This window comes from Amborella trichopoda, chromosome 1 (genome assembly GCF_054954075.1).
Source record: "Amborella trichopoda isolate Santa Cruz 75 chromosome 1, AtrichopodaSantaCruz75HAP2 v2.0, whole genome shotgun sequence".
Taxonomy (NCBI): domain Eukaryota; kingdom Viridiplantae; phylum Streptophyta; class Magnoliopsida; order Amborellales; family Amborellaceae; genus Amborella; species Amborella trichopoda.
The window spans coordinates 24,764,234-24,991,272 of record NC_142336.1 but is presented as its reverse complement, the minus strand read 5'-3'; the positions used below and the strand labels follow the sequence as shown (position 1 = coordinate 24,991,272).

At 42.2% G+C, this 227,039-nt stretch overlaps 2 protein-coding genes and 1 long non-coding RNA gene across 28 annotated transcripts; 1 reads left to right on the top strand and 2 right to left on the bottom strand.

The window, feature by feature from the left end:
• Positions 1-20,609: 20,609 nt before the first annotated feature.
• On the bottom strand, positions 20,610-109,856 carry LOC110007130 (uncharacterized). Of its 8 annotated transcripts, none has more exons than XR_016046006.1 (5): positions 105,755-109,856; positions 105,463-105,582; positions 94,382-94,499; positions 79,452-80,696; positions 20,610-20,828 (listed from the first exon to the last, which is right to left on the bottom strand). It is a non-coding gene; the product is annotated as an uncharacterized LOC110007130 (long non-coding RNA). The 8 variants fall into 8 exon arrangements; XR_016046000.1 differs by lacking the exons at positions 20,610-20,828; positions 79,452-80,696 and adding exons at positions 77,012-77,236; positions 93,494-93,901; XR_016046005.1 differs by lacking the exon at positions 20,610-20,828 and adding an exon at positions 77,012-77,236.
• Positions 109,857-111,339: 1,483 nt separating this feature from the next.
• Positions 111,340-113,542, top strand: LOC18432765 (ABC transporter G family member 4). The gene has a single exon (XM_006842865.4). It carries the CDS (start codon positions 111,399-111,401, stop codon positions 113,244-113,246), a length of 1,848 nt encoding a protein of 615 aa, XP_006842928.2. The 5' UTR covers positions 111,340-111,398; the 3' UTR covers positions 113,247-113,542.
• A 7,378-nt stretch (positions 113,543-120,920) lies between these two features.
• Positions 120,921-180,590, bottom strand: LOC18432763 (uncharacterized). 19 transcript variants are annotated; one of them, XM_088853906.1, is made up of 5 exons: positions 180,484-180,572; positions 180,085-180,388; positions 179,792-179,917; positions 152,854-152,982; positions 131,145-131,369 (listed from the first exon to the last, which is right to left on the bottom strand). In XM_088853906.1, exons 2-5 carry the CDS (start codon positions 180,198-180,200, stop codon positions 131,351-131,353), a joined length of 390 nt encoding a protein of 129 aa, XP_088710032.1. In that variant the 5' UTR covers positions 180,201-180,388; positions 180,484-180,572; the 3' UTR covers positions 131,145-131,350. The 19 variants fall into 19 exon arrangements, 11 of the variants coding, with proteins under 11 accessions (XP_020521991.1, XP_088710032.1, XP_020521996.1 ...); XM_088853913.1 differs by lacking the exons at positions 131,145-131,369; positions 180,484-180,572 and adding exons at positions 150,923-151,287; positions 172,866-172,945 and having other exon boundaries at positions 180,085-180,405; XM_088853890.1 differs by lacking the exons at positions 131,145-131,369; positions 180,484-180,572 and adding exons at positions 151,363-151,680; positions 172,866-172,945 and having other exon boundaries at positions 180,085-180,405.
• Positions 180,591-227,039: the final 46,449 nt, after the last annotated feature.

Sequence of the window (227,039 nt, the reverse complement as noted above, 5' to 3'; positions counted from 1 at the left end):
CTTTTGAGAATGTCTTTCAATTGGTATCAGAGCCATGTTAAGATTCAATTCTCTATCTTGTTATGTTAACTGGTTAATCTGTAAGAAATATTCAGATTAGTATGCTCTACGTCTACGTAGCTGGTCTACGATCTCTCGTATCAGAACACAGAATATAACTTAAAGGTTAATTTCAGTGGCTTTATTCCACTGCTAAAAACTTTCTTGAGTTACATGTTAATAACAGGAACTCTGAGAGGCTGAGGAATGGCCTAAAAGCGGAGATCATACCTTTAACATGCGGTAAAAGAAAGTTGGCCTTTCAAACCAAAACCAAAATCACAGTTAACAAGCAAGATATTTTCGAACTCATGGCAGGAGATATTTCTTCAGAAGTAAGTCTAGATACTCCTCGTTCATCCACCTCTGAACCTATGTTTTCAAAACAAGAACATCTTTTTGAAATTACCTATACTCCTGAGAAATTTTCTAAAACTCAATCTCAGTTGATCAATCCTTATCATGTTTATGATAAATCAAGCTTAAACTGGACTAAAAGGATTAAAAAACTTTGTGGAAGAAAAACCCTGAGTCCATAAAATAATATGTCCAAGCCTCTTCTTTTGATCAACATCATATCCCAGCAACCCAGTCTGAACAATATGTTACAATAAACCTACCAAAACATCTTTTCCCTTTATGGTTAAAAGAAGGATATACCCATATCCATTTGGGAGCAATAAAATTGGCTTTAACCTTTCCTGGCAGAAAAGGGATGGAAGCAGTAACAAGAATTGCTTTGTTAGCTACAAGATTTCTTGAATACCAACATGCTTGTATAGGCACCATTCAAACAACCTTAAATGCAAACACCATCTTTGTTACCTTCTTCCCAAATTTCAATATCCTTATATAAGACCCCAATCTGAGTTCAACATTCAAAGTCCAGTTACAAATAACTGGAACTAAACAAATTGAGACCTCTTCTGTAGCCACTCTCCACTACCAAATGGTCTATCGTCTACAAAACCATGCATTCGATATTGTTACACCTTTGACCCCTGAAACAGAAAACACTGCTTTGTTCATTAAAGTTGATAACAATTCTCAGCCAGTTTGCCATTATGTCCCCAGACAAATATCCAGGGAAAGACTGATTGAATTAATACCCTCCACTTGGGTTACAAACTATGAGAATTTACAAGCTCAAAGCTAACCAGTGTTACAAACTGAGTCCAGAATGACTAGATTGACAGATGGTCAGGTCCAAGTTGATTTCCTACCCTTCAGTCAGGAAAATCAGACCAGAGATATGTTTCCAACTCATTTCCAATGAATGCTCGAAAAGGTTCCAATTCTTGCCTTTAACAAACTGGGCCAACCCGTTTATGAACAGAAAACCATAGATGGCCATAATTGGTTTGACTGCTGCAACTGTGATTCTTGCCTTCAAACTGATGATGAAATGGAGATAAAAAAGAAGAAAAAAGCACCAAAGAAAAAATCTTCTTCACAATCCTTGCACCAGAGATACCAGGATGGAGATCCTACAGTTGATCTCTTAAGAGAAAGTTCAGGTAAGTGGGATTATTATGTGACTTATGGTACTTCTCTCAAATTAGTCCCAAAATCTTCTCCTATTCTCAGAAGACAGATAAGACAGATACAGAAATGACATTAAAGCCACATACATACATAGAGTAGAACAAGACACAATGAAACAAGATATTAAAAGACATAAGATAGATATAAACATCAAACGGAAGATATGCTGAAAGCAAGAACATATGAAGAAAGCAAGCAAGAAAGCAAGCACACAAGAACTACAAGGCTGAGAGACTCTAGATGCACTCTGCCTTTTACAAGGCCATATGAGGCTATTTATAGACTCCGGACGTGAAAGCTGGATTTCAAACAAAATTAAAAGCAAACAACTTGGCCAGGACAGCTGGCATCTGGAAACAGTAAAAGATGAACAGTAAAAAGTAAAAGTCTTTCTGCAGTAACAGACTGGTAGGTCTGACAGAATAGTACTCCACAGTGTCTGTCGACAAAATAGTGTTCCACAGTGTCTGCCGACAAAATAGTGTTCTGCCGACAAAATAGTGTTCCACAGTGTCTCAGTCTGTATCTGGATACATGTCGTATAGATAACCGTCTGAGTCGTAGCTTCCTGCAGATGGGCTAGGAGAAGGTCCACTGTATGAATCATCACTTGAGCTATCTGTTGGTGCATCTTCTGGGGGTGGATGGTCAGCAAGCCAATGGTAAAGTTGGTGAAGTAAAGCTGCACCTCGAGGAGTTGTGTCATTCCATACTTCTTGTCCTGTATAAACATTCAAGGAAATAATGTCTGAAGAGACTCTGTTAATGTAACACATTGTAGCTTTGAGCTCGGACCAAATTTCTGCATTATTAGGCCAGAAATTAAGGAGATCAGAATCATACCATCTAATGGTTTCTATAATGGGATGTTGGGTGATATAGGTATAATCTGGATAAAGAAGCGGTTTGAGAGTTTGGTGGAAACTGATAATAACATAAGGTTTCAGAAAGGGTCTGAAAGAATCCATCCAGTGAGTGTAATGGTAATGTTTTAAGAGGAATCTATAAAAATTCAGGGCTCTAGGATTATGGTACATATAATTATTCCATTGAAGAAAATGGCAGTGTCTTAGGTAGGAAATGAGTTTTCTTACATGGAATATAAAACAAATATGGTGGTTTTGGGTTAAACACCATAAGAGGCAGATTACTTCTTTAGGCATGTTATAATAATGCCTGGTTTCAAAAAGGCTAAGATAAGGGTAAGATGGATGGCATCGAATTCCATGTATACAATCTCCATGATTTCTTAAGACTACTTCATGCATTTTCTGTTGCATATGGTCACTTCTAGAGGCTAGAGTTTTATCCAGAATCACTTCATATATTTCATCGAGGAGGTCATGATCTGTGTCATCTATTCTGATAATGGCTCCTATGAAAGGAATGACTTGGAAATTTAATTTTTCTGAAAATTGATGTCTCGAAAACATATCTGCTAACACATTGTTTTTCCCTGAAATGTGTTTATATTCAAAATCCCATTGAGAGAACCAATTCGACCAACGTAGAAGTTGGGGATTTGGTAATATTTTATTTTTAAACTTCAGCATATGTGGAAAGCAGATAAGTCCATTTCAACCAGAAAACTGTAACCAATAAGGTGGAATTGGAACTTTTCTATTCCATGTTTTACAACAAGAATTTCTTTAAAAGTGGAATGGTAGTGTAATTCAGACTGTTTGAATTTTCCACTTTTATAACCACAAATTCTCCTTGTTTTGTCAATTTCTTCAAGAAGAATGCAAGCCCAAAATTCATCCGAGGTGTCTGTTTGCAAAATCTGTTTTCCAGAAGAGGGTATTTTTAATGAAGGCAGATTTTTGGAAAGAGATTTTAGTGCGCAAACACTCTCAGTTTGCTTGTAAGTCCATGGTGGCGCTTTCTTTTTTAACAGCAAATAAAGAGGGCTGGTATGGAGAGATAATCTTGGAATAAAGGGTAACATATAGTTGACAATACCAAGAAATTGCTGTATTTGTTTAACAGAGGATAAGGTATCAGGAAATTCTGACAAGTGATTGGCAACATGAGGTTGAAGTTTGTACATCCCATTATGAAAATGCATTCCAAGGAAATCAATTTCAGTAGTAGCAAAGACACATTTTTTCTCAAAAAGCATAATGCCAAATTGACAACAGAGAGAGTGGAATTTGTTCAACAAATTGATATGGCTTTGTAAGTTTGGAGAGAATAAGAGAATGTCATCAACATATATCAGAGTTTGTGTTGAGATGGGTTCGAAAATGGTAGTTAAAACCTTTTGAAAATATGTTGGTGCATTTTTCAAACCAAAAGGCATGACAATCCACTGAAAATGGTAATTTGGTAAACAAAAAGCTGTTTTGTGTCTGTCATCTGGACGTATCCCTATTTGCCAAAATCCAGATTTTAAATCAAACTTTGAAAATATATGTGCATGAGAAATTTGAGAAAATAATGCAGTTTGGTTGGGAAAAGGGAATTTATCATTAGCAAGAAAAGAGTTTAAGGGTTGGTAGTTGATTACCAATCTAAGTTTCCCTCTAACTTGTTCTACTCTTTTATTGACATAAAAAGCTTCACAAGCCCATGGGGAGGTAGTTGGTTCAATTAATCCTTCCTTAACCAAGTCATGTATTTCTTGCTTTGCCTGTTCTAACATTGCAGGATTAAGTCCTCTGTGAGAGGCTTTTGTGGGGTTTATGTCTTCATTCCTTTTGAATGGAAGTTTGACATAGAAGTTTTGGTTTCTCCACAAAGGATTTGTGCATTTTTTCAAGAATTCTAAATGAGAGGTAGCACAACATTCAGAAATAATTTTGTCTTTGACCTGTCCTAAGGTTAAAGGTTGATCTAGACTAGCTATCCATGAGAGTGTGAGGTTTCTATAGTGCAGTCCTTTGGAAGTCCAGTGCAATTTGACCTGGTGTAGTACATCAAATCCTATCAGGAGGTCTTTGTTGGGTAAAAATGATCCTAAGAGTCTATGTTGGATGACAACTTTTGGGAAAAGTTTTATGAGAAGAGGTTTGCTAATCTGGGTGATGGTAAACTTTTCTCCATTGGCAGCTCTGAAGGACTGGGTGCAGTTTTCCCAGAATTGTTTAGGTAGCAGATCCGGTTTTAATATGCTTGCAGATGCGCCAGTGTCAAAAAAGGCAGGGATGGTAAGTGGTTTGGAATAGTGTTCATGCAAGAGTTGAACCATGGCTATTGGGGTTGGCTGAGAGAGTGGATAGGAGTCAGCAGATATTTGGTCAAGAGGTTCAGGGGAATATTCATGGGGACAAAATACCTCAGGTATGATTAAATTTGAGTTTTCATTAAGCTCAGAGTCCACTGTATAGGAGATTGAGATCAAAGTCTCATCATTGTGTTCATCATCCAGCGAAAATACCGATTCCAAATCATCATTAACAGATTCGTCAAGTACCTGTGAAAGAAGATGGATGAGCTTCTTCTTTTTCTGTTGGTTGGGACAATCCTTTGCAAAATGTCCTTTTTGACCGCAAACATAACATCGGTCTCCTTTGGTTCGATGCTTTCGGAATTTGGATCGTCGAAGAAATTTATAAGTTTTGAATTTTTTCTTCTTTTTCTTGTGTTCCATGGTATGGCCATATCTCTGTTTTGCTTTTCTTCTAAGAGAAGGACATGTACAATGCTTCTCAGTGTCACATTTAATCTTTAAATACTGCTTGTCACATGATTTGCCAAGAAGATACTTGTTTTTCTCCATTTACTTGACAAATTCTACTTGGTTACATAACCGTTCTAAAGCATGTAAAACAAACTGATAAATTTCTCCAAAACTAACAGTTTGAATTGTGAGTCCTTGGTTTTCCATTGTCTTGGTGGCTTCTTTGCCCAAAGTAGGAGGGATAGATTCTAAATAATATTGCTTGAGATTAACATCATCGATTCCTCCAATCTTATTGTATCTTTTGTTCATTTCCATAAAATGTTTTTCCAGATCATGCCGTTTGAAAGAACAACATTTAAGTTTGAAAAATTCTTCTCTTGCAGTAATTTGTTCATGTCTGACTGTTCTTGTGAATTCAGCAACGAGATAGCTGAAAAATTCAATGATGGATTGACTATTTCTTAATTGAGTTTGCCTGTATTCTCCAAGGCTGACATACCAGTCAAATAGTCTTCCACGAAAACGAACAATGACTTTCGCAATTGTGTTGGTCAAAGTATTTGCAGGATTTAACATTTCAGCATGCATCCATCCTTGGATCTCTTTGAATCTGTCTATCCATTTCGAAGGAGGGATGTCATCTATAGTAAAGCCTTTTGAGGAATCTCCATAGGTTGGGAGTGGAATATTGGGAAGTCTAAATTCTTCTGTAGGTATGGGATCTGGGTCTGGTTCTATAGGTTCTTCTGGAGGGTCAGCTTCTGGTTGGTTCATCATGTACAGAGGATCAGAAGTATCAGAAGTTTCGGACAATGTTGTAGGTGTAGAAGTTTCTAAAACATGCTTTTCATTTTCTTGTATTTTTTCGAAATCACGTAGTGGAGGAAAACTATCTGCATAATTTGAACTGGAAGGGTCAAACATTAAACAGTTGTTTTGTACCTTGGAATTGGAATCATCATCTTTATCATCTCATCCAGTGGGAATGATAGGAGAAGATTTTGGGACTAATTTGTGAGAAGTACCATAAGTCACATAATAATCCCACTTACCTGAACTTTCTCTTAAGAGATCAACTGTAGGATCTCCATCCTGGTATTTCTGGTGCAAGGATTGTGAAGAAGATTTTTTCTTTGGTGCTTTTTTCTTCTTTTTTATCTCCATTTCATAATCAGTTTGAAGGCAAGAATCACAGTTGCAGCAGTCAAACCAATTATGGCCATCTATGGTTTTCTGTTCATAAACGGGTTGGCCCAGTTTGTTAAAGGCAAGAATTGGAGCCTTTTCGGGCATTCCTTGGAAATGAGTTGGAAAAATATCTCTGGTCTGATTTTCCTGACTGGAGGGTAGGAAATCAACTTGGACCTGACCATTTGTCAATCTGGTCATTCTAGACTAAGTTTGTAACACTGGTTGGCTTTGAGCTTGTAAATTCTCATAGTTTGTAACCCAAGTGAAGGGTATTAATTCAACCAGTCTTTCCTTGGATATTTGTTTGGGGACATAATGGCAAACTTGCTGAGAATTGTTATCAACTTTAATGAACAAAGCAGTGTTTTCTGTTTCAGAGGTCAAAGGTGTAACAATATCGAATGCATGGTTTTGTAAACGATAGACCATTTGGTAGTGGAGAGTGGCTACAGAAGAGGTCTCATTTGTTTAGTTCCAGTTATTTGTAACCGGACTTTGAATGCTGAACTCAGATTGGGGTCTTTTATAGGGATATTGAAATTTAGGAAGAAGGTAACAAAGATGGTGCCTGCATTTAAGGTTGTTTGAATGGTGCCTATACAAGCATGTTGGTATTCAAGAAATCTTGTATCTAACAAAGTAATTCTTATTACTGCTTCCATCCTTTTTCTGCCATGAAAGGTTAAAGCCAATTTTATGGCTCCAAAATGGATATGGGTATATCCTTCTTTTAACCATAAAGGGAAAAGATGTTTTGGTAGGTTTATTGTAACATATTGTTCAGACTGCGTGGCTGGGATATGATGTTGATTAAAAGAAGAGGCTTGGACATATTCTTTTATGAACTCAGGGTTTATCTTTCCACAAAGTTTCTTAATCCTTTTAGTCCAGTTTAAGCTTGATTTATCATAAACATGATAAGGATTGATCAATTGAGATTGGTATCAGAGCCATGTTAAAATTCAATTCTCTATCTTGTTATGTTAACTGGTTAATCTGCAAGAAATATTCAGATTAGTATGCTCTACGTCTGCATAGCTGGTCTACGATCTCTCGTATCAGAACACAGAATATAACTTAAAGGTTAATTTCAGTGATATTATTCCACTGCTAAAACTTTCTTGAGTTACATGCTAATAACAGGAACTCTGAGAGGCTGAGGAATGGCCTAAAAGCGGAGATCATACCTTTAACATGGGGTAAAAGAAAGTTGGATTTCAATTGGTATCAGAGCCATGTTAAGATTCAATTCTCTATCTTGTTATGTTAACTGGTTAATCTGTAAGAAATATTCAGATTAGTATGCTCTACGTCTGCGTAGCTGGTCTACGATCTCTCGTATCAGAACACAGAATATAACTTAAAGGTTAATTTCAATGGCTTTAATCCACTGCTAAAAACTTTCTTGAGTTACATGTTAATAACAGGAACTCTGAGAGGCTGAGGAATGGCCTAAAAGCGGAGATCATACCTTTAACATGCGGTAAAAGAAAGTTGGCCTTTCAAACCAAAACCAAAATCACAGTTAACAAGCAAGATATTTTCGAACTCATGGCAGGAGATATTTCTTCAGAAGTAAGTCTAGATACTCCTCGTTCATCCACCTCTGAACCTATGTTTTCAAAACAAGAACATCTTTTTGAAATTACCTATACTCCTGAGAAATTTTCTAAAACTCAATCTCAGTTGATCAATCCTTATCATGTTTATGATAAATCAAGCTTAAACTGGACTAAAAGGATTAAAAAACTTTGTGGAAGAAAAACCCTGAGTCCATAAAATAATATGTCCAAGCCTCTTCTTTTGATCAACATCATATCCCAGCCACCCAGTGTGAACAATATGTTACAATAAACCTACCAAAACATCTTTTCCCTTTATGGTTAAAAGAAGGATATACCCATATCCATTTGGGAGCAATAAAATTGGCTTTAACCTTTCCTGGCAGAAAAGGGATGGAAGCAGTAATAAGAATTGCTTTGTTAGATACAAGATTTCTTGAATACCAACATGCTTGTATATGCACCATTCAAACAACCTTAAATGCAGGCACCATCTTTGTTACCTTCTTCCCAAATTTCAATATCCTTATAAAAGACCCAATCTGAGTTCAACATTCAAAGTCTAGTTACAGATAACTGAAACTAAACAAATTGAGACCTCTTCTGTAGCCACTCTCCACTACCAAATGGTCTATTGTTTACAACACCATGCATTCGATATTGTTACACCTTTGACCTCTGAAAAAGAAAACACTGCTTTGTTCATTAAAGTTGATAACAATTCTCAGCCAGTTTGCCATTATGTCCCCATACAAATATCCAGGGAAAGACTGATTGAATTAATACCCTCCACTTGGGTTACAAACTATGAGAATTTACAAGCTCAAAGCCAACCTGTGTTACAAACTAAGTCTAGCATAACTAGATTGACAGATGGTCAGGTCCAAGTTGATTTCCTACCTTCCAGTCAGAAAAATCAGACCAGAGATATTTTTCCAACTCATTTCCAAGGAATGCTCGAAAAGGTTCCAATTCTTGCCTTTAACAAACTGGGCCAACCCATTTATGAACAGAAAACCATAGATGGCCATAATTGGTTTGACTGCTGCAACTGTGATTCTTGCCTTCAAACTGATGATGAAATGGAGATAAAAAAGAAGAAAAAAGCCCCAAAGAAAAAATCTTCTTCACAATCCTTGCGCCATAGATACCAGGATGGAGATCCTACAGTTGATCTCTTAGGAGAAGGTTCAGGTAAGTGAGATTATTATGTGACTTATGGTACGTCTCCCAAATTAGTCCCAAAATCTTTCCTATCATTCCCACTGGATGGGATGATAAAGATGATGATTCCAATTCCAAGGTACAAAACAGCTGTTTAATGTTTGACCCTTCCAGTTCAAATTATGCAGATAGTTTTCCTCCTCTACGTGATTTCGAAAAAATACAAGAAAAGGAAAAGCATGTTTGGAAAATAAAAACCCCTTCGGCAAGAGACTCTTCTGATACTTCTAAACAGATTTCATCTGCTGAAGCAAGACTAAACTGGCAAGCTGAGAATTCTAAGTTTCAAAATTTGGCATTACTGCGACTAGAAACTGCCCAAAATTCTATGAAAGCTCAGTTGGAAACTACCCAGAACACTTTTACGTCTCACACCCAAGGGTTGACACGCATAATTATCGATTTGAAAGAAAAAATTCAGCTGTTACATGAAAAACTTTTGCAATTATTGTATTGTGTGAAAGACATGCACGAACAATCTTATTTGTTGTCCGTCAAAGGGAAAGAAAAGCATTTTTGGAGAAACAATTGCAAAGCCTTGAAAAGGACTATTGGATGAAATCCCAATATCAATCTCCATACAAAACCCCATATCAACCTTTCCCAACCTTTTCTCCTCAACCAAGTTATCCAACCTTGATAAACCCAGATCCTTTTCCACCAACAAGAACTTTGTATCCCCCTACTAGAATTATTCACCCTAGACCTTTTGGACTAAGATCCTATAATCCTTATGAAGATGAAAGAAGATTTTCAGAAGAAATGTTCTTTCCCCAATTAAGAAAACCACAACCTAGATTAGAACCTAGTCCTTCCCAAACCAAAAAACCAAACCAGACATCTCCTACAGATAAGCCTCCCAAAAAAGAAACCCAGATGTTCCAACCCTCAGAAATTGATTCTGATATAGTTGCTTCATCCACTTCTCGTTCCATACAGCTACAGGAACCCGAACCTCTTGGTGATATGAGCACCTTCTTAAAGAATCTTACCAAACCCTCTGAGATAAACCTTCATTCTGAAACCCAGTCTTCCTCTGACTCATTATCAGAAACTTCTACACCTACAACTTTGTCTGAAACTTCTGATACCTCTGATCCTCTGTACATGATGAACCAATCAGAAGCTGACCCTCTAGAAGAACCTATGGAACCAGACCCAGATCCCATACCTACAAAAGAATTTAGACTTCCCATTATTCCACTCCCAACCTATGGAGATTCCTCAAAAGGCTTTTTTATAGATGACATCCCTCTTTCGAAATGGATAGACAGATTCAATGAGATCCAAGGATGGATGCATGCTGAAATGTTAAATCCTGCAAATACTTTGACCAACACAATTGCGAAAGTCATTGTTCATTTTCGTGGAAGACTATTTGACTGGTATGTCAGCCTTGGAGAATACAGACAAACTCAATTAAGAAATAGTCAATCCATCATTGATTTTTTCAGCTATCTCATTGCTGAATTCACAGGAACAGTCAGACATGAACAAATTATTGCAAGAGAAGAATTTTTCCAACTTAAATGCTGTTCTTTCAAACGGCATGATCTGGAAAAACATTTTTTGGAAAGGAACAAAAGATACCATAAGATTGGAGGAATCGATGATGTTAATCTCAAGCAATATTATTTAGAATCTATTCCTCCTACTTTGGGCAAAGAAGCCACCAAGATAATGGAAAACCAAGGACGCACAATTCAAACAGTTAGTTTTGGAGAAATTTATCAGTTTGTTTTACATGCTTTAGAACGGTTATGTAACCAAGTAGAATTTGTCAAGCAAATGGAGAAAAACAAGTATCTTCTTGGCAAATCCTGTGACAAGCCGTATTTAAAGATTAAATGTGATACTGAGAAGCATTGTACATGTCCTTCTCTTGGAAGAAAAGCAAAACAGAGATGTGGCTATACCATGGACCACAAGAAGAAGAAGAAAAAATTCAAAACTTATAAATTTCTTCGACGATCCAAATTTCGAAAGCATCGAACCAAAGGAGACCGATGTTATGTTTGTGGTCAAAAAGGACATTTTGAAAGAATTGTCCCAACCAATAGAAAAAGAAGAAGCTCATCCATGACGAATCTGTTAATGATGATTTGGAATCGGTATTTTCGCTGGATGATGAACACAATGATGGGACTTTGATCTCAATCTCTTATACAGTGGACTCGAGCTTAATTAAATCTCAAATTCAGTCATACCTGAGGTATTTTGTCCCCTTGAATATTCCCCTGAACCTCTTGACCAAATACCTGCTGACTCCTATCCACTCTCTCAGCCAACCCTAATAGCCATGGTTCAACTCTTGCATGAACACTATTCCAAACCACTTACCCTCCCTGCCTTTTTTGGCACTGGCGCATCTGCAAGCATATTAAAACCGGATCTGCTACCTAAACAATTTTGGGAAAACTGCACCCAGTCCTTCAGAGCTGCCAATGGAGAAACGTTTACCATCACCCAGATCAGCAAACCTCTTCTCATAAAACTTTTCCCAAAAGTTTTCATCCAACTTAAACTCTTAGGATCATTTTTACCCAACAAAGACCTCCTGATAGGATTTGATGTACAACACCAGGTCAAATTGCACTGGACTTCCAAAGGGCTGCACTATAAATACCTCACACTCCCATGGATAGCTAGTCTAGATCAACCTTTAACCTTAGGACAGGTCAAAGACAAAATTATTTCTGAATGTTGTGCTACCTCTCATTCAGAATTCTTGAAAAAATGCAGAAATCCTTTGTGGAGAAACCAAAACTTCTATGTCAAACTTCCATTCAAAAGGAATGAAGACATAAACCCCACAAAAGCCTCTCACAGAGGACTTATTCCTGCAATGTTAGAACAGGCAAAGCAAGAAATACATGACTTGGTTAAGGAAGGATTAATTGAACCAACTAGCTCCCCATGGGCTTGTGAAGCTTTTTATGTTAATAAAAGAGCAGAACAAGTTAGAGGGAAACTTAGATTGGTAATCAACTACCAACCCTTAAACTCTTTTCTTGCTAATGATAAATTCCCTTTTCCCAACCAAACTGCATTATTTTCTCAAATTTCTCATGCACATATATTTTCAAAGTTTGATTTAAAATCTGGAATTTGGCAAATAGAGATACATCCAGATGATAGACACAAAACAGCTTTTTGTTTACCAAATTACCATTTTCAGTGGACTGTCATGCCTTTTGGTTTGAAAAATGCACCAACATATTTTCGAAAGGTTTTAACTACCATTTTCGAACCCATTTCAACAAAAACTCTGATATGTGTTGATGACATTCTCTTATTCTCACCAAACTTGCAAAGCCATATCAATTTGTTGAACAAATTCCACTCTCTCTGTTGTCAATTTGGCATTATGCTTTCTGAGAAAAAATGTGTCTTTGCTACTACTGAAATTGATTTCCTTGGAATGCATTTTCATAATGGGATGTACAAACTTCAACCTCATGTTGCCAATCACTTGTCAGAATTTCCTGATACCTTATCCTCTGTTACACAAATACAACAATTTCTTGGTATTGTCAACTATATGTCACCCTTTATTCCAAGATTATCTCTCCATACCAGCCCTCTTTATTTGCTGAAAAAAACGAAAGCGCCACCATGGACTTACAAGCAAACTGAGAGTGTTCGCGCACTAAAATCCCTTTCCAAAAATCTGCCTTCATTAAAAATACCCTCTTCTGGAAAACAGATTTTGCAAACAGACGCCTCGGATGAATTTTGGGCTTGCATTCTTCTTGAAGAAATTGACAAAACAAGGAGAATTTGTGGTTATAAAAGTGGAAAATTCAAACAGTCTGAATTGAACTACCATTCCACTTTTTAAGAAATTCTTACTGTAAAACGTGGAATAGAAAAGTTCCAATTCCACCTTATTGGTTACAGTTTTCTGGTTGAAATGGACTTATCTGCTTTCCCACATATGCTGAAGTTTAAAAATAAAATATTACCAAATCCCCAACTTTTACGTTGGTCGAATTGGTTCTCTCAATGGGATTTTGAATATAAACACATTTTAGGGAAAGACAATGTGTTAGCAGATATGTTTTCGAGACATCAATTTTCAGAAAAATTAAATTTCCAAGTCATTCCTTTCACAGGAGCCATTATCAGAATTGATGACACAGATCATGACCTCCCCGATGAAATATTTGAAGTGATTCTGGATAAAACTCTAGCCTCTAGAAGTGACCATATGCAACAGAAAATGCATGAAATAGTCTTAAGAAATCATGGAGATTGTATGCATGGAATTCGATGCCATCCATCTTACCCTTATCTTAGCCTTTTTGAAACCAGGCATTATTATAACATGCCTAAAGAAGTAATCTGCCTTTTATGGTACTTAACCCAAAACCACCATATTTGTTTTATATTCCATGTAAGAAAACTCATTTCCTACCTAAGACACTGCCATTTGCTTCAATGGAATAATTATATGCACCATAATCCCAGAGCCCTGAATTTTTATAGATTCCTCTTAAAACATTACCATTACACTCACTGGATGGATTCTTTCAGACCCTTTCTGAAACCTTATGTTATTATCAGTTTCCACCAAACTCTCAAATCGCTTTTTTATCCAGATTATTCCTATATCACCCAACATCCCAATATAGAAAGCATTAGATGGTATGATTCTGATCTCCTTAATTTCTGGCCTAATAATGCAAAAATTTGGTCCGAGCTCAAAGCTACAATGTGTTACATTAATAGAGTCTCTCCAGACATTATTCCTCTGAATGTTTATACAGGACAAGAAGTATGGAATGACACAACTCCTCGAGGAGAAGCTTTACTTCACCAACTTTACCATTGGCTTGCTGACCATCCACCCCCAGAAGATGCACCAACAGATAGCTCAAGTGATGATTCATACAGTGGACCTTCTCATAGCCCATCTGCAGGAAGCTACGACTCTGACGGTTATCCATATGACATGTACCCAGATACAGACTGAGACACTGTGGAACACTATTTTGTCGGCAGAACACTATTTTGTCGGCATACACTGTGGAACACTATTTTGTCAGCAGACACTGTAGTGTACTATTCTGTCAGACCCACATGTCTGTTACTGTAGAAAAACTTTTACTTTTTACTATTCATCTTTTACTGTTTCCAGATGCCAGCTGTCCTGGCCAAGTTGTTTGCTTTTAATTTTGTTTGAAATCTGGCTTTCACGTCCGGAGTTTATAAATAGCCTCATATGGCCTTGTAAAAGGCAGAGTGCTTCTAGAGCCTCTCAGCCTTGTAGTTCTTGTGTGCTTGCTTTCTTGCTTGCTTTCTTCATATGTTCTTGCTTTCAGCATATCTTTTGTTTGATGTTTATATCTATCTTATGTCTTTCAATATCTTGTTTCATTGTGTATTGTTCTACTTTATGTGTGTATGGGTCTTTAATGTCGTTTCTGTATCTGTCTTATCTGTCATCTGAGAATGTCTTTCAATTGGTATCCGAGCCAAGTTAAGATTCAATTCTCTATCTTGTTATGTTAACTGGTTAATCTGTAAGAAATATTCAGATTAGTATGCTCTATGTCTGCGTAGCTTGTCTACGATCTCTCGTATCAGAACACAGAATATAACTTAAAGGTTAATTTCAGTTACTTTATTCCACTGCTAAAAACTTTCTTGAGTTACATGTTAATAACAGGAACTTTGAGAGGCTGAGGAATGGCCTAAAAGCGGTGATCATACCTTTAACATGGGGTAAAAGAAAGTTGGCCTTTCAAACCAAAACCAAAATTACAGTTAACAAGCAAGATATTTTCGAACTCATGGCAGGAGATATTTTTTCAGAAGTAAGTCTAGATACTCCTCATTCATCCACCTCTGAACCTATGTTTTCAAAACAAGAACATCTTTTTGAAATTATCTATAGTCCTGAGAAATTTTCTGAAACTCAATCTCAGTTGATCAATCCTTATCATGTTTATGATAAATCAAGCTTAAACTGGACTAAAAGGATTAAGAAACTTTGTGGAAAGAAAAACCCTGAGTCCACAAAAGAATATGTTCAAGCCTCTTCTTTTGATCAACATCATATCCCAGCCACCCAGTCTGAACAATATGTTACAATAAACCTACCAAAACATCTTTTCCCTTTATGGTTAAAAGAAGGATATACCCATATCCATTTTGGAGCCATAAAATTGGCTTTAACCTTTCATGGCAGAAAAGGGATGGAAGCAGTAACAAGAATTGGTTTGTTAGATACAAGATTTCTTGAATACCAACATGCTTGTATAGGCACCATTCAAACAACCTTAAATGCAGGCACCATCTTTGTTACCTTCTTCCCAAATTTCAATATCCCTATAAAAGACCTCAATCTGAGTTCAACAATCAAAGTCCACTTACAAATAACTGGAACTAAGCAAATGAGACCTCTTCAGTAGCCACTCTCCACTACCAAATGGTCTATCTCTTTACAAAACCATGCATTCGATATTGTTATACCTTTGACCCCTGAAACAGAAAACACTGCTTTGTTCATTAAAGTTGATAACAATTCTCAGCCAGTTTGCCATTATGTCCCCAGACAAATATCCAGGGAAAAACTGATTGAATTAATACCCTTCACTTGGGTTACAAACTATGAGAATTTACAAGCTCAAAATCAACCAGTGTTACAAACTGAGTCTAGAATGACTAGATTGACAGATGGTCAGGTCCAAGTTGATTTCGTACCCTCCAGTCAAGAAAATCAGACCAGCGATATTTTTCCAACTCATTTCCAAGGAATGCTCGAAAAGGTTCCAATTCTTGCCTTTAACAAACTGGGCCAACCCGTTTATGAACAGAAAACCATAGATGGCCATAATTGGTTTGACTGCTGCAACTGTGATTCTTGCCTTCAAACTGATGATGAAATGGAGATAAAAAAGAAGAAAAAAGCTCCAAAGAAAAAATCTTCTTCACAATCCTTGCGCCAGAGATACCAGGATGGAGATCCTACAGTTGATCTCTTAGGAGAAAGTTCAGGTAAGTGAGATTATTATGTGACTTATGGTACGTCTCCCAAATTAGTCCCAAAATCTTTTCCTATCATTCCCACTGGATGGGATGATAAAGATGATGATTCCAATTCCAAGGTACAAAACAGCTGTTTAATGTTTGACCCTTCCAGTTCAAATTATGCAGATAGTTTTCCTCCTCTACGTGATTTCGAAAAAATACAAGAAAATGAAAAGCATGTTTGGAAAATAAAAACCCCTCCGGCAAGAGACTCTTCTGGTACTTCTAAACAGATTTCATCTGCTGAAGCATGCCTAAACTGGCAAGCTGAGAATTCCAAGTTTCAAAATTTGCCATTACTGCGACTAGAAACTACCCAAAATTCTATGAAAGCCCAGTTGGAAACTACCCAGAACACTTTTTCGTCTGACACCCAAGGGTTGACACGCATAATTATCGATTTGAAAGAAAAAATTCAGCTGTTACATGAAGAACTTTTGCAAATATTGTATTGTGTAAAAGACATGCATGAACAATCTTATTTGTAGTCCGTCAAAGGGAAAGAAAAAGCATTTTTGGAGAAACGATTGCAAAGCCTTGAAAAGGACTATTGGATGAAATCCCAATATCAATCTCCATACCAAACCCCATATCAACCTTTCCCAACCTTTTCTCCTCAACCAAGTTATCCAACCTTGAGAAACCCAGATCCTTTTCCACCAACAAGAACTTTGTATCCCCCTACTAGAATTATTCACCCTAGACCTTTTGGACTAAGATCCTATAATCCTTATGAAGATGAAAGAAGATTTCCAGAAGAAATGTTCTTTCCCCAATTAAGAAAACCACAACCTAGACCAGAACCTAGTCCTTCCCAAACCAAAAAACCAAACCAGACATCTCCTATAGATAAGCCTCCCAAAAAAGAAACCCAGATGTTCCAACCCTCAGAAATTGATTCTGATATAGTTGCCTCATCCACTTCTCGTTCCATACAGCTACCGGAACCCGAACCTCTTGGTGATATGAGCACCTTCTTAAAGAATCTTACCAAACCCTCTGAGATAAACCTTCATTCTGAAACCCGGTCTTCCTCTGACTCATTATCAGAAACTTCTACACCTACAACATTGTCTGAAACTTTTGATCCTCTGTACATGATGAACCAACCAGAAGCTGACCCTCCAGAAGAACCTATGGAACCAGACTCAGATCCCATACCTACAAAAGAATTTAGACTTCCCAATATTCCACTCCCAACCTATGGAGATTCCTTAAAAGGCTTTACTATAGATGACATCCCTCCTTCGAAATGGATAGACAGATTCAAAGAGATCCAAGGAGTTCAATATTTTTTCACCTTTTTGCCCACCCCTCCCTGTTTCCACCAAAAAATTGTCTTACTCATCAATGGTAAGTCCATGACTCTCTCTCTCCTGCAACAACCATGGGCTATCAGATTATCATCACTCATGGCATGCAATTCCGTTGAAAGTTACAACCAAGCTTTAATGGTTTTATTATGAAGAAAATATGACATTGAAGGCTTTCGGAGCTTACGAGGACCAATGTAAAATGAGTTTTGGGGGAGTTTTGTCCAATTGCATAAGACATTGAAGAATTTGGGAGCTCATGTGGATCAATATACGATGAATTTTCGCAATTTTTGTTTGCCATTTGAGAGAAAATTTAATTGTGGATCTGGTGAATTAAGAGGAGAGAGGGAGGCGAAATCAAAGAAGCCCTACATGAGAAAACTATCCTCTACATACAAGATCTGTTATATTTAGAGAGAAATTGAGAGAAAATATCAAAGGATGAATAGTTAAAAGAAAAGAAAGAACCCAAATCAATAAGTTACACATAACTATCGTATTGTGGTTCTTGAGAATGCTACGAAAAATGACCAACTGCTTTGTGGGCTTCGCAATTGTTCCTCCCCACAAAATCAGCCAGTTTAAGTGAGAATAATGTTATAGACATCAATCTGGTGACTAACACTTGCAAAACCACATGGTTTGCTCCAATAATGGAAAAAAAGAGAGAGTAAAGGTCAATGACAGCCCAAGGTTTATTTAATGGACAAAAAGGGTTTAATGGATTTACGCACTTGTTTCTCTATCATGTGATTCTCTCACTTCCCATGCTTATTAATTTTTGATTCGTTTCTCTCTAGTATTATTCTCTCTCTAAAAAACTGAGTATGGTGTGAGGAGATAACTAAGAACCAGTCTTAGGCCATTGATCCTAGTTGAATTATCAATTTTAGACTTGCAAATTCTTAAAGGAAAAAACTTGTCAAACACATGAGACGGGCTAAGAAGATTGATAAAATTGGTGTTGATTGGGCCCCACCAAAACTACAAAAAATTGTATGCTTTTGAGAATAAAGAACCATGGTTTTGATATCGACAGAAAAGAAAAGAAAAAACAAAAGTACTTGTATCCTTGCTGTTGGGGGGAGGAAGGGATCGTTTAGGGTCTGTTTGTACCCAGATTAGCATATTTAATAGAAAGTTATCACGGTATGAGGATCTTATCTCTCGTTTGGGCAGCACAATAGCTTATGGACAGTGTAAGCCCGCAGAAAAGCCAATTCACATTTTTCTTTAAAAAATATGGATAACAATATTCCACCCAAAGTGGTGGAATAAGCCAATCCAAGGTTATTTGAAGAACACTATCCCTGTCACGAAGCCGATATTTTGCATTGGGAAAATATCTCTATACCCCCTATTTTTAGCTTTCATCTCACAATAGACCCAAGGTTTTAAAAGATATATTGGGGTATAAAACTTGTAGATTTTATTTCTTATAACCCCTAAGCTAATTTAAACTTGATTTTTTTTAGGTCAAACAAATCTAAAAAGACATGTCTTTTTTAAAAATCATCCTCTTAAACTTTTAGAGAGAAGGGTTTCATGGAGGTGAGAAATTATCAGGAGGAGAGAGAGGTATTTGGAGAAACACGAGAGGAGAGAGAGTGAAAGAGAATCAGGAAGACAGAGAAAGAGATAAATTTAGGGTATATAAGTGAAGAGAGAGAAAAGATTGGGTTTAAAAATAACATGTCTTTCTTACATTTTTTTAGGTTAAAAAATAGGTTTAAAGTGGCAAGGGGGTTAGAATATATCTTTTGAAACTGAGTTTATCAAGAAATAAAACTTAAAAATAGGGGATATGGAGAAATATTTTCCCTTTTACATTTATTTTAATTTATCGAGATATTTCATGTCCATCGTAAAATGGAACGCGACCCTGAGTTGAGAAACCCTAACCATGTGTTCTCTTCTCACGTAGCTAAGAAACCCTACCACGATGAAACTAATTGAGAAACCCTAACCCTGTGACTCTTTCTTTTCCTCGCGTAGTTGAGAAACCCTACCTTGAGATGAAGAAACCCTAACCCTGTGTCGCTTTCTCTTCCTCGCATGTCTGAGAAAACCTAGCCTACTGTTTTTTCATTGAGATACCCTATCCTATTATTGCTCTCTCATTGTGAATAAATTGTTGCTTCTCTCTCCCTCACTGCACTGATAGTGCTGAGAAACCATAGGGCCATGTTGTTGCTCTCCCTCCAAACTGAAAAAAGATGTGTGGCTCTCTCTCCCTCACTACTGTTGTAAAATCGGGAAAACCCAAATCCCCCTTTTGAGCAAATCGAGATATCTCAATTCCCACTCAACATTCAAATAGCATGCCCAAGATGCAATAACAAGTGCAATATAATTGGGAAAAATATAAAAGCAATAAAACAAGCAATATGGGAAATCATCAAAGCACAATATAAATGAAAGTAGAGAGGGACACACACATATATGTGGTTTACCCAAGATGGGCTATGTCCATGAGTAATACGGCAAAGATGTATTCACTATCAAGAGGAAAATTTACAAGATTGGGGTTATGTAGAGTTACCTTATATAATCTCAAGGAAAACTCAAACAAAAGAACTTCCTACAACAAAACCACCTACAAGGGCCTCCTTTTTTTGACTCACTGATGCCGCAAAGAAATGCCAAAAAACGGCCCAAGATGAGCCCCAAATGGTGGTGATAGGTTTTTGTTGCAAAAACCCCCAATTTTCAGCCCCAAGCTTTTCTCTCTACAAGTTCCCTTTTCTCTACAAAAGAATTCACCCACTTTTTTTCTCTACGTTTCTCTCTCCAAAATTTTTTTTTACGAGCCTCCACTAAAAAGGCTTCCTTTTAGTGACAAAAATACCCCTCACCATAATGAGAAATACCTCATGGGATGGTGATTTGGCATATCACAACCCCACCCCCTGACCCCTACTGTATAAGCAGGGGGACAACAGAGTGCGAGACCGCAACCAAAGGTGACGAACGTCACTCAGATGAGAGTGGCTCAACGCGTTTAGAAATGCGAAATCAAAGCAAACCACGAAAGAAAATAAAACTCATTCACTAAACTCCAAAAACTACACAGAGTAAAATCATATTATACATAAGCATTCCAATAAATTCTTTTACAATTATGGTCAAGGCACTACAAGCCTGACAACAAAATTACAACACTTCATCAAAACAACTCTGTGGCACTGCCACCAAACACCTACTATAAATAAGCTCATTTGCCAAGCATCGAGCTTCAGTCGCCTACCACAGATGTTCAGCTGTCGCTCTCAAGAGTCGGAAGTTATCACTCTACACATATGAAAATAAAAGGGATGAGCTAAAGGCCCAGTAAGTAGATCAGCACTATTGCATTTCGGCCTATAAATAATGATAATTATATATAGTGACCACAATTCATACAGGGGTCACAAAGTGGAGTCATGTTACAATTCTTTAGCAGTGTAAGAAGGAGTAGAATTCAGATATCAGAACATACACATTGCATGAGCTACAACTGCTTCATCTCTTATCATAGTAATGGGTCAAAGACTCAGACATGAAACATAGTACACCCAATTAGAAGCTAGAATTGCTTACTTCGAAAGTAGATGTCCCATCGATCAGACCATGCTAATCGTGTAACTTGGGACTTCTACCTTCATTCAGGAGGGAAGACAATGACAAATGGGTGTCTTAGTTCGTAATGTCCTCACTCATGCCCACAAGGAGGAGCCCACAACAATGAGAACGCACGCGGCAGTGAGAGGACGCGGTAGTGAGAGCGTGCGACAGTAAGAGCACACGGCAGTGAGAGGAGCGTGCGACAGCGAGAGCTGTTAGCTATGTGGCATTTCTAGGCCCTCAAGCCAATAGTCTTACACTCAGTGGGAGTTAGAGAGAGACTGAATCTGGGTGCTTGGCACATTAGGGCTCAGATTCATATACCCCGAGTATTTGAGGCATTGAGGGTATACGTTTTGAGAGTGTAAACTCTCGAGGAGGTGTGAGGGTCACTTCCCAATCATGACTATATTGATTAGAATGCCTCATAGTTGATGTGATAAGTCATGGCTTGGAGAATCCAATCGAGAATCATAAAACTCGAGTATTTAAAAGAGTATTCGCCTTGTATGGAATGGTCGGCTGATGGGACATGAGCTCGTATCTTGACACGAGACCGTTCCATGGCATGTGCACCCACAGCTGTATGGGAAATTCACTCTTCTATAATATTATCTGACTTAGAAGAGCTAGTGCGCATGTCCTTTGAGAGGACCATGTATTTTAGTAGGAACATGTCCTGCAGGGGTGCACTAATAATCCATTGAACCCCCGATGACGGAAAACTCTGCTTCTGTGATTTTGATGTGACCATTTATGTATCTCTGCCATAGACTATAGATCATAGGTCCATTGGATCAGCTTGAGATACTAGTGGAACGTCATTCGGGTTAGCCCAATGAAGGACTCCGACTAGTGTTATCAGTCTAAAGATCTCATTTACCTTTGGCCCAAATGAGAAAATATTTTATATTGATGAGTGATTATTTAATAATGTTTAGAAATCATTTAGAGAATTTTTTGGATTTTTGAAAGATTTTTCAAATTTTTTTAAAAATAAAAATATGATTTTCAAATTTGTTTTACATAAATATCAAACAAGGACATTCTATGGGATGCCATCCCAAGTGGCCATAGGGATGCCACATGGCACCCCCACCTCCCCACTCGTGGATGACATCATGTTGATTCACATCCATGTGGGGACCTATTTACCATTAATTCTTTTGTTGGTATCATGTTATAACATGTTATCTTGTTATTTAAAGTATTATATATTGTTATTACGTAAGTTTGATTTAAGTCGCATGTTTTTTTTCTCATATGTGCCATTTTTGGCATGTGTGATGTCAGGGGATTTTGAGAATTAATTTAATTCATATTATTATCCACATATGATTTTGTAGCACGTGGGTATAGCTTATGTGACACCACCTTATGGGCTTGTGACACCACCCATGTGAAACTTTATTATTATTCAAATTCTATTAGTGGTGTCATAAGATATTTTATTCATATGTGTGAATATCTCATATTACCTTTATGTCCATGTCATTGTCTTTTATTGACTCTCACAAATTATTCAAAAACCATGGGCATAAGTGTAAACATGAATTTGGACTTAATAAGAAATGAAACATGGAGCTATGTGCTTCAAGGTAAAATGATTATAAACCTGGTTTTAAGGAGTGAAAGGCGTCAAAAGCTTATCCATTGATCTTGGTGATAAGATATCGATGAGTGGGTTGAATAAAAACCTCTCATGTGTCATTGATCTAAGGCATCAAGGATGAAGGACAAATCCATGTTTATTATCTAAGTATAAAAATAACTTATGGGATTAATTATAAACCTAACATGAGTATTCACTTCAAAGAGAGAGAGAGAGAGGGAGAGCCCTTAAAAAAGATGTGGTCACTCATGAGACTATCTTCTTCATTGAGCTTTCATTTGAAACCCTTCCATGGAGTAGTCCCTCATTTATGTGATCAAGCTCATACTATAACTTCATTAAGGTATTGATTTTTCTTCTCATATTTATAATTCTTACCTCATTTCCATTATAAATCTTACTGTAATTCTTAATTTACAGTAGCTTTCTTTGTTTTTGGTCATGAAAACTTGATCATTGAAGAGTCCCAAAGTAATAGTTTAGTCTATACACATAGTATGTGTAGACTATCTTGCTTACTCCATGATCTTGAGTAGTTTTAACTTGATTTTCTTGATCTTATTTTTCTGGAATTTTTATTGAGAATATACAACTGATGAGATGTTTATTTCATCATATTTGAGCATAAGAAATAGTCCCTTGAGTTCCCTTTTTAATGTTTAAAAGTTCATGTGGTCCCTTATGGACCACATGGTGTAGTTTCACCATAACTTCCTTATTTCGTGTAATATCTCTCTCAAACTTTGAAGGGCTATTTTGATACATGTCTCTTTCATGATTTGATCCCTATTAAGTGAAATAAATGTGATCATTTACTTCCCTTTGGATTGATCTCATTGAGTTATTATTATCACCCGTGCCTTAGACAATGAGACAAAATTAAGTCCTCAAAAGGCCCTTTCGTGGTCCGGGCACAAGGGGTTCAAACTATGGCTTCCTCATATATGTTTGCATGTCAATTTTATGTATTTACAGTTATTAAATGGCTTCATGATTGGTTAAATTGAGTATGTTATATGAATATTGAGATTGTTTTTTAATTATTGAATTATTATGATCAAGTGTAAGTAAGAGAGTACCCCGAGGTATTTCCAAAAGAGTTACCGTTCCTACCTCCTATAAGGGAGATTGAACTTGAGATAGATGTAGCCCCCGACACTGTTCCCATCTTCAAAGCCCCATATAGAATGGCCTCAGCAAAATTGAAGGAGCTGAAAGAATATTTGCAAGAATTATTGGATAAGGGATTCATCTGACATAGCGTGTCACCCTAAGGTGCACCGGTCTTATTTGTGAAGAAGAAGGATGGGTCCCTAAGGCTATGTATTGACTATAAGCAGTTAAACCAAGTAACAGTGAAGAATAAGTATTCCCTGCTTAGAATTGATGATCTTTTTAAATAGCTCCAAGGGGCCCAAGTGTTTTCAAAGATTGACTTCCGATGGGGTTGTCACCAACTGTGATTCATGGAGGGAGACATCCTAAAGACCATTTTTAAAACTCGATACGGTCATTATGAGTTCTTTGTGATGCCGTTCGGGTTAACTAATGCCCCCGCTGTATTCATGGATTTGATGAATATGATATTCAGACCTTTCCTAAACAATTCTGTAGTGATATTTATTGATGATATTTTGGTATATTAGAGAAACCGGGAACTACATGAGCAACATTTGAGAACTGTCTTGCAAATTTGAAGTCAGAAAGATCGTATGCTCAATTAAGCAAGAGTGAGTTTTGGCTCCATAGTGTATCTTTCCTTGGGCACATCATTTCTAAAGATGGGATCACGGTCGACCCCTCTAAGATTTAAGCCGTACTTAAGTGGGAGAGACCGACAAATGTGACTGAAGTTCATAGCTTTTTAGAGTTAGCAGGATGCTGCAAGTGCTTTGTGGGGGATTCTCAAAGATAGCTCTCCCCCTTATGCTGCTGATCCCAGAAAAATGTGAGATTTATGCGGTCAGAGGAATGTGAGAGGAGCTTTCAGGAACTTAAGGAGAGACTAACCACAACCCCGATACTAACCTTTTTTGAAGGAAATGAGGACTTTTGTGGTTTACACCGATGCATCCCATAAAGGGCTCGTATGTGTGCTCATGCAGAGAGGTAAAGTCATTACTTATGCCTTCAGACAGTTGAAGCCGTATGAGCAAAACTATCCAACTCATGATTTGGAGCTTGCGGCCGTAGTGTTTGCATTGAAGATCTGGAGCACTACCTCTATGGGGCCTATAAGGTGTTCACAGATCACAAGAGCTTAAAGTACCTATTTTCCTAGAAGGAGTTGATTATGAGGCAAAGAAGATGGATGGATCTGTTAAAAGACTATGTCTGTACAATCGATTACCATTCAGGCAAGACTAATGTTGTAGCCGACGCTTTAAGTCGAAAAGCCGTAATATTAGTGGCACACCTTATGGTCCGAGAAATGAGATTACTAGAGGATGCAGTGGAATGACACCCAACTCTACCTCTCAATGATGGGGTCGGAATACTTTCGTGTATGAGGGTAAAGCCCCAACTCTTTCAACATATTCAAGTAGCGCAAAAAAAAGATCCTCAACTTATGAAGGACCTTGAAGAAATAAAAATGGAAGAAAAAGAGGACTTTACCATGAGTAGTGATGAGTTGTTGAGGTTTAAGGACCGAGTATGTGTTCCTAATGACAGGAGTGTAAAACCGGTTGTTCTAGAAGAAGCACACCACTCCCACTACACGGTACACCCTGGGAGCACGAAAATGTACCAGTAAGTGAAGGCGGAACATCAGAAACCCGTTGGACTGTAACAACCCTTGCCCATACCGAAGTGGAAATAAGAACACATCACTATGGGCATTGTTTTCGGATTGCCAAGGTCAAGTGCGAGACATGATAGTATTTGGGTCGTTGTGGACCGATTAACTAAAGCTGCTCATTTCTTATGGGTCTGCACAACCTATGCCTTGAATAAACTGGCCTATTTATACATCAGAGAAATTGTAAGGTTACATGGAATACTTATCAGCATGGTGTTCGATAGGGACAACAGGTTCACCTCCAAGTTTTGGACAAGTTTGCAGTCAGCCTTAGGAACCAGACTTACTTTCAGCACCGCCTTTCACCCTAGAAAGATGGGCAATCAGAGAGAACCATCCAGACTTTGAAAGACATGCTAAGGGCCTGTGTTATTGATTTTAAGGGAAGCTAGGAAGACCATTTGCCTCTAATAGAATTTTCCTATAACAACAGCTTCCAAGCCAATATGCAAATGGCGCCTTTTGAGGCCCTATATAGAAGAAAGTGTAGGTCTCCCATCTGTTGCGATGAAGTGGGCGAAAGAAAATTATTGGGGTCTGAAATTGTTCAAATAACCTTTGAGAAGATTGCCTTAATTCGAGAGCAGCGAAGGGTAGCCCAAGTAGCAGAAGGGTTACGCTGATAATCGCAGGAGAGATCTCGAGTTTGAAGTACGTGATCGAGTCTTCCTAAAGGTATTGTCGATAATTGGCATAATGAGATTTGGCAGAAAAGGAAAATTGAGCCCCCGGTTCATTGGGCCTTTTGAAATCCTGGAAAGAAATGGGAACATGGCATATAGGTTTGCCCTGCCACCTGATTTAGCCAACATTCATACTGTTTTTCATGTATTGGTGCTAAAACAATATCAGCCTGACCCGTCCCATGTCTTGAAGTAAGAACCAATCTCGATCAGGGAAGACTTGACCTATGTTGAATGAGCAATTGGGATATTAGACAGGAGAGTACAGACTTTGCATAGTAAAAAAATTCCCCTGGTCCGGGTGCAATGAAAATACCATTCAAGAGAAGAGTCAACATGGGAACATAAAGACAAGATCCGGGAGAAGTACCCCCACCTTTTTGACTGATAATGATATGATTTTGAGGACAAAATCCTTTTTAAGGGGGGGGATGATGTAGGGACCCAGGTTTTCCCAGTCTAATAGAGTGCATGACGGGATAAGGTAGAGGAGCACACGACAGTGAGAGAGCGATGTAGTGACCTGGCCCTAGGGTTGGGTTGATGGGAGTTACCTCGCGCCTCGGGCCTTGAGCCAAAGCCCATCCCTGCTCATCGTCGCTTAGCTTCCTTTGGATGTGACTGGAATTCCCAATTTGTGAGGGGTATTTGAGGGTAGCACAGGCTATATAAGGGGGATAAAATCCCATTTTTTCTCATTTTTCACTAGGGGTAAAAAAACCTTAAGCACAAGTTTTCTTTAACCATGAGAAGAGAGTGTTCAGTCGAAGTTCCGGCAAGCAGCGGGACTTCAAGAAAATTTTTGCAGGTAAGGTTCTCGGCCAACAGTGGGATTCCAGCCAATTTTGTAGGGAAGACCTTTGGCGTGCAGACTTTGCCAAGAATTCGACGAAGTTGCAAGGAAGGAGAGGGAAAGAGAGTTCTCCAGGGAGTTTTCCAGCAAATAGAAGAGGTTATGACTTTAGTCTTTTTTGGCAGAAGAGGCAGGAAGTTACCTCGTGAGCATTTTCGCATGTCTTGGGAGTTTTTCGAGGATTTTTTAGAAGTTTCCTAGGGATTGTCACCTCTTTCTGACACTATTAGTGGTGTTGCAGAGGTTTTTGGGAACTTAAAGAAGTTTGCAGAAGTTTTCGGTGAGGTACTAGTGCTGTCCAGGCAAAAAACCTAGGTAGGAAAGTTTTTCAGTGGGTTTTCAGTGGCATAGGAGAAGATCTGGCGGGAGACGAACAATGGACTGTCGTGGAAGGTGTACGATTGGTGGATGTGAACCGTCATGGAGGTGAACCATCTTAGGGGAGGCGTATGGGATGTGGTGACGATCGTCAGTTGCTCGTGTGTGAGATGGCGCCAAAGAACGTGGAGACGGTTGTCAGTCGATGCAGCTAAGTTCGAGGTGTCACGACTGAGATTCGTGGTACGTGTAAGAGATTCGATCACAGTCAGCGTTGGCCTTGGACAAGCTCAACCGGCACTGGGTATTGGCAATTTGAATCGATGCTGAGTATTGGCAATCTCAATCGGTGCTGAGTGTTGAAAAAAGCAACCGGCACTGAGTGCTAAAAGTCTCAACCGGTGCCAGTCGTCTGGCACGCAACCAGTGCTGAGTGTTGGCAATTCAACCGTTGCTGAGTGCTAAAAGACTCAACCGACGCTAGTCGTCTGGCATGCAACCGGCGGTGTTGGCAATTCAACCGGTGCTAAGTGCTAAAAGACTCAACTGGTGCTAGTTGTCTAGAACGCAACTGATGCTGGGTGTTGGCAATTCTGCTGACGCTAAGCATTTGAAAGACTCAATCGGTGCTAAGTGTTGTCAAACTCAGTGGACACTAGTCCAGTGTCTTAGCGACATTTTGGGAGTAAACCACCAAGCCCTTTATAATGGCTAGTTCTTCTTACCAAATTCCCAATGTGAAGAGTCTTCCAAGAAAGGGAGAGATCAGCATCTGTGATTTTATAGGTGAATTTTTATTAAGGGGTGAGCCCATTTGGCTAACCCAGCCAGTGTGCGAGCCAGAGTGGTCCCTTAGTGTCACTTTCATTACTAAACCTGTTTGTTTCGAAGTGCGCCAGGGTAATGATGCCATTGTCAATACTAAAGAAGGGATGATACTTCTTCATTGTATGCATTGGAACATAGCTTCCAGGGAGAATTTTCCTACCTTAGGGGAGCGAATGGTACATGCAAAGGGATTACTAAGGTGGTCAGGAAAAGGCCTCCAGATTCAAGGGGAAAATCAATACCTGAAGGGCTACACTTCCTGGACTGGCAAGGTATTGGCATCATACAAAAGTACTCTTGAACGTGCTTCGCTATTGACAGCGGTCCAGTGTTCGGGCAATTACTATGACTGTTGCTCCAATACAGTAAAGGTGTTACTGGAGACATGGAGCCATGTCAACAATACTTGGCTTGGTCATGGCGAAGCGGGGATCTCTTTGCTAGATCTTCATTTCATTGGAGGCCTCCCAATGATTGGGGCTATGTATGACGAGTTTATGCCCCCAAACTCAGTCATCTTCTATGATGTTAACTTGGGGGATGAAGAGCCACCTGCCAGCCTTCAAAAGATCTTTGAGGCCTTCTTGTTGATTGTCGGCCGATTTGACAATGGAAGGGTCACCTTTACATAATGGGTGAACTTCTTTTGTGGGGATTATCCTAAGGGCGGTCAGGATACTCCGAAGGGGAAGGGGAAGGCTGTCGCAAAGGAGACGCCTCCCTTATATCAACTTGAGATTGACGATGACTGTGTCTTCTTGGCTGCATACATGGCCTTATTCATGTACAAATTAGTGCTTCCTGGCTGGGGGACAACATTCGTCTAGGCGTACTGTATGTGGCCTGTGACATGGCCCGAGGCTGTGAGTCTGCTCTTGCTCAGTCGGTAATGTGCAACATATATCATGGCTTAGGGGCCATCTCCCGTGGAAGGCCTACAGGGCAAAAGAGGGAAGAAGTGGCATTCTTGGAGGAGAGGCTTTTCCCAGGGATTTCAAGACTCCATTCCATGTGCATTATGTGTACGGGTGGCTATTGGGAGTGGTCCCCACAATAAATTAGATGGAGGGTCTTCTCAAGGAGGTGGATCTGAAGCGACAACTCCTACTTCTGAAGGGGGAAAGAAAAGAAAGAGCTCAACTGTTGCCGATACTCATGCCCTGCCTTCAGTTAGTGAGCGTATTCAGAGGTGTAAGAGTGCCAAGCTTCCTATGGCGTCAGAATCAGAAGGTAAATCTTCCTCTTCTGATCTGTTAAGAACTACTCCGGTATCACCTTCTGCGCTCTCTGAACCACCTTCTGCTTCTCCTAAATTGTTTTCTTTTTCTTCAGAAACCGAGGTAAATGATTCTGGCCATTCTGAGCCTATTGTCATTGCTTCTGATCGGGAGATGACTCCGGATCTTGAGGAGGCACCCTTGAGTCTCGGGATAGTTTCGAAGTTAGAGACGGCTCGGATGGAGACTGCTGAGGATGAAGGCGCTATAACCAATGCTCCAGATAGGGGCTCTGATGTTGATGTGGTCTCCATGCCTCAGGAGCTTGATGCCTTGACCGAGGCAGGGGCTTTGGCTCAAGGAGAAGAGCCTAAAGTTGATGATGTGTATGAGCACCAAGAGGTTGCTGCCCCCGTGGACATAGGTCGTGAAGATGAGGGAATTGAACTCTTCATAGCCGAGGTTCTAGTTGCTGAAGGCAGAAACCAAATGGAAGAAACCGTGGCTAGAGATGAATTGGCTAGCAAAGGCCAAAGAGAAGAGGCAGTTCCTGAACCTGATAATGCTGAGACAACGGTTCAGGTGAATGAAGAAGAAGTAGAGGTCCCCATAAGAGAAGGTCAAGCCATCGAGACTGGTATTATGGCTATTATTTCAATAAGCTGGATTCTTGAGTTCGAGGTTTCTTCAGCAATTGTCATCTCAGCAGCACCATCTAAGCTTGTTTTTAGTGGTGTTTTTAGTATGATTGCAGGCATGGTTAGAGCAAGCCTTCAGGGCTTGAGGGGCCCCTTGATGAGCTGGGCGAAGCCTTGGCAAACTGAGGGAGTTCACCACGACTACTGTGGTTGGGAGTGCCCCAGAAGTTCTTTCCCATTTCAATGCAACTCTAAACGAGTTGGAGAGCTGGCGATTAGGAGCGCTCCATCATGAAGAAGAAACTGGTAGGTTAGCCTCTTTAGAAGAGTCGATCTTGCTATGTCGAGAGAAAATAGATGCCTGCATAGAGAAGAAGGCCATGATAACTGGCCGTCAGCGGGACCTCAAGAGGGAGGTGCAAGGAAGCTTCAAGATAATGATTGAAATCTGAGAGGTGATGCGAATACTGAAGCAGGAATTCAAGGGCCTCGTTTCCCATTTCAATGCAACTCTAAACGAGTTGGAGAGCCGGCGATTAGGAGCGCTTCATCATGAAGAAGAAACTGGCAGGGTAGCCTCTTTGAAAGAGTCGACCTTGCGTCATCGCGAGAAAATAGATGCCTGCATCGAGAAGAAGGCCATGATAACTGGCCGTTAGCGAGACCTTAAGAGGGAGGCGTAAGGAAGCTTCAAGATAATGATTGAAATCTGAGAGGTGATGCGAATACTGAAGCAGGAATTCAAGGGCCTCGATATAGAGATGGTTCAGAGTAAGGCCATGGAGGCCTCATTGGTCGAAGATTTGTCCAAACTCAATGGCACAATTGAGTTGGAAACTGTGGCGATGACAGAGGAGACTCAAACGGTGAGGGAATTGAAGGAGCATATCCAGGGCACCGAGACCTCTCCTGCAACGTGCAATGCAGAGATCAACAAGATGATTGATTATTTCTGAACATGTCACTTCCTCTTGCCAGTACTTTGTAAAAATGTTAACTTGATGAATAAAGTGCTTCTCTCTTTTGACTTTGCTGCACAATTTCATTCCCTTGTTACTTTTACTGCACCTCATGTGATTTCTTGTTTGAATGCCACTTTCATTGCCCCAAGAGGCTAATACCTTAGGCCTTGCCTAGCCCCATGATGGGCTGCTGTGGCTTGGATAGCTTCAAAATGGGGAGTTGTTGCTTTTTCTCCTTTTAATGTCTGATTATCCAAGGGCTCATAGTTCATTTTCCGCATGATTTGGTGAGCTTGGTCACTATAGATAGTCCAGTCAAGAGGGGCCTCGGCCTCCATTAGTGGCGTATTTACCTTAAGCTCATCATAGGTTTTAGTCTCCGACAAGAACTCTTTGAAGCGATATGCATGACCTCCAATTCACTCTGGAGACTGCGGACTTCGGTTCTTAAGTTTGCTAGGGGATCCTGTCCTTGAGGGAAAGAAAGTTTCTCTTTATTGAACTGCTCTCCTGAGTGGTCAGGGAGAAGTAACACTTTTAGCTGGTCGCCGGTCTGAGGAGTATCCTCTATACTTATAGCAACTGGATTTTAAAAAATATTTCACGGCGGTTGCCATGCTGCTTCGGCTGTCAAGAGTGCAATGTGGATGTGCAAGACTTTCTGCTGGTCTAGTGTATAGGTGACCCTTGGAGCCGGGAATTCTATCCTCATGGCTTGCTCAATCTCAAGAATGACCTCTGATTCATCTTCCTGCCAAGGTGGCTTAGAACTGGGGCAGAGGGCGAAGACTCCTTTTCGAGCGAAGAAGGAATTTCTTGAGGAATGATGGTTGGGATGTTAGAATGAAGAGTACTTCGGGGTAAAATTCTACCCTTCCTTTCTTCCTCTTTGAACATGTTCAACAGTGTCCTCCCAACATCCTCAACATCTTCATAAGACAAGGACGCAGTCTTGCTAGTAGACTTGTGACCTTCATCATTCGGCTTCTGAGGCAAGGCCAAATCTGTGCAGTAATATTTAGCATCTACATAGTGAGTTTTGACCACAGGGAACGATATGTTATCAGCATAGACCGTATGTTTTCTCCCATCTCAATTATATTTGAAGCACTGATGCAATGTTGATGGAACCACCCCCTGATCATGGAGCCACGGCCGACCGAGGAGAATATTGTAAGAAGTGTCAGTGTCGATTACTTGAAACTGGGTGTAATTGTTCAACTCATCGATCTTAAAGCAAAGGCGTACTATGCCGACTGGCTTCTCTCTTGATTGGTTGAACCCTTGAATTGTGACATGGGTCGGGGTAAGATCTTCGGATCCCAAACTTAATCGAGTAAGGATCCTCCTTAAAATAAGGTTGACCGCCGACCCTCCATCAAACATAATTCGGTTGATGGGACATGCATGTAATTTGTCAGTAATAAAGAGAGGGCGATTATGGAACTTTTCCCCTAGCTGCAGATCGTCCTCTGAAAAGGTGATTGGTATACATCCTTGTAGAATTGTTGGGTCTACCTCAATGGGTTCTACTTCAGTTTCGTACACTTCTAGGTTAGAGAGAGCGTGAACCAAAGCCATACGGTACTCCTTCAAGAGCTTGAGGGCATCGTAGACATTGAGAAGGGCTGGAAGCTTTCGTGGATGCCCTATCACATCCTGTTTCACCTTTTCTTGATCAGGGCCTTGGGCTCATGGTCCTGCCACTGATTTGGGTGCTATGCTGGGTTGAGGAGTAGGTTTGGGTAGTAAAGGTTTATTCTGGCGTGCTGGTTGACTTGGTTTGATTGATGGAAGTTTGAGGTTTTGGAAGAGACAGGGTGCATGGGATAAAAGAGGTCCCAGGAAATTGGAGAATAGGTGGGCTGCTTAAAGTGTTAGGATTAGGATGGAGCTCAGGGAGTTATAAGATAGGCAGACTAGTCTTTGGATAAGGGGGCAGTGGTGAACTGGGAAACTTCAAGGTGCCCGACTTCTGCAGTGGAGGCTGCAGCGTCTTCCCCGATCTGAGATTTATCTGCCCCGTGGTGAGTAGTGCTCCTAAAATTTGCACCATGTGGAAAGCTCCCTGAGAATAGGAGCTTTGCCCATTTGATTCTCTCAATCTCTGCTCAAAGTTTGGCTCCGACTTCTTTTGCTTCTTTGAAGAACGTGGCTCTACGTTGGCTTTAGTTGTCAGGGCATCAGCAACTGTTAGGAATTCTGTTGTTGGTGTGAGGGTCTTCCTCAATTGTTTCCATTGCGTCCTGCTTATATTGGATCCTGCGAGTTCTCGGTCTAGAGCCTTGAATTTCGGGCATTTCAAGATTGTACCTACAGGAGAGACAGAAGAGGGAAAATGAGAAGCAGGCAAAGAAAGAGGAGAAGGGTTAGAAGGTGGGGGACTTTTAAGGTCGTTTCCCTCATCAGACCGATCTGGGCAGCTTTTTACGTCATCACTAGGGTTAGATGAGTACAGGGTGTCTTTTAGGTCTTTCCCTTGCTTAGACCGTTGGGGAGTGCTTTAAGACATCCTGTCAAGAAGACATCCCTGTGGGAGATGGCACACCAGGGTTAGATGGGGAGATGGCATAGGGATGTCTTCTTGATAGGATGAAGAAGGAAGAAGGATCCTGTCAGGGATGAAATCCAGTAAAGTTGTCAATGGAGGAAGGGGCTTGAGAAATTCCTGCTGAGCTATGGGTTGAGATGTATTATTTCATCAGCAAGTAGCCCTTGGTGCCCATCTTTTTCTGGTTTTTTGAGGTGATGTTTGACTCATCTTGCTGGGCCGGTGAACAACCCTAGCTTAGCAAACTGCTTCTAGCCTTACAGACTTGAGTCTGCTTCGACCATGGTAGACTATCCATGGCTAGGGAATCGAGGGTTCTGCAGAGTCCCAGTCATTGATAGGAAGGTCTTGCTCTGTGAGACCTTCTTGCCCCGATAGGGGGGATGACTTGGGGATCACTTACAGGGAGATTGTAGAACCCCTAACACTCCGGCATTTTCTTTGCAAATATATCAAGGAAACTTGTGCATTCTGACGGGTAATGGCCTCTTATCTGATGGTAAGGGCACCAATGATCTTTTGTGCCCTTAGCAAGGCGACAAGGTTGCCTCACTTGCTTCAGTGTGATTATGCCTTCTTGAAGCATTATAATGAAGAAGGGTAAGGGATATCGGGCATTTCGTCTTCCTCTTGGATGGTTACGACATGAGAGGCCTTGGCAACCCTGAAGGCTCTCTTTAAGTCTTCAAGCTTTATCTGACCCGTCAGAATGAAGGCCTCGATAATATCCTTCAGTGTGTAGCAGTCATATGTAGGATGATTGAACCTCCGATGGTAGGCACAATAATTCGCCTGAGTGTCAAGGCCACGTTGCTCAAGGAATTTGGTTTCGGGAAGCTGGATCATATTATGTTCCAATAATAATAGGAACAGTGCAGGGACCCATTCCTTCTCGAAGGGGTAGACCTTGTTCCTGAGCGTGGTCAAATAATCACCCCGATCAAGGTTGGCTGGTGGGGTACCTGATTGTATGATTGTTGTTGCTTGCCTACCTAGGGTACTACCTTTGCTGTGCTTACCCCTTTAGAGAGGTCCAAAGTTTGGGAGGGAGCCTTCTTTGAATCAATGACCATGACGACTGCACTGATTACTCCTTTCTGTTGACTACTCCTTGTGTTATTTTGAGAGTTACCATTGCCCTGGTTGTTTGTTGAACTTGTAGATGACTGTCGTGTCGCACCATGGTGGCATGATAGACTTTCTATGCAGACTGATTTAGAGATCAACTCTGACATGGAGGTCGGATTAGAGGCCTCGACATGTAGAGCGATTTCGGGTCGCATGTTCCACACATAAGTTTGGACCGCTTCCTTCTCAAGTATAGGGTTAGGATGGTGAGAATCCAAGTTTCTCCATCTTGATATGAACTGATCCACGAGCTCATCAGGGTCTTGAGTCAGGGTCAGAAGTTTGATCGTTTGAACCAATCTCTCAACCTCATAGAAGCGTTGATAGAACATCTTCTCCATCTCCTCCCACGTATGGACTGAGTTTGCAGGGAGTCGGGAATACCATTGAAATGCTGGGCCATCGAGGGTTTCAACGAACAGTCAGAGAAGAAGTCTCCCATCAGCCGCTGTTTCTCGACATGTTGCCTGGAAGTGGGCAATATGCTGGTTCGGGGACGTGGTTCTGTTGAATAAAGGAAACTTCCCTTTCTTATAATCTGAGGGAAACAAGACGTGATCAATATATGAGGGGTACAGCCTTTGATAAGGTGTTGCACCCTGTATCCTTGAGATTTGTTTGTTCTTTAGTCTATGGATGACCATAGCGTCAATATCTGTCTGAGAGACTGGATGAGGGGCAGAATTGTCCTATGAGGTAGAAGGAGGGGACTGCCATGGAGGTACACCATCGGAGTGATGGGAATTGACCTCATGGTTAGCCGACTGGTGTGCGGCATCAATACGATCGATCTTTTCCATCATTGCATGCACCCTATCCTCAAACTTGTTCATGCGCTCTTCCTGCGTATCACCAGGCTCTCTTATGACCATTACGCTGACCGTTCCACTATGAAGGTCAACGTTTGTGGCAACAGAGGGCTTGCGAACTTGACAAGTTGTACGTGGTAGGTCAGTTAGCAGGGGTCAGCATGCCCTGATTGAACTCCACTCTTGTATGTTGATCGCGTTTGGATCGGTTCTCGACAGTCTTGGGACGGTGGCTATTGAGCGGCTGGGTCTTTTCTACAACAGCAACCACATCACAGGGCTCATGGAGCTCTTCTTCAGGCTTCATCGTTTGAAGGGGGTTGAAGGGATTCGGGCTAACAAGGTCATCAGAATTGTTTGTTTTGACTGCCTTGGTCACCTTCCTAGCAAAATTTACAGACCCGTATCCCGTTTAGTCTTGAGGTTCTGACGAACCTCATGCCAAAATTGAGATCTAGGTCACGATTGGTCAGCTCTTCTTGCACAGGAGAGAGCTATCTCCATTAGGTTCGGCAATGGATGAGGGCTAGGAACTGGAGTCATCTTGGGATGGGGAGGATGAAGGACTCGATCTATCATTAGGTCGATGCCCCGAGGTCTCTTGTGTGGTCAAGAGACAAGACCAAATTGACGGGGCTGGTTCAGGATGGTACTCTTATGGAAAACTTTCTAGTACCGAGGTTGAACGGGCTTGCTCGATGAAGAAGGAGAGGGCCAGAGTAGGGTTGACTCATGAGGAGACCTGAGTCGAGGGCGAGAGGGCGTCTGTGATGGTGACGTGTGTGCGTCGCTTGAAGAAGGGTTAAGGGAAACCTGGGGTTCAACCCGGGCTCGAGCAAGTGTTTGCAAGGGAACAGGTAAATGGCTGCTCCTTACAGGGTGTGCTTGTGTGTGCAGAGTAGGAGGACGAGAAGGTTGTCCCTTGGGTACTCAGGTTGGCGTGGCAATGGCGTTGCCCCGAGTAGTGGGATGCATATGAGTAGCGTGTGCAGATCTGACCTTAAAAGGTTTGATCTTGGACACGGTCTCAAGGTAATAGGAGGATTTCCCTAAGGTGTGGCTCGAGTGGGTAACCCACGAGCCTTGTGGTGTGTGTGAGGAGTGGAGACCGTGGGGTTTCCACATCGACGTGATGAGCCTCTAGGGATAGAGAGTAATGGTGTAGAAATGTTGGGGGTAGCTCTATGGCGACCCACGTAAGCAATGTCAGCTTTTTTCCCTTTTGCAGAAAGGAACTGAGCAGCCTTCCAACGTACCTCGGAAAGACGATCGGCAAGTGACTTGCTAGTGGCTGGGTGCATGCTGTGTGAGCAATAGAAGTGCTACCGATGCAGAGCGCCTTGGTGGAGGTTCCGCCAAAGCGAGGAGATGGGGAGTGAGGGATTTTTAGGTCCCACCTCAGGCCGGTTCAGGTTAAGACTTGGAAGCTAGACAAGGGGTCTTTGCTCAAGAGGATGGTTGAGAACAAAGTTAAAGGAACTTGTTCCCTAAGGACACTCTCAAATATGGGGATAAGAAAATCCTCGATCTTGATAAATGGGTTACAAAACCCGTAAGCCATATTAAAGTGAGTAAAGACAAAGAAGAAACTAGCCAAACAAGATCAATCCGATTATGGAGTAGTAAGTCCCCAATGGAGTCGCCAAGCTGGTTAGGTGCCTTGATCTTGCCCTTCGGATCATTTTGGGATCCGACGACACGAGTCTCGGGTTTTGAGGGAAGACCCGAGACGTTTTTGAGATCTCTCTCTCGGGAACCCCGTTCAAAGACGAGGGCAGGTGTTACTAACCGATGAGAGACGAATTTAAAGGTGGGTTCAAGACTTACTTGGGCTGACTAGCGTGGGCGCGCTCTTAGATCACGAAGAAATCCCCCGAGTAATAAAACTGGTTTGAAATCACCTCCCTTGGCTTGTATTCTTCTTGTTTTTTGTTTTTCTGCAATCACACACATATATGGTAAAGGTTATAACACAGGTGGGTCAGACCTCACCCTTTTCCTCTTTGATGAACGTACACAAGCATGTGCATTAAAAAAAAAGAAGAGAAGAAAGACGGGGGAGAGAATAATTCGACTAAATGAGAGGATCAGAGCGGTGACTAGGCTAATGGATAATTGGCCTGACGTGGTAGTCAAGCGGGCTCGATAACTAAGATCGACTCACATGATTACTACTAAATGTCGTTACCAATACCGACTAGCTAGAATAGATGGCCAGTCTGTTGTGGCAATAACGTGGGCCAAGTAACCTTGGCACAACAATATTACGTCTAGACGACCGGACTACCATGAGAGGCTAATCTCAATCCCTCTTAGTCGAACGAAAGAGTAGCAGAATTAAGGCTATGAGGAGAGAATAAGAAGGGAAAGAGGGAAAGAAAGAAGGAGGGAGAAAGAAGGAAGAGAAGAGTATGAAAGATGAGAGAATAAAGGAGAGAGAGGGAAGGAAGGCGCAGTCGGGGTTAAGCATTACCGAATGTGTTTAGAAAGAAGAGAGAGAAAACCAATCGATACTATGTTTCACCGACTGATAGAGGAAGAGAGAGAAAACCAATCAGTGCTAGGTCTCATCGACTGACAGAGGAAGAGAGAGAACCAGTTGGCACTAGGTATCACCGACTTTCAAAGGTAGAGAGAGAAAACCAATTGACGTTAGGTCTCGTTGATTGATAGAGGAAGAGAGAGAAAACCAGTCGGCGCTAGGTCTCGTCGACTGACAAGGGAAGGGGGAGAAAACCAGTCGGTGCTAGTTCTCACTAACTGACAGGGGAACGGAAAGGAAACCAGTCGGTGTTAGGTCTCGCAGATTGACAGAAGAGGAGAGAGAAGACAAGAGAGAAGACCAGCCGATGTTAGGCTTCACCAACTGACTAGAGATGAGAGAAAAGACCAGTCGACGTTAGGTTTCACTGACTGATAGAAGAGGAGAGAGAAGACCAGTCAGTGCTAGGCTTCACTGATTGATAGGAGAGGAGAGAGAAGAAGAGAGGATCAGTCGACATTAAGCTTCACTGACTGACAGACAAAAGGAGAGAGAAAATCAGTCGGTGCTAGGTTTTGCTGAGTGACAAAGGAAGGACAAAACCAACAGACACTAAGCCTCATCAATTGTGACAGAAGGAGAAAACCAACCGATGCTGGGCCTCGTCGTTTACATTAGAAGAGGATAGATGAAGATAGAGATGAGAAGAAGAGAGAGAAAGAGATAGGGATGGAAGGAGATAGAGATGAGAAGAGAGGAGAGAGAAAGAAGAGAGAGAAGGGAGGAGGGGAAAGAAAAGATAGAGATGAGAAGGAGATAAAGATGAGAAGGGAGGAGGAGAGAGAAAAAGATAGAGATGAGAAGGAGATAGAGATGAGAAGGGAGGAGAGAGAAAGAGATATTAATGAGATGAGAGGAAAGAATAAGAGAGAAAGAGGGGAGGAGAGAGAAAGAGAGGAGAAGATAAAAAGAAAAGAGGAGAGAGAAAAAGATATAGATGAGAAGGGAGGAGGAGAGAGAAAGAGATAGATATGAGAAGAGAGGAGAGAGAAAGAAGAGGGAGAAATAGGGGAGGAGCGAAAGAGAGGAGGAGAGAAAGAAGAGAGAAAGAGGGGAGGAGAGAGAAAGAGGGGATGAGAGAAAGAAGAGAGAGAGAAAGAGGGAAGGAGAGAGAAAGAGAGAGAAAGAGGGGAGGAGAGAGAAAGAGACAAGAGGAGGAGAGAGAAAGAGAGAAGGAGAGAGAAAGTTACCTGCGCAAAGGGTACCGACCCTTTTTTTTTTGTCTCCTCTCTCGCTCTCCAAGACGTACTCACAAACTCAAGAAGGAATGGAAGTTTTATTTAATCAATCCAAAAATGGACTAAAAGACTTTACAATTTAGCTTTGCATGTTTATGTAGAATTGGGCTAAACCATGAGTGCACGCCCAAAAACTAGCTAGAATTGAAGATAATTTAGGCAAGACAGAAGATGGTGGAAAAAGAGAAGGTGATAATAGAGGAGTTGCTAAAAGATCAGAGGAGGAAGAGCTACCTCCTGGTTCTGAGATCCAAGGAAGTTCGACACCCCCACGTTTCTGAGTACGCCCACTAACTGGAGAAGGCGGCGGACGAGCGTTTCCTTTTCTTTTCCCGTACCGAAGAAGGAGTGGCTGCTTCAGAATTCCCTCCCTGAGAGGGACCCTTAGGCAGTTTACTGTGGGGACTGCTCCTGATTAGTGCGTTCAAATCCTAAATGGGATGCCTCTCACAACCTAGGACCCTGCATCCCTCATCCCACTCGAAGATGGAATTAAGATTATCAAAGATGCTCTCAGTCCTCGTCTTCATCGCAAGAAAGTTTGGTGAGGCTTCATCAGCTGCTATCTCGCGTGAAACTTTATGGCTTGCCGATTAGAGGGATATTTTAAGACTAACACCGCGTAAGGAGCAAGGGTATCCACCTGTCTCCTCTGCCTGGTATCCTGGTGCTAATTACCGTTCTCCCCTTTCCAGAGGTGATTAACATTTCCATATCCTTTGCTGGTAATTCTCCACCAGTTTACATAAGTCTGCGTCATTCGGACCTTCCTACCAAAGTGAGGCAACACATACTTGTTGATTTCGGTCATTTGGAGACATGCGGACCAAGCAGTCTGTATATGTTCCGGCGACCAGCACTCGCGGAGAGTCCCAAGCTCTTCCGCTTTCCCTGTGTTCACTTTGCCCTAACACTTTTCGAAAAACACGGAGAAGGGGCAACTCTGATCAAGCCCGTGCTGATGGGCGAATCGATGAGGGAAATACCCCTCTAGTTTGACATTGTGCGGAGTCTGATAAGGTAGAACTCCTCCTTTGATGATCAGGATGAACATGAGCTACCTAATGGTTGTTGGAGCACCATCTATCTCCTTCGCCAATTCATCAATGAAAGAACGATTGGTGAAGCTTCCGACCAGGAATGGGACTTGCCGCATGTTTAACGAGTCATTCCCAAATAAACTCCAAGCTCCCCCTGGGGAATGGAAGATGGCCTTTTGGTTGGTAATCCTCATCAAGAACGACCACAGTTTACCTCTTGAGTCCTGGTGCCTGACATAGGTGTCAGGGAAATAGGCCCCTAGCCACCTGTACACATAATGGACGGGGAATGAAGTTTTAAAATCCCCAGGAAATGCCTTTCCTCCTACAATGCCATTCCCTCCATCTTTACCTTTGTAGGCCTTTCCACAGGAGATGGCCCCCAAGCCATGGCAAATATTAAAGAAAACTAGCTGAACAAGGGCATACTCATGCCCTCTTTCCATGTTGCAAGCCACATACAATATGCCTGGACGAGTGTCCTCTGCTCGTCTAGGGAGCATGAATTTGCACAAAAATAAGGTCAAATATGCAGCCAAAAAGATAATCATTTTTGGTCTTGGATTGATACACGGGAGGCGTCCCATTCGTAAATGCCTTCCCTTTCCCTTTCAGAGTACCCCGATTGCCTTCGGGATAGTCCCCACAGAAGAATTTCACCCATTCAGTGGAGGTCACCTGACCGTTGCTAGACTTGGTAGCGATCAATTGGTAAGCCTCGAAAATCTTTTGAAGACTGACCGTCGGCTCTTCATCCCCCAAGCTAGCACCACAAAAAATGATCGAGTATTGGGGCATGAACTCATCATAAATTACCCCGATTATCAGAAGGCCCCCAATAAAATAAAGATCTAACAAAGAGATTCCTACTTCCCCTTGCTCAAGAAGCCAGGTATTGCTATCCTCTAGTAATACCTTCCCTGTATTGGAGCACCGATCATAGTAGCTGCCCGAACACTGGACCGCTGCTAATAGAGAAGCACGTTCAAGAGATCTTCTGTGCAACATCAATACCTTGGCAGTCCAGGAAGAGTATCCCTTCAAGTATTGGTGCTCTCCCTAAATTCGAAGGCCTTTTGCTGACCACATTAGCAGCCCCTTTGCTTGTACCATTCGTTTCCCTAGGGTGGGCAAGTTCTCCCTAGAGGCTATGTTCCTATGCATGCAATGAAGCAGTGCTATCCCTTCTTCAATACAGACATTTCCGTCATTACCCTCGCGAACTTCAAAATGAACAGGGTCAGTAATGAAGGTGACACTGAGAGGCCACTCTAGCTTGCATACTGGCTTAGTCAGGCAAATGGGCTCGCCCCTTGATAGAGCCTCATCGGTAAAATCCTGGGTGCCGACCTCTCCCCCACTTGGAAGGCACTAGATCAGCACTGACCGAGTCTTCCAATGGCACTATGTTTTTTAATACCTAGCGTCAGCTACGTTTACCAATGCTTAGTGCCAACTGCGTCTGACAACACTTAACGTCGGTTGTGTCTGCCAATCCTTAGCGCAGGTCGAGTCTTCTAATGCCTAGCACCGGCTATGTTTTCTAATACTAAGCGCTGACCACAATTGCCAATGCCAAAAGTCGGTTGCGGATGCCAACGTCTAGCATCGGCTGTGTTCAAATCTGTCACACGTGCCACGGATTCCCTGCGGCGGTTCACTTCCTGTGACCGTTCACTTCCTGCAACCGTTCGCCTTCCCTGTGACGGTCCACCTTCAGTCACCATTCCGTTTCCCTTGACCCTTCGGTGTCTCGCCAAAACTTCTCCTACACGGTCGAAAGCTCACTGAGAGACTTTTCCTTGCATACGTCTTGGCCTGGAAGTCACCAAAACCCTATCGAAAATCCTCTGCAACTTTCTGTAAGTCACTGGGAAACCCCCTAAGGTCCCAAAAGACTTCCCAAAACTTGCATAAATGCCAACAGTTGCACTTCCCGCCTCTTCTACCCTCGAAGATCATAGCCGGAGTTCTCCTACTTCCCGGAAAGCCTCTTGTGCTAATAGTGAAACTCCTGCAACTCTTTCTTTTCCGACTATCCCTTTATACAATCTTGGCGAAACCTTCCTTGTAAGGCTTGCTGGACCACTTGATCTCTTGTTGGAATCCCTCTACCTGCTGGAGCTTTCACCCGAAAATCCTCTACTCACTGTTACATTTTTTTTAGTTTAAGTTTGTTTATCTTCGTTGAAAAGTGAAGGAAATGGGGTTTTGCCCCTTATATAGGCAACACTACCCTCAAACACCCCTCACAAACTGGGAATCCAGTCACGTCCAAGGAAAGCCAAACGACGATGAGCCGGGTCAGGCTTTGACCCGAGGCCCGAGGCAACTCTCATCATCGCCTGTAAAATCCCAACAAACTGACGGGACCGGGTCGGGTTTTGACCTGAGGCCCGGGAAAAGTTTCATTTATCGTCTCATCAAGGCCGGGTCTTACTCGGGCTATGGCCCGAGTACCAATCCATACCTAGCGGCGACTATGCGGTCAAAGTGACCTAACGGTGGCTGAGTTTCAACAGCCCTAGCACCGATCATGTGCTTGATAACCTTGCGCCGGCTGTGTTGAAATGATAGCACGGGCCACCCTCAGCACCGACTACGTTTTTAATAACCCAGCGCTAGCTATGAAGTCAAAATGACCTAACGCCGACTGTGTTTCAACAAACCTAGCACGGGTTGTGTGCTCGACAATTTAGTGACAGTGGTGGCACATGTTGTCCTCAACGCCCACTATATTTTTAACAACCTAGTGTCAGCTGAGTGGTTCGGAGGCAGTGTTGGCCGACTTCGGCATCAGGTGTGTTTTCAAAGATTTAGCGCCGGCTGAGTGCTCAACAAATAATGGTTGCTGCACCTGATGCCAATTGTATTTTAAGCAACCTAGGCCAAAGCTGTGCGAGACCTATCATCCCCAATAGAGTCAGGGGCAGGCCGCTGTCGCTCATCCCTAGTGCGAGACACACCTGTACTGCAACCCATTATCCCTAGTGGACTTAGGGTCATTCTTATCTCTTTAATCCCCAGTGGGTCTGTTTCACACCAAGTCACTACTCCTTTGCTATCTTATCCTCAGGGACTCGGCTTACCTATTCTCCATGGAGCTCATCTTTCACCCCTCGGGAGTCATACTCGCACTCTAATCCCCAGTGAAGTTTGCTTCGGTTTGCCATCCCTTGTCGGGCCACTATCTCTATCTGAACCCTCTGCTTGTGTATGGTATTAACCATTTTATCCCCAAGGAGTCAGATTGTCATCCACAGACCTATTCCCTATGGAGTCTCACCTACATGGTGACTCAAACTGTGGTCCGTGCTGCATGACCTTAAACTGCACAGCCTTCGTCTAGATGCGACCCTAAACTGCATAGTCCAAACTATATGACCTTAAACTGTAGTGGAGGTCTAATTGTATGACCTTAAACTGCATGGTCATAGTTGCATGACTCTAAACTGTATAACCATGGTCCAAACTATATGACCTTAAACTGTAGCGGAGGTCTAGTTGCATGACCTTAAACTGCACGGTCCTAGTTGCATGACTTTAAACTGCATAACCACGGTCCAAGCTATATGACCCTAAAACCATAGTACATGTCTTGATCGCATGACGATAACTTCTTTGCACAGGTCCAGGAGGCATGACCATAAACTCACCCCCACATACGCGCACCACGATTACTATCTCTCTAGTGAGTCCATTCATTTCATCATCCTACATCATTCCCCAGTGAGTCTCACCCGCACTCACAAAATGGCAAAGCATCCCATGACCTATACTCGTCATAAGCTAGTGGGTCACCACTTTCCACCTTCCTTTCATACATCATCCATCTTTCATAAGTAGCCTCGTGCCATCTCCCCAATTGTGAGCTAAACCACTACCATACTCACTTCATGGCCCCTATAGACTACTATTCATCCCCATTTTGGTCCAGCTGTATGACCTTAAACTGTAGTGCAGGTCCTGGCTGCATGACGTTACAAGGCTTCGTACAAGTCTTGAGGGCATGACCTTAAACACACCTTCACAAAAAAAATGATGAAATATCGGACATGATATATACCTTAATAAGGGACCATCATGAGTAAAAATGACGGATGGGCATGGTCACGAAACCATGAGTGAAAGAGTTATGTGGATAAAAACCGGGCACGATGAAAACCCGAAAGGGCATCTTGAGTAAAAATGGATGAAAAGGGTGGACATGGCCAAAACGTCATAGGTAAAAGAGCCCCAAATAGAAGGAAGTTGGTGAAAACCGTCTCTACGACACCGCTTCCCAAGTTCAAGTGAAAATCCTCAAAGGAAACTTGGACCAATAAACAGGTTGATGCAACACTTGACTCAACAGGCGGTTTTAGCCCTCACTCAAAAAGAAAAAATCCCTGGTGACACATACCAGGACAAAAAAATATGAGCTTCAAGGAAAAGATTCCTATAGTCTGAGTCCATTAGCCAAAAAGGACTCGAAGGACAAAGATTTACCAAGAAATCAAGACAAGTCTCATGACAAAGAGCATAATTCTCACATGGTCACCAACATATTTCTAAGTCAACCATGACTTTGGAGCGGCAATCAGATGGTTGTCATAGCTGCAAAGCAGTGGGCAGGGGTGGTTGTACTTAGAGCTGGTCACCTCGATAAACTGAGGTACGCTACTCGCCAAGGAATAACTGATCAGTCATGACTTTGGAGAGACAATCAGATGATTGTCGTAGCCGCAAAACAGTGGGTAGGGGTGGATGTACCCAGAGCTGGTCACCTCGCTAAACTGAGGTACCCTACTCGTCTAGGAATGACTGATGCACGAAGCAAACGGTGCCAATGCAAGGCCTTTCAGCATACCATTCACGTAATCCTTGAAACGTGGCTTAACACCAGAGGATATACACAAAACCAGACCAAATGGGAACAATGCCCTTCGAAATGGCACTCAATTTCCAAATAGGCCTAATTCTGACTGACAAGGTCCGTACAAAATCCTCAGCTTCAGAATCACAAAGAGTTCCCACGAGGGTGAGGACTTCAATAAGATCCCTCAAAGAGTCTCTTCTCCCCTTAAAGTCTCCACGGACGGACCTATGAACAATGCATCCCTAAGTCTAAGCATCCTAGTTGCACCATTGCGTGAATCTCCTCGGCGTTCATGTGGTCCTGTGGCTGGGAAGAAAAAAAAGAATTAGAAGCCGAAGGAAATTTTCTGAATGTTTTCCTTCTCACTTCTCTCGAAGCACAATATTCTGTGGGGCAAGCTGTTTGAATACATTTTTTAGCCCTTGGTCCCTGATGTGGAATAAAGAGGAAGCATGTTAATAAAGCCTACAAAACAGTGAAAATTTTGACAGTCTCAAAATGGCACCAGAATTGGTTAAGATATTCATCAGTACTCCAAATAGCCATTTGCCAAGTTTTGTCGCGATCAAATATGTCTAAGGCAATGAACACAAAGAAACAATTTTGAAAAATTTGGTCTCTTGCACCCTGAAATGGACCCCGTAACTAGAACTATATTTTTGTTGCATCAAATTACTATGAGACCAATGCCATTGGATCTAGAATGGTTGAAAACCCCTATGGGTCAAGTTTCATCTTAATCGGGCACTCCAAGACAAAGTTATGGGTTTTGAAAAGGGGTGGGCCGCACACTATTCCCATGTGACCACCTTACACCAAAACACCATTAAAGGTGGTTGTTTTTATAGTCATGAACACTAACTTTCAAGACCCATATATCACTCATTTGGATTCAGATCGAGGTCAAATTTTGTGGGCATGTTCGTCTCGTCAAGACGAGCGATTCGATATGTGGTACGCGTTGTGACGATGCTCGAGCAGGGAGAAAAACTAGAGGGAAGTTGCTAATCCATGAAGAAAGTTGCAGAAAATTCAGCAGCAGCGCTCTCCACTCCGGCGACCAAATCATGACGCTCGCATACCATATCGGTATGAAACCAATTGCATTATGTGCATAAGGTCAGTGACTATCTTTAGCCCGACCCCGCGTAAAATGAATGGTTGGATTGCACACACAAAGGAGTCAAAGTTGTTATAAATTCCAATTGTCAGATTTCAAGATTCCAGTAAAAAATGCAAGACGAAAAAATCTTCATCCGGACATGAAATCGAGCTGCGTTTATTACAATGTGATCGTGACGACATGCTTAGTGTGATTCAGCGAAGAAAATGAAGAAAAATATCAAGGAACGAGCACACTATCGATCCAAAGTTTTCAAGATTCATCCAAAATTTAGGTCTCATGGTCATGGCTTAACAACACGATGGCTTGAAATTAGTATCAAATTGATCGTCATGCCGAGCCCTACAAGAAAGTAATCATCTTTCGATCAAACGGGCATCAGAACAACCTCGGATCAGTCTTGGAAGATCACGCAAGTTCTCGGACAGCAGCAGGGACTATTCTAGAATTTTACACATTGTTAGCCAGAGGCAAAACAGTCCTTTTACACCCATTTTTAGAATTTCTTTTAATTCAATAAAATTGTAATTATCTTTAATTTTAGGTAGTTTTTGGGCGTCCACCCATGTTTGGGCCCAATTCTATATAAGCATGCAAAGCTAAATTGTAAAAAAACCTGGGATTCATTTCTTCTATCAATCAATAAAGACTTCATTTTTATTCTTGGAGAGAGAAGAAAAGGGTCGATACCCTTCGGTAAGGTAATTTTCTCTCTCCTCACCACTTTCTCTCTCCTCCCCTCTTTCTCTCTCCACCCCTCTTTTCTCATTTCTCTCTCTTCTTCTCATCTCCATCTCTCCCTTTCTCTCTCCTCATTCTCATCTTTATCTCTCTTTCTCTCTCTTCTTCTCATCTTTATTTTTCTTCCCTTTCTCAACTTTATCTCCCTTTCTCTCTCCTCTTTCTCATCTTTATCTTTTTCTCTCTCCTCTTTCTCATCTCTATCTCCCTTTCTCTCTCCTCTTTCTCATCTTTATCTCCCTTTCTCTCTCCTCTTTCTCATCTCTATCCTCTTTCTCTCTCTTCTTCTCATCTTTATCTCTCTCCCTGTTCTCCTTCTAAACACAGCCATCGATGCTAGCGTCGACTGTGTGTTCTTGCTTCTCTGTCTAATACGGTTGGTGAAGCTTAGCGTCGATTGCATCTTCTCTCTCTTCTCTATCTAGTACAGTTGGTGAAGCCTAACATTGACTGCATTTTCTCTCTCTTCTCAGTCTAATACAATCGGTGAAACCTAGCACTGACTGCATCTTCTCTCTGTTCTCTGATTAGCACAGCTGATGATTCCCAGTACCGACTGTATCTTCTCTCTCCTATTTTCTTAAACACAGCCGACGAAGCCTAGCGTCAACTGTCTTTTTTCTCTCTTCTCTTTCCAACCCAACCGGTGATGCCCAACGCTTACTGTGTCTTCTTCTCTCGTCACTTCTTAAACACAACCGACGAAGATTAGCACCGATTGTGTCCGTCTCGCTCTTCTCTTTTTAACCCAATTGGTGATGCCTAGCGCTGACTGTGTCTTTCCTTCGTTTCCTCTTCCAACATAGCCGGCAATGCCTAGCGCCGACTATGTCTTTCACCCTCTTTTCTCCTTCCTTCTCTCTTCTCTCACACTCTTCTCCTTCTTTCTTTCTCTTCCTCTCTTTCTTTCTTTTCTCTTTCTTATTCTCTTACTTCTTACTCTCTCTTTATGATTTTCATTCTTTCTGTTATCCTTTCGTTTGATTAAGAAGGGTTGAGATTAGCCTCTTATGTTAGTTCTGTCGTCTAGCTGTAATGTTGTTATGCCAGAATTATTGCGCCCGCTTTATCGCCACAACATACTAACCATCATGTCTAGCTAGTCAGTATGGGTATTGATGTCTAGTACTAATCCAGTTGAGCCAGTATGAGTTATCGAGCCCGTTTTACTACTACGTCAGGCCAATTACACACTAGATTAGTCACTGTGTTGATCTCTCCGCCTGGTCAATATCTTCTTTCCCCCCATATTTCTTCTCTCGCTCTTTCCTTCTTCTTTTGAATGTGCACGCCTGTGTACGTTCACCCAAAAGGCTAAGTGAGGTCCACTAACCCACCTATCTTATAACATTTGCCATATATGTGTGATTGCAGAAAACATGAGAGTACAAGCCAATAGAGGAGATTTTGAACCAGTTTTATTATTAGGGGGCTTTCTTTGTGATCTAAGAAGGCGCCCACGTGAGCCAGCCTGAGTAAGCCTCAAACCCACCTTAAATTCCTCTCTCATCGGTTGGTAATACCTGCCCTTGTTCTCGAACGAGGTTCCCGAGAGAGCGATCTCAAGAGTCCCGGGTCTCCCCTGAAACCTGAGACGCGTGTCACCTAATCATTCAGATCCGGAGGGAGAGATAGAGGCACCTAACCAATGGCCCTCACTGTGTGACCTTAAACTGCATAGCCATGGTCCGTGCTACATGACTTTAAACTGCACAGCCATGGTCTGAGCCACATGACCTCAAACTGTGCAGCCTTAGTCCAAAATATATGACCCTAAACTGTAGCAGAGGTCTAGTTGCATGACCCTAAACTGCATAGTCCTAGTTGCATGACTTTAAATTGCACAATCACGGTCAAAGCTATATGACCTTAAACCATAATGCACGTCCTGACCGCATGACGTTAAACTGCTCAGCCTAAGTCCAAACCATATGACCTTAAACTGTAAAGGAGGTTTAGTTGCACAACCTTAAACTGCATGGTCCTAGCTTTATGACTTTAAAACTGCGTAGCCATGGTCCGAGCTACAAGGTGCGACAAATAGTTCATGCGCATTTGATTAACAGCGCCAGTGGAGTTAGGTGTATGACAAGAAAAGAGGGGTCGCATCTACCCCTTTAATCCCTAGTGGGTCTGCTTCGCACCAACACCCCAGCGTGAGCCACACCCTATTGAAACTTACTAACCCCAGCGAGTTAAGGCCATGCTTATCTTTTCAACTTCCAGTAGGGTTACACCTGTGCTCCGGCATGTCATCCCCAGTTGGAATTATGTGAAGCTTCATCCTTCACCTCAGGGAGTCACACTTACCACCTTAATCCCCAGAGGAGTTTTCTTCCTCTTGCCACTCCTCGTAGGGCCACCATCTTCATATAAAAACCCCTACTTGTGTATAGCCTTAGATATTTTTATCCCTAAGGAGTCATATCACTATCCACAGACCTATCCCCCATGGAGCTTCACCTACGTGGAAACCCACACAATGGTCCATACTATATGACCTTAAAACTATAACGGAAGTCTAGTTACATGACCTTAAACTGCATGGTCCTAGTTGCATGACTTTTAACTGCATAACCATGGTCTAAACTATATGACCTTAAACTATAGTAAAGGTCTACCTACACGACCGTAAACTGCATGGTCCTAATTTCATGACTTTAAACTGCATAACCACGGTCCAAGCTATATGACCTTAAACCATAATGCACGTTCTGACCGCATGACGTTAAACTGCTTTGTATAGGTCTAGGAGGCATGACCTTAAAGACGCCCCCACATACGTGCACACCCCTTTTACGTGCATCTTCACGCACGTCGTCTCTAACCGACTCATTCGTGTGTGCACACCACCTCCATTGCCTTCCCAGTGGGTCTGCACACGTGCACATGCCCTTTACGTGCATCTCCACGTACGCCTTCCCTAATTGACCGGTTCGTGTGCGCGTACCATCTTCATTATCATTATTTATCAATCCTCAGTGAATTCATTCACCATTCCCCAATGAGTCTTACCCATGCTCACAAAACGGAGAATCATTCCACCTCCATACTCGTCGTTAGCTAGTGGGTCACCATCGTTCACCCACCATTCATACATCATCCTTCCTTCATAGGTAGCCTCCTGCCATCTCCCCAAAGTGGGTCAAAACCATCATCGTACTCACTCCATGGACTCGGTAGACCACCATTCATCACCAGTACGGTCCAGCTGTATGACCCTAAACTATAGTGCATGTCTTGGCTGCATGATGTTAAAGGGCTTCGCACAGGTCCGGAAGGCGTGACCCTAAACATCCCTTCACAAAAAAATGGGCATGGTGTACACCTGGACAAGGGAACGCCATGAGTAAAAATGATGGATGGGCATGGTCACAAAACCATGAGTAAAAGAGTTCCATAAAAACAAAAAACCAGGCACGATGAAAACCCCAAAAGGGCACTGTGATAAAAAATGAATGAAAAGGGTGGACATGGCCACCAGGTCATGGGTAAAAGAGCCCGAAAACAAAAGAAGTCAGTGAAAATCATCTTTATGACGTCACTTCTCTTGTTCAAGTGAAAACTCGCAAAAGGGAGCTTGAACGATAAAACAAGTTGACGCACTGCCACTGCCACAACCTCAGCCGAAACTCAATTTCCAAATAGTCATAATCTTGGCTAATGAGGTCTACCTAAAATCCTCAAATGCCAGCATCCAATCATAACACCAAATGGCTCGTCAGCGAGTGAGAGCTGCAGAAGATCTCCCACACATCAACAGCACAAAATGGCTCATCCAAGAGTGAGAGCCACATAAGATCTCCCGCACTTCAAATCCAAAATGCTAAGATCCCCACTAAGGCAAGGAACTAACGATGCCAGGGCCTAACCTGCCAAAGATTTTAGGGTAGTGTCTCGCCATGAGACCGCCTCGTCAAAATTCCCTTTAGCTGACCGACCCAGACTTTCGGGCAGGTCAGAAGCCCTCGACTAGACCATGCTAGACAGGACCTATAGAGATACCCTGATAATCAAAAGCAAACCTGATGTAGCAGTGAACAATGCCAACCAAAGGTTCATAGCATTTGGCCTCCCCATAGACCTGATTCTGGCCAATGAAGTCCCTACAAAATCCTCAAAGCGGCAGGAATCGTGAATAGTCCCTAGAGGGTCAGGACTTCGACAAGATCCCTCAAATTTCTTAAATGATTGGCACTTCTCGATTCTCTTGTAGTATAACATTCGGCAGGGCATGTTGTTGGAAGATATTTTTCATCATCAAGGGGCCCCTACTCAATAAAAGTCTAGCAAATAGTGGAAATCCCAATAGTCTCATAATAGCCCCAAAACTAGTCAAGATCTTCATGAGGACTCTCAAAAGTCACCTGCCAAGTTCCATCTCAATCTGATATGTCTAAGGCAGTGCAAACTGAGAAACAGTTTCGACAGAATCAACCTCTAGCACCCTAAAACGGACCCTGTAACTAGAGCTACATTTTCAGTATCTCAATTTGTTGTGGGACCACCTCCATTGGATCGAAGACAGTTGAAAACCCCCAAGGCTCAAATTTCATCTTGAACGAACATCCCAGGAAAACGTTATAGGCGAAAGAGCGAAACAAGAGCAGCCACACGCTATTCTCGTGCGGCCACCCGGCAACTCAACACCATTAAAGGGACAGTCACGATTAGTGACTTTCGATGCTTATTTCTCACTCGTCCGAGGTTGCATCAAGCCCAAATTTTGTGAGCGTATTCGTCTCATCAAGACGAGTGTTTCGATATATGACACGCACCGTGAAAAAAGTGCAGGAAAATCAACAGCATTGTGCCTCGCTCAAGTGGCCAAATCACACCCCTCGCATGTTCGATCGATGTGAGACTAGTTCCATTGCGTGCATAAGGTCAGTGGCCATCACTGGTCCAAACCTCGCATATGATGAACGGACGGATTTCGCACATGAGGACGACGAAATGACTATAAATTCTGTCGCAGGAATTCCAGATTTCGACCAAAACTTCAAACTTTGCAAAACCTTCGTCCGGACACGAAATTGATCTATGTTTGTTGCCCCACGATCATGATGGCGTGCTCAGTGTGATTCAATAAAAAAATCATAGAAAAACATCAAAGAATGAGCACACAATCGATTTAAAGTTTCAATATTCATTCAAATTTCAAGTTACATGATCGTGCCTTAAAAACACGATCCATGGTTCAAAGTTGGTATCAAATCGATTGTCATGTCGAGCCCTATAAGAAAATAATCACCTCTTGATCAATCGGGCATCGGAACGACCTCAGATCATCCACAAAAAGTCATGCGCATTCTAGGGTAACACTGGGACTATTCTGAAATTCTACAAGTTGTTAGGAAGGGGCAAATCTTTCATTTTACACCCTATTTTCTTACTTCTGTTAATTCATTTTAATCCTAATTTCTAGTAATTAGGGTTACTTTTGATTATCCACCTTTGTTTGGGGCACAATTCTATATATACCGTACCATCATTGTAAGCAAAAAGGCTGGAACTCTTCACAAAAGAGAGAGGTTTTACTTAAGAGAGTTTCTATTTCTTCTCATTGTTGGGTCACGTTGGGAGAGAGAAACTATTGGATCGATACCCCTAAGCACAAGGTAAATCTTCTCTCTCCTATTTTTCTTTTCTTCTTCTCTCTCTTCCTCTCCTTCTTCCTCTTCTCCGTCTGAGCTGCCCTCAGAGGCCATGCACGATAGTGGCAGTGTTGTGCGTGCCTCTCCTGTGGCCTCACAGGTTGCACATGGTCATAATAGCGCCATGCACGAGCCTCCCTCTCCTTCTGTTCGTTCGTCCATCTCTGTCCCCTAGCGAGGTTTGCAGACAGCGCTGCTCATCGCCATCAGCAGACGTATCCTTGAGGCCTCAATGAAGAGCGCAGACAACAAAACTCACTGCTGCTCGTTGGGGTCTCCCCTTGTTGTGCGCTTATCGCAGACGGCGATGCGTATCGCCGCTCGCGAGAGGTGTCGACAATACCTATCGCTGTCCGCGAGCTTCCTTTGCCCGCGTGGTGCCTATCGCTGTCTGCTAGCCTCCTTCGCGTGCTTAGTGCCTATCGTCATCCGCAAGCCTCCTTTGTGCATTTGGTGCTCATCGCCGTTCCTCCCTCGTCCCACGCCTATCACCATGCGCCTCACAAGAATTATCGCCGTGCACTTCGTAAATGGCTATCATCACGAGTTTAATAAGAGGCCATCACCACCCGCGCAGGGGTGCGCTGCCCGATCTCTCCGTCGTCTCATGCCTTCTCTTCATTCTTTCCTCTTCTCACTCGATTGTGGGTTGGCCAAGCCTAACACCGTCATATCGGCCTCAGTTTTGAGTAGTATTGCTGTCATGCTGGTTCTGAGTACTATGCCCATCTTACTATCACTCCGAGTCGGTCACTATCCGGTTATCACGCTAGTCTCATCCCTTTGTCAAGTTTTCTTCTTTCTTCAACCTATGTTCGAACCTTCTAGTTCATCACTCTAATCCCTCACATTCCTAGCCACATGAATGTGCATTGTCCTAAGACAAGGGTGGGCCCTTCGACTCACTTGTCTTGCAAATTAACTGTAGTAGTGTTGTGCAGATAAACAAGGAGATTACAGGTTAAGGGAGGCTATTCCAAAACAGCTACAGTAGATGGGGGGACTTTCCGTCGTGATTTAAGAGGGTGCCTATGCGAGTCAGCCTGAGTAAGTCACGGACCCAGGTGAGGTTGGTCTCCACCACATATCCAAAATTCCTATCGCACTAGTTGAATTCCTGTCCTTGTTCTTAAACAAGGTTCTCGAGAGAGCGATCTCAAATCCCAGTTTTTCCGAATCGAAGACATTGTCACCCGATTACTTAGATTGAGGGAGGCGAGATTGAGGCACCTAACCAATGACATGTTCCAAAAACTATTTCATAGTTTCAAATCCATCCAAGATAGCAACATGAAACCAAATCTAGCTTAAACTAAACTCACAAGAGCATCAACCCACAAATTTTCAGGCTCAATAGAAATGATAACAGTGCCTAACAATTCATACACAGAAGGCCAAATTTCTGGAAAAACAGAGCACATATACATTCATGCTATCTTATTCTTTACCCAATTTCTATAAAGCCTCATGTCTCATCTCGTGCTTAAACTCAAGCTTCACTCATGGCTAGATCATGCTTCATACATGCTTCATGCTTCATTCAACTTGAGGCAAGGCGTAGAAATCCACTTACAAAACAACAATGGTGCCCTCCTATCCTTTTCCCACACTCCTTTAACTTCAACAATGGCTGCTCCAAGGTGAGGGTGAGAGCTTCCCTAAAGCTTGTCTTAGAGAGAGAGATGTGGAGGAGTGAAGAGTGAGGGACGAGAGGGAGAGGAGAGGGCTTAAGTACCCCCCCTCAAGGCAAGTGGCAACCCAAACTGATGGGTGGTAACCCAACTCTCATGCAGTTTGACAAGTGGCAAACACCACCCATGCACGTCAGTGCTACACATGGCGTTACGCATACGGTGCCCCCCGTTCACTCGCGGCATTACGTCCTTGCTGCCGGGTGTACATTGCCGCGCTCTCTTCTGTTGTTGTGCGCTTCTTCTTCCTATGGCCACGCGCTTCTCCTTCTTATCGCGGCATTTCTCCTTCCATTCGCTGCGTGCTTCTCCTTGTTATCGCCATGTGCTTCTCCTTCCTATCGCCGTGTGCTTGTCCTTCCTATCGTCGTGTGCTTCTCCTTCCTATCACCACCGCTTCTCTTTCTTATCGTCGCATGCTTCTCCTTCCTATTGCCACACGCATCTCCTTTCCTACCCTCCTTTTCTCATCGTGTAAATTTTTCGGTCGGGAAAATCTAGGTCGTTACACCATCCCCCCCTTAAAAAGGATTTTATCCTCAAAATCGTCAATTGAATAAATGGGGGTACTTAGCTTGGATTTCATCTTATCGCTCCCATGTCAATTCTTCCCTCAAATCATACTGCCATAAAACATGGATCAGAGGAATTTCTTTGTTGCGCAAAACTTGAACCCTTATATCCAGAATCTCAATTGGCTGCTCAACATAAGTTAAGTCTTCCCTGATTGGCATCGGCTCATACTTCAAGGCGTGGGACGGATCAGGCTGATACTTTCTTAATAACGAAACATGGAAAACATCATGAATATTGGCTAACTCAGGCGGTAAGGCCAGTCGATATGCCGTGACTTCGGTTTTCTCTAATATTTCGAAGGGTCCAATGAATCGCAGACTTAACTTCCCTTTCTTACAAAACCTCATAATTCCCTTTATTAGTGACACTCTCACAAAGACCCAATCACCCACATCAAATTCAAGGTCCCTTCGATGATTATCGGCATAACTCTTTGGCCAGATGCCTCGATCTCGCCTTACGGATCTGGATGATCGGGCGGCATGTATCTCGAGTTTCAGGGGAGACCTGAGACTTTTGAGATCGCTCTCTCGAGAACCTCATTCAAGAACAAGGGCATGTACTACCAATTGATGAGAGAGGAATTTAAGGTGTGTTCGGGACTTACTTGGGCTGGCTCGTGTGGGCGCCCTATTAGATCATGAAGAAAGCACCACAGTAATAAAACTAGTTCGAAATCGCCTCCCTTGGCTTGTAATCTCCTGTATTCTACAATCACACATATGGCAAAGGTTATAAGACAGGTGGGTCAGTCGACCTCACCTGGCCTTTTGGGTGATGGTACACAGGCATGAACATTCAAAAGAAGAAGGAAAGAACGAGAGAAGAAAGATGGGGGGAGAGAAGAATTTGACCAGGCGAGGAGATCAACACAGTGACTTGGATGGTGAGTAATTGGCCTGACGTGGTAGTAAAATGGGCTCGATAACTCAAATCGACTCAACAAGATTACTACTAGACGACAATATCGATACTGACTAGCTGGACACAATGGTAACTCTGTCATGGCGATAAAGCGAGTGCAGTAATTTTGGCACAACAACATTATGGCTAGACGATAGGACTGCCATAAGGGGCTAATCTCAACCCTTCTTAATCAAACGAAAGGATAACAGAAAGAATGAAAATAATAAAGAGAGAGTAAGAAGTAAGAGAACAAGAAAGAGAAGAGAAAGAAAGAGATGAAGTGAAAGAAAGAAGGAGAAGAGTGTGAGAGAAGAGAGAAGGAAGGAGAAAAGAGGGTGAAAGACACAGTTGACGCTAGGCATCACCGGCTGTGTTGGAAGAGGAAGAGAAGGAAAGACACAGTTGATGCTAGGCATTGCTAGCTGGGTTGGAAAGACAAGAGAGAGAAGATGCAGTCAACGCTAGGCTTCATCGGTTGTGTTTAATAAGTGACGAGAGAGAATACACAATCGACGTTGGGCTTCATCGGCTGGGTTGGAAAGAGAAGAGAGAAAAAGGACATAGTCGGCGTTAGCGATCGTCGACTGTAGTTAAGAAAAGAGGGGAGAGAAGATACAGTCGACGCTGGGCATCACCGGCAGTGCTAGTCAAAGAAGTGAGAGAAGATGCAGGTGGCGCTAAGCTTCATCGACCATATTAGAGAGAAGAGAGAGAAGATGCAGTCAGTGCTAGGCTTCATTGATTGTATTAGACATAGAAGAGAGAGAAGATGTAGTAGGCAACAGGCTTTATCAACTGTGTCAGAGAAGAGAGAGAAGATGCAATCGACATTAAGCTTCACTTACTGTATTAGACAGAGAAGAGAGAGTGGATGCAGTCGGTGCTAGGCTTCACCAACTGTGTTAGACAAGAAGAGAGAGAAGATACAAGCAACACTAGACTTCACCGACTATGTTAGATGAAGAGCAGAAAGAGAGATAGAGATGAGAAGAAGAGAGAGAGAGATAAAGATGAGAAGAAGGGAGAGAAGGAGTGATAGAGATGAGAAGAAGAGAGAGAAAGAGAGATAGGGATGAGAAGAAGAGAGAAAGAGAGATAAAGATGAGGAGAGAAAAAGAGAGGAGGAGAGATAGAGATGAGGAGAGAGAGATAGAAGGAGAGATAGAGATAAGAGAGAGAAAGAAAGGAGGAGAGAGAAAGAGGGGAGAAGAGAGAGCAGAGGAGAGAGAAAGAGAGGATGAGAGAGAGCGAAGGAGAGATAAAATTACCTTACTGAAGGGTACATGCCCTTTCTTCTCTCTACTCTCTCTCTCTCCAATATGCACCCACGAGTTCAAGAGGAAATTGAAATTTTATTGATCGTTGTGTGAAATGAACCCCAGGTCCTTTACAATTGGCTTTGCATTCTTATATAGAATTGGGCTAAAACATGGGTGTACGCCCAAAGACTACCTAGAAATGAATATAATTACAATTTAATTGAAATAAAGAAATTCTAAAAATGGGTGCAAAAAGATTATTTTGTCCCTGCCTAACAATGTGTGGAATTTCAGAACAGTCCGTGCTACTACCCGAGAACTTGCGTGATCCTCCGTGACTGATCCGAGGTTGTTCTGATGCCTGTATGATCAAAAGATGATTGTTTCCTTGTGAGGCTCAGCATGATAATTGATTTGATACCAATTTCGAGCCATGAATCATGTTTTTAAGCCATGATCGTGAAACTTGAAATTTGCTTGAATCTTGAAAATTTCGGATCAATTTTGTGCTCGTTCCTTGATGTTTCTTCGTGATTTCTACACTGAATCACATTGAGCATGCCATCACGATCACGTTGCAACAAATGCAGCTCGATTTCCTGTCCGGACGAAGATTTGGTCGTCTTGAATTTTTGATCGGAATCTTAAAATCTGACGGTCAGAATTTACTGCAGCTTTGACATCTCTGTGTGTGAAATCCAACCATTCATCATACGTGAGGTTTGGACCAGAGATAGCCATTGAGCTCACGCACATAATGCAATTGGTTTCGTGTTGATCGGGTATGCGAGCGTTGTGATTTGGTCATGGAGTGGGGCGTCTTCACTTTAGTTTTTCTCCTTGTTCCAGCATCGACTCAGAGCATACCACATATTGAATCACTCGTTTAGATGAGACAAACACGCTCGCCAAATTTCAGCGCAATCTGACTCGAATCAAGTGACATATATGCCTCAGAAAGTGACTTCCCATGACTATAAAAACAACCACTTTTAATGGTGTTTTGGTGCAAGGTGGCCACATCGGAATAGTATGCAGCCTACCCCTTTTTGATATTTTACCTATAACTTTGTCCTGAAGTGCTTGATTATGCTGAAACTTGACCAATAGGGGTTTTTGACCGTGTCGGATCCAATGGCAGTGGTCCCATAGCTGTTTAAAGCACAAACAAGATAGTTCTTGTTACGGGGTCTATTTCAGGGTTCTAAAGGCCGATTTGGTTGAAATTATTTATTTGTGTTCACTGCCTTATATATGTCTGATCACGATGAAACTTTGTAAGTGGCCTTTTGTAGTACTTATGAAGATCTTAACCAATTTTTGGGAAATTCTAAGATTGTCAAAGTTTTCACTTATTTTGTAGGCTTGATTGACCTGCTTCCTCTTTATTTCGCATCAGGGACCAAGGTGATGAAAAATGCATTCAAACAGCTTGCCCTACCGAATTTTGTGCTTTGAGAGAAGTGAGAAGGACTACATTTGGAAAATTTCCTTCAGCTTTTACTTTTTTTCTTCCTAGCCACAGGACCATGTGAACGCCGAGGAGATTCACGCATTGGTGAAACTAGGATGCTCAGACGTAGGGATGCATTTTTTGGAGGTCCGTCTGTGGAGACTTTAGGGAGATAAGAGACTCTTTGAAGGACCTTATCAAAGTCCTCACCCTCATGTGAACTATTTGTGATTCTGAAGCTGAGGATTTTGTACAAACCTCGTCAGTCAGAATCAGGCCCGTCTGGCAATTGAGTGCCATGTTGAAGGGCATTGTTCCCATTTGGTCTGGGTTTGTGTATATCCTCTGGTGTTGAGCCACGTTTCGAGGATTACGTGAATGGTATGCTAATAGGCCTTGCATCGGCGCCATCTGCTTCATGCATTAGTCATTCCTTGTCGAGTAAGGTACCTCAGTTTATCGAGGTGACAAGTTCTGGGTACAACCACCCCTACCCACTACTATGCAGCTACGACAACCATCTGATTGCTACTCCAAAGTCATGACTGACTAGTTATTCCTTGGAGAGTATGGTACCTCAGTTTATCGAGGTGACTAGCTTTGGGTACAACCACCCTTACCACTGCTTTGAAGTGACGACAATCATCTGATTGCCACTCCAAAGTCTTGGTTGACTTAGCTTCCTTGGGGCATCTTCAACATCTTGGAAGTATGTTGGCAACCTTGCGAGAATGATGTTATTTTACATGAGACTTTTGTTGCTGTCTTGGCGAGTATACTGTCTTTCGAGTCCTTTTTGCAGCTGGACTCAGGCTGTCAGAATCTTTCCCTTAGAGCTCGTGTTTTGGATCTTGGTATTGTAACACCAGGGATTTTTGTTTTTGAGTGAGGGTTGAAGCCGCCTGTCGAGGCGAACGCTACATCAACCTGTTTATTGGTCCAAGTGTCCTTTGTGGATTTTCACTTGAACTTGGGAAGCGACACTATTGAGATGGTTTTCACCAATATTTTTTTAGTTGGGGCTCTTTTACCCATGACCTCTCGGCCATGTCCATCCTTATTCTTCCATTTTTACTTATGATGCCCTTTCAGGTTTTCACTGTGCCCGGGTTTTTATTCACGAAACTCTTTTACTCATGGTTTAGTGACCATGCCCGTCCATCATTTTTACTCATAGCGTTCCCTTGTTAAGGTATACACTGTGCCCATTATTATTATTTTTTTTTGTGAAGGCATGTTTAAGGTCATGCCTTCGCGACCTGTGCAAAGCATTTTTTCGTCTTGTGGGGAAGATGTGCACTATGGTTTAAGGTCGTACAGGTGGACCATAATGAAGATGGACAGTAGTCTGTAGAGGACATGGAGTGAGCGTGGTAGTGGTTTTAGCTCACTTTTGGGGAGATGGCACGAGGCAACCTATGAAAGATGGATGATGTATGGATGGAATGTGGAAAGTGGTGAACTAAAGCTTACGACCAGTATAAGTGGCGGGATGGTTCGTCGTTTTGTGTGCACGGGTGAGACTCACTGGGGACTGATGTAGGATGATGAAAGGACTAAACTCACAGGGGAGGGTAGTGAAGGTGGTGGACGAGTCGGTTAGAGAAAACGTGCTTGAAGATGCACGTAAAAGGTGTGTGCAAGTATGTGGGGGCGAGTTTTATGGTCGTGCCTCCAGGACCTATGCAGAATAGTTTAGTGTCATGCGGTCAGAATGTGTATTATGGTTTAAGGTCATACAGCTAGACTGTGGTTATGTAGTTTAGAGTCATTTAACTAGGACCATGCAGTTTAAAGTCGTGCAACTAGACCTCCACTACAGTATAAGGTCATATAGTTTGGACCATGGTTATGCAGTTTAGAGTCATGCAACAAGGACCTGCCGTTTAAGGATGTGCAACTAGACTTCTGCTACAGTTTAAGGTCATATAGTTAGGACTGTGGTTATGCAGTTTAGAGTCATGCAACTAGAATCATGCAATTTAAGGTCGTGCAACTAGACCTCTGCTACAGTTTAAGGTCATATAGTTTGGATCGTGGTTATGCAGTTTAGAGTCATGCAACTAGGATCAAGCAGTTTAAGGTCGTGCAACTAGACCTCTACTATAGTTTAAGGTCATATAGCTTGGACCATGGTTATGCATTTTATAATCATGCAACTAGGACCGTGCAATTTAAGGTCATGCAACTAGATCGCCACTACAGTTTAAGGTCATATAATTTGGACCATGCAGTTTAGGGTCGTGCATCTATACCATTGCTACAGTTTAAGGTCATATAGTTTGGACTGTGGTTATGCAGTTTAGAGTCATGCAACTAGGACTGTGTAGTTTAAGGTCGTGCAGCTAGACCTCTGCTACAGTCTAAGGTCATATAGTTTGGACCATGCAGTTTAGGGACGTGCATCTAGACCATTGCTACAGTTTATCGTCGTATAGTTTGGACCATGGTTATGCAGTTTAGAGTCATACAACTAGGACCGTGAAGTTTAAGGTCATGCAACTAGACCTCCGTTATAGTTTAAGGTCATATAGTTTGGACCATGGTTATGCAGTTTAAAGTCATGCAATTAGGACCGCGCAGTTTAAGGTCGTTCAGCTAGACCTCCGCTACAGTTTAAGGTCATATGGTTTGGATCATGATTATGCAGTTTAGAGTCATGAAACTAAGACCGTGTAGTTTAAGGACGTGCAACTAGACCTCCGCTATAGTTTAAGGTCATATAGTTTAGACTATGCAGTTTAGGTTCGTGCATCTAGACCATTGTGTGGGTCGCCATGTTGGTGAAGCTCCACGGGAATTAGGTCTGTGGGTAGCAGTCTGATTCCTGAGGATAAGATAGGTAGGATCGATGAGGGATCCAGATAAGAAAGCTAACCTTATTGGGGAAGAGGGGAAAATGTAGGTCTTTTATAAGCATGAGGAAGATCACTGGGGATTGCAGCAGTAAAAAGGGCCCTACCTCCACTGGGGATAATAGTGTGTGTATGGCTCTCTTATTGGGAATGAGAAGTCATGACATGAGTTTGGTCGACCTGGGTACCACTTTGCAGGAGATAATAGGTCAGAGTCAAGTTGCAACTTCACTAGGAATAATAATAATTGGATGCTCATGGCTTTGGCCTGGAGTAGGTGACAATAGGCTGTTTAAAATACAGTTGCCGTCAGGTGCAACAACCATTATTTTGTGAACACTCAGCCGATGTTAAGTCTTCGAAAATGCAACTGGCATTGAAGATGGACAATATTACTTCTTAACCAGTCAGCCGGTGTTGGAAGGTTAAAACTACGACCAGCACTAGATTGTTAAAAACACAAACGACGTTGAGAGCATCACGTTCTTGAACACAGTTGGCAATGAGTTACCGCCGGCACTGTGGTTGTTGAAACACAGCCACCGCTAGTACGTTCAACCGCATAGCCGGCGCTGGGTATGGATTAATATTTGAGCCATTACCCAAGCCCAACCCAGTCCAGCCCTTTTGTTGGAATTTTTGAGGAGGCAGTGAGAGTTTCCTCAGGGCCTCGGGTCAAAGCCCGACCCGGTCCAGCCTATTTGTTGGAACTTTTGAGGTGGCAGTGAGAGTTGCATCGGGCCTCAAGTCAAAGCCTGGCCTTGCTCATCGTCATTTGGCTTTCCTTGGACGCGACTAGGATTCTCAATTTGTGAGGGGTGTTTGAGGGTAGTGTTGGCTATATAAGGGGGTAAAACCTCATTTTCCTTCACTTTTTCACCTAAGGTAAAAAAACTTAAAAGATTTTAATGGTGAGTAGAGGGTGCCCGGTACAAGCTCCAGCAAGCAGTGGGATTTCAGCAAGGGTTCAAGTTTCTAACAGGAGATCAAGTGTTCCTGCAAGCCAAGGAGAAGTTTTTGCCGGAGATTGGTGGAGTTGCAACAATGGGCATTTTTCCATGTTCTGGGAAGTTTTTCGGTGGTTTTAAGTGATTGTTACCGACGATTTGGTAGCATTGCATGAATATTCATGCATGGCTCTGTCATGGGTCAGCAAAGGGTGGTTAATGATGGTAAGGCATGACTTGTAATACTTGTTGGAAGCCAAGTCCTCCAGCACAACAGTGAAGTCCATGTTGTTCTGTGGAAGGGCATCCACTGTGGACATGGTATGCTCTCCATCATAGGCCAGTTCCTTGCCAGAGCAGCCTGTTTTGTATGTTTGATACACACGTCGAATGAATTCTACCTTGTATGTTTGATATACATGTCAGATGAGATCTCTGGCTTGTATGTTTGATATACACATCGGATGAACTGAAGTTAACTTCTCCAAGTGGTTTCACTTTGTCTTTTGGCCTGTAACCGTTCTCTTATGGCAGAACTTGTCAGATGAATTGAAGCTCACTCTCGAAGCGGTTTTTCTTCCTCTTCATGATGAGGGTTCTTCTTTGGTGGGTTTGCTTGAGAGCAATTCTTTTGTGGGTTTGCTTCTTCTGGGAGAGAAATTCTTTTGGCCTGTAACCATCCTCTAATAATGGGCTTTTTGGCTTGTAACTTCTAACTCATTTTTTCTGCAATAAAAAGAGTTAAACTTTGTTTGGACTATCTCGCTTATTTTTGTGTTGAGTCTCTTTCCTTTGAATATGCATCACGAATAGTACATCTTTAGGTATCGCTCATTGATAGGGCCCATTGCCTCCTCTCCCTCAGAATGTGCTAGTATGTAAGATCCATTTAGTGAGACCTTTTTTACTATAAAGGAACCTTCTCAATTAGGCTCAAACTTCCCTTTACGCCGACTATGCATAACAATCGGCCTCTTGATGGCTAGAACTGGAATGCCACGAGTGAATGAGCAGACGTTGATGGACTTGTCAAAAGCCCTCTTCATTCTCCCTTGGTCGAGTTCAAGGTTCTGCTGAGCCTCTAGCCTCTTTTCATTGAGCACATCCAATTCTTGATATTGAAGCTTAACTCTCTCGTCTTCGGTTATTCCTTGGTGAATAGCGACTCACAGTGAAGGGATTTGAATTTCGAGAGGTAAAACTGCTTCACCACCATAAACCAAAGAATAAGGAGTGGAATCAGTAGCATTTCACGTAGGAGTACAATAAGCCCATAGTGCTTCAGGAAGCTTCTCATGTCAATTCTTTTTCATCTTTGACATCGATTTTTGTAAAACATTGCATAGGGTCTTATTGAAAGCCTCAGCTAACCCATTTTCCCGAGGGTGGTACATAGTCGAGAACCAAACTGATTGACCAAGCAATCAATATGGTGGCTCCAAAACTGGGGACCATTGTCATATATAATCCGGTCAGGGACCCCAAACTAGTATATAATGTGATGTCGAACGAAGTTAGCCACTAGTGTCCCAAGAACTTGCTTAAGGGGGACCGCTTCAGCCCACTTGGAGAAATAGTCTGTTGTAGCTAGAATGAAAACATGACCCATTGCCGAAGGAGGGTCAATAGGCCCTACAATGTCCATACCCCATTGTGAGAAGGGTCATGATGCCACTATAGGGTGTAAGGGCTCTGGAGGTTGGTGAACAAGGCTTGAATGTATTTAGCACAGTTGGCACCTTTTAGCATAGTTTAAGGAATCGATGATCATGAAAGGCCAATAGTATCCCAACCTGTGTATTCGTTCATAGAGCTTAGGACCGGACTGGTGTAGTCCACAAATGCTTAAGTGGACTTCTTCTAACACCTTATTTTCTTCTTGGGGGTCCACACATCTAAGTAGAATATCGTCAAACGACTTTCTGAAGAGAGCAACTCCTTCAAGGAGAGTATACTTGGTAGACATTCAACGTACACTGTTGTGCTCAACACGATCTTTCGGGAGCCTACCATGTTTTAGGAAACTAGTGATGGGATCTCTCCAATCTTCTACTTTTTCTATTTCCATGCATATTGAGTCAAAGAATTCTGGTGTTTGGTTTCGAACCTTAGCTCCTTGGCTCCGTGCCATTTCTTGTTCAGTCTTAATTACTTCCTTAGCTGATAGAAGTGCTCCAAATGGATAAGGAGGACACTCCGGGAATATATTTCTCTCGTCATCAGCATCGACCTCGGTTCTCGGTTCAATGTGTCTCCATTCTGCCACTCAAACAAGCGTGGGTCTTGATGAGGACTACTGAATTGTAGCGTCGAGTTTCGCAAGTTCATCAGCCTGCGAGTTTAGCCTCTTGGGGATGTGACTTAGGGATACGTCCTCAAACTGGGCCATATACGATTTTACAGTATCGTGATAAGGTTTGAGAGTGTCTTTTATCACATCATAGATCCCTTTGAGCTGTCGGATAACCAACTCGGAGTCACCATAGATCTTGAGTTGCTCCAAGTCGAGGTCGAAAGTTATCTCCAACTCGATTATAAGGGCCTCATATTCTGCCTCATTATGAGAAGCGGCCTGAGTGAGAGAGAAAGAAAGTAGCAATACTCCTCTCAGAGTCAGAAATACTACTTCGGTGCCTCCTTGATCTGATTGGAAGGCTCCATCAAAGTACAATTCCCACGCATGAGCAAGGTCAGCACAAAACACTTCTTCATCAGCGAGGTCACTTGATAGAGGAGATTCTACCAGTACGGGGTGTGCTGCGAGAAAGTCAGCCAGGGCCTGGCCCTTGATGACCTTCTGTGGGACATACGTGATGTCGAATTCCATTAGCAATAATGCCCACTTAGCAAGGTGTCCCGACAATCATGGGCATATCATGAGAAATTTCACAGGATCTGCTTTTGATATGAGTTTCACTTCATGACCAAGCAAGTATTGGCAGAGTTTTTGTACTGCGAAGATCAAGAGCACATCTACTCAATAGGGGGACAATTCTTCTCAGCCCCTTCCCTTGTCATTGTTTTGAGCTAACAATACCCTGAGTGACTTGTCCAGAGCAGTCACGTATAGGATAAGGGGTTTTCCCAACACAAGTGTAGAGAGCATTGGAGGGTTGAGTAAATACTGTTTGATGTCATCAACAGCTTCTTGACATGCTTCATCCCAAATGAATGGGGTATCCTTCTTTAACAGGTGTGTGAAGGGTTTACAATGACGTGAAAGATTTGAAATGAACTTACGAATGTACGCCAGCTGCCCTTGAAGGGAGCGCAGTTCTCAAAGTGTAGTTGGTGACATCATTTTTTGGATTGCTCTGATCTTGACTGGCTCAACCCCAAACCCTCGATGTCTGACAATGAATCCCAAGAACTTTTCGGAATGCACACCTAAAGCGTATTTCAGCGAGTTCATTTTAAGTTGATGAAGACGTAGTCGCTCAAATACCTTTTCAAGGCTTTCATGTGAGCATCATTCTCCTCGGACTTTACTACCAAGTCATCTGCATAACACTCTACCTCTTTATGCATCATGTCTTTGAAGATGGTAGTCATTGCTCTATGGTATGTGGCACTAGCTTTCTTTAATAAAAAAGGTATCATCATGTAACATAATACCCCTTTTGGAGTTAAAAACTCGGTGGCTTCTTCATCTTCAGACACCATTTGTATTTGGTTATACCCGGAGTACCCATCCATGAAGGAAAATATTTGACAGTGAGTCATTGAGTTGATGAGCATCTCGGTGAATGGCAACGGGAAGTCATCCTTAGGACAAGCGGTGTTGAGGTCGTGGAGGTCAATGTAGATCATAATTTGACCGTTCTTCTTCTTGACTGGAACGAAATTTTCTAGCCATTTCGGGTACTTGACTTCACAAACGAAGCCTACTTGTCTGAGTTTGGTTACCTCGGCATCTATCTGCATCTCGAGGTCAGGCCTGAACCTTCTCGATTTCTATTTGACGGGCTTGACAGCCGGATCAATGCCAAGACGGTGAACTGCGACCTGAGGGTCTAGACCAGGCATCTCATGGTACTGCCAAGCACTCGATTTGCTTGCAAGAAAGTAGTGCAATTTTCTTTCTCTTCTAGAAACATATTTGCCGAGATAAAAGTAGGCCTAGGGTCGGCCTCATCTCCTAGATTTATTTCTTCGATCTAGTCAGCGGTAGCTTGACCACCTTCTTCCCATTCTTCTAGGGCTTCTTGCAACTCTTCCTTGTTGTCTTCAAATGTCTTTTCATCAACTTCAAGTGCAGAGACCTATGATCCTGACATCTCTACTTCCAATAGAACTCCAAAGTAGGTCATGATTTATGCACCTTTATAGAATTGGGGGACGAAAAGGTCAATCTCAAACGTGGAAAGCTTATCAGGCTGCAAGAGCTTGTCTTGAAAATTACAGGGAAATTGAGGTTCCATGATGGTGGGGCAGGAAGCGTCTTCATATGAATCACACAGTATTTGTACAGGTGCCTGTAGTGTTTGCCCCGTGCTGGCTGATGCTTCATAGACTTGTACCATGTGGAAAGCTTCCCAAGAATAGAAACTTTGCCCTCTTGACTCTCTCAGTCTCTGCTCAAAGTCTGGCTTAGGGGGCCACTGGGATTTCTTTGGCTTTTACTTTTTATGCTTCTTTGAAGAAGGTGGCTCTGCCTTGACTTTAGCTCCCAAGGCATCAGCAATTGTTAGGAATCCTGCTGCCTGTGCCAGGGTCTTTCTCAATCGTTTCCATTGCGTCTTGCTTATGTTGATCCATTCGAATTATCTGGCAAGAGCCTTGAAGTTCGGACATTTCAAGGTTGTACCTACAGGAGACATAGTAGAAGAAAGGTGAGAAGCAGAAGAAGAAGGAGAAGGGTTAGAGAGTGGGGGACTTTTAAGGTCATTCCCCTCATCGGACCGATCTGGGCGGCTTTTTACGTCATCACCAGGGTCGGACATGTGCATGGCATCTTTTAGGTCTTTCCCTTCCTTAGACCATTAGAGAGTGCTTTTAACGTCGTCACCCTCATTGGACGTGCTCTGAGTTGAAGATGACTCTGAGAGGTCCTCTTGATGAGAAGGAAGGGATAAAGTCCAGTAAAGTTGACAGTGGGGGAAGAGACCTGAGAAATTCCTGCTCAACTGGCAGTTGAGCCGTCTTGTTTCTTCAAGGCACAACCCTTGATGCCTGTCTCCTTCTGGTTTTCAGAGGTGGTTCTTGTTCGTCTCACTAGGCTTGTGAACAACCCTATCATGGCAGACTGCTTCTTGTCTTAAGGACTTGAGTCTGCTTCGCCCGTGATGGACTATCCATGGATGAGAAGTTGAGGGTTCGGCAGAGTCTGAATCATTATTAGGAGAGTCTTGTGTTGGGAGGTCCTCTTCTTGCAATAATGGAGCAATGGCTTGGGGGTCACTTACTGGGATGTTGTAAAACTCTTGACATTCCCGATTTTCTTTTTGAATATATCATGGAAACTAGTGCATTCTCATAGGTAGTGACCCCTTATTTTGTGGTATGGACACCAACGGTCCTTAGTCCCCTGAGCAAGGCGTTGAAGCTGCCTTGCGGATTTCGGTGTGATTAGGCCGTCCTGAAGCATTATAACAAAGAAGGCATAAAGGATAGCAGGAGCTTTGTCTCCTTCTTGGACGGTTACTGCATGGGAGGCTTCCGCTGCCTCAAAGGCCTTCTTTAAGTCTTCAAGCTTTATTTGACCCTTCTGAATCAAGACCTTGATAATATCTTTTAGCGTGTAGCAGTCATTTGTGGGATGATTGATCCTTTTATGATAAGCGCAATAATTTGCCTGAGTGTTAAGGTCAGCTTGCTCAGAGAACTTGGCTTCTGAAAGCTAAATCATATTATGTTCTAATAATAATCGGAACAGTGCAGGGACCCATTCATTCTTGAAGGGGTAGACCTTGTTCCTATGCCTGGTGAAATAATCACCCCGATCAAGGTCGGCCGGCGGGGTTACTCGATTGTACGACTGTTGTTGCTTACCTTCCTGGGGAGCTGTCTTCGTCGTGCTCACCCCTTTAGAGAGGTCCAAAGTTTGGGAGGGAGCCTTCTTCGGATCATTAACAGTGAAAGCTACACTGATTACTCCTCTTTATTGGATGACCTGTGTGTTGTTTTGAGAGCTACCATTACCCCAGTTGTTCCCAGAGCTTGCAGGCTGTTGTTGTGACCCACTGTGGTGGTGTGATAGACTTTCTATACGGACTGATTTATAGATCAGCTCTGACATGGAAGTCGGATTAGAAGCAACGGCGTGTCGAGCAATTTTAGGTCGCATGTTTCGCACACAAGTTTGGACTGCTTTCTTCTCAAGCGTAGGATTAGGATGGCAAGCAACCAAATTTCTCCATCTTAATATGAACTGGTCCACGGGCTCATCGGGGTCTTGAGTCAGGGTGAGAAGCTCAATGGTAAGGACCTCTCTCTCAACCTCGTAGAAGCATTGATGGAACAATTTCTCTAATTCCTCCCTTGTATGTACTGAGTTTGGAGGGAGTCGAGCATACCACTGAAAAGCTGGGCCATCAAGGGTTTCAACAAATTAATGGAGAAGAAGTCTCCCGTCAACCGTTGTTTCTCAACATCCTGCCTGAAAGTGGGAAATATGCTGATTCGGGGACGTGGTCCCATTGAATAGGGGAAACTTCCATTTTTTGTAATCTGAGGGAAATGGCACCTGGTCAATATATGAAGGGTACGACCTTTGATAAGGCATTGCACCCTGTATCCCCGAAATTTGGATGTTCTTTAAGCTATGGGTCACCATAGCATCGATGTCTGCTTGTGAGATGAGGTGAGGTACAGAATTTTCCTGTGAGGCAGAGGGAGCAATGGCAAATTTCTTGCCTTCTGTAGATTGGCGACTGGGCAGCCTTCTCGCGTACCTCAACAGTACGATCGACAAGTGACTTGCCGGTGGTAGGGTGGATGTTGTGAGAGGCAACAGATGTGCTGTTGATGCCAGGCACCTTGGTGGAGGTTCCACCAGAGTGAGGAGATGGGGAGTTAGGGACTTTTAGGTCCCTCCTCACGCCAATCCAAGTTAAGACCTGGGAGATAGACTTGGGGTCTTTGCTCAAAAGAAGGGTTGGGAACGATGTTAGAGGAACTTGTTCTCAAGGGACACTCGCGAATGCGGGGATGAGAAAATCCCTGATGCCAATGAATGGGTTACTGAACCTAGCAGGCATAAGTGATGTGTGAATACAGAAAAAAAAACGGAGAAACAAGCTAAACAAGTATGATCTGACTAAGGGGTAGTAAGTCCCCAGTGGAGTCGCCAAGCTGGTCAGGTGCCTCGATCTCGCCCTTTGGATCTAGATGATCAGGCAGCACGCGTCTCGGGTTTAAGGGGAGACCCAGGACTTTTGAGATCGCTCTCTCAAGAACCTCGTTCAAGAATGAGGGCAGGTATTACCAACCGATGAGAGAGGAATTTAAGGTGGGTTCGGGATTTACTCGGGCTTGCTCGGGTGGGCGCCCTCTTAGATCACGAAGAAAGGCCCCTAGTAATAAAACAGGTTCAGAATCGTCTCCCTTATCTTATATGCTCCTGTTTTCTACAATCACACATATATTGCAAAGGTTATAAGGCAGGTGGGTCAGTAGACCTCACCTGGCCATTTCGGTGAACGTACACATCCGTGCTCATTCAAAAGAAGAAGGAAAGATCGAGAGAAGAAAGATAGGGGGAAAGAATAATTTGACCAGGAAGCGAGATCAACACAGTGACTAGGCTGGTGGGTACTTGGCCTGATGTGGTAGTAAAACAGGCTCGGTAACTCAGACCGGCTCAATAAGATTACTACTAGACGCAAACATGGATACCGACTAGCTAGACATGATGGTTAGTCTGTCGTGGCGATAAAGCGGGCGCAGTAATTTTGGCGCAACAACATTATGGCTAGACGATAGGACTACCATAAGGGGTTAATCTCAACCCTTCTTAATCAAACGAAAGGATAATAGAAAGAATGAAAATCATAAAGAGAGAGTAAGAAGCAAGAGAATAACAAAGAGAAGAGAAAGAAATAGAGGAAGAGAAAGAAAGAACGAGAAGAGTGTGAGAGAAGAGAGAAGGAAGGAGAAAAGAGGGTGAAAGACACAGTTAGCGCTAGGCATCGCCGGCTGTGTTGGAAGAGGAAGAGAAGGAAAGACACAGTCGATGCCAGACATCGCCAGCTGGGTTGAAAAGAGAAGAGAGAGAAGATGCAGTCGACGCTAGGCTTCATCAGCTATGTTTAAGATGTGAGGAGAGAGAAGACATAGTCGGCGTTAGGCTTCATCGGCTGTGTTTAAGAAAAAAGGGGAGAGAAGACACAGTCGACGCTGGGCATCGTCGGCTGTGCTAGTCAAAGAAGAGAGAGAAAATACAGTCGGAGCTAAGCTTCATCGACTGTATAGATAAAGAAGAGAGAGAAGATGCAGTCGACGCTAGGCTTTGCTAACTATATTAGACAAAAGGCAGAGAAGATGCAGTCGGTACTAGGCTTCACCGACTGTGTTAGATAGAGAAGAGAGAGAAGATATAGTCGGTGTTAGGCTTCATCAACTATATTAGATAGAGAAGAGAGAGAGAGGATGCAGTCGTCGCTAGGCTTCATCGACTGTGCTAGACGAGAAGAGAGAGAAAATGCAAACGGCGTTAAGCTTCACCGACTGTGTTAGATGAAGAGCAGAAAGAGAGCAGAAATAAAGGAGAGAAAGAGAGATAGGGATGAGAAGAAGGGAGAGAAAGAGAGATAGAGATGAGAATAAGAGAGAGAAAGAGAGATACAGATGAGGAGAGAGAAAGAGAGGAGGAGAAATAGAGACGAGGAGAGAAAGACAGGAGGAGAGATAGAGATGACGAGAGAAATAAAGGAGGAGAGAGAAGAAGAGGAGAAGAGAAAAAGGGGAGGAGAGAGAAAGTTACCTTACCAATGTGTACCAGCCCTTTTCTTCTCTCTACTCTCTCTCTCCAAGACGCACCCACGAGTTCAAGCGGAAATTGAAATTTTATGGATTGTTGTGTGAAATGAACCCTAGATCTTTAATAATTTGGCTTTGCATGCTGATATAGAATTGGGCTAAAACATGGGAGTTCATCCAAAAACTACCTAGAGTTGAAGATAATTACAATTTAATTGAATTAAAAGAAATTCTTAAAATGGGTGCAAAAAGACTATTTTACCCCTGCTTAACAATGTGTGGAATTTTAGAACAGTCACTGCTGCTGCCTAAGAACTTGCATGATCTTTCATGACTGATCTGGGATTGTTCTGATGCCCATTTGATCAAAAGATGATTGTTTTCTTGTGGGGCTCGACATGGCGATCGATTTGATACCAACTTCGAGCCATGAATCATTTTTTAAGCCATGATCAAGAAACTTGAAATTTTCTTGAATCTTGAAAGCTTTAGATTGATTGTGCACTCGTTCCTTTATTTTTATTCGTGATTTCTTCACTGAATCACACTAAGCATGTCGTCACGATCACGTTGCAACAAACTCAGCTCAATTTTGTGTCCGGACGAAGATTTGGTCGTCTTGAATTTTTAGTCAGAATCTTGAACTCCGGCAACCAGAATTTACAACAGGTTTTATGTCCCCGTGTGTGAAATCCAACTACTCTTCGTATGTGAGGTTCGGACTAGAGATAGCCACGAACCTCACGTAAGTAATGCAATTGGTTTCATGCTGATCGGGTATGCGAGCGTCGTGATTTGGTCACCATAGTGAGGCACGTTGCTGGTGAATTTTCTGCAACTTTCTTCATAGATCAGCAACTTCTCTCTAGTTTTTCTCCCTGCTCGGGCATCGTCTTGGGGCATACCACATATTGAATCGCTCCTCCTGATGAGACGAACACGCTCACCAAATTGGAGTGCGATCCGACTCAGATTGAGTGAGATATAGGCCCCAAAAGTCACTACCGTGACTATAAAAACAGCCACCTTTAATGGTGTTTTGGTGTAGGGTAGCCACACAGGAATAGTGTGCAGCTTACCATTTTCGATATTTTACCCATAACTTTGTCTTGCAGTACCCAATTAAGCCAAAACTTGACCCATTGGGGTTTTCGACCGTGTCGGATCCAATGGAAGCAGTCCCATTGCTGTTTGATGCACCAAAAAGATAGTTCTAGTTACGGGGTCCATTTCAGGGTGCGAGAGGTCGATTTTTCTAAAATTATTTCTTTGTGTTCACTGCCTTAAATATGTCTGATCAAGATGAAACTTGACAGGTGGCCTTTTGGAGATTTTATGAAGATCTTAACCAATTTTGGGGCAATTATGAGACTATCAAAATTTCCACTTATTTTGTAGGCTTTATTGACCTGCTTCCTCTTGAGTTGGCATCAGGGACCAAGGTGTTGAAAAATGGGTTCAAACACTCTTCTATCAATTCTGAGATGTTTTAAGCCTTTCTCGAATTAAGGCAATCGTTTTTGCTGTCACTTGAACAATTTCTGGCCCTAACAGTCTCCTTTCGCAAACTTCTTCCGAACACACAAGAGATTTGCATTTTCTCTCATACAGGACTTCAAAAGGTGTCATTTGATTACTGACCTGGAAACTATTGTTATATGAAAATTCTATCAGAGGTAAGTGATCATCCCAGTTTCCTTTGAAGCCTATAACACAGGTCTTCAAGATATCTTCTAAGGTTTGAATGGTCAGTACTAAAAGTGAGTCTCGTCCCCAAGGCTATTTGCAGACTATTCCAAAACCTCAAAGTAAATATAGAGTTCCTGTTGGACACAATTCTAATAGGTACTCCATGCAGCCTTACTATCTCCTTGACATACAGCCGAGCCAGTTTATCAAGGGTATAGGTAGTGCGGACCGGTAAGAAATGTTCAACCTTAGTTAATCGGTCCACAATACCCCAAACACTGTCATGCTCAGTGCCTGATCTTTGTAACCGGATACAAAATCCATCACGATATGCTCCCTCTTCCATTCCGGCATAGGCAAAGGTTGCAATAGTTCAGTAGGTCTCTGGTGCTCAGCTTTTACTTGCTGACAGGTCAGATATTTAGAAACAAATTGCTCCACCTTCCTCTTCATGTTATTCCACCATAAAGTCTTCTTTAAATCCTTATACATTTTTGTGCTTCTTGGGTGTATAGTATAACGGGGAGTGGTGTGCCTCTTATAATATGATCCTCTCAATATTCTCATCATTTGGGACACATACCCGTTCTCTAAATCTTAATAAATCATCACTGCTGACAGAAAATCATCATTTCTTTCTCGCTTTAATTCTTCTAGGATTTTCATAAGCTAGGTGTTTGTCTCTTGTACTTTCCGAATCTGTTGACAGAGCTGAGGTTCCACTCTTATACTTGCAATTATTCCGGCCCCAAAACTAAAGGGTAAAGTCGGGTGCCATTCCACTGCATCTTCTATCAGTTCTCTCGGGCCATCAGATGGGCTACTGATATCAAGGGTTTTCGGCTTAAAGCGTCGGCCACTACATTTGTCTTGCCCGATTGGTAATTGATGGTGCAGTCATAGTCATTTAGTAGGTCCATCCATTTTCTTTGTCTCATATTCAATTCCTTTGGAGAAAATAAATACTTGAGGCTCTTATGGTCTATGAATATCTTAAACTGGGCTCCATAGAGATAGTATCTCCAAACCTTTAAGGCAAAGACCATGACCGCGAGCTCTAAGTCATGAGTTGGGTAATTTTGCTCATGCGGCTTTAATTGTCTAGAGGCATAGGCTATAAGTTGCCCGTGCTGCATTAACACACACCCCAGTTCCTTATGGGAAGCATCAGTATAGACCACAAAGCCTTCGTTTCATTTGGGTAAGGTTAGTATTAGGGCCGTATGAATTTCACTTCCTTCTAGGTTAGGCGAGTAAGGGGAAATGCTATCTTAGAGAAGCCTTCTACAAAATGTCTATAGTATTCCGCCAGACCCAGAAAACTACGGACTTCTGTCACATTTGTTGGCCTTCCCCACTTAAACACGGCTTCAATCTTACAAGGGTCTACTATGACCCCATCCTTAGAAATAATGTGTCAAAGAAAGGCCATGTTTGGAAGCCAAAACTCACTTTTCCCTAACTTGGCATATAACTTTTCTCTCTTCAGAATCTGGAGAATCATCCTCAAATGTCGTTCACGCTCTTCTCGATTCCTTTAGTACACCATGATGTCATCAATAAAGACTACTACAAAGTCATTCAGGAAGGGCCTAAAAACCCTGTTCATTAGATTCATAAAAACCACCAGGGCATGCGTTACTCCAAACGACCTCACTAAAAACTTGTAATGACCATAACGAGTTCTGAATGTAGTACCCTGTTCATTAGATCCATAAAAACCACCGAGGCATTCGTTAGTCCAAACGACATCATTAAAAACTTGTAATGACCATAGCGAGTTCTAAATGCAGTATTAGGGACATCTTCTTCCTTGACTCGTATCTGATGATAACTTGATCAAAGGTCAACTTTGGAAAATACCTAGGCCCCTTTGAGTTGATAAAAAAGTCCATCAATTATAGGTAAAGGATATTTATTCTTCATAGTGACCTGGTTCAGCTGCCGATAGTCTATACATAACCTTGAAGACCCATCTTTATTTTTAACAAATAGTATAGGTGTACCCCAAGGTGACACACTAGGTCGAATGAAACCCTTCTCCAGTAACTCTTGTAATTGTTCTTACAAATTCTTCAGTTCAGCTGGGGCCATCCTATAAGAGGATCTAGAGATGGGGGCAGTGTCAGGGATCACATCTATCTCAAATTCTATTTCTCTGATAGGGGGCAAAGAGGTTAACTCTTTAGAAAAAACCTCTGGATATTTTCTCACTACTGGTATTTCATCTAACTTAGACCGGTCGTCCCGATTTTCCACTACGTAAGCTAGATACCCAACACATATTTTAGCCAGTAATCGGGAAACTCGAATAGTCGAAATAAAATGTAGAGAGGAAACATCCTTGACACCAATAAATTTTTACTCAAGCTACTTTGGGTGTCTAAGGGTTACAGTCTTTCACGACAATCCACGGTAGCATGGTGTGTGGATAGCCAATCCATGCCCAAAATAACATCAAAGTCTTGGATATCTAACCATATCAAATCTATAGGTAGTACACATCCTTCAAGCAAAACCCCACAATGTTTATAAGCAGTATCAGTTTCTATATATTCCCCCATAGGTGTGCACACTACTAATGTCCAGTCAAGCAAGGAAGGTCTAACATATGTGGCATGCAAAGTGTGGTGCAATAAAAGAGTGTGTAGATCCAGGATCAACCAGAATTTTAGCTTCAATGCCACAAACAGAGAGTGTACCTTTGATAACTGAAGTTTATGCCTTATCTTCCTGATTAGTGAGAGCAAACACCCAAACTTGAGTCTTGGGTCGGTTCTCAGGTCCCCTTACTGGGTAATCTCTAATTTGGTGGCCCGGCTTGCCACATCAAAAGCATGCCCCAGTCTTCCTTCGGCAATTAGCCGCCGAGTGATTATCTTTCCCACAGTGTAGGCATGTCGGGTGCCGACTCTCTATTACATCACTCGACAATGTTCTCTGAATCTTCTTGCCTCTCTAATTTTCTCCTCCCCTAAAGTTCCTCTTTGGTGGTGGTCGAGCTTTTCTCCCCAAGTTTCCAAACTGGATTGGTCTAATCTTCCAGTTTCCCCCAACCCAGGACTCTTCGCAGTCCCTATCGATTTTCATGGCTAAGTCCCCCAAAGGGGAGAAAACATTTGGATTCGCTGATATCACCTTTCCCCTTATTTTTGACCTAAGGCCTCACTCAAACTTATTTGCCTTCCACTCCTTAGTATTGATGATGTGTGACGCACCTTGACAACTCAGCAAACTTGGATGCATACTGTTCTACAGTTAAATTTCCCTGTTGCAGCTCGTTAAACTCCACTCCTTTTCTTTCCTATATTGAATTAGGAAAGTACTTTTCATTGAAGGCTTCTAGAAAATTTTCTTAGCTCACTTCTTTCCTGGACTCTTCCCAAGACTGTTTCACTCAGCCCCACCAGTGTTCAGCGTCTCATTAATGCAGTTTAAAACTCTGAATATCTTCTTCACCTATCTTCTCCATCTCTCAGCCTTTTTTACTCCCCCAAGCCCTAAGAAGGTTAGAGGAGCCTACCTCCTAAACTTCTCTATCAAGCTACTATCATTCGAGTCAGGGGAAAGGGCAGATGGGGCTGGCATAGCTTCTTTCATCATTTGTGTCATGGCCCCTAAAGTCCTGACAAACTCGCTGAGGGCATCAGTGCTTTTGTTATTAGAGCTGGCATTGTTGACCCTCGTCTTCGGCATCTTCAATATACGACACAAACATTCAGTTACTAATCTACCCAAAACTACTCTGAAGACACTTCTAAACTCCTTAGGCTAAGAACCCAAACCTGGCTGCTCTGATACCACAATTGTCACGACCCCGCCCCCTAACCCCCACCGGAGGCCGACAAAGTGCGAGATCGCCACCGAAGGTCGCGTACGTCACTCAGATGGGAGTGGCATCAACACATATTAAAAGTGCGGAATCAAAGCAAATCACAATAAGAAGATAAAACTCATTCATCAAGCGATAGAAAACTAAATAAATTAAAACCATTAAATTCATTCATCTCTAAAAGTCTTTACAATAAGGTTTGAGGCTCACAAGCTTAACATTCATCTTAAAAATATTACATAAAAAATAATAACACGTGGCAACACCACCATACACCTAGAAAGTCAAGAAAAAATCCTGAACTAGTTTGAACTCCGAACACCTGCTATCATCGGTACGCTGCCCGCCACTCGCGATTAGGCTCTAACTCTCTACACAGATGAAATAAGTAGAGTGAGCAATAAGTTCAATAAGTAGATCACTACCCTTACATTCCTGACTATTAGTGAATACATAATAATATGCTCATGGTTTGTCAGAAATCACATTTCTCTCACTGAGTATGGTCACACATCAGAGTATACGTGAATCTTGTATAAAGATGGTAATATTCAATTAACAAAGAATTTCTTGTTCTCAAGAGGCCATCAACCTTTGTAAATAGCACAAATAACGTCAGATGTTCATACAGAATACCGAATTCAAATGAGCAGAACAGACGAATTCAGATAAGCATAACATAACAAGTTACTCTAAAAGTAGAAGTCACGTCGATCAGATCAAGCTAACCCTGAAACTTGGGACTTCTACCGTCATTCAGGAGGGAGGATAATGACAAGTGGAGGTTTCACTTTGTAGCATCCCACTCACACATACATCCCCAGTGCACTTTGGGGTTTTCGATAGGCTAAGGCCTTGCAAGACACGACCCTCTCTTGTGCCCTCAAGCGAGAGGGCATTACACTACCATTGGAGGACCCAATGCGTAGTGCCCATGACAATTTGGGAGGGGCGACCCTCCCAGTTAATTACAGTTACATCTCAACCCCACTCCTATCATAAGAGTCCAAGTATAGTATATTCCACTACCAATGGAGGACCCCTTGCGTAGCAGTCAGATATCAGTATTCATATAACAGAAACATAAGGTCTACTACCAATGGAGGACCCATTGCGTAGCAGTCGGATATCAGTGTTCATATAATAGAAACAGAAGGTCTACTACCAATGGAGGACCCATTCGTAGCAGTCATATATCAATATTCATATGACAGAAACAGAAGGTCTACTACCAATGGAGGACCCATTGCATAGCAACTAGATATCAGTGTTCATATAACAGAAACAGAAGGTCTACTACCAATGGAGGACCAATTACGTAGCAGTCAGATATTAGTGTTCATATAACATTTTACAGTATTCATTATTCATACAACAAAAACCCAACATAACAAACACAGGGTGGCAATATTGGTATTGCATGATAACATTATCAGAGTCACGGAACCTCGATGTCGGTGTCACATAATAACAATGTTACAGCTGCAATTTCAATCCGTGACACCTAGTTATAAATAGGGTCATAACTTTCAATTCACTCGGAATTTAAAGATAGTTCCAAATCAACTTTTGTGCTAGACACAGTCCTCATTCAAATAGGGGTAGTTTGAAAGCAATTGAACCTTTTTTGGCCCCTCAAAATTATAAACTAATAGAGACATTAAATCTGAAATCTGCTTGATAGTGAAGGTAGTAACATGTCTTTAAAAATTAATCCATAACTCGAAATCAAGAGGAGATTTCAAAAAGTGCTAAACATGTGAATTGCATCTTACTTATGTACCGTTCAAATGGCAGTGGTTTGGAAGAAATGGACACATTTTGGTTAGTAAAATTCTGTGACCTCAGAGACATCGATTTTGTGTTTTACTAAAATTGTCCACAATGACCTACTGGCATACATGAAGAATCAAAACAAGATGAAAACATGAACATTGAAACAAACTCAGAAATATTTCTAATGGTTGTGTTTTGACATCGTTTGGACTTCAATTTTTTAGTTAAATTATTAGTTCAACAGAAGTAATATTCTTAGAAATTACCACAGTCTGCTAACAATGATATATATGAATAAAACAAAGTATATCTTTCAAACTATCAAGAATCTCAATTAGTCATAAACACCAAACTCAAAATAGACTCGTAGAAATTTCTAATGGTGGTAATTTGAGGTCAATCGAATATCATTTGCTTAGTCAAAATCTCACCACAACAGTAAGTAAATTCCATAGAAAATCACAGTGCAAGCATGACATGTTCAAAAAACTATTCCATAGCTTCAAATTCATCCAAGATAACAGCATGATACCAAATCTAGCTTAAACTAGACTCTCAAGAGCATCCAAAAAATTTTAGGCTCAATAAAAATGATAACAATGCCTAACAATTCATACAAAGAAGGCCAAATTTCTGGAAAAACAGAGCAAAAATACATTCATGCTATCTTATTCTTTTACCCAATTTCTAAAAAGCCTCATGTCTCATCTTGTGCTTAAACTCAAGCTTCATTCATGGATAGATCATGCTTCATACATGCTTAAATTCATGCTTCATACAACTTGATGCAAGGGGTAGAAATCCACTTACAAAACAACTATGGTGTCCTCCTATCCTTTTCCCATAGTCCTTCAACTTCAACAATGGCTGCTCCAAGGTGAGGGTGAGAGCTTCCCCAAAGCTTGACAAGTGGAGAACACCACCCATGCACGTCAGTGCTGCACACGGCGTTACGCACACGGTGATGCCCCCCATTCACTCGTGGCGTTACGTCCTCACTGCCATGTGTACACCACCGCACTCTCTTCTATCATCGTACGCTCTCCCTATCGCCGCCCGTTCTTCACCATCGCCGTGCGCTTCTCCTTCCTATCGCAGTGTACTTCTCCTTCCCTTCGTCGCACGCTTCTCCTTCCTATCGTCGCGTGCTTCTCCTTCCTACCGCCGCGCTCTTCTCCTTCCTAACGTCACACACTTCTCCTTCCTATCGCCAAGCGCTTCTCCTTCCTATCGCTGTGCACTTCTCCTTTCCTTCCCTCCTTTTCCAGCCATGCAAACTATTCGGCCGAGAAAATCTAGGTTGTTACACAGACCGCTATGGCAAGGCTAGACCGAGTCTACCCTCAGTCAAGTAAGAAGGGAAGAGAATGAAGAGAAGGCTCGAGATGGCGAGGGAAGGAGGTTCAGACAGCGCTAAGCATCACCACCCACAATCATGGAGTAGCAGTGTCACGGTCCGTGGACGACGCAGTACACTACTGCTCACGTGTAGAGGGTGAACAATGAATTATAGGTGGTGTTACGCGTCATCGTTGGCGACACAAGAAGGCAACACACCTCTGCGTGGGTGGCGATAATCTCTTACGAAGCCCACGACGATATCCATTTGTGAAGTGTGTGGCGATAGTTCTTTCTGAGGCACACTGTGATAGGCATGGGACATAAGAGGAACCTACAAATGTCGATGAGTACCGAGTGCACGAAAGAGGCTTGCAGACGACGATAGGCACTGAGTGCGCGAAGGAAGCTCGTGGGCAGAGTTAGGCACCGAGCACATGACGGAAGCTCGCGGACTGGGGTACGGACCGAGTGCGTGAAGGAAGCTCGCGGGCGGCTATTGGTGTTGTCGTGACCCCTCGCAGGCAACGATAGGTGTTGCGTGACCCCTCGCAGGCGGCGTTTGGCTTCGTCGTCTGTGATTGGCATCGTCGTCTGCGATCGGCGTGCAACAGGGGGAGATCCCTGAGGGACGACAATAAGTTTCTCTATCTATGCTCTTCACTGAGACGTCGAGGATACCTTTGCGTATGGCGATGAGTAGCGCCGTCTGCGAGCCTTGTTAAGAGATAAAGATGAACGAACAGAAGGGGCAAGCAGTTTGCACATGGTGATGCCATCGCCATGTGTTTTCTTTGAAACCACGGGAGGGAGAAAAGAGAAGAAAGAGGCATGCATGGCATTGCCACGACTGTGCATGGCCTCTGAGAGGAGTTCAGATGATGAAGAAGAAGAAGCAGAAGAAGAAGAAGAAGAAGAAGAAGAAGAAGAAGAAAAGATAGAAGAGGAAAAAGAAGAGGAGAATGAAAGAAAAGAAAAGAAGACAGAGAAAGATTTACCTTGAGCCTAGGGGTACCGATCCAAAAATTTCTCTCTCCTTTCTCTCTCTCTCCAAACGTGACCCAACAATGAGAAGAAAGAGAAATTTTACTAAGCAAAATTCTCCTTGGTGGAGGATTCAAGGGTCCTACATACAGTGGTAGTACGTGGTATATATAGAATTGTGCCGAAACATGGGTCGATTGATCAAAATGAAACCTAATTGCTGTAGAATTCCAAAATAGTCCATGTGCTGCCCTAAAACTTGCGTGATCTTTCATGGATGATATGCGGTCACTCTGATGCCCGTTTGATCGAAAGATGATTGGTTTCTTGTAGGGCTCGGCATGGTGACCGATTTGATACCAACTTCGAGCCATGGATCGTGTTTTTAGGGCACGATCATGTAACTTGAAATTTGGATTAATCTTGAAATTTCGGATCAATAATGTGCTTGTTCCTTAATGTTTTTCTATGATTTCTTTGCTGGATGACATGGGGTATGCCGTCACGATCGCATGGCAACAAACGTAGCTCGAGTCCGTGTCTGGATGAAGATTTTGCAACTTTGGAATTTTTGTCGAAATCTAAAATTCTGGTGCTAGAATTTGCAGTCACTTTATCGGCTTCATGTTCGAAATTCGACTGTTCATCATGTTTGGGGTTCAAACAAAAAATAGCCCTAGACCTTACACACGTAATGGAACTGGTTTCACGTCAACCTGGCTCGCGAGTGACGTGATTTGGCCACTCGAGCAAGGTGTGACACTGTTGATTTTCCTACAACTTTATTCACGGATCAGCAACTTTTCTTCGTGCTCAGGTGTCATCGAGGGACATGCCACATATCGAAACGCTCGTCTTGACGAGACGAGCATGCTCAAAAAATTTGAGCATGATCCGACTCGAGAAGGATGAGATATGAGCATCAAAAGTCACTGTTTGTGACTGTCCCTTCAATGGAGTTGAGTTGTATGGTGGCCACATGGGAATAGCGTGTGACTCCTCCTGTTTCTCTCTTTTGCCTATACTTCTTCTTGAAATGTCTGTTTAAGGTGAAATTTAACCTCTAAGAGTTTTCAACCGTGTTGGATCCAATGAAAATGGTCCCATAACAATTTTATGCACCGAAAATATAGTTCTAGTTATGGGATCCATTTCAAGGTGCTAAAAGTTGATTCTACCGAAATTGTTTCTCAGTATGCACTGCCTTAGACATGTCGGAATGTGACGAAACTTGGTAAGAGACTTTTAAGGGTCTTTATGAAGATCTTGACTAGTTATGGGGCCATTATGAGATTGTCATAATTTCCATTGTTTGTCTTACAAAAATTATGGAGCCATTCTCCCTTTATTCTGTATCGAGGACCCATGATGATGAAAAATGTCTTACAACAGCATGCCCCATCGAATGTTGTGCTTCAAGAGAAGCGAGGAGTATAATCATTCTGGAAATTTTCCCTTGGCTAGCCACAGGACTATGTGAACGTCGAAGAGATCCACGCAATGCTGTAATTAAGGTGCTCAAACATTTGGAAGCAATGTACAAATCCATCCATGGAGACTTTTAGGGAAAGAACAGACTTTTGAGGGATCTATCGAAGTCCTCACCCTCGAGGGACTATTTGTGATTCTGCTTCAACCTACTTTTTGTTGGTCCAAGCGCCCTTTGCGGGTTTTCACCTAGACTGGGGAAGTGGCACTCTAAATATGGTTTTCACCATCCTCGTTTATTTTCGGGCTCTTTTACTCATGACCTTGCGGACATGTCCACCCTTCTCATCTGTTTTTTCTCATAGTGCCCTTTTGAGGTTTTCATCGTGCTTAGGTTTTTGTTTTCATGGAATGCTTTTACTCATGGTTTCATGACCATGCCCGTCCGTCATTTTTACTCATGGTGTTTCCTTGTCCAGGTATACACCATGCCCGTTATTTTGTGAAAGCATGTTTAAGGTCATTCCTTCGAGATTTGTGCGAAGCCTTTTAACGTCATGCAGTTAGGACGTGCACTATAGTTTAGAGTCATACAGTTAGACCGTGGTGGTGATGAATGGCATTATGTGGAGGCCATGGAGTGAGTATGGTGGTGGTTTTGACTCACTTTGGGAATATGACACTAGGCTACCTATGAAAGATGGATGATGTATGAATGGTGGGTAAAACGTGGTGACCCATTAGCTGACGGCGAGAATGGATGGTGGAATGGTTCGCCGTTTTGTGAGCATGGGTAAAAAACTCACTGGGGAATGATGGATGGTAATAATGAAGTGAATGGACTCACTGGAGAAGCAATGAAGGTGGTGAGCGCACATGAATGGGTCGGTTAGGGAAGGCGTGCGTGAAAATGCACATACAGGGGGTGTGGGCGTATGTGGGGGCGTCCTTAAGGTCATGCCTCCCGGACCTGTGCCAAAAAGTTTAACGTCATGCGGCTAGGACATGCACTATGGTTTAAGGTCATATAGCTTGGACCATGGTTATGAAGTTTAGAGTCATGAAACTAGGACCATGGAGTTTAAGGTCATGTAACTAGACCTCCATTATACTTTAAGTTCATATAGTTTGGACCATTGTGTGGGTTTCGACGTAGGTGAAGCTCCATGGGGGATAGGTCTGTGGATAGTGGTATGACTCCCTGGGGATAAAAATATCTAAGGTTATACACAGGTAGGGGCTTTTAAATGAAGATGGTGACCCTACGCAGAGAGCAATCTGACTCCTTAGGGATGAAACAGTTAAGGCTATAAAGAGCTTTAAATGAATATGGTGGCCCTACGAGGAGTGGCAAACAAAAGTGAACTTCGCTAGGGATTAAGAGGGCAAGTGTGACTCCTCGAGGATGACGGGTAATGGTATGCGTACAACTCTGCTGAGAAGAAAGGCCAGAGCACAGACGCGACCCCACTGGGGATTAAAGGGATAAGAATGACCCTAACTCCCTAAGGATAGTGGGCCGCAATAGGATGTGACTCCTACTGGGGATATTGGTGTGAAACAGACCCTTTGGGGATTGAAGGGGTAAGTATGACCTCCTTGTTTTTCATACACGTAACTCCACTAGGATATGTTGATGAAATACACCTAGAGAGGAAGTGGTCCATTTCACGGTTAAAGTGACGCGTATGGACTATTTGTCACACCGTGCATTATAGTTTTAAGGTCTTGTAGCTCGGACCATGGCTATGCAGTTTAAAGTCATGCAGCTAGGACCATGCAGTTTAAGGTCGTGCGACTAGACCTTCGTTACAGTTTAAGGTCATGTAGTTTGGACCATGACGCTAAGCTTTTTTACGTCATACAGCCAAGACGTGCACTATGGTTTAAGGTCATACAACTGGACTTTGGTCGTGTAGTTTAGAGTCATGCAATGAGGACCATGCAGTTTAAGATCGTGCAACTAGACCTCCGCTATAGTTTAAGGTCATATAGTTTGGACCATACAGTTTAGGGTCGTGCACCTGGACCATGGCTGTGGAGTTTAAAGTCATGCATAACGGACCATGGTTGTGCGGTTTAAAGTCATGCAACATGGACCATGGTTGTGCAGTTTAAGGTCATGCAGCATGGACCATGACTGTGTAGTCTAAGGTTATGCAGCACGGACCATGGCTGTGCAGTTTAAGGTCATGCAGCATGGACCATGGCTGTGCATTTTAAGGTCATGCAGCACAGACCATGGCTGTGTAGTTTAAGGTAATGTAGCACAGACCATGGCTGTGTAGTTTAAGGTCATGCATCACGGATCATGGATGTGTAGTTTAAGGTCATGCAGCACAGACCATTGTGTGGAGACAATGTGACTCTAGAGGGAATAGAGCCATAATTGGGGACTCGACTCCCTGAGGAGTGACGCTGTGGTGCAGAGAATGAACTTACTGAGGAGGTAGGATGATGGTCCCCATGGGAGTGCTATGCCATGCGCACGGCACCAAGTCTTGGATGGCGCTTGTGGCATTAGGCCTAGATGACGTGCGCACAACGTTAGGCCCTGATGAGGTGCTCGGCGATAGCCTCTCTTGGTGACGTGCGTGCGGCATTAAGTTCTCATGGAGCGCACAACGATAGCTCCGTGACGAAGCTCACGGCAATAGGCCCTCGACGAAGTACGCGGCGATAGCCCCTTGACGAAGCACACAGTGATAGCCCCTTGATGAGGCACGCGGCGATAGCCCCTTGACCTAGCAGGCGGCGATAGCCCCTTGATGAAGCAAGCAGAAATAACCCTTGGATGAAGTGCACAACGATAACCCCTTCGGGTCTCGGGCTTGACCCACCCCGGCCTGGTCTTATTGTTGTCTGAAGATGAGGATTGAAGTGTCATTTCAAACTTATGAGGGGCAGTTTGTGGCACTGTTGAGTATAAAGGGGGAAAAACCCCATTTTACTGTTTTACAGAAAGGTAAAACAGTTGAAGAGAGTTTTTTAGAGACAGAGAGCCAGAGCTTCCATCAAGAGTTTCTCGGCTAGAGTTTCCCTACCAAAATCTGCAGTACCCAGGCCTTCAAAAGCTCTATGGCGAGCTTGAGCTGGTTGTGGGCCTTCACAACGTGCTTGCGAGTGTTTTTGGAGAGTGCTAAGGCTTTTTGAGCAACATGGGCTACTAAGAGTTTGGCCGAGACTTTTCCAGTGAAACTACGAGAGTCGCAGTGGTGTTTTGCCAGAGTTCAAGTGCTTTTTCGATAGTTCCATGGTTGCTGAAGATTGCAGAAAGGTCAAAAGGAAACACAATGGTTCTATCGAAAACTCAGCGGTTTTTTCAGCACGTAAAGGAGTGGAGAGAAGAGAACTCGCAGGGTCATAGGGAGACTTCCATGGGAATTCTGGTGGTTTTCCACCAACTCCAGTAATGAGTAGAAGGTGGGGAAGGGTTTTCTGGTGGACAGGAGGGAGTTCCCGACGTTAAGGGGAAGCGCCTATGAGAACATGAGGTGTCACAAGCCTGCAACGGTCGGGAGAAGGTGGAGTGGCACGAGATGGTGAACAGTCGCACCTCGCACGTGTGGTGTCATCTCACGTCGCTTTGACAGGCGTCGTGCCTGGATTGCAAGAGTAGTAGGGCTCACGCATGTGGCGCGTGCGAACAGCTGCAACGCAGGAGTTAGATGCATATGACGTTACCTCGCTCCTTATCCGGGTCTTCGCATGGTGCTTCTGCTTTACTTTGATAGCTCCTTAATCACGAGACGGTGATAGCCCTAACTTCTATGCACGGTGATACCCTCTCAGTGGGCAAATGATGATAGTCCTGCCCTTGGCTGCGAGACGGCAATAGCTTGCAGCGTTAAGCCTAATGTTAGTGTAAAAGAAGGAGTAGGCATCCTGAATTGCCTGCACCGAAATATAGCCTCAAATGGGGGCTTGCCGACTCTAGACAAGAGGATGGTTAAAACCCTCAACATGAAATGGTCTTCTGTTGGCCTGCGGGTGCAAGGAGAGCAAAAGTATTTAAAGTGTTTCTCCTCATGGACCATGAAAGTACATAGGCGATACATGGACATTCTGAAGTGTGCTTCCCTGATGGCCACCATTTAGTGCTCGGCATGCTAATATGACCGTTGGTCGAACACGGTCAAAGTGCTTTTCGAAACCTGTAGCCATGTTTGCAGCACATGGCTGCTCGGTTATGGGGAAGCAGGGATATCTCTGTTAGATCTGTATTTCATCGGTGGGCTACCACTAGTCAGTAGTATATATGACGAGTTCATGCCCCCGAACTCGGTCATTTTTTGAGATGAACGGGTCGAGAAGGAAGAGCCACCAGTTGGGCTTCAGGAGATGTTTGGAATTTACCTGCTGCTCTGGTCTGAGACTAAGAAGGGACACGTCTCCTTCACCAAGTGGGTGGCCTTTTTCTATGGGGACTGTAATCATGAAGCTGGTCTATCACCAAGGAAAGGGGAGAAGGAGGCCCCACCAGTTTTTGAACTGCGGAAGGAGAATGGTCATATCTTCCTGGCCACCCATCTGGTACTTTTCTTGTGCAAGTTTTCTCTCCCTGACAGAGCAGACATTATCCGTCCAGGCACTTTCTCTGTGGCATGTGACATGGCGAGGGGGAAAAAATATGCACTTGCACAACAAGTCCTTTGCAGCATCTACTACGGCTTAGGAGCCGTGTCTAGGGGAAAAGTTTATCAAGGCGATGAAGGAGGGAATGGCATAGTGGATGTCGAAGCCTTCCCAGGGGACTTCAAGACGCCTTTCCCCATCCACTATGTATATGGCTGGCTTGGGGCTTATTTCCTAGGCACCTACCTCCGAACCGGAGAATTGGAGGAAACGATGTGCCCTTTCTACTGAAGATTGCTAGGCAAAAAGCAATCTTCTATACTATCGGCCAAACGCATAGTTTGTTCTACAACGACTATCTCCACATGAGGAGGCTCTCCCGGTAGGGAATCTCACAAATCGTGCCTTTGTTGATGAGCTGGGTAAGAGCCTAGACGGTGCTCCTACAACTCATAAAGAGCTGATGTATATGTTGAGTGTTAGGGGTGGAATTCTTCCATGCCACACTGTCCATAGTGCGAAACTCCATAGGATTTCCCTCATAGATTTGCTTGCCAGCACGGGCTCGATCAAGGATGGCCATTCTCCGTATTGTTTGAGAAGCGGCATAACAAGGTAGCTCGTTGGAAGAAGGACCAGTTGGGAACCAACCGGGAGACATGGATCCCGAGGCACATGTCTAGACCGTTAGTGCCAATGGTAGTTCCCTCCTTTCCAGGGGTGATCCGCATCCCAGTAGCCTCAGTCGGTAATTCTCCACCAGCGTGCATGGGCCTCGGTCACCTGGACCCTTATGCCAAAATGGGGTAGCACATACTTGCTAACCTCCGTCATCTCTAGACATGTGGACCATGCAGCCCTTATATACACTGGCCACCATGATTCCCAAAAGGTCCCAAGCTATTCTTTCTTCTCGGTATTTACTCTATTGTGGCTCTTCTCAAAGAACACGGAGAAGGGGCAACTTTGATCCAGCCCATGCTGGCGAACAAAACGGAGGGGGAAGTACCCTTCAAGTTTGGCACTGTGAGAAGTGCGATAAGCCAAAACTCCCCCTTTAATGCCCAAGATGAACATGAGCTCCCTGATAGTCGTGGGAGCACCATCCAACTCCTTCCCCAGTTCATCGATGAAGGCATGGTCAGTAACGCTCCCAACTAGAAATGGGACCCGACGCATACTTGAGGAGTCATTCCCAAACAAGCTTCATGCTTTCCTGGGACTATGAAAAAAAGCCTTCTGCCCTGCAATTCTCATCAAGAAGGGGCACATTTTATCCCTCGTGCCCTGACTTCTAACATAGGTGGCAGGGAAAGAGGTCCCTAGCCACCCATACACATAATGGATGGGAATGGTATCTGAAAATCCCCAGGAAAGGCTTCAACCCCCACAAGGCCATTGCCCCCCTCTTTACCTTTGTAGGCCTTACCTCATGAAACGGCCCCCAATCCATGGTAAATATTGCACAAAACTGGTTGAGCAAGGCCATACTCACGCCCTCTTGCCGTGTCACAGGCCACATAGAACGTGCCTAGACGAATGTCATCTGCCCCTCCAGAGAGCACGAACTTGTATAAAAACAGGGCCAAATAGGCAGCCAAGAAGACGCAGTCGTCACTGGTCTCAGAGTGATAGATGGGAGGCGTGTCCTTACAACTGCCTTTCCCTTCCTTCTTGGAGCACCTCGACCATCCTAGGGGTAATCCTTGCAAAAGAATTTCACACATTCAGTGAAGGTTACCCGACCGGTGCTAGACTAGGAATGAAGCAACTGATAAACCTTAAAAATTTTCTGGAGACTAGTGGGTGGTTCCTCTCCCCCTAAGCGAGCACCACCAAAGATGACTGAGTTCTGGGGCATGAACTCGTCATACATTGTCTCGATCAGCGGAAGGTCACCAATAAAATAAAGATCCAATAAGGAGATTCTTGCTTCCCCATGCCCATCACTAGACCCTCACCAGTAAATTCACTGGTGCCGACCTCTTCTCCCCTTGGAAGGTTCTTTACATCAGGGATTTTGTAAGAAGACTCAGCCATTATAAAGTTCAAGGACTCACTGTCGTGTGAAAATTACAAAGGCACTGGCTTAGCACCGACTATATCTTCAAAGGCCTAGCACAGTCGTCAAAAGCTGGTGCCGACTGTGGTTGTAAAGGATAGAGCCGGCTGTGTCTACTGAGGCTTAACGCCAACTATGTTTGAAAAGACAAGCACCAACTGAGTTTGTCAATGCCCAACACCAGCCGTGTTCTTAAAAGTTAACACCGGCTGTGTTCGCCAATGCTTAGTGTCGGTTGTGCTCTCAAAGCCTAACATCGACTGTGTCTTTAAAGAACTAATGCCGACTGTGCCTTTAAGGAATTGTTGCCACCTGTGTTCAAATCTCCCGCACGTGTCATAGATTCCGCACGTGTTACCTCGAGCCCCGATGCGCCACCTGACAACTGTCGACCGTGACGTGGACAGGTGCATGTCTTCGCATGAGTGGTCTCACAGTCGTTCATGCCTCAGCAACTCTTTGTTTCTCAGTGACGGTTCACCTCCAAGTGGCTATTCGCCTCCCTACGAACTTCGGTTTCTCGTTGAGAAACCTTCTCTCTCACCGGAAACCCTCTGCTACTTATCCATCTCCTCCAAGTCACCGAAAAACCACTGGAAAACTCCAAAATCAGTGGAAGTTCACTAGCGAGTCCCTGTGGCAACTTGGATCCTTCACTCCTTCCCCGATATTCCTAAACTGGCTGCATACTTGGGTTGGTCGGCAAACCCCTACTTCCCTCGATTCCGAAAATTGTGAGCCCTCGATTCCCTACGGAACTTCCTGTGTTCCTTCTTCCCACTCCAAACCTCCTCTTACTTGCCCACCTCACCAAAGTTCCCTGTTCTGCTGGAGCTTTCATCTGAAATTTCTCTCTCTCACTGTCAAATTTTTTGCTTAAGTCTTTTTATCCTCAGTGAAACAGTGAGAATGGGGGTTTACCCCCTTATATAGGCGATGCTTCCCTCAAGTGTCCCTCACGAATGCCAGGCAGGTCCTTGAAGACCAAACGACAATGGGCTGGACCGGGTCAGGCTCTGACCCTAAACTCGAACAAGAAGTTTACCACCGCCCATGAAACCTCATGCATCGGAAACTAAGACCGGTCGAGCTCGGGCCAGAGACTGGAACACAGGTCACCGCCGGGTATGTAATCTATGCCCAGTGCCGGATGTTTTCTCAAAACAACCCAGCACTGGCTATGTTCTTGAAAGCTCAGCACCCTCTGTGCTCAACACCATCTCTGTAACTCGCGCCCAGCACCGACTGTGTTCTTGAAATCTCAGCATCGTCTGTGTTCAACGCCATCTCTGTAACGCATGCACAGCATTGGCTATGTTCTTGAAAGCTCAGTGCCGTCTGTGTTCAACACCATCTCTGTGACTGATGCCCAGTGCCAGCTGTGTTCTTGAAAGCTCAGTGCCGTCTTTATTCAACGCCATCTCTGTAACTCATGCTCGGCACCGACTGTGTTCTTGAAAGTCCAACACCGGCTGTGTTCTCAAGAGCTAGCGCCGACTATGTTCTCAAAGTTTACCGCTACGAGTGTTGCTACTGCATAAGCTAGCATTGCGTGTGTTACTGTTGCCCATGCCAGTGCTCCAGGTGTCAATGCTGTTGTCGTTCATGACCATTGTCGTACGCTCCCCGTGTTAATGCCACGCACATGTCAGTACCTGGTTTCTGCCATGCATATCCTACCACTATCCCCAGTGGAGTTGCACGCAATCCATAGCGTGTCATCCCCAATGGAGTCAGAAGCAGGTCATTGTTCCTCATCCCCAATAGAAATTACACCCATACTGCCGCCCATTATCCCCAACGGAGTTAGGATTATGCCTACCCCTTTAATCCGCAATATCTTATCCCCAAGAGTTGGGTTAACTTCCATGAGTCTATTCCCCATGGAGTCACATCTTTCATCTTAGGGAGTCACACTCATCCCGTAATTCCCATTGAAGTCTGCTTCCGTTTGCTATCCCTCGGGCCACCATCTTCATCTGAGCCCTCTACTTGTGTATAGCCTTAACCATTTTATCCCCAGGGAGTCGGATTGTCATTCACAGACCTATTCCCCATCGAGCTCCACCTATATGGCGACTCACACAAAGGTCTGTGTTGCATGACCTTAAACTGCAACAGCCTCAGTCTAGATGTACGACCCTAAACTGCATGGTCCAAACTATATGACCTTAAACTGTAGGGGAGGTCCAGTTGCACGACTTTAAAATGTTGCGCGACCCAAAAAATGCATAGCCATGGTCCAAACTATATGATCTTAAACTGTAGCGGAGGTCCAGTTGCACGACCTTAAACTGCATGGCCCTAGCTGCAGGACTCTAAACTGCATAGCCACGATCCAAACTATATGATCATAAACCATAGTGCATGTCCTAGCCGCATGACATTAAAAGGTTTCGCACCACGGTCTAAGCTATATGACCTTGAACCATAGTGTACGTCCTGACCGCATGACATTAAACTACTTTGCACAGGTCCAGGAGGCATGACCTTAAATGCACCCCCACACATGTGCAAACCCCCTTTATGTGTATATTCACGCACGCCTTCCTTAACCAACTCGTTCATGCGTGCACCACCTTCATTACCTCCTCAGTGAATCCATTCACTATATTACCCTCCATCATTCATTAGTGAGTCTTACTCATGCTCACAAAACGATGAGCCATCCATGCTTGCTGTCAGTTAGTGGGTCACCACTCATCCACCTTCTATCCATACATCATCCATCTTTCACATGTAGCCTCATGTCATCTCCCCAAGTGATCCAAACCATCACCATACTCACTCCATGGCCTCTACAGACTGTCATTCATCACCCTAAACCACAGTGCATGTCCTGGTCACATGACACTAAAAGGCTTCGCACAAGTTCTAGAGGCATGACCCTAAGCACGCCTTCACAAAAAAAAAAGGAATAACGGGCATGGTATATACTTGGACAAGGGAATGCCATGAGGAAAAATGGCGGATGGGCATTGTCACAAAACCATGAGTAAAAGAGTTCCGAAAAAAAAAACCCGGGCACGGTGAAGAAGAAAATGGTAGACATGGACAAAAGGTCATGGGTAAATGAGCCCCGAATAAAAGGAGGTTGGTGAAAACCGTCTCTACAACGCCACTTCCCAAGTTCAAGTGAAAATCCACCAAAGGACGCTTAGACCAATAAGCAAGTTGATGCAGTGTTCGCCTCAATAGGTGGCTTCGGCCCGCATGCAAAAGAAAAATCCATGGTGTCACAGTACTAGGACCCAAAAATACGAGCATTAAGTAAGATTCCGACAAACTTGAGTCCCTTTGTAAAAAGAAATCAAAGGACAGAAGACTTGTCAAGAAGGAAAGACAAGTCTCATGAAGACGAGCATCATTCCCAAAAGGTCAGTAGCGCACTTCAAGATGTTGAAGACGCCCCAAGAAAGCTAAGTCAGTCATGACTTTGGACCTGTTGTGCAGCAATTATGATTGAATCCTCAAAGGTCGTCTCGGACAAAGAAGGGAGGCATCTTGATTGTTGAAACTGCTAGATATAGGTAGGGGGTATACCAAAAGCCGGTCACCGCGGGACCCTGCCCGCCAAGGAATATCTGGTGCACAATGCAGATGGATGTCGACATAAGGCCCTTTAGCACACCATCCAGATCAAACAACAAAACAAAATCCTCGAAACATGGACCAACACCAGAAGATACAAACAAACCTAGACCAAATGGGAACAATGCCCTTTAGTATGACACTCGACTGCCAAACAGACCTGATTCTGACCAACAAGTAAGCCCTTGAGGGTGAGGACATCGACAGGATCTCTCAAAAAATCTCTTCTCCCCCTAAAGTCTCTATGGATGGACCTACACATTGCATCCAAATGTCTGAGCATCCTAGTTACAACATTGCGTGGATCTCCTCAGCATTCATGTGGTCTTGTGGCTAAGAAGAAAAAATAATAAAACCAAAGGAAATTTTCCGAATGTTGTCCTTCTCGCTTCTCTTGAAGCACAACATTCAGCGGGCAAGCTGTTTGAACACATTTTTCAGTTCCTTGGGTCCCCGATGTGGAATAAAGAGGAAGCCGGTCAATAAAGCCTAAGCATACAGTGGCATTTTTTATAGTTTCATAATTTCCCCAAAAGGGGTCAGAATCTTCCTAATGATTCCAAAAGGCTACCTGTCAAGTTTCATCGCAATCCAACATGTTTAATGCAGTGCAGACAAAGAAACAATTTCAAAAAAATTAGCCTCTAAGCACTCTGAAACAGACCCCATAACTATAACTATATTTTTTGAGGCTCATATCTCCCTCGTTACGAGTCAGGTCATGCTCAAATTTTGCGAACGTATTCGTCTCGTCAAGATGAGCATTTTGATATGAAGCACGGCATGTGGTGATACCCGAGCAGGGAGAAAAGCTAGAGAGAAGTTGGTGATTTGCGGCAAAAGTTACAGAAAATTCAACAGCACTACTACTCACTCGAGTGGCCACATCACGAAGCTTGCATATCGGATTGACGTGAGACTAGTTCCATCGCGTGCGTAAGGTTTAGGGCTATCTCTAATCCGAACCCCGCACATAATGAACGGTTGGATTTCACACATGAAGTTGATATAAATTTCGACGGCTGAAATTCAAGATCGGGCCAAAACCCAAAAGTTGCAAAATCTTCGTCCTTACACGAAATCGAGCTGCGTTTATTGCAACACAATCGTGACGGCATGCTCAGTGAGATTCAACGAAGAAATCAAAGAAAATCATCAAGAAACAAGCACACTATCGATTCAAAGTTTTTAAGATTCCTTCAAATTTTAAGTCACATGATCGTGGCTTAAAAACATGAACCGTGGCTCGAAATTGGTATTAAATCGATCGTCATGTCGTGACCTACAAAAAAATAATCATCTTTCAGTCAAACGAGCAATAAAGCAACCCCGAATCACCCATAGAAGATCACGTACGTTCTAGGGCAGCACCAGGGACTATTTTAGAATTCCATATATTGTTGGATAGCGGTAAAATAGTCATTTTTCACCTTATTTTTAGATTTTTCCTTAACTCAAACTAATTGTAATTATCATCAATTAGGCTAGGTTTTTAGCATCCACCCATGTTTGGGCCCAATTTTATAAATACATGGTAAACCTAATTGTAAAAGGAAACCCCTTTCATTCTTTATGCTCGTCAATAAAATTTGAGTTTTTACTTTGCGTTTGTGGGTGCGTATTGGAAAGAGAGAGAGATAGGAGAGATAAGAAAGGACCGGTACCATTCGGTAAGGTCATTTTCTCTCTCCTCCTCTCATCTTTATCTCTTTCTCTCTCCCAACCGGTGAGAGAGGATTTTAGGTTATGAGGCGGAACTTACCTCACGTGGATTCGTGACACGCCGGGCTAGCTCGCTCAGGTGCCCTCTTAGATCACGTTGGAATGCCTCTGGCCTATGGCCAGTTTGGAATTGCCTCCCTGAACCTATTTCTCTTTTCCTGCAAACACACACACATATTAAAAGTACAAATGAATGGGGCATAGGTCCCCACCTTGTTACTAAGTGAAGTGAAAGTGAGAGAAGAAGTTTGACCGGCCGGTTAGGCTGGCACCGTGGCTAGACTAGTGCGGGGACTGACTTGACGTTATAACAAGAAGGGCGCGGTACCTCAGACCGGCATGGTAGCAATACTACTCAACGGCAAAACCAACACCCACCAGTCTGGCACAATGGCTAGTCTGACGTAGCAACAAGACGGGCACCGTAACTCAGACCGGCACGACGACAATACTGCTTGACAACAAAACTTGCACGAGCACAAGGCTCAGCCTGCCCTCTGGTCAAACAAGCGAAAGAGAGAGAGAGGAAGTGAAGACTACCTTGATTGTCGCTAGGTCTTCCAAAAGAGACGAAAGTGAAAATAAAAATGATGGTGAAATAAGAGTAAAAGAAAATGAGATAAAATGCGAAAGATGAATTAAAAATGAAAATAAAATAGAATTAGAAAATGAAAAAGGGAGTAAACTAAAATAAAATGAAAAAAAAGCAAAATAAAGTAAATAAATTAAAATAGAGTAAAATAAAATAAAATATAAGGGATGGAAGAAAATAAAATAAGATGAGGTAATAAAATAAAATAAATGAATATAATAGAGTAAGGTAGGGTAGGATAAAATAAGTGAGGCAAAAATAAATAAAATCAAATGGTGTAAAGGGAAGTCAATTGACGTAAATGAAATAAAATGAAAGGAAGGAGTAAAATGGAATAAAGGGAAAGAGTGAGAAAGAATAACATAGGAGGGTTTAATAAAATAAAATAAAATAAAAAGATAGATTAGTTGAAAGAGAGAGAGGGATGTTGGGTTAGGGGTTGAGGGAAGTAAAGTTTTTTAAAAAAATAATAATAATAACGTGTTAGCTAAGGGGGAGAAAGGGTTGAGCATTGGGTTCTTTTATGAAAGGGTGTAACATAGTATAAGAAAAAAGGAAATAACGCTTTAATTTAAGAGAGAAAGTGAGAGTGATATATGGGAGTGGGTAGAATAAAATAGTTAAGAAAAGTACAATTTCGTGAACAGAGAATTGGGGTATTGGGTTATTAGGCTTAGAGGGAGTAAAAGAAAAAGAAAGTCACGAGGGGTTTATTGGGTCATTGGTTTTTGTAGATGGGTTTGGAGGAAGGACGAAAACAGGATGAAACGAGATGGGTGACGCGAAACGAAAAGGAGCGAAAGTAAGGAACAAAAAGGAAAAAAAACGGGTATTTCGTTGGAGGAAGAGGAATTCTAGAGAGAGAACCTGAAATTACAGAGAGGATGATCTTGGAAGGGCCGGAGGTTGCAGGCGGCAGGGAGAGGATGAAAGGAGGCCCGTGTGGTTTGCTTTTAGAGTAAGAGAGAGAGCAGAAGGTTGCAGCGTGGGTGAGAGTTGCAGAGACTTTAGAGAGAGAGAGCAGTAGGTTGCGGTGGGGTTTCTATGAGGATTGGGGATAGAGAGCGAGAGAGAGGGCAGCAGCCCAGATGGCGCGGCAAAGGCGAAAAGAAATGGTGGCGGAGGGTGGAGCAGCGATTGAAGAAAGAAGAGGGTGAGGTGGATGGTGATTAGAGAAGCAGAGCTGCGGAGATGGTTGCTGCAACTAATGGCTGCAGTTGAGAGAGAGGCAAAGGTTTGGAGATGGTGGTAGCTGGTTGGAGTGGAGGCAGCGAAGGTGAGGAGGGAGGAAGGTCGTGGCGGCAATTGATGATGGCGAAGGAAGAAAGGGCCGAGACTGAAGTTGGCTCAGCTGTGGGGGAGAAGGCTTGATGGAGGTGACTGAGCAAGAATGGGGCTGCAAAGTCGCGGCAGCAGCAAGGATGGGTTGCAGCAGAATGGGCTGCAACGAGGTGGTGAAAAGAGGCGAGAAACAGGGAGGGCAGGAAGTGACAGAGCAAGGTTGCGGGAGGCCTGTCGGGTTTTTTTCTTTTTTTTTTAGTTTTAGAGAGAGAGAGGATGGCAGGATTAGTTGCAAGTTGCGGAAGAGAAAATGGGATCGCGCAAGATAGCGGAGAGAGCAGCAGGTGGCTGAGAGGGGCAAGAAGTGGCTGAGAGGTGGAGGACAGGGGCTGAGAGAGGTGGAGGATAGGGGCTGAAAGAGGTGGAGGACAGGGGCTGAGAGAGGTGGAGGATAGGGGCTGAAAGAGGTGGAGGACAGGGGCTGAGAGAGAGGTGGAAGACAAGGGCTGTGGTCACGGGCTTGGTGGTGAAGAACGTTTGGTGGTGCATGGCAGCGGGGTATGCGTCCTGCACGGCAGTGGCAAACACGGCGTCGGGGTAGAGTTCGCGCGGCGATGGGTAGCCTTACAGACGAAGATAGGTTATGACACACGGCGATGGGTTACGATTGACGGACGCTACACGTTATGTTTCATCGGTGGTAGTATGTGGGTTGAACAGAGGGCGTTGGGTAGAAAGGTTTGGGCAATGGTGGCCTTAGGGAACTTAGATCGTGAGAGGAAAAAAAAAAGATCGCAAGGTGCACAAAGGTTTGGGCAATAGGGGCCTTACGGGACCATAGATCGTGAGAGGAAAAAAAAAGATCGCAAGGCGCACAAAAGGGAAAAGGGGGTGATGAGAAGTTGTACAAAAAAGGTGTACAAAAACAAGAAGAGAAAGGGAGGTGAGAAAGAAAGAGGTAGACCCAAAGGTGCACAGAAAACAGGTGGACTGGGATAAAATAATAATAAAAAAGAGACATTGGGGTCATAGGCTACAAGAAGGCTGAGGAAAACGTTATAAATGCGAGGGACCACAAGAAAGAGGGAAGATGAGGGTTGTGATCATACGAGATCACAAGGGAAGGGAAGAGAAAAGAAATAAGGAGTGAAACACAGATGGCGATGGGGTTATGCCGTCTGTGAAAGAGGAAAGAGAAAGAGAGAGAAAGAAGAAGAGGAGAGAAGAGAAAGAGAGAGAGAAAGAGAAGTGAGAGAAAGAAGAAGAGGAGAGAAGAGAGAAAGAGAAGAGAGAGAAAAAGAAAAGAGAAAAAAAGAGATTTACGTTAAGCCTAAGGGCACCGATCCAAAAATTTTTCTCATTCCTCTCTCTCTCAAAATATAACCCAACAATGAAGAAAGATAGAAATTTTATTAAAAGTTTATTAAACAAAATGGGTCTTTTGTACAATGATATCACGTAATATATATAGACTTTTGCCCAAATATGGGTGAATTAATCAAAATTAACTTTAATTATTGATAATTACAATTTAATTGAATTAAATAGAATTCTAAAAAAAGTTGTAAACTAACGGTTTTGCCCTTGCTCAACAATTCATGAAATTCCACTTCAGTGCCTGCTGCACCTATGGAACATGTACGATTTTCCTAGACCGATTCAGGGTGATCATTCGACCAAAAGCTGATTGTTTTCTCGTTGATCTTGGAGTGGCAATCGATTTGATACCCATTTTGAGTCACAAATCGCATTTTTAGGCCACGATCATGCCACGTGAAATTTGCACAAAACTTGCGATCTTCGGATCGAGATTGCCCTCGTTTCTTGTTGTATTTCTTCGATTTCTTTGCTGGATCACACTAAGCATGCCGTCACGATCACATTGCAGCAAACGTAGCTCGATTTTGTACCGAAAGAAGATTTTTCCATCTTGGGTTTTTGGTCGGAATTTAGAATCCGAATGGCCGAAATTTACAACAACTTTATTGACTTCGTGAGTGAAATCCGACCGTTCATCACGTGTGAGGTTAGGCCCAGTTGTAGCCTCATACCTTACGCAATGATGGAACTGGTCTTGCATCAATCCGATGCGTGAGAGCCATGATATAGCCACTTGAATGAGACTCGTCGCTGCTGAATTTCCTGCAACTTTTGCCGCGAATCGTCAACTTCTCTCTAGCTTTTCTCCCTGCTCAGATGTTGTCATGGGGCGTGCCACATCTCGTATTGACAAGACGAACACTCTCACAAATTTTGAGAGTGATCTGACTTAGAATGAATGAGATATGGGTCTCCGAAGTCACTACTCGAAACTGTGCAAACAGTCACCATTAATGGTGATTTGGTGCACGGAGAGCGCACGATAATATTATGCAGCCTACCCCTTTTCGGTCTTTTACCCATAAATTTGTCATGGAGTGCCCGATTAAGCCAAAACTTGACTCTTAGAGGTTATCGACTATGCCGGATCCAATGGCGATTGTCCCATAACTATTTGACACATCGAAAATAGAGTTCTAGTTACGGGGTCCGTTTCAAGGTGCTAGAGGTTGATTTTTTTGAAATTGTTTCTTTGTCTACACTACCTTATACATGTCGGAATGCAACGAAACTTGGCAGGGGGCTTTTTTAAGTTCTTAAGAAGATTTCCACCATTTCTGGAGTAATTCTGAAACTATAAAAAATTACACTGTAAATCAGGGCTTTATCGACCAGCTTCCTCTTTATTCTACATCGGGGACCAAATGTGCTGAAAAATGTATTCAAAAGCTTGCCCCGCCGAATGTTGTACTTCGAGAGAAGTGAGAAGGACAACATTCAGAAAATTTCCTCGACTTTATTAATTTTTTCTTCCTAGCCATAGGACCACGTGAACGCCAAGGAGATATCTACACAATGCTGTAACTAGGATGCTCAGACGTTTGGATGCAATGTGCAAATCCATTTGTGGAGACTAGGGGGAGAAGAGACTCTTGAGGGATCCTATCAAAGTCATCACCCTCGCATGCACTATTTTGGAGGGATTAGTATTTTAAATCCTCACCCTGTCAAGTGGTACCTGTCGGCCTTGTGATAATGACTGGGCTATGTTGTCATCCAACATCGAAGAATGGATGATGACTGAGCTACTTGTCACTTAGCTTTGAAGAAGGGATGATGACTGGGCTATGTTGTCACCCAGCCTTGAAGAAGGGATGATGACTGGGCTATGTTGTCACCCAGCCTTGAAGAAGGGATGATGACTGGGCTACATTGTCACCCAGCCTTGAAGAAGGGATAAAGAGACAAAGGAAAAGAAAAGAGAGAAAGAGATGAAGAGAAAAAAGGCAAGAGAGAGGGAGGGACATGTACGATGTTGTCATCGTCGCACATATCAGGAGAGAGAAGAAGAGAACGAGAAAGAGAGAGAGAGAGAAAGAGAGAAAAAGAGAAGAAGAGAGAAATAGAAGCATGCACAGTACTACCGATGGCGTGCATGTGAGAGGATGAAAGGAAAGAGAGAAAGAAGGGCATGTATGGCACTGCCACTGCCACGCACGTCAAGAAGAGAAGAGAAGAGAGGAAGAAAGATGTTAGACGTCTTGACAGCGCTGTTGGCAACCAAACCAGGTTTGTAGGGCACCTGGTATAACAGTTTCTTGCCTGTTGTGGATATTGAGGGATGATTTTAATATCTACACCCTGTTGGGCTGGCTAAATCCGCCTGCAGAAGCGGACGATGCAGTAACCTTCTTTTTTAGTCCAAGCGCCCTTTGCAGGTTTTCACTTGGACTTGGGAAGTGGTACTGTAGAGACAGTTTTCACCAACCTCCTTTTGTTCGAGGCTCTTTTACCCAAGACCTTACGGCCATGTCCACCCGTAATCTTTTGTTTTTACTCACGGTGCCCTTTTGGGTTTTTACCATGCTCAGGTTTTCATTTCACGGAACTTTCTTACTCATGGTTTTGTGACCATGCCTGTCCATCATTTTTACTCATGACGTTCCCTTGTTCAAGTATATACCATGCCCGTTATTCTTTTCTCTTTTTTGTTTTGTGAGGGCAATTTTAGAGTCATGCCTCTGGGATCTGTGCAAAGCAGTTTATCGTCATACGGCTAGGACGTATACTATAGTTTAAGGTCATATAGCTTGGACCATGTCTATGCAGTTTAAAATCATGCAGCTAAGACAATGCAGTTTAGGGTTGTGCAACTAGACCATTGTTACAGTTTAAGATCATATAGTTTGGGTGCAGTTTAAGGTCGTGCATCTAGACCATTGTGTGGGTCACCATGTAGGTGAAGCTCCATGGGGGATAGGTATGTGGATGGCAATCCAACTCCCTAGGGATAAAATGGTTAAGGCAATACACAAGCAGAGGGCTCAAATGGAGATGGTGGCCCAACGAGGGGTGGCAAATGGAAGCGGACTTCATTGGGGATTAGGGGGAAGTAGGACTTCTTAGGGATGAAAGGTAGTGTATTGCATGTAGTGACATGCATGTAGCTCCACTGGGGATAATGGTGGGACGTGCACAACAATGATGTGGTTGACAGTAGGAGAGCATGTCTTTAGAATGCGCATGACAATAGCATGCTCAATGATGAAGCACGCACGGCGATAGCATGCATGGTGATGACATGCTTGGCAGTGACATGCCCGGCAGTAGCAGGCACGGCAGTGAGGCATGCGCGACAGTGGAGTACACGTGACGGTGAAGAAGGAGCACACACGGCGATAGGGAACACACGTGGCAGTGAAGAAGGAACATGCTCGGTGGTAAGGAACACACACGGTGGTGAAGAAGGAACACGCGCGGTAATTGAGAGGATGCTCGCGCGAGAGATGCATGCGAGTGACAGCTTGCAAAGGACCTCGAGCTAGGGCTTGGGCTTAGGAGCTGCTGCCCCGATCAACCCGGCCTCATGAGGAAAGGTCTTTTAAGGTCTCGTGCCCCGAAAAAACCGCCAAGGGGTGCTTTTAAAAGTCCTCATCCTTGTTGGACGTGTTGAAGGAAAGTTTAAGGTCTTGACCCACTTTAGACTGTTGTAGAGGTAGGGGCAAGCATGACAGGGAGTGGGATCATGGGCAATTAATGTGCATGATGAATGCTTAAGGGGGCTATGAGTAGTGTGACTCAACTGGGAAAATAGTGGTCAGGAGAGTCTTGAGATGGGGGGTGGTGAAAGCGCCCTATCAGGTGTGGGGGTACACGGTGAAGATTGCGGTACGCCTCTTTGGGATATTAGCTTTGGAGAGGCGGCGCATGATTTGCATGCTTTGCTTTGAAGCCTCACAGTTGAAACTGAGGTACACCTTGATTAGGGAGGACACCTCAAAGGGGTGGTGTCCTTTTACCGAGGGCTTGTGAAGAAGGATGTAGTAGGGGATGTGCAAGAGGGTGTCATGCGGCCCCATGGAGACATGTAGGAATGAGAAGCACTTTATAGTCATGCAGATGGACTGAATGTCATGCAGCTTAATTTCTTGCTACAGGGACGTGAGACATTTTTACTCGTGTTGTCCCATAAGGTAATGTTAGCATGCCCGTCATTCGAGAGGGAGTGTCGAAGGGTTTTCACCATATCCCTTTTATTTCGACACTTTTGCCTATAGTGCCCTTGAGGGTTTTCACTATGCCCATCTTTTTCTTTTTTTTTCTTTTCTTTTTTTTTTTTTTTTTTCCTGACATATTTTACCCATGGTGGCCTTTGGGGTGCACACTGTGTCTGTCCTTATTTTTTTTTGACATTTTTACCCATGATACCCTTGCAGGTTTTCGTCATGTTTGTCTTCTTCTTCTTCTTTTTTTGCAGAAGCGTGTTTAAGGTCATGCCACCGTGACCATCAATTTGGCATATTTTAAGGTCATCTGCAGAGACCTGAGGGCATGTTTGAGGTCTTGCCTCCGAGACTGTATGTTGTGCAGTTTAACGTCATGCCACTAGGCCGTGTGCTATAGTCTAGGGTCGTATAGCTTGAAGTGTAGTGCGGCACTGGCTCTCATGTAGAATTAGACCGTTAGTTCAATTTTCCCATTGTCATGTGATTCTAGATGATGCCTCTAATGGCAATACACTCCTCAGTCTTGTGACCGAGTAACCTATGATATTGGCAATAATTGGGATCGTTATCTCTCCCAAGTTCCTTCGACCTTTTCAACACAGGTAGTTCGATGATCCCCTTTGACAAGAGAATTTCAAGAAACTTGGGGATCATGGACTTTCCAAAGGAATAACTCTTGTGTCGGCTTTTTACTGGGAAATGATTGATTTTGTTCTTGGGCACAATGAGTCTTTGATCTGCTTGTGGCAATAGTGTCTAATCAACATAAGCTGGGGGAGGTTTCTTGCAGTGATTCGGCTTTCCTGTCACTGAGGCATCGCATCTTTTTTATGCTTTGGCCACCATGCCTTTTATTAGTCCTCTGTTCCCAATCCGAAGAAAAGATGGAGAAGGGACTGGCAGGGAGGGAGGCGAGGGTGGGAGTAGTTCATCATCTAATGGCCATATTTTGATGTCTAGGAGCAGTGCTTGAGATACAGTAAATAGGGCTTGGTGCCCCGAGGGGGTACACTCATGCTTATGAGACTTCAGTACATCTTAACGCAAGGTTTCTATCATTTCATCTTTCAACCTCATCTCGCCCTGTAACTGCCTTAATGTGACCTTAAAGCTATGCAATTTCATCTTCATACGCTTCTGGTACTTCACCGATCACGACAGTTTCGATTTTAGATGTACTTGAGGGTTCCTTACAATTAAAAGAGAATATGTACTTCTCATAGGACGGCAAGCCTCCATCATCATCCTCAAGGGGGTACATGAGGCATTCATGACATGAGGAGAGCTGACAATTGGCCTTACAAGGAGTCGTGGCATTCTCAGGGCATGGAGGAGCCACTTGAATAGAGCTAGCATCAGGGGAAGCATAACTCATTTCATCTTGTACTGGGGAGTAGCTTTCCTTGGATGAGAGTGACGAGTTCTTATCAGAGGTAAGAATGTCTGGGGGGAAGCAAGCAAGGGAAGTAGCATCATTAGGACCAACAAGAGTAGATGGTTGTTCATCACATGTCCAAGATTCAATGATGAATCCCTGGAAAGATGGAAGAAAAGTGGCCAGTGACAGGGTCCTCTTCTTATTCTGAAGGTCGATCTCGACAATGGGTTTCTCAAGCCCTTGCAGCGGCTCAACAGTATCAGTTTTCTCTTCAGCTTCATCTTGGGGAGCCGGGAAGTCAAGGCAGACTTTGAGGGGACATGATGGATCATTCTCTTGCATTATGGGAAGGGAAGCTGTCTCTTCATGGATCAAACTTTCCACCACAAAGGGGTCATGGCCAGTGCCCTCGATGGGTTCAACTTCCATTTCACTTGAGGAACCGAAGCTGCTTCGGAGTGGTGCCTGCGGGCTTAACATGAGACAAGGGGAAATCGATTCGAGCCCACGAGCTGCCCTAAGCTCAGTCTGCTCGAAGAAGCCATTGCTCTCAGTACCCTAACTCAAAATTAGGGCGTCTAATCAGATGATGGTACAATTGACACAAGATTAGTGGGGCTACTAGGGTCAAACTGGCTTTTTGCCCCATTTGTAGACTCGTCTTTGCCAAGAGTGGGACTTGGATCTTCATAGATAACTAGCTTCATCATGTCCCGAGTAACCGTTTTGGTGTTCTCTTCATTCCATATTTTTCCAGCATCATCGGCATCAAGGGGAGTTAGGGGAAAGAAACGGCTCTCATCTTCGGCAGAGAAGTATTCCATGGTATCCTCTTCTTCACCCTCAAAACTAGAGGAAGTTTTGGATCTGTGCATGTGTGCACGTTGCATAGGTGTGCTTCGGGTGGGTGGGGGCATTGGCGTGTGTGCGCCCTTTACAGAAGGAGTTCGGGTGACCTGGACATCAACCTGGGCTTGAGTAACGTGTTCGGCTTTAAGAGGCTTGATGCCATGAGCATGTGTGTGTGACGGAATGACCGCGCGACCATCCCTCACAGAGTGAGTAGACATGTGCTGGGAGGGGGAACTAGGAGGTTCCCCCTCGTGTGCTCGAGCAGATGCAGTAGCAATACTGCCCTCGAGCAGTGCAGTGCATATACAAGAGGTGTGCAGGGTCGGGTACAAGAAGAGCCAAACCCTGATAGTGTTCAGAGGTAACCTGAGGGTTACCCCGAGGATGTGCATGGCCAAGTCCAAGAAGACTCGAACCTTGACAGTATCGGAAGGTAACATGAGAATTGCCCCGAGTGGTCCAGTGTTCATGCGAAGGATGTGCATGGCTAAGTCAAAGAAGACTTCAACCCTGACAGTGTTCCGAGGTAACCTGAGGGTTGCCCTAAGGATGTGCAGGGCCAAGTCCAAGAAGACCCAAACCCTGACAGTGTCCTTAGGTAACCTGAGGGTTGCCCCGAGTGGTGCAGTGTGTATGTAAAAGGGGTGCAGTGCCAAGTTCAAGAAGACCCGAACCCTGACAGTGTCCCAAGGTAACCTGAGGTGTAGCTAGAATGGATGGTCCACTAGCTTTGGTGGATGTGTGTGAGGTGGTGGCTTCAAAGCCACCTCCTCCTGGTGTCAAACATCCTATTATAGGGGCCCGCAATGATAGAGGATGAGAGGTAGCCTCGTGGTGACCCGCAGGAGCAACGACAAATGAACTGTCAGTAGCGGGAGAGGGAGGGGCAGCCTCCGAGTTGCCCCGAGCAGTGGGACCGACAAGTGAGTTGTCGGTAGTAGGGTGCGTGCTGTGTGTGGTGGCATGTGTGCCACCAATGAAGGGTGCGTTGGCAGAGGGTCCACCAATGCAAGGAGGTAGGGAGTGAGGCACTTTTTGGTCCATCCTCACCTCAATCTAGGTCAGGACCTAGGAGCGTGACACCAGGTCGATGCTTAGGAGAAATATCGGGAGCAAGGTTCACGGAACGTGTTCCTGATGAAGACTCACGAGTGCGGGGATTACGAAACCCCCAACTCAGATGTAGGGGTCAAGCAACCCCGAGGACAGGTGTGTGTGTAGTGAGCTTGAATAAAAAGAAAGGAAGGTCAAACAAGAATGATCCAACGATGGGGTAGTGTGTCCCCAGTGGAGTCGCTAAGCTGATTAGGTGCCTCGATCTCGCCCTCGGGGTCGGGTTGACTTGGTGGTGTCGTTCTGGGTTTGAGATGGACCCAGGACCTGAGATCGCTCTCTCGGGAACCACATAAAGAAGATGCGAGCAGGAGTACCAACCAGTGAGGGAGGAATTAAGGTCATGTGGCGAGACTTACCTCAAGTTGGTCTGTGACACGCTCTGGCTAGCTCGCGTTGGCGCCCACTTAGATCACGTTGGAATGCCTTCTGGCCTATGGCCGGTTTGGAATCGCCTCCCTTGACCTATTTCCCTTTTCCTGCAAACACAAATACACACATTAAAAGTACAAAGGAATGGGGCATAGGTCCACACCTTGTTACTGGGTGAAGTGAAAGTCTGAGAACAAATTTGACCAGGCGGTTAGGCTGGCACAGTGACTAGACTAGTGCAGTGACTGACTTGACGTAGTAGAAAGATGGGTACAGTACCTCAGACCAGCACAGCGACAATATTACTCGACGGTAAAACCAACATCGATCAGCCTGACACGATGGCTAGTCTGACGTGGCAGATGGGCACGGTAACTCAGACAGCCACGACGATAATACTGCTCGACGATAAAACTCGTACGAGCACAAGGCTCAACCTCCTCGCTGGTCAAACAAGCGACAGAGAGAAAGAGAGGAAGTGAAGACTAGCTTGACTCTTGCTAGGTTTTCCAAAAGAGACGAAAGTGAAAATAAAAATGATGGTGAAATAAGACTGATAGAAAATGAGATAAAATGAGAGAGAGATGAATTAAAAATGAAAATAAAATAGAATTAAAAAATGAAAAAGGGAGAAAACTAAAATAAAATGAAATAAAGTACAATAAAGTAAATAAATTAAAATAGAGTAAAGTAAAATAAAATAAAAGGGATGGAAGAAAATAAAATAAGATTAGGTAATAAAATAAAATAAATGAATAAAATAGAGTAAGGTAGGGTAGGATAAAATAAGTGAGGCAAAAATAAATAAAATGAAATGGTGTAAAGAGAAGTCAATTGCGGTAAATGAAATAAAATGAAAGGAAGGAGTATAATGGAATAAGTAAATGGAAAAGAGTGAAAGGAATAAAATAGGAGGGTTTAATAAATAAATAAATAAAAAGATGAATTACTTGAAAGAGAGAAGGATGTTGGGTAAGTGGGTTGATGGAACTAAAGTTTTAAAAAATAAAATAAAATAAAATAACGCTTTAGGTAAAGGTGAGAAAGAGTTGAGAATTGTGTTCTTTTGTGAAAGGCTGTAACATAGTATAAGAAAAAAGAAATAATGCATTAATTTAAGAGAGAGAAAGTGACAGTGATATATGGGTGAGGATAGTATAAAATAGTAAAGAAAGGTACAATTTGGTGAACAGAGAATTGGGGTATTGGGTTATTAGGCTTAGAGAGTGAAAGAAGAAGAAAGTCACGAGGGGGTTATTGGGTCATTGTTTTTGTAGATGAGTTTGGAGGAAGGACGAAAACAGGATGAAACGAGATGGGTGACGCGAAACGAAAAGGAGCGGAAGTAAGGAACAAAAAGGAAAGAAAGCCTGAAATTACAGAGAGGAAGATCTTGGAAGGGCCGGCGGTTGCAGGCGGCAGGGAGAGGATGAAAGGAGGCCCGTGTGGTTTGATTTTAGAGTAAGAGAGAGAGCAGAAGGTTGCCCTGTGGGTGAGAGTTGCAGAGACTTTAGAGAGAGAGAATAGTAGGTTACAGTGGGGTATCTGTGAGGATTGGGGATAGAGAGCGAGAGAAAGGGCAGCAGCCAAGCTGGGTCTGCAAAGGCGAAAATAAATGGTGGAGCAGCGGTTGAAGAAAGAAGAGGGTGAGGTGGATGGTGATTAGAGAAGCAGAGCTGCGGAGATGGTCGCTGCAACTAATGGCTGCATTTGAGAGAGAGGCAGAGGTGTGGAGATGGTGGTAGCTGGTTGTAGTGGAGGCAGCGAAGGTGAGGAGGAAGAAATTGATGATGGCGAAGGAAGAAAGGGCCGAGACTGAAGGTGGCTCAGCTGTGGAGGAGATAGCTTGATGGAGGTGGCCGAGCAAGGGTGGGGCTGCAAGGTGGCGGCAGCAGCAAGGATGGGTTGCAGCAGAATGGGCTGCAACGAGGTGGTGAAAAGAGGAGAGAAACAGGGAGGGCAGGAGGTCACAAAGCAAGGTTGCCGGAGGCCTGTTGGGTTTTTTCTCTTTTTCTTTAGTTTTAGAGAGAGATGACGATGGGAGGATGAGTTGCAGGTTGAGGAAGAGAAAATGGGGCCGTACGAGGTAGCGGACAGAGCAGCAGGTGGCTGAGAGGGGCAACAAGGGGCTGAGAGGTGGAGGATAGGGTCTGAGAGAGGTGGAGGACAGGGGCTGTGGTCACGGGCTTGGTGGTGAAGAAAGTTCGGTGCTGCACGGCAGCGGGGTATGGGTCGTGCACGGCTGTGGCATGGAGATGGGTTGCGGAATTCACACACGGCGTTGTGGTAGAGTTCACGCGCGGCGATGGTTTGTTTCACTGCCGGCGATAGGTTAAGTTTCACATATAGCGATAGGTTATGTTTTACATACGGTGATGGGTTATGTTTCCCCACACCGCAATAGATTATGTTTTACAAATGGCGATAGGTTATGTTTTACAAACGGCGATAGGTTATGGTAGGTGGGTTGCATAGACCGCGTTGGGTAGAAAGGTTTGGGGAACAAAGGGTAATATGTTATGTTTAACGAGCTGCAGTAAGGTGGGTTGCACAGGCCGTGTTGGGTAGAAAGGTTTGGGGAATGGTGGTCGTGCGGGATTACGGATCGTGCGAGGAAAAAAAAAAGAACACGAGGGTGCACAAAAGGGAGGAGATGGGAAGGTGGGTGCACAAAAGGGAGGTGATATAAAGGTGCACAGAACCAGGTGGTCATGAAAGACTATCGAATAAATAAGGAGGAGCTGGACCCGAGGGTATACAGGGAGCAGGTGGATCGTGCGAGGAAAAAAAAAAGAACACGAGGGTGCACAAAAGGGAGGAGATGGGAAGGTGGGTGCACAAAAGGGAGGTGATATAAAGGTGCACAGAACCAGGTGGTCATGAAAGACTATCGAATAAATAAGGAGGAGCTGGACCCGAGGGTATACAGGGAGCAAGTGGATATGCAAGGGATAAAAGGATAAGTAGAGAGACATTGTGGTCATGTTAGACCACAAAGAGAGACAGGAGAAAGTTGTGGTCGTGAGGGACTATAAGAAAGAGGGAAGAGGAGCATTGTGGTCATACGAAACCACAAGGGAAGGGAAGAGAGAAGAAGAAAAGAAGCAGTGAAATACATATAGTGATGGGTTCCGTTGTCAATAAAAGAGGAGAGAGAAAGAGAGAGGGAAGAGAAAAGAGAAGAAGAGAGAGAACGAAAGAGAAAGAGAGCAAGAGAAGAGAAAGAAAAAGAGAAAAGACTAAGAGAAAGAAAGTTGGACCACAAGAAGGGAGAGGAAAAAATTATGGTTGTGAGGGACTACAGGGAAAAGGGAAGATGAGGGTTATATGAAACAGCAAGGGAAGGGAAGTGAGAAGAAGAGAAGGAGAAACAGTGAAACATATACGGCGACGGGTTCTGCTCTTCGTGAAAGAGGAGAGAGAAAGAGAAGAAGAGAAAAAAAATAAAAAGAAAAAACAAATGAGAAAAAGAGAAAAAACAGATGGATTCGAACAACTCTTGATAGATAAAAACTGATGATTAAGATTCATGTAACTGACCCTACATCATTAAGATAAAGATAAATATTGAATTGGATCAATTTGAACAATCTTTGAAAGAGGTACTTAATTAAAATGAAACGATCCCGACATTGATTACGATCTTTTGAACTTTTTAATGTTTTTGAAAGGGATTTTGACCCACAAAATGTTATTTTCCCAAGAAAAAACATCTGGGCCAAGTTTAAGCGACAGTCTTTTTCCAAGTATACCTAATTTGCAATTCGAAATCGTTTCGGATTTTGGCCCAGCAGCAATTGCAAAGTGTGCAACAATAATGACAAGTTTGGCTGCCTATAAAAAGTGCACAAGAAACTATGTTCACATGTGAAACTATGCTCACATGTGACACCTATTCCCCGCAATCGTCATGAGGACTCCCATTCATCCTCTCCTAATCTGATTTCAGGAACAGTTTCATGCTCGCACGTGACTCCCTTCTTCTCCATGGAAAGAACCTCACGGGTTTAGAGTGGACTTATTGGATTTTTTTAAAAAAAATTTAGTTTAGTCATAGAAATCAGAAATTAAGATATGATCTTTAATAGAGTAGAATGAATATTCATGATTCATGTAGTCAATCTTAATTAATTAAAAAAAATCTAAAATGATGATGATGAGTGATAGGAATCAGACTTGAGATGTAACATTGCTTGACATCAATTGCTAACGAGGTCATTGGACTCTCCCTTTATGTAGACCATGGAGCATGATTTTATGCTTAAGTGATTTTTGCTCTTTGCTCACAAAGGATAGACTTGGTGGTTGTTTTAAGACCTAAAATTATTTTTGAATTTATTCATGTGATTCAGTGCTGAAATTAGTTCTGAACTTAAAAACTTGAAATTACTTCTCGCTCACATGCTGAATTGGCGGTGATGAATGTCTTTTTATCGGTTATGTAGTGGAATCATAATTAAATAATACAAAGAACAAGAACAAGGAGCATTGGGTGATTCTAGGCTTCTTTAATATAGGATCGCCCTCCACAAGCTCTAGTAAATTGATCCTTCGGAATTGAATCTGGATCAATGTAAGGACTCAATGGAGAATATTGAGGTTGTTAATGGCCTTGGATCGGGGGCTCTTGAGTCGGGTTTGTGCGCCATATTGGGCCCGGAACTAAGTACTATAAGCCTAGAATGTTTCATTATCAAATTTAGGCCAACACTCGCATCACATAAACTCTTTCAATAATATATATTAGATGTGATACGAATTTCATGGATCCTAATTTTATGGATCCGAATTTTATGAAATTTGAAGCGTCTACTCTTCTCATCAATATACAACAATAAAAATATTAAAATAATTATTCTTAAAAATTAAATCGATCAAAATACCCCTAAAATTTTTTAGAGATATTTTGATTATTTTAATTTTTATAAATTATTTTTTAATATTTTTATTAGATTCGTCTATTTTTTAAAAATATGTACTCAAAATTTCAAGTTATTTAGATATGTAGAAAAAATGTTAAAATTCAAACATAAAATACGTGACCACATTCGATCGGTCAAGATTCAATCTGGATAACTAGCAGGCTCACCTCATGCTCTCCCATTAGATACATGGGAAATGTTTCTATATTTCCTCTACAACATATACGATCTATGCTGCCCCTACCATCCAGCCGTCCAATTTTGATCAAGAGAGTCACTCACCGTTTGATCTTAGATCTGATGTCTCAAAGTATTTTATTTTTATTTTTTTTATACAAATTGTATGAATATGAAATTTAGTAAGTGTCATCTTCTCATTGGGATGTACCTATAAAAAATATTTTTTTAATAAAATATAATGATTAAAATACCCCTTGAGACTTTCAAAGGTATTTTGGTCATTTTATTTTATTGAAATATTTTTTTTAATATTTTTTGCTAGTGTGGGTTTAATAGAGGATTGGACGTCCAAAATTTGGTGTCAAAATAGTTTACAAAAAAAATTAAAAATAAAATAGTATACAGACATGACATTGTGATTGAAACAATCTTAGCCTTCCATTCAAAATGGAGAGTTCGAAAAAGAGAAATATATAAGTTTTATGTTTTTTCCATATTTATGGAGCGCCAGACCAGCTAGGGCTGCGACTTTTGGGCCGTGTTAATATGAATGGTAGCACAGCCTGGCCTAGGCCGCAGCCCGGCCCTACCGTTTCAGGCTCAAAACTGGGAGCATCCCTCAAATGTGCGTATAGTGTTCATAATCCCTGTGGTACTCACGTGCCCTCTGTAGTCATCTACTATTATTTTTTCTGGTCAGGATCGCAATAATTATGTTTGCTGTACATAATCCCTGTGAAGGTACTCACGTGCCCTCTGTAGTCATCTATTATTAGTTTAGTCCGGATCGCAATAATGCACTAAAAAAACGCATACATATTATGTATCGCTTAAGAAAAGCAGAGGTGATCCTCATGGCCGACGAGGCGCAGGTGATTGTGCCGCAGCGCGGATGCAACACCCGCAAGCACTGCACCTTCACCGCTGTTTCCATTTCCTACGCCAAGCCTGCCCGCTTCTGCCTCTCCCGCCTCTTTTCCTCCTCCACCACCACCATCACCACCTCCACCTCTTCATCTTACATTCTCCGAGAAATCTCTTTCACTGCAAACCCCACTGAGCTCCTTGCCATTGTAGGCCCTAGCGGAGCCGGCAAGTCCACGCTCCTCGACATCCTGGCTGCTCGCACCGCCCCCACCTCCGGCCATCTACTTCTTAACTCGGCCCCTCTCCATCCCAAAACCTTCCGGAGACTCTCCGCCCATCTACCCCAACACGACCCCTCCCTCCCTCTCCTCACTGTCCTCGAGACATTCTCCTACGTCGCTCGGCTCCTACTTCCCAATCTGCCTCCTCCTTCCCTCTCTGATTTTCTCGACTCTCTTCTCTCTGACCTCCGCCTCTCTCATGTTGCCCACTGCCGCCTCGCACACTCCCTGTCCGGTGGTGAGCGGCGTCGTGTTTCCATTGGTCTGGCGTTGCTCCATGACCCCTCCGTCCTTTTGCTTGACGAGCCAACCTCGGGCCTTGACTCAGCCTCGGCTCTCCACTTGGTGCGCACCCTCCGTGCTCTGGCCCTGGCACGTGGATGCACCGTCATCCTGTCCATCCACCAGCCCAGCTCTGCAATCCTCTCCTCATTTCACTCGCTCCTCCTCCTCTCTCGTGGCTCCCTCATCCACCACGGCCCTCTCTCTTCCTATCCATTGTTCCTGTCCTCTCAGGGCTTCCCTCTACCAGCTCAACTCAACCCCTTGGAGTACGCCATGGACGTGCTCCCAAACCTTCAACCTTCTCCGCCTCCACCTCCACCACCGCTCTCACTTCCTCAAGTGCCCCCACCTCTGCCACCAGCACTAGGCTACCCGAGCTCTAGAACCAACGAGATTTACACATTGTGTTGTAGGTCATGGAAGATCATTTACAGGACCAAGCAATTACTCCTCGCCAACACCCTCGAAGCCCTCATAGTTGGCCTCTTCCTGGGGAGCATCTACATCAATCTCGGCTTCGACAAGCAAGGAATCCAGAAGAGGTTCGGCCTCTTCGCCTTCACCCTCACCTTCTTGCTCTCCTCCACCACAGAGACCCTCCCTATATTCATCAACGAGAGGCCCGTGCTGATCAAGGAGATATCAAGCGGGGTCTACAGGGTCTCCTCTCATGTGGTCGCGGGCACCATCATCTTCATGCCCTACCTCCTTATCGTCGCCGTCATATATTCGGCGAGCGTCTACTTCTTAGTGGGACTCTGCCGCACCTGGGAGGCCTTCCTCTTCTTCGTTCTGGTGGTGTGGCTGGTGGTGCTCATGGCCAACTCTTTCGTTCTCTTCTTGAGCACTCTCGCCCCCGACTACATCGCCGGAACCTCCCTTGTGACTGTATGTCTCGGTGGTTTCTTTCTGTTTTCCGGCTACTTCATATCAAAGGAGAGCATGCCCGTGTACTGGGTGTTTATGCATTACTTATCCATCTACAAGTACGCTCTCGATGCGCTGCTAATAAACGAGTACTCGTGTTGGGTATCGCGGTGCTTCCTGTGGTTTGAGGGCGGCGGCGGCGGTGGTGAGCGGACGTGCGCTGTGAGTGGCGGAGATGTGCTGTCAAGGAGGGGCCTTCACCAAAGCCACCGGTGGTTCAACGTACACATCATGTTCGGGTTTTTTGTCCTCTTTCGCCTCCTCTGTCTCGCCGTACTGAGCAGACGGGCTTCCATTTCCAAGAAATGATTCTCAAAGTTTCCCCACCGCCAAATTTTTTTCACTTAATTGGTGGAACTTGAATCAAAATTACCCAACCCCGGCATCCATGCATCCAAAATCTCCTCCTTGCACTCGACCCGACCCGACGCGACCCATGCACATTTTAACTTTCAAGTGCAGGGTGGTGCAAAAGGGTAGGGTGGTGCAAAAGGCGAAGAGAAAGTAATAATTGGCCATGTTCCAATTTCGCGTAATTGTTGTCGAGCCTCACACGTGAGGTTTTATGTGGTTAACAACCTTGGAATAATATAAGGTTGGTCAAATATATGGGTGGACCTTAGCAGAGACGCGATATTATCAGTGAAGTTTATAGAAGGTTGAGGCTCTCAACCTTCAAATTAAGGTGCACCTCAAAAATCACTGCAGGTTGTTTCGATGTTAAAAAAGCCTCAAATTTATCATTTCGACTTTAAAAAAAGTCTCAAATTGATCATTTCAGCCTTGAGATGTATAAATATAAAAAAAATTAGATTTAAGTTTGGGGAATAGTGCATTTTTTAATGCATAACAAGACCGTTAATTATCAATATTTTTAACTGTTTATAGATCTGTTCGATTTATATATTTTTTTTAATTTTATAACTACAAAATGAAAATAAACTTTACAGTCATCTTTGCTACTAAAAAGTTATCTATCGACACAATTTAGAAAGGGATTGTATACAATGATATCGTTTACTTTTGATACAAGGTGGTTACAATTCTTTACAACCATTTGATGTGAAAGTGGATAGCTTGGATATATTACGAAGTTCAAAAAATTTTCTTTTAAAGTTTGATCTTGTCAATGGAATAATTGCAGCCACTTCATTTCGCATCCAATGGTGATGAATATTGTGACAACCTTGTATCAAAGTTAATGCTCTCATTCCCATTTAGAAATGCACCTTATTTTGATGTTTTAGGGCCTCAACATTGTACAAACCATATCAAATATCATCGAAAGATAATATTTTAGTAGAAAAAATCTTGTGATGGCAATAATTTATTTTCATTTCTAATTATAAAATTTAAAGCTTCAAAAATAGTGTAGATCGAACATATCTATAAACACTAAAAAATAATGAAAATTGACACCCTAGATGATGCATACAAGATGAACTATTTCCCATACTTGAAATTCATTTATTTTTCACGTCTATGCATCTTGAGGTTGATATGATTGGAGAGCTTTTTAATATAGAAATAAACACTTCTAATGAAGTTTTGAAGTGTGCTTTAATTTGATTCTTTCAAGCCTTAGCCTTATATAAAAATTTTCCAATATTGAGGTCTATTTTTTAGAGTTTTGCTTGCCGGTCTCATGTTACTGTTAGTTCAAAATTTTAATTTTCGAATAGCAAAAAATACAAACATATTGATGCATTTGGGTGGTTTGGGAGTCCAATTTTTTTAGCTGCTCAAAATATGTGTTTGGGAAATTTGAAGATCCAAGATCCAACTTTTAAACCGCCCAAAGCAATAAAGACTAAGTGTCTATAATATAGAAGAAAATACAACCTAAGTGTTGGGTAGTTCAATTCTTATTGGGTGTTCTACTAGAAGTTATGAAGAAGATGGGGTTTGGGGGAAAATGGAGAAATTGGATCTTTGGTTGTATTTCCTTTGCTCATTTCCTTTTTAAAGTTAGTCTCACAGGTTTCGTTAGAGTATTGAGGGGATTAAGGCAAGGCGATCCCCTACCACATTTTTTTTTTATTCTATATGCATATTGTTTTAGTCCGATGATTAATAATATAGAGAAAAGATGTTATTTCAGGGGATTTGAAGTTGGGGATGCTAGTATACAAGTATCGCATTTGCAATATGCGGATGTTACTTTGCTTTTCTGTGATGCAGATCTTATATTGGTCAACAATATAGATACTTTTTTCAATATTTGTAAGGTAATAATTGGCTTGAGAGTTAATTTTAACAAAACCTCCTTGATTGGTATAAATTGTGAGGATGGCTTGGTCCATGAATTGGCAAAGGCTTTGGGTTGTAGGGTGGATCGATTCCCAATCACTTATTTGGGGCTGCCTATTTTGGATAGAAGACTTACCATGTCTGCTTGGGATTTAGTCATCCACTGAGTCCAAACCAAGTTGAACCTATGGAAGCCTAAATACTTATCCTTAGGAGGAAGGGCTAAGTTGCTTCAATCGTGTTTGGCTAATTTGCCCATTTACTAGATGTCAATCCTTCCTATGTCAATCCTTCTTATGCTCGCAACTGTTTGTAAAAAAATAGAAAGGATGATGCGTGATTTTTGTGGGGCTCTTATGGTGATGATAGAAAATATCATCCTTTGAGATGGGATAGAGTGTGAACCCCAAAAAGTGAAGGAGGGTTGGGGATTCGAAGAATTAAATTGGTTAATGAGGTTCTCTTATGTAAATGATGTGGCGGAGTCTCCTTTTGAAAAATCAGTTGTGGTGCAAAGTTTTAGCTGTAAAATATGGGATGGATAGACATGGTATATGGTTAGGGACAGGTGGAAGAGGGGTTGGATCTTCTTTATGGAGACCTATTGTTCTATGTAAACCACCCATTGATGGAAGTATAAGATGGGTTGTTAGTGATAATTCTCACATTTTCTTTTGGCATCATAAGTGGGTTAAGGACTGCTCTTTGAAACTCTTGTTTCATGAGTTATTCAATAAGGTAACCAACCCAAATGCCAAAGTTGTTGATGTTTGTGAAGAAGTGGGTACCCAAGTATTTTGGAATGTGAACTTTTCATATAACAGATTGAATGATGAACTTATAGAGCAGTTGAGCTCTCTCTTAGACTTGCTGAAAGGGGTTACCAATTGCGCCGGAAGATGAGGTTATATGGGAAGAAGGAGTGATGGTGTGTTTTCAATCAAGTCATGGTACATATTTCTCTTTCATGACCGGTGGAGTTGGTCAATGCTACATGTGGTAAAGATCTAGAAGTGACAAATACCTCAAAAAGTTCATATTTTCATTTGGCTTGCGGCACAAGATAAGATTCTCACTGTTGATAATCTTATCAAAAGAGGTAAAATTCTTCCAAACATTTGTTTGATGTATAAGGACGATGCTGAATCTGGGGTTTACCTTTTCCTTCACTGCCAATTTGCTACTAGGATTTGGCATTGGTTTTTGGTCATGATACGTTTTAGCATGCCCATGCCCTAGGATGTGGCTGGTATTGTAACACATCTGTCTATATCCAATTTGCCAAAGGATGGAAAAGCTATTTTGATGATAGCCAGGGGTGTGATTTTGTGGGAAATCTGGTTGGAGAGAAATAGGCGTACTTTGAAGGGGATTGCCTCCCCTTTGAAAGGGTACTCCTCAAAATCAAGCATCCTTGTCGTGCTGGTTGACTGCAACAAAGAAGGTTAGGGCATATCATAAGTGGATGTTATGACTCAACTCCACAATTTCGTCTCTCTGGGCCCCGCTCGGTTTAGGCCTAAGACTATTTGGTGTCCACCTCCCCTTAATATCCTCAAGTTAAATTTTGATGGAAGCTCTCTAAGTAACCCTGGGAGAGCAGGTATTGGGGAACTGGTTCGTGATTCCAAGGGTCTGGTCCTTCTCTCATTTGCAGGTCCGATTGAAGAAGCCACTGCTAATTTTGCTGAAATGACAACTCTTCTACAAGGTCTAAAATTACTTAATTCAAATTTTGTGGGCAGACCTTGTATGATTGAGGGGGATTTGTAGAATGCTATTAAGTGGTATAAGGAAATAAGGTCTCCTAAGAACTCAAATCTCTATGGCTTCAAATTCTTGATATGGTGATTAGTGTTCCAGCTACTTTTCAGTATGTTTTCAGGGAAATTAACGGCTTAGCAGACTCCTTAGCCAAAGAGGGAGCGTCGCTACCTTCGCTTTCTATTTCTTCTTATGTAATCCTGTTTGGGTAACCTTTTTATTAATAATAATTTGTGCTCCTTGTCAAAAAAAAAAAAAAAAAAAAAAAAAAATCACAAGATCAAATATTACAAAAATAAGAAAATCAAAGTAGAAAGACACAAATAACATGAGGTGCACTATTTGTGATACAAGGAGACTTGCTCCTTGTTACTCTCCCAAATTCTTTGGTCTCTTGAAGAGGAGTTTAGATTACGACGTCAATTCAATTGAATATGCTATTAATAGTCCTTTAATCTTCTTAGGAATTCCTTAAGGGGCTGTTTGGATACTCAAAATTACACTTCCAAAATTTTTTTACGGTGGAGATGGCACATATCTAGTGTTTGGATCAAAAATTTTGACATAAATTTTTTCGGTCAATAATTTATTTTCCTCAATTCAAGCCAAAAATAAAGAAACATGTATCTTTGTTTTTACCCTCGAAAATTGATTTCCATCCAGATCACCCCGTTTCGGAGACTCTCACTTTATAAAATACAATTAATTTATCCAAAACACTACCAATAATTAAAGAGAGCAACTATCTCAAATTTTATGTTTTAGAGAGAAAGTATCTTAAAATTTTAGAGAGAGAAACTATATCTAATTTTAGAGAGATAAACTATCTAAAACTTTTTAGAGAGAAACTATCTCATAAGTTTTATATAGAGAAACTATCTCAAATTTTAAGTTTTAGAGAGAGAAAGTATCTTAAAAAATGGTAGAGAGAAACTATATCAAATTTTAGAGAAAGAGATAGAAGGTACAGTTGGGGTTCCCTCCTTAAACACGATAGCATACCTTCCCCCTCACTGAGGGGCTGAGACGGGTGCCACTCCACATCCTCTAATAGCTTCATTTCTTGAACCATCAAATGTACCATTGAAACCACAACTTTTCGATTTAGGGCATCGGCCACTACATTGGTCTTGCTTGGTTGGTAATCGATTGTACAATCATAATCATTCAATAAGTCCATCCATTTTCTTGGCCTCATGTTCAACTCTTTATGGGAAAATAGGTACTTGAGGCTCTTGTGGTCTATGAACACCTTAAAACTAGGCCCCATAAAGGTGGTTTCTCCATATTTTTAACGTGAATACTACTGCCGCGAGCTCCAAGTTGTAAGTGGGATAGTTATGCTCATACGGCTTTAGCCGTCTGGAGGCATGAGCAATAACTTTACCCCTTTACATAAGTACACACCCGAGCCTTTTATGTGATGCATCGGTATAAACCACAAAGTCTTCATTTCCTTCGGGCAAGGCTAATATCGGGGCTGTGACTAGCCTCTTCTTAAATTCCTGGAAACTCCTCTCACACTCCTCTGACCATACAAATTTTGCATTCTTCTGGGTCAGTCGAGTCAGGAGAAGTACTATCTTTGAGAATCCTTTTACAAAACGCCTATAGTACCTTGTCAGTCCTAGGAAGCTGCGAACCTCGGTCACATTTGTTGACCTTTCCCACTTAAGTACGGTTTCGATCTTAGAGGGGTCAATCGTGATCCCATCCTTAGAAATAATTTGCCCAACGAAAGCCACACTGGGGAGCCAAAACTCGCTCTTGCTGAACGTAGCATACAATCTTTCTGACTTTAAAGTTTGCAAGACCATTCTAAGACCATTCAAAACACTTGGGCCCCTTGGAGCTGGTCAAAGAGGTCGTCAATCCTTACTTATTTTTCATCGTCACTTGGTTCAACTGAAGACCCATCCTTTTTCTTCACAAACAAGACCGGTGCATCCCAGGGCGACACACTGGTGGGGATGAATCCTTTATCCAATAATTCTTGCAACTGCGCTTTTAACTCTTTCAATTCCGCTATAGCCATTCTATATAGGGCTTTAGAAATGGAAGCAGTGTCAGGTATTACTTCTATCTCAAATTCTATTTCTCTTTCTGGAGGTAAAGATGACAACTCCTCTAGAAACACCTAAGGGTATTCTTTTACTACTGGTATCCCTTCTAACTAGGTCTGAACATCCCTATTCTCCACCACATAAGTTAGGTACCCGTCACACTTTTTAGCCAGAACGCGAGAGGCCCGGAGGGCAGAAATGAGGTGTAGTGGGGAATAATCCTTAATGCCCTTGAAGTGTATATCTGCTTGATCGGGACATTTAAAGGTTACCATCTTTTCATGGCAGGTGACGGTGGCATGGTGTGTAAATAACCAATCCATGCCTAGAATCACATCAAAGTCTTGAATATCTAGGTGGATTAGATCCACAAGTAGGTCGCACCCATCAATCGTAAGCTTACACTACATATATATTCTATCACTCTCTATAGAGCCTCCCACAACTGTGCATACTACTAAAATATAATTGAGACATGCAGGTGCAACATTCATGAAATGGGTAAAATGGGGTGCAACAAATGAATGAGAGGATCCAGGGTCAATTAAGACTTTTACATTAATATCACAAATTGAGAATATACCTCTGATCACCGAGGTGGATGCCTTAGCCTCTTGTTCAGTGAGTGCGAACACTCATCCTAGGGTCTTTGGGCATTCCTCATTCTTCATCATTAGGCAGTCCTTCACCCAGTGGCCAGGCTTGCCGCATTTTAGGCATACATTCTTCTTATGGTAGCAGTCCACGGCAGTGTGGTTGGTTCTCCCACAATGAGTACAAATCGGGCGTCGGTCATTGTCCATATTGCTTGAAAAACTCTTTGGGATCCTTGGGTTAGGTGGATAGGGCCTCCCTCTGGCGTTTCTCCTCGAAAACTGCCAGGGTTTCTTCCCAAACTTTCTCGACAGCACAACTTTCCTTTTTCCTTCCTTCCTCAACATGCTATCCTCACAATCTTTTTCCATCTTCAGCGCATGGTCTACCATCGGGGTGTACGACTTTATACTGGCTGACATAACCCTACTCCTGATATCTGGTTGCAAGCTCCTTTCAAATTTAGCCGCCTTTCGTGCCTCGGTAGTTATAATGTGTGGTGCATACCTAGAGAGCTCTACAAATCGGGCGGTGCATTGTTCAATAGTCATACCCCCTTGCTGGAGTTCAATGAATTCTACTTCCTTCTTTTCCTTGACTGAATTAGGGAAATACTTTTCATCAAATGCCACCAAGAAGTTTTCCTAGGTGACCTCGGTCCCTATCTCCCTCCAAGTCTGCTTCATCGAGTCCCACCAGTATTCTGCTTCCCCTTCTAGTATAAAGTCCCCTAGTCTGACTTTTGCTCATCTGAGCAGTGTATCACCTCTAATATTTTCTTTATCTGTTTCTTCCATTTCTCAACCTCTTCCACTCCTCCATGCCCCAAAAAGGTTGGGGGTGCCATTCTCCTAAATCTCTCCATGAGGCTACTGTCATTCTGCTCGGGCATAGGGGTAAACTCTGTTGGCATCGATTCCTTCATCATTTGGATCATAGCCCCAGAGTCTTGTAAAATTCGCCGAGTGCCTCAGTAATTTCATTACTAGAACTCGCATTATGGTTACGAGCTCTCGGCTTCCTTTAATCTAGTCACAAGATTACCCAGTCACTTGCGTACCCCAAAACTAATCTAAGGACTCTCCTAAACTTTCTAGGCAAAAAATCCTCTCTTGTGGCTGCTCTGATACCATAATTGTCACGACCCTACCCCCGACTACCATACCTTACACGGCGACAAGTGATCGAGCGCAGGTTCATGATCCAATGTAACGTTTGTCACTCAGGTAGGAGTGGCCTTAACGCCTTTATATTAAGAAATCGAGCAAAGCATGGAAGAGAGCTAAAACAACAAACTTAACTAGCAGACGGGTAAGGAAAAACTCCACACACCAAAATTCATAATATAAAAATGTTCTAAAATATTACAATCAGTTCAGGGCATATAGACCAAATGTTACACATATTCACCAAGAACAAAACAAAACCAGGGCCAAACATCCCAGACATAAACAAGGTCTAAGCACCTTCTTCGAGAACACTAACTTCGTACTCCTGCCCGCAAACCACGAACTCCCAGCCCTACACCTGTCACTATCAATCTACAAGGAGAGGGCAAAATAATGGGATGAGCTATACAACCCAGTAAGCAGGTCTAGTTTTGTGCATCTATAATGATTCTATCCATGTGTAATAACAGTTCAGTTCCTCAACATAAAGAGTCATAGTTTATCATATATAAATATCAGGTCAAGACAACAAGTATAAACATTTCATTTAAACGGAAATCATCACTAAATCAATGCGATCATGAGCATTCAATTAGTGAAATCATAAATCATTCAATCATTATAATGCTAAACATTTCTTATATAGAAATTCAATATTACCCACGCATTTTCTTAAATTACGTACTCCCGCAGTAGAGGCGCTATCCATCAGGTTAAGCCAATCCCATTTCTTAAGACCTCTACCATCATACAGAAGGGAAGATAATGACAAGTGGGTTAAACCACTTCGTAATACCCTCAACACATGCACACGGTCCCCATCACGCATTGGGGGTTCGATAAGCCCTTACCTTGCAAGGCATTCATCATTTCATTTCATAAATCTAGGGTGCGACCCTCTATCCTCTCCCTTAACCCGTTCCTATCATTATGTAGGTTAGGGGATATGCCAGCATCTCTTGCCTTACTACCAATGAGTGACCCATCGCATAGCAGGCACTATTATAGTAGTAGTACACTAACGGTGAGTGTCCCACCGCGTAGTGGCCAATATCAACATAAGCATTGGTCATTAATCATAAGTATCACAACAGTATCCACTACTAGTGAGTGTCCCACCGCATAGTGGCCAATTCATCATAGTATCATAATAATATCCACCATTGGTGAGTGTCCCACCGCGTTGTGGCCAATTTAATGCCTCATAATGGATGTGTCACATTATCATAATTCAATGTCTCATGCAGATGAATCATATTTCATCATAACATCATAGCATTAATCAAAAGGCATGCATTTCATGAGCTCTCACAGGGCATTTACACATAAGCCCCCTCAGTAGCATTTGGCATTCATTATGAATTTATCGCACTCGTGGCCCTTCTTTCTCACGCAGTGCCGTTTACACGACATCATTCACATATTTTTATGGCATTCTCATGGAATTTATCATATGACATTCATATTTATCATACATCAAGATAACTTAGCGCTGCATGGTCATAAATGATGCAGTGACAAGTAACAGTGACATGCCCCTCTTGCGAGGGCGTAGCTCCCGATTTAGGGGAAGTTTCAGGATGCCTCAAACATGAAACTTTAATGCTAATACATAGACCTTTACAAAGATAGTAATATGAAAGAATTTGGAGGCCAATTGATGGGTCAATAGCTCAGTTGAAGGTGAGCATTAGTTGCTAGAAATCTTCCCTGCAACAGTGCGCAACAACATACTCGTGCATTTCGGGTCATAAGTCAAAATCAGTGGGAAATTTGAAAAACCTCAAAAAATACAACTTTGAGTACGTTCATAAACCTTTCCAATGGTGGAAGTTTAAAGGCTTTTGGACACCATTTTCTAGGTCAAAAGCATTGCTCAAGGAGGGCCAGAGCTGCTGGAATTAGCAACGACTGTGAGCAGTGTTATGCCTTGACATTTTAGGCCATATCTTTTCTTTCATGCAAAATTTCATCATGACATAAACAGTATGCTTAAAGTAGAAATACATGCCTTTCGTTCGAGACAAGTTTGGTCCCATTTGGACTCCATTTGGCCATCAAACGCGTTGATGCAAAAGCAAGCACAGTTCTGGAAATTCATATGCTCAACTTAACATGCTTTTAAAGAACACATAATATTTCCTAGTCATGCTACACTTTAGGCTGGGAACGTTGTTCAAGATAAGGGGTCTCACAATGACAAATTTGATGAGTTTCCATAAATAAAAAGATGATATATGTGGTAAAAACAGTCATGGTATTGAGAAACACAAAAACTGAAATTTCAACCTCATGTTAACCCATTCATTCTTCACATTGTCATTCTATCATCTTACCCATTCTAAATATTTGTTCTTTACATAAACTATGGATGCATATAAACTAAACCCACTTACCTTGACTTCTCACGTTATATCAAATCCTCACTCACGGGCTCCACGGGCTTTCCTTGAGCTCCACCTGTGGGTTATCTTCAAGGGGCAGCAGTGAACCCCTTAGGGGGAGAGAGAGAGAGAGTAGAATGAAGAAAACTACTTGTCAAAGGGCTTAAGTACTCATGGTTGGTGGGATTCAATATGGCTGATGCAATCACTCAATTCTCTGAGATGTACGGAGCGGTGCTGATATGTACGAAGATTGTATGTTTGACCAAGACACTCCCGACACTGCTCTGTCTTGCTCCCCCTTTTCAGTCGGTGCTGGGTCACATCTGGCGCTAGGTTTTGCAAACACAGACGGTGCTGCTTCTTTTCCTACATGGCCGGCATTGCGTTATCCTCCTACCCAGCTGGTGCTGCATTATCCTCTTACTCAATTGGTGCTACATTTTCCTTTTACTCAACCGGCGCTGTATTTTTCTCTTACTCAGTCGGCGCTGCGATATCCTCTTACTCAGCTGGCGCTGCATTTTCCTCTTACTCAGTCGGCGTTACGTTATCCTCTTACCCAGCTGGCACTGCATTTTCCTCTTACTCAGTCGGCGATGCATTTTCCTCTTACTCATCCTACGCTGCTCCAAACGGCGATGCCCAAATGGCACTAGGCCTCTTTCTTATCCCTCTAATCTCGTGCGACAATAGCTCTTCTCTCACACGACGACACTCCTTACGCCTCCTCGCTCGGCATTATCTTCTCGTGCGGCAAAGGTCTCTAAATGGCGCTAGGCCTCTGTCTCACTCTCCCCCGATGTACGCATCACTTGATTGGGAGAAAATTGTGGCCCTTACACTTTGTGGTCTATACTGACACTTTCCATAAAGGACTGAGATGTGTATTGATGTAGCGGGGAAAGGTTGTAGCCTTTGCCTCCAGACAGTTGAAGCCATGTGAGCAAAATTACCCAACCCACGACTTGGAACTTACATATCTAGTTTTTATGTTAAAGATCTAGAGACATTACTTATATGGGGCCCAGTTTAAGATATTTACAGATCATAAAAGCCTCAAGTATCTGTTCTCTCATAAAGAGTTAAATATGAGACAAAGAAGATGGATGGACTTACTGAATGACTATGATTGTACCTTCAATTATCAAACGGGCAAGACTAATGTGGGGGCCGACGCTTTAAGTCGGAAGACCTTAGCATCAGTAGCATACATGATGACTCGAGAGATGAAACTGATAGAAGTTGCAGTGGAGTGGCACCCAACTCTTCCCCTTAGTGTTGAGGAAGGAACAACTACTGGTGTGAGGGAGGAGCCCCAGCTCTTTCAATAGATTCGCAAAGCATAGAAAGAGGATCCTCAACTCATGAAGATTCTTGATGAAATAAAGCTGGGAAGAAAAGAAGATTTCTCTGTCAGAGGGGATGGTCTGTTAAGTTTTAAAGATTAGGTTTGTGTCTCAAATATTGAGGACGTGAAGCGGGTTATTTTAAAAGAAGCACACTACTCCCATTATATTGTGCACCCGGGGAGTACTAAGATGTATCAAGACTTGAAGGAAAATTTTTGGTGGAATGATATGAAAAAAGAAGTAGCACAGTTTGTTCCAAGTATCTATCGGACTGTTGCAACCCTTGCCCGTGTCAGAGTGGAAGTGGGAGTACATTACCATGGATTTTGTCCTTGGCTTACCCAGGACAAGTGCTAGATACGATAGTACTTGGGTCGTCGTAGACCGACTAACGAAAGCATCTCATTTCTTATCGGTCTGCACAACTTATATTTTGGACGCTAGACTTACTTCAAGATTTGGGGACAAGACTCACTTTTATCACTGCTTTTCACCCCCATACTGATGGGCAATCAGAAAGGACTATTCAAACTCTAGAAGACATGTTGAGAGCCTGTGTTACTGATTTTAAAGGAAGCTGGGAGGATCATTTGCCTTTGATAGAATTTGTATAATAATAGTTTCCAAGCCAGTATTCAGATGACACCTTTCGATGCCTTGCATGAAAGAAAGTGCCAATCACCTATCTGTTGGGATGAGGTCGGTGAAAGAAAGATGTTACGGCTCGAAATTTTTCAAGTAACCTCAGAAAATATTGCCTTAATTTGGGAGAGGCTTAAAACTTATCAGAGTGGGCAAAAGAGTTACGCTGACAACCGAAGAAGAAACCTTGAGTTTGAAGTAGGTGATCGGGTTTTTCTAAAAGTATCACCAACTAAGGGTATTATGAGACTAAGAAAATTGGGAAAGTTGAGCCCACATTTTATTGGACCACTTGAAATTCTGGAAAGAGTAGGGAGTATGGCTTATTGGCTTGCGGTACCGCCTGAGTTGGCAAATGTTCATGATGTGTTTCATGTGTCATTATTAAGGAAATATCAACCAGATCCATCCCATGTTTTGAAGTATGAACCATTAGCAATCAAGGAAGACCTGACTTATATTGAACAGCCGATTGAGATTCTAGACAGGAGAGTGCAAGTTTTGCACAACAAAGAAATCCCCTTGGTTCGTGTTCTATGGTAGTACCACTCAAAGGAATAATCAACATGGGAACAAGAAGATGAGATCTGGAATAAGTACCCCCAGTTGTTTAATTAATCGAGATATGATTTTGGGGACCAAAATCTTTTGAGGGGGGAATGATGTAACGACCCAAATTTCTTGAGCCTGATGAAGTCACTACCGCGCGACGATAGGAGAAGAGAGAGCGCAGCAATAGGAGGGACGGAAGCGAGAGCACCACGATGGGAGAAGAGAGAGTGTGCAGCAATAGGAGTGAAGGAAGCGAGCGCGCGACGATGGGAGAAGAGAGATCGTACGACGATAGGAGGGAAGGAAGCGAGCATGCAGTGATGGGAGAAGAGAGAACGTGTGGAGATAGGAGGGAAGGAAGCGAGCGCACGGCGATGGGAGAAGATAGAGCCCGCGATGATAAGAGGGAAGGAAGCGAGCACACGGCGATGGGAGAAAAGAGAGTGCACGATGATAAGCAGAGAAGCAAAGAGAGCGTGACGATGGGAGAAGAAGGCGCACGACAAGAAGGAAGAAGGAGCGCGACGATACAGAGAGAAGGAAGAGAGTGCGTGGCTATAGGGGAAGAAAGCGCGCAGTGAGAGGAAAGGAGTGCCGCGCAACGAGTGTGCACGGTGATGGGAGGAAAGAGAAGAGAAAGGGAAAGCGCGCACACAACGAAATAAAAGAAGAGAAGGCCGTGCATGAAGAAAACCGGCCACCTGTTGGCTGTATGCTGCCATGTGTGCCAAATGTCAACCTTCCTTCCATGCAAAGGCCACTTGGCGAGCACAGAAAGCCACCTCCCCACCTTTGGAGTACATAACCACTCTTTCTCTCTCTACACCTCACGTTTTGAAGCTCAAACTTAGCCCTTTGTGCCATTATTGGAGAGTTTGAGAAAGCTTGGTGGAGGGGGCTGTGGAAGAAGTTTGGAATCGCCATTGGGACACAAAAAGGTAAGTAGGTCATTACTTTGCAGGCTCATAGGAATTGAAGCATGAATTGAAGTATGAATGATGTATTAATTATATGGAGTATGAACCTAAGCATGTATGAAGCATGATTTAGGCATGAATGATAGCTTGATTTTAAGCATGAGATTGGGCATGAGATGGTGTAAAAATTATGTACAAAGAATATGATAGCATGAAGATCATTGTGCTCTGTTTATCTAGAAATCTAGGTTTATTTGTAAGGAATGTTAGGTACTGTTATCATTCTTGTTAAGTATAAAAATGGTTGAATTGATACTCTTGTGAGTCTAGTTTGAGCGAGAAGTAGTTTCATGTGGTTACCTTGTATAAATCGAAAATTAGGGACTGATTTTGGGAGCTGTGTCATGGCTGGACTGTAGCTTTCCAGGGAGTTTTCATATTTTGTAATGAAAATTTGACCGAGAAAATGACATCCATTTGGCCTCAAATCACCACCATTTGAAATATATTTGAGTCTACTTTTAGTTTGATGTTTATTTTCAGTTGATATTCTAGTTAATTTGAAAGATATGTTTCATTTTGTACTCATATGCCATTGTTAGCAGATTGCGATAAATTCCAAAAATATTTCTCCTGTTATATTAAGACTTTGCCTAATCTATTGAAGTCGAAATTACACAAAATTTTAACCATTTCATAGATGAATGAGCCTTAAATGATTTTCATGTTTTAACCTTGCCATATTCTGTGTAAATGAGGGCCTATGCACAAGAGTGTTCCAGTATGTCACTACTGGTAGATCGCACAGAAACTCAGAATTTGGTCTATTTTACCATGAACTTTGGCCCACCAAAGGGAGTCCATTTATTCTGAAACCACAGTCTTTTGAAAGCTTTGAAGGTCTATTAAAAGTTGCATGTTTGAATTATTTTGAAATTCCTGCTAAGTTGAAAGCTGCAACTTGAATTATGAACCTATGTCACTTTTGGAAAAATTCAGTAAGATTTCGAATGATATACTAAATCCTTAATTGATCATGAAATTTTCAATTAAAAAATTTGAAATCAAAATTTAGTTAAATTTCCCTCATAATTTGAATGCTATACCTCATTCTGTGTATGCCCATGATTGATAAGAATGTCAATGAGTTTTATGATTGTATATGAACTATGAGCATGCCTTGCATTGATGTTTTGAACATAACGTGAGCCTTTTCAAGGTGATTGAAGTTTGTGTTATAAGACACCGAAATGGCATGATTGTGATCCTACAAATGTTGAACACTCCTAACCTTCTTGAAAGTGTAAAGCATGAATGAATGAAGGTTATGCATGCTTATACACGATACATGTGATTTTTGGCAACTACACAATGGGTCCTCCATTGGTAGTGGGTATTCTGATTCTGCTATATGAACTTTGATAAATGTGAGTTCTGGCCACTACACAATGGGCCCTCCATTAGTGGTGGATATTTTGATTCAGTTATATGAATTCTGATATATGTGACTTCTGGCCACTACGTAATGGGTCCTCCATTGGTAGTGGATATTTTATTGTGTCAGCAAGTTCTGATTCTGCCCCGACTCCAATGATAGGAGTGGAGTCGGGAAATAAATGTAAATAACAAGGTGGATCGTGCCCCCAAATTGTTATGGGCACTACGCATTGGGTCCTTCAATGGTAGTGTAACGCCTTCTCTCCTAAAGGCGTAAGGAGAGGGCCGTGTCTTATAAGGCCTCAGCCTATCAAAACCCCAATGCGCATTGGGGATCGTGTGGGCGAGTGAGGATACTACAAAATGGGACCTCCATTTGTCATTGTCCTCCGTTCTGAATGAGGGTAGAAGGTCCAAGTTGCTAGATTGACTTAGCCTGATCGATGTGACTTCTACTTCAGGAGTAATTGATTCTGCTTCATATTCTATTTCTATCAGTCCGAATTAAGTATTCTATATGATCGCCTAAATTATGATTGTGATGAGCATTAATGTAATTTCCTTCTAAAGGAATGTTAGAAGCTCCGATATCTGAACAATACTCACTTTATAGTGTTAGTGTACATATTATGAGGCATGACTTTACTTACTGCTGCCAGTGTGATGTTTAATGAGTGGTAGGTCCTATCATTAATTATGAGCTTGTAGGCGACAATGTAGGGTACTGATTTACTTATTGAGCTCTAGCTCATACCCCTCTCTTTCCCTTCTTTGTAGCTCGTGGGTGGACTGCTCGACGGTGGTAGCAGACCTTTGAAGCTCAAGTCTGTCCAAGAATATTTTGATTGTACGTGTCTGGTGGTTGTGCCACAATGTATTTTGACGAATATTGCAATTTTGTTGTTGGGCCAGTAGCTCCTTGAACATTTGTAAAAGAATTTTTGAAGGTTGGATATATATAAATGGTTTCTATTTTGCTATATCTGTGGCCTTGTGTTTATGTGTTTATTTTAGTTCATGGTTTGCTTTGATTCTGCAATTATAACACGTATTGATGCCACTCCCACCTGAGTGACGTCGTTACCTCCGGTCGCTATCCCGCACTCTGTTACCCTTCGGTTGGTAATGGTAGGGGTCAGGGGACGGGGTCCTGACAGATAAATGAATCTATTTTAAAACTGGTTTCAGAATTATGATAAAATTCCTTGAAAGTTATGCCTATTTTCCTATGGGAATGTCATACTGGATTTTCTGCTACGAGGATAAGAACTTTAGTCCACAAAACAAAACTGTTTGGCAGACTTTAAAATATATTTGGGGTTACCCCCTTTACGAAAGTTGTGTTTTCATGAGCCTAAATTTTTATAAAAGTTGTCTCAGGCCCAAATGATTTATGAATCTCATGATATGCCTTTAAAGGTGGACTGTATTCACTGTGAAAAAAACCAGAAAAATAACATGATGATGTCTTTTGAGCTAATGAGCTTGATGATATGATTATATGCATAACACGCTTTGGACATGTTGATGTTTCCTGTGAACATGTTTATGTTATGATATGTGTGCATGAGATATGCTCTGTTATGATATGAATGTATGATAATGATATGTGCTCAGTTTGTTATGATATGAATGCATGATAATGAGATATGCTCAGTTGGTATGATATGAATGCATATTAATGAGATATGCTCTGTTAAGATATGAATGCATGTAATAAGACATGCTCAATTGATATGAATGCATGATAATGAGATATGCTATGTTATGATATGAATGCAAGTAATAAGACATGCTCAGTTATGATACAAATGCATGATAATGAGATATGCTTTGTTATGAATGCATGTAGTAAGACATGCTCTGTTATGATGTGATAGTTGCACATACTCTGATATGATATGAAACATGCACTGAGAAGATATGTGTGTAAGGCACTACACAACGGGCTATACCGTTGATAGTGTAATGAAATGATGTGTGTAAGGCACTACACAATCGGCTATACCGTTGGTAGTGCAATGAAATAATATGTGTATAAGGCACTACGCAACGGGCTATATCATTGGTAATGTAAGGAAATGATAAGTGTGTAAGGAACTACGCAACGGGCTACACTGTTGGTAGTGTAATGAAATGAGGTGTGTATGGTTGTAATTAGACATGCCACTGATCTTATATGACAAGAAAGTTGTGCCGAAAGTTGAGATCTTTCCCAGACTCCTAATGATATGAAGGAAGTTAGGATGTGAATATTTTGGGAGGGTCGCGCCTTAAAACATTTGTATGGGCACTATGCAATGGGCCATACCGTTGGTAGTATAATGCCCTCCAGCTGAAAGAAAGGAGAGGGTAGTGTCTTGCAAGGCCTTCACCTATCAAAAGCCCCAAAACACATTGGGGACTGTGTATGTGTGTGAGGCACTATGCAACGGGCTATACCGTTGATGGTACTCCCTCCTGAGTGATGATAGAAGTTCTAAGCAATGGCATTGTCTTAGCTTGATGGATAGTGTTTCTACTTTAGGAGTAGTGATATTAGCATTGGTTATGCTTGCTACATATGTGCCTGATAATGTTGATCTGTTATGATACTTATGCATGAATGATATGATTCTGATTAATTGGATTTGTTATTGCTTCACTATGATTATTGTTATGAGGTATTGTGCATAGGCAAGAATGCAATATACTTTGATCTACTTACTGGGCCCTACAACTCACTCTTTTAACTTTCCTCTATGTAGAGTGATAGCCTGTGGATTTTGGAAGGGTGTTCTGGTGTGTTCGCGGCTGGAGCCCCATACTCCGTTTCTATGGAACCTTCTTTTTGCTAGTATGTGTTAGATGGCAGTTTGGCCATATAGTTCACTTTGTATTGAGCTATGTATTGTTGTTGGGCCTTTGTGCCTTTGGCTCTTTTGTTGTAATGCCAAGACCCCGCCCCTTGATCCACCGAACACACCGAAGGTTAGCAGAGTGCGAACACGACTCAGGAAAGAGTAGTGCATTGCTTTGATAAAGCAGTAACTTAAGCAAACCAAGTAAGTAAGGAAACTCCAACACTAAACTGAAAAACTAGGTAAAAGGAGAATTACGAATGCCATTACATAAACATCTTAAAGTAATACATCCGTTCAAGTCACAGATGGCCCAAAATACAAAATACATATTTCCAAAAGAACACCAATTGCATGGGCCACAGTCGACAAATGCAAACAAGAAAAATGTTTTCTTCACAGGTACAAGCCTTCATCGACCAGATTGATCGCCCTTAATCGGCAGTCTATTAACCTGCAACTTCTACTCTACAGGGGTGGAAAAATGAGGAATGAGCTATAAAGCCCCGTAAGAGAATTTAGAAGTTATGTATCTATAACATATCTATTTGGCATTATAAATAATTCTTTTATCTATAAACAATCACGATGGGAAAAGCATCCTGTTAGCAATCTTATCAATACATTCATTAAATAGGGCATAATGCATATCACGATGATCATAAAAAAAATCAGTATCACTTCCAGCATTCACAGTCACAAATTCAATTATTAACAACTCACTCCTTAGATTCACCTACTCCCAAAGTAGAAGCCCTACTCATCAAGCCAAGCCAGTCCCATTATTTAGGACTTCTACCATTATTCGAGAGAGAGGGCAATGACAATGAGTGTCCCATTCAATAATGCCTTCGTACTTACACACACAGTCCCCAGCCCGCTTTGGGGCTTTTGATAGGCACTTGCCTTGCAAGGCACAATTCACTATTTTCCGTTTATAATAAACTGAATTTTGAGGGGACGCGACGTACCCATTACACTTTCTACCTAACTCTCCTCCTATCATACAGGGAGTTAGGGTACATTGCCGGTCTTACTTTCTTATCGAATCACTTTATACCACCACGGGTAACCCGTGCGAGGCCTCAATGAAACACTTCACAATCAATAATCACAATAGAGGGTTCTGCTTGAGGCATGCCATCAAGTCACTTTTCACATAGAATTCATCATTGTGGTACTTAAGGCTTCTCACATTACTAACATATAGAATCTCATCATTACTTAGCACCCATAAGAGGGCATATACATTTCACCCAAGTATATGACATGACAGTCATGGTATAGCATTCATACTTAACACATGAATAATTCATGGCACTTATTGAATAACATTCTCATCCATCACTTGTATATCACATAACGTTCAATCAATAGTATTCTCACTCATTACTTTAATATCACATTGCATTCAATAAATAGCATTCTCACTCATTACTCTAATATCACATAACATTCAATAAATAGCTTTCTCACTCATTACTTTAATATGCACAACTTCTGGAAAGTTCTACCCATAGTGATGTGTTTTCACATTTAGCCATGCAACTTTAAATTTATGAAGAATTTTAATAAGTTATCAACATGTGATTTCAAGCACCCCCACAAATATTTAAAATGACTGTGGTTTGGAAGAAAATAAGTATCATTTGGTTGTTTAAAATGCATGACCACAGAAACATTAACTCTGCAATTTATTATAGCTGTCTACAGTGACCTATCTACATAATTGATAATATAGATTCTTTTTCATGAAAACTTTGGACATGGTTTTAACATGAAAATTATAGTGGATACATACACCGTTCAAATGGAAGTGGTTTGAATGAATTTGAACACTGGTTGGTCATTCAAACGTTTGGTGCAAGGTGGATGACAGTGGCTGGAAATCTGCTGTCTGTGCAACAGTGACATATCCTTACTTTTTAAAGTATAGATCTCAACATGTGCAAAATCTCACGATTTCATAAGAAAAAAGGTTGTATTAGATACACATAGATTTTATTCAAGATAAATTTGAGTTCATTTAGACCCCGTTTGGTCACTGAACCATTTGTTACAAAAATAGCTATAGCTCTTGGAAATTTCATTTTCCCCCTTTTCTTTATTAAACTCTTCATATAGGCATAAGCACCAACCATTCACAGTCATGACTTTCAACTCACAGGTTCTAAACAATCACCATCTACTCTATTTATACTAAAATTCTTAAGAATATTTTCAAGCATCATCACTGTTCATAAAGATTACACACCCATAGTTTCTAACATACAACTTCAAGGATTCCAAATTCAATCTTACACATGCATACATCCAAACACTATGCACAAAACATTCGTGATGCACACTTCTAAATCCCCTTACCTTAGATGTACACAACCTTAAATTCCTTTTCCCACAAAATTTCTTCCACTGCCACACCCTGCTGCCACCACTTGTGAGGTAAGAGAACCTCCTCAAGCCCTTCACTTGTCTTGCCTTAGAGAGGGAGAGAGAGAGAGAGTGATGCTTTAAGGACGTAAAGGTGGGAATTATATAGAGAGAGGAGGGAATGTTAAAAACAGAGAGAGAGAGAGAGAAGAGTAGAGAGTTATACAGTGACTTCCATGTACGTAAGAGAGATAATACTTCTATGATACCTCACTAAGAGGTGTCAATAGGAAATCAAATGGAGTGTTGACCTGTCATGAGAGAGAGAGTATACCATGGGAGGGACGTTTTAAAGTATACACCTCATAAAACAAAATGTCTTCAAATAAGGTTTGCCACTTAAGGTATGCAAAATAAACTAATCCCCTCATGAAAATATTACAAGGAAAGGGTGGTGGAGCAAAACTCCATACTAACAAAATAGACCATCGCCATTTTATTATTACTATTTTATTAGTTCTAAAAATTAGGGTCGTTACATCATCCCCCCCTAAAAATGATTTTGTCCTCAAAATCCTTCCCTAAATAATTGAGGATACCTGTATTAAATTTCATCTTCTCGTTCCCAAGTGGACTCTCTTGGTGAATGATGTTGCCATAAAACATGAACTAGGGGGATTTCTTTGTTATGCAACACTTGTATCCTTCGATCCAAAATCTCTACCGGTTGTTCAATGTAAGACAAGTCTCCTTGGACCGGGATTGGCTGGTACTTTATAATATGGGACCTATCAGGCAAATATTTCCTTAATAAAGATATATTGAAAACATCATTAATGTTGGCTAGTTCAAGCGGTAGAGCAAGTCGATAGATTAAATTCCCAACTCTTTCCCGAATCTCAAAGGGCCCAATGAAATGAGGGCTCAATTTTCCTCTCTTTCCAAACCTCATAACGCCCTTCGTTGGTGACACCCTCAAGAAAACCCGGTCGCCCCACTTCAAACTTTAGGTCACTTCTTCTATTATCGACATAGCTCTTTTGCCGACTCTATGCTGTCTTGAGTCTTTCCCGAATTAAAGTAATCATTTCTGTGGTTTCTTGAAGAATCTCTGATCCCAAGAGTCTTCTATCACTGACTTCATTTCAACACATAGGGGATTTGCATTTCCTCCCATATAGGGCTTCAAAAGGCACCATTTAAATGCTGGCTTGAAAGCTGTTGTTATAAGCGAACTCTATCAGCGGTACGTTATCCCAGCTTCCTTTAAAATCGGTTACACAGGCTCACAACATATCTTCTCGAGTCTGAATGGTTCGTTCTGATTGTCCGTTAGTTTGGGGATGGAAAGTAGTAATAAAAGTAAGTCTTGTCCCCAGGGCTGTCTGTAAACTAGTCCAAAACCTTAAAGCAAACCTGGTGTCCCTATCAGATACTATACTGGCCAGTATACCGTGCAATCTGACTATTTCCTCAATGTACAATTGGGCCAGTTTATCCAAAGTGTAAGTGGTTGGTAGAAAATGTACAACCTTGGTCAATCGATCCACAATGACCCAAATGCTATCATGCCCGTTGTTCGTCTTAGGTAAGCCTGAGACAAAATCCATAGTAATATGTTCCCACTTCCATTCGGGCACAGGCAAGGGCTGTAATAACCCGGCAGGTCTCTGGTGCTCAGCTTTTACCTGTTGGCATGTCAAACACCTAGAAACAAATAGGGCCACTTCTCTCTTTATGTTGTTCCACCAGAATGTTCTTTTTAGATCTTGATACATCTTAGTGCTCTCGGGGTGAATGGAATAATGAGAGCAATGTGCTTCCTCCAAAATAGTTCTCTTTAATTCCTCGTTCATTAGAACACAGACCTGATTTTTGAATTTTAACAAACCATCACCACTCAAAAAAATCATCCTTCTTTCCTGAATCCACCTCTTCTCAAATTTTTATAAATTGGGGATCCTTTTCTTGTGCCAAGGGAATTTGTTGAAGGAGTCGGGGTTCTATTCTTAAACCAACAATCATTCTTATCTCATCACCTAAAGCTAAGGTTGGACACCAATTTACCACATCTTCTATCATCTTCATCTCTTGAACCATTAAATATTCCATCGATATTATAGGCTTCCTTCTTAGAGCATCGGCTACGACATTAGTCTTGTCCGGGTGATAATTTCGTAGTCATTTAATAGATCCATCCATCTAATTTGCCTTATATTTAATTCTTTATGAGAGAATAGATATTGAGGCTCTTGTGATCGGTAAACATCTTAAACTGGGCCCCATAAAGATAATGCCTCCAGATGTTTAGAGCAAAAACTACTGCTACAAGTTCCAAATTGTGGGTTGGATAATTTTGCTCATATGTCTTTAAATGCCTAGAGGCATAAGCAAGGACATTTCCCTTTTGCATGAGTACACCCCCGAGTCATTTGTGAGAGGTGTCAGTATAGATTACAAAGTCCTCATTCCCTTCAAGTAAAGCTAAAATCGAGGCTGTGGGCAATCTTTTCTTCAGTTCCGGAGAACTTCCCTCACAATCGGGCGACCATACGAATTTCACATTCTTTTGAGCCAGGAGAGTCAGAAGAAATGCCATCTTCGAGAATCCTCCCACAAATCGTTGGTAGTATCCTGCCAATCCTAGAAAACTTCAGATATCGGTTATGTTTATCGGTCTCTCCCATTAACCACAGCTTCAATCTTAGAAGGATTGACTGCAATTCCATTCTTAGAAATAATGTGCCATAGGAAAATGACGTTAGGAAGCCATAATTCACTCTTACTCAACTTGGCATACAACTTTTTCAACTTTAATATTCAAAGGACCATTCTCAAATGCTGTTCATGTTCTTTTGAATTCTTTGAATATACCAAAACGTCATCAATGAAGACTACAACAAAATTATCCAGAAAAGGTTGGAACACTCTATTCATTAAGTCCATGAAGGCAGCCGAGGCATTAATTAAACCAAACAACATAACTAGAAACTCATAATGGCCATACCGAGTTCTAAATGCGGTCTTGGAAACATCTTCTTCCTTGACTCGTAATTGGTGATAACCCGATCGAAGATCGATCTTTGAGAATATTCGGGGTCCTTGCAACTGGTCAAAAAGATCATCGATCTTGGGCAAGGGGTATTTATTCTTTACTGTAACCTAATTCAATTGCATGTAGTCGATACAAAGCCTCAAGAATCCATCTTTCTTTCTCACAAACAAGACTGGTGCACCCCAGGGCGACACACTTGGTCAAATGAACCCCTTATCCAAAAGTTCTTGTATTGTTCCTTCAATTCTTTCAATTCAGCTGGGGCCATCCTATAAGGTGCTTTATAGATGGGAATTGTGTTAGGGGCTATGTCTATTTCAAATTCTATCTCTCTCTTGGGAGGTAAAGAGGTCAATTCCTTAGGGAATACTTCTGGGTATTACCATACCACTGGGATGTCTTTTAACTTAGATTGGATACCTCGGTTCTCTACTACATAAGCTAAAAACCCCACACAATTTTTGGCTAGCAGACGAGAAGCCTGAAGGGCCGAAATAAGAAGTAAAAGGGAAGCATTTGGAATACCCACAAAATGCAATTCCAGTTGATTAGGACGCCTAAAGGTCACAATCTTATCATGGCAATTAAAAATAGCTCGATGGGTAGATAACCAATTCATACCCAGAATAATATCAAAATCGTGAATATTTAAGAATATTAAATTTGAAGGCAAGACACATTCCTCTACAAAAACTTCACATTGCATAAGTACCACATTAGTTTCTATAGGGTCTCCCACCGATGTATACACTATCAGAGTATAATTAAGGCTTGCATGCTTAATATTCAAATGACATGTAAAATGCGGTGCAACAAGTGAATGAGAAGAATTAGGGCCAATCAAAATCGTTGCTTCTTACCACAAACAAAAAGCGTACCTCTTATCACCGAGGTAGACTCCTTGGCTTCCTGCTCCATCAACGCAAACACTCGACCTTGAGCTTTTGGTCCGTCTTCCGGCTTCACCATGGGCAATCTCGGATCCAGTGGCCAGGCTTACCACACTTAAGGCACTTATTCAATTTCTTATAGCACTCAATCTCGTTATGATTCCCCAGTCCACAATAAGTACACACCGGGCATGGATTATTCCTTCTATTGCCTGGTAGAGTTCCCTGAGTTCTCGTGTTTCTAAGGTAGGGTCTTCCTCTAAAATTTCTCTTCACGGGTGGTCGAACCGACTTCCCAAAATTTCTTGATCGAGCCGGTCTCGTCTTTCCTTCCTTCCTTGAGCGATAATCTTCGCAATCTCTTTCAACTTTCATTGCCAAGTCTACAAGAGGGGCATACGACTTAAGATTGGCTGCCAACACTCTTCCCTTGATGTCTGGCCGAAGCCCCCTTTCAAATTTACTGGCCTTCCGCACCTCTGTATTGATAATGTAAGGTGCATAGTGAGAAAGTTCTGCAAACTTAACAGCGTACTGCTCAACTATCAGTCTCCCTTGTTGAAGCTTGATAAACTCAACTTCTTTCCTTTCCCTGATAGACCCAGTCTAACTTTCTGCTCCTCTGTACACTGTAGTACCTCAAAAATCTTTTCCATCTGCCTCTTCCATCTCTCGACTTTTTCTACACCCCCATGCCGTGAGAATGCAAGAGGCGCCAACCTCTTGAATATTTCAATCAACTTGCTATCTGCTAGGTTAGGGCCAGGGGTGGACGGGGCCGACATATTCTCTTTCATGATTTGGGTCATGGCCCCTGGTGTCCTAAAGAACTCCCCAAAGGCTTATGTGTTCTCATTGCTACAGTTGGCGTTATTAGCATGAGTTCTCGTCATCTTTTCTTCAACCTAGCACCGAAGCACTCAATTATTGATTTATCAATAAACTGCCCTAAGAGCACTTCTAAGACTCCCTAGGTCGAGAATCCTATCCTGGTTGCTTTGATACCATAACTGTCACGACCCCACCCCCTGACCCACCGAACACACTGGAGGTTAGCAAGGTGTGGGTTTGTGATCTATAGGTAACAAAGACGACTTAAGAATGAGTAGCGCATTGCATTGATAAAGCGGTAACTTAAGCAAACCAAGTAATTAAGAATGCCATTACATAAACATCTTAAAGTAATTCATCCGTTCAAGGCACAGAAGGCCCAAAATAGAAAATACATATTTCCAAAAGACCACCAAGAACATGGCCCACAGCCGACAAATACATACAAGCAAAAAGTCTTCCTCACAGGTACAAGCCTTCATCGACCAGATTGATCTCCCCCAACCGACAGTCCGCTAACCTGCAACTTCTACTCTACAGGGGATGAAAAAAGAGAAATGCGTTTTAAAGCCTAGTAAGAGAATCTAGAAGTTATGTACCTATAACATATCTATTTGGTATTATAAATAATTCTTTTATCTGTAAGCAATCACAAAAGCATCCTGTCAGTAATCATATCAATACATTCATTACATAGGGCATAGTGCATATCATCATGACCATTAAAGAAATCAGTATCACTTTCAGAATTCACAGTCACAAATTCAGTTATTAACCATTCACTCCTTAGATTCACCTACTCCTAAAGTAGATACCCTACTCATCAGGTCAAGCTAGTCCCATTGTTAAGGACTTCAACCATCATTCGAAAGAGAGAGCAATGATAATGAGTGTTCCATTCAGTAATTCCCTCCCACTCACACACGTAGTCCCCATCGTGCTTTGGGGCTTTTGATAGGCACTTGCCTTGCAAGACACGGTTCACTATTGTCTGTTTATAATATATTGAATTTCGAGGGGGCGGACCCACCCATTACACTTTCTACCTAACTCCCCTCCTATCATACATTGCCGGTCTTACTTTCTTATCGAATCACTTCATACTACCACGGGTAACCCGTGCGTGGCCTCAATGAAACACTTCACTCTCAGTAATCATAATACAGGGTCATGCTTGAGGCACGCCATCAAGTCAATTTTCACTTAGCATTCATCATTGTGGTACTTAAGGCTTCTCACATTACTAACACATAGAATCTCATCATTACTTAGCACTCATAAGAGGGCATATACATTTCGCCCAAGGTATAGCATTCATACTTAACACATGAATAATTCATGGCACTTATTGAATAACATTCTCATCCATCACTTGTATACCACATAAACATTCAATAAATAGTATTCTCACTCATTAATTTAATATCACATAGCATTCAATAAATAACATTCTCATTCATTACTCTAATATCACATAACATTCAATAAATAGCATTCTCACTCATTACTTTCATATGCACAACTTCTGGAAAGTTCTATCCATAGTGACGTGTTTTCACATTTAGCTGTGTAACTTTCAATTTAGGAAGAATTTCAATAAGTGCTCAACATGTGATTTCAAGTTTCCCCACAAATATTTAAAATGACTGTAGTTTGGAAGAAAATAAGTATCATTTGGTCATTTAAAATGCAAACATCCGCTCTGCAATTTATTATAGCTGTCCACAGTGACCTATCTACATAATTGAGAATATAACATCTTTTTCATGAAAAATTTGGACATGGTTTTAACATGAACATTATAGTGGATACATACACCATTTAAATGGCGGTGGTTTGAATGAATTTGAACATTGGTTGGTCATTCAAAAGTTTGGTGCAAGGTGGATGACAGTGGCCGGAAATTCGCTGTCTGTGAAACAGTGACATATTCTTACTTTTTAAAGTATAGATCTCAACATGTGCAAAATCTCACTATTTCATAAGAATAAAAGTTCTAATAGATACACATAGATTTCATTCAAGACTAATTTGAGTTCATTTGGACCTCGTTTGGTCACTGAACCATTTATTACAAAAACAGCTATAGCTCCTGGAAATTTCATTTTTCCCCTTTTCTTTATTAAACTCTTCATATAAGCATTAGCACAAACCATTCACAGTCATGACTTTCAATCACAGTTGCTAAAAAATCACCATCTACTCTATTTATACTAAAATTCATAAGAATATTGCCAAGTATCATCACTGTTCATAAAGATTACAAACCCATGGTTTCTAACATACAACTTCAAGGTTTACAAATTCAATCTTACACATGCATACATCCAAACACTATGCACAAAACATTCATGATGCACACTTCTAAATACCCTTACCTTAGATGCACACAACCTTAAATTCCTTTTCCCACAAAAGCACTTCCACTGCCTCACCCTGCTTCTACCACTTGTGAGGTAAGAGAACCTCCTCAAGCCCTTCACTTGTCTCGCCTTAGAGAGGGAGAGAGAGAGAGAGTGATGCTTTAAGGACGTAAAGGTGGGAATTATATAGAGAGAGGAGGGAATGTTAAAAGCAGAGCGAGAGAGAAAGGTAGAGAGTTATATGGTGACTTTCATGTACGAAAGAGAGAGAGTACTTTTTGTGACACCTCACTAAGAGATGTCAATAGAAAATCAAAAGGAGTGTTGACATGAGAGAGAGTATAGCATGGGAGAGGGGCGTTTTAAAGTGTACAGTTCATAAAAAAATTGTCTTCACATAAGTTTTGCCACCTAAGGTATGCAAAATAAACCATGAAAATATTACAAGCAAAGAGTGGAGCAAAACTCCATACTAATGAAATGGACCATCACCATTTTGTTATTACTATTTTATCAGTTCTAAAAATTTGGGTCGTTACATGTAAGGAACCCAATTTTTTGAGACTTAAGTTACTCACGACTGTAGGGAGGGGGAAGCCCACACCCGCCGCTAAGGAAGAAGGCTATCATCGTGCGCCAATGGAAGTATCATCGTGCGCGTAAGAGGCAGTGCCGCAAGTGTAGCACCGTGAGGAGCATCGCCATGTGGAGCATCGCCTTGTGGAGCCTCGCTGTGAGAAGCATCGTAGTGTGGAGCCTCGTCGTGTGGAGCATCGCCGTTTTGAGTAACGCCACCTGGGCTAATGCTGAGCGTGAAGACGAAGGAGTATCGCCACACGCACATGGGAGGATCGCCACGTGCCTAAGGGAGTATTGCCACTGGAGTAAGAGGTTATCGCTGCGCTTGTTGAGGGTGCGGGTTGAGGAGCATGTGGCCACGCGGGTGGGGTATCGTAGTCTAAGGAGTTTCTTCTCTTTCATGTGTGCCAATGGGTAAAGGCTGTCGTACCCACAATGATGCTTGTCTCCCATGCTTGCTGGGTCCATAATAATGATGTCCCCCACGCTTGCCCTTCTCTCTCTCCTCTTGCATACCACTTGTTATTTGTGTGATGCCACTTGGTTCATGCTACCACTACTTGTCCATTGCATGCTGCCACTATATGTGATTATTTATTCACCTCACCACCCATGAAATGGGGTTTTTAACTCTCTCACCCACGTTCACCTCTCCTCCCTTGGTCATTTGAGCTCTCCAAACATTGTTCCTTAAGCTTGGACATTAGCCATTAGAGCTGGGCAGTTAAGGTGAAGTTGGAGGAAGAATTTGGAGTTTCATTTGCAGTAGGTAAGTGGATCTAGCTTCCATGTTTTCTAATTTATTTTGTTGAATGCTATTTAGATCATCAAAGTGTGAAGTCCAAGCATGAATATGGATGTGATGGTAAATATGTGTGTAAATGTATGACATTGAGATCTGGTTGAAATGTGCTTTGTATTTTCCAGAACTGTGACTCTTATTTGTATGATATGTAGAGTAATGAAAATATCTATGATGGTTATGCAATTTTAAGATGGAAAATACCTTGTTTTAATATCTATTTTAGTTTGGATGTTATTAGTCATTTTCTGAAGTATGCCAAAACTGTGAAATGGAATTCCAGGGAATTTACACACTCTTGTGATGAACGTTTGACTAAGCAAATGATATCCAATTGGTCTCAAATCTCCACCATTTGAAAGGCATATGAGTCTACTTTGTGTTTGGTGTGTATGAATAACTGAAATTCTTGACAGTTTGGAAGATAGGGCTCGTTCTATGTGTGTATATCACTTTTAGCAGACTGTGGTAATTTCCAGGAATGTAACTTATGTTGTATTGAGAATTTGACTTTGAAATTGGAGTCCAAATGACACAAAATTACTGCCATTGGAAATATGCGAGTCTAGAAAAATATTTAGTTTTTCCCACTGCCGAAATTCTTTACGAAAATGAAGTTATGTTTCAAATTGAGAGGGTATATCACTGTCGAATGTTTTCCTAGATTTTTCACTAATAGTATTATGGTCACTGATTTTAATTAATCAAACAAAGTTTATTTTCGATCACACCATAGCCATTTGAAATCTCCTTGAATGGACTAAAATTTGCATTAGAAACTGTTTTGAAATTTTTCTTGGATTGAAAGTTATAGTTTGTTTTATGAAGAAATATCACTGTGGATAGATTTTATAAAAACTCAGAATTTATGCCTCTGTCACCATGGATTTTTAATGAGCAAAATGGGTCCATTTTCTTCCAAACCACTTTCATTTGAACGGGTCATGCGTAAGCTTAAATTCACATGTTGAACACTTTCTGGAATTTCATTTTGATTACGAGTTATGCAGTAAATTTTGAAGACGTGTCACTGCCTTCACTGCACAACAGATTTCAGATAAAATATATTCATTCTTTTGAACTTTTGAAGGGCTAAAACAAGGTCCAATTGTTTTAAAACTACCCCGATTTGAAAGATAGGTGTACCTAGTGTAAAATTCGTTTTGGAACCAGCATCAAATTCCTAGTGAACCAAAATTTATGACCCTATTTATGACCAGATGTCACAGCTGAACACTGTTATTCTGTGATATGAACACTATTATTCTGTGATATGGACACCGTTATTCTTTGAATCAGATGTTGTTAAAGTGTGATGTGCCACTACCAAAATGTTATATTACTGCTTGTGTGTTATGTGAATGGGTACCTACTGTGTGAATGATGGTACCGTGATGCTTCTATGTTATGTGAATGGGTACCTACTATGTGAATGATGGTATCATGTTGCTTATGTGTTTTGTGAATGGGTACCTACAATGTCAATGATGGTACCATGCTGCTTATGTGTTATGTGAATGGGGACCTACTGTGTGAATGATGGTATTATGCTGCTTATGTGTTATGTGAATGGGTACCTGCTATGTGAATGATGGTACCGAGCTGCTTATGCGTTATGTGAATGGGTACCTACTGTGTGAATGATGGTACCGTGCTGCTTATTCGTTATGTAAATGGGTACCTACTATGTGAATGATAGTATTGTGTTGCTTATGTGTTATGTGAATGGGCACCTACTACGTGAATGATGGTGTTAACAGCTATGATCTTTCATTAACTCCTCATGATAGGATGGGAGTCAAGATGTGAATGTGAATATTTGGGAGTGTTGCGCTCCCCTGATCTATATGGGTATTACGCAATGAGTCATCCTTTGGTAGTTTGATATTGCGATACTGTGACTAGTATGTGATTACTTGAGATGTGACAATGACCTGAGATATATGATTACTTGAGTTATGACTAATTTGAGATATGTTTTTGGCTTGATGAATAGGGCTAGAGAGTGGGTTGTGTCTGTTGATTTGGTTATGCTCTCTTGTTTGTATGGATCTGTTGAAATCTGATGGATTGCTTATGTATATGATATCTTACGTCTTATATTGTGCCTGCTCTACCATGAAAAGCATCATCCTATAATTGTGATGTAATTGTGAGCATGACTCCTGTTTTATGAGCATGACTTAGAACCTTGATTTGTGATGTGTGATAATATTCATATGCAGGGAAGCATGATACTGTGATCTACTTACTGGTTTTTTTAGCTCATTCCTTTGCTTTTACCCTTGTAGATTATCGACTGCAGGTCGAAGACAGACGGGCGGTGATCATGTTTGGTGGGCTGAAGGCCACACTAGACTATAATAACTCCTTGCTTTTGTAGGTGTCAGCTAACCGTAGGTTGTTTTGTGCTATTTGTGAAGATTTGGAATTTTGTTAATAGGCTTTGATGCCTTGGATGAATTGTAATATTCTGGATACGGTAGTTATGACTTTTGGAGAATTCATATGGATATGAATGGTTTTAATTTATCCAGTTTTTGTTGTTGTTTCTTGTGGGAGTTTGTGCATTTTCTCGTGGTTTGCTTTGATTCCTCATTTATAACACGTGTTGATGCCACTCTCACCTTAGTGACGATACGTGACCTTTGATCATGATCTGCACTCTATTGCCCTCAGGTTGGGTACGGTAGGGGTCAGGGTGCAGGGTCGTGACAAGTATGGTATCAGAGCAGCCAGGATAGGATTCTTGGCCGAAGGAGTTTAGAAGTATCTTTAGAATAGTTTTGGGTAGATTAATAACTAAGTGCTTGTATCTTAGGTTGAAGATGCCGAGGACACGGGCCAATAATGCAAGTTATAGTAATGAAAACACTGAGGCCCTCTGTGAGTTTGTCAGGACCTTAGGGGCCGTGATACAGATGATGAAGGAAGCATGGCCAGCCCTATCCACCCCTACCCCAGGCAGAATGATAGTAACCTGATAGAGAGGTTTAAGAGGCTGATACCTCCAACTTTCTTAGGGCAGGGAAGTGTAGAGAAAGCAGAGAGATGGCTAATGCAAGTGGAAAATATTTTTAGAGTCTTACAGTTCCCTGATGAGTAGAAGTTGAGACTAGGTGCCTTCATGTTAGAAGGGGATGCCGAACATTGGTGGTGTTCGGTTCAGCAGGCCTGGGAAGAGGATGAGATAGTACCTACTTGAGAAGGAGTTTTAGAGGCCTTCAAAGAAAAGTATTTCCTTGAATCAATAAAGGAAAGGAAGGAGGTTGAATTCATAGAACTACAGTAAGGGAATCTAACCGTTGATCAGTATGTGGCCAAATTTTTAGAGCTATCCTGATACGTGCTGCATATCATCAACACAGAGGGTAGAAAGGCAAGCAAGTTTGAGAGAGGTTTGCGGCCCGATATCAGAGGGAGAGTTTTGTCGGCCAATCTTAAGGCCTTTTCGGTATTGGTGGACTTGGCTAGGAAGGTGGGAAAGGACGTGATGAATATCGACTAAGGAAAGAGAAGCGAAGGACCGGGCCTCCGCCCTTTGGGGGTCCACGAGAAAAGGGAAGTCGGAGGAATGGCAAGACCCAAAATATCTCTCAGGGTGATGTCAAGCAGAGCCAGCTCGTTTATTGCACCTCTTGCCAAAAGCAGGGTCATGCGGCTTCTGAGTGCTGGCTGAAGACCAAGACATGTTACAACTGTGGCAAGTCGGGCCAGTTGATTAGAGACTGCCCGACATTGAAGGATGAACCCAAACCCAAGGCTCACGGTCGGGCCTTTGCACTCGTCGGGGAAGGAGTTAAAGCCTCGACTTCAGGGAACTAAGAGTGTGTTTTGAATAGAATGTAGAAACTAAAGTTTTGTTAGACCTTGTTTCCTCTCACCATTATTGTAGTACCCTATTTTGGCATATCTAATGAAATTTGGACATTTACTGCTTAATTGTTCTTAAATTGTTGCTTTTGACTTGGGGGATCCTTAGAGATCATTTTGTATGATAACTGTGTGGAACTTTGCCTAAGGGGTGCGTCCTCCCCTAGCTAGTGCGAACTAATACGTGCCATGTGATTGAAGAGATAAGTGTTCATGATGTGACCCGTGTGGTCAACCTTGCAATGAGTAAACTGTGATGTGTGAGACATGGTATGAATGCAGTTAAGTGCCTACTTTGAGCGTATTATAGGGCCTGACCTTGTGATTTGTTAGGTGCCTTCTTTGAGCGCATTGTAGGGCCTGACTTTGTGATTTTTTAAGTACCTACTTTGAGCGTATTGTAGGACCTGACCTTGTGATCGTTAGGTGCCTACTTTGAGCGTATTGTAAGGCCTAACTTGCTGATTTGTTAAGTGCATAATTTGAGTGTATTGTAGGGCCTGACCTTGTGATAGTTAGGTGCCTGCTTTGAGCATATTGCAGGGCCTGACTTTGTGATTTGTTAGGTACCTACTTTGAGCGTATTGTAGGGCATGACCTTGTGATAGCTAGGTGCGAGCTTTGAGCGTATTGTAGGGCCTGACTTTGTGATTTATTAAGTGCCTACTTTGAGCGTATTGTAGGGCCTGTCCTTGTGATAGTTAGGTGCTTGCTTTGAGCGTATTGCAAGGCTTGACATTATGATTTGTTAGGTTCCTACTTTGAGCGTATTGTAGGGCCTCACCTTGTGATAGTTAGGTGCCTACCTTGAGCGTATTGCAGGGCCTGACTTTGTGATTTGTTAGGTGCCTACTTTGAGCGTATTGAAGGGCCTAACCTTGTGATAGTTAGTTGCCTGTTTTGAGAGTATTGCAGGGCCCCTACTTCGAGCGTATTGTAGGGCCTGACCTTATGATAGTTAGGTGCCTACTTTGAGCGTATTGTAGGGTCTGATCTTGTGATATTTAGGTGTCTGCTTTGAGCATATTGTAGGGCCTGACTTTGTGATTTTTCAGGTGCCTACTTTGAGCGCATTGTAGGGCTTGACCATGTGATAGTTGGGTGCCTGCTTTGAGTGTATTGCAAGGCTTGACTTTGTGATTTGTTAGGTGCCTACTTTGAGTATATTCTAGGGCCTAACCTTGTGATTGTTAGGTGCCTACTTTGAGCGTATTGCAGGGTCTGAATTTGTAATTTGTTTGATGCCTGCTTTAAGCGTATTGCAGGACCTGATATTGTGATTGTACCGTGGTTCCTACTTTGAGCATATTGTAGGGCCCGACTTTGTGATTCTGTGATATATGCTTTGAGCATATTGCAAGACCACGACCGAGATTGTAGGGTGCCTGCTTTGAGTGTATTGCAGGACCTGATATTGTGATTGTACTGGGGTGCCTACTTTGAGCATACCGTAGGGCCTCACTTTGTGACCGATATTAATAAAAAGCCTGCTCTGAGCTTGTGGCAGGGCTTGACTTATGATGGATAGTAGTGAGGAGACTGCTTTGGGCGTATTGCAGGGCCGACTTTTGAGGCTGTGATTTTGTGATGTGTGTTTTAAGTGTATTGTATGATTGATGCTTGTAAGGTGTTGCTCTGTGAGTATTGCCGGACCTTATTTACAGATTGATACTAATCGTCAGCTGGTAGTGGCTGAATTGATTGATTTTCTTAGAGTTGAATGGCTTGACCTATGTTGGTGTGTGTGTCAACCTGTTAGCGATGGTTAAATGGATTGATGGAATGTCGAAGATGCTAAGGCAAATGAATGGTTAGTGCATCACACTGTGTTTGAAATGTGAAGTATAGATTATGTAATCCTAAGGATAAGGCAATAGACAGTTGTATGGGACGATAGTGGATGTGTGAGTGTCTTTCCCCAATTCTTTGATTTCATATGTATGATTTTGGGGACAAAATCTGTTTTAAAGGGGGGATGATGTAAGGACCCCACTTTTCCTAGATGTAAGACACTCACGGCAGGAAGGAGGAGGAAGCCCACGACCGGCGCTAAGGAAGAAGGCTATCGTTGTGCGCTAATGGAAGTATCGCCATGCGCATAAAAGGCAGTGCCTCGAGGAGCATTGCCGTGTGGAGCATCGACGTGTGGAGGCTCGCCATGTGAAGCATTGCCGTATGGAGCCTCGTCGTGTGGAGCATCGCCGTTTGGAGTAACGCTGCCTGGGCTAACGCTGAGCATGAAGACAAAGGAGTATCGCCTTGCTCGTAAGGGAGTATTGCAGCACGCATAAGAGGCTATCGTCGCGCTGGTTAAGGAGCCCTTGGAGGTGGCTTAAGCCTTTCTGAATCATGGCCATAGCGAAAACTAATGCCAGGGGCTAAATGGGGATCACTACCTATGAGGGCATTATAATCCTGAACAGGGCGCCCTTCTCGACCACAAACTTTACGACCATGTTTCCATTAAAAAATCGAGCAGAGATCATCAAAGAGATTCCTTGTCCTCTCTTTAAGTGCAAGCACAAGAGGTGACTCCTCATCCACCAACATTACTCGCGGGATCCCAAGCTACTCCCAATCTTAGGGGTACTCCAGCTCAAAGGGCTTCAAGAAGGCAGGCGGCATGAAATTCCTACCTTGCTTGGTATCATGTCACCAAGTGCTATTCTCCCCCTTCCAAGGATGATCAACTTGCCAATGCCAGCTGTTGGTAATTTTCCACCAACGCCTGCTCTATGCCTATGCAGTATACATTGCTATATATGTTCACACTCTCCCTCAAATTTGAGATGATTTGAAATGAATCATGGAGAATTTGGAAACAAATTGTGAGAATTGACGTTGAGAATGAGATTTCGTAAAAACATCCATGAGCTGAGCAGTTTAAGGCATATAGGGTACATAAATTGTATCCAACAAATATTTTTATCAAACATAGCAAGAATCAACTTCAATATGCTTAGGGTATTAATGAAACTCAGGATTTTTTGAAATACAAATAGTACTCTTTTTATCACAATGAAGTGGCATGGGAGTGGTAATAACAACACCCATGTCTATGAGCAACCAATGGAGCCAAACAATTTCAATTGTAGTTTGTACCATAGCCCTGTATTCTGCTTCAACTGTAAATTGGGCAATACTTGTTTGTTCCTTACTTTTCCAAGATAAAAAAGAATCACCTAGAAAATTACAAGACCTTGTAGTAGATTTGCGATCGCTTGGATTCTCTGTAAAATTCGAGTTTATGTATGCCTAGAGCTCAAGCGACCAAGAAGTGGAGAAGAATAAAGCCTAGTGGATTGTATCCATAATATACGAATGACACGTAAGACGACAACTAGACTAACAAAACAAGGAGCACTCAATAATTGACTCGCCACTGTATGTAATGTATGATGTTCAAGACGGTTGCATTAGTAATATTTAGGCTTGAAATTGTTAAATATATCAGTTTCCCAACCAGGTGTATGTAAAAGATTAGATAGGGAGAGGTTCACCGTATATAGCCCCAAAATCTAACATTTAGTACAATAGAGGTATCATCCTTTAGTTGAGCTTGTAGAACAATCTATGAGGCGTATTTAAATTGCAAAAGCAAATGGCTGCGAGGGGAACAAACCAATTCTAATCCAAGGAAATAGTGCAAGAACCCCAAATCTTTCATTTCAAATGCTTGATTGAGTTTCTATTTAATTTTATTAATAATGCGCATGTCACTACCGGAGATTATGACGTCATCCATATATAGTAACAAAGGACTTCACCACCCTTTAGAAGTTTCAGATGCAATTGGGTTGGATTATGATGGATCTGTCAAAATCCAGTAGAGACAACTTCACTTCGAAATTTCTCAAACCAAGCATGGGGTCCTTATTTAATTCCATATTGGGTTCATCGAAGTTTACACACTCTATTTTGATAACTGGCAACTCCAGTAGGTAACTTCACATATACTTCTTTATCAAAATCATTATAAAAAAAAAACATTTTGAACATCTAGCTAATAGAGGGGCCCTTGTTGGATGGAGGTTACTGAAATTAGTGCCTGAACAATAGTGATATGGACTACAGAAGCAAAAGTTTCTACAAAGTTGATATGTTACTAGTTGTAACCTTTTTCTAAAAGAAGAGTCTTGTATCATTCAATACTGTCATCTGCTTTTGTTTTGATTTTTTATACAACCATCGACATCCAATAGTTGTCTTTCCTTTAGGGAGAGGTACAAGATCCCAAGTATGCATGCGATCAAGAGTATTTAACTCATGCGCCTTGACCAGTTCCCACGCAGACTGACTTTCTTTCTCTGTGTAAGTCTGAGGTTCAGAATAAGAATGCATAAAAATCTGCGGTTCAGAATAAGAATGCATAGAAGCAAGAAAGGCTTGCCAAGGTAAGAAGGTTTCAAAATGAGCTAAACAACCAAGTGGGATAGAGACACAGGTTTTGTGTCTAAGAGCAGGGAGTGGCACATAGTTAATAGATGTAGGTGTTTTATCAGTATTATTAACATTAGTTGATTGAGTTTATTCTTTGTTTTCGAATTCAGATGCAAAATTGGAATCATTAGAAGAGGTTGGAATAATATCAGAAGAGGGGAACAGAAAAACAAAGGTCAAAGGAAGAACTATCATCCTTATTTTTTTGAAAAAAGAATATGCTCAGAAAACACAAAATGTTTGGATACCAAAAGTCTTGTCGTCGTAGATCGTATCCTTTTCAGTGATCATGATGCCTCTGAAACAACATTTTATAGTCATGGGAGACAACTTGTCTCTCTCAGCTGAGGATAAGACTACAAAATAACTACATCCAAACACACGTAGAAGGGAATAATGCGGTGCTCGAGTGAACAATTTTTTGAAGGGTGTTTGTCTAGATAAGATAGAGGATGACAATAATGTTGATGAGATTAATTTTTGTTCGAACAACTTCTACCCAAAAAGCTTTGGGGACTGAAGTGGACAGAAGAAGTGCTCTTCTGGTTTCTAATAAATGGCGATTTTTACACTTTGTAACACCATTTTGTTCTGGAGTGTAAGGATAGGTTTTTTGTTCTTGAATGTTTTTGTCATAGAAAATAGTTTGAAGCAGCCACTAATGTATTCACCTCCTGAATTTGAGCTTAGGGCATTAATTTTTGTGGAAAATTGGATTTCTACATATGAATAAAATTGAGTGAAAATTATATAACGTTCAGTGTGATTATTCATAAAGAAAACCCGTGTATAACGAGTGTGATCATCAATGAAGGTTACGGAATATCATGATTTTGCTTTAGATTGAATAATAGTGGATCCCCACACATCAGTATGTACAAGGTCAATATAGAGGATGAAAAAGAACTACTTTGAGAAAAGGGTAAAGCATGAGATTCTTCAAGTTTACAAGTTTCACAATGTTTGAAATCAACAAAGGTTTATTTTTTAGCAATACAAAGAACATCACAAGATGATAAAATTGTAACCGAGAAGAAAAAATGGGACCAAGGTGTTGATGCCACAAATATGTGTCATCAACGGTAGAAACAATACATTGAAGAATTTGGCGTATGAAGGTAGTCCAGCTAATATAGATTTCCAACTTTATACCCAGCCACAATCAACTTCCCTGACTATTGATCTTGTATATAGCAACCATATGGATAAAAAACATTACAATTTGATCAAGTAATCTGACTAACAAAAGGTAAATTCATGGCAACTAAGGGAGCATAATTGACATTAGAAACACTTCATTTACAGTGGCTTCATTAGCAGTATAAATACTATCAGAAAAAGAGTTACAGTTAACTAGGATGGAAACAAAGTTGTCTGAGAAGGATGTATCTATTTAGAGGTCTGGTGAGACTGCAAAAGCATATATTGCAATTGCTCTAGTGTAAGTGTCATCCTAGATGGAGCAGTACTAGTGGTGTAATGTGTACCTTGAGCTGCAGTGTAATGGTTCACTAAGTGACTTGTATCAACAATAGTAGTAAGGATTGTTTTCTTCTTCTTTGAATATGTAAACTTCCTGTGTCCAAGATCTTTACAATAATTACATCTGACAAGACGACATATTCTTTTAAGAGATATAGGAGAAATTATTTTGCTACTATTTAGTCTCATTCGGACTTTGAGGATAAGTTGTAGCAAAGATTGTTTCTCCCTTAGAAGCTGAACTAAGGGACTTAATCTTAGTTTCTTCTACAATTAACTTAGAAAGGGCTTGAGTTAGATCAAAGAGAGAACTTTTATGTAACATGGCATTTCTGACACTTTCAAATTCTGGGGGAATTGCCATTAAAAGTTCAATAATTCAAAATTAGTTTCTTGGTTTTGTAATTTCTGCTCTAGAAGCTTCTTTAATTGCAGGTTCCATGAGTGCTAGAGCATTCTAGAGCATCTTCATGGATGAATAGAAGTCCTTCATGAATTGATCTCTTTGTCTGAGTGAGGGAAGTTCTTGTACTAACTGATATTTTTTGCCTAGTTAGTCTGGTAATATATTTTCTCAAGAAAGGTCCATGCTTCTCGGTATGTTTCGAAATTGCTTAGATTGATCCCTATGTTACTTGTTGATGACCCCATGAGCCATGTTATAATTCTAACATTTCTTTATTACGAACTCTTCTATCTTTTTTGATCATCAAATTTCTTTTATGTTTCATCTATATATTCCATGGCCCTTATTCATGCTTGACATTTAACAAAAAAGATGCTTAGAAGATGTAGTTGTTCCCATTTAATTTTACAGGAACTAGCTAAAGGATTCACAATTTTCCATTTTTTTTATATCAGATAAACATAGTTTGTTACTGTTTATAAAAGTGGTCCTTTGGACACAAAAGATGCAGTGTAAAACGACCCTTAGTATTCAAAAAAATGGTCATTCACTTATTTAAAAACAAGTGATCCATCACTTCTATAAAGAGTTAATGAAAGGGGTATTTTGAAGGGTGTGGTATTGAAAACAAGGTTATCTTGAAAGGTGTGATATTCAAAGAAGGGGTAGTTTATTAAAAAAAACTGACATTCCTCTTCTTAGAGAGATAGAGAAGGCACGTGCTTCGGAGTGAAAGCAATAGATGCAGATAAAAAGAAAAGAAAAATAGGAGTGACTGTAGGCTCGGAAAGATAAAGTGCAGATAGAAACTCAAAAAGAAGACCCAAGCGAATAAGAAAGAGATAGAGAGGAAGTACAGACCGATATCTGAGAAAGTCAACGGTTGATAATGCTTCAAACCAGATGGAAGATCTCCAATTAGGCTTCAAATCTGGATGAGGGATCTTCAGCAACCCATTGGAGAAGTAACTCATAGAACCACATAGTTTCCTAGATAAGAAACACCAGATTGGTAAGAAAACATGTGTAATAATTAGATTTGTGACAGAATCTGATTTCACATAGCAAATTCAATGACTGGTTTTTTAGTGGGTGGTTTTGGGGGTGTTTCAAATAGTTTTTTTTGTAGTTTTCAAAAGAGTGATATTGCATAGTGGTTTCCCAAAGATGAGTGCTTTTTCTAATGGTTTTGTAAAGTGGTTTTAAAAGGTGGTTTCAAGGAGCCGTTTCTGTTTAGGATCAGATCTGATAAGTTAGGATCTGATGCCATGTGAGATTAACATTAATTATAGTTTTCTTAATCAATTGATATTACAATGATGAGATTTATACAAGAAGGCATGTACTTTGCAATGTACGGCTAGTAGTTGTTATTGCTGTATGATACAATTTCTATACGATTTTAGAAATGACCATATATAGCAACCATGTATTTCATGGGCACATGACAACTATATACTGAAATTGCAAAGAATTGTAACTTACATCTATAGCAACTGCTACTTGTACATTGTACGTACGTGCCTTCCATTTTGTATAAATCACACCATTGGAACATTAATTGATCAATGAAAACTACGGTCCATTTTTATCTCACATGGTATCAGAGCCTAGCCGATCAGATTTGTGAGCCTTAAGAGAAACCACTTGTTCAAACCTCCTTTTTAAAACTACTATGCAAAATTGTCTTTCAATGCAAAGCTATTGCAAAACCACTTATCTTTTGAAAACCACTCTGCAATACCACTCTTTTGAAAAACCAACAATTGAAACTGCCATTTGAAACCAGATTTCATCACAGATCTGAATATAGCACATAATTTCTTATAGATCTGGTGTTTTTTTTTTGGGTTATCTTTGTGATTCACTTCTCTGATGGGCTGTTAGAGATATCTCGTTCATATTTGAGGCCTATTTGGAGATCTCTCATCTATTTGAAGTCCTCAGAGTCGTAAACTTTCTCAAACAGATTAGTCTGTTCTTCCTCTCTCTCCTCCCCCATTTGCTTGGTTGTTCTTTTTGGTCTCTCTCTACACTTTTACTTTTTATGTTCTTACACTCTCTCCTGGTTTTCTTTTTTTCTCTCTGTGTCTGTTTCCTTCCCTCTCTCTCTATATCTATGAAGAGTGTAAGCCTTTTTCCTCAACTCTTTCTATAGTGACGGACAACCCTTTTTGGAATAGGTGAAGGACCATTTTCTTGTAAATATTGACATGTCATTTTACATCACATTTTTTTTTTGCAAACATACCACTTTTGTAAATAGTGACATACAATTTTTTTTGGATATTAAAAAGGTGGTAAAATGGAAAAATATGAATCTTTTCAGTTTGTTCTTATAAAATTAATTGTTAATAACTGCACCTTCTTGGTGTCCTTTGTGAAAAATGTCATACATGGAAAAGGGCTGTTGGATTATATAGTTTAAACTAAAAAGAAACCTGATGATAAAAAAAAAATAGAAGAGTGTAGAATAAATAATGCTTGAAATAACATGGTTGCTAGGTTCATCAGAGAGTGACATGGGGATCAATTTAAGTACCTTCAAAATTATATGAGAAGCATGAACCTTTCTTGAGGAAATTTATAATGGGGTTAACTAGCCACAAAAATATCAGTTAATACAGAAGCGTTTACTCAGACAATGAGATCAGTCCATGTAAGACTACTATTCATCAATGAAGATGCTCTAGGATGCTTTTGGCAGTCATGAAAATTGCGATTAAAAATGTTCCTATTGCAAAACTTATTGCAAAGTCATGAACTGAAGTTTGAGTCATTGAATTTTTAACGACAATTTGACCATAATTTAAAAGTTCCAGAAGCGCTATGTTATACAGAGCTCTCTCGCTAGTCATTCATGAAACATGCGATTAAAGATGTTCCTATTTATACTGCTGATGTAGTCACTATGAAAGTTTAAAAAATTGGCTATATATCCCTTACTTCTAAAACTTCTGGTAAATTAAGTGTTTCTCATGTCTATTGTTTTCCCTCAATTGCCATGAATTTACTTTCTATTGGTCAAATTACTCGATCAAATTATAATGTTATTTTTTATCCATCTGGTTGCTACATACGAGATTGGTAGTTAGGGAAGTTGATTGGGACTGAGCATAAAGTTGGAAATCTATACTACCTAGAATACCTTCATATGCCAACATCGTCAGTTTGTCGTGTGTTCACTATTGATGACATCTTTGTTGCATCAAGTCCTTAGTCACATTGCTACTTCTTGGTCATCAGTTTTATTATCTCGTGATGTTCCTAATACTGTGGATAATATGAACTTTACTAATGTTAAACATTATGACTTGTAAACATTCAAAATTTCATGCTTTGCCCTTCTTTTGAAGTAGTTCTTTTTCATTTATGATCACACTTGTATATACTAAAGTGTGGCGACCTGCACCTATTCTATGTAAAAGGGGATCACGATATTTTGTAACTTACATTTATGATCAAACTTTTTATACGTGCATTTTTTATTATGAATAATCGCATTGAACTTTATAGATTTTCACTTAATTAAATTCGCATGTAGAAACACTCGTTGTTGATCACACTCGTCATAGCATTTTCACTAAATTTTCTACCAAAATTTAAGCCCTACTCTCATATTCAAGAGGTGAATACATTAGTGGATTGCTCTAAAAATTTTCTCTAACGGAGCATAAAAATCGCAATATATTAGAAACCACAAGAGCACGTCCTATGTCCACTTTTGTCCCAAATGCTTTTTGGGCAAAAGTTGCTCGTACAATAATTTATCTCATCAACATTATGCCATCCTATATTTTATCTTGACAGTCACTCTTTAGAAAATTGATCAATTGAACACTTCACTATTCCCTTCTACGTGTGTTTGAATATACTTATTTTGTATTGTTACCCTCAATTGAAAGAGACAAGTTATTTCACAACCAGTAAAATGTCGTTTCATGGGCTATCCTGATCATCAAAAAGGATATGGATGCAATGACCTTCTGACAAAAAGACGGGTTATCCAGACCTGTTGTGTTTTTAAAGCATATATTCTTTTAAAAATAAAGATGATAACTCATCCTCTTACCTTTGTTTTCGGTCCCATTTCTGATACTATCCTAACCTCTTATGGACATTCCAATTTTGCCCTTGAACTCAAAAACCAAGAAATTCAATTAACAAATGCTGACAATCCTGATCGAACGCCTACACCTGTTGACTTTGTGTCAGTCCTTGCTCTTAGATGCAAGACCATGTCTCTATCCCTCCTACCCGTTTTGCTGATTATGAAACCTTCTTATCTCAACGCAAATCCTTTCTTGCTTCTATTCATTCTTATTTTAAACTCTATACTTACAAAGAAGTTGGAAGTCAATCTGAGTAAAAGAAGTTGGAAGTCAATCTGAGTAGGAAGAAGTCATGACAGATGAGTTGATTGTGCGCATGTTTGGGATCTTGTACCTTTTTCAAAGGAAGACAACTATTGAATGATATGATGGTCTCATGGCAAAAGGTTACAACTAGCAATATGGAATCAAATTTTTAAAAACTTTTGCCCCAGTGGCCCATATGACTATGGTTCGGATGCTAATTTCAACTTCCATCTAACAATGACCCCTCTATCAGCTAGATGATAAAAATCCTTTTCTCGATGGCAATCTTGATGAGGAAGTATATATCAAGTTGCTTCCTGGAATTACTGATTCTCAAAATAGGGTGTGTATACTTCGACGAGCTCTATAAGGATTCAAACAAGCACTCATGCTTGGGTAGACATATTTTGCAATGAAGTCATCTCCGTTGGATTTCGACAGAGCCATTACTATCTACCCCTATTTGTGTTTGAAACTTCTGAACAACAAGCTCTTTGGTTACTATATGTGGATAATATGTAATCTTTAGTAGTGATATGGGCACTATTCATAAGAGTAAACAAAAACTCAATCAAGCATTTGAAATGAAAGCGCCCTTGCGCTATTTTCTCGGATTAGAAGTCGTTTATTCCCCTCACAACTATTTTCTTTGGCAACTTAACTATGCCCCAGAGATTGTTTCACAAGCCCGACTAAAGGATTATGCTAAGAGAGTTGATACCCCTAATAAAATTAATATTAAATTTAGGGCTTCAAATGGTGAACCTCTCCCTGATCCAACCTTTAAGATACAGCTGGTCAGAAAACCATTATATCTAATGATTTCACACCTTGATATTGCTAATGTATACATGTAGTTGGTCAGTTACTGAATACTCATCTTTTTGTTCATCTAGCGTCTGTCTTGCGCATCATCCATCATATCAGGGATATCCTTCACTGGGCTTTATTTTTCTCTTCTTTTTCCTCGCGTGAGCGACATGCATATACATACTCAGATGTTGAAGGAAATCCAAGTGATCGCAAATCTCCTACGGGGTTCTGTATTTTTCTAGGTGATTCCCTTATGTCCTAGAAAAGCAAAAAACAAAAACATATTGCCCAATCTACCACTAAAGTAGAATACAAGGCTATGAAGCAAACTACCACTGAAATTGTTTGGCTTTATTGTTTGCTCAGACAAATGGGTGTTACTATTACCTCTCCCATGCCACTTGATTGCGATATCAAGATTGCCATGTATATTTCAAAAAATCTTTAGTTTCATGAATACACAAAACATATTGAAGTCGAATGTTACTATGTTCGACAAGAATATTTGGCAGGTACAATTTCACTGCCCTATATCCCTCCACCACTCAGCTCGCGGACTTTTAAACAAAATGTCATTTTCCATGTCAATTCTCAAAATTTGTTTCCAAACTCTCCATGATTCCTTTCAAATGATCTCAACTTTGATCGGAGAGTATGAACATATATAGCAGCTGTATATTGCATGGGCACATAGCGCAATTGTATACTAAAATTGTATAGAAATGGTATAGTACATCTATAACAATGGATAGTTGTACATGCTTTTCTTTCTTTATAAATCATGCCAGTCATTTGATTAATGAAAACCAGTCAATTTTTATCCCACAACAATGAGGCCCGTGGGAACAAGCTCCTTAGTTCCATGATCCCGATGGGTTTCAAAAGTAGGTGGTGTGCCTGAATCCGTAGTTGTCTCTTGTTTTTCAATAGTAATCGCCTTTAGTCCGACAAGGCTCTTCAGAGCCTCTAATAGCATCAGGCAGAGCAGTCTACTCTTCCCTTTTATATTCTCAATTGTTCTTGAGATTTTTAGTAAAATGATCAAGAGAGTTCATGCCAAAGGCAGGATAAACTCGAGAAAGTCCACCATGTCCAACTTGCTAATGTACTATTTTTTCCTTTCCCTAACAATAGTGTCAAGGAAAATTGAATAATGCATGAAATAGATCTTATGGGGAGGTTTAGAAGACAAACAGAAGTACCTTCAGTGAGCTAGCAGAAGGTTTTCGAGCCAAAGTTAGAAGGGTGTATTGGGTTTAGGAGGATCAGACACATGAACCACATTCTATTGTAGTGGTGTGCTAAAGATTCGGTGCCATTATGGAAATGAGTGGTCTTTCAAGAAACATGTAGTGCATGGCACGGGATGATTTGTTAAGGAATTTTCCAGCAAAGTAAAACTCTCAAGAGTTTTGAGAGGATCAAAAAGTGTCATCAAACATTTGCAGTCAACATAAGACTTCTTTAGGGCAATGGAAATTCCCTCAGCTTGTGCAAAGACAAGTGGCTTGGACCTCACCGCATGAGATAAGTGCATGAGCCTCAAGCCTGATGTAAAGGTTGTACATTATCTTGACTCTTTTGAGTACTCCGACTCACAGCCAATTTGGTCCCCCAAATTTGAACACTTCAGATTAAAGGATCTTGATAACTCTGAACTCATTAGGATGCTCCCTGATTTTTAGAGCTTTGATATCTGCCCCATGAAGATATTTTGATCTCGGAGCCAAGTAACTAAAGCCAATTCTTGGTCTGCTCCAATTACAGAGTGATTACTACACACAAGACATGAATGATTTCCAGGCTGCATAAAATCCAGGCCCTTCTCTTGGCTTGTTGTGCTTTACAAGGTCCATGAGTGGACCACCTAAGGGACAGTGGGCTCCCCATCACCAACATCCGCATATTATGCATAGAAGGCCAATAAATTGGGAGCCATCATTTGCTGCACTGTAAGATCACTTCTTTGTTTGGGTCTTCTATTCTCTTTTGGTCCCACTGCCCTTGATAAATCTTCCTTTTATTCTATGGTTCATCCTCTGCTGCCAAAGTTGGTGCTCTTTCCATGGTGTCTTATGCTGCTTAGGGCATTATAGACCCAATGTCTCAAGCAGAACATCAAAGCGTTTAAAGTAATATGACTGGGAGTTCGTTTACTGCAAGCCAAGATTAAGGCCACAATTACAGTAAGGGCAATGGCGAGAAAGGACTTAGGAATAAAACTGTACCTGACTACAATCTTCACTTCAAACATATAGTATATACTTGCCTTCCAATGATCCAAAGACCCAAAAGATATAAACTCCTGCCGTTGGGCACCTTGAAGCTTAACTTTGATAGACCTTCTCCAGGTACAGGTGGTGCCGGGATTGGAGGTATAGCCAGGCACAATAAAGTGTAACTTTGTTTAGGTACTCTTGTTCTCTTCTAGACTTCAACTCCAATGGATAGGAGGCTCACTCATTTTCAAGAGGTAGTCCATAATGTTGTAGATGGTGATTCGTGTAATGTCATAGAGAGGGCAAGCAGTAGGGACGTGCATGGCACCTTAGAGATGTGCTGGAGGGAAATCAAAGACCATGTGAGGTACAAGCGGGTATTGTTTATCCATTCACATGGGGAGACAAATAGTGAGATTGATGGCTTGGCAAGAGGTGGAACAAATAAGGGTTAATTGATGAATCCCAATATTCGCTTTTGTAGAATCCAATGCACAATTCTCAATTTTGCCGGGAAAGATATACTTGTAATTTTCTCCCAACAAAAAAAAAAAGATCTACTTGTAAATCACATTAGTTAGTGTAACCACAATTACAGATCATTTAAAAAAATTAAAAATTGCAGACTTGAACAAATGCTTAAGGAGGGAAGCTAAATCCCTTTTACAAATGTTCTTCCCACGAGTCAACCCATTTAGGAATCGTGCTTGGGCTGAGTGGCTACTTGCTTACTATTGGAATACTATGTCCTAAGTTTGATTCCTACCTTTGAAATTGTATATATATATCTAGTTCGTTTTTTGTTTTTTATTTGACATTATATTTATAGCATGGAAAAGTTGGTATATGTTGTGGTAGGGTCCTCATGCTTGCCAAGGGCACCGCAGTTCAGAAATCTTTTATTGTACCTCTGTTTGCACTACAAGCACATCCAAGCGTCATCTCATGGATCAGGTACCCTAATACTTCTCCTCTGTTTCCTATCTTGGGATATGTCTATCAATTTACCTCTTAAATTTTGAATGGAAGTCCAAAAATTGGTGAGTTGTCTCCAATAATTTTATACTGTTCTATTCTTGTGTATCAATTCATATATGGATTCAACCATCATAAAACATTTCAAAGTCGCATCCTTTATTCACATAGAACATGCCTTGGTCTGTTCAAAGAATTTGACTTACAACCATATTATGATGCTTCTTTCTTGTTATTCATCTTGAATGATGGGTGAATTGTAAACTAATCTTATATATCTTTCTATGTGATTTCCCAATATCATAATGTCATCTAAATACCTTTATTCGCTGACAATTTACTTGCGATGCATGTCCTTGATATATGCATAAATGTGTTGTTTATCACATAAATCGAGTCTATCTGAGAGACATGATGAGGGTTTCATCTATTTAGCTCAGCTTGTTGGATCAAGTGTAAGGTTAATCTTAAGAACCTCCCAATCATAGCATCCTCAGTAAACAAGGTGCGATAAGAATTATGTTGCACACCTCGCAATCCCTATGGCCCGTATTGCCATTCAAACTGGCAGATACTATACAACGGGGCCAGTACATAGAGTGGAATAGTTGGTGCTGCGGTGTAGGAATTGTAGAATGGTGATGAGTAGTGTTCAATTAATGACAGCAATTCATGATTTCCCTGCTAATCAACACCTTGTTATCCTGCCGGGTATGAAAAAAATGATGTTGAAAACATATGCATGCATGACACATTTATGTATGGCACATAGTCAAACAATCCATGGTTATATAAATAAGAGGGCCTGTGACGCCACTATTTATCGTACTGTGTGCATAGCACTCTGTGTGTACATATGTGTGTGTGTGAATGTCCATGGTATCTTTTATGTGAACTATTTATATGAACAGCCCATGCATGTACCTATGTATATTGGAGAATTGTATTTATACATGTGAATGTGTTGACTACTTAGATATTCTAACATATACTACTAGGTTAACTGGAGGAAGAGGGATAGGGAGATGCTACATATTCTTTGACTTCATATGTATAATTCTGGCTGGATGATTATGATATTTTGAAAAGTCTAAATATGGAGGACTAGGATAATCCAATAACTGTATTTTCGCACAAATAAACCTCTAAATGAGATTATTTTTATGCATGTGTACATGTAAACAGGGGCAAATATGGTTTGTGGAGTGCTTTCTTGGTTCTTCTTGTTCGACTCTTTTACTTCATTCCAAGTGGGTTCTATGTGCTATCTTCTGCAGCACATTTCAGAATTTTTTGTTTTTCTTTTCCTTTCTTCCTTAAGTATTCTTATTGTTAGACTTATTAATGGACTTCAACATTTGGTCTATCCATAAAGACCTAGCCCAAAAAAAAGAAAAAGAATCATTGCATTTGTACTGAATATCCGAGAACCTAGTAAAGAGAGGATGCATAAAGCTCAAGCATGGAGTACAATTCTTGCTAATTATGTTTCAGATGGGTATGAAATAAGTTGCTGATGTAATATGTTTGAAGCTGATATAGTGTATGTGAATGGGGATGAGCCACCTAGTGATATGCATCTCTTAGATAACTCCCATAATAAGCTTTTGAGTGAAAAGTTTTTCATTACAACTTGTTGATTGTACTTTTAGTCTTATACAAAGGCTAGATACATTCCAATAAACGCTCGTTAAGGGTTGAGGTGTGAAAGCATGATGAATGGGTCATTTTGAATAGGCTTTTCCTTTGAAGATATATTTCTTAGTCCCTATACAAGTCTAAGTGTGTTCTAACGAACGCTGGATAGAAGACATATGAATTTGACAAGCTTAGCCCTTGAAAATATTTAGACTTGGCTTAACCCATGCCGGTATCCACCGGTAGTTCAGATGTGCCTTGCTTGGAATCAAGCTGAGACTCTCAAGGATTCATGTTCGCGGCATTATAACCCTCCCCCTTAAAGTTTTATATTACGGTAGTTTAAAATTGCTCAGAGATGGCTTAACCCATCATACTCATATCATAGCAGTTTAAAGCTGCCTAGAGACGGGTTAACCCATCATCCTCATGTCACAGCAGTTTAAAGCTGTTCGGAGATGGTCTAACCCTTCATCCTCATATCACAACAGTTTAAAGCTGTCCGGAGATGGCTTAACCCATCATCTACATATCACAGTAGTTTAAAGCTGCCTGAAGATGATTTAACCCATCATCCACATATCACGGCAGTTTAAAGCTGCTCAGAGATGACTTAACCCATCATCGTCATATCACAACAATTAAAGCTGTGTGGAGATAGTTTAAACTATCATCCTCATATCACGGTAGTTTAAAGCTATCCGGAGATGACTTAACCTATCATCCTCATATCATAATAGTTTAAAGCTGCCTGGAGATGGTTTAACCCATCATCCTCATATCACGACAGTTTACAGCTGCCTAGAGTTGGCTTAGCCCATCATCCTCATATCACAACAGTTTAAAGCTGTCTGGAGATGGTTTAACCCATCATCATTATATCATAGCAGTTTAAAGCTACCCGAAGATGGCTTAACCCATCATCCTCATATCACGACAGTTTAAAGCTTCTTGGAGATGGCATAACCCATCATCTTGATATCACAACAGCTTAAAGCTACCTAAATGTGGCTTAACCCATCATCCTCATTTTTCGATAGTTCAAGCTCCTTGAAGATGGCTTAACCCATCACCTGCATCGCTTGGCACTTAGAGCCTTAAAAGTTTTATGCGTTGTACGACATTTGGTTACAAGAGGAGGGATTTCTTCCTCGATACGAGGGGGTTTTCTCTTGAAAGCAGAATCGTTGGATTCTTGACTCATTGCTTCATCACACTTGAAAGATGTAGCATGGATAATGTTGAACAACGGAAGTGGTTGCAACCCACTGACATCGTTGACGAATTCTTGATTTTTCTCTCGCAAAATCATGACCAAGTTCGAGGTTCGAATGTTCAAAATTCAGAAAAGGGGTATCAATTGGAAAGAGTGATTATCATCAATAGATACCTGCATAAACAGATTAAGCAGTGAGATTATCATCAATTCAAATCGGCATGAAAAGATAAACATAAGAGAAGTACTCCCTGCAGATTCTGTGATTCAAACGAAAGGATAATCTAAGATATAGATGAAGGGTGAAGATTCAAATATGGGAAATGCATGGTTATCCCTTGAAAAATCATAACTTGACAATATAAAAGGGGATCTTTCTATTAAAGAGGGGTCACACATTTTTGATAGACACAAATTTAACAGGATAAGCGTTCTTGTGGGGTTTTGCCTTAATAAAAATCAAGAGTGGGAAAATAGAGTGATAATCATCTTCTACGATCCACTTGAGACCCGTTCTCCTTGGAAGACCAAGCTAGAAGGATAATATCCCTGCGTACATCCACAGGTATATGGGTCAATATGCCCTTGATGTTATCTTTTCTCTTTTGATATGTTTGTATATATTTTTCCTTTTAAACAAATGTATAGGTTTCAAGGCTAGAATCGAAGGTATTTGGCTCATTTTTCCTTTCTCTAATCGATATAAATTGTAACAGATGATTAAACCTTTGGAATTGTTCAGTTCCTAGTATAATAGTAAACCTGTGTTTCTGACATGGAATGCACAGGCGAATTTGGTCCCGAATGTGATGTCCTCGTTAATGTTTATAGTTTAATATTTGTTTAAAACATTTCCTTTTAAACATCTTAAGCATTCACATTTCGGAGCATCCAAATCTCTGGGGACTCCATTGGGGAACAATTCACATTTCATCTCTAACTGGGTCTAGGAAGTCAAATCTCTCTCTCTAGGATACGTCTTGAGTCACGATCTCTCCCAAATTTACTCCTGTGTCTTTTTTATTTACCCTAACGAGCAAACTCCTGCTTTAATCATAGGTCGTCAAAGGTAACAATTGCTGCAGTAGTGGCATATTTTCAAGTAGGAACCATAAAGGTTCCGCTGCACTTCTCCTCAACGAGGACCAATCTACCTTCACTGAAACTGTGGCTAGTCTATGTGTCACGAAAACAGCGATGGTAGAATGAGAGTCCAAGCCGTGAGCTTCAAAGGCTAGGACAATGCAGAAATCCGAGCATTAGGTGGACCTAGTCCCAGGCAGCTGACCGTTGAGGGTAATCTTGACTTACCCCAACAAGGGTCGCCAAATGACAACCGATAATGGTGACTTGGCTTGTAGTGTCCTAAGACAGACATGGGTACCGCATCCTGCGAAGCCAGCCATCCCTGCATGCGAGAAAAATATTCGTGCGACTCCTACAAGGTTTAGACCAATATCCTTGCCTTCTAAGCCAACAATTTCATCACCTTCGGGTTCCCGATTTCTGCCTTTGATCATACGGATTCTGCGCTCAGTTGTTCACCGATCGGCTGATAGGAATCTCCGCGACGCTAATGTTGGTGGTCTGCCAGGCCCCAGTAATGCTCATATGCCGGCGGTTAGTCTTCTTCATAATGCTAACTTGCCAGACCCTAGGAGTGCTCATCGACCGACAGTTAGGAATCTCTGTGATGTTAATCTACCCAAGTCATTGTATGTGGCTCACATGCCGGAGGTTAGGCATCTTTGCAATGCTAACTTTCTTGCCCCAATAATGCTCACATGCCGGCGATTAGGCGTCTTTGCAATGCTAACTTACCTGGCCCCAGGAGTGCTCATCGACCAGCGGTTAGGAATCTCCATGTTGCTAATATACCCAGGTCACCTTATGCTAAGCACATGCCGGCGGTTAGGCATCTTCACGATGCTAACTTGCCTGGCCCCAATAATATTCACATGTTGACGGATAGGCATCTTCTCAATGCTAACTTTCCAGGCTGAAGGAGTGCTCATTGACCGACAGTTAGGAACCTCCACAATTCTAATCTACCCAGGTCACCATATGCTGCTCATTTGCCGGCGGCTAGGCATCTTCTCAATGCTAAGTCGACGGACCCCAGTAATTCTCACCGACTTATGGTTAGGAATCCTCGCGATACTAACTTGCCTTGGTCGCCTTATGCTGCTCATATGTCGGTGGATAGGCATATTCGCGAGGCCAGCTTGCCTGGTTCATTTGCCACTCGCCCCAAAACTGTCAGGTGTTTCCACAATTTGGCACAAGATGATCATAGGCCTCCCTATGTCTCCGAGGTTAAATCAAAGAAGTACAATTGAGCCCAAGAGTTGCATGTTAAGACAGTCAGTCTTCAAACATTCATATGAGATCCTTAGTCAATACGTCCTTGAAAAAGCAAGGGAAGCCACTCGATCAGATGACCGCCCATGGGTGATAGACGGCCACAACGAGTGGGTTTGGAATCGAAGCTCTGTTCATTGAGGTAACTCTCTCTCTCTCTCTCTCTCTATTGTTATGGTTTCGATGGGTCTTGAATCATTATAAATTCCCAAGTGCCTGAAATTTAGTTTAAAATTTTAGTTTGAATGACTCAAACTAAAAACATTATTTGTTAAGACCTAGGCTTCTATTTTTCAGCAGATATTTGATTTGGGAAAGGATCACACATGATCTAGGGGATGATCTCCTCGAAATATGGCCTTGCAATGTGATAGGGATAACCTTCGAGAAGTTGGATGAAAATGAAGAACCTCCAATGGGTAAGATTGCCCTTAGGTTTGATGACATCTCATCTCTCTGGTCGAATGGGGGACCCCCAACCCATTAAGCCTCCTATAAAAAGGGTGAAGCGCCAATAAGTTGGCACCAAATAGAAGGACCCGTTTGTTCCTGCCAATATTTCATCATTCCCTTTCGCGTTACCAGAGCCCAACATGCCGGTCTCGGATATTGAATCCACTGGACCATTTGAGCAAGACCCTGTTGTAAATGTGATGATGCCCAGATGAGAAAGTGACCCAGTTGAGCCTGAGGCTATGGTACACTGAGGCTATGTTGGCTCAAAAAGAGACTGAACTTCAAGCACAAGATGCCAAACTTGAGATGTTAAAGACGGCCCGAGTGACTCCCACTCCTAGCATCCCTTCGAGGCAGCAGTCCTCAAACCCGATCATGGAGAACTAGTCAACTCGTGAGCCCATGCCTCAACAGCCTCCACATCTCCCCACTACTGCTTTAACTTTAGAAACGGTGTGTGACCTGGTAATGGAAAACCTACTATCGTTGCACCTCCCAGGTATACAGTCGATAAACAGTTGTCAAAAACCATACCTGGCATATGTCGACGAAGTACAACACCCCTCGGGGTATCAATGTCCCAAGTTTCCAAAGTTTGATGGGCAAGGCTCCCCTCATCAACATTTGGCCCACTTTGTATCGGTGTGTGTGGATACAGCCAATAACAAGCACCTCTTGATGTGACATTACCAACCTTTTCTCGATATTCGTGACTGCCTCCTGAAACCATATTTACATGGAAGCAAATGCAAGAGGCATTTTCGATGTGATTCCACAACAGAGAAAAAGACGTTCACTTGTCCGAACTCCTCACCATAAAGCAAAGGGACCACAAACCTGTGCAACAATATATTGCCTAGTGGCAGAACTTCAGCATAGGGCAGGCGACTCCACTCCCTGAGCCTCAAGAGGCGCTCATGTGCATCAAGAGCATGAGGCATGATATCACAATACCCCTGCATACTTCCAATCTTCGGACCTTCTGTGATCTGGTTTCCAGTGTTGTAAGTCTCGAGAGTCTCTTAAAAGGCTTTGGGCTTGGCCCGAAACCGGTGACCATTAAAAGAGATACAGATAAAGGCAAACTCAAAGTCACTGAAGCCAAGACTTCTATGACTACCTCTGTAGTCACCTAAGGAGGAAAGGGAAGGAATTACCCTCCTCCCAAGAACTATGATTCTTCGCAACCTTCAGGACGAGGACGACGGGGACAAAGACGGAGATAGGGTGCATTTCGCACACGCAGTGACAGGGAATATTCTTTTGATAAGGATCAAGTCCCCGAAATATTAAAAAATCCAAAGCCGGAATCATCACATTTCCTCCACCGAGGTATCTTGATCAAGTTGGCCAAACGGATCGACTCAACTACTGCGTGTACCACCGGATGGTGGACATGTAGTAAATGTCTACTTCGCTTTGAAGGATATCATCAAAAATCTTATCAAGGAAGGAAAGCTCAAGCCAGATGAGCTAAAGGCGCCAACCACCCAAAAGTATAGCGCGCGAGGCCTTTTCACTTATGGATGGGTACTCCGTCTACAATCAGATCAGGAAGGCCCCTGAAGACAACGAGTTTACCACCTTCAGAACTACAAAGAAGATATATTGCTACAAGGTGATGCCCTTTGGATTATAGAATGTCGGTGCTGCTTATCAGCGCACCATGACAATCATATTCGAAGACATTCTCCACGATGTCGTGGAATGTTATGTCGATGACCTGGTTGAAAAATCAAGGGATCGATCCACACACCTTGCAGATTTGGAAGCTGTGTTTAAGGAGGAATTGAGATAGAACCTACAAAGAAGCCATACAAGAGATGGCCCCCCCAAAGAACATGCGTGAATTGAAATCCCTCCAAGGTCCTTTGACGTACATCTGGAGGTTCATATCCAACCTTTCGGGGTGTTGCAAGCCCTTCTCTCGGCTCATGAGGAAAGACGTCCCCTTTGGATGGGATGAGTCCTGCCATAATGCTTTTCAGGATATTGAGGATTACTTGTTGAATCCACTAGTTCTTACATCTCCTATACCAGACAAGACACTAATCCTATATGTGACAGGCCTGGAAGAGTTTTCGGGTGCCCTCCTTGCCGCACATAACAATGAAGGGAAGGAAGTAGTGTTGTACTACCTTAGCCACACTATGATGCCAGCCGAGTATAATTATTCTCCCATTGAAAAGATGTGCTTGGCACTAGTGTTCGCGACCCAAAAACTACGGCATTATCTCTTAGCACATCTAGCGTAGTTGATATCTTGGGCCGACCCAATCAAATATCTAATGGCGAGGCCTGTATTATCGGGACGGCTAGCTAAGTGGGCATTACCCCTTATGGACTTCGATATTACTTACATCTCGCAGAAGGCCATCAAAGGGAAGCCCTGACAGATATCCTGGCTGCTCATTCCCTGCTTGAAGGGTCACCCTTAAATGAGGACTTGCCTGATGAGGAGGTCATGTGCACGAATGAACTCGCTCAATGGAAAATGTTCTTTGATGGTGCCTCCCAAGCAAAAGATGCTGGAGCAGGTGTGTTGTCCTTTACACTCAGTAAGGGATTTTTGCCATATGCTTTCTTGTTAAACGAGAGGTATTAAAATAATAAGGTCAAATATCAAGCATTGATCATTGGTCTAGATATGGAGCTAGAACTGGAATTGGGCTTTCTCAACATTTTCGTTGACTCTCAACTGATAGTTCAGCAGTTGAAATGGATATAAGATGTCCGTAAGGGCGAACTCAAGCCATTCTACAATACTGCGAGGTATCTCCTTGAGAAGATGGACGAGGTCACTCTGACTCACATACCTTGTGGATCAAATGTTCAAGCCATCGCATTGGCCAGGCTCGGGTCTGCAATGATGATCGAGCCTAGGGTTCTGCTCCATGTTCCCATACAATATTGGCAATCCATCCCCATGATGGAAGGAGCAGACCCCAATGATGAAGAAAATTTATGGGCGGAGTTTCCCCCGTACCCTCAGGGGGCTATGAGGAAACTGATAGAAGAACCTGCCCCAGCTGATGTTGTCGCCATGGTAGGAGCACCCCAACCAGATTGGCGTCAACCTTTCTTGAAATATTTAGTCCATGGCCAACTCCCTAAAACCAGAAAGGATAGGTTAGCCCATAAAGGGCGAGCCACAAGATTTACTCATCTTAATGACCAACTTTATTGGAGGTCATATGATGGAATGTTGTTAAGGTGCCTCTCGTATGAAGAGGCAAAAACAATGTTCAAAGAAGTACATGCTAGGGTATGCCGCATGCACCAGTCCGGACTAAAATTGTACTACCAATTACACCAGATGGGATATTTTTGGCCCACTATAGCAAAGGACGCATTCAAATATACGAAAAGATGTCACGCATGTCAAGTACTTGCAAACTATATTCACCAATCACCGGAGCCGTTGCATCCGACTCTTATGACTTGGTCTTTCTCTCAATGGGGAATGGATATTGTGGGACCCATTACCCCAGCCTCAGCATGCAGCTAGTTATATGTTAGCAGCCACCGATAAGTGGGCAGAAGCCGTCCCTCTTCGGAGGGTAATTAGCAAAACAGTGGACGACTTCATCTGCCATCATATTGTGTATCGATTCGGGTTACCGGATAGAATCATATCAGAAAACAGATTCCCGTTCAAGAACGATCTCATTTATCAATTGATTAGTCAATTCAATATCGATTGGAGGTACTCGTCCATGTACAGCCCAAGGGCTAATGGACAAGCTGAGGCCTTTTGTAAGAGCCTTTGCAAGGTATTGAAAAAGACCGTTAAGAAGAGTCAGCGTGATTGGCTCGAGAGACTCCCTGAGGCTCTTTGAGCATATCGGATGACAAGGAAGAACACCACCTCAACAACCCCATATTCGTTGGTTTATGGGGCAGAAGATGTCTTACTTCTAGAAGTTCAGATACCTTCCTTGAGGGTGGCAGTCGATTACTAGCTAACCAATGATGAACGAGTCAAGCGCCGACATGACGAGTTGAATGCCCTTGTTGAAAAGCGACTCGTGGCCCAACAAAAGTATGTATACCAAAATTGTATAGACATTATATCTTATGTCTATAACAATGCTAGTTGTATATTGCATGTACATGCCTTACTTTTGTATAAATCACACCATTGTAACATCAACTTATCAAAGAAAACTACAATCAATTTTTATCTCACATAAGCATTTCGCAAGTTTTTACACTCAAGACTAGGCCTCTTATCTAAATGCCTTGAATAGAGATGCCAATTCCTAACAAAGTCAACTTGTGACAAGGATGTAACTTCATCTAGAATGCTCCTCAATCTCACTCACAAAAACTTGGCAACAAGTATGTAGATGCTACCAAGAAGACTAATGGGTTCAATACTTATTTTAGTACTAATGCTATGGATGAAGTGTTCATAGCAGTATTGAGCCTCGCTTATTGGTAAAACTCTCCAAATTGAAGCAATGAAAGGTTGAAACTTGGCTCAAGCTCAAAACCTGGACCATTTTCGAGCTGAGTTACTAGCGCAAGTATGCGTGGACTCATCCACGCCAAAAAAAGGGCTAAAAAACCAAAAAAATCAAAACTTCGTAAAAAATACAAAAAAAAAACTATTACAAGACAAAGTATACTATAAACATGATCAAAAGTCAAAATAAGATAGAAAAAATATATAAAAGAGAGGATTTAGAAAAAAAATTGATTTATGTTTGAAAATTTGTAAGAAAATCCCATCATAAAAATATCAAAATTATATAAAATATTTATAAATTGATCCTATAAAAAATATAATTTTGATTTTTTTTTTTCTTTGTCACAGGTTGGTAGCTCAGAGCTTAGGTCATCTAGAGGCGGAGTCCAACGAACTCGGTGACTCGGCCAAGTTTTCAAAGGCTCAATGGAAGCACAAGTATCTAACTCGACCTCCTGGAACCCTCTTATAGAATACAATCAGGACTCCATCAGGGTCAGGGGGCAACTTTCAATAGTGAACGCATTCTTGAAGTGTTTGGAAATGACAAGTCCAATGCTCAACCTCAATTCTCCCTTGCTCCTCTATGGAAGAAAGGGTCGTCTATTGTTTCAAGCTATAGAAGGTGTTATTGAAATTAGCATAGACCGCCAACAATAATTCAGTTGAAAAAGAATAATACCAAGAGAATAGAACAAGGAATGTGCTGAAATTAAATGAAAAGGAACGGTTATAAGATAGATATGTTCCCGAATATATGTTTAAGAATGATTATTGATTTTTTGTATCATAAACAACTCATTTTTTAAGAAATAAAAATGTTGTATGAATTGTTGATACGTGACACCTCCCTCTAACCTAGTTCAGGGCATTCCAACTAGAGAGACCATGGATGATCTTCTATGCATAGTTATTAAGATTAGAATGCCAGTTGATGCATTGGTCTGGTTTATAGAAAAGATTGGATTTGATCAAACACCAATAAAATTCAATGTTTGATTAATCTTGGCTTGACAGATAACCAGATAGACCAGCTAAACAAAGTTAGAAAACTCTTGTTGTAGTAATATATATTATGAATCAAAATATTATTCTTATTTTACTTTATTTTTGTAGGATCTGATCCAAACAATTCGAGGGGCAGTCAAACTAGTATTAATAGGTCACTAGACCATTCCCAATTTCCACAAGCCAATTTGATTCTAGTAACACTTCTACATATGCTACAAAATATACGGCAAAGAGAGTGGACAACGGTGCACTCTGATGTGGTGTAATCAACTGGAATTTGATTTGAGCAATTCATTGTTGATCGATTGATCCAAAATTATTACATTTACATTTCTCCAAGATGTTTTACCGGTGTTTTATTTATTTATTTACTTATGTCCAAGGAATTTCAATTATTCTTATCATAATAAATAGAAGCCTCCCTATCTCATAATAAATCACTTTCACAAGGATATTATTCATCATTATCATCATCATCCGAACCTTATCGCAATTATTTAGGATCGGAAAAATTAATCTTGTTCTGCCATTTTTCTCTATCAAAGGACATATCATTAGTAAGACCATAAGTACCTATATTTTTTCTCACTACCTCCATTTAAAGATCTCTTAGGTTCTACATCCCTATTTCATCTATACCTTTTTGGGCCTTCGTTTGCCTGTTTAGAGCCTTATATTTGAACCAAAACACAACTCCTAACCAGTGTTGTATTAGGTCTATGTCACAAATAACCAGCTTAACTAAGTCTATTTTCCCTCATCCTATCCACGTATTGAAGCCACACCTCAGTTCTCTCGAATGTGTTCATTCTGAATTCTATCATTTCTTATCTTGCTACTCATCCATCTAAACATCCATATTTCAACGACAGTAATTCTACAAGTATGTTGTTTCTTGACTGTACAACATTCTATCTCATAAAGCATGGTTGGTTTTATAATTGTCCTATAGAGCTTCCCTTTCAGTTTCATTATTATGCAGTGATGACATAAAACTCCACATGCATATCTTCACTTTGTCCAACCAACTCTAATTCTATGCATGACATCTTTTTCAATCTCTCTACTCTCCTCGATTAACAACCCGACATACAAAAAATAATCTCTTTTAAGTATTTCTTAGCTATCAATCTTAATTATTTTTTTGTTTCTATTCTTATTATTTCTAAACTTGCATTCAATTTTGTAAAGATATTTTCATAAAAAATAAAATTTATACAGATAAAAGTCAAATGAATTTATCAGAGATAATTTACTGTATAATATACTCATCTTTCCTTGTTTCATAAAGGCAAATTAATAAATACGACAAAAAGAAAGGAAACAAAAACAAATGCAACTAGGTGAGGCATTACCTCTGGCTAAAGGAGGTTTGCAGGGTCAAATCAACATTACGATCAACAGCTTGGCGTTTGTAATCATGGTTAAACGGTACCTACCGCGTGAATTAGAAGGAAAAAAGGTTATTGTTTCGATATGAAGCAGTGTACAGGTAAAATTTTCTCGATGGACAACAAATCCAAATCTTTCTTGAGCACACCATATACCATCTTTTTCAAAATCGTCCAATCTAACTACTAACTATTCGATTAGATCGGAAGTGGCCGGTTTCGGTTTTGAGCTGTTAGGGTGATCAATCGGTATTTTTAAAAAATAAAAAATGTATATAAATTTTCAAAATTTTGATTTGTAATGCATTTTTAAATATTCTTTATATTATGGTAAAGATTAAAATTTGTTTTGGTCATTAATACTCTCTTTTATATTTTCCCATCTTACAATAGCCCTTGGAAAATATAAAATGGGTTGAAGCCTATTTTTTTCATTAATTTTCAACTTCAATTGAATGTGTTTTGTTTTAATATGGTTTTCATATTTTAGTAGACTTTTTTTGTATATTTTTTATTTTTTTCAACACCTTTTTGACCGCATGTGACATGCCCGATTAGAGTGGTTGAATCGGCCGGTTTACCTATTAGGCCAGTTAAACTGCTTCCAGGCCTATATCCGATTGACCGTTCCGGTTTGATTTTGCGAACACTACCATATACACAATCCTACTTAAAGTATTTTCTATAATTAAAATTTTGAGATTACTTTAGAACCACTAAATGAGAATTTTTCAAAAAAAATAAAATTTGAGGTTCTAAACACCTACACCTGACCATCGAAAAGTTGGACAAGTCTACTCAATAGTTTTATGCTATTTCTCAAGCATCTGGTGAAGTTCAGTTTTTTTTAGGTTGATAGCTAGGCTGAGGTTACATTCTCAATTTTTTTTGTACCTAAAAATACTCCCAAGGCTTTTATACAAGGGAGCAGTATAGCATCTAACCTTCGGACTACTTTTCATTCTTAGAATACAGTGGCCATGGACATCACAAGCTCACTACCAAATTTTATATGGGCCTTCTGTTTTTTTTTTTCTTTTTTTTAAATCACAAACAGTATTTTAGGTGAGTTTTAACATTTTACAACAGTATATAACAATGTTTTAAAAAGTGGATGGTACTATCTAAATCGAACAAGAACCAATGGGGGGTTAGATCTAGGACAAAAGCCCTCAGATTCACCCAGTTCCTTCTAGTTTTACATTCTATTATCGTGCCCTCAGACTCACCCAGTTCCTTCTAGTTTTACATTCTATTATCGTTTTCAGTTTGATACAATTTTTCTAGGTAAGCCAGATATGAACGGGTAGAGTCATCAATCCATCTGCTTTTCAGAATACTGGTTTGGAACAAATTCAAACCTCAATTACAGTCAAATTTTAAAAGTAGCATCTTATTGAACACTTTCAAACATTTAAAATTCCTAAGTCTTGTATAAGGAGGCAACTATGTATGACTTAAGCTCACATATGTAAGTGTTGGACTTTCACTTAGATACATGAAGATTAGTTCGTTTTCGTGCCCCAAGCCTAAACACAAGGGCGGAAGTTATAGTTTAAAGGGATTGTCTATAAAAAAAGACAATTTGTCCTTTCTATAAAAACGTCACAATCATTTTTGTCTTTTAAATTTTAAAATAGGTGGTTGTAAGAGTGTCATTAATTAGTCATATAGTTCAAAAAAACAAAAACTACAAAAAATAAAAATAAAAATAAAATAAAAAATCTCGGACTTCGTGACTCACCCCAAGCCACCCAATTTGACATCTAATGAGTGAGAATGATTGTGACCTCCATATACAAAAGATAAATAGTTTCTTTATAGACAATCCATTGTTTAAAACACAGAATCGTATTATCTGACACTCATAGTTTTGATCCTTAGACACACGGTCTCTAAGAAGTTAGACTTTAGGAATTTGAAATAGAGGAGTTGATCTAATTAAAAAATCTGACTCAGGGTGAGTAAAGACTCACCAAGCTTCAAATAGTTGGCGCTTTCTAAACACAACCTAAAATAAAAGGAAGGAATTGAGAAATCAATCATTGAAAAATCACCGATCTGAATTAAGAATGATTCTATATGGTATCAATTCTCGTTCAGAATAAATGATTTGGACATTATATATTATATAATATGTTATTAATATTTTATTAAGCTCGAATCGCTTAGTTGGTTAGGTTTTGCAACTGTTAATGTTAGATCAAAAGTTCTAGCTCTCTCTATATATACAAGGTTGTAGCTTTACTTGCAGAAGTAATGTTGCAATATTCTACACCATCAATTTTAGATAGACGATTTAAATTTGAAGTATTTTCTAATAGTTTTAAAAAGGGACATGTCTTTTAATATAATATTAAATCTACATCATCCAAATAAAAATGGATAGTTTGGATTATTGCAACCTTACTTCTAGAAGGATTACTGATATATTTTAAATTAAAAAAATATTTCTCAAACTTCGTGACATACTCCAAACCATCTAATTTAACATCTAACGACTAAGAGTGATTGTGACCTCATTTTAATGATAAATAGTCTCATATAGGCCATTTATCTTTCTTATAAGGAGGTTATTATTACTCCTAGCTATTAGATGTCAAATTGGATGACTTAAGATGTGTCGCAAAGTTTGAGATTTCCATTTTTCTTTTTGGAACTTTGAGTCTAGCCTATGACATGCTCACAACAACCTGATTTAAATCTAATGAGCAAGGGTGATTGTGACCTCCTTGCACTAAAACTAAAAGATGTAGTTTCTATAAGGCCTAAATTTATGAAAACAAAATAAAGCTCGCTTCAAATCCTCGTCCAGAAAGCACTTTTGGCAACAAAAATCTCTATGATGGCTCTAAAATCAATTTTCAACCCCAAAAATAAAATTTAAAACTCAAAAAATGGTATAGATATTACAAATATTTAAACACTTACTTTTAAGGCAAAATAGGCGGTATAGATAATTTGTTACAATATACGTTGTTTTTAAGGCTTGAAATCCTTTTTGTTTTTTTTCACAACTATAATGTTCAAGTTGAGATGATTGATGTAAATGTTTTTTTCGATGGGTCATGAGGTGAAGATTTACTTACTTTAATAAAGTTGTTGCCCTATCAAATCATTTTCAAAAAGTAAATGGCCTCTTTGTATACATTTCTCTCTCTCTCTCTCTCTTTATATATATATATATATATATATATATATATAGGGTTTGTCTTAACAACCCCTCAAAATACAAAGCTTAAAATTAGAAGGGGTGATGAGTATATCTATCAAAAAGATCATTATTTTTTGTTTAAAAAATTATTTTTAATAGGAAACTTAACCATTAAGAAAGAGCAAATTTCAAAATTTTACAAAAGTACAATGGCATCTTAGAAGTTAATATCTTGAAATTTTATTTGTACGGTGCCATTCTCTTTTAATAAAAATTTCAACTTTACCCTATATAAAGATGACAAAAATACCCATTTCTTGTAATAATATTCACAAAATTGATCTTACTTAATGATGAAGATATCACAAAAAGTAATTTTTTTAAAAAAATAGACTATAAAATTAGCAAATCTACCCTTGATAACTCTCTCTATCTTTAACCTTTGTAATTTGAAGGGTTGTAAATGTAAAGTTTAGATTATCCCATATATATATATATATATATATATATATATATATATATATATATATATATATGGAGTGATATTATGTCATCATGTTATTGTCATATAATGAAACTATAATTTAAAAAACTATGTTTGTGGCATTTGTAGTGACCCTAAATTTTATACAGGCACTCTCTCCATCCCAACAATAAACTCCCAAAAAATAAAATTCAATTTGTACCTTGAATATAGCCAAAATGAGTATCTAGATCATCCATTTGGTACATTTTAAGATCTAGAGCTTTGCAAACTCAAAATCAATTTTTCATTTTCGACATTGTTTAATTAATTATAACAAAGCCTTCTAAAAAAATTGGAGCAAAAAAATCTTTTTAAAGCCTGGATCAAAGCATTTTACTTAAGAAAATACCTTTTAGAATGCATTTTTAAATGTTTTGTTTTTTATAATTGTTTATCAAAATGAAAAATCCAGGCCAGTTGGGTGAATAGGCCATCAAGGAAACTGATCTGGAAGAGCGATCCCGGTAGATCGATTAATAAAAAATAAAATTTATGGCAACCAAGCAATCCAGATACCAAGTTCCTCGATAGAATCAGCTGCCTCCCTAGGGGAACATGACAATCTTGTGGGTACTAGCTTGATTGCTATTTCTGATCAAGAATAGGGTTAGTTCACATTGATTTTCGATATGGATCGAGTGATTCTAATCTGAATCAACATTTTTTTTAAAACAATGGTTGAGAAAAGTTACTAAAAACACTTGGCTCACTTGTAATCGCCAAGTCAGATTGGTGGTATTAGTTTGTATCATGTCATGTGCCATATCCGGTGTAAATATGAAGCCAGACTGAGAACCCTCGAATTTTCGTGATTCTTCTGCTTTGTTAATTTTGTATTTTATCGGTTAGGAAATTTATGTACAGACTAGGTTAAATTTGTGGAATTACTTATTTATAGAATTACCTATTTATAGAATTACCTATTAGTCCATAAATTTTGAATTTCATGGTGAGGTCCCCTTTTTATTTCCATTTAATGTTGCCCTTGATTTCATGTTGCAAACATCAACCGTTTTTCTATTCATTTGTTATTTTTATTTTTATTTGTTGTGGTTTACAGGGCAGTTTGACGCTCAAGAAATTCGATCGGTTCATTTCTAGAACCGTCGCATATTAAAAACTTTATACTCCCTGGGTTTGAATGAAACGGACACATTAAACTGCTATTAAATCGTAAAAAATAAACATATTTGGTAGTTGGACCGCCAAGTGCCATCCGACTTAAGCGCCTCGCATGCATATACGAGTCCTTAAATAAGTTACAAGCAACCTATTTAGTTCATTTCGAATAAGTGACAAAAGAGTCTGGGTAAAGACGCAACGTTCACTGACCTTCAAACATGCCTATTACCTTCTTGCTTCTACAACTCCATCTTATTGAATTAGTCTTTCAAAACCCAGAGCTCTCAAGAAATATTTTCATCTTCTTTTCAACAACTTTCAACAAGCCACTTAAGTCTCTTGGCTGTCTATATAGGGGAGCAAATTCGAACTACTGTTAGCAACATCGTGTCAAAAAAGAATCCGATCGTGGCTATTTTGGACAGATCACGACTTTTAGACCATTATTTCAAAATAGTATGAAGTTATATAATAAAGGGTTTGGTTTGTGTAAGGCCCCAACTTTACACAATAATAGTTAGGCGTACCTCCAAATCATGTAAAAAATATATTTTCAGTTGTATGAATACCTAATGATGGCCCAAAAGTATGTTCACTCCTAACTACAAAATTTAAAAGTTTCAAAAATAGTGCAGATCTTGAAGAACCATAAAATAGGTACTCTAAATATTGTATTAAAGATGCAACTTTCCCAATACCTGGAAATCTTTTCTTCTTGACATCGATATATCTCTAGGCAAGATAATTAATTGGAGGTTTTCTAAAAAAATGGTTTTTGATGGTTTTTGAGATGCATACCTTAATTCTATAGTATAAATGCTATTGCCTTATACAATTTTATATAAAGAAAATTGTTTCATGAGAGCTGTATCGCATTTATATAGATGCGGTCTTGAAAGTGTAAAGCATCCATCTTAAATATTTTCCATCTAAAAACAATGGAAACTAATGGTTCAAATATTTTCTTACTAGAAATATTATTTTTAGTTTTAAAAATTTATTTATTTTTTCATATTCATGATCTCTATGTTAGAGATTATATGTCTTTAAAAATTAAGTCTTAAAATCCATCTCAAAAATAGATTTATTAAGAGGCATGTATTTCTACACATGCGGACTTAGCAGCAAATAAACCGGGTCTTTATATAAAGCAATAACATTTATTATGTAGATTCAACATTTATCCTATAGACTTAAGGCGCACGTCTCATAAACCCATCAAAAAACGGTTCCACTCTATATTTTTTATTTTTAAGGAAGCCAACATATCAACCGATCACCTAGCTAAGAGGGCAGTTTCCATGAACGACGCAACAGTGTGGGATGCTCGCCTCCGGATTTTCTCTCTCCTTTATCTCTACCTGATGTTGTTCCCTTACCGAAGATCGTAATATGAATGTATATCTATTTCTTATTATTAATAAATGGGTAGGGGCCCATCATCCGAACTGATTCAACGTAATTTTTTTTTTTTCATTTAGTAAAGAAAAAAGTTTATATAAGAATGCTACCGTAGAACTACGGATGCCTCTCAAAAATCCATCAAAAAAGATAGTTTTAATGTTGAAAAACCCTTTAATTGATCATCTCAACGAGATGTATGACTTTTTAAAATAAAAATATTTTAAATCTAAAAAATAGTGTATTTTACAACATATTATCTACACCGTCTATTTTCAAGATTTTCATATGTTTATAGATTATTTTATTTATTTTTAAAATTTCAAATTTTATATTTAAAAATAAAAATAGATTTTGAGATAATCCTAATGTAAAATTATATACCATGATAAAATTTGAAGGTGCACCTTACCCTGCACCTTTTAGTAAAAGGGTAGTTTTTATAAGTCATGAAACTAGAGTTTCCTAAAACCACTTTCGTAAATTTGAAGAAGGTCTATGGACTTTTTAGTCATCCCCCTCTACTCTCCAAGGTCTTATTGTTACTTAACAAAGCCTCGAAGAATCGCGAGGTGCCGCTCGAATTCCTGTACCACCTCTTCACAATTTCGCAAATTATAGGAACAAAATTAACCGGATCCGGAAGAACCTGAACTTAACTTAGACAGAGAGCGAGAGATGACTTACACAGATGAAACAGTGAAGGTCCATTGCAGAGTATCAGTATGAAGAGGCAAAAGAGAGGAGCAAACAACAGTACCCATCCTCTTCATCTCTTTCCCCTTCTTCTTCCTCAAAGGAAACTTCGTATATCTGTCAACAATTAAACCGATCAATCATGGTACCCCACTCTCTCTATTCATGGGGGCTTTCCTCAAAAACACATAAAGATCCACCACCCAAATGAACAATGAGGGAAGATGTGCAGATAAGAACTTGAATTGCTCAAGAGTCATTAAAAGCTTGGGTTATTGTCTCACCTGAAGGTAAAGGTTGGGGAAAAGGCGTGCTTTAAGGGCAACATCTGGTTACGGATCGGAGAGATAAACAGGAAATCCGGATGGGAAACATGCGATGGAGGAGAGAGAAAGGCCATCTCTCTCCCTGGTTTCTTCCTTCTCGCTGCAACCGTTCGAGGTTGGGTTTCATTGATTGAGGGGAATGATTGATGTCAACTGTTTTAATTACTCTCTCGTGGTGATTTAGTTCCTCACCGTTCGATTAATTAATAAATATTGAGATTGGGGGAATTAATATCTTCACTTTTGGCAGTGTTCGAGAACGCTGATCAGCCAGAAAAAACCCAGATTCAGAAAAAGCACGATAAGGACATTTTACATGAGATGCGAAAAGGATTATGGAAAGAGAAAATTACTTACGGCCAAATTTACAAAACGGAAACATGTTGTTCCTAAATTACGGTGGCATCCCCCACGCTTTTCTCTCTTTATTTTGTTTTTTTTTTTTTTTTTTATCCCTTTATCTGGTAAACCAAACACCCGAATAGGTGTTTTTGTGCATTTAAATAAAAAGAACATGTCCGGGGTCTTTAAGTTTTTCAAGTTTTAAAGTTTGACGTCCCGAGTCTTTTTAACTTATAAATTAAAACCCTTATACGGTGGTCCATATACCGAACAATTATTTGGCTCCTTTTAAGCAAAAAGAGCCCTCATTTCACTCTGCTCTATTTCATATGTAGTGAAGCCCAAGCCCAAGCCCAAGTCAAGCACTTAACTCGATCTATGTTATCTGAATCCAAGCCCTCTGTGTGACATTCAAGCAAGCTTCTCAAACTACAACCGAATCAAGTATGTTATAGGAGTTTTTTTTTTGGGGTAAATGAGATTTGGGGAGTAGGGTTTTGGTGATTAAATAACCCCAAAATTTGTAAATAGCGGATTAAGGCTTTTGGTTCACTTATGAGTGTTCATTTTCCTATTTGATTGTGATTGAAAATATGCAATGTTAGGTCTTGTTGAATATTCCATTGAATCGATAATGAATGTTTTTTGATTGATAAAAATAAAAAAGGATTGGGAATACCATGAATGTAGAGTTAGGTTCCCTTATTTTAAATATATTATTTTATCAAATAATGAACTCAATCTTAGGGTTTAATGGATTTTTATTGATTAAATGTAGTAGGATAGCTTCAGTCATGGCATATTATTTTACTTTATTAATAAAAAATATTTTATGCTCCAGCATGAGTGTAGTGTTTCTTCATCGAAAGCAAACCCCAATACTGAATAGTATTTTGTTTTATCTAGAAGAATAAGGTTATACAATCTTGTAGGAAAAAACCCCAAATCTAGATTTTAGGTTATTTCCATTCGATGTCAGATATGTTATCGCATATAATGTACAATTTTTTTTTATGATTATGCTAGATATATTTTATTTTTACTTTTTATATTTTCTGGTTTTGCTAGAGCGTATGAAGTAAGAAATCTATACCAATTATGTGGACTTTATAATATTAATTTTGCTCGCCAGATTCATTCATGGCCACTAGTGGAGTTAAATTATTGGTTCACCATGGTGGTTATTTTGAGGAAAATGAGTATGATAGATGGACAATTTAGACAGATAGTAACTTAAAAGCAGCAATATATAAGGGAGGCAACTCACTACAATAATTAAAGGCTCATAACGGATCTATAATGAGCTCTGACCCAAACAGTTTGAAAATTATGTATGAAGAAAAGGAGCACTTAGTTAATTTAATAGATGATGTGGACGCATCGTGTATGTTGATGGTGCCCTCCAATATATTCCTATGTGTTGCAAACAGCCATCGCAACCAAATCCACAGAAGCATAAGCCCTTTGTTCATACAACTGCTCACTCCAACAACAAGAGATAGGTCTGTGTGATGAAAGGCCTTCAATATTATATTTTAATGAAATCGAATTATATTTGAACTACATGGATCAATATTTACTAAATGCTTGAAACTTTTTGTCACAGCTGCCCTTCTGTACAAGTGAATGTCTCTACAATGAGTAACACAATGACAGTGCAAGGGTAAGACCCTGAGGGCAAGCTTATGATGGAACGTGATGTAGATGACACAATGCCCTTAGAGCTCCCATTCATATCAACACGTTTGACCAAGTTGTGGAACAAGATTTCAAGATTGTTGTGGATTCACGTAATTACTTAGTTGATTACACAATATATCATAATTTTGTGATAAAGTATCGTAGAAATGATCAAGAAAAAGTGCATGCTTATTCTAAAGGAGCACTAGATTGCACTTGGCACGTGCTCTAGAGTCGGACAGTCAAAATTCTTCAGGGTGAGAGAATTTATAAATGAGCACACATGCAGAGGACTAATGGGCAGGGCGCATCAGCCATTGGCAAGAAACTAATGGGCTGCAAAAAGGATTAAACGTCCACAAAAAGACCAGATGATACTCAAACCAAAAGATATTGCAAATGATGTTCAGCAGGATCATGGGGTCCAATTATTATACATGCAAGTTTGGTGTGGAAAAGAAGTTACAAGGGCAAGTGATCCTAGGCTCAGAAGTACAGTCATTTACTGAACTACCTCTCTATATTGAGAAACTTAATATTACTATCCTTGGAACTATATCAGTCATACAAACCAATGAGGATAGGAGATTTGAGCATCTATTTCTTAGCTTCCGTCCATGCCTCAGTGGATTTCTGTATGGTTGTAGGCCACTGTTAGGGTTAGATGGGACGTTCTTTAAGGGAACATATCTGGGGATCTTATTGGCTGCAATAGCTGTAGATGCTAATGGTGGCACGTTTCCTTTTGTGATTGCAGTGATAGAGAATGAGCACACTGAAAGTCAGATATGGTTCTTAGAGAGATTGAATTTGACGTTTCTTCAGGAAGTAAGAAACTTACCACAAACTGCATCTAGGACTGTATTCCCAAGATCGTATCCAAGTCTTTGCATACTCCATCTTGTGGACAATTTCAAGGGGAAATGGAAAAAGCAAAGTACTGCTAAAGAAGTGGTGGAAAGCCGCACGCGCATTATCTACTAAAGAGTTCGAGGAAGAGATGTTGAAAATTAAAGAGATATGTGAAGTGGCTTACAGTTGGATAATGATTCAAGATAAAGAATAATGGACAAATGCTTATTTCGAGGGCTAGAGGTACGATCATCTTACATCCAACATATGTGAGTCATTTAACAGTTGGATTTTAGAGGAACGTGAGATGCCTCTCATCCCTTTGTGCGAAAACTTGAGAATAAAGTTAGTGAAGAGATGGGCTGAACGTCGGTAGGAAGGTGAGCAGTGGGATGATGTTCTAGTGCCTAAATCACAAGAAGTTCTTATTGCACGGATTACGAAGTCAAGGTTCGAGCAAAACGTTATATGGGTCGTAGAGAGAAAATATGAGATCCATGAGGAGATGACCCATGTTGTAGATCTTGATGCTTGAACTTGTACTTATAGAGCGTGAAGGAACAATAGGTTACCATGTACCCATGCAATTGGAGCTATGGATCACTGTGACCTCCATCCAATCCACTTTTCAAGCCATATTTCAGAGTTCAAGCATACAGGACCACCTACGCAACTGAATTCCATTTTGTGCCATACTCGATGCTTCTGATTAGAGCTTTTAATAGAACTGTATATCCCCCAATTACCAAGCAACACCTAGGAAGGCCAAAGAAAGGCGCTGACAGACAAAAGAGATATCCACCAAGGGTTATGCCTATAAACGTTGTGGTGAGGTAGGCAATAGTAGGAGGAGTTGTAGAGAACCCATCAATACTCCATTGCCTCTGACATCTGGTGGAGCAACTGCCATTAGATCATCTTTTCAACCTTCCGTTTCTCAATTTTTTGATTGATGACCATTTTGATTGTGTATGTTTTGAGAAAGAATGGTGTAAATTTGGATGATGTTTGTATTTGGATGGTCTCTTTTGATGGTGTGGATATTTGGATGTAAATTTTGATGGTGTTTATATGGATGGGAACTTCCTACTTTGGATGGTATTTATTGTGAGTGAATAATAGACGTTAATAGTTCAAAAAATTATTTGTGAGTGTTACAATAGGGGTTTAAAGAATAGTGAAAATTTGGTGGTGTCTTTCGATAATTTTTGTATTTGGATGTAAATTTTGTTGTGAGTGAATAATCGACGTTTATAGTTGCAAAAGTTATCTCTGAGTTAGAACAGGGGTATCCAAAAATATGAAACTAGAATAATTTTAAGCTCAAAAAAATTGAGTAAAAAGGTTTAGAATGTTGTCCGATGTTCAATATACCGGACAACATTATGTTCCAAAATTCTTGTGGCTGTCCAGTAGAGTAAATACCGGATAATCACATGCATTTTAGGTAACAGAACACTGTCTGGTAGAATAACTACCGGATAGCCACAAGCATTGTGAGCATCAAAACACTGCTCGATAGAGCAAATACCGGACAACCACAAGAATTTTGAGCAACAGAACGCTGTCCGATAGACAAAATACCAGACAGCCACAGGCATTTGGGCAGCAGAACGCTGTCCGGTAGAGCAAATATCGGATAGCCATAGGCATTTTGGGCAATAGAACGCTATCCGGTAGAGCAAATACCAGACAACCACAAGAATTTTGGGCAACTGAACGCTGTCCAGTAGACAAAATATCAGATAGCCACAGACATTTGGGAAACAGAACGCTGTCTGGTAGAGTAAATACCAAACAACTTTCGGCATTTTGGGCAACAGAACACTCTCTAGTAGAGCAAATACCAGACAACCACAAACATTTTAGGAAATAGAATGCTATCTAGTAGAGCAAATACTGAACAACCACAGGCATTTTGGGCAACAAAACATTGTCCGATAGAGAAAATATCTGACAACTGGCTGTTCATTTTTACTTTATTTTTTTCTAGTTTCAAATTTTCAATCAATCACAACCTACATGCAATCAGTTACAATCCCATCCACATCAAAGGAACACATCCAAATCAATTCCCAAATTTTCCATATCGAAATCAAAACCCATCCATTCGAATCAAGACCCAAATTTGCGAAAATCTCCCAGCCCAAACAAAACATAATTTCAAATTCCCAAATTTGCTAAAATCAAGACCCTTTGAAATCTGCTCCCAAACAACAATCAAAAAGAAAAAACAAAACCCATATTTCAAATAGATTTTTCCCCTCCATTAAATACAATCAAACTTCAAACCAGGCAATACAAACACCACGCATCAATGTCAGTCCCAATCCAAAATCACCATCACTACTAAAATGAAAAGTGCATCAAAATAGAGACAATATTTCAAAGGCCTAGCCAATGCCTTATAAAATTTACATCGAAATTGTAACCCAAAAGAGTTCACATTGAAATTGTAACCCAAAAGAGTTTTCTAATTGATGTTGACTTTATCAAAAGTATCTCAGTTTACATGCAAATTATACAATATAAAATTAATGTCCTCTTCCTCTTCTGGGGGCAAGTAGTCTAGCCTCTTCCAAGAGGCTGGTGATCTGGGACCCGCATTCTCACCCGTCTTGGGCTCATGAGTTTGTGTGAATCTTCCTCTTGGAGCTCTTTGCTTAAGTGTCTCAATCTCACCTCCCCGGATCTAGGTGATCGGGTGACGCATGTCTCGGGTTGGAAAAACCCAAGACCTGAGATCGCTCTCTCAAGAACCTCATTCACAGAACAAGGGTAGGTGTCCAACTAGTGAGAGAGGAATTTGGGTTTTGAGGCGGGACTTTCCTCATGTGGGTCTGTGACACACTCGAGCTGACTTGTGTGGGTGCCCTCTTAGATCATGTTGGAAAGCCCCCATGGCTTATGGCCGATTTGGAATCGCCTCTCTTGACCTGTTTCTCCTTTCCTACACACACACACACAATTAAAAGTACAGACAAGTGGGGCATAGGTCTCCACCTTGTTATATGGTGAAGTGAAAGCGAGAGAAGAAGTTTGCGGTCAGACCAGTATGGTGACTGACTTGTCGTGGTAGCAAGAAGGGCACGGTAACTAAGACCGGCATGGTGGCAATACTACTCAACGACAAAATCAACAATGATCAGCCTGACACAATGACTAGTTTGACGTGGCAGCAAGACGGGCACAGTAACTCAGACCAGCACGGCGACAATACTGCTCGTCGACAAAACAAGCTTGATGGCTTAAGGTTCAACCTGCCCTCTGGTCAAACAAGAAAAGAAGAGAAAGAGGGGAGGTGAAGACTAGCTTGACTCTCACTAGGTCTTCCAACAAGAGACGAAATTGGAAATAAAAGTGATGATGAATAAAAGTGAAAGTGAAATAAGAGTGATAGAGAATGACATGAAATGAAAATGAAAGAGATTCATTCAAGTAAAATTAGAAAAGGGAATTAAGATTAAACTGGAAAATAAAATGAATAAATTAAAATAAAATGAAGTAAAGGAAAATAAAATAAAAGGGATAAAAGAAAATGAAATAAAATAAGATGGGTAAATAAAATAAAAGAGGTAAATGAAGTAAAGTCAAAAAAAATAATTAAAATAAAGTAGGACAAGGTAATGGTAATAATATAGAAGATATAAATAAAATAAAGTAAAATAAAATAAAATAAATGAGGTAAATAAACTAAAAATAAATAAAAATAAGGTGGTAACGAGCAGATGGCGACGAGCAGGTGGTGATGAGAAGGCGGTGATGAGAAGGCGGTGAAGAGAAGACGGTGACAAGTAGGCAGTGATGAGCAGGTGGTGACGAACAGGCGGTGATGAGAAGGCAGTGACGGGCAAGTGATGATGAGAAGGCAGTGACGAGTAGGCGGTGATGAGAAGACGATGACCAGGAGAGGGTGATGAGCAGGCAGTGACAAGAAGGCGGTGACGAGAAGGTGGTGACAAGAAGGCAGTGACGAGAAGGCGGTGACGAGAAGGTAGTGACGAGCAGGCGATGACGAGCAAGTGATGAAGAGCAGGCGGCGATGGGGATTTGCCGTCTGTGAAAGGGAAGAGAGAAAGAGAGACAGTGAAGAGAAAAAAGAGAGAGAAAGAGAAGAGAGAGAGAGGAAGAGGAGAGAGAAAGAGAGAGAAAGGGAGAGAAGGAGAGGAGAGAGTAAGAAAGTGAAAGTGAAAGTGAGGGAAAGAAGAGAGAGAGAAAGAGAGAGAAATAAGAAGAGAGAAATAGAAGAGAAAAGGAGAAGAGAGAGAAGAGATAAGCCCAGGGGTACCAACCTAAAAGTTTCTCTCTCCATGTCCCTCACCCAAGATGTGACCCAATAATAGGCAAGATAGAAAATTGTATTAAGCAAGTGAAGGGCCTGCGTATAATGGTAGTACGTGGTATATATAGAAGTGTGCCCAAACATGAGTGGATTGATCAAAATTAAACCTAATTACTGGAAATTAAGATTTAATTGAATTAAAAAAAATTAGAAGATAGGGTGAAAAGTGATAGATTTGCCCCTTTTTAACAACTTATAGAATTCGAAAATAGTCCCTGTGCTGCCCTAGAACTTGCGTGATCTTTCATGGATGATCCGGGGTTGTTCTGATGCCTGGTTAATCATAATATGATTGTTTTCTTGTAGGGCTCGGCATGACGATCGATTTGATACCAACTTTGAGCCATGGGTCATGTTTTTAGGGCACGATCATATGACTTGAAATTTGAATCAATCTTGAAACTTTGGATCGATTATGTGCTAGTTCCTTGATGTTTTTCTATGATTTCTTTATTGGATCACACTGAGCATGCCATTACGATTGCGGGGCAACAAACGAAGTTTGATTTCTTGCCCGAGCAAAGATTTTGCAACTTTGGAATTTTGGCTAGAATATGGAATTCTAGTGATGGAATTTGTAGTCGCTTTGTCAGCTTCGTGTGCAGAATCCGATCATTCATCATGCACGGGGTTCGGACCCTAGACCTTATGCATAAAATGGAATTGATCTCACATCTATCGAGCTCACTAGCGGCATGATTTGGCCGCTTGAGCGAGGCACGACGCTGTTGATTTTTCTGCACTTTTTTTACGAATCAACAACTTCTCTTTGGCTTTTCTTTGCGCTCGGGTGTCGTCACAGGCCGTGCCACATATAGAAACTCTCATCTTGATGAGATGAATACGCTCACAAAATTTGGGCTTGATCCAACCCTGGACGAGTGAGGTATGGAGTTGAAAGTCACTGGTCGTGACTATCCCTTCAATGGTGCAGAGTTGTAGGGGCCACATGAGAATAGTGTACAGCTCTTCCTATTTCACTCTTTTGCCTATAACTTATTCCTTGAGTGTCCGTTCAAGCTGAAATTTGACCCCTGGGGGTTTGAAACCGTGCTAGATCCAATGGTGGTGGTCCCATAGCAACTTGAGACATTGAAAATATAGGTCTCGTTATAGGGTTCATTTCAGGGTGCTAGAGGCTAATTCTATCGGAACTGTTTCTCAGTCTACACCACCTTAGATATGTTGGAATGCGACGAAACTTGACAGGAGACTTTTGAGAGATCTCATGGAGATTTTGGTCAATTATGGGGCTATTTTGAGACTATCGGGATTTCCACTGTTTGCTAGGCTTTTATTGAGCGGGGGCCCCATGATGATGAAAAATATGTTCCAACAACATGCCTCACCGAATGTTGTGCTTCAAGAGAATCGAGAAGTACAATCATTCGGGAAGTTTGAAGGATCTTGTCGAAGTCCTCACCCTTAAGGGACTATTTACGATTCTGAAGCGTGGGACCTTTTGTTGGGACCTCCTCGGACAGAATCAAGCATGAGGGATCTTGTCAAAGTCCTAACCCTGAAAGGACTATTTATGATTCTGAAGCATGAGGCCTTTATAAGGACCTCCTCGAAAAGAATCAGGCATGAGGAATCTTGTCGAAGTCCTCACCCTCGAGGGACTATTTACGATTCTGAAGCGCGATGCCTTTTGTAGGGACCTCCTTGGACAAAATCAGGCATGAGGGATCTTGTCAAAGTCCTCACCCTTGAGGGACTATTTACGATTCTGAAGCGTGAGGCCTTTGTAGGGACCTCCTTGGACAGAATCAGGAATATGTGAACGCCAAATGCTATGAACCTTTGGTTGGCACTGTTCGCTGCTACACCAGGTTTGCTTTTGATGTTCAGGGCATCTCTGTGATGGTGAGAAATACCCTGAAGTCTCTGACAGGTTAGACCCTGGCTTTGTCAATTTCTTGCCTTCATGATGGTCTTTAGCATTCCAGAGGGATCTTTTGGTCATCGTCCTCACCCTCAAGGACTCTTGCTGTTGATGATGTTGAAATGTCGGAGATATTATGCGGCTCTCAATACCTGATGAGCCAATTTGTGTTGTTGATTGAGTGCTGGAATTTGAGGATTTTGCAGACCTCAATGGAATTATGTCTATTTTAAAATTGAGTGTTGGCTGAGGCGGCGATAGTGCATCAACATGTTTTGTCTGTCCAAGCGCCCTTTTGCGGGTTTTCATGTGATCATGGGAAGTGGTGTCGTAAAGATGGTTTTCACCAACTTTGTTATTTCTGAGCTCTTTTACTCATGACCTTGCAGCCATGTCCACCCTTTTCATTCGTTTTCTCTCATGACGCCCTTTTGGGGATTTCACCGTGCCTGAGTTTTTGTTTCCACGGAACTCTCTTACTCGTGGTTTCGTGATCATGCTCGTCCATCATTTTTACTCATGGAGTTCCCTTGCCCAGGTGCACACCATACCCATTTTTTTATGAAGGCGTGTTTAGGGTCATACCTTCGAGACCTGTGTGAAGCCTTTTAACGTATGACTTGCCATTTTGTGAGCATGGGTGAGACTCACTGGGGAATGATGAAAGATTGTAATAATGAATGGACTCACTGGGGAGGTAATGAAGGTGGTGCGCACACATGAATGAGTTGGCTAGGGAAGACGTGTGTGAAAGTGCACATAAAGGGCGTGTACGTATGTGTGGGGGCATATTTAAGGTCATGCCTCCTAGACTTGGGCGAAGCAGTTTAACGTCATGTGGTCAGGATGTGCACTATGGTTTAAGGTCGTATAGCTTGGACTGCGGTTATGCAGTTTAAAGTTATGCAACTAAGACCATGCAGTTTAAGGTCGTGCAACTAGACCTCCGCTATAGTTTAAGGTCATATAGTTTGGACCATGGCGGTGCAGTTTAAGATCATGCAACATGGACCAAAACTGTGCAGTTTAAAGTCATGCAGTTAGGACTATAGCTATGCAGTTTAAGGTCATGCAGCACAGACCATTATGTGGGTCGCCATGTGGATGAAGCTCCATGGGGGATAGGTCTGTGAATAACAATCTGACTCCTTGGGGATAAAATAGTTAAGGCTATTCACAAGCGGAGAGCTTTAGATGAAGATGGTGGCCCTATGAAGATTAGCAAGTGGAAGCGAATCTTCACTGGGGATTAGGAGGGCTAGTGTGACTCCACAGGGATAATGATGAGGCCTCATGTAACTCCATTGGGCATGACATGCTGGGGCATGGGTGTTATCCCACTGGGCATGGGCAGTTAAAGTGGGGGCATGGGCAGTTAAAGTGGGGTCATGGACAGTTAAATGTGCATGATGGAGGCTTTAGGGGGCTATGAGTGGTGTGACTCAACTGGAAAAATGGAGGCTATGAGAGTCTTGAGATGATGATGATGCGTGGAATGGGTACAATGGGTGGTAAAAGTGCCCTATAAGGTGTAGGGGTATACGGTTGAGATGCGGTATGCCTCTTTGAGATATTGCTATGTAGAGGCGGGCACATGCCTTGCATGCTTTGCTTTGAAGCCTCATAGTTGAAACTATGGTACCCCTCTGAGAGAAGAGTGCATGCTTTGATGATTACATTCTTTGCTACGAAGCCTCACAGTTGGAATTGTGGTACACCTCTTTGTGATATGGCTTTGTGGAGGCGGGCACATGCTTTGATGGTTACATGATTTGCATTGAAACCTCACAGAGGGAACTGTGGTATACCTCTTTGATATGGCATTGTAGAGGTGGACGCATGCCTTGACGGTTGCATGCTACGCTTCGAAGCCTCACAGTTGGAACTGTGGTACACCTCTTTGATATATGGCTTTATAGAGGTCGGCGCATGCTTTGACGGTTCCATGCTATTCTTCGAAGCCTCACATCTGGAGCTGTGGTTCACCTCTTTGATATATGGCTTTATAGAGGCGGGCGCATGCTTTGACTGTTGCATGCTGTCCTTCGAAGCCTCACAGTTGGAACTATAGTACACCTCTTTGATATATGGCTTTATAAGTGTAGGCACATGCTTTGATGGTTGCATGCTATGCTTCAAAGCCTCACAGTCGAAACTGTGGTACGCCTCTAAGAGACGAGCGCATTCCTTGATGATTACATGTTTTTTCTTCGAGGCCTCACAGTTGAAACTGTGGTACACCTCTTTGAGATATATCTTTGTAGAGGCGGGTGCATGCTTTGAAATGCATGCTTTGCTTTGAAGCCTCGCAGTCATGACCGAGGTACACCTTGATTTGGGAGGACACATAGAAGGGGTGGTGTCCTTTCACCGGGGACTTCTGAAGAAGGATGTAGTAGGGGATGTGTGGTAGGGTGTTATGCGGTAACCTCATGGAGACATGTAAGAACATGAAGCAGTTTATAGTCATGCGAATGAGCTAAATGTCGTGCAGTTTAACATCTTACTACAGGGATGTTTGACATTTTTACTTGCGATGACTCGTAGGGGACGATCAACACTCCCGTCATTTGAGAGTGAGTGCCCCAAAGGGTCTTCCCCAAGCGGTTTGCCCCTAGACCTGAGGGCATGTTTAAGTTCTTGCCTCCAAGACTGTATGTTGTGCAGTTTAACGTCGTGCGACTAGGATGTGTGCTATAGTTTAGGGTCGTATAGCTTGGACCATGGCTATGCAATTTAAATTCATATAGCTAGGACCATGCAGTTTAAGGTCGTGCAACTTAACCTCCGCTACAGTTTAAGGTCGTATAGTTTGGACCATGCAATTTAGTGTCGTGCATCTAGACCGTGGTGTTTGAGAAAACCTTCAATTTAAACCGCCTTGTTGACCATCTTAGTGAACGTATTGGGCCATGATGAAGTGACATAATGAGCAAATTCTAGGTGCATCTCGTCTATGCAGTACTCTATCTCTCGTGGCTCACCTATCGGTGGGCCAGATTGTGCCATGTTTCGATGTACTCAATCCTTGGCTCGTGTGGCTTTTTTTTCACCTCGAAGAATTCAAAGAGTTGCACTTTCTGTTCTATGTCCCAGAAGCTCTTAAGGAACTCTTCCTCCATATGTGCTCATGATGAGATTGACCCTGGAAGTAATCGAGAGTACCATTTGAATACTGCTCCTGTAAGGGTTCCCACAAATTGCTGAAGTAGTAGGTGCTCATTGTTCGCTGTATTGCCATGGGCTATAATGAAATGGGCTATGTGTTGCCACGATGAGCCAGTACCATCAAACTTGGGGAAGTCAAGTCTTTGATAGCTCGGTGAAAATGGAGTTTGGTTAACATACGCTGGGTAAGGCTTTTGATAGCAATTCAGCTCTTCCATCACTGGGATATTGTACTTTTTCAATGCTTCAACTACCATGCCTTTCACTAGTTCTCCATTCTCGGCTTGAGTTGGTGGGGGAAGAGACCAGTAATGAGGGAAGCGAGGGTGGGGGTGGCTCTTCTTTTGATGGTGTTGTTTTGATGACGAGGCAAGGTGCTTGAGAGAGAGTAAAGAGGGCTTGGTACCCTGAGGGGGTACGAGACACCAATACCTCTTGGTGCAAAGTTTCCATTGTTTCATATTTTGACCTCATCTCAACTTGTAATCGCCTTATTGTGTCATTAAGTTGCACAATCTCGTCTACATAGGATTTTAGTACTTCGTCGATCACTATAACTTCAACAGCTGCCATACTTAAGGACACTTCTTCTATTTGCCCGTTACATGCCTCGGAGCTTACAATCTTGGATTCGACTGTTGTTGCTTCAACAACATCATTGAAGAAGATAATTGGGCCTTCCCTTAGGCCTACTTCATTTTTCAAGGCTTGGGTGTCCTCATCATCTAATGAGAATGTGAAACTCTCAAAAGACAGTGAGGTCACATCAGCATCATTGAGGGAGCATTTTTCAAGATATCGGAAGAACATACGATCGTCTTCATAAGGAGCCGAGACACTTAAAAGGCATGGAGCCCATATGTGGTCAACCTCATAAAGAATCAAGGCATCTTCAGGAGCTGGAGGCACTATTTCTTAAGGGTGGTCAGCGAAGGGAATGTTGACCATCTCATCCTCTATTAGGGAATGATTTTCCTCGAATGAGAGTGACGAGCTCTCGTCAGAGGTAGGAGTCATTGGGTGTATGAGGACGAGGGATGTGACGCCATTAGAATTGGGTTCTTCATCACCCAATGAGAATGTGAAACCCTCATAGGAAAAGGTCGTACTGTTATTGTTAGGAGCTCAAATGCAGCACACATGACATGGGGGAAGCATGCAACTGGCTTTGCATGGAATCACTGTGTCTTCAGGGTACAGAGGAGTTATTGCAATGGGGCTGTCAGCAAAGGGGAAGGGGCTCTCATCATTGGAAGAGAAGTCGTCGATCTCTTTCTTTACTTTGCCCCCGAGCTGAGCCTTCAAGGTATTGGCCTCCCGGCCCCATTTCCAGGCTTGACCTTGATTTCCCTTCTTTATGGCCTGGTAGTACTTCCATTGGGCGAAGGTAAGCTATTCTTCCAACCCATTCTCATGATTGCCCTTGGAACTGGGTGTAGTGCTAGATCCGTGCATGTGCACATGGTGCAAAGGTGTGCTACGAGAGGGTGGGGGGATTGGCACGTGTGCGCCTCGTGCTGAAGGACTTCGGTTGACTTGGTGGTCAACTCAGGCTCGAGTAGCATGTCCGGCCTTAAGAGGAAGCCAGTGCCGTGAGCATGTGTGTGTGATGGAATGACGTGTGACCTTCCCTCACAGAGTGAGCAAGCATATGCTGGGAGGGGGTACTAGGAGGTTCCCACTCATGTGCTCGGGCAGACGTAGCAACAAGGCTGTCTCGAGTGATGTAGTGCATATGCAAGGGCTGTGCAGGGCCGGTCCGAAGAAGAGCCGAACCTTGACAGTGTCCCGAGGTAACCTGAAGGTTGCCCCAAGAATGTGCAGGGCCAAGTTCAAGAAGACCCGAACCTTGACAATATCCCGAGGTAACCTGAAGATTGCCCCCTGAGTGGTGCAGTATGCATTTGAAAGGGGTGCAGGACTAAGTCCAAGAAGACTCGAACCCTGACCGTGTATCGGGGTAACCTGAGGGTTGCCCGGAGTGTTGGAGTGTGTATGCAAAAGAGGTGCAGGGCCAAGTCCAAGAAGACTGGAACCCTGACCATGTCCAGAGGTAACCTGATGGTTGCCCCAAGGTGTAGCTAGAATGGATGGTCTGCTAGCGTAGTGAGTGTGTGTGTGGCAGTGGCTTCAAAGCCACCTCCTCTTGGTGTCGAGGATCCTGTTATAGGGGCCAGTAGTGATAAAGAATGGGGGGTAGCCTCGCGGTGACCCCCAGAAGCAATGAAAAATGGACTGTCAGTCGCAAGAGAGGGAGGGGCGGCCTTCGGGCTACCCCGAGTAGTGGGACCGATACGTGAGTAGCTGGCAATAGGGTGCGTGCTGTGGGTGAAGCCATATGTGCCACCAACGCAAGGTGCATTGGCAGAAGGTCCACCATTGCAAGGAGCTAGGAAGTGAGGGATTTTTAGGTCCAACCTCATCTCTATCCAAGTGATAACTTGGGAGCGCAACACAGGGTTGATGCTTAGGAGAAAGGTCGGGAACAAGGCTCACAGAACCTGTTCCTGGTGAAGACTCACCAGTGCGAGGATTACGAAACCCCCGACTCGGATGAAGGGGTCATGTGACCCCAAAGACAGGTGTGTGTATAGTGAGTAGGAATAAAAAGAAAGGAAGGTCAAACAAGAACTATCCAACGATGGGGTAGTGTGTCCTTAGTGGAGTCGCCAAGCTAGTTAAGTGCCTCGATCTCGTCCCTCTGGATCTAGGTGAACAGGTGATGTGTGCGTCGGTTGGAAAAACCCGAGACCTGAGATCTCTCTCTCGAGAACCTAGTTCACAGAACAAGGGCAGTTGTCCAACTAGTGAGAGAGGAATTTGGGTCATGAGGCAGGACTTTCCTCACGTGGGTCTGTGACACACTCGGGCTGGCTTGTGTGGACGCCCTCTTAGATCACAATGGAAAGCCCCCTAGCCTATGGCCAGTTTGAAATCGCCTCCCTTGACCTGTTTCTCCTTTCCTGCAAACACACACATACACAATTACAAGTACAAACAAGTGGGGCATAGGTTCCCACCTTGTTACTGGGTGAAGTGAAAGTGAGAGAAGAAGTTTGACTGGGCAACTAGGCCGACACAATGATCAAACCAGTATGGTGACTGACTTGTCGTAGTAGCATGACGAGCATGATAACTTAGACCGGCATGGCGATAATACTACTCAAAGACAAAATCAACACTGACCAGCCTGACACAATGACTAGTCTGATGTGGCAGCAAGACGGGCACGGTAACTAAGACTGGCATGGCAGCGATACTGTTCGACGATAAAACTGGTTCGATGGCTTAAGGATCAGCCTGCCCTCTGGTCAAAAGAGCAAAGAAGAGAAAGAAAAGTGATGGTGAATAAAAGTGATGGTGAAATAAGAGTGATAGAGAATGAGATGAAATGAAAATGAAAGAGATGAATTAAAGTAAAATTAAAAAAAGGAATCAAGATTAAACTGGAAAATAAAATGAATAAATTAAAATAAAATGAAGTAAAGGAAAACAAAATAAAAGTGATAAAATAAAATAAAATAAGATGGGTAAATAAAATAAAATAGGTAAATGAAATAACGTAAAACAAAATAAAATAAATGAGGTAAATAAAATAAAAATAATGTGAAGGCGAGAAGAAGGCGGTGAAGAGAATGCAATGGCGAGAAGGCGGTGACGAGCAGGCGGTGACAAGCAGGCAGTGGCGAGAAGGTGGTGATGAGTAGGGGGTGACGAGCAAGCAGTGACAAGTAGGCGGTGATGAGCAGGCCGTGATGAGTAGGCGGTGATGAGAAGGCGGTGACGAGAAGGCAGTGACGAGAAGACGGTGATGAGCAAGCGATGACGAGCAGGCGATGATGAGTAGGTGGCGATGGGCAGGGGGCAATGGGGCTCTTCCATTTAGGAAAAGAGAGAGAGAAAGAGAGAGAAAGTGAAGGAAAAGAAGAGAGAGAAAGAGAAGAGAGAAAGAGAGAGGAAGAAAAGAGAGAGAAAGAGAGAGGAGAGGAGAGAGAAAGAGAGAAAGTGAAAGGAAAGAAGAGAGAGAAAAAGAGAGAGAGAAAGAGAACAGAGAAGGAGAAGAGATAAGCCCAGGGGTGCCGACCCGAAGGTTTCTCTCTCCTTTCTCCCTCTCCCAAGACGTGACCCAACAATAGGCAAGATAGAAAATTGTATTAAGAAAGTGAAGGGCCTATGTATAATGGTAGTACGTGGTATATATATAAGTGTGCCCAAACATGGGTGGATTGATCAAAATTAAACCTAATTACTGGAAATTAAGATTTAATTGAATTAAAAGGAATTAGAAAATAGGGTACAAAATGACAGATTTGCCCCTTCCTAACAACTTGTAGAATTTTGAAACAATCCTTGTACTGCCCTAGAACTTGCGTGATCTTTCATGGATGATCCAGGGTTGTTATGATGCCCAATTGATCGATAGATGATTGTCTTCTTGTAGGGCTCGATATAACGATCGGTTTGATGCCAACTTGGGGTCATGAATTGTGTTTTTAGGGCACAATCATGTGATTTGAAAAATTTGAATGAATCTTGAAACTTTGGATCGATTGTGTGCTCGTTCCTTAATGTTTTTCTGTTATTTCTTCGCTAGATCACATTGAGCATGCCGTTATTATAGTGGGGCAAAAAATGTAGCTCGATTCCATGCCAGAACAAAGATTTTGTAACTTTGAAATTTTGGTCGGAATTTGGAATTTCGGAGATGGAATTTGCAGTCGCTTCGTCGGCTTCATATGAAAAATCCGACTATTCATCATGTACGGGGTTAGGGTCAGAGATTGCCCGAGACCTTATGCACGCGATGGAATTGATCTCATGTCGATCGGGCTTGAGAGCGGTGTGATTTGGCCACTTGAGAGAGGCACGACGCTGTTGATTTTTCTGCACTTTCTTCATAGATCAGCAACTTCTCTGTAGCTTTTTTTTGTGCTCGGTTTTATCACCGGGCGTGCCACATATCGAAACTCTCGTCTTGATGAGACGAATACGCTCATAAAGTTTGAGCTTGATCTAACCCTGGACGAGTGAGATATGAGCATCGAAAGTCACTGGTCAGGACTGTCCCTTCAATGGTGTAGAGTTGCAGGGTGGCTGCATGGGAATAACGTGCTGCTCCTTCTGTTTCACTCTTTTTACCTATAACTTCTTCTTGGAGTGTTTGTTCAAGCTGAAATTTGACCCCTGGGGGTTTTCAACAGTATCGGATCCAATGTTGATAGTCCCACAGTAAATTGAGACATCGAAAATGTAGCTCTAGTTATAGGGTCCGTTCAGGGTGCTAGAGGCTGATTTTGTTGGAGCTGTTTCTCAGTCTGCACCGCCTGAAACATGTCAAAATGAGACGAAACTTGGTAGGAGACTTTTGAAATACCTCATGAAGATTTTTACCAGTTCTGGGGCTATTATGAGACTGTCGGTATTTCCACTGTTTGTTAAAATTTTATTGAGGGGGCCCCATGATGATGAAAAATACCTTCCAATACTCTTCTATGGTGCATATGCAACTGTGGCTCAGCAGTTAATATAGGAGATTGTTCAGATTCATCACTGGACTCTTGTTCTTCCTCAATACACAACATCAGCACTCGCCATAGCTCTGTAAAATATCGATCCTTCATTTTGAGGTCTTGAACCACTAGCCCATTATCAACAATTCAAATCAAATGGTCTTCTTTGGACAACTAAAGCAACACAATTACAATCAAGATACTATCACAAATAAAAAAATGAATTTATAAAATATAAAATTTCATCAAAATACAAACTGTCATGACCCTTCCCCCTGACCCCTATCGTACTCATCGGAGGGCGATAGAGTGCGGGATCATGACCAGAGGTTGCAAACATCACTCAAGTGAGAGTGGCTCAACACGTTTATAAATGTGGAATCCAAGCAAACCACGAAAGAAAATAAAAACTCATATGTGTGTGCAATGTTACTCTAACAACCCCTCACATAGTCACTTCATCTTCACTCCAATGTTCTTCAACAAGGTAAGTGGGTCACTACCTTGTAGGTCCTTAGTCATGAAAGCATGGATTAAGTATGAATCAAGCATGAAGAAAAAGCATGAGCAGCACCTAAGAATGGTTCTCCTAACTCTAAAGTTGGAAAAGTTGTATGCTAAGTTGGGTAAGAGTGAGTTTTGGTTTCCTAGCGTGGCCTTCCTTGGGCACACTGTATCTAAGGATGGGGTCATAGTTGACCCTTGTAAAATTGAAGCCGTACTTAAGTGCGGAAGACCGATAAATGTGGCAGAGGTCCGTAGTGTTCTTGGACTAGCAGGTTATTGTAGACAATTTATAGAAGGGTTTTCAAGGATAACGCTCCCTCTGACTCGCCTAACCCAGAAGTTAAGTTAAATTTGTGTGGTTATTATTTCACCCGGTGCTGCATTTTCCTTTTACCCAGTCGGCACTGCATTTTCCTCTTACTCAGCCGGTGCTGCATTTTCCTCTTACTCAGCCGACGCTGCGTTTTCTCTTACTCCACCGGCGCTGTGTTTTCCTCTTACTCAGTCGGTGTTGTGTTTTCTCTTACTCAGCCGGCACTACATTTTCTTCTTACAGCATTACGCTCATGGGTGATATGCTCTCGACAATATGCCAGACGGCGAAACACTCGCGGCGATAATCCTTACATCTTTCGCGCACCGCGATACTCCTTGTTCACATGCAACATTACCAACTATTCACCCTTGCACACGGCGTTATTTTTTTCTACATGGACGACACTAGGCCAAGTGACCCAGACGTCGTTAATCCTCGTGCGCAGCGCCTGGCGTGCGCTTCCATTTTTCTCGACTTCCTTCTCCCTCTCCACTGCCACGAGTAGTCCGGTTTAATCGAATTGTGGCCCTTACAGTTGCGGGGGAGGTGAACGGTCGTGAGAAGGTTGACCATCACCGAGAGGCAACGGTTGGGGAAACCAAAGAGGCATGAGGTTAATGCCCCCCCGGAATTGGGAATGGTGGGAAGTGGGGCCTCAAAAAGGCATGCACGACATTAAGTCGCATGCAACACTGCCTTCGTGTGACGCTAAGCTGTGCACAGTGACAACCACGCTAGGCAGTATGCCGCTCACGGCAATGGTCGCTCATGGCGTTGGATTGCCCACGGCGATGGTCACCCGTGACATTGAGTTGTGCGCGGCGATGACCATGGATGGTGGTGCCTTGTGGGGGTCAAGTGATGGCAAATGAGAAGGCCCGGCCATTATGGTCTGTTGGAAGCTAAGTCTTCCAACACAACAGAGAAGTCCATGTTGTTTTGAGGAAAGGCATCCATCATAGGCCAGTTCCTTGCCAGGGAAGTAGACTCCATCAGGGTAATTCTTCCCCTTCCAGCTATGCCTCGTCAGATGAATTGAAGCTGACTTGGAAATGGTTGGTCCTCCTCTGAAGAGACAACAATACTTCAGCGTGAACAACCTCTTTTCTTTTGAATTGTTGTATATCTATAACCTCCCTAATAATGGGCTTTTGCAATAAAAGAAAGGAATTTATTTTGAGTTGGGTTGCTATTTTTTTTCTTTTCCATTTCTTTCTTTTTACTGGATGCACTGCATTTCAAGAGCACATCAGGGATAGTACTTCTTTAGGTATCGCCCATTGATAGGTGGCATTGCTTCTTCTCCATCAGAGTTTACCAGTATATAGGCCTTGTTTGGTGTGGCCTTTTTTACTATGAAGGGACCTTCCCACTTGGGTTCAAACTTTCCTGCGGCGTCCATGCATAACAATAGGTCTCTTGACTATTAAGATTGGATCCCCACGAACGAACGAGCAAACCTTGACAAACTTGTCAAAGGCTCTCTTCATTCTCCCTTGATTGAGTTCAAGGTTTTCCTGGGCCACTAGCCTCTTTTCATCAAGAGAATCCAACTCCTGATCACGGAGCTTGACCCTTTCATATTCAGTTAGCCCCTGATGTATATCAACACGGAGTGAGGGTATTTGGACCTCGAGGGGTAAAACTGCCTCACCTTCATAAATCGTGAAATAAAGAGTAGAGTTTGTAGCATTCTGAGTGGTGGTGCGATAGGCTCATCGAGCTTCAAGCAACCTCTAATGCCAGTTCTTCTTTGACTTCGAAAATGAATTCTGGAACACCCCACACAGGGTTTTATTGAATGCCTCAGCTAAAGCATTGACTTGAGGGTGGTACATGGTCGAGTACTTCCACTCAAAACCGAACTGGTTAACTAGGTGATGAACGTGATGGCTTCTAAACTAAGGGCCATTATCATAGATTATTCGGTCCAGAACCCCAAACTGGTATATGATGTGGTGACACACGAAGTTGGCCATAGTGGTCCCTGAAACCTGCTTGAGAGAGACAGCTTTAGCCCCCTTGGAAAAGTAATATGTCGCTGCTAGGATGAAGGCATGACCCAAGGCAAAAGGCGGGTCGATGGGTCCTACAATGTCCATCCCCCACTGGGAAAAGGGCCATGATTCCTTTGTAGGATGGAGAGGCTCTGGGGGCTGATGAATGAGGCTTGAGTGCATTTCACACACCTGACATCTTTTAGCATAGTTTTGGTCATCAGCCACCATTGAAGGCCAATAATACCCGAGTCTACGTATGTGCTCGTAGATCTTAGGGCCGAATTGATGCATCCCACAGATACCTGAGTGGACTTCTTCCAGTATTTTATTTGCTTCTCATGCAACGAAACATCTGAGGAGAATTTCATCAAATGATCTGCAAAAGAGAACATCTCCATTGAGCAGGGTGTACTTGGTAAACATCCATCGTATACGGTTGCATTTTGCCCGATCCTTTGACAGCCTTCCATGCTTTATGAAGTTCATGATAGGCTTCCTCTAGTCTTCCACTTATTCGAAGAATTCCGGCTTCTGCTTCTCAGCCTTGGATTCTTCACCTTGGGACATTTCTTATTCTGCCTTAATGGCATCCATGGCTGCAAGGAGTGCCCCAAATGGATAAGGCAGGCATTTAGGGAAGACATCTCTCTCATCATCTACATCAACTTCGGTTCTCAAGTCAACATGTCTCTATTCTGTTACCCGGACAGGCGTGGGCCTTGGTGAGGATGGTTGAATGGTGGCCCTGAGCTTTGAGAGTGCATTGGCATGGGAGTTTAGCCTTCTAGGGATATGACTTAGGGAGAAATCATCGAACTGGGCTATATAAGATTTGGCCATGTCATGATAAGGCTTGAGAGTATCCTTCCTTACATCATAAAACCCCTTAAGCTACCGGATGACCAGCTCAGAGTCATCGAAGATGTTCAGCTGCTCTAGGTCTAGCTCCTAGGCGATCTCTAATCCGATTATGAGGGCTTGATATTCAACCTCATTATCCACCATCGGCAGTCAGGAACACGACTCCGGCACCCCCTCTATCAAACTGGAATGCTCCATCAAAGTACATCTCCCATGGCCGAGTTAGTACCATACAGAAAACTTCTTCCTCCTGAAGATCACTTGACAAGGGAGATTCTGAAGGGACTGGGTGAGCCGCAAGAAAATCTGCTATGCCTTGACTTTGACAGTCTTCTGTGGTGCATATGTGATGTTGAACTCCATCAGCAATAATGCACACTTGGCCAAGCGTCCTGACAAGCATGGCCGGGTCATAAGGAACTTGACCGGGTCCGCCTTTGAGATTACTTTGATTTTGTGACCGAGCAAGTAATGGAGGAGCTTCTGTACCACAAAGATAGAGGCTAGGCACATCTTTTCGATGGGAGCGTAATTCTTCTCGGCACCTTTCATCCTGTGGCTGAGATAATAGAGTGTTGTTTCTTTCCCCGTATCATTGTTCTGTGCTAGGAGTGCCCCAAGTGACTCATCAAGAGAGTTCGCATATAAGATGAGAGGCCTTCCTAACACTGGCGTGGAGAGTACCAAAGGATTCAAAAAGCACTGCTTGATATCTTCGAGTGTATCTTGGCACGCCTCATCCCATATGAAGGGAGTTTCTTTCTTCAAGAGGTGTGAAAAGGGCTTGCATCGTCCCAAGAGGTTTGAGATGAAACTTCGGATGTAGGCCAGCTACCCTTGGAGAGACCGAAGCTCACGCAAGCGGTGGCATGTGCTAGATCGCCTTACTTTTGACAGGCTCAATCTCATGCCCACGCTACCTCACAATGAACCCTAAGAACTTTCCTTATTGTACGCCAAAGGCGCAATTTAAGGGGTTCATCTTGAGTTGGTGATGCTGCAGCCGCTCAAATACCTTTCTAAGGTCCTTCATGTGAGCTTCCTTTGTTTCAGACTTCACCACCAAGTCATCCACATAACACTCGACCTCCTTGTGCATCATGTCTTTGAAGATGGTCATCAGGGTTCGCTGGTACGTGGCATCAACATTCTTTAACCTGAAAGGCATCACAGTGTCAGCAAAATAAACCTTTTGGGGTCAAGAATGCAGTGGCCTCTTCATCTTCTGGTGCCATCCTGATCTGATTATAACCAGAATATCCATCCTTGAAGGAGAAGATCTGACAATGAGCCGTGGAATCAACAAGCATCTTGGTGAACAGCAGGGGGAAGTCGTTCTTGGGGCAAGCAGTGTTCAAGTCAAGAAAGTCGATATAGACCCTGATTTAGCCATTTTTCTTTTTGACTGGGACAACATTTTCCAGACATATTGGGTATTTGACTTCACGTATGAGTTCTACTTGCCTGAGCTTGTTCACCTTAGCATCGATCTGCATTTCGAGGTCGAGTCTAAACCTTATTGATTTTTGCTTTATGGGTTTGATGGACTGGTTAATACCGAGACAATAGACAATGATTTGAGGGTTTAGACTGGGCATCTCATGATAATGCCAGGCAAAGACGTCCTGGTTTTTCTTGGAGGTGGGAAATATAACTTTCTTTCTCTTCTGGGGACATTTTTGTCGAGATAAAAGTTGGCCTTAGGTCGGCTTCATCCCCTAAGTTTGTCTCTTCAAGCTCGTTAGTTGTGGCCTAACCACCTTCTTCCTAGTCTTCTTGACCTTCTTGCAACTCTTCATCTGGGGATTCAGGATGCTTCTTATCAATCTTGAGTGCAGAGAGACCTACGATCTTGAAATTTCTGCTTCTAAGAGGGTCCTAGAGTGGGAGACAATTTTTGATCCCTGGTCAGACAAGGGAATGAAGGGTCAACATCGAACGTGAAGTCCACGACATCGTGACTGAGGTCACTCGGTATTTGCCCCGAGATGGGTGGCACTTCATGAACTTGAACCGCAGGCCTCATGGGAATAGGAGTTCGAAGATGGCTCAGACTTGGCTTGGGCTACCAGAGCGTCAGCAACTGCCAAGAATGCAACCGCCTAGGCCAGCATCTTTCTTAGGTGCTTCTGGTACGATCTGCTGATGTTGGTGCCTTCGAGCTCTCTGTTTAGAACGTCGAAATCTGGGCACTGTCAAACTGCAACTATGAAAGAGATGGAAGAAGAGGGAGGAAAAGAAGAAGAAACGGAGTTAGAGTGTTCCGGGCAGCTTTTTACACCATCACCAGAATTGGACGTGTGTAGCGGGTATTTTAGGTCTTGCCCGGCTCTGACCATTGGGAGATGCTTTTAACGTCGTCACCCGTATTGCACGAGTCCCGAGCAATTGATGACTTAGGGACGTCCACCTGATTGGACAAATGGATAAGGCGAGTTATGTCTAGGATGAAGTCCTCTAGGGTCGGCAGCAGAGGAAGAGGCTTGAGAAATTCTTACTCAACTGGTGGCTGAGGAATATAGTTCCTTCAGCTAGTTGACCTGGGTGCTGGTCTCTATCTGGATATCTGGGGAGGTTTTTGGTTCGTCCTATCAGGCTGATGAGTAGCCCTAGCTTTGCAGAATGCCTCACTCTTTAGAGATTTGAGACTACTTCATCCGTGGTAGACTTCCCAAGGCCAAGAAGTCGAGGGCTCTAAAGGGTCTAGGGTATCCTTGAAAGCGGCTTGTAGTGGGGTTTCCTCTTGGATCGGAGTGATGGCTTGGAAGCATTCTGGGAGACGGCGCAAACAATGTGGCATTTATGTACCTTCTCCATGACTATAGCTTCAAGCCCAGACCATTCCCCTCAGCTCATGACCCCATACCTGGTGATATGGGCACCAGAGATTTTCTGTACCCTAGGCAAGATGCCTAGGCTGCCTGGCAGGCTAGGGAGTGATGAGACCTTGTTGAAGCATCACCTCATAGAGGGTCTAGCACACTTCCCTGGGCTTGTGGCTAGAGGTCTTCTTTCACTGGTGGAGTAGGGACTTGAGGGTGTCTTTCTGGGTTACCATGAACTTCTTGGTGTTGCTGCATCTTCTTTGTCAAGAGCTCATGGAAGCCATTGCATTCGCTCAGGTCATGGCCTCGTATCAGATGATATGGACACCAGAGGTTCTCAATTCCTGGAGGCAGGAACTTAGGCTGCCTTGTCGGCTTCGACATGATGAGAGCTTCTTCGAGCATTACGAAGAATAGTGCAACGAGGACAACGGGTGCCTCATCATCTTCTTAGATTGTTACTATGTGGGAAGTCTCAGTTGCCCTAAATGCTTTCTTTAACTCTTCGAGCTTTATCTGACCCTTTTTAATAAGGGTTTCGATAATGTCTTTGAGCGTATAACACTCTTGAGTGGGGTGGCCTACTCTCCGATGAGATGTGCAGTATCTCTCGTGTGTCTCATGTCCAGCCTGCTCTAGGGATTCGGCCTCCAATAACTACATCATGTTTTTCTCTTGTAATAATCAAAGCGGCGCAGGAACCTAATCCTTCTCGAAGGGGTACACATTATATTTTTAGGGGGCATGACCTTGTTATAAGACTGTTGTGTTGTCTGTGCCTTGGTTGTGACTACCCCTTTAGAGAGGTCCAAGGTTTGAGGGGAAACTTTCTTAATGTCAGTCATGATGACAGCCACACTAATCACCCATTTTTTCTGGTTGCCCCGATTGTTGGAATGAGAATTACCATCACCCCGACTGTTCCCCAAGTTGGAGGGCCGCTGATGAGATCCACCATGATGCTTGGACAGACCTTTGATACGAACAGCTTTAGAGATGAGCTCTGACATGGAGGTTAGATTGGAGGCCTTAACATGCAGGGCGATCTCGGGTAGCATATTTCGTATGCAGGTCTGAACTGCTTCTTTTTCAGTCATGGGGGTGGCATGATAGGTTGCTAACTCTCTCCATCGGGCGATGAACTAATCCACTGGCTCATCAGGGTCTTGAATCAGAGTAAGGAGCTTGATGGTTTCCACATTTCTCTCAACCTCATAGAAGCATTGGTAAAACAATTGCTCCATTTCCTGCCATGTGCGTACCGAGCTTGAAGGTAGCCGAGCATACCACTGGAAGGTTGGCCCTTCGAGATTCTCGACAAACTGACGGAGGAGGAGTCGCTCGTTAGCTGTCGTCTGTCGACAAGCCGCTTGGAAGTGGGCGATATGTTGGTATGGCGATGTAGTACCATTGAACAGGGGGAGCTTTCCTTTTTGATACTTTGGGGGAAACGACACCTGGTTGATATACGAGGGGTACAAGTTTTGGTAAGGCAGCGCCCCTTGGACGCCTGGGATCTTAAACTTGAGAATGTAGGTTACCATGGCAATCATATCGGTTTGTGAAATCATGTGGGGAGCAGAGCTATCTTGGGAAGCTGATGGAGGAGTTTGCTTGGGAGTTGTGTCCTCAACAGGTGGGGAGTTGGTCTCATGTTGAGAAGAAGGGGGTCTGGAGGATTCCGAGCGATCCATCTTTTCGAGAATGGTCTACATCATCACCTCGAACTTGTTCATCCGCTCTTCTTGAGCATCAGTCGGCTTGTCGATTACCATGACGCTGACCGTTTCTTTTGGAGGGTCATAGCCAGGTGAAGTAGTGGACTGTCGGGGTTGGCGAGTCGTATGCGACAACTCGGTCTGTAGGGGCTCAGCATGCCCCGACTAGACTCGAGGATTGGTTCTTGACGATCTTGGGATAGTGACTTCTTGGCAGCTCGGTCTTCTCTTGTGATGGTAACCACCAACCAATGTTCTTGGACCTCTTGTTCAAGCTCTGGAATTCAAAGAGAGAAGAAGGGATTGTGAGACAGGAGGTCATCGAGAGTGGTAACCTCAACTGCCTTAGGGTCCTCTCTAGTCAGGAGCTGTAGGCCTCTCTTCTGCTTGATCTTGAGGCTGCAACAGACTCCACTCCAGAATTGAGCTTGAGATTTGGACTGCCCCGTCTTTCTTGAGCATGCGAGGGTCGTGCTCATCAGCTAGAGCAGAGAGTGAGGTCTAAGGATAAGATGCTGCCTTGGAAGTTGTAGGCTTCTACCTACCATCAAACCTTTGGCTCGAGTACCCTTGTGAGGTCCGGGTGCATGGCAGACCTGAGGTGGCTTACTCAAGATTGTACTCTTAGGGAAAACCTTTGAATACAAGGTCTAGAGGTGTTTACCTGGCGAAGGAAGGGTGACAAAAGAAGGAACTAGCTCACGACTTTGCCTGAGTCGGGGTCGAAAGGGAACCTGTGAAGCTGATGCGTGTGCACCTTTGGAGGCAGCCTTTCGGGTGACTTGGGCGTCAGCCTGGGCTCAATCAGTTGGTTCAACCTTAGGAGGCCGAGACCTATGAGCTCATGTCTGTGAGGGACTGGGTAGGAACCCATCTCTCACAGGGTAAAGCCGTGTGTGCGAAAAGGGAGGACGAAGTGGTCGACCCCCGTGTTCTCGAGCTGGCGTAGAATTGGCGCTGCCCCGAGCTGTAGGATGCAGATGCATGGCGCGTGCAGGGTTCGAACCGAAAGACCTAGCCTTCGACGCGAGCTCAAGGCAGCATGTAAGTTGCCCCGAGGTGTGGCTCGAGTAGACGGACCACGATACCTTAGATGTGTGCGAGAGGTGGAGGCTCTAGGGTCTCTACTTTGGTGTCTCGTGCCTCTAGGGATAGAGGTTCGGGGTGATGAAGGAGTATGGGCGGTGGCCTTGCGGCAACCCTCAGGAGCGATAGCCACCTACTTGCCTCTAGTGAAAGTGGACAGGGCAGCCTTTCAGCATACCTCAGCAATGTGACTGGCAAGGGACTTGCTAGTAGCAGGGTGCGTGCTGTGGGCGTTAGCAAACGTGCTACCCATGCAAAGGGCCTTGGTGGAGGATCCACCAGGACTAGCAAGTGGGGAGTTAGGGACCTACAAGTCCCTTCTTGCACCAATTTAGGAGAGAACCTGAGAGCCAGACTGTGAGTCCTGACTCAAATGGAGTGTGGGGAACAAGGCTTGGGAAGCTCGCTTCCCTGGGACGGTCACGAGTGCAGGGATGAAAAAACCCCCAACTTGGATGAGCAGGTTGAATAAGCTAGATGCCATGGAATGCAATGCAAAAAATGAAAGGTGATGCCGATCAAGTAAGAGCAAACCGACAAAGGGGTAGCAAGTCCCCAGTAGAGTCGCCAAATTGATCGGATGCCTCGATCTCGCCTCCCCAAATCTAGGTGATCGGGTGACACGTATCTCGAGATCGAAAGACTCAGGACTTGAGACTGTTCTCTTGGGAACCTTGTTCACAGAACAAGGGCAAGTGCCCAACTGATGATAGAGAAATTTTGAACGTGAGGTGGGGACCAACCTTACCTGGGTCCATGACTTACTCGGGCTGACTCGCAAAGGTGCCCTCTTGGATCACGACGGAAAGCCCCCCAGCTGCTTCAACTGGTTCGGACTCGCTTCCTTTGACCTGCAATTTCCTTGTTTTCTGTACAGCACTAACATGGTTAATTTGCAAAACAAGTGGGACGAAGGACCCACCATTGTCTTAGAACGATGCATATTCTCATGGCAGAGAAGATGAGAAATTAAGGTGATGAATAAAAGGAGGAAAGAGAAGAGGACTCGACAAGGGGATGAGACTTGCATGATAGCTCGACAAGTATAGTGTCTGACTTTAAGTGGTAGCAAGACGGACACTGTAACTTAGACCGGCACGACAACAATACTACTTGAAACTAAGCCTGATATAACTAAATCAGATGTGGCAGCATGACGGGCATGGTACTCTTGACCAGCATGACGACAATACTACTCGACAGCCAGACCGCTATAGCAGTACTAGACTGAGTCTATCCTTTAGTCAAGCGAGAAAAGAAGAGAGTGAAGAGAAGACATGAGACGAAGGAGAGAGAAGGTCGGCATTGCCTTCCACATCCGTGGAGTAATAGGGTCGTGGCCCTGGGTGGCGTTGGTCATTGCTACTTGCAGCGAAAGGGCGAGTAGTGAACTGTAGTAAATGTTAGCCATCGCTGTCGGCAACACGAGAAGGTAGCACCACCCTTCATAGGCGGCGATAGGTATTGCCACAACCCTTCGTTAGTGGCAATAAGTATCGCCATCTGCAATAGGCACGAGGCAAGGCGAGACCCCCTTGGGGGGCGATAAGCATCGCCGTCTGCGATAGATGCAGGGTGCTAGAGAAGCTTCATCGCCGTCTGCGATAGACGCAAGGTGCAAGAGAAGCCTGTGGACAGCGATAGGCATCGCCGCGACCCTTCTTGGGCGGCGATAGACATCGCCATCTGTGAAAGGCGTGAAGCATGGGTGAGACCCCAGCGGGCGGCGATAGGCATCGTCGTCTACAACCCATACACATTGCCGCGTGTGATGCCAATCCTGGAAATGAAACAGGAGCCCAACCCGCTGCTTGAGAGTGGCCCGGCTCACTGTTTGACCCTTCATATGGTGTTACGTATAACGGTGACTAACGCCGTGTGCAAACCATTTCGAGGAAAAGAAACAAACGAAGAGATAGAGAGTGAGCAGCTCGCGCACGGCGCTGCCATCACTATGCACTACTTGCAAAGTCACAGGAGGAGGAAGAAAGAAAGAGACATGCACGACAGTGCCACTGCCTTGCATGGCCTCTGAGAAAGACTCAGCAAAGAAGAAAGAGAAGAAGAGAGAGAAGAAGAAATAATAGAAGAGAGAAAAAGAAAACTAGAGAGTGAAGGGAAGAGAGAGAAAATACCTTGAAGGTGAGAGGGGTACCTCTTTAATCTTTCTCTCTCCTTTCTCTCTCTTCAAGGAAGAAACGTAACCCAACTCGTGCTCTTGAAAGAAGAATTTTAATTAATCGAAAGAGTCTCTGTGAGTCTAAACAAGAGATTTTGATCGCTCCTCTTTTACAATGAGAGATAGAGTCCATTTATAGGATATGCTTAAAACGTGGGTGGATCACCCAAAACTAACCTTAATTGATGATAATTAAGATTTATTTGAATGAAAAGAAAAAAGAAAATAGGGTACAAAATGACTGATTTTCCCCTGCCTAATAATTTATGGAATTCCAAAACAGGCCCTGTTGCTGCCCTAGAACATGCATGATCTTCCATGGACGATCCGGGGTCGCTTTGGTGCTCATTTGTCTGAAAGACGATTGTTTTCTAGTAGGGCTCGACATGACGATCGATTTGATACCAACTTCGAGCTATGGATCGTGTTTTTAGGCCATGATCATGCGACTTGAAATTTAGATGAATCTTGAGGACTTGGGATCGATAGTGTGTTGGGTTATAGATGTTTTACCGTGATTTCTTTGCTGGATCACACTGAGCATGTCGTCACGATCGTGTGGCAACAAATGCAACTCGATTTTGTGTCTGGACAAAGATTTCACAACTTTTGGGTTTTGGTCGGAATTTGGAATTCCGGCACCGGAATTTATAGTCACTTTATTGGCTTCATGTGCGAAATCCGACCGTTCATCATTTGCGGGATTCAGACCAAGACATTACGCATACGATGGAACTGGTTTTGTGTCAATCCGATGCACGAGCACCGTGATTTGACATCTCGAGCGATCCGTGTTGCTGTTGATTTTGCTGCAACTTTCTTCACGGATCAACAAATTCTCTCTATCCTTTCTTGCTGCTTGGGTGTTATCATGAGGCGTGTCACATATCAAAACCTCGTCCTGATGAGACGAATACACTCACAAAATTTGAACGTAAATTGATCTCGGATGAGTGAGATATGAGCTTCGCAAGTCACTGTTCGTGATTGTCCCTTTAATGGATATTACTTGCAGGGTGGCCACACGGGAATAGTGTGCGGCTTCTTCTATTTCAGTCTTCGACCCATAACTTTTTCTTGGAATGTACGCTTAAGCTGAAATTTTACCCTTGGGGGTTTTCAACCATGACGGATCCAATGACAGTAGTCCCACAGCTGTTTGATCCACCGAAAATATAGTTCTAGTTACAGGGTTTGTTTCAAAGTGCTAAAGGCTGATTTTTCCGAATTTGTTTCTTTGTCCGCACTGCCTTAGACATGTTGGATCGCGACGAAACTTGGCAGGTGGCATTTTGGAGTCCTTATGAAGATATTGGCTAGTTCTAGCATTTTGAGACTAACGAAATTTCCACTGTTTATCAGGCTTTATTGACCGACTTCTTTTTTTTTATTCCGCATCGGGGACTCATGGTGTTGAAAAATGTCTTCAAACAATACTCAGTGCAATTCAGTGAAGAAATCACGAAAATACATCAAGACATGAGTACGATATGGATCCAAAGTTTTCAAGTTTCTTACAAATTTCGAATTGCATGATCGTGGCCTAAAAACACGGTTTGTGATTCGAAGTTGGTACTAAATTGATCGTCATACCGAACCCAAAGAGAAAACGATCATCTTTTGGCCAAAAAGACGCCGAAGCAACCCCCAATCGGCTTCGAAAAATCGCACGTGTTCTATGATGCAACAAGGACTGTTTTGGAATGTATTTTTGAGTAGGGGCAAAATTATCATTTTGCTCATATTTTTAGATTTTTTTTTAATTCAAATAAATTGTATTTTTTTTCATTTAGGGTAGATTTTGATTAATCCACCTATGTTTGCTTGAAATTCTATATATATCATGTTATACCTTATTGTAATGGACCCCACTTTACTTAATAAAATTTATATCTTTCTTCATTATTGGGTCACGTTTTTTAGAGAAAGGAAAGAGAGAACTTTTTAAGTCGATATCCCTTAGCTTAAGATAAGTTTCTCTTTTTTCTCATCTTTCCTCCTCTCTTACTCTCTCTTCTCTCTCCTCTTTTTTTTTTTTTTTCTCACCCTCTTATCTTGGGCAGCGATCCCCACCAAAACATTTTTCTCTTTTAACTTTTTGCCTTTTACCTTTTCCCTTTTCCCGGCCACGACCTTTCTTTTCCTGCTTCTATGTGGTCCCTCACGACCACAACATTTCCTTCTTCCCCTTGTGATCCCGTAGGACTACCACTTTTGTCTTTTCCTTTTCCTTTTATTATGCACGATCACTTGCTCTCAGTGCACCCTCGAGTCCACCTTCTCCTTCTTTATTTTTTAGAGTCCCTCTTGTTCCCTCCTTTACCGTCCACTGTTTTTACTATATACCCTCACGTCACCCCGTGTGCAACATTGTATTCCTTTATCCCTCTCACAATCCATGATACCGCGCGACCACCATTTTTCCAAACGTTTTTTCCGATTACCGTGTATAACCAGCCCTGTCTCGTGTGCAACGAACCCCAACGCCGTGCACGACTCCAACCCACTGCCCACTGCCCACTGCCGTGGGCGACTCCAACCCCAACTTCGTGCACGACTTCCACCCTATCTTCGTGCACTACTTCCACCCTATCTTCGTGCACTACTTCCACTCTATCGCCGTGTGCGACAACTCCTGCACGCCACCACCGCTGTGCGTCACAGCCGAACCTGCACACCACCATCACCGCACGCCACTCTTCCTTTGCTCAGCCACCTCCGCCTCTCTCTTTCCGCCACTTCCCGTTGCAACCATCTCCGCCTCTCTCTTCCCTTGCTACCCTATCTCCGCCATTTGTGCCACCATCTCCACTTGCCGCCTCCCTGCCCTCTCTCTCTTCACCACTCTCCAGCTCTAACCCATCGCAGTCCCATCTCTGTCCGCCACTCTCTATCTACCTTCTCCTCCGCCTTCTTCTCCACCCTGCTGCAACCCACCTCCGACCAGCAGCTAATCTCCCTCTTTTCCTTCGCTACTCTCTCTTCCTCCTACTCCCTGCACCCATCTCTCTCCATCTTCACCTCTCCTTAATCCTCGCCACACCATCCACAACCATCTCCCCAACCAGCAATCCATCGCAGCTACCCCCGCCTTTCCTTCTTCAATCACCCACGACCCAAACCAGCCATCACCACTTCCACTTCCTCTGCCACACCTAACCAGCTCTCTTTCCCTACTCCTCTCGCTGCGACAACCAGCAGCCAATCACCACCTGCAACTAACCACCCCATTTCCTCATTAGTTGCGCCCCTGTTCTTCGCCTTTCTTCTCTCGTCACCACTTCACACCAGCTATGACTATTGTCTTCTTTCTTACCGGCGACCAAGCCCCAACCTTGCCGCTCCCATCTCCACCACCTTGCTGCTCCAATCTCCGCCCCCTGATTGCAACCTCCTCCATTCTACGGCTGCCCCTTCCTTGCTCCTAGCAACCTTCGCCTCTCTTAAATTGTAGCCTCTTCTTCTACCGCCTGCGGCCAACCACCCGTTCCTTCACCTTTGCTGCACCATCTTTGCACTGTCCCTTCTTCTTCTCCGCCTCTGCCTCCCTGTTCTCCCCATCCCCTCTCGCTCACCAGGCCCTCGTTGCGTTTTCTCTCTCTACAAACCCACAAAAGAAAACCCATCTCGAAACCCATCCCTTTTTTTATCGTTTCGTTTCGTTTTCTTCTTTCGCCGTCAAAGCTTCATCCATCCCCGTTTCAACCCATTTCGCTCAAACCTCCTCTCTCTCCTAACCAAGTCATATTTTTTTTATGATGCTTCTTCACCTTCTTACACCCAATAACCCAATACTCAACCCTTTCTCCCCCTTACCTAAAACGTTACCTTTTTAAAAAGTTTACTTCCCTCAGCCCAAATAAACCAACTCTTTCTCTCTACATTAAATTAAAAAAAGTAGACACTAATTGACTTTCTCTGTCAACTAAAGTTTTGTTTTTCTTTATTTTATTAAACCATCCTATTTTACTTCTTCCACCCCTTCGCTTTTATCTTATTCGATTTTACTCTTTCTTGTCATTTCATTTCATTTAGTTCAATTTATTTTTCTTTATTCCATTTTATTTCATTTATTTTGCTTCACTCATTTTATCCCACCATACTTTACTCTATTCCATCCATTTATTTTATTTTAATTATCTCATCTTATTTTAGTTTCTTCAATCCCTTATATTTTCATTTTACTTAACTCCATTTCATTTTTATTTCATCCCTATACCCATTCTATTTTTATTTTAATTCCATTTTCTAATGTTATTTTATTTTAATTCACTTCTTTCATTTTCCTTTCATCTCATTTTCCATCACTTTTATTTCACCATCACTTTTATTTTCACTTTCGTCTCTTTTGGAAGACCTAGTAAGAGTCGAGCTAGTCTTCACTTCCTCTCTCTCTTCTTTGTTTCTTTGACCCGAGGGCAGGTTGAGTCTTGTCACCAAACAGTTTAGCCACCATTTCGGTTTGAGTTACCGTGCCCGTCTAGCTACCACGACAGACTAACCATTGCGTCAGACTAGCCGTCGTGCCAGTTTTGTCGTCGAGCAGTTTAGCCACCGTGCCGGTCTGAGTCACCGTGCCCATCTAGCTGCCACGTCAGACTAGCCATTACGCCAGCCTGATCGGTGTTGGTTTCTGTCGTTGAGTAGTTAAACTGCCGCGCCGGTCTGAGGTATCGTGCCCGTCTTGTTACCACGTCAAATCAATCATTGTACTGGTCTAGCCACCGTGCCAGCCTAGCCGCCTGGTCAAACTTCTTCGCTCACTTTCACTTCTCTTATCTCTTTTTTTTTCTTCTATTCTCTCATTCTTTTTCTTCTCTTTGGAAGGTTCAGTAAGTGTCAAGCTGACCTTCGCCTTCTCTCTTATTCCTCTTCTTTTCTCCTTCAAAGACAAACACTTCCTTTCTCTCTATCTCTCCCTTTTTTATTTCCTTATTTATTGTAAAATATGTATTGAGAGTCCCTTGTCAAGAAGATGCCGGGGGACTGTCGAATTGACATGGATTCTCTTATGTTATTTTCCATTTATTCCTTGAGTACATACACACGTGTGCGCTCACCCTGTAACAGCCCCCACTTGTCTGTACTTTTAATGTGTGTGTGTGTGTGTGTTCGCAAGAAAGGAGAAAAAGGTCAAGGGAGGCGATTCCAAACCGACCATAGGCCAGGGGCATTCCAACGTTATCTAAGAGGGCGCCCATGCAAGCCAGCCTGAGCGTATCACGGACCCACGTGAGGTAAGTCTCACCTCACAACCCTAATACTCTCTCACCGGTTGGTACTCTTGCCCACATCTTCTTTACGTGGTTCGCGAAAGGACGACATCAGGTCCTGGGTCTATCTCGAACTTGGAACCATGCTACCAGGTTAACCTGACCCAGAGGGCGAGATCGGGGCACCTAACTAACCCCTTTTATTTTATTTTACTTCATTTCATTTTATTTTCAAAAAACTCTGAGTCTTCAGACCCGCTTGTTTGGACATCTCACGTGTGCATGTGTGCAGGAACACAGAAAACTAAGTCAAGGGAGTTAAAGCTAAACCCGCCACAGGTCAGGAGGCATTCGTCATGATCTAAGAAGGCACCAACGCTAGTAGCCCGAGCGTGTCAGGGAACCACGTGAGTTAAGTCCCGCCTCATGACCCAAAATTCCTCTCTCATCGGTTGGTATTCCTACCCGCATCTTCCTTATGTGGTTCTCGAGAAAGCGATCTTAGGTCCTGGGTCCATCTCGAACCCGAAACTACGCCACCAGGTCAACCCGACCAGGAAGGTGAGATTGAGGCATCAAACCAACATTCTCCCTTGTGATTTTAGATTCTCTCTTTTCTTCTTTTTTAGGATTTCATATAAGTGCCAACTTGGGAAGATTCAATTGAGGCATACCAAGATGACTCACCAGCTTACATTGATGACTTTAGTACTAGAGTAGGTTGGCGGTGACCCGGCACAGGAAACGTAGGGCCATAGGATAGTTTTGAGGCCACTAGTCCCTGCTTCTCTTGTCGCTTTGAGAGGAAGCAGCAGGCACATAGTACGCTCTAGAGCGAGAGAGCAAGAGGCCTCGAGTGACTTCCAATCAATTTCGAGAGATGGGGATTGTGTCCCTTCTTTTTGTATCTTTCATGCACACGTTTTTTTTCTTGTTCATGATGTATGGAAAACCTTTAGCTATATACATTTTCTTAGTTTCCATCCATGATATATACATTTTCTTTGTTTGTCTCTTCTTCTTTTTTCGTTTTTTTGCACCCCTAAACATTCTTGGGATCGAGATCTCTCTTGGTCTCTTTTGTTTTTTTGTTTTTCTCTCTTTTCTTTTGAGATCCCAAAGCGGACTTGGGATCAACACTTTTTCTCTTGCTTCTTTTTTTTCTTTTTTGTTTTAGGAGTAGTATTTCTTGAGGTACATAGCACTAATAAGATGATTCAATTCCTATCCTTCAAGGTTTATGAGTTTGTAAGCATTACCTAAATGAGTCTGGATCACGACGTATAGTCCTTCCCAATTAGGCTTGAATTTTTCTAATGGATAAGGATTCACCATTGAATGGAAGATTTTCTTCAGGACTAGATCCCCAATTCTGAATTCTAGGGGTATCACCTTCTTTTAGTATGCTCGCATGATTTTGTAATGGTAGAAGCTCATTTTCTCAACTTCTCAGATTCGTCTCTCATCTAGTGTTTCGAGGGTGGCTAGTCGGGCTTCAGCCTATTGCTTGTGGTCCAATTCCTTATGACCAAGTAACCTAAGAGAAGGCATTTCCACCTCAATTGGAAATACTACTTCCATGCCATAGACCAATGAGTAGGGAGTCATCCATGAAGTTGTTTTCTCAGTGCTTCTATAGGCTCAGAGTGCAGCTTGTAGCTTTTCATGCCAATCCTTGCTGTCTTCTATAGTTTGATCGATAATCTTCAGGAGAGCCTTGTTAATTGCTTCTGCTTGACCATTTCCTTGGGGATAATATGGTGAAGAAAATTTTTTCTCTATCCGGAAATTTTTTCACATCCTTGCTACTTTTTCATTTTTGAAATTGGTCCCATTATCATTGATGATCATTTCAGGAACTCCGAATCTATAAATAATGGTGTTGGTAATGAATTGTGCCACATGTTGTTCTTCTATCTTTGTGAATGAGGCGGCCTCGACCCACTTCGTGAAATATTCAACAATAGTGGGAATAAACATGTGCCCATTAGAAGCTCTTGGTGTGATCATCCCAATTATGTCCAGGGCCCACATAAAGAATGGTGAGACTGGAGGTGTGATCATCTCAATTATATCCAAGGCCCACATCGGAATGGGTACAGGTTGGCTTAATGGTACAACCGAGGTAGGTGGCAGTAGAATCGGGGCTGGTGTTGCTTGAGAGGGTTGAGGGTTTATGAGGAAAGTTGGGGATGAATTTGGGTATGGAACTAATGGTGGTCCAGGGTATTGAGGAGGGGTGGTGGATTGAATGGAGTATTTGGGTATGACATTAGTGACAGACCTGGCTATTTCAAGAGTCATAGTTTCTTTTGCTTTTATATGAGAGGCTGGAGCTTCTTCCCGAATCTCAAATTGATCCGACTGATATTGACCATTCCTCCAGTTACTTGCACCATGTGGCATGCTTCATAAGAAGAGAAACTCTACCCTTTCCTATCTCTCCATTGCTGCTTTGGGTCAGGCTCAGGGGGCCACCGAGATGTTTTGGGTCTCGGGTTTCGATATCATTCGATTAGTTCTTCAAGATTGGGAAGGGGTTTCTTCTTGGATCAGGATGCTAGTGCATCAGCAACCATTAAGAATCCAGCTGCTTGTGCTATCATCTTTTTCAGTTGCTGTGATGCCGCTTATTGACGTTGCAGCTCTTAAGTTCCTCATCGAGGGCCTCAAAGTCTGGGCATGCAAGAGTAACTTCTGAAAGAGATGGGATAAGAGAAGAAGGGTTTAAAGAATCAGGGATAGAGGAGGGGAGAGAGCTTTTAAGGTCGTCACTCAAGTTGGATCGAGCTAGGTAGCTTTGAGGGTCATCACCTGTACTGGACTCAAAGAGGATTTTAACGTCTTCACTTTCATTGGACCTGATCGGGATTATTTTTATGTCATAACTCTTATCGAAAGTGTGCAGGGGATCTTTAAGGTCTTTACTCAGCATAGACCATTGAGGGGTGCTTTTTAAGTCCTCACCCTTATCGGATGAGTGGGTGGAGACATGGGGTAGTTGTTCCCTTCGGGATGATTTCTTGACCAGTTCGCAAGTCCGGACCATAGTCATCATCGGACAATGTGATTTGTTCGGGGATGAAATCCCGCAAATTTGGCAAAGGTTGAATAGTTGAGAGGAATATGGCGTCAACAGGGGTTTGTGGTATTCTTCTCTTTTGGCGAGCAACTCGTGTGGTCCGCCCACCTTTTCCTTTCTTATTGAAAGGAACAGGCTGGCGAGACATGCAGGGTCTAGGCGCCATGTTTGCTTGAAAAATTGCCTCCCTCTTCATGGACTTCATTCTGCTTCACCCCTTGTAGCAAAGTAGAGGGCTCATCCGAGTTAGGAGACTCAGGGGGTGAACTTTCGCATGAGGTCCATTCTTGAGTGACTTCTTGAATCATCGGGCCAGGTTCTTGAGCATGTGTTTTGTGACTCAGGACCGAGACATCCATGGCGATTCACCATCTTCTTATCTTCTCTTCGATCAGAGCCCGAAAGCCGAAACACTGAGATATGTCGTGGCCCACTATCTGATGGTATGGGCACCTAAGATCTTTAGTCCCTTGAACTATGTGCTTGGGTTGCCGTGATGGACAAGGATAGATAACTCCTTCTTGGACCATCATGGCGAATATGGTGGGGAGAAGGTCGAGTGGCAAGTCATCAGAATGCAACCATTGAACTTGTTCTTCTTCCTGAAATACGACCATGTGGGAGGCTTCAGTGATCCCAAACTCCATGAGGCTTTTGAATCAATGCCTCAATCTGGTCCTTGAGAGTGAAGCAATCCTGGACTAAATTCCCCAACATTTGATCCGGTGATATGCACAATATCTCTTGTTATTTACCAGCCCGACTTCATCTTGCCTTTTTGCCTCAGGAAGGGCAATCATTCCTTGTTCCAACAACATCTGAAGGAGTGTTGGGACCCACTCCTTGTCGAAGCTATAAACTTTGTTTCTCTTTTCTTCCCAGTAGTCCCTTCGATAGAGGCCTTGAGGTGGTGGCACCTTATTATAGGATTGTGATTGCTGCTATCCTTGTTGAGGGGTCTCTTAAGTATTCAAAGGCAATAAGCCCCTAGAAGTATCCAAGGTTTGGAGAGGGGTTTGGTCAATAGCGCATTTGGCTGCGGAGACAGTGACTGCTACCCCTTTGCTGGTTGCCCTGAGGGTTAGTACGATTATTACTGGTAAACCGATTGGCTCCCCTATCTGTTGTTTGCGATGGGGCTCCCCATGATGCTTAAACAAGCTCTCAATACGAACTACCTTGAAAATCAGATCCGAAATATTAGTGGGCTTCGAGGCTTCGACATGTAGTGAGATTTCAGGTCGCATATTGTGGATACAAGTCTGTACCAAGTTGATCTCTGGCATAGGGTTTCTTTGGTATGTGGCAAAGTCTTTCCATCTGGTGATGAATTGATCAACGGGCTCGTTTGGACCCTGGATCATGGCAAGCAGTTCTATGATTTGTACTTGCTTCTCAACCTCGTAGAAATGCTTATACAACAAGTGCTCCATCTCCTCTCAGGTTTGAACAGAGTTTGGAGGGAGATGAGCATACCATCTGAATTCCGGCTCATCAAGGGTTTCCATGAATTGACAGAGAAGGAGTATGCCATCCGAGACCGTTTCTTGGCATGCTGACATAAAGTGTACAATATGCTGATGGGGTGAGCCCATACCATTGAAGACTGGGAGTCTCCCTTTCTGTTAGTTTGTCGGGAATGACAACATGTGGATGAATGCAGGGCAGGGCTTTTAATATAGAGCTGTCTCTCGCACCCTAGGGATCTGCTTGTTTCGTAGGTTATGGTTGACCATGGCATCAATGTTAGCTTGTGTAACAGGGTGAGGGAGAGCTTGGGATGGCATTGGAGGATAGCCATATGTCGGTGGTGGACGGGGTTGCCTAGGGAGCTCATATGTGGAGCGGGGTAGCTGTGGTGAATTGGCCCCATGGTGGGATGCGTTTCCTAGAGGCCTGACGTTTTCCACCTGATTAAGCCACTCCATCATTCGATTGATGACCTCTTCAAGTTGGGCTATGCGATCTTGAGGCTCATCATTGGTTTGATTAATAATCATGGCCTCGACCCTCTCCTTGGGGAAGGAGGTGCTAAGCATAACAAGCGCTTCGTAGTGCCGGGTGATTTGATCCGGGAGGCCAGTTAGAAGGGGTTGGAAATGCCCCAACTGAGCTTGGGCTCTGATGGTAGACTGGGTCATCATCGGTTTATGATGGTCTTGGGACCATCGATTTAGGGTCATCTCCCAGAACTTAAATAACCATGTATTTATGTCCCCTTCTTGTTTTGGATTCCGTTGCCATCTGCAATGGGTAGAAGGGATACTCTTTAAGGGGGTCAATAGGTTCAAGCGTTGTCGGTGCCTTGGGCTTCTCCCTTTGAATGAGCCAAATGCCCTTCTTGTTCTTGATTCTCAAATTCCACTATACCTTCTCCCAAAATTGGATCTGAGAGCAGGATTGCAGGCGGTTGGCTCTTCTTAGGGGGGCCAAGGCCACCTCCATCAGTGAGGCAGAATGAGGACCTGAAAGGGCCAGTTCTATAGCTTCCTTGGGCAGCCATGGTTTGACTATGAGGGATGGGGGAGATTGAACTTTCTTGACCATTAGAGCTCTGCCCTGAGCTCATTTTTGAGAGCCAATGGTCATATGGGAATATTGAGGGGACTGGAGAAAGGTACTCGATGGAAACGTCTTCGAATACTGTGTGAGCAATGGTCTTGGTTGAACAAGTGGGTGAACAGGGGATCGGGCACACACTAGTGGCCCTTAGCCTTTGTGCTTGAGAGAATCAGAAGGTCGCATGCATGTGCATGGCTTTCTGAGGGCTTTTAGGTGATTTGGGAATGAGCCTGAGCTTGAATAGGAGGTCTGGCTTTAGGAATGCCGGTCCTACGAGCTGTTGTGCATGATGAAGTGGTCTTGTGACCATCCCTCATGGGATATGCAGGTATGTGCGAGCGGGGTCGACGTGGGGGTCGCTGCTCATGTGCTCGTGGAGGTGTTGCTTTAGTGCCACCCAAAACTGAGTGATAGAGATGCAACATGCTTGATGAGGCAACCTTTGGGTGTGTGGGGCTAGATCCTAAGAGATGCAACTTGTGATGGTGGACTGGGGGAGTCCTGGGGCTACCCCGAGATGTGGACTTGGTGGCTAAGCTGCTAGTCTTTGCAAGTGGGTGCGAGGGAGTGGCTTTGAAGCCTCCCTTTTGTACCGAACCACCAGAAGTGGTGGCTTGGAGTGACTGAGAGTGGGGGTTGGTCGCATGGCGACCCACAAAGGCATTGGTATGAATTCTGCCAACTGCAGAAGATAGAGAGGTGGCCTTTCGGCTGCCTCAAGTAGTGGTACCGACAAGTGATTTGCTTATAACTAGGTGAATGCTATGAGGGGTGGTTATAGTACCACCGATGAAAGTGACACCAACGGGTTGATGCTGATAGACGAGGATCAAGGGACTTGAGAGTCCCTCCTTACCCCAAACACGGTGAGAACCCAGGAGCACGAAACTTGGTCGATGCTCAAGAGAAAAACAGGAATGTTGTTCGCCGAACTTCACCCCCAGGGGATAGAGTCATGAGTGTGGGGATATTGAAATCCCCAACCCGGATGGAGGGATTATATAATCCCGAAGACCTGTGTGTGTGTGAAGAGTAGAATGATTTGGCAAGCAGACTAGACCAACGATGGGGTAACAATGTCCCCAGTGGAGTCGCCAAGTTGGTTAAGCCTCGATTTCGTCTGGTCAAATGACCGCGCGGCGACCCGGATTTGGGTTCGGCTCGATATCGCTCTCTTACGAGACACAGTGTGTGAGGTGAACGTGCAGACATGTACCAACTAATGAAAGAGAATTATGGGGTGTGAGGTGGGACCTACCTCACGATGGGTTTGGGACACGCTCGGGTGTTTTCGGGTGCCCTCTTAGATTACGACGGAAAGCCCTCTAGCATGAGGCCGGTTCGGCTTTAACCCCCTTGCTCACACTGTGCAGCTCATGAACACACACACACAAGGGTCAGAAGACCCTTACTTGCCATTAAAGAGATATATATGTAAAAAGATGGGGTGATAAAAGACTGTTTGTCAGTTTGACAGCCTTTCAGCGTGTCTTATCAAACGTTCTTATATAAACAAACAAACAAACAAACAAAAAAATAAAAAAATAAATAAAAATATAACAAAATGTCGTGGGTGAGATGATAGTATAAGAGATAGTGTGGGGTTTGAAAACAATAGAGAGTTAGGAAGAAAAGAAGGAGCAATTTCATAAGAGATAGGAGGAAAGGGTTAAGAGAGGAGGAAAAGGGGAAAGAGAAGTAGAATTAGAGGAGGAGGAGGAGAGAGAGAGAGAGAAGCAGAGGAGAAAAGAGAACGAGAAAGAGAGAGCGAGAGGTGGAGAGAGAGCAAGAGGGAGGGTGAGCAAGAGAGAGATGAGAGGATCAGAAAGGAAGAGAAATCGAGAGGAGGAGAGAGAGAAGAAGAGAGGGAGAGAGAACGAGATAAAGAGATGGCAATAGAGAGAGCGAGAGAGTAAAAGCAAGAGAGAGAAAGAGAGCAAGAGAGAACAAGAGAAAGAAGCAAGAAAGAAAAAGCAAGAGAGAGAGAGTAAGAGGAGATCGAGAGAAATCGAGAGGAAGAGAGAGAAAGAGAGAATGACAGAGAGTGTAAGAGGAAGAGAGAGAAAGAGAGAATGAGAGAGAGTGCAAGAGGAAGAGAGAGAAAGAGAGAGTGCAAGAGGAAGAGAGAGAAACTGAGAGGAAAGGAGAGAGAGCGAGAAACTAAGAGGAAGAGACAGAGCGAGAAAGAGAAAGAAAGCGAGAGAGAGCAAGAGAGAAACCGAGAGGAGGGCCAAGAGGGAGGAAGAGAGAGAGAGCAAGAGAGGACTAGAGAGAGAGAAATGTTGCTTAGCCGTCGGTTGGGTCACGAGAGAGAGAGGAGAAGAAAGGAAGGTGACGGGGAGGAGCAAGCGGCTTAACCACAAGCTCGATCACGAGAGAGAAAAAGAGAGAAAGAGAAGCGAGGAGAGAGAGAGGAAAAAAGAGAGAAAATAGAGAGAAAGAGAGTGGAGAGAGTGAAAGAGAGACAAGAGAGAGAATAGAGTGAGGGAAACCTAGAAGGTGAGGTTAAGAGAGAAAAGAGAGAGAGAGGAGAGAGTGAGATAGAAAGAGAAGAAGAAGGAGGTAGGCGGACGAGCTAGCCACTGACCCGATTAGGCTTAAGGAGAGAGAGAGAAAGAGAGATCGAGAAAGAGAAGAGAGAGGAAAATCGAGAGGGTGAGGGTGAGAGAGAAAAGAGAGAGAAGGAGAGAGTAAGACAGAAAGAGAAGAAGAAGGAGGTGGGTCGGCGGGCTAGCCGCTGGCCCCATTAAGCTTAAGGAGAGAGAGAAAGAGAAATTGAGAAAGGGAAGAAAAGAGTGAGAGAGGAGGAGAAGAAGGTGGTGGGCCAGCGGGTTAGCCGTTGGTCCGATGAGACTTAGGGGGGAGAGAGAGAGAGAGAGAGGGAGAGAATGAGAGAGAAAGAGAGAAAGAAGAGAGAGAAGGAGAAAGAAGAGAAGAGAAGGTGGGCCGACGGCTTAGCCACTGGCCTGGTTGGTCTTGAGAGACAAAGAGAGAAGAGAGAGAAAAAAGAGAGCCAAAGAGAAGAAGGAAGGAGAGAGAAATGGTGAGGGGTTATCTAGTGGGATCCTTGGACTGGATCGGTAGCTAGGTTGGGAGTGAAGAGTTCAATGTGAGAATTGAGAAATTCCAAGTGAGGAGTGAGAAGTTCTAGGGGTAGTCGCCTATGGGGAAAATTTTCTTTCTCCTCTCTTTGGGTGAAAGGGGGTAGACAAAAATATTGCATACCAAGGGGAACTCAATTGAATTTTGAGCTTATGGGCCAAATCTCATTAATTTATTTTCACCCTTCTTGAACTTAGGGTTACAAATGCTTATATAGCACCCTCTTAAAACAAGGGTGGATGCTCAAAACTAACCTAAATTGTTGAAAAATATATTTCTTAGATCTCGAATCTTGTCCATTTCTTGGCATTTTAATTTGATATTTTCATCGTGGAACGACGGGGAAGTCGTCACGATCGCTTGGTGACAGTAATGTCTCGATTTGATGACCGGACCGCCACTTTCTGAATTAGGGAAGTTGTCGGAATATGGATTCTGGTTGTCGAAAAATACCCTTTCTTGCAACCTCAAAATACAATATTTTTGGTCACTTATCACATATGATGTTTACTTTGGGTTGAAGCCCTCGATGTCACGGTCGCAACCGACCCTCTTTTAAGTCGATTTGTGGTCAGGGCTTCGTGATATGACTGTTTGATTGAAGAGATCTCCTTTTTGCAAAAATCTGCAACACATGAGTTTTCTTAAGCGACTTATTTATAAGATTTCTTCTGTGTCGGGTCATGCCACATTTCAAACCGTACGCGCCAACGAGATGAAGGTCCTCTTGAAATTTGGGCTTGATCCGGCTTAAGATGAAGAAGTTATGACCTTTTAAAGGTGATCCTAAAATCATATTACACAATTTCTATAAAAGAAAACTGGTTCACCGAGGATACACCAGAATAGTGTGTAACCTACCCTTTTTGGGTAAGTTGGCCACATAATGGTCCACAAGTGTCTGAATGAGCCAAAATTTGATATCTGAGGGTTTTCAGACCTTTTGAATCCAATGGAAGTGATGCGGCATTCATCTAAAGCTCTGGTGATAGGGCTGTAGTTATAAGGTGCATTTTCAACATGTTAAAGACCGAATTTGAAAGCTGGTTTTGCCTCTAATTCACCTTAACATCGTTATATCATGACAAAACTTGGTGGGTGTTCTTAGAGAGTCAATTGCTACTTCCACATGATTTTTGGGATCCATTTATCTCCTTTCAAAAATATGCTTCAGATTAGGGTTTATTTCAACAGTGCTTTCATAGTCCGCAGGCATTTTGGTACTCGTGAGCCTAGGTCGCGATTGGCTTCCTCCTTATTCGCATTAGGGATACAAGTATCGAAAAATACCCATAAACAATGGTATCCAAAAGTAACGCTTATGATTTGTGATCCTTTAAAGAAATATTTGTGATGAACATGTTTGAGAGGTTCGTAATGCCTAGACATGTTTGTGATGAATCATTCGTGAAGCTCAAAGTATGCTTAAGATGTTAAATGAAGATGAAAAATATGCTAAGAATGCTTAAGGACGGCTTAAAAGTGCTTAAGGATGATCAAACTATCAAGACTATGCTTAAAGAAGACTACTCATGCATAAATTCAAACATGGAAGATACAAACAAGAAACAAGAAAAAGATGAAGAAGAATCAAAATTATAAAGGAAAGAGGAATGAAAGACTATGGATACGTATAAGGTTAGAAGAGCTAGCCATGATCTCAAGAATTCCCCTTAAAAGAGGTCACTTTCTCGCTCTAAGAAAAAGCTCTATCACTTTCTCTTTCTAAAAATCAGAAAATGAAGAAGAATGAAGAAAATGGAACCCCTTTCCCCCTTATATAGCCCCCTCTAAAAATTATGTCCCTCACATACTCTTACAAAATCTCTATTCCATGAAAGTCCACAAGGAGGGAAAATGGAATTTCAAAGAAGGTGGAGGACTAGAGGTCAAAGAAAGAGGCTAAATGATCGTCCCTGCCCTTGACTGCCCGTTTGATTCAAAAATTCTCCCAAGGGAAAAAAGGGAAAACTTTTTCAAATGGTATCAGAATGGGGTGAACCCGGGCTCGTTGCGAAGCCCGAGCCTCTAGCTCAAGCCGCTGGGCCCATGAAGGCTTGGGCGGACCCCTTCTCCCTCTCATTCGTCAATGCTTAGACTCGCGCCTAGGCGCGAGTCCGTCTTTCTCTTCCCTCATTTTCTCTCTTGTCTTGCTTTCCCCTCTCATCAAAGTCCCGGGCCGCGCTTAGGGCAGGGCCGTCATCACTCATTCTCCGCCTCTCTTACACCTGCTCGATAAAGTGTTTTAAGCACGTGCTTAGGTGTGTGTCTGTCATCCTGTCATTTATTTTGTCACCCCCTTTCTCATCGAAGTCTCAGGTCTGCGTCTAGAGCAGACCCATCATTGCATCCACTTCTCGTCTCACTCTTCTCTCTTCTAATAGGTATGGACCCTCAACAAAAGGGTGTTTCCATTATTCTCTCATTATATTCTCTTGGTCAAAATTTCATCCTCATCTCTCATTTGTCATTATTCACACGAGTCCATGGTTTAACCATGAGCTCGATACACACTGGTGCAACTCAACACGAAGTGGTCAGAGGGGTTACACCCTTTTACTCACTTACACACACTAACCCCCCTAGTGGGTAACCCTATTTGAGCTAAGTGAAGCTCAATACTCTGAGCTCATTAGCCTCCTTTTCAAACCCTCTAGGTTCAAACCATGAGCCTATTAATCCATAAAAACCCAGGGTTCAATCTTATAAATTTTGATGGATCCATGTTACCCATTCAAATTCCACTTTCAAACCCATTGGATTTAGGTATCCTAAAAAATTATGCCCTTCACCAAGGTCATCATCATTGTAAAGGATGTTTCAATCCTTAAATCTACCTGATCCCCAGCCGGAGACATATCCTTAAAGTGCCTCATCCCCAACGGAGACACATTGAGCATATTTGCAAGGTTACTCTTGACCTTAATATGCTCAAACACCACTGGAGAAACACCTTTGCATAAAGCTTCAAAATTGCAGTCAAGTTTATTATTTTGTTGATGCATGGCTCACAAAAATCATAACTTACACTATAGACCCTGATGACTCATAAAAACCATGGAAGTCTCAATCACCCCATCAACTTGACTTATCATCCCCCGTGAGTAAGGTAAAACATCATCTCTTTGTCCAAGAAATTGCCCTTTCCATTGAAATTCCATTTACCTAGTTCAAACATTATCAGAAACCATCTTTGAAACCTCTTCACCCGGGCTTCACCTAAGAACTCCATTATCCCCATGGAGCCATACCAAATATATCCTACTCATTTGAGCCTTCATAAGACCCCATGAGTAATACCATGCCTGAAGAGTCATATGGACCCTCAGTAGTCCATTACCCCCAGTGGCACCCCTATTGGTCCATCACTTCAGGGATCCATGATCTCCATTGATGTCATCCTTCCCAGTGGTGTAGATATGCTGTGACCAACATATGAAACATGTGATATTTTCATCACCCAAGGAAGCCATTCAATCCCCATAGAGGTGACCATTTCTCTACCCCTAAAATACATATTATCGCCGAGGAGTTTTCATACACCAGTTATCTCATGGTTCACTTAAAACCTCTATATCCCAACAAATACGAGTCATCCATCACCTTGTAAAACCCAAAACATCTCCAGTGGTATTCACCCTCATAATAAAACCCTCACATATGGTATCCATTACCTTAGTAAG

What these genes read in the sequence shown, in the direction of transcription:
- LOC18432763 (XM_020666329.2), bottom strand. Translation starts at nt 180,200, where the DNA reads ATGGCCTTTCTCTCTCCTCCATCGCATGTTTCCCATCCGGATTTCCTG. An exon ending in ACCTTCACTGTTTCATCTGT is followed by an intron (nt 152,983 to 179,791) that starts GTAAGTCATCTC and finishes TTTCTTATCTAG; the next exon opens with GAAACTATGTGGTTCTATGA. An exon ending in GTTGACTTTCTCAGATATCG is followed by an intron (nt 151,681 to 152,853) that starts GTCTGTACTTCC and finishes TCTTGGACACAG; the next exon opens with GAAGTTTACATATTCAAAGA.
- LOC18432765 (XM_006842865.4), top strand. Translation starts at nt 111,399, where the DNA reads ATGTATCGCTTAAGAAAAGCAGAGGTGATCCTCATGGCCGACGAGGCG.